General features: G+C 53.0%; 4 protein-coding genes, 1 long non-coding RNA gene and 1 pseudogene across 8 annotated transcripts; 2 read left to right on the forward strand and 4 right to left on the reverse strand.

Moving 5' to 3' along the window:
• Positions 1-7,725: 7,725 nt before the first annotated feature.
• SEMA7A (semaphorin 7A (John Milton Hagen blood group)) lies at positions 7,726-32,633 on the forward strand. Of its 2 annotated transcripts, none has more exons than XM_032174915.2 (14): positions 7,726-7,939; positions 23,020-23,171; positions 23,662-23,703; positions 23,994-24,086; positions 24,288-24,372; positions 24,515-24,625; positions 25,246-25,385; positions 25,972-26,156; positions 27,009-27,117; positions 27,210-27,408; positions 29,910-30,037; positions 30,212-30,366; positions 30,566-30,627; positions 30,937-32,633. In XM_032174915.2, the coding sequence occupies exons 1-14, from the start codon at positions 7,768-7,770 to the stop codon at positions 31,296-31,298; spliced, it is 1,995 nt and encodes a 664-aa protein (XP_032030806.1). In that variant the 5' UTR covers positions 7,726-7,767; the 3' UTR covers positions 31,299-32,633. The 2 variants fall into 2 exon arrangements, with proteins under 2 accessions (XP_032030806.1, XP_032030807.1); XM_032174916.2 differs by lacking the exon at positions 7,726-7,939 and adding an exon at positions 7,976-8,090.
• Positions 32,634-47,168: 14,535 nt separating this feature from the next.
• On the reverse strand, positions 47,169-63,043 carry LOC116481929 (uncharacterized). The gene is made up of 4 exons (XR_004251664.1): positions 62,944-63,043; positions 60,621-60,703; positions 50,862-51,422; positions 47,169-48,618 (listed from the first exon to the last, which is right to left on the reverse strand). It is a non-coding gene; the product is annotated as an uncharacterized LOC116481929 (long non-coding RNA).
• Positions 63,044-85,815: 22,772 nt separating this feature from the next.
• Positions 85,816-116,251, forward strand: LOC116481899 (cholesterol side-chain cleavage enzyme, mitochondrial). Its single transcript, XM_032174925.2, has 9 exons — positions 85,816-86,143; positions 105,679-105,834; positions 108,468-108,667; positions 109,718-109,921; positions 110,572-110,732; positions 114,260-114,426; positions 114,698-114,776; positions 115,245-115,442; positions 115,909-116,251. The coding sequence occupies exons 1-9, from the start codon at positions 85,875-85,877 to the stop codon at positions 116,038-116,040; spliced, it is 1,566 nt and encodes a 521-aa protein (XP_032030816.1). The 5' UTR covers positions 85,816-85,874; the 3' UTR covers positions 116,041-116,251.
• LOC116481924 (peptidyl-prolyl cis-trans isomerase A-like) lies at positions 91,421-97,038 on the reverse strand (annotated as a pseudogene).
• Positions 116,252-118,418: 2,167 nt separating the features above from the next.
• Positions 118,419-218,760, reverse strand: CCDC33 (coiled-coil domain containing 33). 3 transcript variants are annotated; one of them, XM_058427755.1, is made up of 18 exons: positions 218,335-218,760; positions 192,870-193,003; positions 188,676-188,785; positions 187,007-187,123; positions 182,370-182,461; positions 181,273-181,393; positions 174,174-174,303; positions 172,421-172,491; positions 158,133-158,243; positions 123,697-123,862; positions 123,300-123,388; positions 122,940-123,071; positions 122,756-122,849; positions 121,209-121,375; positions 120,732-120,833; positions 120,089-120,175; positions 118,944-119,057; positions 118,419-118,531 (listed from the first exon to the last, which is right to left on the reverse strand). In XM_058427755.1, the coding sequence occupies exons 2-18, from the start codon at positions 192,910-192,912 to the stop codon at positions 118,517-118,519; spliced, it is 1,761 nt and encodes a 586-aa protein (XP_058283738.1). In that variant the 5' UTR covers positions 192,913-193,003; positions 218,335-218,760; the 3' UTR covers positions 118,419-118,516. The 3 variants fall into 3 exon arrangements, with proteins under 3 accessions (XP_058283738.1, XP_058283737.1, XP_058283739.1); XM_058427754.1 differs by lacking the exon at positions 118,419-118,531 and having other exon boundaries at positions 118,860-119,057; XM_058427756.1 differs by lacking the exons at positions 118,419-118,531; positions 118,944-119,057; positions 120,089-120,175 and adding an exon at positions 120,462-120,577.
• Positions 218,761-219,645: 885 nt separating this feature from the next.
• On the reverse strand, positions 219,646-220,137 carry LOC116481921 (ribosomal protein eL42-like). Its single transcript, XM_032174985.1, has one exon. The coding sequence runs from the start codon at positions 220,059-220,061 to the stop codon at positions 219,741-219,743; it is 321 nt and encodes a 106-aa protein (XP_032030876.1). The 5' UTR covers positions 220,062-220,137; the 3' UTR covers positions 219,646-219,740.
• Between the last annotated feature and the right edge of the window lie 25,593 nt (positions 220,138-245,730).

The raw sequence follows: 245,730 nt of genomic DNA on the forward strand, positions 1-245,730 counted from the left end.
GCAGGTGAGGTCCCCTCTGGCCCTGGGCTGGGCTCAGGTCAGTTCAGCTGTGCCCCTAGTTCCCCTGGGCCTGGGCCTGTCTCACTCTCGTAGGCTCTGAGATCACTGGGAATAGAATTCAACTTCTATGCTAGAAATGCTTTCGTGGCAACACAGGCACTGGCCTACTCTATCTTGGCAAAACTAGCTAATATTAATAGCGCACTACACAGCACAGTAGTGCTTATTTATCAAGCATCCTCTCTGTGCCAGGCATTGAGCTAGGCACTCACATGTGCCATCTTAGTTAATCCTCATAGCGACTCTGAAAAGTAGATATTATTAGCCCCATGTACAGAGGAGTGCTTCCTATATGCTGGGGAAGTGGCCTTTCTAGGGCTTGGGTGGGATTGTGTCAGCATGATTCCATCAGTGCACCCACCTGGGGCCTTGTGCCTGGCTGGCTGAAGGGTCTCCTAACCACTTATCTTGGGAGTGGCACCTCAGGTCTTGGAGGGGACTTAGACTTCTAAGACTGAGGTTTAGATTGCTTTTCCACATATGACCTAACTTCTTGGAGCGTCAGTTGTGCCTTGTTTGACATTTTCCCTCAATTTCTATAAGTGGATATTGAGTATGTGTATCAGAGATACCAGGCACTCAGAGCTGGGCCAGTGAATGTTCTAGATGGCATCAGGGCCCAGACAATGAAGTAACCCTAACAAGGACAGAAGCAAAGAAAGTCTAAGGTCCTGCAGTGGGGACCAGAAATTTTTTTTTTTTTTGAGACGGAGTCTCGCTCTGTTGCCCAGGCTGGAGTGCAATGGCGCAATCTCGGCTCACTGCAAGCTCTGCTTCCTGGGTTCACGCCATTCTCCTGCCTCAGCCTCCTGAGTGGCTGGGACTACAGGTGCCCGCCACCACGTGCAGCTAATTTTTTGTATTTTTAGTAGAGATGGGGTTTCACCGTGTTAGCCAGGATGGTCTCAATCTCTTGACCTCGTGATCCGCCCACCTCGGCCTCCCAAAGTGCTGGGATTACAGGCGTGAGCCACCGCACCCGGCCAAGGGGGACCAGAAAATTAATTGCTCTTATGCAGAATCAAGTCTCATTTCTTCTCCTGGGCCCAGATTGAATAATCTTTCTCAAATGAGCATCCCAGAGAGCCACTACTGATGGCTGAGAATTGGCCCAGGGATAACCCTGGGCTAAGATCAAGAGGATTTAACAACGTGGCGTCTCAACCCATTAAGAGTGCCTTTAGAGGTGCTAGAATAAGGAGGAAGGAAGCCAGTCTTTCAGCCCTTTACTGCTCAGCCTCCACACCAGGTGTTGTGTTCTGATCTGAGGCCTGATCTTTGAAAGAGAGAGACACAATCTGGACTGTTTAGCACCTAGGAGGGGTCGGTAAAAGTTTGTTAAATGCCTGACTGATTGTGTCTTAGAAATCAACCAAGATTAGAGAGCCTCTCAAGGAAAGCCCCATGAGGGATCTATTTGAAACTGGAGTTATTTACCCTGAATAAAGATCCAATTTAGAAGGATGTGACCTCTGTGAAATCACTGAAGGGCTGTATTCCAGGAAAAGAGATTAGACATGTCCTTGTTGCCTCAGAGGGCAGATTTAGGACCACTGTTTGGGAGTCTTCCACCGGGGAAGAAAGCTCTGTGTCAGAGCTAAACAAGATGGGCAAGGCTGGCTTGTGAGGGAGCTCATCATCACTGGAGATATGTAAGCAGAACCTGCACGGCCGCCATAAGGAGTCTTGTGAGTGGCTCTCAGGTAGGACTGAATCCCCTTTGAGAGCTACTCCTAATTCCAGGAATTGAGATTCTTGGATCATTATATTCATGAAAGAAAGTGAACTGTTTGTGGGTAACCACACTTCTGCATGTGTATCTCCTCACTGAAGTGGCCTCAGCAGGCCCAAGGATCACATCAGAGCTGGGGGGTCCCGGGACATCTTCTCTCCTATAGACATCACTTTATTTTTATTTCATTTTATTTCAGTTTAGTTTAGTTTAGAGATGGAGTTTTGCTCTTGTTGCCCAGGCTGGAGTACAATGGCGTGCTCTCGGCTCACTGTAACCTCCACCTCCTGGATTCAGGTGATTCTCCTGCCTCAGCCTCCTGGGTAACTGGGATTACAGGCACGCACCACCATCCTCAGCTAATTTTTATATTTTTAGTAGGGATGGGGTTTCACCATCTTGGCCAGGCTGGTCTTGAATTTCTGACCTCAGGTGATCCACCCACCTCAGCCTCCCAAAGTGCTGGGATTATAGGCGTGAGCCACCACACCTGGTCGACATCATTTAAAAGCATATTTAATTCATCCTACAGAAGGAAATGCAGAAGATGGAATGAGAAAGCTTTGTCTCTCTCTGATATAGAGAGAAGATAGACCAGGAGAAGAGATGGAGTTTTAGCTCCTCTTTCTCATTTTGTACACAAAGAAACAGAGGCCTGGACTGGGTTAGGGCCTTGCTTGAGTCAGTATCCAGGCTGAGACTTCTTCATCTTTGGCCTCCCAGCTATGTCTAGTCAGGAGATTTTGTTAGTCTAGATGGATTCTATGTGACATCCATGAGATTCTGCCCTGCGTCAGGCCTTGGACAGTGAGAATAGAGGCTCAGAGATGGATTAGGGGCATAGGAATGGGAGGGAGAAGTTTGTCTCCAGAAAGTCTGGGGAGTGTCTATCACATAAAAGTGCACGTAGAATGTATGACTAGGACAGAGAGCAGAGATGCACTTGGTCTTTGCTAAGACTCGGCTCTGTTCCAGAGTGGCCACCAGGTGGCACTCCCACCACAAGCCCAGTGCCAACGTTGGCCAAGTTTGGGGCTTGGGGCTTAGGATGTTGCTGATTTGTCTGTGGAAGGCACAGGACCTGTAGTGTTTTCAGGTGAGCTGAGTGCCCTGCTAGAAGGAAAAAAAATCTGTCTCTTCTCTGCTGACTGAATATTCCTCTTTGGATTTTTCCTTTTTTTGTCTTACTTAACTTGGCTGGCCCTACTTAGATCTTAGCAATTTAGGTAGGGTTGATCAGATAAAATTGCACGTAGAATGATTAGGACAGAAAGCAGAGATGTAGGCATGGGATGCTGCTGGCAGCGCGACCCTCAGGGCTAAGAAGGTGATGGCAGTTCTGAGAAGTTCTCCATTCACAGTGGGCTGAACAGATGTGTGTAAGGTGGTGATCTCTGAACTGGTCTAGGAGGAAGAGGCAGGCACTTGAAGGGAATGTCCTGGCTGAGGTTTGGAGGCAGGCAGAGCACTGAGGAGAGGGTGAGGCATGGCCTGGGCAGCCTGAGAAGTGTCTTCTCAGCACTCCTTGCCTGACATGGTCTGCCAAGAGTTGGGCCAGGTACAGTGACTGTTGTGCCTGTGCCTGTGAGATAGTCACAGTGGGCACATGGTATGTTGGGGGTCCCAGATATGGGCCCCAGACCGTTTTTATTTGCCCGTATCCATCCTCCTTAACTTTTGAATTATTTGCCGATATTTTAAAAGAGAGTTTCAACAAAGAATTTCAATTTTTTTTTCTTTTCTTGTTTTGGATGGAGTCTCGCCCTGTCACCCAGGCTGGAGTGCAATGGCACCTTTCAGCTCACTGCAACCTCCACCTCCCAGGTTCAAGCGATTCTCCTGCCTCAGCCTCCCAAGTAGCTGGGATTACAGGTGCGTGCCACCAGGCCCGGCTAATTTTTTTATTTTTAGTAGAGATGGGGTTTCACCATCTTGGCCAGGCTGGTCTCGAACTCCTGACCTTGTCAGATAAAAATGCACGTAGAATGATTAGGACAGAAATCATTGACCTTGTGATCCACCCACCTCGTTCTCCCAAAGTTCTGGGATTATAGGTGTGAGCCACCACGCCTGGCCTCTTTTTTCTTTCTTTTCCTTTTTTTTTTTTTTTGAGACAAGAGTTTCGCTCTTGTGGCCCATGCTGGAGTGCAGTGGTCCCATCTTGGCTCACTGCAACCTCCGCCTCCTGGATTCAAGTGATTTTCCTGCCTTAGCCTCCCAAGTAGCTGGAATTACAGGCGCTCGCTACCATGCCCAGCTAATTTTTGTATTTTTTAGTAGAGACAGGGTTTCACCATATTGTGCAGGCTGGTCTTGAACTCCTGACCTCAGGTGATCCACCTGCCTTGGCCTCCCAAAGTGCTGGGATTACAGGCATGAGCCACCGCGCCCAGCCCTCAATTTTCAGCTTCTCTTGAAAATCATACTACCTTTCACTACAGGGTTTGCTTCTTCATGGTTCCATGGGCTGGAGCTGAGTTGAAATTGCCTTATAGACAGGACAGGGTTCTGCAGACCCCAGCCCACCCACTCCCCTCGTTCTCATCAGTGCCTAGTCTCTGCCCCCTGCAATAGGTAGTAATGGTGGTAGGCAGTAGGAATTGTTGCTGCTGTTAGTAACCAGAAGGTCTGAGCGGCCACCAAGCTCTGAGGCCTCAAAGCAGGGGTGGGATCTAGCATGGAGAGGGCTGTTGGGGATTGAATGCCCTCTGAGAGCTACTTCTAATCCTAAGAATTGGGAAGTGAACTGTGTGTGGGTGACCTCACGTCTGCATATGTTATCTCCTCACGGAATCCTTTTACCTCCCACAGGCCTCTTGTCTGGAGTGGGTCACTCCTGTGAAGGCCATGTGTAGCCATGGAATCAGGGCTGAGGAGGAGGTCAGATAACCCTGGAGAATGGAAGGATGAGTTAAGTTGGACTCTGAAAGGTGAGAGGCTTTAGTTGGAATGTTGGGGGGATTGCCTGGGGCTTCTGCTACTGCTTCAGGACCATGAATCTCAGGTCTGTGTGTATCCATTTCTTTCATTCCAAAAGGAGCATTCTTGGATTGGGCTGTGCCTCAGCTGTCCATGAGGCTCAGGAAGTGGTCTTCTCAAGGTATTTTTCTTATAGATAGAAGCCCTGCATCATTTCTTCCTCCCTCCCCTGAATGTGGAATCATGGAGAAGGGAGGGACAAGAATGTGCCTCCCCATCAGACATGTCAGCATCCACATGTGTTGCTTCCTCTGCTGGTCCACTTCCCATCACTGGCTGTGAGTGGGAATTGTGCCCCTGTTCTTGGTCCAGGCTCAAGAGCCAGCCTTGGCCTCCAATGAGGCAGGCAGGCCCCTGACACCACCTATACCATTCTGACTTGATTTTCCTATGCTACCTGAGGCAGGAAAGTCCATGCCTAAACTCTGGTCATAGTGCCTGCCCCACAGTCTAGCTGCCTTTCCCTTTATAAAGTTATTGCCTCAAGTCATGGGCTTAGTTCTCTCCTCCCCTGGCTGCCTGCAGCCAACCGAGAGAGTGGGCTGCCATCTCGCCTGGCCCTTTGTCCCCAGGTTGGCTGGCTTGTGGGGAGGATGGTCTTAAGTACTACTTCCTTCCCCCCTACACCCCAGTCTGGAAAAAAAATTATCTGGCATCTACCCCAGTTTCCATCTGCTGCTCTGTTGATTGGGAGATTGAGCCCATTCCCTAGTCTGCCCTCCTGGTCTGCCCTCCTGCCCAGCACCTGGTGACCTGGGCCCTGTCTAGGTCCTTCTGGGGATGGTTTGGACCCAGACATCAGCCACAGACAGGAGGCAGCAGTGCCAGGGTACATCACACAGAGAGAAGTCAAGGGTGTGGGTCCTTGAGAAACCACTTGAGTTTTAATCCGTCCTGCCTCTAGTTGTGCGATCCTGGCGCTTCACATCCCTTGTCTGTGCCTTGATTTCTTCATTTGTAAAGGGAGGTGACTAATAGCTCCTATCTCATAGGAGTGTGAAGATTGAATGAGTTCAGATGAGGCTATGAGATGGCACAGCACATAGGAACCACAGTGTTAGCAATTGTTATTGCAGTCAGAAAACCCATCTTCGTTCTACCATTTACCGGTTGACCTTGGGCAGGTCCGTCCTTGTCCCTCCCTGTACCTCAGTTTTCTTCTCTGCAGTGGAGTTATGCTCCCTCCCTTAGTGAGAGGAAGAGAGTGGAGGACTGGCAGAGATGATGTAGGTGAATGTGGGTTATGTGTTTTGAGTTGCCATGCACATGGGCAATGTTATCATTGATTTTGAATCCATTTGAATTCTTAGTTCCAAAAGGCAGAGACAGGTGATTTCTTAGTTTGCCCTAGCTTTGCATAGAGAGGACAGACACTGAGGGCAAAACCTGTCTAGCAGATGAAACCGAATGTCCATCTTAGAGGCTGGCCTGGGCCAGGCTCCACTGCTGGCTTCAGGGCCACAGGCTTAGGTGCCGGCCTGGGGAGGAGCTCTTAGACTGTCCACAGCCTCCCTCTCTGGGGCAGTGTGCCCCTGGGTATCATGAGGCTGTTGGCTCCACCCAGTGGGCCAGGAACCTCACTCTGCACTGTCTCTGGAGGTACCTTGAGTTTACCTTCCTGGCCTGCTGGGGTGCCTCAGGACTCTCAGGGAAGAAGGAGGGGACAACTGGAAGCAAAATGTAGAATGGTAAAGCCAAACTTCTTGGTAGCAAAACTTTCCTGGTTCCAGGAGGTAAAAACAATAACCAAAATGGTCCTGGCCCCATGGAGCAGGGCAGAGGGCAGAGGGCAGCCAGCCCACCGCCTTTGTTGGTGTCTGCAGTGCATGAATCATATCTAGATCTGTGAGTTCTGAAGGTTGGATATTCACCTCTACTCCTTCCTCAGCCTGTCTCCTCTCAGTGCAGCCCTCCTTGGGCTAGACATCCAGTAAACACTAGATAAGTACTTACGGAGCTGGGTGGATTTTCCATTCATGGTTCCCTGGGGCACAAGTGGAGGTGGTAGGTCTGGGCCCTGTCTGGTCTAGAGAGAGGAGACCCTTTTACAAAGGGCAGGCACATAGTTCTGAGAGTAGGAGCTGATGGCAGAGCTGGCTGGGCTGCTCAGGTAACTGCAGAGGGTCTGGGCCTGGACCCCCCAAGGGAGTCCCCACTGAATGGTCAGGTTGCCTGAGATAGCTGAACCCTAGGCACTTTGTGGGCAGAGATCCCCTTAAGCTGCTCCGATCCTCCCTCCCCCACAGTGAGTCTTGGGCATGGGGGATGCTCCCCTCTCTACTTGGGGAAGGGGCCTTCCTAATTATATCCCCCTCCACTCACATGGAAATGAGTTTGGATTTTCTGAGCGTACACCAGCTGGCTTGGGGGGAGGCAGCCCAGAAGGCTGCTGGCTGGGGAAGGGAGGAAAAAGGAGAGGGAGGGGAAGGAGCCAGGCCAAGATGAAAAATTTCCAGTGTTCTCCCAGGCAGAGCAACAGCGGGTCCCTGAGTGCTCCCCACATATCATCGTTGTGCCTGCTGATAGGCTCAACAGGGAGCCGTGTCCACTTAGGCGAACCCATCCTCCGAGGACCATAGTCCTCAGGGTGCGAACCACTTAGCTGGCCATAGCAAGGTTGTTGGGTGTTGGACTCCTCTGCGCCCTTGGAGAGAAGTCCTCCACGACTTCTACGCCAATCTTTTTACGGGGTGCGGGGAGTGGAACTGAGGCCCAGAGAGGGGATAGGGCCTGCCGCTCCTGGCAGAAGACCACAAGTCTGGCTTGTCCGCAGCTAGGCTTTCCCCCTAGAGTTGCCCAGGAGAGGGTGGCGAAGGTTCCCCCAGCAGTTCCGCTCTCGCTCAGGAAAGCCAGTGAGGCGAGAAAAGGCTGCGAGGGGCGGGGGGAGGGGCGGGGTGGGGTCAGCGCTGGCTCCGCCTCCTGGCGCTTGGGTCTGCCTGCGGCCGGGCGCTGGCTCAGTCTCGGCTGATTGCCGCTGTCGCTCCCGGGGCCACGGGATGACGCCTCCTCCGTCCGGACGTGCCGCCCCCAGCGCACCGCGCGCCCGCGTCCCTGGCCCGCCGGCTCGGTCGGGGCTCCCGCTGCGGCTGCTACTGCTGCTCTGGGCGGCCGCCGCCTCCGCCCAAGGCCACCTAAGGAGCGGACCCCGCATCTTCGCCGTCTGGAAAGGTAGGCGGCGCCGCGCGGCCGGTCGGGCGCGGGATCAGACGCTGCGCGGGGCGGGTGCGGAGTGTGCTGCACCCGGAGGGAGTGCGTGCGCGCGGCTCTGCGGGTCCCGGGCTGTCCCCGCGCTGTCCCCGCGTGGAGCGTGTGGGTTTGGGTGAGTGTGTGTGAGTGTGCGCGCTGGCACACCAGAGCCGGCTGTAACGCTGCGGCGAGCGAGCGGCGGGGGCTGGAGCCCCGGCTAAGTCGCACCAAGTCGCTGGCAGCCGGGAGCCGCAACGCCCGGGCGCCAGGGGAGGGGGCGGGCCCCTCTCTCGGCCCCGAGCCACTCTGGGTCCTCTGGCTCGGGGGCTTCAGCGCAGGACCCTTTCCCCGCCAGGGACCCCAACCCGGGTCCCCTCCTCTTGAGCTGCGGGTTCTGCTGGCGCGCGGGGCGCAGGCTGGGCCGGCGAGGGGGGCGCGGACCCCTTGCCGCCGCCGCCGCCGCGCTTCGGCAGCGGGAACAAAGACCCCGCCGCCTGCCCCCGCCCCCGCCCCGGCCCGGAGCTCGGGCCAGGCAGGGGGGTGGGCACCCTGCGGCGAGGCGGCGGGACATGGTGCGGTGCGGGGGCTTGGGGTACCAGGGCACTGCCTCCGCAATGCCGGGACCGGCCGCTCCCCCCTTGCCCGCACGTGGCAGTTGTCACCAGAAATCGGCTCCAGCGTTGGGGGGCAGTGCCCGTTGGGTGGGGCACGGCCGTTGGGACCCCCAGGCGGTGTATCTAGGGCGGGGGTGCAGCCTTTAGGCCAGGGTAGATATAAGAACCTGGGGGACTGGAGCCTCCCCCAGGGCACCTCAGTTTAGACCCTGTACTATGGGACAGAAAGCCGGCTAGGCGGGGGGTTGAGGCTTTCTGCCGCGAGGAACTGATCTCCCCTCCCCTGCATTGCACACAAATGCCTCCCCGCCCCCAGGCCGACTCGGCTCTGTCCCCAAATTTGGCGTGTCTGCGGCCCCCCTGTCGTGATGGTGGGGGACTCGCAGTGGGGGCTGGGGGAACTGGTCGGGTCTGGCCCCACCGGGAGGCTTTTGATGCCTTTGGCAGTTTGCAGGGATTGCGGGAGTCTGAGCATTATCTGGGGCAGGTATTATTAGCAGAGGGGAAAAAAACCCATACGCAAAACGAGTGGCCCGAACTGCCGCAGTAGCTGAGGGAATGTGACTTGCCCAAGGTCACTGAGCAGTGTGGGAGCTCAGGTGCAGGCAGGGGCACTGATCTGGCACAGGACCAGTCCAGGTTCTGGGTTAGGGAGAGGAGAAGGATTTAGGTGGTTCAGGGACCATGAATGAGGTGCTCTGGGGACCAGCTCGGCTGCCCAGCCTGAGGTGCTCCTGGAGGAAGCCAAGCAGTGCTGCTAGAGCTCTGGCCGCCTGTGCATGGAGGAGGCCTGCACACCCCTCTGCCATCCCAGCTCCAGCCCAAGCTTCCTTTGCCCTCCCAGCAGCTTTGCCTTCCCTCAGTCCCCTTGACTGTCTTGGACATCATAGCGTGTGGGCACTCTGGAGGGGACAAATGGCCATGTCTGAGTGTTCCGGAATCTTTCCCTCCATCAAACCCCTTGCATTTTGGCTCTGTTTGCCTGTTCCACGGTCTTCCCATGGCCTCCCACCCCACCCCACTTAATGCACACCCACTTCTTAGCACTTAATGCATACATCCCAACCTGGGCACTTAGTTCCCACCCTGAGGCTATTTAAAGCTGCTTTCAGTCCTCTTACCCACTTTTCGAAGCTCCCAGCCCAGTTCCATGGCCTACCCCCCCTGCCCGCAGTTCACTGCTGTAGCCACACTAGCTGTGCCCTCTGCTTAGTAATGCACTGTTGAGCCCCGCTGGCTGGGGTCTGCCAACCGTTCACCAGTCTTGTCCAACGACAGTCTGTGGTCTCCTTCACCAGTGCCAGGTGCCCCACTGGCCAGACAGGCCCTGCCATTCACCTGCCCCCCACCCCCAGGGCCACCAGCTGGTGATGGTGTGCCCGGTTGACAGCTGCCTCCTGTCTCCTGTGGGGTGACACATGGCAATCGGACAGGAATGGGCTTGGGTAGGACAAACCCAGGAATAGGGTAAGAGGGGGTCTTGCTGGAAGCCTAGAGCTCTGTCTACCAGTGGTCGGTGGGAGTATGGTGGTATCCAGGAATGACAAAATCAGGGATGGTGGTGGTTCTGGAGCCATTTCTCTATGAGGCATAGATGGGGATTTTAGTTTTGAGTCAGGACAGCTGTGGGGACTGGAATAGGTATGGAAAGTTCTTTATTTTCTGCTGGTTGGATCCCCAAGTTCTAGAGAAAGATTAAAGCAGGGAACTCTGAGAGGGGCCCAGCCTGCACTGATCAGGGAGGTTGCTGCCTCTGCAGCCTGATGAAAGTCTGGCACAGTGTAGCTCAGGCCAGGGAGAGAGATGGGCCATCATGTACCTGCTGGGTGTCCTTGAGCTCCACACTTGTCTTTGACCCTTAGAGCTTGCCAGAGCAAGAAAGGCTCTAGGGGTTGTCCCCCAAGGGCTGTCACTGACACATGAGCCAGTCAAGGATGTGCATGTGTGGTCCTGATCTTCCTGCAAGCAGGGACTGGAAGGGAGTAGATTGCAGGTGAGGGCTGGGGCTTAGCAGGAGGTTGGCATGCCTGTGTAAGCTGCGTACCCCTCTTCCATTTGATTGGTGGTTGGAGGAGCTAAAGAAGGCTTGGAAGGTCTTGAACCCCAAGGTCAGAGGTGAACCAGCCTGTCCATGGGGAAACAGAGCCCACATCCCCAGTCTCAACCTGCCCAGCTGGTTCTGCCCTCCCCCGCTTTTGTCCAATGAAACAACGGGATGTTATTGTTGACTTGGTGGCTGCTGGGGAGCCATTCTGGGGCTGCTGCCCAGGGCAGGAGGTTGTTGTTACCTCCTCCAGGGGATGAGCTGGGGCTCCCCAAGCATCAGCATTTCCAGTGGAAATCCTTGCCCCCTTGGGGACTTAGATGTGTTCATACCTTCAAGGTGAACTCCCTCTGCAGAGTCTCATGGTGGGGGGGGGGGCAATTCCCCGGAGGAGAGGGGGAGTTTCCTAAGCCGAGAGAGATGCTTGGTGAGGTCACCAGGAGCTTCCTACTAAGCTCTGTGACCCCTCTGTCCTGGACAGTGAAGATTCTGAGAGCAGGTCTGGTGGAATGGACGCTGGCACAGGTCCAAGGATGACCATGGCATAGGAGAGAGAGTTGGGAGGTCGGGAGCCTGGTTCAGGCTGTGACCTTATTTGCTCTGTGACTCTGGGCAAGTCTTTGCCTTTTACTGAACCCCAGTTTCCCCAAATTCCCAAAGAGGGTAGGGGAATCTCTTTTCTGAGATTTAATGTCTTAGGATTTCTGTCTCTCTGGGATGGGAGGGGCTGGGCAGAGTCTGTGGTGGCTTGTTTAAATCTTAGATTTCGAAAATCTGAAGGAGAAATTGAAACCTGGGAAGTCAGGGGAAACCCTTAAGTTTCGCGTTCTTTCTTATCTTTTTCTCTCGTGGGCCAAAGGCTGAGGATCATTTGGAGAAAATGGATCATTAGCTTGTGCCCTCAAGGGTGGACATATTCATTCAGCAAACATTTGCCGGGGCCAATCTTGTGCTGGTCTTGGGGCTGAGCTTGGGGATCTCGTGATGAGGAACAAGATGATTCTGTGCCCTTGTAGACTTCTCAGTTTAGATGGAGATGGGCAGATAAACCTGCAGGTACAACAGAATGTGTAACAGAGAGCAGCTATGGGCACTGAGGAGATGCCTAACCCAATTTTCCCAATCAGGGAGGGCTTCCTGGAAGAGGTAGCAAGCTGAAATGGGAGGAGGAGGAGCCAGCTGGGGGAGGGAAGGAACAGGAGGAAGCACCCCACTTAGTAGGATTTTAAACCCAAGAACTTACAGCTAGGACGACAGAAAGGAGATAAGCCATGTGAGGCGCCCCCATGTGAGGAGGCGTTGAGTAAGCCTGGGCCTGGGGGGTCCCGAAAAGTTTGAAACTTGTCCAGCTGGGCATAGGTGAGGGGATACCTGTCATCCTATGGCTGGTGCAGCAGTGGGGAGGAAGGCCGCACCCACCGGAGAAGGGCCATGGCAGGCAGGGAAGGCCTGTCGAGTGCTGGCAAGGCCACAGCCCCGTCACAGCTCCCTGGTGGGAGGCTGGGGCTGGGTCCGGGGAGACCACGACTTTCCCCATTGACTCCTGACTGCAGGACAGTCTCCAGGTGAGAAGGTCTGTCCCTCAGCTCTGTCTTCTCCTGCTCTTCCTCTGCAGAGATGGAAGGAGCATGGAGATGGCGGGGTGGGGGTGGCATGGATAGATTACTATCTGATCTGAGGGTGGCACCCTGGGGGAAGCAGGGAAAGCTGGGCTCTGTTTTTTTTTTGGAGATGGAGTCTCACTCTGTCACCTGGGCTGGAATGCAGTGGCTCGTTCTCGGCTCACTGCAACCTCTGCCTCCCAGGTTCAAGTGATTCTCCTGCCTCAGCCTCCTGAGTAGCTGGGATTACAGGCACCTGCCACTACGCCCAGCTAATTTTTTGTATTTTTAGTAGAGACGGGGGTTTCACCATATTGGCTAGGCTGGTCTTGAACTCCTGACCTCGTGATTCGCCTGCCTCGACCTCCCAAAGTGCTGGGATTACAGGCTTGAGCCACTATGCCCGGCCGGGCTCTGTTATTTGAGGAGGGCCAAGCAAGGTGGGATGTGAAGCTCATCCCAGGGGGCAGGTCTGGCAGCCCTCAGGGGGCAGTAGCTGGAGTAGATGGGCCACTAGCTGACAGCCTGTCCACCCCCAGCTTCACACGGCTCTGTCACAAGAGACTGACTGCACTTCCCCTGCTTTGGTCGGCAGCTCTCGACTGAAAAGTTTCCATCTCTTGATTTCCTTTTTTGGCCCAGCATGGCTGCCCCAGGAGCCTTCTTTCGTCCATGGTTGGGGGAGGAAGGGGCCCTTAACCTGTCCTGCCTTCAGAAGAGCCAGGGTTCCGTACCCTTGCAGGGAGGGCCAGCTACCAGGTGTATGGCCAGCTGTCCTGTCCTCAGGGAGCCAGGCAGTCCAGAAAGAAAGCAGGGGGATGGAGGGCCACGGCGCCTTGTTGGGCCCTGCCTCCTCAGAGGACAGAGTTCCCCCTTCCCTAGCCAGCCAGGCCTTGAGGGACTGTCCCCTCTCTGCCCCGAATGGTATGGGGTGGCTCTCCAAGCCCTTTACTCTCCCTGGCCCTGGCCTTGCCATCTCTCCAGAACTGTGCCCAGCCTCCTGGAGGACCTCCGTCCCTATGCTGCACCCCATCCGGAACACATGGCACACAGCTGCCGCCTTCCCCAGGCCCTGCGTGGTGGCCTGGCCCCACGGCCTCCTAGACTCCCACGGTTCTTCCCTCACCGCTCTCTGGCTCCCCCTCTCCTCTCTGTACCCCACTCACCCTCCTCCTCCTTTCTGTCCAGAAAGGAGGCTGCTGGTTCTTTCTCAGTTCCCCTGAGGAACCTTCTTGGATGACCCCAACCCACACAGCCGGACAGCGCGAGCTTAGGACGTCAGAAAAGAAACGTCAGAGATTAGCTGGGCCAGCCAAACATTCCACAGATGGGGAAACTGAGGCTCAGAGATGACAGGGACTGGCCTGAGGTCACCCAACGAGACAGGCAGAGCTGGGACCAGGGCTGAGTCTTCTGAGCCTGCATCTGCCCCAGCTCTCGGCCTGTTTCCAGCTTTCTGTCTGCCATCATACTCTGTCCCAGGCTGGGGGCCCCTTGAGTGCCTTTCCTCCTCTGCTAGCTCAGCTGGGCCCAGACTCTTCCTGCCCCAGTGCTGTCTGTTCCCAGAAGCCGCACCAGCCATGGAGTGTCCTCTCTTCAGGACCTTGGATTCGTACCAGCTCCATATACCTCTTCTGGTCTTTCCTCAGGTGGGCTGGGCCTCGGGTCCCAAGGACAGGTTGATCTGTGTCCCAGCTCGGGCTAATCAGGTTTTAACTGTCATGACAGCCTGGGATTAGGCTGATCCTGCCATGCCTTCTGCACCCCATGCTTCCAGCCAGAGGCTTGGGCTCTGTGCCAGCACCCCCGGGTGACCCCTCATCATGGAGGGCAGCCAGCCTAGGTCTGTGTCCAGCTCCTCTGGGGGAGAGGCAGGAAGAGAAGCCCTGGGTTTGCCCTTGGGGAGCCCCTGCATTCCTGGAGAGGTGGGTCTTCTGCCTGTGAAGTAGGGCAGACCCCTGGGGAGGTCAGGAATGACCTGCAGATGTAGCCTAGGACTGTGACAGGAGGTGAGAGCAGGAAAGGTCAGTGTGGGATGGTGCAATCAAGGAAGGCTTCCTGGGGGAGGAGGAGGAGCCAGGCTAGAGCTAGGGGCGGGGGCATAGGGTAGGGGCAGAGTGCAGCATAGACAGCTACTGATATTGTTGTTTGTACAGAGTCTCACGCCTGTGATCCCAGCACTTTGGGAGGCCAAGGCAGGTGGATCATTTGAGTTCAGGAGTTCAAGACCAGCCTGGCCAACATGGTGAAACCCTGTCTCTACTAAAAATACAAAAAAATTAGCTGGATGTGGTGGCACATGCCTGTAATCCCAGCTGCTTGGGAGGCTGAGGCAGGAGCTCTGGCCCAGCCTGTCGAGGAAGGAAGGTCACTGTGATGACTTCTGCACCCCATTGGTGGCCCAGGAATCTGTTCTATAATACCTGTCCCTCTGGCATGGGAGTTTGGCCTGCCCCAGTCTTGCTTCTCTCCACTGTCTGAGCTGCTCCCTGGCATTGGAAGACATGGAGCAAGAGGAAGCCTGGTCCTCACCTTCAGGGCCCCATAGGCCAGATGAAATCCCATCAGACAGCGTGATCTGAGCAAAGATGGTGGTGCCAGATGGTTTGTGGTACAAGGTCGAAGGTACCGGCAGTGAGGGCTGGAGCAGTCTGGAATACTTCCTGGATCCAAGGGATTTAGCTAGATTTTCAAGGACAAGATCCATGTGCACAGAGAAAAGGAGAAAGGTCAATCCAGGGAAGGGAGAACAGGAGCAAAGTGCAGAGATGGGAATGAGCCGTGGCAGAGCTGTGCAGAGATGAGGTGGGCCTTGACTGCCCTGCCCTGAGGTTTTGGGCCCTGCTTGAATGGGCAGTTAGGAGCCATGGTGGATCCTTGAGCTGAGGAGTGGAGGTGAGTGTTTTCGCCAGGGCTGGCTGAGTGGGGACCTGGCTGGTGAGCACACTCTGCCCTTCACTGTGGTCAGCTTCAGAGAATGCAGTACTTTTTTTTTTAGAGACAGGATCTCACTGTCTCCCAGGCTGGAGTACAGTGGTGCAATCATAGCTCTCTGCAGCCTCGAACTCCTGGACACACGTGATCCTTCTGCCTTGGCCTCCCGAAGTGCTGGGATAACAGGCATGAGCCATGGCACCCGGCCCCACAGAGTACTTTATGTTCTGAGCAGAGATCTTGGGAGACTTGTCTTCCTAATCAGTCACTCAGGATGAGGGCCCCACGCTGCACCACGAGAAGATTCCTGCCCCACTGTTGTAACTTAGGATCTTTAAGATGGAGAGCACCCCTTCCATGATTAAGAGAGAGACAGGTGGAAATAAAGATTTTGTTACTAACAGGTCTTGAGGGATACCTGGCATACCTGAAGCCACACACAGGTGGAGGTCAGGGAGCACATGCAGGGTGGGGGGATCCATGGGCCAGCATCTTTATGGGGTCTGAGGTGTTATTCAAACAAGTTTTCCACAGGGAGTTTGTTTTGTTGTTGTTGTTGTTTTGAGATGGAGTCTCGCTGTGTCACCCAGGCTGGAGTGCAGTGGCACGATCTCAGCTCACTACAACCTCTGCCTCCTGGGCTCAAGTGATTCTCCTGCCTCAGCCTCCCAAGTAGCTGGGACTACAGGCGCACACCACCACGTCTGGCTAATTTTTTTGTATTTTTGGTAGAGACGGGGTTTCACCATGTTGGCCAGGCTGGTCTCGAACTCCTGACCTCAAATGATCTGCCCGCCTCAGCCTCCCGAAGCGCCGGGATTACAGGCGTGACCCACCGTGCCTGGCCTCCACAGGGAGTTTTAATTGGTAGGTTTACAGCAAGCAGTCATGAGTTCCAGGAGGTCATGTTGTGACTGAGACAAGGTCACTGGCCTATCTGCACAGTCCGTGCAGGCTGTGGGACAAGGCCAGTGGGACCAGTCAAGTGGGCTGTATGTAGCTGTCCCACAGGGAAGCAGTCAGCAGGAGATGACTGTCTAAGGTAGATATCTGGATTGAGCACACGGAGGAACTGGGAGGAGGTGGGGAGCTGGAAACCGTGTCAAGGTTGACTGAGCCCTGCTTCTAGTGTGAGAAAACCCAGCTTATATTCAAAACGGATGCCAGGGCAACATCAAAGCATAGGAATTCACTACATTCACCTGGGCCTGCACACCTGTGCTCACTTGCACACACTGTCTTCAGGGTGTTAAGGCAGAGGGCAGGCCTTCATTGGCCAAGTAGCCTCTAATTGGGCCTCACCCTTTGTGGGCTTTGGTCTCCTCATCTGTCTGGGAAGGGCTGGCCTTGGAAGCCTCCAAGGGCCCATCTCTGGAATACAGTGTTAGAAGCACAGATTCTGGAGTCAGCTGGCCTGAGTGTGAACCTCTGCTCCACCCCTTACTAGCTGTGTAATGCTGGGTAAGTTACTCAGCTTCTCTGTGTCTCATGGTCCTCATCTGCAAAATGGGGATAATAAAAGAACCTACTTCATGAGAGTTCAGTGATTATGAAATGAGTTAATATAATCTAAAAATCATTTGGAATAGTGCTTGTCACATAGTAAATGTGATGGAAAGGTTGGGTGGTAGGGGCATCATCATCGTCGTCATCATCTTCCTCCTCCTCTGGCATCTGGTTTCTGATGGAATGCAGCCCTGGCAGCCCAGCCCCTGCCAGTTCTCCCTAATGGGCTTTGCTGGCTGGCTGCCCTTGCTCAGTCTCCCCTGCTGGTTCAGGCTAAGGCTAAGACTGGGGAACCTTCTGTTTCTCAACAGTCTTCCACCTGCCTCCCTCCCTCCACTTGGGGTGGTGTAGCCATCCTCCGCCCTCTCCCCGACCCCTGCCCTGGCTCTGGGCCCAAGGGCAGGCCCTGCACCGCTACCCATTGTCTGCTTTGAAGGAGCCACCAGCTGACTTCGGCCCCACTCTGGGGCTTTTGGAACCTGCTGGGCTGGAGAACAGCCGGAAGGTAGACAGGACATGATGTTTGTCCTGGGCTTCTGGCCTTCCCTGGGCGTGGGCTCAGGGCCTCTTACCCACTCCAGCTGGGCCTCAGTGCCAGCCTTCCTTCCCTGAGTCCCTGAATCTTGCTCAGCACAGCCCCTCACCAAGGGGCTTGCTTTCCACACTGTCCCTTCTCCCCAGGACTTTGCCCCAGACAGTCTCCCCAATAGCCAGACCTTCTTCTGGTCCTTTGAGCACAGTGGTGCCGTGGGGAGAGCATCCAGACCTTGGTGGCTTGGAAGGGCATTAGTTTTCCTGTTTGTAAAACGGCAATACAGGTTGTCCTGCCTTCTTTGCAGGGTGGCTGGAGGTTTTGTGGGCTGGTCAGTGGAAGCAGATGAGAATGTCAGTTTCTTCTGCTGCCTCCACTTCCAGAAAACTGTCTGACTTCTCTGGCACTCAGAGAGTCACACTTTCCCAAAAAGACCCATGGACTTAACCCTGATTGTTTTGTGATTTGTTTCAAAAATCCTGGTGGGTCATAAAACCCAGGCCCAAGCAAGTACCAGCACCCACCCCGACTCGCACCCAGCTAATCCACAGGGAGGCAAATGAACCCAGGAAGGCCCAGCCAGCTGTCCAGCCACCAAAGAGATAATGAGGCTTCTTGGAGCCAGAGCTGAGCCACACGAGATATACTCCCCTCCCACCCACAGCTGACCTTGGTGGATAGGAGGATACTCCCCTTTGGCCCAGCACACAGCTCGCTCTTCCCATAGCTCATAAAGAAGTTAGACTTCTCACTCCTCCATGAGCTGAGTGCTGTCTCGAGGCCCCACCACCTGCCCCAGCACACACCACCTGCCCCAGCTCACAGGCTCTGCCCCTGCCAGGCAGCTAGCTAATCTAGAACCTAACCCTGCCTGAGTGTTGTCAGGACCCACCTGCAGCCATGACCTATCCTTAGCACGAAGCCGGTGCCACCCTGGAAACCAGGCTTCTCACACCCCCTTCCTGGCCATATCAGGAGAGACAGAAACATTTGTTTCTGTACTCCCACCCCTAGTGGAAGGGTTTCCTCTACCACTCTGACATGCACGGCACCTGCACTTCCACCATTAGTCACTCCTTTGGATTTAAGGCTTTGATCACTAAAGGCCCCTGGGAGATCAGGGCCTCACCTGGAAGGTGGGTGGGCGGGTGATTCCCTTTAGTTATCAGGTTAGTGACTCGGCACCTAGTGAGCAAGAGAGGGAAGGGTAGAGTAGGGATGATTCAGGGAAGTAGGGAGAGCCTGAATATACAGCTTTTTGCAAATCAGAGGCTCTCCAGGAAGCCCAGGATGTGATCCTGGAGAGAAGCAGCTGGGTAATGGCTACTGGAAACTTGGAGCTTCCCTCGCTCTGTGTCCTTGGGCCAGTGGTATAGCCTCTCTGGCCTCTGTGTCCTTCAGTTCAATGACTGTTTAGATCCTCTCCCTTCCACCTTAACATGTGGATGTGGGATTCCAAATGTTGGAGAGGCTGCAGGCTAATTCCTGGGCATCACGTGGGCCTTCCCTCTACTCTCTTTGCTAGGCACGTAGTTGGGCAAGGGTGTGAGGTAGGCCTGGCAGTGCAGGGGTGGGGGCACAACTGTGGGAGGAGGCTCCTGCCAGATGTGCTGGCTCTCCAACCTGAGGTCGGCCTGCTTTCTGGTCTTTGGCCCAGGGCCTCTCTGACTGCCTGACTTAGGCATTCTCTGTGGGGGTGCCCACATTCCTGCCATTTTCAGAGCCTGACTCTCTGCCCACTTTCAAAAGGCTCCTTGGGGTTACATTCAAGGCCCACTGGGTCAGTGGGTCAGGTTGCAAGGCTGGCTTTGCCAGGCCAGAGCATGGGACCCAGCCCCTTCATGGACAACAACACCTCCCACTCTGCCCTACCCTGGAGCTGCACTCCTCTTTCATAAACAAGAGTATGGGGACAGCAGGCCAGACGGTGACAGCAGCAGAGTGAATGAGAAGAGGAAGCGTGCTCCATCAGGCAGGCCTGAGTTAGGAAATGCACGCCAGAGGCCCAGACTTACCACAGTTGGTCAGCTGCTGGGGTGGTGTTCGAGGGTAGGGTCCCCAAGGAGTCAGGCCCCATTCTTTCCAATGGGATCAGAGCCCTGTGAGCACCCGGCCCTGGGGCTATGTCTGGTGGAGGTTATCTCCTACAACCCAGCCATCCTTGCAGCCCTCCTATCTGGCTGGAGCTGGGCCTTGCTGGCCCTGCCACCATGAGAAATGGGACTCAGTGGAACTATGGAGTCCGGCTGGGTACGGGGCAGCCTGAATGTGCTTTCTTGGTCCAGCACGAGTGAGGATTGGCTCAGAATCACATGGGGCGGGAGGTGGGTTGTCTTGTTCCTGGCCTGCCTCTGGGCTATGCTCTCCCCATGTGTCCCTAGCCCCCTCCCCTACCTGAACCCCTGGTTATTCTGGGAGCTTTTAGCTACCACTTAGCCACTAATGCGTCAGGCTGGGGAGTGAGGGGGGAGACACGGTGCCAGACGGTGCTCCTTTTAGACAAGCAGGATGGGAAGCAGGGGGAGCCAGGAGGTGGGGGACGCCAGAGGATGGGGAGGCATTTTCCACTCCTGGCCCTGCTCGTAGAGTTCAGGCAGCAGGGGAGAGTGGTGGGCAGTGGGTCAGTGTGTCCTTGGACAGGATGCATCTTCCCTCCCCCATCACACATGGGCCTCAGCTCACCTTCCCGATTCTTCTCTCATTAGGACTCTGCCAGGCTGCAACGCACGGCCTCTGTCCTCCATACAGCCACCTTCCCCACCTTTGCTCAGGTTGTGCCCTCTTCCTGGCATTCCCTCCCTGCCTGTTCTGTGCCCATCCAGCTTTTATCTACCTCACCTCTCCCTTTGGGTTCATAAAGCATCACAAAGAAAATGTTCAGGGACGTGACACATACTCCCTTGGCCTGGCCTTTTTAGGGGCAGCCCCTGGCCTCGCTCAGCCCCTGCCTGGGCAGAGACTCGAGGCCTGGCCCTGATGGCTTGGTGCTGCCTTCACTTCCAGGCAGCCCTCCTGCCCCTGAGCCCCCAGCCCCCGCTCCTGCCAACCTTAACAAAGCTTCCTTTCATGTATTCATCGAGCTGCTGCTGCTCGACACTTCCCGGGCACAATCAGGCCTTTTGAGGGCCTCGGGCGGTGCGGGAGCCCAGGCTGGGGCTGGGGTGGAGAATGGGCCAAGGCCTTGTCCTGGGGCTGAGCTGGTGTCATTCCCTCTAGCCTATACGCATCACCAAGAACAGAGCTGGGAGGGGCAGGAACCTGGGGGTCATGGGAGGCCGTGCTCCTGGGCTCCTGTTCGTTTCCCTGCAAAATGGGACGAACAGTCCCTGCTTCCTCCACCCTAGCCGTTGTGGCTAGGGTTTGAAGGGAACTGGGCTCAGGCCTGCAGATCCGCATGGGATTGTCCAGGCCCTAGTGCTGCAGCTCCTACCCAGGGGCCAGCAGCCCTCTCCCTCCCTTCATGTCTTCAGCAGATACTTTGTGGGCAGCCCTGGGGTCCATGCTAAGACAGTTTTGCCGGACAGCTGTGGAAGCTTTCTGTGGTGTGGCTGTCTGACCCCTCAGATGTATCCCCATCAGACCTTGCTCTCCAGGACCCAGTCATGCCTCTGCCATCAGGCTCAACTCCCCAGGGCAGGACTGCTTTCCTCTTCTCTTCAACAGCCCTGCAATTCCTAGACCAGGGCGCCCCGCCCAGAGTCCTGTCTGGTGCCTCTTTTCCCTTGAGTAGTTGTACATTGGCCTTGCTGGCCCCCTCGGAGACCTGGGCCTGTGGGCTTGGTGCAGGAGTGGGGCTAAGGTGACTGACGGAGGTGGCTAGCACGGTCTGACGGCTGGAACTTTTCTGCTTTGACTCCCAGGGGCTATGGATCTCAGGTCCTAGCCCAGCATCTCTAGATGCAGACACGCACCTTTTCCTGGCTGCCACGCTGGCTATCGGTGGATGGGAGGGGAGCAGGAGGAGAGTTGAGGCTGCAGACTGTCTGGATCCCAGGCTGGGCCGTGGGGGATGGTGGCTGCGGCTTGGGCTGCGGGGTAGAAGGGGAGTTATGGGAGCTGAGTCAGGAAGACCGTGTCTGTGACCCCAGCACTCTAATTCTATCCCAGGAAGGGAGAGGGAGCAGGGCAGCACCCAAGACCTGCCAGCTCTCCCTCCCTCCCTCCCACCGAAGTGCCAGTACCTCTCAGCCCTTGCTCTGCACATCTGGGGCCTACAGGGAGGGAGGCTTGGGGGCCAGGGAGGGCGATATCCCCGGAGCTGTTCAGTTGGGCTGTTTGTGATGTGCACCAGGAGAGCCACGCCACCCAAGGGCAGTGAGCTCAGCACTTCTCTCTGTAGCCTGCCATGCTCCTGAGAACTGATACTCCAGCCTGGGACAAGCTAATCTGTCCTGCCTGCTGGTGTGACCTTGGAATGTCTCCCAGGGTACCTCAGCATTCTCCTCTGCACAGTGTGCCAGGGCACAAAAGAGGTGAAGAATGCTCACTTCCGGGGGTGACCTGGCCATGAAGGGATGTTTCTTAAAGAATGAAGGTGTGGTGGCACAGTGTGTGGTCCAGCTGCTCCTTGCCCCTGTTAAATGCAGAATCAATAGGGATGGCTCCAATGGGAATAAGAGGGATCGGGGGCAGAGTTGAGGAAATGGTAGTTCTTTTTGGTCAGAGCTGGAGCTTGGGTGTCACTGCCAAGCTGGCTGCCCCAGAGTTTCCTGCAGCTGAAAAAACAGTGGTCAGACCCAGTTCCTGGGTGAGGCCCCAGGCTGGTCAGAGGTGGGAAGATGCTGGGTGTGGCTGATTGCTGGGGGCATAGCCACAGGCCATCCCATCCCTATAATTTACTCCTGCAACCAGGACAACCTCAGCAGTGTCACTGGAGATGAGACATCTCCCCAGAGGCAGTGGCTGCAGTCAGTTTCTTTTTTGGGGAAAATTTTCCCAGTCAGCCCTTCTGCTGAAAGGCCCAGGCTGTGCTCTCTGAAGGTCCCCCTGTTCCAGAGTTGCTGGGGAGGAAGAGCTGATCTTCACCCCCAGGAGAGCTAGCATCCTCATGGGTGAAACCAGGCCAGAGTGGGCCATGGAGCAGAGTCCAGCTTGGTAGGCAGGAGTGTAGGCTCTGGTTCAAGATCTGCTGCTGACCTGCTTCTGTGTGCCCTTGGGCTGCCCCTCCCTTGGCCTCTGTTTTCCCATCTGTGAAATGGGAGGGAGTAGATGTTGAGATTCCTTTGCTACTCTAGTCTAGTGCTCACTAAGGGGCTGGGGATGGGCCAGGAGGGGTTGGAGAGGGATTCCTGGAGGAGAAGGAGTTCTGAGCATTGTGATTCCTGGGAACGTGGACTCCAAGGGGGGTGCTTGGAGGCCCTGCTGCCTGCTGAAAGGCCCGGGGTTGGGGGGGCGCCACTTGCTTTGGCTTAGGGCAGCAGAGAGCCTCCCAGAGCATGGCCAAGGAGCCCTGGTCCTCCTGCCGGAGCCCAGCCCTCAAGAGTGTGTGCCAGAGGAGGGGGTCTGTTCCCCCAAGAGGTCCCTAAATCCTTCCCCACTCTGAGGTCACACATACTGTGAAAGAAGGAGAGGCTGCCCACACTAGGGGAGGGGCCGTGCTGTGGGTGAGGACAGCTGGTTGCTGGAGCCCACCGAAGGATCTCTTACTTCTCCTGTCCTTGACTCTTTGAGTCTGGGTGCCACCCTAGCCCAGAGCTTGTCTGAGGCCCTGCCAGGACCCTGAGCACCAAGCACTGGTTGTCAAGCAGGTTCCGGTGTGCCACGTGGAGGGGACCCAGAGTCTTCTCTCTCTGGACCTGGCTTCAATGTTCCTACTAATTTCTCCTCCTCAGGCCATGTAGGGCAGGACCGGGTGGACTTTGGCCAGACTGAGCCGCACACGGTGCTTTTCCACGAGCCAGGCAGCTCCTCCTTGTGGGTGGGAGGACGCGGCAAGGTCTACCTCTTTGACTTCCCCGAGGGCAAGAACGCATCTGTGCGCACGGTGAGCCTCTCTCTTCCCCCAACACCCCCCTACCCTCTTATCTCCCCTCTGGCCCTGCCGAGGGGCCTCAGGGAATCCGAGGGAGCTGGCATCTCTTCCTAAACTGCCCCCACCTCCGTATCCTATAAATGGCTCCTGGGGGAGGCTCCCTAAAGGTAGTCCAGATTGGAGTGGGGAGCTGGGGCGGTGTGGAGAAAAACAGGAGCTAATGGGCCCGGCCAGCTGGGCAGCGCTGCTGCGGAAAGCCCAGGCTGGAAGCTGGGCCCCAGAGCCCATGGCTGGTCTTCTGAACCCTCTGGGCCTCAGCTCTGGATATGAGACCCTGTTTGACCTCAGGTAGATCACTTACCCTCTCAGAGCCCCAGTTGCTCATCTGTCAGATGAGAATAATGGTTGCTTCCTTTGGGACTTATCCTGAGGCTGTGTGGAAAGCATTTCGGGGATATCTCACCCCTGGCAGAGTGAACTAATGCTTCTCCCCTTCCCCCAGGTGAACATCGGCTCCACAAAGGGGTCCTGTCTGGATAAGCGGGTGAGTGGGGCAGGGAGTATGGAGGGGTCTGAGCCACTTGGTAAACAGAGAGGAGACCCTGAGGGTCTAAGGAAGGAAGCATGGCCCTGCCCCGCGAGTACCAGACTGATTGGGAGATGTGGTCCTCTGTGCTTAGGGGATGGCGTCAGCTGCACCCTCTCTGGGCTGTCCTGGAAGGCTGTCACCTATGCTCAGCCCTTCTGACACCTTCTTCCCTGATGCTGGGGGTCCTAGTGCTAGGCCTGCCAGGGCCTTCCAGCAACCAATTTCTCTCCTCCCTTCCCGGGCAGGACTGCGAGAACTACATCACTCTCCTGGAGAGGCGGAGTGAGGGGCTGCTGGCCTGTGGCACCAACGCCCGGCACCCCAGCTGCTGGAACCTGGTGAGAAGGCTGCTCCCCATGTGCCTGATCAACTCGCCTTCTACTGGGTGGGCTTCTGCCCTTCATGGTGGGAAGGAGATGGCGAGACTCCAATGCTGGCCTTGCCCTGGGAGGATGGGGCCCCTGGCCGAGAAACTGGCCGTCATGGGAGGCAGTGGCTGTGGGATTATATGGCCGTCCGACCCTCTGGATCTCCCACAGGTGAATGGCACTGTGGTGCCACTTGGCGAGATGAGAGGCTATGCCCCCTTCAGCCCGGATGAGAACTCCCTGGTTCTGTTTGAAGGTAGGGCAGTGCTGGAGCAGGTGCCCCAGGGGGATGCTTCTGAACTGGGCTGGCCCAGTGGTCAGCTCTTTGTCCAGTGTCCGGAGGAGGGACTTCCAGGAGCTGCCTGCCCTTACTCATTCCTCCCTCCCACCGTCCCCAGGGGACGAGGTGTATTCTACCATCCGGAAGCAGGAATACAATGGGAAGATCCCTCGGTTCCGCCGCATCCGGGGCGAGAGTGAGCTGTACACCAGTGATACTGTCATGCAGAGTGAGTCAGGCTCTGGCTGGGCTGAGGGTGGACGAGGGGGTGTGAGCACCTAAGGTGGCAGATGGGATCCTGATGTTTCTGGGAGGGCTCCCTGAGGGCCGCTGGGGCCATGCAGGAAAGCAGGACCTTGGTATAGGCCTGAGGAGTTAGGGTTGGCTGGGAGCAGAGGAACAGACAAGGTGTAGCAGTGGGATGGGCCCAGCCCTCTTCGGGAACACAAACAGAAGGAGCCCCAGACCCAGCGCAGGGTCCCCAGGAGCCAAAGTTTATCCTCTGCTGAGTTCATGTGGAGGCAGCCCCCAACTCCCTGCTCATTAGGGCTCTGCCAGTTGGGCAGAAGTGACATAGGGGCCCCCAGGGACCTTCCCCCAGTCCCCAGGCATGAAGTCATTGCTCCTGGGCCGATGACATCTTTGTAGGAAGAGGGCAAAACAGGTGTGGGGTGGAGGTGGGGAGTCTAGGGCCCCTTGGGGTGTTGGACCTGATGTTCTGAGTCCTATTCCAGATCTGATTTGCTATGATTTGTGCAGACCCGAAGGAGGGAGGAGAGTGTGCAGGGTTGTTATGGTCTCCCGGGCAAGCTTCCCAGCCTTAGGCCCACTCGCCTCTGTCCCTGGCAGACCCACAGTTCATCAAAGCCACCATCGTGCACCAAGACCAGGCTTACGATGACAAGATCTACTACTTCTTCCGAGAGGACAATCCTGACAAGAATCCCGAGGCTCCTCTCAATGTGTCCCGAGTGGCCCAGCTGTGCAGGGTGAGCAGGGGCGTGAGGGCTGCTGGCTGCATGTCTGTGCATGAATAGGCCTGAGTGAGGGTGAGTTCTGTGTATCCGTGTGCATGTAGAAGTTGTGTGGATGTATGAGTGGGTCTGTGTCTGGGACTGTGGGAGCAGCTGTGTGTGCATGGAGCGTCACGTGTCTGTGGGTAAAGGTGGCTGAGCTGTGCACGTATGATGGCGTGTGAGCGTGTGTGAGTATGATGGTGTGTGTGTGTGTGTGTGTGTGTGTTTTGCCTGTGTGAATGTGCTGTGCCACGTGTGTGGGTGTGTGAGTCAGTAAATGTGTGTCTGAGTCCGTCTGCTCTGTGGGGACCTGGCACTCTCACCTGCCCTGACCCTGGGCACCGTTGGCCCTGGGCTCTGGATCAGCCAGGCCTGCTGGCTGGAGTCTCATCTGGAGACCTGCCCTGAGTCCTGGGGCACCCCCGGCAGGTCCTGGCCCCTCACAGCCTGCCTTCCTCCTCTGGGCCCAGGTGCTGATATTGCTGGCAGTGGTTTCCTGGGGTGTGTGGGGAAGCCTGGGCAGGTGCTGAGGGGCCTCTTCTCCCCTCTACCCTTCCAGGGGGACCAGGGTGGGGAAAGTTCACTGTCAGTCTCCAAGTGGAACACTTTTCTGAAAGCCATGCTGGTATGCAGTGACGCTGCCACCAACAAGAACTTCAACAGGCTGCAAGACGTCTTCCTGCTCCCTGACCCCAGCGGCCAGTGGAGGGACACCAGGGTCTATGGTGTTTTCTCCAACCCCTGGTGAGTGGCCCTTGTCCTGGGGTCGGGGCTGGCATTGGTTCAGTGTCCAGTAGGGACAGGAGGCCTTGGGCCCTGCTGAGGGCCTGCCTGGTGTGGCGCGAGCAGGGGCTGCAGGCTCAAGAGGCGGGGCTGTTGCTGGGTCCGGGGGATGGGGGGACAGCCAGTGCGATATGTGTACTATTGTGTGAGTGAGTCTGCACTCATGGGTGTGTGTGCATGCCCTATATGCACACTCATGACTGCACTTGTGCCTGTGTGTGCCTGTGTGTCCCAGAGTGGACACTGGGCCCAGGAGGAAGCTGCTGAAGCATCTCTCGGGGAACTGAGTGCTATTACACCTGCTCAGGCACTGCCTGAGCCTGATAATTCACACTTCTTAATCACTCTCATTGATTGAAAATATGGCAGGCAAAAGTGTTGGGTGTGTGTGGGGAGAGCTAGGGATAGAGTGGAGAAAGCCAAGACCCTGCTCTGTGGCTCCTGGGTGGGTGGGGCCCACCAGGCTGGGAAGGGGTTGGGAGCCTGGCCTCCTGGGGCATCAGCATCCCACAGCCTGTGCTCAGGGAGGGCTAGAGAACTGCTCAGCCTATGTTGGGGTTCCTCCTGCCTTGGGGTTGGGTAGAGCAGATGGCCTCTAGACTCAGTGATTCTGTAACAGGACACAAGGTTGTGGTTTTAGATTGCAGCACAAAGAAATTAGGCTGAACTCCTTCTCTCCTTCCTGCTCTCCATCCCTCCCCATTTTCAGTGGTGTTTGGCAACTCAGTGCCAGGCACAGGGCTGGCCTGGGTGAGTGGAGGTGGATGGGTGGGTTCTGGGCCCCCCATTGAGCTGGTCTTCATGTCACTGCAGGAACTACTCAGCTGTCTGCGTGTATTCCCTCGGTGACATTGACAAGGTCTTCCGCACCTCCTCACTCAAGGGCTACCACTCAAGCCTTCCCAACCCGCGGCCTGGCAAGGTGAGTGTGACACCAGCCGTGGCCCAGGCCCAGCCCTCCTTCTGCCTCACCTCCCACCACCCCACTGACCTGGGCCTGCTCTCCTTGCCCAGTGCCTCCCAGACCAGCAGCCGATACCCACAGAGACCTTCCAGGTGGCTGACCGTCACCCAGAGGTGGCGCAGAGGGTGGAGCCCATGGGGCCTCTGAAGACGCCATTGTTCCACTCTAAATACCACTACCAGAAAGTGGTCGTCCACCGCATGCAAGCCAGCCACGGGGAGACCTTTCATGTGCTTTACCTAACTACAGGTGAGAGGCTACTCCGGGACCCTCAGTTTGCTTTGTAAAAATGGGCGTGAAAGGTGTAAGGGATAATGTAGTTAACATCTGGTTGGATCTTTACACGTGGAAGGAATAATTGAGTGACTAGGGTTGTCAGGGATTAATGTGTGTGGGTGTGGAGAGTCAGGCAGGGAGAGCTTCCTGGAGGAGCAAGAGGGAAAGGGGGATGGGAGAAAAGCAAGCATTGGGATTTGGAGGCGGAAATCTGGAAAGTCTGAGCAAAGCCAGGTGCACCTTTGGTCCAGATGTCTGACTCAGGGAAGAAGATGGTAGGAAGAGACGTGGCAAATGAGGAGGAGGGGCCTGAACCACAGGGATCCTGGCCTCTGCCAGGCAGAATGAGGGAGTCAGGCCCTGCACCTGTCTTTGGGATTGTGCAGGTGAGAGGAAACATTTGAGAAGTTGGTGGGACACAAATTAGGCATGAGGAAGGAGATCCAGGGGGCAGAGGCTTTGCCATCTCACAGAGGACAGGGGCAGCTTCTCCTCTTCCCTGGAGTAGGCCCTGCCAGGGGAAGCTGGGTGGAATGCCCTGGGGAGATGCTCCTGCATTCTGGAAAGCCACAGGACACGGAGGAGCCAGTCCTGAGTTGGGTTTGTGGCAGCTTCCCATGCCAGCTGCCTTCCTTGAGACTGGAAAGGGCCTCTAGCACCCCTGGGGCCATTCAGTTCAGGCCCAGGCGCCCACCCTCGGTTGTTCACATTCCCCATGTGATCTCCTGTTGCTGCTTTACCTTGGAACTATCTCGGCTTTGGTGACCTTGTAGGAAACTGGAACCCCAGCACCATTGTTTGGCTCCTGGAAGCCTTGGGGAGAGGAATTTCCCCCTGCCTCTTTACCCCCCATTCATCCCAGCTACACCCTTGGGCCCCTGTCTTTGCTTGGCTCCAGTAGTGGCTGGCACAGCTGTTGTGGTCAGCCAGGGATGGCAGGGCACTGGGGAGCAGGAGAGGAGAGGTCACACAGTGCAGAACTGGGAGCAGGAGCTAGGACAAGGAAGGCTGGACTTGGGCCATGGATTCCCTTCCTGCAGACTTGAGAGGTGAGCACACTTGAGTGATTAGAGAAGGTGTCTTGGTTCTCTCCAAGGGCCATGCAGGAGGCACCATTTTGGAGCCTGCATCATTCATATTGAGGCTAGATTGAAAAATAGTTTTCTGAGTCCTCTGCAGAGAATGGGAGGCTCTCACAGCTGGGAGAAGTCTTGGCTCTTTTCCTGAGAATTTTGCCAAGGGGATGCTGTTACTGGGGCTGGTTTGGAAGGAGGTATAGGGCAGTATGTCCGTGAAGGCAGTGGCTGGGGTGGGGGCTTATCAGGCCCAAGGAGCATCTGGCCACATCTCAGAGTCCACAGATGAGGATCACGGATGTGTCGAGGAAACATCCTAGGCAGGCGATCATCTGACTGCTTTTTTGGGGCAGGTGATGCCCTGGGAAATTGGGAGGGAGGGAGAGAGGGAGGTAGGCTATTCTAGAAACTGGGACAGCAGGTGAGGTAGGATTGGGAGGACCAGGGGTCAGGGTGCCCATTGGTCCCTAATTGTGAACGGAGAGAGCATTGGTCTAGGAGGGAGGCAGCTCGGTTATAAGACCTTGGGAACTCTTGATTTAGAATCCAAGATCCTTTTTAGATCTAAGATTTTATAAAATTAAGATATCCCCTAAGATCAAATGCAATGTGGAGTCCTGAATTGGATCCTAGAACAGAAGAAGGACATTTGTGGAAAAACTAGTGAAATCCAAATAAAGTCTGTAGTTTTGTTAATAGTAATGCACCAATGTCAGTTGCCTAGTTGTGACAAATATACCGTGGTTATGTAAGATGGTAACATTAGGGGGAACTGGAGAAGGGTAGATTGGAGCTCTCTGTACTATCTTTGCAACTTTTCTGGGCATCTAAAATTACTCCAAAATAAAAAAATGTATTTAAAATAAATATATTCCCTAAGAGTCCAGGAGGCAGGGGAGTTGTAGAAGCAGCTGAATGGTTGGGCTCTGACAGATTTGGGTTCCAACTTGGTCTCTGCTGCTCGCCAGCTGTGTGACCTTGAGCAAGTGGCTTAGCCGTTCTGAGCCTGATTTCCTTATCTGTGGAGTGAGGAAGATGACAGCCACCTCGCAGGGCTGTTGGAAGGTTAAACGAGGTGATGCATGGACAGCAGCTGCGCTGTCCTTGCTGGTGTGGGGCTCCTGCTTCTGTTCTTCCCGTGCAGCCCTGGGAATGTTGGAGGCGGTATCCAGGGACCCCTGGACCTCCCGGGATGGCCTCTCTGGACCAGCCTTGGAAGGTTCCAGGCTGCCCCTAGGCTCCCACATTCCTCCCCAGTCACGCTCTTCTCTCCCTGCCCACACCAGTCCTGTGACCCTCGCCTGAGCTGTGACTTCCCACCCCTCCCCGGCCTAGAGGGAGGCTGCCTGGCCCCACAGTGGGACTCCCGCCCACTGACCCTCTGCCCACCACACACAGACAGGGGCACTATTCACAAGGTGGTGGAGCCGGGGGAGCAGGAGCACAGCTTCGTCTTCAACATCATGGAGATCCAGCCCTTCCGCCGCGCGGCTGCCATCCAAACCATGTCGCTGGATGCTGAGCGGGTGAGCCTTCCCCCACTGCGTCCCATGGGCTATGCAGTGACCACAGCTGAGGACAGGGCTCCTTTGCACATGAATTGTTGGTTCTTTTAAGAGCTTCTAGGCCTTAGGGCCTGGACGTTTAGGACTGAGCGTGGGGTGGGGCCCAGGCCTGACCCAGTCCTGCTGTCCTTCCAGAGGAAGCTGTATGTGAGCTCCCAGTGGGAGGTGAGCCAGGTGCCCCTGGACCTGTGTGAGGTCTATGGCGGGGGCTGCCACGGTTGCCTCATGTCCCGAGACCCCTACTGCGGCTGGGACCAGGGCCGCTGCGTCTCCATCTACAGCTCCGAACGGTACGTTGGCCGGGATCCCTCGTCCCTGCGAGAAGGTGGGCGTGGGAGAGGGGGAGGTGTTGTCGGGCTGGAGGAGGTGGCAGTACTGGGCCTTTCTGGTGGGACCCTCCTCTCTGCTGGAACTGCATTGGGGTGAGGACAGGAGGGCCGGGTCTGCAGCCTTGTATCTGCTGATCCTCTTTTGTCCTTCCCACTCCAGGTCAGTGCTGCAATCCATTAATCCAGCCGAGCCACACAAGGAGTGTCCCAACCCCAAACCAGGTACCTGATCTGGCCCTGCTGGCGGCTGTGGCCCAATGAGTGGGGTACTGCCCTGCCCTGATTGTCCTGGTCTGAGGGAGACATGGCCTTGTCCTGTGGGCCCCAGGCACATGGGGCAGGATACAGTCCTGCTGAGGGAGCCCTCTTGGTGGGATAAGTGAGATGGGAGAACAAAGGAGGAAGCTGAGGGCTGGGTTCCCCACGCTCATTCAGAAGCCTTGTCCTGGGATCCCAGTCTGTGGGGAGGACACATCCTCCCCTGGGAGCTCTCGGTCCCTCCTCACGGCTGCCTCCCCCCTGCCTCCCCAGACAAGGCCCCACTGCAGAAGGTTTCCCTGGCCCCGAACTCTCGATACTACCTGAGCTGCCCTATGGAATCCCGCCACGCCACCTACTCATGGCGCCACAAGGAGAACGTGGAGCAGAGCTGCGAACCTGGTCACCAGAGCCCCAACTGCATCCTGTTCATTGAGAACCTCACGGCGCAGCAGTACGGCCACTACTTCTGCGAGGCCCAGGAGGGCTCCTACTTCCGCGAGGCTCAGCACTGGCAGCTGCTGCCCGAGGACGGCATCATGGCTGAGCACCTGCTGGGCCATGCCTGTGTCCTGGCCGCCTCCCTCTGGCTGGGGGTCCTGCCCACACTCACTCTTGGCTTGCTGGTCCACTAGGGTCTCCCGAGGCTGGGTATGCCTCAGGCTTCTGCAGCCCAGGGCACTAGAACGTCTCACACTCAGAGCCGGCTGGCCCGGGAGCTCCTTGCCTGCTGCTTCTTCCAGGGGACAGACTAACCCAGTGGAGGATGCCAGGCCTGGAGACATCCAGCCGCAGGCGGCTGCTGGGCCCCAGGTGGCGCACGGACGGTGAGGGGCTGAGAATGAGGGCACCGACTGTGAAGCTGGGGCATCGATGACCCAAGACATTATCTTCTGGAAAATATTTTTCAGACTCCTCAAACTTGACTAAATGCAGCGATGCTCCCGCTCCAAGAGCCCATGGGTCGGGGAGTGGGTGTGGATAGGAGAGCTGGGACCCCATCTCTGGACCCTGGGGCTGAGGCCTGAGTCCTTCTGGACTCTTGGTACCCACATTGCCTCCTTCCCCTCCCTCTCTCATGGCTGGATGGCTGGTGTTCCTGAAGACCCAGGGCTACCCTCTGTCCAGCCCTGTCCTCTGCAGCTCCCTCTCTGGTCCTGGGTCCCACAGGACAGCCGCCTTGCATGTTTATTGAAGGATGTTTGCTTTCCGGACGGAAGGACGGAAAAAGCTCTATTTTTATGTTAGGCTTATTTCATGTATAGCTACTTCCGACTGCATCTGTATGAAAATACCAAAACTACTTGCTGGGGGGGTGGGAAAGGGAGGGGCTGGGAAGGGATGGGTTGGGGAGGGGGGTGATCCCAGTCTGAGGCTCCCGGGGATGAGATAAGAGTCTGGAGACGGGCATGGGTTCTTGGAGAGTGGCATGAGCTGGCTCTGCCCTGGGAGCCCGGTCTGAGGGGGACGTTGTTGGAGCCCCCAGTGTTGGGGGTGGTTATGGGAGGGGGTGGGGTGAGGGAAATAAGGGAGAATGAAGGAGAAAACTGAGCCCTAGTTTCACCGTGTTCATTTAGAAGGACGAGCCGGGTCCTCAGGGGGAGGTTCCAGGACTCTGCCCTTGGCGTTGAGGGTTGGGGGGCAGGGGGCCTCCTCCCTTCCTCTCAGCCCCCTTCCCCAGGGGCTGTGCTTCCATGCTCCTAGCCTCCCACCTTCGCTCAGGACATGTTATAACTTAGGCTAAACTGTGAAAATTCCGATGGGGATGGCCTGGGCCGAGCTCTCCAGGCAGGCGGCCCTGCCCCCAGCCCTGTCCATCCATTTCAGGGGGCAGCTGGGCCCTTCTCCGGCTGTGTCTGGCCACCCAGGGCAGGGGCTGGGGCCAGCGGCCTTCCAGCTTTGGCCCCTGCACCTCTTCTCAATGCACTTTAATAATGTAACATATTACTAATAAACGAGCTATTTATTTACCTGCGCCTGTTCCTTGCCTGCAAAGCTGTCCTGGTCGGGGTGTTGGTGGGGGCTCCTGTTTATTACTCGCCACCCCCTGGCTACGTGAGCATCACATGCATTCTTTCATGTCCTGGTTAGGGCCCAGAAGCTGGCTCAGCAGGTCTGTAGCTAGTGAGAGGCAGGAATGGGGACCTGAACCCATGACTCCTCAGCAGCGTGCTGCTTGCCCGAGCCTTGACCCCAGAGCCCCAATAGCACATGCACCCCTTTTCCCCATTCCCAGCCTCCACCTCCCACCACTACCCCTGGAAGGCCTGGCTGGGCCATGCTAGAAACAGCCTCGGGATTCCGTGCCTTCAAGGGGCAGTTCTGGAGGGCAAGCTGATCAAATGCGGCCCTGTGGGATGCTGTGGCCTTGAGTGTGTGTGCAGGAGGCTGGTGCTGCCTGAAGAGATGAGGGAATGGGATTTGCTCCAGGCAGGGTAGGGGTCTGGGTAAGGGTTGGAGAGTAGGGAGGGACCTGTGGGGAGGATTTATGAGTGATGAGGTGGGATTTGAGTTGTAGAAACTCAGGACTCCCTCCAAGATCAAGTAAATAGATTTTAGAACACATAAGTTTGTGCAGGAAGGAGCCTCTGAGGCTGGGGTGGAAGGATGCAGGGGAGTTAGGAGGCTGTCCAGTGGCGGGTGGAGGTCAGGATGAGGGCAGTGGCCCTGGGATGAAGGGCAGGGACAGTAGGGGGCACTGCAGATAGAAGTCCAGATGTCCCCCAGAGGCCTCCCCTCCCCCTTTTTCCCCTCTCTCTGTCCCCTGTCCCTGGAGGCAAGGACCTAGGCCTTTGGGGTCTGCTAGGCATTTTTCCTGATCAGTGACAGCTGGAGGGGTCCATGGCAGACTTGGGGCAGTTCACTTCTCCGTCTGAGCCCAGCTTCTGGTTGGCTCTGGCAGACCCCACAGGACTGGAATCGCCCCCACCCACAGTGCCCCCTCCCACTTCAGTTTGGTCTGCACTCTCATAGCCAGCCCATTCCTGAGGATTCTCCCCATCCTTTTCTCCCCCAACACTCAGCGTGTCCTGGGGGACCAAGGTCTCAGCAGGTACACGGGACCAGGGGGTCTTTGGGAGTTTGGGGGACCCAGAAGAGCCCTGGGTGGCTGGGGCAGAGACCTGGGGCTGCTGCCACCGTTTGTGGTCCTGGGCAGACCCTCGCCTTTCCCGAGCCTCATTTCTCTCCTGTGTAAAAGGCAGGGCTGGACCTGGGCTTCTGTGGACTCTCGTGCACATCTTGTCTGTTGCAGTCTGTCCGTATTCCAGTGCACAGCCAAGCATCGGCAGCAGGACGGGGGCTTCACAGGCTCCTGCTCAGCAAGCTGGAGGCTGGTGGCAAAGCAAAGGATGGGAGTGAATTCCAGCCCCAAATGGTCTGAGCGGCGAGTGGAGAAAGTGTGGGCTTAAGCCTTGGTCCCTCCTGGAGTGCTGGTGGTCTCCACTGAGTTCCCTGTCCCCTCTGGGCCTCAGCAGTCTCCCTCTTTCCAGAGATGCTCTTGGTGCTCTGATGGGTCCATGGCAGGGGATTTGAGTGATGGAACCCACTCCTTTGTCTCTGTGGAGGCACCAGGAGAGGCTGGGCTGGAGGGAAGCCGTGTGCATTAAGGCATGAAATGAGCCCGTGTAAATCCCATGTAAATGAGCCGGCAGGGAGGAGGCCAGCCAGGCACAAGCCTCCTGCCCTGTTTTCCCCAATGGACAAGCAGCACAGCAGGCCTCTGGCTGGCGGTGTGTGGGCAGGACGATTAGGCTGGGCCCGCGTGGTGGGAGGATCTGCTCTAGCCATAACCACACGATATCCACAGCGCCAGCACTGGCTTCTTGAGGGCCAGGCCAGGGACAGGAGCCAGGCCAGGGGCAGGAGCCAGGCCCATCCTTCTCCCCTCTCTTGTGCATTCTCGTTGGGGAGGAGGAAGAGGGACAAGACTGAAAGCTCAGCTCGCCTGGGGAAGGCAGCAGGGAACCGGAGATTTTGTTCTGCCTCCCTCCCACTTTAGGAATGTAAAGAGTCACTACGGTTTATCCCCCATCCACATGTCCTGTCATCCTCTCTCCCTGAGGGAAGGCTGCTGTCCTCTTGTCTCTCTGCTACATTAAATCATTTAACAGCTCCCTGCACCTGCAGACCGATCAGTCTGGATCCAGCATTCATGGCCCTGCTATCCCTTCCCATCTCTCCTCAGACTTCTACCTTCCTTTGCTGGAAGCTTTCTATGCATTTGCTCCTGTGATTCCCTCCCCTGGAATGCCAGGAGGAGGATGCTCCCAGGCAAAGATTTCAGAGTGACCTGGAATTCTCCAGAGGAATCCTGGATCCCCCCTACACTAATGCCTCAGCCTGTTCACTCCTGATCTTTGGGAGGGTGCACCTGGAAGCAAGCTCTGGGGTCCCTGGGGGAGAAGGCACAGCCCCTGCCCTGGAGACACTTAAAGCCTGGTAGGGAAGGGCGGTGGGCTGGACAGTGACCATACGTGTGACAGTCCTAGGTGGGAAGTGGGAGCTCGAGGGGGCACCTAACCCACTGAGCGGAGTGCTCAGGGAAGGCTTTGAGTAGGGCCTTAGAGGACGTGTAGAAGTTCCCCAGGAGGAGAGTGACTGAATGGAGAGGGAACAGCATTTACAAAGGCCTGGGAGTGTGAGAGGGCCTGGGGTGTTACCGGCTGGCTGGAGTAAAGTGAGCTCCGTGAAGCCAGAAATCCTTGTCGGTTTTGTTCACAGGTGTATCTCTAGTACCTAGAACAGTGCCTGGCACATAGTAGGTGCTCAAGACATTCTTACTGAATGAATGCATAAGATGAGAGAAGGGAGAGTATCTAGAGGTGAGACTGGATGACTCCATCAGTTCCCCATCCTGGGAACTAAAGCAAGATCTTTATCCTGCAGACACTAGGGAGCCATTGAAGGATTTTGAGCAGGGGTGGGGTAGATGATAATGATAATAATGGTGAGGATAATGGGATCCTGAGATCCATGTTTTCTTACACCCCATTTCTTACACCAAAGACCCACTCCTCACCATTTCCAGGTGTTTCTAGCTCCTTATATGGTCCAATTTTAGCCTTTTGCTTACTGGAAAAGAAAGTGCAGCCATCCTGGCTACAGTGCCAGACAGGAGGTCTGTAGGCGTGGGCCAGTGGAATGGGGCTGAAATGGCTAAATCTGGCTCAGGAAACACTTTTATGTCAGTATTGGTTAACTCTGGGAGGAAGAGACCTTGGGAGAAAAACAAAAACAAAATCCACATTCTCAGGGTCACCAATGGCCATGAGTCAGCCGCCACCAAGGGAAGGAGCACAGAACCACATTTGGGAGGCGCTGGCCCTGTTAGTATGCTGGGGCCTTTCTGTAGGGTGGTGTTCACACCAGAACCACTGCACTCAAACCAAGTCAAGGTCTCAGAACTCTGGCAGTTCTTTCAAGTTGGGCAAAATAAATGAGCTCAGAAGGGCTTAGGTAGAGGTGAACACGTCCTTGGGGCTGAGCCTATATCATGGTGGGCAAACACATGGCTTGCAGCTTGATTCATGTAGCCTATGCCTGGAGCAGGCATTGCTGATCAATTGTGGCATTCCTTTCCTGAGCTCAGACGAGTGATTTTCTTCAGAACTTGCATTCTCTGGGGGCTACTGGGCACTTGAAATAGGGCTCATCTGAATTGAGATGTGCTGTAAGTATAAAAGACACACTGGATTTTGAAAACATAATATGAAAAAAATTACCTCAAGTTTTTACATCGATTACACTTTGAAATGATAATATTAGAGGTTGGGCGTGGTGGCTCACACCTGTAATCCCAGCACTTTGGGAGGCTGAGGCGAGTAGATCACCTGAGGTCAGGAGTTTGAGACCAGCCTGGCTAACATGGTGAAACCCTGTCTCTACTAAAAATACAAAAATTAAGTGGGCATGGTGGCGTGTACCTGTAATCCCAGTTATTCAGGAGGCTGAGGCAGGAGAATCGCTTGAACCCAGGAGGCAGAGGTTGCAGTGAGCTGAGATTGCTCCATTGTACTCCAGCCTGGGCAACAAGAATGAAACTGTCTCAAAAAAAAAAAAAAAGGAAATGATAATATTTCAGATATAAGATATATTTGGCTAGATAACATATAAAAGTTAATTCCACCTATTTCTTTAACCTTTTTTTTTTTTTTTTAGATGGAGTCTTACTCTGTAGTACAGAATGAAGTGCAGTGGCAGGACGTTGGATCACCACAACCTTCGCCTCCCAGGTTAAGCGATTCTCCTGCCTCAGCCTCCCGAGTAGCTGAGATTACAGGCACCCGCCACCGTGCCCGGCTAATGTTTGTATTTCCAGTAGAGACGGGGTTTCACCACGTTGGCCAGGCTGGTCTCGAACTCCTGACCTCAAATGATCTGCCCACCTCGGCCTCCCAAAGTGCTGTGATTACAGGCGTAAGCCACTGCTCCTGGCCTTCTTTAACTTTTATCTAGTGTGGCTACTGGAACATTTTAAATTATGTGTGTGGCTCATATTGTATTTCTGTTGGACAACACTGTTATGGAATATCCGCTTTGCGGGGGCAGGGAGTTTTGCCTTTTTTTGTTCACAGCTAAATTTCATAGCACCTAAAGTAGCATCTAGCACACAGTAGGTGGTCAGTAAATTATTTGTGGAATGAATGAATGGATCCTCAGCAGCATTTCTCCTTAGGAGTCACCAGCAATTGATCAGATGGAACATATTTGCTACCCCGAGCCTAGTGGATGCTACACCACAGTGCTAACAACCCCCGTTTGTGCTTTCTGACTTTAGAGCTTGTGTCGCTCTCCTGGGACTGTCATGATACCCAGTGGGGCAGGTGAAAGTGGACTCTGGTGAATGCACTGCTCCGCTGAGGGTCTTCTGAAAGGGAACGTTTCCGTTCTTTCTGATCAGGAAGCAGGGCAGTGTGCAAATGGTATGGAAATCACTTGTGGGTGTTTGCCTATCTAGGGTGCTGGGGATACTTCCAGTCCACTTCCTCACCCCAGCCCTTGGTCCCTAGAGACAAAAGAGGAAGCTCTGGAGACTTTGTGCTCTGGGGGCAGATCGGGGGAACTGGGACCCCCTTAGTCTTTCCCCAGCGAATAAGGGCTTGTAGCCCAGAGCATCCTCATCTCTCAATTCAGCAGGAGCCTAAAAATAGTCTGCAGTTTCAGCCTCCCCCACAGCCGCCCGCGCCAAGTGGGGCCCTGCGCCCAGCAGCTCCTCCACAATCCAGACTGTCTGCACAATCTGCCCCAGCCACCGACCCCCATCTCCTCGGCCTCTCTCCCATCCTGGCCCCTGAGAACCCTGAGCTCAGCACTCCCTGCTGTCAGGCCTGCTGAGGGTCTGCCTCACACTCTGCCTTTCCTAACAGCCTGGGCCCTGACCCCTGGATTTCCAGACCCCATGTTTTGTCCACTCTCCATTCTGGAGGGGACGCTAGCCAGACACAAGTGGGGTGAAGGTGTTCCAGGTAACGGAACCAGCACATGCAAAGCATGGGGTGCGAGAGAGCACAGCATGCCACGGAAAGGGTGAGCCGGAAGGGCTGGGTGCACAGGACGGAGTGGGGGGGCCAGTCCCAAGCTGGAAGGCAGCACTGCAGGTCTGTTGGCTCCCACCCCACGCGTGGATGCCCTGGAGTAGATGATGTCTTCGTCCAGCCCACAGTGGAGCAGGACTGCCCCTCGGATCTGGCAGCCTGCAGTAGCTCTGGTGCCACCCACACCTTGTGTAGAGCCCAGAAGGAACGCTTAGGTGCCAGGGCCTGTCTCCCTGTTTTGGGTCTTCCACATCTTTCATTTGTGGGAAGCCCTGGTGCCTTCTGGCTTTGAGCTTCTGGGGTTCCTGCCTGCTCAGCAACACAGGAAGTCTCCTCAATGAGGTCCAACAAGGGGAAGTCCTCGAGGCAACCAGTACCTCGGTGGCAGAGCTGGAACGAAACCTTCCATATCCTGATGCCCAGCTGGGACCCGTCCCTCCCCTCAGTGTCGGGCGACCACTACTGAGGACACATCCTGGTCAGAGCCTGAGATATGGGGCTTGGGGACCTGCCCTGCGGAAGGGTTTCCTGGTGGCAGGAGTGAGTGTGCAGGTGACACTGCTGGCCCATGACGGTTCCACACTCTGAGTGAGCAAGGTCCCCGCTGCAGGAAGTGGTGGCAGCGGAAGTCACAGTCACCTTCCTCTCCTGGGGGCCAGCTCTCGGGGAAGCCAGGGGAAATGCTGAGCTCATGGGCTGTTCTTCCCACAGCTGGTTCCCAAGGCCTCTTCTTGTCCCTGACATCTCTCCACGGCCTCACCACAGCCCTCAGAGGCGGAGTGCCAGGGTGGGCATTACTGTCCCATTAGGCAGAGCAGGTGCAAGGCCAGTCTCTTGCTCTGAGCTACCTGCCCCTTCAGATCCTGGCCTAGAACCTGGACTCCTGCCTCTTCCCACCTCCACACAACACCCTCCCCCAAGGAAACAGGGGTGGGTGGAATCTAGAAGCTTCTCAGGCGAGGCGAAGGTGTTGGGAAGGCATTAGAACTTGAGGTTTTCTCACCTCCACCAGCCCCTCATTTCCCAGCAGTTGTGAGATCTCCATGGTGTGTATGTCAGCCCGTGACAGGTCAGTCTCAGGATGTTTCCCCCAGCATGGGGCCTGTCAGAGGTGCTCCCCTTCCCCAGCCACTTCAAGAGCCCAGAGTCACTGAGAGCGCTCCTGCACCCTGGAAGGCATCCGAGGGATCCAAGCCCATTTCTCAGCTTGAGGAAACGGCAGCCCCTGCAGAGGGCCCTGACTGGCCCTGTAAGTGTGGAGGTGGGGGCGTCCTAGCCCCGATACATCCTTTCCTGAACTCCACCCCAATGATGGGTATAAACCCAGGCAGAACATCAATGAAGTGAGACGAGAGTTGTCTGCCTTGGCAGCCAGCACCAGGGAAGATGGAATTGTGGTTTGTCTACCTGTCTGGCCTTCTGTTGTTCTCTGTCTCAGTCTCATTCTGTTTCCCTGTTGGTCTCTGTTTCTATTCTCTCTCTCTCTGTCTCTCCTTGTTCCTCCTGTTTCTCTCTCTGGCTTGACCTCTTATACTCACTTACACAAAACAAGTATGCATATATACAAGATGCGGGCACATGGGACCACACGTATGACCTGCTCACCCGTACACGCGTACAAACATGCACATCTGTGCACACATGCATCCACACAGAATCCTCCCTCCTCAGATCCTGTATGTGTATTCAGAGAAGGGGGCGGTGGCGAAGCTCTCTTTCCATGTGTCCACAGGCTCAGGGAGAACCCACAGCTAATTTCCAGGCTATTCCTGCCTCCCTGTCACTGGCAACTGGGAGCTTGGAGGAATAGGCTGGGATCCCCACTGATATCTGGGACTCTGGTGGAGATCTCTGGGCCATCATAACCTGCCAGTGAAGAGCATGAGAGGGGAAGGGGAGTCTCTGGAGGTGAGCAGAGGGGATGAGACAGGAAGATGAGACGTGGAGTTAGCAGTGTGCTGGCCTGGAGGGCTCTCTGGCTCCTTCCCCTCCTGATGCTCTTCCTGGGGTCCTGCTGACATGCCCTATGACCCACCTGAGAGCTGGGGACCAGGGACGACTGGACCACAGGAGGCCCCAGAGGGAGGTGCCTGCAGGGAGGGAAGCCTGGTCAATCATTTGCCCCACCCACAGAAAGCTGGAGGCTGGACGTCCCTAGGGTGGGTGGCCATGATGAGAGAGCCTTTGTTCCTGTCCTTTCAGGACAATGGGCCGGATGAGGCCCCACCAGGTACTTGCGTTTCCTGGGTGGGTCGGGGCTTTCCTGGAATGCTCAACCTTCCTGGTGTCCCAGGGTTGAGGCAATTGCGTGGGAAGAGGGCAGGCAGGAAGCCCTTACGGTCAGTAAGGACCTGTCCTGCCCTGGAGTCTGGGTTCGGGTGGTCTTCAGAGCCTGCACCCCTCCACCACTCTCAGCATGTGGGCCTGCTCCCTGTTCAGAGCAACCCCCTTACTGAGCACCTGTGTGCTGTAGGCTGTGCTGGGAGGAGGCTTGTGAAGAGCAGGTGAGCTAGGGCTGGGCACCAGAGAAGGAGGCGCCCCTTTCGCTGCTGGGGCAGGAGCTAGAGCCCCCACGGGCATGTTTTGGTGTTGGGACAGACTCAACAGGAGCCTAGGGATCTTTCTGAAATGTGACACTTGCCTCCACCCTCCTTGCCAGAAAGGGACATTGCTCAGCTACCTGGCTCGGCTTCAATAAGTAAGTAGTAATAGTGGTGAACAAAAGCTAAATGCGTAAGTCACGCACCTGCCCGGGACTGTTCTGAAACTTTATACGAATTATCTTGGTTAGTTTTCTCACCAGCCCTTTGAGGTTGATACTATTATTATTGTCTCCATTTCATAGTTCAAAGAACTGAGGCTGAGAAAGGGTAAGTAGTTTACCAAAATTTCACAACAAAAAGATGCATCTAATCTTTGTCCTCAAGAAACAGGGGTTCTACTTTTACTTTTTTTTTGAGACAGGATCTTGTTCTGTTGCCCAGGCTGGAGTGCGGTGGCATGATCTTGGCTCACTGCAACCTCTGCCTCCTGAGTTCGAGTGATTCTCTTGCCTCAGCCTCTTGAGTAGCTGGGATTACACCACGCCTGGTTAATTTTTTTTTTTTTTTTTAATTTTTAGTAGATACAGGGTTTCACCATGTTGACCAGGCTTGTCTCAAACTCCTAACCTCAAGTCATCCACCTGCTTCAGCTTCCCAGAATGCTGGGATTACAGATGTGAGCCACTGTGCCCGTCCCAAGCTCCTGCTCTCTTTGCTGGGTTCGCGGTTAATACAAGTGATACACACAGCAGAGGGAAGAAGTCAGGTGGGTCACTCTGGCAAAATGGCAAAGATCAGGTCTGGGACAGAGTCTGCCCCAGTGACTGGGGTTCCCTACACAGAGTCCATTAGCAACCGAGGCTTGGACCTCAGAGGAAGATGATGGGATCACCTGTTCCAAGACACCCTGAGGCTCTGAGACGGGGAGGTCACCTGTCAATCTGTCCTACTTGGGACCGAGGTGGGCTGAGAGGCCCTCTGCTTGGGCTGCAGGGCCCCTGCAGGGGTTAGGGCTCAGCCTTCTCCTCTCATTGGTTCCTTCGAGAATCATCTTAGGGAGCAGCTGCTGTGGGGGCTGCTCTCCCACAGCAGGGAACCCACATCCTGCCCCATTACAGCAAAGTGAGCATCCGGTGGGGGAAGGACCCCCACGGGGGCCTGAAGCTGATGAAAGTTGAGTCAGGGTGACTCAGTGGAAGGCCTCTGCCCACTGCTGTCTCCAAGTGGAATACTGTGGTCAGACCAAAGGAAGAACTTCCCAACCTCTGGTCCCACATCTGGAATGCATGCCAAAAGGGGGTCTCTGAGAGGGCACGGCAGTTCAGCAGTTCTCAGGCTCTGTCATGCTACATCCTGACCTCAGAAAGACCCCGGGAGGCAGACTGCAGATGGGGAAACTGAGGAAAGGGACAGGACCTGTACCAGAGCTGGGACTGTAGCTGGACCTTGAGTCTGCTCATCATGGGGCACCTGCCCAAGGAGAGGGCAGCACCCCACTGCAATGCGCCCTAGGTTTCCCCAGAGCCCCTCTCCTCCCACCTGCCCCTCAGAGGCCTTGTCTCGAGATAGGAGTGGAGTGAGGGGGTGGGAGTTTCCCTGAGCAAAGAATAGCTCTCCTGTAGGATGCTGTTTTAAGAAACACAAAAATAGACAAGCCACCCAGCCAATCAGACAAGTTTGGCCTTCCAAACCTGTCCCTGGGGTGGCTGTTGTTGCCTTTTTATTTATTTATTTATTGAGAAAAGGTTCATATAACACAAATTTTGCCATTTTAAAATGCACAATGCAGTGGTTTTGAATATATTCATAATGCTGTATGACACCTACCTCTAGCTAACTCCGGAACATTCCATCACCACCAAGAAACCTCGTGCCTGTTAGCAGTCACTTCCCCTTTCCTTGTCCCCCAACTAATGTACTTTCTGTCTCTATGCACTTGTCTATTCTGGACATTTAAAAAAAATTAAATTAAATAATTTATTCAGAGATGAGGTCACGCTATCTTTTCTAGGCTGGATTCAAACTCCTGGGCTCAAGTAATCCTCCTGCCTGGGCCTCCCAAATAGTTGGGACTATAGGCGTGAGCCACTGCATCCAGCTTCTAGGCATTTCATATAAGTGGAATTGTACATGTCACCTTTTGTGTCTGACTTCTTTCACTCAGCATACTGTTTTCAGGGGTTATCATGTGGTAGCCTGAACCGGGATGCCCCATCTTCTCACTGCTGAATGAGAGCTCATTGTGTGGCAAGGCCATGTTGCTTATCTGTGCCTCAGTTGATGGACTTGGACATTGTTCCCACTTTTCGGCTGTTATAATAATATCCAGAATAACACCGGATGAATATTTGTGTACAAGTTTTTGTGTGATCAGATGTTTTCAACTCTTTGGAACATCTATTTACCTGGGAGTGGGACTGCAGAATCCCACGGTAACTCTGTGTTTAACGTTTTGGGCAACTGCCAAACAGCTTTCCACAGAGGTGATACCATTTTACATCCCCACCATCAGAGTGTGAGGGCTCTAATCTTGCCACAGTCTCACCAACACTTGTTATTCTCTCTGCCTTTATTCTTTCAACACACACACACACACACACACACACACACACACACACACACACAGAGAGAGAGAGAGAGAGAGACATTGAGACAAGGTCTTGCTCTGTCACCCAGGCTGGAATACAGTGGTGCAATTTTGGCTCACTGCAATCTCCGTCTCCTGGTCTCAAGCAATCCTCCCACATCAGCCTCCCGAGTAGCTGGGACCACAGGTGCATGCCACCACACCCAGATAATTTTGTGTATCTTTTGTAGAGATGGGGTTTCACCACATTACTCAGGCTGGTCTCAAACTCCTGAACTCAAGAGATCTGTCAGCCTTGGCCTCCCAAAGTGCTGAGATTTCAGACATGAGCCACTGTGCCTGGTCTTCAACACATATTTTGTTGAGCCCCTGCTTGGTGTCAGGCCTGTGCTGGGGTAGGGGATGCAGGGATCCAGGCTGCTCTTGCAGAGCCAAAGGGACACAGATGTGACCCAGTGGTGGCTGGTGCTGAGTGGAGGGAAGGAGGAGGTGAAGTGATGGGAGTGACCTGCATGGACAGGCAGGGCAGGCTTCAGGGAGGCAGCGTTTGTGCCCTGGGAAGGTCTTGGCTGTTACTGTCCAATCCCAGCCTCTGCGCCTTCTCAAGTCCCCGGGATGAGTGGTGGTCAAGGTGCCGGGTGCCTCAGTGTTGATGTGAAAAGTCTCAGCCTGGCCTGAAACTCACCCATTAGAGCCCTCACCTGCAGATTCTATGCCCACAGCCCAAGCCAGATGAGGAAACTGTGGCTCAGAGAAGGGAATGACTTCCCAAAGGTCATCCCAAAAGGTAGTGGCAGAGGGAGACCAGATCCCTGATCTCCAGGTGCCCAGCCTGGGGTCCTTTTAGCTCTGATGGGATGAGGCCTGGGGCAGCATGAGGCTGGGAGCAGGGAAGGTGGGGGAGGGCAGGAGGCTGAGAGAGCCCAGGTGAGAATGGGCCAAGCTTGAAAGGTTTTCCCAGGCCGGGGGAGAGGCCCTGGTCAGGATGTGTATGGGTAAGGGGTGAGACACAGAGGTCCCTGGGGGCGGGCCCAGACCTGTTTCTCCTCTGCCCAGTTTCAGTTCTGTTTTGCTTGTCCCCTGAGACCCCAGCGTTCAGAGTGGGTTGGGGTGGTGGGGTGACTCTTAGCCCCCATCTTGATCCCCGTGGTGGGGGATGAGGAGATGGGCTTAACTCCAGACACCACTTTCAGTCCCCCTTCCTGCCCCCACCCAGCGTCCCCCAGTCTAAGGGCGGAGGCGGGAGGCCTGGCTGGGTCCATCCTCACAAGGAGGGGCGAGCTGGGCAGAGCCTGGCTGGCCTGCCCTGCTGCCATACCTTGGAGCCCACAGCCTCCAGTGGGTAGTGACTAGCCCCATATCTAGGCATAGGTAATGTTTGCTTAGTGAGCTCATGTGCTGTGGGACTAAGTCGAAATGCTCTGCCCCTCACTCATACACCCTTATTGACTCACAGGGCCCCAGGGTGAGTCACGCCCACATCAGGTATTGTGGGTGTAGGAGACAAGATGGGATGCAGTTTCCAGTCCCCCTGCCAGCATGCTTAGGGCACCAGGAAGGGCAGTGGGTGCTGATGGGCCCCAGATTTACCAAAGATGGCTCCAGTTGGAGGCCTTGAACCACCGTGGGCTTGTCAAGGGCCTTTGTGGCCCTAGGAGGAGGTGTCTGGGGCTGCTCCAATGTCTTTGGGGCCTCTCAGATTGGGGTGGATCCTTTGGGAGTGCTGGGCCCTGGCAGAGACTCAGGCCGCAGGGAGGGGACTCGCTTTCCCTCTGGCTCCCTCTGGAGGCCTCGGCCGTAGTGCTGGGTGCTGGCTGTCCTCAAACCCGTGTCCTCCAGCCCCCGACGTCTTCTCATTTCCTCATCTCAGGTTTCAGCCCACTCAGGCTGACGTTGCCTTCTGATCTCGTTTCTCAGCAGCTCCCAGGCCTGTCTCCGTGGCTGCTGTGCAGAAACGCGAGTGGTTGGGGGAAGTCCACATGATGCTGGCCTTGAAGAGCCTCCTACCAGCCAGGCCTCAGGAGGGCTCACTTCCCCATTGCGGAGCTCCTGCGGGGACCCAGGGGCAATTTCTGGGTCTTTAGCACAGGGCCTCTGAGGGGCTGGCTTTTCCTAGGGGCTGCCCTGGTGCTGTGGCACCGTGGGGTGGGGGATTTTGGCAACGCCAGGGGCTCGACGTGGCTGAAACTTCCCTGGACAGCTCAGCTACCCCAGGTAGAAGCCTCTATCCCTCCTCAAGCCAGGCCTGTTCCAGCTTCGAAGACAGACGTTGGGATGTGCTGCATGCCTTTGGGACGAGTAGCCCAGTGGGCTTAGAGCTATGACAGTGAACCCAGATGGGAGTGCTGTGAGGGACTGGTTGGGTCTAAAACCAACAAGGTGCTGTGTGAGTGCATAGGTGCAAACAGGCTGCTCCAAGGAACTCTTGAATTGTCTTTGCGGAAAAGTGGGAGTTAGCTGGAAAAGAAGGAGCTGCGTGGTCAGAGGCGTGAAGGCAGGCAGTGGAATAACCCATGTGGAGAACTGCAAGCATTTCCACATGACTGACTGGAGTGTGAGGGGGTGTAGGAGACCGGAGGGCAGGCGGTGGGCAAGGGGCTGAAGAAGGACCCTGAGGGCTCAGCCAAGGAGCAGGACTTTTCCTGAAGCAGCAGAGAGGCAGAGAGCCAGGCCCCTCCTGAGCCCTCTCACTTCTGTGCAGGGACGCCTCCCAGTGAATTAGGCCTGGGCCTCAGAGGCACCCCGACCCTGGCTGCTGACTCAGCTCTGCCTCTGTGTGGGCCAGCGGGAGGCTGCCCACATGAGCCACGGAGCCATGGCACGGCCTGGGGCTGGCTCTCCTGGGCTTCCCTCCACCCAAGGTCTTGAGGTTCTGCCATTCCCTCTTCAAGGGGTCTGACCATCCAGCCCTAGCTGGGGACGGGCCCTGTAGCCTGCTCACTGGTGCCTGGGGTGCCACTGCCAGTCCCGCTCTGGCGCTGATGGGGAGGCAGAGGCAACCGCCAGAGAGAAGAGCCCAGGTGGGGAGAATGTGGACAAGAGGCCATGCTCCCTCCTGCAGCCTTCATGAAGGCTCAAAGTGTTTTGGAAGTGTCTGGGGGCTGGCCTTGCCTCCTCGGCTAACTCCAACGCCTCCCAGCTCGGCCCCCACATATCACGCTCAAGTGGACCGATCCTGACTGAGGCAGAAAGTAGAGCTGGCCCCTCGCCATGGGCTCCGGCTCTACTGCTGAAGGAGGCAGGATGGCACAGAGGTGAGGGCGTGAATTCTGTGTCACTCAGCCTTGGGGCTAGATCCTGGGTCTGGTGGGGAGCACACTGGGCTGGCAAGGCAGTGGGAAGCAGCACGTCGTGCCTTACTAGCTACCTTTGACCCAGTAATCCCACTTCTGGGAGTCTGTCTTACAGAGACAGCCGCACGAATATGACAGATGCACACACACTAAGCTGCATACTTGTGATGGCAGAAGATCAAAAACATTCTTAATAGCCATCAACTTGGGACTGATATATCCCAATGGTATGTCCCCATGATGGAATTCAAGACCGCTCTAAAAAGAATGTGAGACTGGGTGCGGTGGCTCATGCCTGTAATCCCAGCGCTTTGGGAGGCCGAGGTGGGCAGATTACTTGAGGTCAGGAGTTGAAGACCAGCCTGGCCAACATGGCGAAACCCTGTCTCTACTAAAAATACAAAAATTACCCAGGTGTGGTGGTGTGCACCAGGTACTCGGGAGGTTGATGCACAAGAATTGCTTGAACCTGGGAGGCAGAGGTTGCAGTGAGCTGAGATCACACCACTGCACTCCAGCCTGGGCAACAAAGTGAGACCCTGTCTCAAAAAAAGCATCTGAAAGTTTTCTGTGTATGAAAGTGCAAAAAGGCTCTGGGATTTCTGTTAAGTAAGAAAGCAAGTATAAGTCAGTGAAGAGTAGAGAAAACGCCCAATGCCCAGGCTGGGGCAGGAGGCAGCATGACAGGCTCGGGAGGCCCTGGGGAGTTTGGTGGGACTGGGAGCAAGAAGGGACAGACCAGGCAAGTGAGAAGGAGACCAGCTTGGGAGGGCCCCTGGGTGCAGAGAAGAAACTGAAAACTACCAGGAGCCAAGGGACGGTTTTCAGCAGATTCGGATCTCCTTTGTCTGGTAACAAGATCTGGCAATTGTAAAGCAATAATCCACATTGATAATGTGCTTTGCATGCACCATCTCATTTAAACCTGTCAGCACTCCAACCCCTATGAGAGAAGTGCTATTATCACAACATGTGGAACTGGAGCACAGGAAGGTTAAGGAACCAGTCCAAAGTCACACCGCTGGTAAACAGCAGAGCCAGAGAAAGGACCCTGAGCCCACGCCAGAATCACCTTGTTATCCTGCCTTTCACAGTGGTATTGGACTGGAAGGGGATTGCTGGAGGCCAGGGACAGTCAGGGGCTGTTATGAGATGGGAACCCAGACGAGAAACAGTGAGGGCCTGGGGAAGGCAGCGAGTTTGCGATGGGGACTCAAGTGTAGATTGAAAAGCTCTGAAGGATGTGGGAACAAGACCTGATGGTGAGTGGGGCCCCAAATCCATTCATTCATTCATGCAGCAAAAGTATAGAGTGCCTACTGGGTGCCAGGTACTGTCCTGGGAGCTGGGCTTACATCAGTCACCAAAACCAACAAATGCCCCTGCCCTCAAGGGGCTTTCCTTGCAGCTGATGGAAACAGACAATAGTAATAGACATAAGAAATATACAATTAGGTAATCTGTTAGAACCGTGGAAAGCTAAAGTAAAGGTAAGGGGGATTGGCAGCCCATGTCCAGGAGACATCTGAAGTTTTAAGTGAGGTGGTCAGGGGAAGCGTCATCAAGAAGGTGACATTTGAACAAAGACCGAAAGAAGGTGAGGGGTGAGCTGTGCAGGTGTTTGGGGAAGGGCACTCCAGGCAGAGGGAACAGCCAGGGCAAAGGCCCGGGGCGGGGGCATGTCTGGCGTGTTCGAGGAACAGCAGCGGGGAGGCTGTCACCCCTGTCCATCAGTGCCTGTCTCTTCTTCTGGGCACAGGGAAGGGCTACACTTCTTCCACTTGGGGTTAGGCCCAGCTGTGTAATCTGCTCTGGCTAGTGAGATATGAGTGGAAGAGACGCCTGCCACTTCTGAGCTGAAGCATGCAGGAGTCAGAGAGTGATTCCATGTTCCCTTCAACCTGCCTGGAAGCAGATGATGCTCCAGATGTCCCTGACATGGTCATGAGAGAGGACGATGCAGCGTAGCCCTCCCTGCCGACCCTCATGACATGAAGCTGGAATGAGAAATGCCCCTCTCTGTTTTAAGGCCCGGTGACTAGGGATGGTCACCACGGCACACCCCAGCCTGCCTCAACTGATACCCCAGGGGAGGCCTCTGCAGTGCAGCCAGAGAGAGGGGGGTGCAGGGAGGAGAGCAGGGGATGTGGGCAAGGAGGCCAGGGCACGCAACCATTCCCCGGCTTTTCCTGACAGCGACAGAGGAGCCACTGGGAAGCGTCAACTGGAGAGGTGCGATCCAGTGACATATCTGAACAGGACGGCTCTGGCCACTGTGCTGGGAACACCTGGGGGCAGGAGTGAAAAGGTGGGAGCAGGGAGACCAATTAGGAAGCTCCTGCAATGATCCAGATGAGAAATGATGGGGGCGTGGCCCAGGGTGGGGGCGGCAGTCAGACTCTGGGTCTCCTTTGAGATTAGAGCAGCAGGGTTTGCCAGTGGACGGGAGAGGGAGAGCGGTCTGGGATGCCTCGAAGGCTTTTGGTCTGAGCATCAGGAAGGAGAAAGCTGCCAGCGGGGGGTGGGGAGAGTGCGGTGGTGGGGGAAGTGGGTTGGGGTGCTGTGGGGAGCGGGAGCTGGAACAGCTGAGATGCTTGTTAGACATCCAAGTGGAGTGTCGTGTGGGCGGCTGAGGAGCGGCCTGGACGGGGGAGGGAGGACAGCCGGGCTCTGTTTGGGTGTGGACAGTATAGACAGCATCTAACGCCTTGAGACTGGATGAAATCAGGAGGGGTGAAAGCCGGTGCCCCTTTCAGCATCTGGGCTGAGGACAAAGGAGAGAGAAGGGAGGGCATCTCGAGGGACATTCTGGAGGTGGTCTGGACCTCAAGAGCCAGAGGGTGGGGGGCTTGAGGATGCAGGAGGAGGGGCAGGCTAGGGGTGGGCGGAGGGGCAGGCTAGGGGTGGGCAGGCTAGGGGTGGGCGGAGGCAAGGGAGGGGAGAAAGGCTAAGGACAGACCCCTGGTGGGGCTTCTTTGAGGGTGGCCCCAGGAGGAGGAAGTGGAACCTTGAAGGGGACAGTGATGAAGTGGGCAGGGAGGTGAGAGGAAATCTGGGTGGGCGTTTCAGGAGCCAGGAGCGTGGGCACATGTTTTAAGAAGAGAAAGAAAGAAGGGTCTGTGCTTTGGAATGGTGTTGAGGAGTGGAGGCAGGGGTGGCAGTGAAGTGCCCCCAGACATAATAGCAGAGAGGTGATCAGTGGCCTCGGTGGGGTGTTGGGGCAGGGGTTAGATCCCAGGAATTAAGGGGATGGGGAGGAGGGGGTTAATGGAGGCAGTGGGTGTAGGCCGTGCTTTCCAGAGCCGAGGGCAGAGGCTGGAGGTGTGGGGTGCGGGGCTGTTGAGAGAGGGGTCCTGTGGGATGGGAAAGACTCAAGCAGCTGGTTTGATGCCCAGAGGCAGCAGTAGGCAGTGGGGGGAGGCTGAGAAGCCAGGGAGACCAGGCAGAATGTCGGCAGGTGCCCCACAGCCTCGCTGGCTCCCGAGTCCTGAGTAAGGAGGGGAGACAGGCTAAGGTGGTGATGGGAGGGGGAACACAGGCAGAGGCAAGGAGGGGCAGAGGCAGGAGTGGAGGGAGCGTCAGCCGCTTTGATAGATAACTGATGTGACCATGTGGTGAGAAACCCATAGAACACAGGGGAACACCTCCAGGTAGGGCAGGCCTGCAGGCACAGAGGTGGAAGCAGGAGTGTACGGGGGCAGGTGGGTGGCCTTGGCAAAGCCATGGAGGCAGGGAAGCCTGTGGGACTTGGGGGAGCAGGATGAGAGGGGCCCAGGGGAGAGAGGCTGGGGCCTGACCATGGAGACCAGCCTGCCAGGCATCGGCATCTGCAAGTTGCTCAGCAGCCCCTGGGTGCTGCTGGAATCTTGGCCAAGCTCCACCTGATGGAAGATGCCCACTGTCCCTGCGTCTACCTCCTGCTCGGGCTTGGGAGGGCCTCCAGGCGTTCACATCCTCTCCAGGCCTGGCCTCAAGGTCCCAAGAGGGGACAGGTGTCCAGAGGCAGGGTTGGGCTGGATGAAAATTCAGGTGAGAGGACCTGACTTTGGTAGCTTGCGCCTCCTGGGCACACCTGGAAGTCACCTACTGAATCATCAGAGCCACTTGCCTGGGGGTGGAACTAAGGTTTCCTAAGAATCCACCCACTTCCTCTTTTCTAAAAGTCCCTTTCATCACTTCAGGGAAAAGGAATTCATCTTTGTTGATATCCCTGAACACACAAGAGCAGGTCATGATTTACTTGGCGTGGTGCTCATGATGGCTTCATGGGGAGGGCACTGTTGTTCTCCCCATCTGACAGGTGGGGAAGCTGAGGCCGTGCAGGTACTGTGACCTACCCAAAGTCACATTGTGGAGTGAGTCTGTGGAGGTCACAGACACGGTATGGACATGGGGGGCCTGGCCATGGTGTTATCCGTCTCCTGCATGTGGCTGCCAAGAAGCCTCTGTGGCCTGGTGAATTCCTGATCTCCTCATCTATCTTGGGTGCCAGTTTGGTTTCTTGAATGCTTGAGGTTCCTGTCACTCTCACGGACATATGACAGAGTTCTTCCCTCTCGCGTCATAGGCACTTCATGCAGGGCCCCACGCTACCACCGTGGGCTTCCTCATTCTTGCTTCGAAGGTCATGACCTCCTGGAGGCCCAGGAAAGGACATGAACCCTAATCCCCCTGGCTGGACCATTGGCTCCCTGAAGGCAGGAACCAAGTCCCAGAGCTTCATTCCCCATTTCCTTTCAGAGCCGACTCAGTCCTGGTGCCTAGGGGTGGATGGTGGGGGTCATCCCAGGAGGCACGGGTCCTGTAAGAAAGGAAGTAGCACCTACTGAGCTTTTGTTTGTTTGTTTGTTTTTGTTTTTGTTTTTGAGGTGGAGTCTCACTCTGTCGCCCAGACTGGAGTGCAGCGGAGTGATCTCGGCTCACTGCAAACTCCACCTCCCGGGTTCAAGCAGTTCTCCTGCCTCAGCCTCCTGAGTAGCTGGGATTACAGGCGCACGTGACCACATCCAGCTAATTTTTTGTGTTTTTAGTAGAGGCGGGGGTTTCACCATGTTGGCCAGGCTGGTCTCGAACTCCTGACCTCAAGCAATCTGCCCGCCTTGGCCTCCTAAAGTGCTGGGATTACAGGCGTGAGCCACCTTGCCCGGCCTTTGGATGAGCCAGGCTCTAGCGCCATCTCCCCTACTCCTTTACAGGAACCCTCTGAGGACGATGCTACTGTCAGCACCCCCATTTTACAGGTGAGGGAATGAAGGTGACATAGCTGGCTTCCAGCCCTCATCTCCGAGCCCAGAGCCCGTACGCTGTGCACTCAAGCAGGCAGAGAGACGTGTGGGGCATTCTTGGCTGGGCATTTGTAGGGGGCTGGGACAAGCAGAGAGCAGGCCTCTGTGGGTCACGACAGGGGAGCCAGGTCAGCCCTGTCACGCGTGGGCCCCAGCATTGGCAAGCAGCCCCCCTCAGGGGCCAATCCCGAGTCCCCACTGGGACGCCCAGCAGCGAGTGCTCTATGGTGCCCTGCTGACGGCGGGGGGTCCTGTGAGGCAGGCCGTGAGCCAAGTGTCCCCACACAGCCTATCTCAGGCCACTCACAGAAAAGGAAAGAAAATATCTTGAAATCTTTTCTGGCCTTATCAGCCCCACACAGAGGCCCCACTGTGGTGTGGTAACAGGGTCAGCGAGTGTGTGCTCAGATAAGCGCCAGGCGTTTCTGAGAACCTGCAAGGCACAGTCCTGGGTTCCCCCTCTCTAGAACATTCTTCTTCCAAATGCTGCACAACTGGTTCCCTTAGGTCCTCAGGGCATATTCTCAGAGAGGCCCTCCTTGACCAGCCTTCTCGACCCCTCGCCCTCCCCTCCTGCCTCCAGCTTTGTCTCCCTCCTGGACACTCCCCTTCTCTGGGAGCCTCCTGCGGGTTCCCAGCTGGTGTCTGTTTTCCCAGCATGAGGGAAGCTCCTGGAGGGCAAGAGGCACATCTGTCTGGGCCTCCGGTTCCTGGTGCTGCTCAGTAATGTCCACTGCCAGAGTGAGGCAGGGAGGGAGGTCTCAGCCTCTGCGTGTATTTTATCTAATCCCTCTAAGGACTTTACAAGGCAAGATTTATTATCTTCATTTCATAAATGAAGGAGCTCAGAATATAAAGCAGCTTGTGGGAGATGACAGAGAGTGAGTGTTAGTGGGGATTTGAACCAGGGGGGTCTGTGAGGATCTAAAGAGACGGGCGATGCCCCCTGAGCTGAAGGGGTGGGGCAGGAGACCCGTCTTAGCCTGGGCTCAGCTGCAGCCTCACTCTGGGACTGTGGGCCTCAGGCTTCTCTTTGTATACTGGGTCTGGGGTCGCTCCCTGAGCTAAGATCCTGGCTCCAACGGAAGAAAGGTGATTTGCAGTGAGTGGGGCATGGGGTTTTGGAGCCTTGGAGGAAGGGGCTGAAGCTGGGTAGGGAACGAGGGGCAGGATCCTCCTGAGGTGCCAGCATGGGAAACCGTGGGAGAAGGGCTTGGCCACAGGAACGAACTCAAAAAAGGGATTGAAGCACCCTGAGCTGGATGCACAGGTAGGTGAGCCTTGGAGGCAGGAGGGACCTCCAGGGGAGGGCAGAGCAGCCCCTTCCAGGCTGTGTGTCTCTGGGCCACACGCTTAGCCTCTCTGTGGCTTTCCCAGCTTCCAGCAGAAGCCCAACCCTGGGAGAAGCTGCTCTCTGGGGATCCCCTGCTCCTAGCCCCAAGGACCCAGCCTGCTGGGTCCCACCAGCCCTGGAGCTAGGTCTACAGGTGCATCTGGCCTCCCTCAGCTGCTGGCGTCCTGCCCAGCCCTGCTTTGGCAGCGCTCACTGGCTGGAGAGCAGGGGTCTCCTGGGGGTGGGGCAGGGGCCAGGGCTTGCCCTCTGATCCCACCCCTAACATTGCCTGGGCCCAGGGCAGGAGTAAAAATGGAGGCCCACATACTATATGTCTGGATATTTCTTTTTTTTCTTTTTTCTTTTTTTTTTTTTTGAGACAGAGTCTCATTCTGTCACCCAGACTGGAGTGCAGTGGCACAATCTCGGCTCACTGCAACCTCTGCCCCCTGGGTTCACGCAATTCTTCTGCCTCAGCCTCCCGAGTAGCTGGGATTACAGGCACACATCACCATGCCCAGCTAATTTTTTTTTGTATTTTTAGTAGAGATGGGGTTTCACTATGTTGTCCAGACTAGCCTTGAACTCCTGACCTCCTGATCCGCCCGCCTCGGCCTCCCAAAGTGCTGGGATTACAGGCGTGAGCCACCGCACCCGGCCATGTCTGGATATTTCAAAGTTATAAATGAAGCCAACAACCTCTAAATAGGTATGCTCTATCCTCCTACATTAACAAATACACCTTCATAACACCCTGAGGACCAGGTTTGCACTTAGAATTTTTGGGCTCCTGGAATGCAGGACTGGATTGTGGCAGGCAGAGGCTGAGCCAACCCCAGCTCCCATCCCGGGCTCCCCCTTGGGCAGTGTATGACCTTCCCAGGCCCATCTACATACATAGCAGTGGCTGCCCCTTGGCCACTCCCGAGGCCTTGGGGTGTGCACACCCGCTGCAGATCGGTTCTCAGGAAGGCAGGCCCAGCGGAAAGGCCCATGCGGGCTATGGAGTTAGATTTGGGGCCCTGTGGGCAGGGAATTCTGGGGTTCTGCATTTGGAGGGGGGATGTGGGGCTTGGGTGGACACATTTCCTTGGCTCATGGACTTCTTTTCCCTGTTGGAGGGGCAGGGCCAGTGGAAGGCTGGAGTGGAATCCTCTAGAATGCAGGTGCCAGGGCAGGGCTCCTTCTTGCTTGCATCTAAGGGTAATGCTGTCCCCGGGCACTCCCAGAACCTGGCTATGGAGCAAATGTCCCTACCCTGCTTACATCTTAGCATCCGAGGTACCCTGGAGCCGCACTGGACTTGCCTACCTTGCCCCACTCACAGTCTATGGTGCTGGTCTTCCCTCGCCCCGGACACTGGCACTCCTCTCTGGCACCAGCCCCTCCCTTCCTGCCCAGCATGCCCACCTTCCTCATGTGGCCGGGGAGGGGCGCCTCCTGTTCCCCACCTCTCTGGGACCTTGGTCTCCACCGGTCCATGTGCTGGCCCTGCCTGGAATGGCTTGGTGGACCTCTCGGTGCCGAGCCCTCCCGCCCTGACTGGGGGCCGTGCAGGCAGTGGACAGCCCTCCCTCGCTTGTGTCTGGAAAGTGGGGCACCAACTCCACTTTAGCCAATGTTTCTCGCTCACTCAGCTGAAAAGCCGCTGCTTCCCCGAGGCTCCCAGCCCTCACCCCACCGGTACTAGCAGCTCCTTCCCTGATGCTGTGTGACAGGCCCAACGTCAGGGCTCCCACACCTGGCCAGCCGCCCTGCTACTGGGTGCCTCCCCCATAACACCTGCCACAAGGCAATCAGGGCACTGCAGCCCCTGCTGTATGGGTGCTGTCTGCCTTTGGGCCCAGCATGGGTCCTTCTGGGCTCCCCTGTTCCTGTCCAGTCTCCGCTCCCACTCTGAGGGGGATCGTGGCAAAAAAAGTGGGGGCGGCGAGCGGACCCTGCTGTCAGGGTTGAGAGGTGATTCAGAGGCCTTTTCTGTCACGAGAGAAGGGGGTTGGGCCCTGGGGAGAGGTGATGGGGATTTTTGGACTGAGCTGTGCCCCGAGGGCCTTGATCAGCTTTGCCCCCCGAGTATCTGATCAGGAACATGCTGGCTGGAACACCCAGGGAGAGGCCGTCCTGTGCCTCCTCAGCCTACAGTCCATGGTGCTGGCTGCCACCTCAGGAACGACTCCTGCAGATGCGGCCCCTTCCCATGTTTCTTTGTTCACGGCTGGCCTGATTGTTGCTGTGTCAGCATCGGCACCGTCCCCTGCCAGGCATGGCCGCAGTCCCACGACCAGCATGGCTCCCTAGGGAGGACAATGCCGGGTGGGAGGCTCCCGGCTGTGGGGACCAGGTCTGGGCCTGGGCAAGGAGAGGGCCCATCTCATCCTGCCAGATAATGGATAGAGGGAGAGGCACCCACTGCCCCCTATGCAGCTGTGGGTTTCCTTGGACAGGCTTGTGCCTGCCACCCTGAGGAGGCCCCTCCTTCTCTCTCCTCATCGGGATGGCCTGGCCTGTCTCCCTCCTGCTACGACGCCCCTCCCTGCTGGCCCACCAGGGTCCAGGAGCCTGAGCTATTGGGACATACCCAGCTTACAATGGACAATGAGCCCAGATCTTCCTCTGCAAGCCAGCTGGCGCTGGGAGGGGAGACAGGCCAGGGCGGTCACCTGAGGGGGATCCCTGAGCGCCTCCTCTGCTCTGCCCTTTGCACCTGCTGAGCCCATCTCAATGCCTTCCTCCCTCCTTGTTGCCCTTGAGCCCCCCATAGCACCCCTCTCTGAGAAGCCTTCCTGACTGCAGAATTCCCCAGCGTGAGTCTGAGTGAAGGACCCATCACTACAGGTCCCTGTCCTGGGAGCCAAGGCTCCTGGGAGCCGGCCCAGATATCCTTTTAGCCTTAGCCCAACCCCCTCCTTGGCTCATGCTAGGCACTTGGGCTCAGTAGAGACTTTCACAAGAGGTGGGGGCTCGTGGTGGCCACAGCGTGCTGGCCTATGGCTTGTGGCTCAGTTGCCCATCTGAGAAATAGGGGCGCTGTCACTTCCTCTGCCAGCAATGGCCTCCATCCCTCCCCGCCTCTCTGGTTTCCTTTATGGAGCAGCTCAGCTGCTTCCCAGTTGGGAAGCACCCTGCTCCTCTGGGAGGGGCTCAGGAAGCAACTGAGGATCTGACCTCATGTTTGCGTCCGTCCAGCCCTGTCTGGTGCTGCCAGATGTCTGAGGAGCTTCTGTGGGGGAGGGGGAAGGGGTAGGAGATGGGGCTGCAGGACTAGAGGCTGGATCTAACCCCAGCCCCTCTTGGGATGAGGCTGTTGTCCCTTTTGATGGGGAACTGCGGTCCCAAGTTGAGGGGAGCTCAGGCTGCAAAGCTGGCCGCCCGTGCCTTCCTGCTCAGAGCTACCCCTGGCATATGCTAAGGAATTTGCAGGGGAAAAAATACAACTGGATGTCAGGCCTTGAGGCCACCTGAGGCCCACAGGCTGTGAGAATGCAGGTTTGGGCTGGAGCTAGCACAGAAGCAAGTCCGCCAGGGGCTAGGAAAGGCAGGAGGCTGACCTCAGCTTGGGGGATGGGGTGGGAGGGCCAAGAGGACAACAGGCGAGGGAGGCAGCAGTTGGTCTCAGTGCCCTGAGGAGCCTGCCCAGGTGGGAGGCTGCCAGCCAGGCCCTGGGAAGGGGACCTCTGGGGTACTGCACCCTCTCTGGGAGTACCACTGAGCAGGGCGGGCAGGAAGGCTGGGCTTATTGCGTTTCAGGACCAGTCACTTCCTCTCTCTGGACCACACCTTTCAGATGAGCTCACCACCTACTTCAGTGCCCAGCCCACCCTGATGTTGCAGGAGCAAATAAGGTGATGAAGACTCGGAAAAGCAGAAATGTGGTATTATTAGCAGAAGTCATATTTGACTTGCTAATTCACTTCCTAAAAATAGCTCCATTTATTATGGCATGGGGAGAACCCCACGCTAGAGTTGGCGCCCTGGATTCTTGGTGTGGCTCTGTGACAGCTGTGCTGTGTGACCTTGGGCTGGGTCCTAACCATCTCTGGGCATCTGATTTCTAGGTGGAGGCTGGATAGTCCCTGAGGGCCATAGGCCCTGAGATTGGAACAGCAGCTGGATGCAAAATCATCGAGGAGGATGTGGACTGGATGTGGGCTCTGGAGGACTGGCTTCCTCTGAGTCATGGGTCAAAGCAATTGGTGTCACTGAGGCTACCCCTGTAACCTGTTGGAGGGGTATTGAGTCTTGTGTCTTGCCTTGATCTTGAGGCCCCAGGGGCAGGTTGCCTGGTCCCCACCACAGAGCCCAACCATTAGGAGGCTCCAAGGACTGCAGATGAAAAGGGTCACAGAGAGGAGCTAGAGCCAGATGGGGTGGTGGGGGGGGGGAACCAGCTGGCTGGGGAACCCACTCATTCACAGCACGTTTAATGAGGGCCTACTATGTGCCTAGCACGGACTCTGCCACATGCTGCAGAGACAATGGAGGGTGAACTAGACCAGGCCCCGGTCCCTGCCCTCCTGGAGCTTCAGCTCTAGTACAGGAGGCAGGCACTCATCACTAGCCACACAACTAAACTCTACAAAGGGCTCAGAGACGGGTGCATGGTGCCAGGAGCACATGTAATGGGGGATTTGACTTAGCTGAGAGGTCAGAGAAAGCTCACTGGAGGAGGTGACATGGGTTGAAACCTGAAGGATGAGTAGGTACCTGCTAGGCAAAGCAGAGGTGGTAGGGGAATGCTAGGCAGAAGGAAGAGCAGAAGCACTGGCCAGGTGGTGAGCAGGGGGTGCAGAGGGGCTAAGGGGAAGCCAGAGTGGCTGCAGCAGACACCGGGACCCAGGAGTCCTGCCTTTACCATCAGCTTGGTGAAAAGCCCCTGAAGAGGAGATTTTTGATCTGAAGCAGCTGCTATGTGGGCCTGATGGTGGTTGAACCAGAGTGCGGGGGTTTAGATGGCCATGGGCCAGACTCAGACGTCAGCATGAGGCAGCGGAAGGGATCAAGGTGGTTGTGTCTAGAGACGCTGATTCATAGAAACTCTGGCCTGGAAGTGCACATGTCTGAGGACACAGGTTACCTGGTGGGTGTTCCTTCCTCCTTCCTGCACTCTCCTGTCTGGTTTCAGCTCTTCTCTCAGCCCCGTGAGTCACCGGCTCCTCTAGGTGGTGCAGGCCTGGGACCTGCCAGGATGCTACCCCCACCCCCTGAATGTGCCCCCATCCCCTGAATGTGCCCCCATCTCCATTTTCCTTGCCCCTCTGTCCCTGGGTGCCTGCTGTGACTCCCCAAACCCCTGCCCACCCTGTCTGCTCTCTGTGTGGTGGAACCATCAGCTTGGGAGAACTGAAGAGTTAATTGTAGAACAACTGGCCCTGACAGGGGCTTTCCAGTAGACAGTGCATGAACTTTGGTGCATGGTGGCATTGATGGGAAACCAAGGGGAGTGGTGCTGAAAGGGACCCCTTGGAGACCATCTGTCCATGCTGCACAGGGCACAGTGGGCTTGGGGTTGAGGACCACCACGAAGTCTAGTAGCACGGGATGGGAACCCCTAGTCCCCTGGCATTTTAAATCTTGGGAGAGGCAGGTGTGTGGGGCCTTTCTGACCTGGGGCCTCAAGATCCCCTGCCTCTTAGATCTTGTATTGCCAGCTACTATGGGACTTTTGCCCCGAGAAGCTGAACTCCTGGGATTTTGAAGGGAGGCCTTGGGGGCACTCATTATAGCAGGGGTTCCTGCTGGGACCACATCCCGAAGTTTGGTTAGGAATACAAGCCCTCACCATTGGGAAGGGTCCCAGGGCTGATGGGGGTGACACGGAGCCCCCTGCACCCTGGCCATCTCTCCTGGGGGACAGAGTGGCTCATCTTCTTGACCCCTGTGGCCCTGCTCACTCCCCCATGCCCCTGCTCTTCTTTAGCCGTCCTGGGGAAAATTCTCTCTTGTCCCACCTAAGAGGGGCCTGAAACAGCAATAAGGACATCTAGCCCCTGTCTCCACACAGCACTGCAGTTGGCCACTCTTTCCCCACTTTCTCCTAGAGCATTATTTTGGGAAAGGGACACTCCCGGAATTGAGGGTGGATACTCAGTGTAGAGGCCTTTAGAAGTTGCTCCTTAGGTCTAGCCTCCTTTGCAGGACAACTTTCTGTGGAAGCCTGTGGCCTGGGAGACAGTCTCTTCTCCAGCCCCTTCCCTTCTCGAGAGAGCAGACTTTGGATGGAGCTGGGTGCATTTCTAGAATGTTCTCTCAACTGGTGGAGGTGCAAGGAGAAAGGAAGGGCTTATTTCCTCCCTCGCTCAGGTTAGAAGGACCTGAGCATCAGAATGGGCCCGGGAGTCCCATGCTCAGTTCTGTGTGCTGCTCTTCCCACCCCAGAAACCGGGCCTCCCACCTATGCCTTCTGTGTCCCCAGCCCTGATTCTGCCCTGGGACCTTGGGATGGGCCTGAGGGCGGTGGCTGGGAGCCTGGGAGCCGTCACTCCTGGGGCAGTACTGCCCCCTGCTGGCCACCCAGAGAGGCCCGGAGGCTAGAAGTTTCATTCAGTGCCTGCTGGTCAGCCCAGTGCCAGCTGATTGGCCCCGTGGGGCTGGTTCCTGGGTTCTCCAGGAACAGCCTGGGTGTGCTCTGGCACAGATTCTGGCTTGGTCTCTGGCAGGCTGAGTGGCTTTAGACGAATTTCTCTTCCTGACTAGGTGGGCCTCAATTTCCTGATCTGTACAAAGAGTAGGGTGACTCAAGGAGGTTCCTCCCAGGTCGCAGATTCGGAGCCTGCTCCTAGCCTGCCTCTTCATTCCCGTTCCTGCTCTCCCTGCCCTCAAGGCCTCCCAGCCCCTCCTGGCCTCTCTCTGTACTTGGCAGGTCCCAGTGCCGGCAGCCCCCACCTGCCCTCCACTTCCCTGGGCCCCCCTCCTGCCGCCACAGGCCGCCTCCCCTCCTACTTGGCTCCTCACTCAGTGCTGGGCCTGGCTGGCTGAGGTGGGCGGAGGAGCACCCCCAATCCTCCTCCCACTCTCCTGGCGACTGGTAAGAGATCATACATTATCCAGTTTGCCAACTGTAAAATGGGATAATAACACCCAACTCCCAGAGTTGTTATGAGGATTAAACAAAATAATGACACTTTTGCGAAAGAGCTTTGTAGGTAGGTGGAGAGTCTGTGTCAGACGAGGGGCCAAGAGTAACTTGGGCAGGCTGCCTGGATGGTCCCTGAGGCCAACAGCGGAAGGCTGGACGACTTAGACAAGCCCTGGCTAGACACCACCCACCCTCCTGGGGTTGGAAGTCAGGTCAGACTCCTGGGAGTCCAGTCCTGATCTCCTGTGGTGAGAGAGGCCTGGAGTCTGGCAAGAGAACTCTGCCGGGCATAGCTCCATGACTTACCAGTCCCAACAGAGACATGAGGGCGGCTGGGGAGACAGAGACAGACCTCTCAGCACCCCTGGGACAGGAGGGGCTCTCATTCTCTGCAGAAAAGAAAGCAAGACATTCCACAGGCACCATAGGCACCAAGACATTCCAAAGGCACAACATTGATCAGAGACTTAAGACTATCCTGAAGGCTCTCCACTCATCTCAGGAGAAAGTTCCCAGGCCTTAGCTGAGCATTGAAGGTCTTAAGGACTTAAGGACCTGGCTCCTGTGTGCCCTTTTCTGCTCTGTTTTATCCCCTCCCTTCTGTCCCCTATCGGCCACTCTGAATTCCTTGTCAACCAAACTATTCACAGGCAACTCTAGGACAGAGGTACTATTAAGACAACGATGCACAGAGAGGTTGAGCAGCTTGCTTAAGGCCACACAGTGAGTGAGTGGAGGAGCAGGGGATGGAATGCACTGGAGCCCTGCCCCTAACCTCCATGCTATGCTGCTCTCAGGACACATGGGAGGGGGCAGGTTTAGGTGGGGAGAGCAGGGAGGGGCCTTTTCAGAATTTAGGGGACAGAGGATGGTGGCCTGATGGGGAGGGCTCGGGGTCTGGGAAGAGAGGGGTGGGGTTTGGAGACCCTTGGAAGAAGGAGCAGGGGGAGCAGCAGTTTGACGCTTTGAAGACTGGATGAAAGGGGCCTGGGGTGAGGGGCAGGGGCAGAGGAAGCTGGTGGGGTTGGGTTTGGGTGTGGCACAGGTGTGGGCCTGGGGGTCACCCAGATGGCCGAGTTGTGGGAGATGGGATGCTGGGGCTCAGGAGTGGAGCCACTTGGGATTGCCAGCTCTGTGCCTAGGACTGAGTGTGGGCACCTGGCAGGGGGTGGTATGTACAGTGAGAAGTCCCATGGAGCCCCCACATCAGGGCTGTCTCAGAAACTGGTGGGGCTAAGGAACCAGGCGAGGTTTAGGGGAGCCAGACACCTGCCTAGCAGAGGACCAGTAGCGGGGGCAGGATCCATTGTTACACCCAGGGCAGAGGGAGCAGTAGCCCCAGAGACTTGAGATGGGACCTGTGGGTAGAAAAAAAAGAGGAGGCGGGGCGTGATGACTTATGCCTGTAATCTCAGCACTTTGGGAGGCCGAGGTGGGTGGATCATGAGGTCAGGAGTACAAGACCAGCCTGGCCAACATGGTGAAACCCCGTCTCTACTAAAAATATAGGCTGGGTGCGGTGGCTCGCACCTGTAATCCCAGCACTTTGGGAGGCCGAGGTGGGTGGATCACTTGAAGTCAGGAGTTTGACACCAGCCTGGGCAATAGGGTGAAACCCCATCTCTACTAAAAAATACAAAAATTAGTTGGTCGTGGTGGTGGGCACCTGTAATCCCAACTACTGGGGAGGTGAGGCAGAGGTTGCAGTGAGCCAAGATTGTGCCATTGCACTCCAACCTGGGCAAAGAAGTGAGACTCCGTCTCAAAAAAAAAAAAAAAAATTAGCCGGGTGTGGTGGCGGGCACCTGTAATCCCAGCTACTTGGCAGGCTGAGGCAGAGAATTGCTTGAACCTGGGAGGCGGAGGTTACAGTGAGCTGAGATCGCACCACTGCACTCCAGCCTGGGCGACAGAGCAAGACTCCATCTCAAAAAAAAAAGAAAAGGAAAAAGAAAACGGAAAAGAAATTGCACAGAGGAGGCTGGATGTGGTAGCTCATACCTGTAATCCCAGCACTTTGGGAAGCTGAGGCGGGTGGATCAGCTGAGGTCAGGAGTTTGAGACCAGCCTGGCCAACATGGCGAAACCCTGTCTCTACTACTAAAAACACAAAAATTAGCCAGGTGTGGTAGTGCGCGCCTGTAGTCCCAGCTACTCAGGAGGCTGAGGTAGGAGAATCTCTTGAACCCGGGAGCTAGAGGCTGCAGTGAGCCAAGATCATGCCACTGCACTCCAGCCTGGGCAACAGAGTAAGACTCCATTTCAAAAAAACAAAACAAAACAACAACAACAACAAAATCCCCAAACAACAACAAAAAAGAAATTACACAGAGGGAAGCTTATCTTGATGGAAGAAGAGCTTTCTCATTAATGGAGTACCCAGAGGTCACAGAGGCTTGGGGTACTAACTCCCAGTCACAGGAGGCGTCAGAGGCAGGGCTGGATGGCTGCTCTGCAGGGTGGGGGCTGTTGCTAAGGGATCTTCAGTGGTGGTGATGGACATGAGGCCAGGGAACCTGTATCTAGTGGAAGGACCATTGCTTTCTAAACTTAAACAGCCCCTTTCCTGGGGAACAAGCTCTAACTCGTGCTGTGAAACCACGATCCGCCCCGGCATTCTAAGACTCACCTGCTGTGTAGATGGAGGCCTTCTGCATGACCAGAAGGAGTCCCTCTCCCCCTCCCCATGTCTCAAGCTCATCATCTTGAGGGGCTTTCCCCACCTCTCTTCATCCCACACCCACCCCAGGGCAGGCCTTTGAACCAAGGTTTCTCCTTCCTGGTCTGGCATGAAAGGAAGCCAGGAGGGAGACGTCAGCAGCGGCCACGGGTACTCCCACTCCATTCTGGCTGGCCTGGGGGCTGCAGTTGACAGGCTGGCCCCAGGGAGGGGTTCCTGAGATGTTTCCTTAGACGCATAGCTGGAATTGCACAGCTTGGTAATTAGGAGAGGCAGCAAAGTGTTCTATAAATGACTGTAATTAAGGCCAACATGGTGAAACCCATCTCTACTAAAAAATACAAAAAAATTAGCCAGGCATGGCAGCAGGTCCCCCTGTAATCCCAGCTACTCAAGAGGCTGAGGCAGGAGAATTGCTTGAACCCAGGAGGTGGAGGTTACAGTGAGCCGAGATCAAGTCACTGCACTCCAGCCTGGGCGATAAGAGCGAAACTCTGTCTCAAAAAAAAAAAAAAAAAAAAAAAAAAGCCTGTAATTATAGTTAATTTCTGCAGCCAAACCAGGAATTTCCAGGATCGCCTGGGGGAACCAGGTGAAGGGGAGAGGAGGAGGGAGGGGAAGATCTGGTTATGAAGTGTCAGTTGTGGGCCAGACCTCCTCCATGAGCTATATACATGTTCACAAGGCCCCTCTGCAGACTTCTTGGGGGTCTAGACCACCAGCGGGCCTGGAACCCATCTGGTTCAGGACCCTAATTTGACAGAGGTGAGAAGCCTAGAGAATGGAGTGGACTTGGTCCAAGTGACAGAGGCATCAACAGCAGAACCTGGGCTGGAACCCAGCCATCCTATCAGCCAGACTGAGACACACATTTTTAGTTTTTGGACCATGCCAAACACTTTGTTTTCTCCTGGTCTTTCCCCAGTGTCCTCTCTAGCCTGGCACTCTCCCCTTACCCCTTTCTGGGATACATTTACCCTCCCCTCTGTTCTCTATAATGCTGCCTCCTCCAGGAAGCCTTCCTTGAACCCCTGCACAGAATGTCTCCTCTGGTTCTCCATGGCCCCCATGCATCCCTCTGTCCCCCAACAGACCGCCCCACCCTGGGTAGACCTGTCTCCTTCAGAGAGCAGGGACCACACTCAATTCCCAGTGATGGGCTGCAGCCAGCTGGTACCGGCTCATAGGTGCTGGTGGCCACATTTTCAGAATTTTGTGAACGAGTTGTTAAGCACAGTCGTTAGTACTTAAATTATATAACCTTACAATTAAATGCATTTTGTTAAAAAAGGAAATACCCACTAGAAACTCATCATTTCCTAATTATTTTACTATATGTTACCATTATTCATGCTCGTAAGGTAATTCGTGTCTATTGCACCTGGTGGTGCACACACTTTGTGATGGTGTGAACCAGCTCCACGCTCAGTGACAAAATACTGGTGGCTTTATATCTGCCAGGGTAGGAATATTTGCACCACAGAAATGGGCAAAGACTACAAATCAGGGCCCCTCAGCCCAGTCCAGAGAGCTGGTTGTTAAACACTGTTCAGCTCACCCCTGAATTTGCCTCTGACTTTCTGGCCCTGACAGCAGGCTTGGCACCTGGCAGATCTGGCAGGTGCTCAGTGAGGGAAGGGCCACCGCGTAGGAGGAGAGAGGATGCAGCCTTAGCCATGGGAGGAGGGACTGCCTGCTTCTGCCCCCAGTGCTGGCTCTGACCCCCACCCAGGGCTCTCACAGGGGTGTAGGTAAGCCCTGTGGCAGGGGCCTGCATCTGGGATTTGGGTGAAGCCACTTTCCCAGGCCAGGGCTGAGGGGCCCCAGAGAGTCAGGCAGGTGTAGGTGGCCTTGGCAGGGCTCACAGAGAGCTGGGCCTGGAGGGGTTCCTGGCTCTTCCTCTTCCAAATTGTACATGGCAGTGTGCCACCTTCCTGCACCCCTCCCAGCCTGGCCACAGCAGGTGGAGTGGGTGGAAAGGCTGTGGGGCTGGGAGGCTTCAGAGAGGCATTTAGTAGGTTTCGGCATTCTGCAATGCACAGGTCAGGTTTTGGGCTAAGGATGTTTGCAGAGATGTGTTGGGGTTAAAGGTCACACCATACCTATAAAAACTGGAAATGGTCAATTATTGTCAGTGTCAAGAAGAAAAATTGCCCCTTTGTTGCTCTTTCACTATAGCAGAGTGCTATTTCAAACAAACCAATACGCAAATGCCAGCCCACAGGTGTGTTCTGGGAGGGATCTATCTAAGAATGATCTGGCCCTAAGTATCAATAGTGCTGAGGCTGAGAAATCCTGCCCTGGAAAGATGTTCTCACACACACCCAATTTCAGGGGACCCTTCAGTCCCGAGTAAAGAACCCCTGATCTCTGCAACCTTAGTTTACAGAAGAGAAACTAACCAAGAGCTGAGGTGGGGGTAGTAAAGAGCGTGCTCAAGATCACCCAGTAAGTCCCCCTTGTGCACTCAGCCCTACTGTGGGTAGGCCACAGTAGCGGCTCAGTAAATGTTAAATTGGGAAGAAAATCAGGAAGGGATTAGGCTCTGGCCTGAAGCTCTTCTCAAGGTTGGCCTGGAAAGGATCCCACCAGCATCCCTTTGATCCTTGTTGGACTCCAGCTTCTTGGCAGCAGTTGCTGCTGCTGATTGGCATCTTCTTGACTGACATGAGGAGGCCCGATCCTGGCTGATGGTGGAGGCAGGCAAGGCTGCCTATAAGACAAGGAAGGGAGTGGGTCAAGGTCAATTTCACACATCTATGCCAGAGAGGACACAGTGGTTACAAGGGTAACCACCATGGTGGCAGGCACCCAGGGTATTGGAGAGCTGGGCCAAACATGGTGATGGGTGGGCTAGGACAGGTTCCTGCTAGGTGTGTGGGGTGTGTGTGCAGGTTGAGCTCAGATTTTCTGACCCTACCTGCCTGATGACCCAAGGTCTTTAATTAGCTAGATGCTCCTGTCTGGTGCTTGCTTCTGGAACTGGCCTTAAAGAGTCCACAAGGGTAGTATCTGTGGAGGCCTCAGCTGCCACCTCTGCTCTCCATCCTTCCCTCCCTCTTCAATGGAAGCAAAATTGCATAGGTTTATGAATGTCAGATTTATAGCTCTACTTCAGGGTTCATATCCCAGATTTGCTTCTTACTGGCTGTGTGACCTTAGGCAAGTTATTCAACCTGTTTTTGTTCTCAGCTGTAGAATGGGGTTAACACAATTATATCCACCTTGGTAGGGTTAATGGGAGGATCAAGTTAATTTTTTCTTTTTGAGACCGAGTTTCGCTCTTGTTGCCCAAGCTGGAGTGTAGTGGTGCGATCTCGGCTCACTGCCACCTCCACCTCCTGGGTTCAAGCGATTCTCCTGCCTCAGCCTCCCAAGTAGCTGGGGTTACAGGCATGCACCACTATGGCCGGCTAATTTTGTATTTTTAATAGAGTCAGGGTTTCACCATGTTGGCCAGGCTAGTCTCGAAAACTGCTGACCTCAGGTGATCCACCCACCTCGGCCTCCCAAAGTGTTGGGATTACAGGCATAGGCATGAGCCACCACGTCCGGCCCAAATTACTTAATTTTTTAAACAGATCAGTCAGAGGGATGGCTGGCCTAGAGTAACCAGTCAACAAATATGAACTAATACCAGTACGGTTTTTACTGGGTTCCTCACACCCTCCACGGATGGTGAGAACTAACTTAAGGCTCCTTTTCTCTCGAGCATCTCCATCTTTCTGCTGCCCTCTAGTGGAGCCTGGCTATATGTCCTGAGAGGACACGAGATGAACTTGGTTGTGTCTGGAGAGGTAATTTCTTGCTTCAGATTTCAAAGAAAGTGTGCCATTTAAGGAAACCTGGTGATTGGCTCTTGTACAGAGTCAAACAACTAGTTTCTCCCCCATCCTCCCAAGCGGAATGCACCTGTGGTTGGCATTTGTGTACTGGTTTGTTTGAAGCAGCACTCTACTATAGTGAAAGGGCAACAAGGGCAATTTTTCTTCTTGACATTGATGATAATTAGCCATTTTCACTTTTTACAGGTGCAGTAACCCCAACATATTTCTGTAAACTTCCTTACCTGAGCTTTTATAGCAACCAGGTGGGGCCACATGTTGTCCCAGCCTGGTCCCCTGCTCCCATGGACCCAGCGAGAGGCAAAAGGACAACCACAGAGGGTGGGGGCTCTGTGCTGGGCACTGGGTGTGCAAAGCTGTATGTTGTAGGGAAAAGAAAGAGAGATCAGACTGTTACTGTGTCTATGTAGAAAGGGAAGACATAAGAGACTCCATTTTGAAAAAGACCTGTACCTTAAACAATTGCTTTGCTGAGATGTTGTTAATTTGTAGCTTTGCCCCAGCCACTTTGACCCAACCTGGAGCTCACAAAAACATGTGTTGTATGAAATCAAGGTTTAAGGGATCTAGGGCTGTGCAGGATGTGCCTTGTTAACAAAATGTTTACAAGCAGTATGCTTGGTAAAAGTCACCGCCATTCTCTAGTCTCAATAAACCAGGTGCACAATGCACTGTGGAAAGCCGCAGGGACCTCCGCCCTTGAAAGCGGGGTATTGTCCAAGGTTTCTCCCCATGTGATAGTCTGAAATATGGCCTCGTGGGATGAGAAAGACCTGACTGTCCCCCAGCCCGACACCCGTAAAGGGTCTGTGCTGAGGTAGGTTAGTAAAAGAGGAAAGCCTCTTGCAGTTGAGATAGAGGAAGGCCACTGTCTCCTGCCTGTCCCTGGGAACTGAATGTCTCGGTATAAAACCTGATTGTACATTTGTTCAATTCTGAGATAGGAGAAAAACCGCCCTATGGCGGGAGGCGAGACATGTTTGCAGTAATGCTGCTTTGTTATTCTTTACTCTACTGAGATATTTGGGTGGAGAGAAACATAAATCTGGCTTATGTGCACGTCCAGTCATAGTACCTTCCCTTGAACTTAATTATGACATAGATTCTTTTGCTCACATGTTTTTTGCTGACTTTCTCCTTATTATCACCCTGCTCTCCTACTACATTCCCTTTTGCTGAAATAATGAAAATAATAATCAATAAAAACTGAGGGAACTCAGAGGCCGGTGCTGGTCCTTGGTGTGCTGAGTGCCGGTCCCCTGGGCCCACTGTTGTTTCTCTATACTTTGTCTCTGTGTCTTATTTCTTTTCTCAGTCTCTCATCCCCCCCGACTAGAAATACCCACAGGTGTGGAGGGGCAGGCCACCCCTTCAGTATGTGATGTAACCGTGGACCCTGGAGAGAGGTTTCTTTAAGGGAAAGATGAGGATGGAGCGGGGCAGGGGGCAGGATAGGAAGGGGTCTGGATACCTACCTGGTTTGACTGCTGGGAGGTCAGTGAGAGCGAGGGGCAGGGCAGGCCAGAGTACTGGATTGGGATAGACCCCGGGCCCCCGGCTGGGGAAACTGAGTTCCGGGAGGGACAAAGCTGTGCCGCACACCTGGCTACCTGAGGGACCCTGGAGCTTGGTCTCTCGCAGCACGCCTGTGTCTGCGGGCAACACGGCTGATGGCCACTCCAGATGCTCGATCAATTCTGCAGCTCAGGCCCCGTCTCAGAAGGCTCCGCAACACCTGCGCCAGGTCTCTGCGCCTTCCCCACGTGTTCACGCTCCAGGTCCTCACGCCTCTCAGCCCTGGCCTTGGTCCCGCCCCCTCATGGCCAGCCAATCCGAGAACCCCAGCAACCCCCTCGTCCAATGCGGCGCCTCCCGGTCCGCGCCCGCCCCGCCCCCTCCACCGCAGCCTCTGAGGGTGGACGCTTTCCGCTGCTGGGGTCGCCGGCGTTTGTTCCCCGAAGCCAGCATCCCAGCTGCGGCCCGCCCCAGGAGGTGCTGGAGGGGACTGCGGCCCGGGCCCAGAGCCAGTCGTAGGCTCCGGAGCCAAGCGTGTCCCCGGGCCTCGCTCCCAGGATCTCCCTTCTGAAAGCCGCACCTTCCTCTCGTGCGCCCTCCCCACGGACAGGGGATACATCCCGGAAGCGGTGCAGGGGAAGGATCTGTGGACAGGGGCGCGGACTCTGGCTTCAACCCTGTTCTGGCTCTCCTGGATCCTCCCCTCAGGCTCTCAGCCTCCTCATCTGACAAGCGGGGATTTGCGGCTGCCGGGGTTGGCTCTGGGACCATCTAGCATTTAGTGCGAGTTCGGACGGAAGGGACCATGTAAACCAAATAAGTCCACTGTGGGCTGTGGCTGGCTCTCCCACTCCTTTCCTGGCCCACCGGTAGGGCCCAGACTTAGCCCGGGGCCCCCAGTCCCCTGCCTTGCGAGCCCCCCTCCCTCCCGCACGCGGGCGGCTGGGTGTCCGAGCCCGGCGCTGTTGCTGTGGGCTGTGGCTCCACCTAGTGGCACGAGGTTTGATCTGAGAGGCGCCGGCTAAGCCTCTGGAGTGAAGGAAGCGGTATCTGAATGCCTCAGAGAGAGACTGGAGCAAGGACAAAGTGGCATTTCTCTGCCTCAGCTTCTGCCGCAGACCTGGCTGAGGGTGGCCTCAGTCCACTCCGCCCTCTGGTTCCGAGGGGAGGCTGGGGTACTGTGCACTTGCCTGTGCCACTGTGTTAGCTTTTTCATGTTTTCCTTGTGGGGTGCTGTCCTTGTGCCACGTGGAAGCCTCTCATAGCCCTCTGGCCCCATGCCCACCTGCCTGGAACACCGAGGCTATAGTCCTGGAATAAGTGTGGGCCACTGCTCTGTGGCCGACTATGTAAACCAGGCAGGTGGCCCTTCCCCTCCTGCCCCCACTACCTACTGTCCCCAGGAGGGAAGAGGTGCCCATGCCAACCTCCGTGGCTCACTGGTCTTGAATCTTAGTGCCCTTAGCAGCCCCAGCCACTGGTTGCAGTACGAAGCTTCTTGCTTACATGGCATGACATGGCATGGGTTCTGTGCCCTGGTCTGACTGGCCGCATCCTCTTCCTCCTCTGGAACTGGATTCTGTCTCCATGGTCCAGCCACGATGGGTGTTTTTCCTTATGTGCCTGTGTAAAGGGGTGCGAGGTGTGTCGGGGGAGGACAGGGAAGAGCTGTTGGCCTGGTTACTTATGTACTGTCAGCTAGAGAAGCCCGCAGTGGGGGCCTCCCAAGGGCCCATGTGAATATTTGACAGCTGAAGAAAAAATGATTGGCTCTGAAATAAGAACACTGCAAAATTGAAATCAATAAATTCTTAATCAAGTGTCCAACTGTAACATTATATCAACCTCATTAATTGTTAAATTTAGTATTCATAAAAATTTCATTACATCTGAAAGAATGTGTGGGCTAGGTTTTTCTCATTTCGCAAAAATTCCCAATTGTAATTTAAATCAGTTACTCCTAGCCAAATGTTTTCAAGAGCAAAATTATAAATATCCTTCCAAAAACTTTACAGCAAATTTTTAATATTTTAACGTGTTTTCACTGAGGAAGTGAAGTGAAGCTGTAAAAATAAAAATGAAGCTGAACGCAGTGGCATGCGCCTGTATTCCCAGCTACTCAGGAGGCTGAGCCAGGAGAATTGCTTGAGCCCAGGAGTTCAAAGCCAGCCTGGGCAATGTATAGAGGGGGACAGGGAGCCACAGTGTGCACCCAGGCAGGGAGTGCTCTGAGGGTACTCATTCACCCTTCAAGTTGGGGTGTGGGGGCTCCTCTGGACTTACAGGAGTGATGAGGACTTAGTGGAGCAGGGAGAGGCTGCCCTGGGTAGCTAAGATGAGGGCTCAGGTTCCAGTTCACCATGTGGAGTAAGTTCTCACAGGAGGGCTGCAATGGGTGGGCCCCTAGGACCAGCCTTCAGAGATGCGCCTTTGCAGGGGCCCCCAACCTCGCAACGCTCCTCTGCTGGGGGCTCTGGGCCTTTGACTTCTGGGTCCAGTCTTCTCCCCTCCTTCGCCCTGTAGGGTCCAGCCCCACAGGGTTGGTGGGTCTCTCCCCATGTGCGGAGATGAGAGAGTGTAGAAATAAAGACACAAGACAAAGAGATAAAAGTAAAGGCAGCTGGGTCTGGGGAACCACTACCACCAAGTCACGGAGACCGGTAGTGGCCCTGAATGCCAGGCTGCACTGATATTTATAGGATAGAAGACAAAGGGGCAGGGTAAGGAGAGTGAGCCATCTCCAATGATAGGTAAGGCCACGTGGGTCACATGTCCACTGGACAGGGGGCCCTTCCCTGCCTGGCAGCCAAGGCAGAGAGAGAGATGAGACACAGAGAGAGACAGCTTATGCCATTATTTCTGCTTATTAGAGGCTTTTAATACTTTCACTAATTTGCTACTGCTATCTAAAAGGCAGAGCCAGGTGTACAGGATGGAACATGAAGGTGGACTAGGAGCATGACCACTGAAGCACAGCATCACAGGGAGACGGTTAGGCCTCCGGATAACTGTGGGCAGGCCTGACTGATGTCAGACCCTCCACAAGAGGTGGAGGAGTAGAGTCTTCTCTAAACTCCCCTGGGGAAAGGGAGACTCCCTTTCCCCGTCTGCTAAGTAGCGGGTGTTTTTCCTTGACACTTAACGCTACCGCTAGACCATGGTCCGCTTGGCAACGGGCGTATTCCCAGACGCTGATGTTACCACTAGACCAAGGAGCCCTCTGGTGGCCCTGTCGGGGCATAACAGAAGGCTCGCACTCTTGTCTTCTGGTCACTACTCACTATGTCCCCTCAGCTCCTAACTCTGTATGGTCTGGTTTTTCCTAGGTTATGATTATAGAGCGAGGATTATTATAATATTGGAATAAAGAGTAATTGCTACAAACTAATGGTTAATGATATTCATATATAATCATGTCTATGATCTCTTAGATCTAGTATAACTCTTGTTGTTTTATATATTTTATTATACTGGAACAGCTCGTGCCCTCGGTCTCTTGCCTCGGCACCTGGATGGCTTGCCACCCACGTCACCCCAATTACTCCTGCCGCCAAAGCTATGTCAACTCTGTCCTGTATTTCCTTTCATTTCACTCTTGTTGGACAGAAGGAATAGCCCAGGATCCATAAAAAGAAACAGTCCCCAAAGCAGGGTCCCCTTTGCTCCAGGACACAGAACATTCAGTCTTCATAATCCTTGACTACATAAGCCCTGGCCTGGGCAGGAACAATGTGTTTCATTCCTTCCTCGGGAATGTCTCTTTAGCATATGGCCACATGACCCCTCCCAAGGCCAAACAAACAAACAAACAAACAGGGAAAAGCCCCAAACAGCAAAAGGAATCTATTTAATAATAAAATAGTTTTAACAGCCACATCTGATACTTAAGATGAGAAATGCCATAACCTTGAGTCCCATCTCTAGGTCTGGTTTCTCTCCAAACATCTTAGGTCCTTGCCTCTCCCTCCTCCCTTTAAACTGTTAGAGTGGGGTGGCACCAAAACAGATGAAACACTCTCTGAGGAAGAAATAGGGTAGAGTCGGGGGGAGCAATCTGACTTAGTGAAATACCCTGAGCTGTGCATGTGAAAACAAACAGGGAAAGAATCACCTAATTTTCATGCATGGTGTCCATACCCTAAGCTGAGCGAGAGGGCGGTGTTTAAGGCAATGATATTAGGTGGGCTACTTTGAGAACCTGTGACTCTTTTAAGTGCTTTTTTATCTTGCAACAGCTCCGAGAGGCAGGTCTGATTATCTCCATTTTAAATATGAAAAAACTAAGTCTCAAGTAGCTCAAGTGTCTTGCGCTATGCCACGCAACCACTCAGTGGTTGAACTAGGATTTGAACCCGAGTCCATCTGGCTCCAAAACCGTTGCTTGTTTCATGATACAAAACTGTATTATTATGTCTATGGTCTGGCCAGCACCTCTGCTAGTGGATGTATTGCCATCCAGAGCAAAACAACATTGCCCAGCCTCCCTATACCCAGGTACAGTCATGTGGTTACTGAATGGAAGGTCTTGACTGAGTTGTCCAGGTTCTTGGTGTGTTAAAGAATTGAACAAAACACACAAACAAAGCAACAAAAGACAAAGCAACGAAAGAATGGAGTAATGAAGGCACAGATTTATTGAAGATGTGCAAGTACAATTCACAGAGCAAGAGTGGGCTCAAGCAAGTGGCTCAGGAGCCCTTTCAATTAGAGATTTTATTAAGCTAAAGAACATGAAAACCCCCTCCAGAGGCCCCCAATCAGTTACATCCTATGAAGGATTGACCCGTGACCAATTAGAGGCTGAAGTGGAGACTTGGCCTGTGGTTATCACAGAAGTGAAGGTGTGGCCTGTGTGTTGCCTAATCCTGCCTAGAATTGGCTGTACCTGCTGTTCCTTTTGCTTATGTGAACTGGCTGCACCTGCTCTTCTTTTGTTCATGCCTTAATCCTTGGTTGCTCTAATTCCCTATTCTCCTGCCTCAATGTGGTTAAGTTCCTGCCAATGAGATGTGGTTGGACTCGTGTGGGACTTTGAGGAAGGGGCTTAAATGAAGCTGGCTCTGCAGGGAGGGCCCCTTTTGGTCTTCTTGAGTTCCTCCGCTTTCTGGCCAGCAACACGGTTAACACTCCAGCAGCAGCTTGGACCATCAGGTGGCCTTAGAAATGCCAACGAAATGTCTTCGTGGTGAAGCAGGAAGATGGAAGCCTGGCATTTTGCTGGGACTGACACATTCGCCCTGGACTGCCCAGCCTTGGACATCCTTTATGGGAGAGAGGATACATTTCTATCTTCTTTAAGTCTGTGATTTGGATTTTCTGTTTATCCACCCAAGCTGCCTGCAATGAACAAAATCACGTTCCCAGTCCTAGGCAACGTTTAGATGGATCTAAATGTGTACACCCTCTACTCTGAGAATGATAGGATAGTTACAGAACATGGGAGGCAGGAGTGGGAGGAGAAAGCACTATAAGTATGGGCCTGTCTTGAGAGAGCCAAGAAGGACTTAAGCATAGTCGAGCACTAGGCTAACCTCACCTAGCAGAGGATGCACTTGCCCATCGTAAGGGGCTTGGTGAGGGTTGGACCCTAACTTCCCATCACTTTCGAGAGGGTGAAAATTTCAGTTTGGGCACTGGCAAGAACAGAGAGAGGGAGGGAAAAATTATGTAATATACACATGTATATGTGTAATATATATATTTTGAAATACATATATCATTCATTAATCTTCCCAATAGTCCTGAAACAGCCACTGAAAAGTTTTGAAGCAGGGCCAGTTTAATCCACTGAGCTTGGAAGCTGATCCTACACCCAGGTCAAGCTTCAGGGATGGCAGCCGCTTGTGAGAAACCTGAGCTTGAGCCACTCAGCTAGCTAGCCACCCAGTCACCCAGTCACCCAGTCACCCAGCCACCCAGTCACCCAGCCACCCAGTCACCCAGCCACCCAGCCACCCAGAGCCACCCAGCCACCCAGTCACCCAGCCACCCAGCAAAGCTGCTCCTGAGTGCTGCACCCTCAGAAGCTGTGAGATAATAAACATTTATTGTTTTAAGCCACTAAGTTTTGGGATAATTTGTTAAGCAGCAGTAAACAGCTAATACATTCAGCCTTGTCTGGGGTGAGTGGTGTGTTTCTGGAAGCTCTTTCAGAGAAGTGAGGGAGCTTTTCTCCCAGAAGCCGCAGCAAACCTTTCCTTGTGTTTCATTGGCCCAAACTGAATCACTGGCCTATGCTGTGATGTGACGGTGGCCATTGGAGAGGATGAGGCAATAACCCCCAGCCTGGGCCACTTCTAGGGAGGCGGTCAGTGCCCCACAACACTGGGGGAGGTGCGGAGGCCTGAACGGAAGTTGGGGTGGCTGCCAAGAGGACCACAAGTTCTTCCATGCCACATCGATTAGGGCTCCTTCTGAGGGAGGAACGTGGGGCTGCGTAGAACAATGGGATTGACTTTAAGTCAGAAATTTGTAAATGTCACCTCAGTGCTGAGGCCCTTGGAGGAAAAACCAGTCCTTGGAGGACCGCTTTTCTCTGTGGAAGCTCATCACCCTGCCGCTGCTCGTGAGACACTGCCTTCCTCGGCTGATGTCATTCCAGGCTCAAGGTCATCAGTGAGGCAAAACAGGCTTTCTCCAAACTCTCTTTATCAGAAAGTTCGTGACTGATGAGGTAGTGGTCACTCCAGCAGGGAGAGCAACAACCACTCCTGATAAGTACTTTTTTTTTTTCCTGCTAAAAACTGTTGCTCTAAATTTGTTGAAAGTGGTTCAACAGTATTGGAGTCTGGGGTCAAGTGGCTGTGTAAGGACAACTTTCGCTGCTGTGGGTGATCTATGGGCTGACACATACAACAGAAGAGGCCAGGAGGATGTCACTCGTGTGTGTGTGTGTGTGTGTGTGTGTGTGTGTGTTTGGTAACAGCTCTGTTGGGATATAATTCACACACCATACAATTCACCCATTTAAAGTATGCAATTCAATGGCTTTTAGTGTATTCAGAGAGTTGTTCAATAATTACCACAATATACTTTAGAATATTTTCATTTTCATCATCCTAAGAATCCCTACACCCTTTATGTCCCATCCTCTAATCCCTCTATCCCCCTAGCTCTAAGCAACCACCAGTCTATTTTCTGTCTCTTAGATGTGTGTTTTAAATGCCTTATTTGCCAGAAAATAAGATTTTGGGGAAAAAAAGCGAGAAGTTGTACCCTCCAATGATAAGTATAAGGTATAGTGTAGATTGCTGTCATGAAATGCTCTACATGGCACATGTGTGTTTTCTGACCTACACATTTTTACCAAGTGGGCTGTAATTTTGTTGAAATGACTCGAAAACTCTGCAGGTGACTGACCCTTGTTGTTTGGGAAAATGGTAGGTGCAGGGTCATGGGGGGTGGGTGTGGGGGCTGACCTGGGCTGGGAGGATGGATCTGGGGATATGATATGATGGGAGGGGATATGGAAGCAGCTCTGAGGGGAAAGCAGCACAGATCAAGTGTGTGGACAGGGAAGAGTTGACATCCTGAGCTCCATGGCAACCAGATTTGCCAAGGTCTTACAGTGTGTCCAGAGTGGAGCCTGACCACAGACCTCAGCTCAAGGGAACCAGAGCCGCTCTGAGTCAGCTGTACTGAATTACAGCCCCAGATCTGGGTCAACTGGGGAGAGATGACGAGGATTAGGGTTCCAAGGTGAAATTCCTTTGTTTCTTCATGTTTCTCCAAGGCCTGGGGAAGAGCCACTCTTGACTCGGGTCCTTGGGGCTGCCTCTGAGGCCTGCCTCTGCTCTCGCCTCACTCTAGTAACTAGAGTGGCCCTTCCCCACAGCCTGCCTTGTGTGAGGCCAACCCCAAAATCACTGCAGACTTCCACAGAGGAAGTTCCTGGCTGATGGTGGAGGGCAAGGCCAGAGGAGAAAGAGGAGGTGATGAGATCTTTATCCTTCAGGGTGTTGGGTCACATTGCTCACTGCTCTGTACCTGTATCCAGGTCTGCTTCTCAGCAGCATGGCCAGGGCCTGAGAGCCCAGGCTTGGGTGAGGTACAACTCAGGTTTGAATTCCAGCCACAGTAAGGCAAGTGAAGATCTAGAAGATTCTTCCATAGAGGAAATGATCAGCCTAACTGATAAGTTGTATAGGCACTGAGATTGGTGTGTGAGTCCTCCCTATCACCCTGCCCTGAAGCCACAGCTAGGTGAGCCCTGCCCACCTGTTCCAAACTCCAGCCAGTCACTTGGGTCCTGACTCTTAAATTTGGAATCCAGGTAGGACTTCGAGTGGACTGCCAAAAATCATCAGACAATGAAGGAATCTTTTTTTTTTTTTTTTTTTTTTTTTTTTTGAGACAGAGTTTCGCTCTTGTTGCCCAGGCTGGAGTGCAATGGTGCGATCTCAGCTCACCGCAACCTCCGCCTCCTGGGTTCAAGTGATTCTTCTGCCTCAGCCTCCCAAGTAGCTGGGGTCACTGATATGCACCATCACGCCCTGCTAATTTTGTATTTTTAGTGGAGACGGGGTTTCTCCATGTTGGTCAGGTTGGTCTTGAATTCCTGCCCTCAGGTGATCTGCCTGCCTTGGCCTCCCAAAGTGCTGGGATTACAGGTGTGAGCCACCAAGCCTGGCCTAGGAATCTTCTAACACGAAAGGCAGGGATCAAAACAAACAGAAAAAGGAATTCAGAGGAAACAGACTCTGCAGAATGTGAAAGAAAACTAAACGAACAAACCAAAAACGATGTTTAATATCTTCAGAGAGTTAAGAGAAGCTGTTACATCCATATTGTGTCCACATCCAGACATAAGAAAGGGCTGCAGGAAATTAAAGAACAGATTTTGGAAATAAAAATTGCAGTGGAAAGGCTGGAAGCAGCCGGGCGCGGTGGCTCATGCCTATAATCACAGCACTTTGGGAGGCCGAGGCAGGCAGACCACCTGAGGGCAGGAGTTTGAGACCAGCCTGACCAACATAGAGAAACCCCGTCTCTACTAAAAATACAAAAACTAGCCAGGCGTGGTGAAGCGTGCCTGTAATCCCAGCTACTCAGGAGGTTGAGACAGGAGAACTACTTGAACCCAGGAGGCGGAGATTGCAGTGAGCTGAGATTGTGCACTCCAGCCTGGGCAACAGAGTGAGACTCCATCTAAAAAAAAAGTTGGAAGCTGAAGTTGAGAATTCTTTGGTGGGACAAAGAAATGGAACATGGGAGAGAAAATAAAACAATAAAGATAAAATCAAGAGGTTCATATATGAACCATAGGAATTCCAGAAGTAGGTAAGAGAGAAAGTAGAGGGAAGAAATTATGAAATAAATTATACAAGAACATTTATAGGGATTTGAGAACTTGCATTTCCAGACTGAAAGGACTCACGAAGTCTCTTGCCCAAGGACTGATGTGGCAAGGTGCATTGTGAGATTTCAGGACAGTCAGAAGGTCCTGGGAGCTACCAGATGGGAATAAAAAGGATAAATGCAAGGATACAGGGATCAGAATAGCCTTGGACTTCCCAATGGCAATTCTGGAAAGTGGAAGACAATGGAGCTACGCTTTCAAAAATTACTTTAAAAGATTGAAAATTATTTCCAACTTAGAATTTTATATCCAGCTAAACTTTTGATCAAGTGTGAGGGCAGAATAAATATATTGTCAGATAAGCAAAGGCCTCAAAACTAAGCCTTTCATGCACTCTTTCTAAGCAAGTACTGAGAGGTACATTCAAGCAAAACAGAAGAGACATGGGGTAGGAAGAGAGGCAAGAAAAAGGAAATTTCCAAGATGACGGTGAAGGGAGGATAAAAACTGTGCCCAGGCTTAGAGATAAGCAGCATAAATCAGGGAAAGCAATGGCTGGGAGATGCTTCTAAGAAAAAACAAATGGATGGGAACCTGATTGGTTGATTGTGGAGAAGAGATTTCCATTCCCCTCTGGGAACTGGCATCAGGAGTAGGGAGGGCTGGGGTTGGAGCAGGGGGTTGCCCTCTTTCCTTACAAGTTTAGTAATCCTGTTGATAGTCAGTTTTATGTACAGTTTTATGTATAGATAGTTTTATGTGCCAACTAGACTATGGCCCCCAGTTATTCAATCAAACACCAATCTAGGTGTTGCTGTGAAGGTATTTTATAGATGTAATTAAAATCCAAAATCAGATAACTTTAAGTAACGGAGATTATCCTAAATGATCTGGGTGGGCCTGGTTCAATCAGTTGAAAGCCCTTCAGAGCAGGGCTGCAGCTTCCCTGAAGGAGAAGAAATTCTGCCTGAGCAAAGTGGCTTCAGCCCATCCCTGAGAGTCCCAGCCTGCCCTTCCTGATGGGCTGCCCTACAGATTTTGGACTTGCCTAGCCAGTCTCATGATTTTATAAACCAATTAATGTCTTGATATATATCTTCTACCGGTCTGCTTTTCTGGTTGAGTCCAGACTGATACAAGAACTACTTGAATTTTTCAACCACCTATATGGATTATTTTGACAAAACTATACGATGAAGTAAAAATGAGTAAATATTTTATTTATTTATTTTTTGAGACGGAGTTTCACTTTTGTTGCCCAGGCTGGAGTGCAATGGCATGATCTTGGCTCACTGCAACCTCCGCCTCCTGGGTTCAGCCAAACCTCCTGCTGCAGCCGCCTGAGTAGCTGGGATTACAGGGGCCTGCCACCACACCTGGCTAATTTTTTGGCATTTTTAGTAGAGATGGGGTTTTACCATGTTGGCCAGCTGTTCTCAAAGTCCTGACCTTAGGTGATCCACCCACCTGGGCCTTCCAAAGTGCTGGGATTACAGGCGTGAGCCACCGTGTCCAGCCAGAGTAAATAAAATTTTAATCTCTCAGAAAACAAAGCAAAAAAATTAATAAGAATCAATTAGAAACGGGATTAGAAGTGGTGGTGGGCACCTGTAGTCCCAGCTACTCAGAGAGGCTGAGGCAGGAGAATGGCGTGACCCCGGGAGGCAGAGCTTGCAGTGAGCCGAGGTCGCGCCACTGCACTCCAGCTTGGGTGCCTGGGTGACAGAGCGAGACTCCGTCTCAAAAAAAAAAAAAAAAAAAAAAAAAAAAAAGAAAGAAAAGAAAAGAAAAAGGACTAGAAGGAACCACACCAAAATGTTTTTAACACTTACCTAAGGGTGGTAAAACTACAAGGAATAGGGTAGCAGTCGCTTTCACCCGCATCTCGTGTGTCTGTGTGGAGACCACCAAACAGGCTTTGTGTGAGCAATAAAGCTTTTGAATCACCTGGGTGCAGGCGGGCTGAGTCCGAAAAGAGAGTAAGTGAAGGGAGATAGGGGTGGGGCCATTTTATAAGATTTCAGTAGGTAGTGGAAAATTACAGTCAAAGGGGGTTGTTCTCTGGCTGGCAGGGGTGGGGGTCACAAGGTGCTCAGTGGGGGAACTTTTGAGTCAGGATGAGCCAGGAGAAGGAATTTCACAAGGTAATGTCATCAGTTAAGGCAGGGACTGGCCATTTTCACTTCTTTTGTGATTCTTCACTTGCTTCAGGCCATCTGGATGTGTACCTGCAGGTCACTGGGATACGGTGGCTTAGCTTGGGCTCAGAGACCTGACATTCCTGTCTTCTTACATTAATAAGAAAAATAAAATAAAATAGTGTTGAAGAGTTGGGGCAGCAAAATGTTTTTGGGAGTGGTATGAAGAGATAATGGGCGATGATTCTCAGGGCTGCTTTGAGGGGGATTAGGGGCAGCGTGGGAACCTAGAGTGGGAGAGATTAGGTTGAAGGAAGATTTTGTGGTAAGGGGTGATATTGTGGGGTTGTTAGAAGAAACACTTGTGGTATAGAATGATTGGTGATGGCCTGGATGCAGTTTTGTATGAATTGAAAAACTAAATGGAAGACACAAGGTCTGAATAAAAAAAGGAGAAAAACAGGTATTAAATGACTAAGAATTGGGAGGACCCAGGACATCCAATTAGAGAGTGCCGAAGGAGGTTCAGCATAGACCTGCCAGCAAAGATTATTTATTTACTTTAAGAGGGAGGTAAGAGTGGCAGTTTGGGGATAGCACCAGGAGATATCAGCTGTGATGGCTTGGAGAAACAGTGTAAACCGGCAGTGTAAACAAGAGCAGGGCATTTATGAGTAGTTAAGAATGGTGAATAGGAGTATGACTAGACAGAAGATAGTAGGGATGACAAGATTTTGGGGCACAGTCCAAGTCGGGCTGGTGTCTGGAATGAGACTGGGGCCTAATAAAAGGAGCGTCCATACAGGAGCTCAGATGGGCTGCACTCTGTAGCATTCTGAGGACAGGCCCAAATTCTGAGAAGGGCAAGTGGTAAAAGTATTGTCCAGTCCTTTTTAAGTTGGTGGCTGAACTTGGTGAGGTGTGTTTTTTAAAAGACCATTAGTCTGTTCTACCTTTCCTGAAGATTGAGGACGGTAAGGGGTATGAAGGTTTCACTGAATACCAAGAGCCTGAGAAACCACTTGGGTGATTTGACTAGTAAAGGCTGGTCTGTTATCGGACTGTATAGAGGTGGGAAGGCCAAACTGAGGAATTGTGTCTGACAGAAGGGAAGAAATGACTGCGGTGGCCTTCTCAGACCCTGTGGGAAAGGCCTCTACCCATCCAGTGAAAGTCTCTACCTAGACCAAGAGGTATTTTAGTTTCCTGACTGGGGGCATGTGAGTAAAGTCAATTTGCCAGTTCTGGGCAGGGGCAAATCCCCGAGCTTGATGTGTAGGGAAGGGAGGTGGCCTGAACAATCCCTGAGGGGTAGTAGAATAGCACATGGAACACTGAGAAGTGATTTCCTTGAGGATAGACTTCCACGATGGAAAGCAAATGAGAGGCTCTAAGAGATGGGCTAGCGGCTTGTAACTTACATGGAAGAAGTTATGAAATGACGACAGAATAGAATGGGCCTGTGAGGCTGGAAGGAGAGATTTTCCTTGGTCTAAGAACCATTTGCCTTTTGCCTTGTGTGGGAAGAGATTGATAGGTGGAAGTTTCAGTGGGGGAGTAGGTGGGAGTGACCTATGAGAAGGAGAAAACCTGGTTGTGAGGGACAGAAGTTGGAACCAAGATTGAAAGGAGAAAGAGGTTGAGGGATAGTGAGGGAGGTTGAGGGATAGTGAGGGAGGTTGGAGAAGAGAGTAAAAAGAGGCCACTTACCAGATTTAAAATTGGTGAGATGTTCCTTGGCCTGATTGGTCCGACGACTCGAGGTTTTAGGTGGATCTTTCTCACGGAACAAAGAGCAGAAGGACAGGGGATTGATCTCCCAAAGGAGGTCCCCCGATTCCAGTCATGGCACCAAATTTCACGTGTGTCCTTGTGAAGAGACCACCAGACAGGCTTTGTGTGAGCAATAAAGCTTTTTAATCACCTGAGTGCAGGTAAGCTGAGTCCGAAAAGAGTCAGAGAAGGGAGATAGGAGTGGGGCCATTTTATAGGATTTGGGTAGGTAGTGGAAAATTACAGTCAAAGGGGGTTGTTCTCTGGCGGGCAGGGGTGGGGGTCACAAGGTGCTCAGTGGGGGGAGCTTTTGAGCCAGGATGAGCCAGGAGAAGGAATTTCACAAGGTAATGTCATCAGTTAAGGCGGGGACTGGCCATTTTCACTTCTTTTATGGTGGAATATCATCAGTTAAGGCAGGAACTGGCTATTTTCACTTCTTTTGTGATTCTTCACTTGCTTTGGGCCATCTGGACGTATACATGCAGGTCACAGGGGATACGATGGCTTAGCTTGGGCTCAGAGGCCTGACAGTCACCTTAACAAACTTTTTGCCCTCCTTTCCATCAAGTGACAGTTTGCCATGAGACTTTCTCACTTTGGTTCCCAGACTGTCCCCTTAAGGAGTTAAAGCCTGTAAATAAATTAAAAGTAGGATTATCTGAGCTGGAACAAAATGTTTGGAGTAAGTTTGGAATATAAGAGTTTGGATAAGTTTGGAATATAAGAGTACGACAGGCCAGGTGCGGTGGCTCATGCCTGTAATCCCAGAACTTTGGGAGGCTGAGGTTGGCAGATCACCTGAGGTCTGGAGTTTGAGACCAGCCTGACCAACATGGAGAAACCTTGTCTCTACTAAAAATACAACAAATTAGCCGGGCATGGTGGCACACGCCTGTGATCCCAGCTGTAGGGACCAGCCCTGCAGGGTCGGTGGGTCTCTCCCCGTGTGCGGAGATGAGAGAGTGTAGAAATAAAGACACAAGACAAAGAGATAAAAGAAAAGGCAGCTGGGCCCGGGGGACCACTACCACCAAGTCGCGGAGAACTGGTAGTGGCCCCGATTGCCAGGCTGCACTGATATTTATTGGATACAAGACAAAGGGGCAGGATAAGGAGAGTGAGCCATCTCCAATGATAGGTAAGGCCATGTGGGTCACGTGTCCACTGGACGGGGGCCCTTTCTTGCCTGGCAGCCGAGGCAGAGAGAGAGAGGAGAGACAGCTTACGCCATTATTTCTGCTTATTAGAGGCTTTTAATACTTTCACTAATTTGCTACTGCTATCTAAAAGGCAGAGCCAGGTGTACAGGATGGAACATGAAGGTGGACTAGGAGTGTGACCACTGAAGCACAGCATCACAGGGAGATGGTTAGGCCTCCGGATAACTGCGGGTGGGCCTGACTGATGCCAGACCCTCCACAAGCGGTGGAGGAGTAGAGTCTTCTCTAAAAAAGTAATTGTTACAAACTAATGATTAATGATATTCATATATAATCATATCTAAGATCTATATCTAGTGTAACTATTCTTATTTTATATTTTATTATACTGGAACAGCTCGTGTCCTCGGTCTCTTGCCTCGGCACCTGGGTGGCTTGCTGCCCACAACCAGCTACTCAGGAGGCTGAGGCAGGAGAATCACTTGAACCCGGGAGGCAAAGGTTGTGGTGAGCCGAGATCGCACCATTGCACTCCAGCCTAGGCAACAAGAGCGAAACTCGATCTCAAAAAACAAAAACAAAAAAAAAAAACAAAAAAAAAAAAAAAAAAAGGAAAGAAAAAAAAGAGTATGACGAACTCTTAGCAATATAGTTAGTTGTTTACTAGGATATCACTCACAGTTCTTAGTTGTTAACAGCAGATGTAGTAGCTAACATGTAGTAGGAAAAAAATGTATCAAGAGGACTATGTCGCTCACCAGATCTCTACGAGGGTCAATAATCAGGCTTGGATGCCAAGGTTTCAGGAACATCACTCAACTCACATCTCAGAGCTGCCCTGGTGCCCACCCACTGAGCCCCACAGGGCTCAGGCGCTGCAGCTGTCCCAGGGTGGAGGTCTCTGCCACCCCATACGTCAGACCGGGTTTCACATGGTGCCTGCTTCATCATGTTGCTACCTTCTCAACCAAGATTTCATGAGGGTGCATCTGATTGGTAGAGCCCAAGTCATCTGCCTGCATCCCAGTTGCAAGGGATGCTGGGAAAGAGAGTTTCTGGCTTTTTGCCTTGAGTTGAGGCATAGAGTCATCAGCCAGAGAATTTCCAAAAATGCTTTGGGAATTTGTGCCTGGACAACCCAGCCCCGGATGCCCAGCTGTTTTGATAAAAGCTGGGACCATATTCATTGGCCTCATAAACAGAGACAGTCCAATGGCCATCACCTGGGTTACCAGGACAACTGTTAGGTGTGGTGATGCTGCTACCTTGCTGGGACCCACTGAATGAACTGCTGCCCCTTCCTTGCCAGATGGCAGTAAGTGCAGAGCTTCTCAGGGCCACTGGCTTCTAGTACCTGTCTCCTTGTTCTCTTCACTGTGTCAGGGTGGCCCATGCTCTGCCTGCAGTGACAATTTGATCTCTCGGGAATCAGGGACCTCCTTCTCCTTCCCACAGAATGTGAGGAGGAGGAAACCTGCACCAAAGCTTATTTGGGGCTTTTTCCTACTCAGTGAGTCTGTGTCCTCTCTCTAAAGGTCGTTGTTTTTAATACATGAGAAAGGATTACCTAGGCAAAGATGCAGATTTTTTTGTTTACATTTTTATTGAGGTAACTTATATTTAATAAAATGAAACAAATCACAAATGTACAGTTCAGTGAATTTTTACATATGTAAACTCAGCTTAAGAAAGAACATTTCCAGCACTCCAGAAAGTTCTGTTGTACCCCCTTCCAGTCATTACCCCACAAGAGAAACACTTCTAACACCATAAATTAATTTTGCCAATTCTTGAACTTCATCAAAATAGAATCCAACAGTGTGTACTCTTTAGTGTCTGGTTTCTTTCATTCTAACATTAATGACTCACAGGATTTTAATTTTCTTATTTGTCCTTTTCCTCAGCGTACTACAATGAACAAATACAACTGTAATTTAAAAAATAATAACAGCAACACTTGCCATTTACACAATATTTTCAGAAAATATATGGTATTTTAAAATCAGGGAAGTATATTTGTTTATAATCACATATATATACAATCACGTGCTGCATAATGACATTTTGGTCAACGATGGAACACATATAAACTGTGGTCCCATAAGATTATAATACTTTATTTTTACTGTACCATGTCTGTGTTTAGCTATGTTTAAACAAATACTTGTGTTTGTGTTACAGTTGCCCACAGTATTCAGTACAGTACATGCCGTACAGGTTTGTACTATCCCATGTAGCTTAGGTGTGTAGTAAGCTATGCCATCCAGGTTTGTGTCAGTGAACTCTGGGTTGTTCACGCCTCAGTGAAATAGCCTAAGGAGGCCGGGCGTGGTGGCTCACACCTGTAATCCCAGAACTTTGGGAGGCCGAGGTGGGTGGATCACCTGAGGTCTGGAGTTTCAAGACCGGCCTGACCAATATGATGAAACCCTGTCTCTACTAAAAATACAAAAATTAGCTGGACATGGTGGCATGTGCCTGTAATCCCAGCTACTCGGGAGGCTGAGACTGGAGAATCACTTGAACCCAGGAGGCAGAGGTTGCAGTGAGCCGATATCACGCCACTGCACTCCAGCCTGGGCAACAAGAGAGAAACTCTCTCAAAATAAAATAAAATAAAATAGCCTAAGGATGCATTTCTCAGAACATATCCCTGTTGTTCAATGATGTGTGTCTATACAGTGCGGCCATAACTAACACGTATGTTGCCCCAAGCTGGCAAGATGGCTCTGACCTTCTCTTGGGCCCCTCATTTCCCCCAAACACAGGTTGTCTGCAATCTTAACCAATGGCTGCCAGGGCATGGACTCCGCTGCAGGTGCCAGCGGGAGGCCCCAGCTCAGGCAAAGGCACAGGCAGATATTTCAGGAGTCTGCTAGGGGTGGCACTGAGGGCAGAGACAGAGGGGTCTCCCTGTCCTTTGGAGAACCCCACGCTGCAGAAATTCCAGACTGAACCTTCATACCGAGTAGGGGAGGAGCTGTCTGTGGGTTGGAGCCTGCAGGAGGAGGAAGGACGTGAACGTTTTATCAGCTTCTGGCATGGCCTTGAGATGGTAGTTATAATCTTGGCCCTGGTGGCCCAGGGCTACAGTCATCCAGGCAGTCCCCGCTGAAGTGAAGCAGGTAGTCACAGCTGTGGGGACAGCATGCTGGCCAAGGGTCTTCCCCCACGCTCAGTCCTGGTCAAAGGCTGCCAGACCTTTCTGAGTGCCCCCAGGGAGGGGCTGGGGCGTCTCAGGGTGCCCACTGGCGAGGGGGCTGGCATCTCCACGCGCAGTCCTCGCCCCTTCAATGAGATCCCCTCTCCTGGTGACAATGGCTGGCTAAACCTGTACCATTTCTGGAGGGAGACAGGCACACACAAAGTCCACCTTCACCATGTCCAGAATTTCCAGAAGTATGGCCCGATTTACAGGTAAGCCTGGCAGAGGATGGGAGCCGAAGGGACAGGGAGGAGGAGGGGCCCGGGTAGCCCTGCTGTTTTCCCCACTCCCCCAACAGGCTGTTCTCCGGTTCCAAACTCCTGCGTAACTTCTTCTTCTTTTTTTTTTTTTTGATAATACAATACAGAAATATATCAGGGATATTTCAAAATTCAACGTTTCAATCTGTGAATGTCTTAAGTACTCTAAACCAGACATCTACTTTTGAAACAATTGGTGGCAAGACCACCAGCCATCTGTAAGGAAGCTCTTTAATGGGTCCAAACCCCAGGTCTGGCCGGGCATGGTGGCTCACCCATAATCCCAGCACTTTGGGAGGCCGAGGTGGGCGGATCACTTGAGATTAAGAGTTCGAGACCATCCTGGCCAACATGGTGAAACTCCGTCTCTACCAAAAATACAAAAGTTAGCTGGGTGTGGTGGCAGGTGCCTGTAATCCCAGCTACTCAGGAGGCTGAAGCAGGAGAATGGCTTGAACCGGGGTGGCAGAGGTTGCAGTGAGCCGAGATCGCGCCATTGCAATCCAGCCTGGGCGACAGAGTGAGGTTCTGTCTCAAACAAAACAAAACAACCTCCTCGGTCTGAGGAGGGGCGACTGGTGAGGCTAAGTTTTGAATTCCTGGCCCTGTAGCTGTCAGCCCAGGCAGCGAGTTTTAAAAATTGGGGGAGGGCCGGGTGTGGTGGCTTACGCTTGTAATCCCAGCACTTTGGGAGGCTGAGGCAGGCGGATCACTTGAGGACAGGAGTTCGAGATCAACCTGGCCAACATGGTGAAACCCTGTCTCTACTACAAAAATAAATAAATAAATAAATAAATAAATAAATAAATACAAACAAACAAACAATAAAAATAAAAAAAAATTAGCCGGGCATGGTGGCGGAGGTCTGTAATCCCAGCTACTCGGGAGGCTGAGGCAGGACAATCGCTCGAACCCAGGAGGTGGAGGTTGCAGTGAGCCGAGATCATGTCACTGCACTCCAGCCCTGGGCAACAAAAGGGAAACTCCGTCTCAAAATAAAAATAAAAATAAAAACAAAAAAAATTGGGGAGGGCGATTTGAAGTTCAGAGCACAGAGTGAAAAGGTCGCAGCGTGGTCGTTTGGCGCCAGCGACAGCCCCAGCATTCCTCCCAGCGCACGCCGCCGCCCGGGCCGCGCTATTCCGAAATTGGGTCCGCCCTCCCGTCGCCCCCGGCCTGCTCCTACGCTCTTCGCTGGTCGCTCACCTCCACCTCCCCCCGACGCAGCCCCCCGGGTCGACCCGCGTTTACCTCAGGGCGAGGTCTAGGCGCTCGGCCCCGCGGCGGCGGCGGCGACCCCACCGCAGGTTCTTAGGTCCCCGTCACTCCGCCGCCAAGTTCCCCAACACGGACTCCATGCGCTTTGAGGTGTTACGAGGGCGCTGGAGCACTGGCTCCGCTGGCCCTGCCAGGAGGCGGCGGCGAAACAGGGAGCGACCCGGAATGCGTTTCTCTGCCCAGCCTGCGCCCCTGCAGCATCCACTCCTCGCCTCTGCTGGCCTCGGCCCTCGCTCGCTGCGTTCACCCGAGCCCACCCGAGCCGACAGTGGCGCGCTAAGGTGACGTCCGCGCGGCCAGACCTCTCCTGTCCAACTTCTGATCTTACTTCTTCCAGGCCTGGGATGGTGGTGGGTGAAAGGGAAAGTATTCCTAGTTCCCAGGCCTGAGGCATCAAACTTCCCCAGATCCCACTCCCTTTGAAACTCTTGGAGAGAGGTGGTTAGAGAACAAGCCCTACTAAATGCCTCCCTACATCCGTTACCCTCCGCACACCTTGCAAGCGAAGTTTGTTGTCCCCATGGTCAGAGGAGGAGACTGAGGTTCAGAGAGGTCACCCAGCTAGATTCCTGTCCTGCTGGGGTGCTGATCTCACCCTTGGCCCTGAGGCTCTGATTCTGTCCCTTCCCTTTCCCAAGAATCGGGTTCGCTTCCTGCTAGGAGGAAAGGCCTTTTTTTTGTCTTTGGGCCTCTGAGCCCCCAGGGCTTGTGGCGTTTTCCTGGGAAAACTGCTAAAGCTGTTTCCACGGTGGGCAGCCTTTCAGCCACACCTGGGTTCTTTGCTAAGAGTCCAGTTGAGAGGGAAGGGAGGTGGCGTAGGGGTGGTTGGGGGCTGGGAGGGGAGACCAGGAGGGACAGTACGTTTTTCTTTAAGTGAAAGGTCTTCACAACTCAGAGCATTCCAATGGGTCAGTCACGAAGAGGGAAGGGTATGATGTGTTGGCCGACTTGATGATTGGGCTGGGGGTGGGTGGGAGGGCAGGCTAGTTTGTGTTGGGGCTTCAGCTGCTCCCTCCCTCTCTCACAACTCCTTTAAAGTCCAAACTGCCCCTTTTGATAGCTGGTTGGCGGCAGGGAGCTCTCCCTACCCTGCACCCCACCCTATTCAAGGTTGAGTGCTGGGCTTGGGAGGTTGCTCCCCGCTGGGTCTCTCCTTCCTCCCCCTCTCTCCTAGGCCTATTGGTGCCTCTGTTCTGTGCTCACTTCACATAGATCTCTAGTTATCCTTGCTTCCTCCTCTCTTCCCTTTTCACCACTTCCTAGACCCTCAGTAGCAGCTCCTTATTTTATTACCCCCCTTTGTTACCGGTGGAGGGTGTCCAGGTTCTTGGCATCTTGAACAAAGAGTTGGACAAAATGTACAGACAAAGTAAGGAATGGATTTATTGAAAATGAATGTACACACCACAGTGTGGGAGCAGGTGGAGCGCAGGGGCTCAAAGGCCCCGTTACAGAATTGTGGGGCGTTTACCCCCTAGAGGATTCCACGGGTTACTTCAGATACACCTTATGTAAATGGAGAGGATGAAGTATTCAAGTTACATAGTCATACACCCTATGGAGAGGATATTTCCTGTTATAGCTGAAGTGTGAATCGATCTTAGTTCCCTGCCTCCAGACCTTATTTTCCTGCCTCATCTGCCCCTTCAAGAGATATGATCCCTGTAAATCTTTATGCGAGGCAGAGGGACCGATGGTCTTTTTTCTGTAACTGCTTCATGCTGGCTTGGGGCATAGTCCCTACCTATTGGGGATCACGGAACTCTCACTCTGCTCTATCTAGTGGAGGAAGGGTAGCTTCTTGATGTCCAGGGGTGGTGTCTTCACTTGGAACTGGCTGGAACATTTGTTACATGATCATCTGAAGCTTGATGGTCTCTAGGTGAGAGGAAATGAATTTGGTTAAAAGATTTAATGGAAACTTTAGGGGGTGGATACCTATACTCTCAGAAATGTTTGTTATAGAGATTTGCAGAAGAAAAAACAAAACCTAGTCTTTTCTAGGATCTATGTGTTTCCTTAAAGTCTTGGCATGAGTGGCCCCATTTTGGTTTTGTTTGGTTTGTTGGGGCCTAGTGCATGAGCTCAGTCCAAAACAACGGCCTCCCAGAATTTTGTTGAAAAACATTCCCTTTTTGATCAGGTTTTCACTTAGATGAGAGTGTGACCAAAACCTAGGGCCTCAGTGCCACTCTCAGTTACCACCATTTTGGGTTTCTGGTCTCAGCATGTCATTTAGAGGTTATGGTGTCCTCATGATTGCATATTTCTTTGAGCTCCTGTTATTCCAGTTGAAGAGAGACCATATGACATTCTAGAGATGGCTCATGCAAGCATTTAAAACCTTTGAGAGCATACAGCGCATCAGGGAGACCATTATTATGGCTATTGGGAGGATAATACCAAGAATTTGGGAGTATACTCCTTACCCAAGGTCCCCATAAACCAAACCTTCTAAAATCAAATGGATCAAAGAATGAGCTAGACACAGAGTTTACTCACGGCCGGGTGAGGTGGCTCACTTGAGGTCAGGAGTTTAAGACGAGCCTGGCCAACATGGTGAAACCCCGTCTCTACTAAAATACAAAAATTGGCTGGGTGTGGTCATGTGCACCTGTAATCCCAGCTACTTGAGAGGCCGAGGCAGGAGAATTGCTTGAACCTGGCAGTCGGAGGTTGCAGTGAGCCGAGATCACGCCACTGCACTTCAGCCTGGGTGACAGAGCGAGACTTGACTAATCAATTTGTTCATCAATCTACTACCACTGAATTTCTATAATCTTCATTTGATGTATTTCTGTATAGGCCACAAGTGCCAGCAGCTGCACAGATACTTCTCTGTTTAGCCAATTCTATTATAACTTTCACAAGAGAATTTAGAGTCTGTAGCCTTTAGAGTAGAATTTACTATAGAACCTATCATGAGGGATACATTTCTAATCATTGCTTCTTTTACTTTAAACCATGGAAAAAGGACCTAACAAATGATGCCCTTTTAGAAGAGTGAAGGACTTCTGGCAATGTTCTCTTTAACCCACGATGTGGGTTATGTGGAGTGAATCAATTTTTTGGTTTTGACTGATTATGAGCTAACGCCTCTACCATTAAAGTTTCTTACATACATTGGGCCTTTATCCATGTATGAGGCTGGCTGCAAACTCCTTCACAAATAAAAATGTTCCCCATAAGTGCACATAACAGACCCTTTTCCACTTCTATTGTTCATAGAAGGCATAAGCAAGAAAAAATATTCAAAGATAAGAGTTTCATGATAGTAGAAGTCTTCATCTGTGAACTTGGGAAAAGCTGTTCACATCAATGATGCCATCTTCTTCTGGGGAGAAATTTCCATGGTTAGTTTTACCTTAAGCGTTCCAGTGGGTGCACAGCTCCAAGAGCATGGAGGGACCCTTCTCAGTTGTGAGATTATAAACCCAAAGTTCAAGGTCCTGAAGTTTGGTTATAGTGTAGATGGCAAGGACAGTCTTTCTCTGATGTTTCCAGCAGATTCAAACCATAAAAAGCTTTTTTTTTTTTTTTTAATCTGGTGAAAATACACTGTAGCATAATAATCTACTGTTATAACATCAGCCCTCTTGCATGGGAAAGCTTTTCTACAACCAGAAAACATGCATGGAAAATAACAATGGAATGAAATCCCTTTATAAAATGTTTAAATGGCTGACCAGATGACCAAATGTACCTGAAGCTTTGTTTTCCCAGGAATATGGGATCAAGCATTGGTTATAAATAACTTTTTGTTGTTGTTATTTAGTTTTTATTTCATAATCATAAACTTTAACTCAACTTTGCAGTCCAGCTAGGCATGGAAGGGAACTGCAGCGAGAGCACAAAGATTCTAGGATACTGCAAGCAAATGGGGTGGAGGGTGCTGTCCTGAGCTACAGAAGGAGTGGTCTGGCGGTTAAGATAAAACACAAGTCAAACTTATTAGAGTTGTCCATAGTCAGCAATGGTGATCTTCTTCCTGGTCTTGCCATTCCTGGACCCAAAGCGATCCATGGCCTCCACAATATTCATGCCTTCTTTCACCTTGCCAAAGACCACATGCTTGCCATCCAACCACTCAGTCTTGGCAGTGCACATAAAAAACTGGGAACCATTTGTATTGGATCCAGCATTTGCCATGGACAAGATGCCAGGACCTGTATGCTTTAGGATGAAGTTCTCATCATCAAATTTCTCCCTGTAGATGGACTTGCCACCAGTGCCATTATGGCATATGAAGTCACCACCCTGACACGTAAACCCTGGAATAATTCTGTGAGAGCAGGAACCCTTATAACCAAATCCTTTCTCTCCAGTGCTCAGAGCATGAAAGTTTTCTGCTGTTTTTGGAATCTTGTCTGCAAGCAGCTCGAAGGAGACGTGGCCCAAGGGCTTGCTGTGACAGCGATGTCAAAGAACACGGTGGGGTTGACCATGGCTGATAGTACAGGGCTCCTGGTGGCAGTGACGGCATCTGCAAAGCGACAGGTTATAAACTATTTTAAACAATTTCAGTATCAGCTGGTTTAACACAAAAGTCTTTTCTTGATATGTAATTAATTTTTTTGTTGTTGTTTTACGTGGGTTAGTAGCTTTATACAAGAAAATTTGGTCATTTTGTGGTTTACAATAACTTAACATGATTATAATTGTGATTGGTAACATATACTTAGACATTAGAATTTTAGAAATCCCATATAATTTTGGAATATATTATTCACAAAAATATAACCTAAAGAGGATTGAACATCATTTTGGCAATCCCATGTACCTAAACATGTCAAATAATCCTGTTTACCTCTTTTCTGGATGTTTTCAGGGGCCCTCTGATTCATCTAGAAAGCCAGGCATTAGGAAAGACAATTTGAAACTGAAGTTTGATTTTGGAATTCCAGATTGCCATAAACCATTTATTTTGCCAAAATGATGACTCAGAAAGTTTAAAGAAGCAAAAACCTTTTATAACCTTCCACACACACAAAAAAACCCAACACTTTCTACTGTTCTTATACACCTTGCATGTAAAACTGTTTCTAGTAGTCTTAATTGCATGTTATAATGGTGAATTTGTTTTTTTTGAGACAAAGTTTCACTCTTGTTGCCCAGGCTGGAGTGCAATGGCATGATCTCAGCTCACTGCAACCTCTGCCTCCTGAGTTCAAATGATTCTCCTGCCTCAGCCTCCCCAGCAGCTGGGATTACAGGCATGCGCCACCATGCCCAGCTAATTTTGTATTTTTACTAGAGATGGGGTTTCACCATGTTGGTCAGGCTGGTCTTGAACTCCTGACCTTAGGTGATCCACCACCTCCGCCTCCCAAAATGCTAGGATTACAGGTGCGAGCCACTGTGACTGGCCTATAATGGTGAATTTTAACATAAAACCTGGTAAGTTAGGCTGGGTGCAGTGGCTCACGCCTGTAATCCCAGCACTTTGGGAGGCCGAGGCAGGTGGATCATGAGGTCAGGAGTTCAAGACCAGCCTGGCCAAGATGGCGAAATCCCGTCTCTACTAAAAATAAAAATAAAATTAGCCAGTTGTGGTGGCGGGCATCTGTAATTCCAGCTACTCAGGAGGCTGGGGCAGAGAATTGCTTGAATCTGGGAGATGGAGATTGTGGGTGAGCCAAGATTGTGCCACTGCACTCCAGCCTGGGGGACAGAGTGAGACTCTGTCAAAAAAAACCCAAAAAACTAGTAAGTTCTGATAAAGTTTCTGATAAGGTTTGAGTACTTCCAGCACAGCTAGAGGCATGGCCAACTCCACCTACCTAGCTGGAAAGCAGGCAAGTTAAACAATTTTCAAAAGCCAAAGAAGAAGCTTATGATTGTTAAAGGATTTAGCAAACTTAGTATTTGAACATAATGTACACCACATGTTTACATTTTGAAGACAACCGTATTTTTCCAATACTCTTGAAAACTGTCTTTATTTCCCAAATATTGTTAAAGTCATGTGAACTAAAAGGCATTACACTTTCTACTTTTCTGACAAAATATTTGACTTAAGCTCTTATTATTATTAAACCAATTAATTTAAAATTTTACAGAGGCGATATACAGTGACTTCTACTTTATATTTAACCAGTTTGCACAGAGGGAAAGAGCCCAGAGACTGACTCAAAGAAATTCTTATACTTTTGCCGGCATGCCAGATTTCTGGGTTCTCTCTTTCACATGCATCCCTGTGAAGAGACCACCAAACAGGCTTTGTGTGAGCAATAAAGCTTTTTAATCACCTGGGTGCAGGTGGGCTGAGTCCATAAAGAGAGTCAGCGAAGGGAGATAGGGTTGGGGCTGTTTTATAGGATTTGGGTAGGTCGTGGAAAATTACAGTCAAAGGGGTTGTTCTTTGGCGGGCAGGGGCGGGGGACACAAGGTGCTCAGTGGGGGAGCTTTTGAGCCAGGATGAGCCAGAAGGAATTTCACAAGGTAATGTCATCAGTTAAGGCAGGAACAGGCCATTTTCACTTCTTTTGTGATTCTTCAGTTACTTCAGGCTATCTGGATGTATACCTGCAGGTCACAGGGGATATGATGGCTTAGCTTGGGCTCAGAGGCCTGACATTCCTGTCTTCTTATATTAGTAAGAAAAATAACATAAAATAGTGTTGAAGTGTTGGGGCAGCAAAAATTTTGGGGGTGGTATGGAGAGATAACGGGCAATGTTTCTCAGGGCTGCTTCAAGCAGGATTAGGGGCAGTGTGGGAACCTGGAGTGGGAGAGATTAAGCTGAAGGAAGATTTTGTGGTAAGGGGTGATATTGTGGGGTTGTTAAAAGGAGCATTTGTCATATAGAATGATTGGTGATGGCCTGGATGCAGTTTTGTATGAATTGAAAAACTAAACGGAAGACACAAGGTCCGAATAAGAGAAGGAGAAAAACAGGTATTAGAGGACTAAGAATTGGGAGGACCCAGGACATCCAATTAGAGAGTGCCGAAGGGGATTCAGTGTAATTACTTGTTTGGTTGGTGAGTTTTTGGGCTCTATTCTTGACAGAGTCCTTTTTTTAAGTTGGAGGCTAAGTTTGGTGAGGTGTGTTTTTAAAAGACCATTAGTCTGTTTTACCTTTCCTGAAGATTGAGGACGGTAAGGGGTATGAAGGTTTCACTGAATACCAAGAGCCTGAGAAACTGCTTGGGTGATTTGACTAGTAAAGGCTGGTCTGTTATCAGACTGTATAGAGGTAAGAAGGCCAAACCGAGGAATTCTGTCTGACAGAAGGGAAGAAATGATTGCGGTGGCCTTTTCAGACCCTATGGGAAAGGTCTCTACCCATCCAGTGAAAGTGTCTACCTAGACCGAGAGGTATTTTAGTTTCCTGACTTGGGGCATGTGAGTAAAGTCAATTTGCCAGTCCTGGGCAGAGGCAAATCCCTGAGCTTGATGTGTAGGGAAGGGAGGGGTCCTGAGGAGTAGTAGAATAGCAGATGGAACCCTGAGAAGTGATTTCCTTGTGGATAGAGTTCCATGATGGAAAGGAAATGAGAGGTTCTAAGAGGCAGGCTAGTGGCTTGTAACCTACATGGAAGAGGTTATGAAATGACGACAGAATAGAATGGGCCTGTGAGGCTGGAAGGAGATATTTTCCTTGGTCTAAGAACCATTTGCCTTGTGTGGGAAGTTTTAGTGGGGGAGTGACGGATGAGAAGGAGAAAAACTGGCTGTGAGGGACAGAAGTTGGAATGCTAGCAGATTTTTAGCTACCTTATCAGCATAAGCATTGCCCAGAGCAATGGGATCTGATGCCTTTTGATGGCCCTTGCAGTGAATGACTCCAGCTTCCTTTGGAAGTAAAGCGGCCTTGAGAAGAGTTTTTATTAAAGAGGCATTAAGATGGAGGACCCTTGTGCAGTGAGGAGACCCCTTTCAGCCCATATAACAGCATGGTGGTGCAGGATATGGAAGGCATATTTAGAGTCAGTATAAATATTGACATGTAATTCATTTGCAAGAGTTAGGGCTCGAGTTAAGGCAGTGAGTTCGGCTTGCTGAGAGGTAGTGGAGGGGGGCAGAATGTATATGCATCAGGTGTGAGGAAGAAAATAGATTTTGGAAGTTATGAGAACTGTAGAGAGTGAGTTGAGCACAGTTTGTGATTTTGAGGGCCTCTAAAAGTATTAAAGCAGCAATAGCTGCCGCACATAGACATGAGGGCTAGGCTAAAACAGTAAGGTCAAGTTGTTTGGACAGAAAGGCTGCCAGGCGCGGTCCCGGCTCTTGTGTAAGAATTCTGACCGCACAGCCCTGCACTTCGGCTGTGTGTAATGAAAAAGGGTTGGATGAGTTAGAGAGAGCTAGTGTGGGAGCAGCTTCTAGGGCTGTTTTTAAGGAACAGAAAGAGGAGTGGCGAAAGAATTTAGGATCTATGGGGTCAGCTAAGTTTGCATTTTTAAGTTTATATAATGGTTTAGTCAGGATGGTAAAACTAGGTATCCAAAGGTGGAGTATTTAACCATGCCTAGGAAGGAAAGGAGTTGTTGCTTTGTAGAAGGGGTTGGGGTTTGTGAGATTAGCTGGACGTGATCAGCAGGGAGAGCGTGTGTGTTTTCATGAAGAATTATGTTGAGATAGGTAATGGATGAGGAAGAAATTTGGGCTTCACTGAAGTAATGGGGCCTGTCTGTGAAGCCTTGCAGTAGTACAGCCCAGGTAATTTGCTGAGCCTGATGGGTGTCAGGGTCAGTCCAAGTGAAAGCGAAGAGAGGCTGGGATGAAGGGTGCAAAGGAATGGTAGAGAAAGCATGTTTGAGATCCAGAACAGAATAATGGGTTGTGGAGGGAGGTATGGAGGATAGGAACATATATGGGTTTGGCACCATGGGGTGGATAGGCAAAACAATTTGGTTGATAAGGCACAGATCCTACACTAACCTGTAAGACCTCTCTGGTTTTTGAACAGGTAAAATGGGGGAATTGTAAGGAGAGATTATAGGCTTTAAAAGGCCATGCTATAACAGACAAGTGATAACAGGCTTTAATCTTTTTAAAGCATGCTGTGGGATGGGATATTGGCATTGAACAGGGTAAGGATGATTAGGTTTTAATGGGATGGTAAGGGATGCATGATCAGTCACCAAGGAGGGAGTAGAGGTGTCCCATACGTGTGGATTAAGGTGGGGAGATACAAGGGGAGGATGTGAAGGAGGCTTTAAACTGGGAAAAAGGGTGGCAGTGAGGTGTGGCTGTAGCCCAGGAATAGTCAGGGAAGCAGATAATTTAGTTAAAATGTCTCGACCTAATAAGGGAACTGGGCAGGTGGGGATAACTAAAAAGGAGTGCATAAAAGAATATTGTCCAAGTTGGCACCAGAGTTGGGAAGTTTTAAGAGGTTTAGAAGCCTGGCTGTCAATACCCACAACAGTTATGGAGGCAAAGGAAACAGGCCCTTGAAAATAAGGTAATGTGGAGTTGGTAGCCTCCATATTGATTAAGAAGGGGATGGACTTACCCTCCACTGTAAGAGTTACCTAAAGCATCTGTGATGATCCAGGAAGCTTCTGAGGTGATTGGGCAGCATCAGTCTTCAGCAGCTAAGCCAAGAAGATCTGGGAAGGAGTCAGTCAGATAGCCTTGGGCCAGAGTTCCAGGGACTCTGGGAGTGGCTGCTGGGTGAGTTGGACAGTCCAATTTCCAGTGGGGTCCTGCACAGATGGGACATGGCTTAGGAGGAATCCCAGGCTGCGGGCAATACTTGGCCCAGTGGCCAGATTTCCAGCACTTGAAGCAAGATCCTGGGGGCAGGCGGTCCTGGAGGAATGCCTGGCTGCTGCATTTCAGGCGTTTTGAAGTTCTTGTATGCTGGAGATGTGGCTGGGTTTTGTCTCACAGCAGAGGCAAGTAATTGTAACTCAGAAATGTGTTGCTGTCTGGCTGCCTCCTCTCTATTATTGTATACCTTGAAGGCAAGGTTGATTAATTCCTGTTGCGAGGTTTGAGGGCCAGATTCTAATTTTTGAAGCTTTTTGCTAATGTCAGAGGCTGACTGGGTGATAAAATGCATATTGAGAATAAGACAGCCTTCTGACCCTTCAGGGTTTAGGGCTGTAAAGCGTCTCAGGGTTGCTGCCAAATGAGTCATGAACTGGGCTGGGTTTTTATGTTTGAGGAAAAACAGCCTAAACACTAACTGATTTGGGAGAGGTTGGATAAAGAAAAAGGAGCATTAACCTTGACTATGCCTTTAGCTCCAGCCACCTTTTTAAGAGGAAATTATTGGGCAGATGGGGGAGGGCTAGCTGCGGAACGAAACTGTAAGCTGGACTGGGTGTGGGGAGAGGAGGTGATAGAAGGATTATAGGGTGGAGGAGCAGAAGCTGAGGAAGAATTGGAGCTTGATTCAGCCTGGCCAGGGAGTGACCTGAGGAGCAGTCTGGGGATAAGGGGAGAGGTCAGATGGGTCGGTAGAAAACGAAGATTGGAAAGACTCAACAACACTTGGGGTTGGGACTGAAGGGACAGGTGGGACGGAAAAGAAGATTTGGGACAAATTGCATTGGGAACAGAGACTAAGGAGGGACCAAAGAATGCCTGGATGTCAGGTACCTCAGACCATTTGCCCATTTTATGACAAGAATTATCTAGATCTTGTAGGATGTAGAAATCCAAAGTGCTGTTTTCTGGCTATTTGGAACCATTGTCAAGTTTGTATTGGGGTTAAGTGGCATTGCAGAAGAAAATAAGGTGTTTAGGTTTTAGGTCAGGTGTGAGTTGAAGAGGTTTTAAGTTCTTGAGAACACAGGCTAAGGGAGAAGAGAGAGGAATGGAGGGTGGAAGGTTGCCCATAGTGAAGGAGGCAAGCCAGAGAAAAGAGAGGGTAGAGACATGGAGAGGTGTGGGGGGTGCCTGCCCCCCAGGAAAGTGGAGAGAAAAGGGAGGGTACAGACACAGAGAGAAGGGGGGTGCTTGCCCCCAAAAATAATAGTGCCTGCCACTAAGGGTGAAGGATCAAGGCAGGTGTCCCCGTGGTGATCAAACACCTCTGAAATGTGGGTGAATAATCAAGCAGGCATCCCCGCAGTGATTAAACACCAAGGGAAGACTGTCTTCCTGAGTCTGTGACTGGCGCCAGAGTTTTGGGTTCACGGATAAAATGCGTCTCCTCTGTCTCTGCCAGAAAAGGAAAGGAACTGAAATTAAGAGAAGGGAGAGATTGAAAGATGGTGCCAAGATTGAAAGGAGAAAGAGGTTGAGAGATAGTGAGAGAGGTTGGAGAAGAGAGTAAAAAGAGGCCACTTACTGGATTTAAAATTGGTGAGATGTTCCTTGGGCTGGTTGTTCTGAGGACCCGAGGTCATAGGTGGATCTTTCTCACGGAGCAAAGAGCAGGAGGACAGGGGATTGATCTCCCAAGGGAGGTCCCCCAATCCGAGTCACGGCACCAAATTTCACACGCGTCTGTGTGAAGAGACCACCAAACAGGCTTTGTGTGAGCAATAAAGCTTTTTAATCACCTGGGTGCAGGCAGGCTGAATCCGAAGAGTCAGCAAAGGGAGATAGGGGTGGGGCTGTTTTATAGGAGTTGGGTATGTAATGGAAAATTACAGTCAAAGGGGGTTGTTTTTTGGCTGGCAGGTGTGGGGGTCACAAGGTGCTCGGTGGGGGAGCTTTTGAGCCAGGATGAGCCAGGAGAAGGAATTTCACAAGGCAATGTTATCAGTTAAGGCAGGAACAGGCCATTTTCACTTCTTTTGTGATTCTTCAGTTATTTCAGGCCATCTGGATGTATATGTGCAGGTCACAGGGGATATGATGGCTTAGCTTGGGCTCAGAGGCCTGACATTCACTCCCTGAGTGGCCCCAGGGACCCTGCTTGACTGTATGCAAACAAACACATTGCAATGAATTAAGAATATTCATAAATAGTTTACAAATTTTGGAGAAACTAGGCAGAGAGAGAAAAATATGACTAAAATTCTATTTGTGAGAGTATACTCCACACACTTAAAGTATCAGGAAGCCTAAAATACAAAAAGTTAGTTTAAGGATAAAAAAGTTAGTATGCTCCATTAATTCCTGCAGGCCTAACAAAGGTAGCTTAGGAATTCCAGAAAAATGGAATGAATGATGACTTGCTAGAAATGCATAGGAACACAGAACTAAATGAAAACCTTCCACTAGGAACTAAGAAAAATCATGGTTTTTATATACATGCATACACAAGCAAAGTCAGAGGAGAACAAACAGCAAACAAATGAAAACTAGAAGCAAAAACAAATAAGCAGGAAACCAACCCTAAATTTTCCTATTCAATTTACCCCAGAGGCTACAGTGTTACACAGGGCCCCCAAAAACCCACATAATGAATATTTTATTCCTGATACACAATTCAGTATCCTTAAGTTCACTAATATTATCATACATCCTGTGCAATTAACAAATTCACTTTAGGCATATGACCAATAAGTACTCCAGCACTATCCACGCAAAACAGTAAACACAGTATGAAGCAACACAAGCATGTATGTGGAATTTGGCTCCACACTGAATCCAGCTCCATGTTTAACTATATTAAAAAAAGAGTTGCCAAACTGCCGATGCATTTTTACAATACTTCTTGCTTTAATCAAGACTAAGAGCTTTAACTATAAAAATGTTAATTAGCCAAATATTTCCAATTCTTTATCAGATTTTATTTTTTTATTTTTTATTTTTATTTTTTATTGTTTTTTAAGACGGAGTCTCGCTCTGTCACCCAGGCTGGAGTGCAGTGGCGTGATCTCGGCTCACTGCAAGCTCCACCTCCTGGGTTCATGCCATTCTCCTGCCTCAGCCTCTCCGAGTAGCTGGGACTACAGGCGCCTGCCACCACGCCCGGCTAATTTTTTTTTGTATTTTTAGTAGAGACGGGGTTTCACCGTGGTCTCGATCTTGTGACCTCGTGATCCGCCCGCCTCAGCCTCCCAAAGTGCTGGGATTACAAGCGTGAGCCACCGCGCCTGGCCTCTTTATCAGGTTTTAAAGAATATTTTATTATTTAAACTTTTCCTCATCTTTCTCCCCTACTTAATGGTTCCTTACTACATTGTTTCATAAATAACCTTTTCAAAACTGTAATTTGAACTAACTTTTAGATAACTGCTGAATCAGACAAAATTATTCTTTTCTTTTTTTACTAATAACTCTTTCAGGCACATTTTGTATACAGAATTACGTGTTAACTAGAAACCTTATCCTTAGTAATGTAAAATTTTAGTGAAACCCTAAAAAGCAAGAAATCCTGAAATATCAGATATAGGCATTTATAGATAAGAACAATTCCACAATTTTAGAAACATATGTCCCCATATCACAACACTTTCTTACTTGGAAATGACGCAGATATTAAATGAGTGCCAAAAATAACTTTAAGATTTTAATTTACACAAAAAGTTTACCTAAAGCATTTGTCCCATTCGCTGTACTCAATTTTTACTTTTAACAAGTTAAAATTACTTTTAACTAATTAACATATGTAAAATGAACATTGGTTTGGTCCTGAAAGGTGGGACAACTCAAGGCAAGGAGTGGGCTTGGAGGCTTTCAGATCACAGGTGGGAGACACATGTTTGCATTCTTTTGAGTTTCTGATTAGCCTTTCCAAAGGAACCAATCAGATATGCATTTATCTCTGTGAGACTTTGAATAGAAGGGGAGGCAGGCTTGCCCCAGGCAGCTCCCAGGTTGAATTCACTGACATTTAAAAGTATCTAGTGGTGGCTCACGCCTGTAATCCCAGCACTTTGGGAGTCTGAGGCAGGCAGATCATGAGGTCAAGGGTTCGAGACCAGCCTGGCCAATATGGTGAACCCTCATCTCTATTAAAAAATTTAAAAATTAGCTGGGCGTGGTGGCGCGTGCCTGTGGTCGCAGCTACTCAGGAGGCTGAGGCAGGAGAATTGCTTGAACCCAGGAGGCAGAGGTTGCAGTGAGCTGAGATCGCACCACTGCACTCCAGCCTGGGTGACAGAGTGAGACTTCATCTCAAAAACAAACAAACAAACAAACAAAAAATAGCAAAGACAAACATAAAATTCAGACAAAATGTATACTGCTAATACTGAAGGCATTTCTATTTTTATTCCACTAATAATTTTAAAGCTAGCTTGTTTAGTAAAGTTATACTTTAAGTCACGTGAACTTGAAAATTGCTTAGACTTATTTACTTAATTTATGAGTGCTGTTTTACTTATAAGGCAATTTGGTAGACACAACATATAACAGTAAGTGTACATACAAATAAACACATCTAGACATGTATACACACACATAAACAAAGATTCAATAGCTTGGAACCTTAGCCATGAGATAGCAATACAAGCTTGCCAGTTTTTGCCCCAATAGATAATCCAATGAAGGCTGTGAACCAAAATTTTGGCTAAAGCAGTCTCCATGACGGTTTGATTTTTAAAGGCCAAACCTCCCAAGACTTCAAAGAAGGGTGTCACATGTTAACCAGGCCCCCTGCTTAGAGCTGCAGCACAAAAGCCTGGATACATGCAACTCTATTCCACTTTCCAATTCAGCAGTCAACTTCAGATTCCAAACAATGCTGGGGCCAAACAACATTGCAACTGCGGAGAGAAAATTCTAAGGAGGGCTAGACCTCAGAACCTCTGCCAAGAGCATCCTCTTTGGAGTGGCTGGGGTCCGCAGGACCCACAGAGCATCCTCCTGTGGGGTCCAGTCTTAGGGTCCCATCCGTCTCTGGCTTTAGGTGGGCATCGCATGCAGGTTTTCCCCTCCGGAGCATACTATGAGCTTTATAAGAGTAGCAATGAACTGTAATGTGAACTGGATGCCGTGCGGGCTTTTTTGTCCTTAGCTAGTTGAGTACTATAAGGGAAGAATTTAGCATAAGAAAAGAAGGTTTAAGCCCCCAGAAACACGTACGAGTTTGCTCTGAGCAGCACCGCATGTAGGGATCAGGAACCACAGGCAAAAAAGATTTTTTTAAAAAGTCCTTCCCGCTTTGGGGCAGGGCAATTATTCCCTTTCATTCCTAGACCTTCAGGCAGTACTGGGGAGTGACCCCAGCCTCAAGGAGCTACTAGGAAACAGCCGCTGAAAGACTGAAATAGAAAAAGACGAAAAAAAGAAGAAAAACATAAAAAGATCCAGGTTCCTTAAGCGAACCGGGCGGTGGCAGTCAGGCTGCTTCTCCACATGGAAACCGCTTAGTTTCACTGGCCACTGCCAGAAACCTGCAGTTGTCTCCGTGTTTAGGTGGGGACCAGCAAGGGTCCCAAGTTGGAACAGAAAAGAGAAAGGGAGAGCCCCTGTATGGAGCAGAAAGGAAAGGGAGAAAAACGAATCCCAAACTTTGTGCTCACCTATTCCTCCTGGCTGGCTGGCCAAAATATATGTTACCGGTGGAGGGTGTCCAGGTTCTTGGCGTCTTGAACAAAGAATTCGACAAAACACACAAACAAAGCAAGGAAGGGATGAAGGGATTTATTGAACATGGAAATGCACACCACGGTGTGGGAGGGGCCTGAGTGTAGGAGCTCAAGGGCCCCATTAACAGAATTTTTGGGAGTTTAAATACCCCTTAGAGCATTCCATTGGTTAATTCAATATGCCTTATGTAAATGAAGAGGATGAAGTAAAGTTACAAAGTCATTTACAGCATACGCCCTATGGAGAGGATATTTCCTGTCACAGCTCAAGTGTGAATTGGCCTTATGTTCCCTGCCTCCAGACCCTAATTACCTTTCTGTTTTCTGAGTCACTTCCATCTGAATCTTGCAACATATCCCTGTAGTTGGTGTTATTATCTCACCACTTTACAGATGGGGAAACTGAGGCCCAATGAGAAGAAGGGTCTTGTCAATGTCATACAACTCATGAGAGCAAAGCTAGGGCGGTAACTGGAATTGTCTGACTTCCAGCTCTGTCATTATACTTGAACTTATAGCTAATAAACAGTAAACTTGTGAATAAATGTGAGGAATTTAAAATACAACTTTTGTGGGTTTTTTTTCCTAACACAAAGGCTGTTCTTGTTTTATATAGAGCAATTTAGAAAATACAGAGAAACACAAATGAAAAATTGAAGTCAGATACAATCAATTCCAATTGATTTAACATTTAAGTACCATGAAGTAGGTGAATATACTATATATGCTGCTTATGTTGTCTCACAACAATATATCAAGGACTTCTTTCCTTTTTTCTCTCTCTAATGTAAAATTATTTTATATTTTAAGAGAAAGTGCTGTTCAGTGGTCCTCAGACTTCTGGGGAAAAATCCCATTTCGTTTATTATATATATCTTCTTCCTTTTTCTTGATCTATCTTATTAATATATTTTTTTTTGAAACAGGGTCTTGCTGTGTCTCCCAGGGTGGAGTGCAGTGGTGCCGTCATAGCTCACTGTAGCCTTGAATGTCTGGGCTCAAGTGATCCTCCCTCTCCCTCCTCAGCCTCCCAAAGTACTGGGATTACAGGTGTGAGCCACTGTGCTCTGCCTCTAATATAATTTTAAAAGGCAGCATAGTAGTCCACAGTATGGATTTTTTTTTTCGCCGGTTCTTTAAAGTGAACATACAACCTACTCTTGACTTTTTTGCTGTTAGACATGAGGCTGCAATGGACATCCTCATCCATCAAGCATCATTGCTGATGTCAGATCATTGCCTTGGTCTAGATTCCCAGAAGTGGAATTGATCATGATAATAGCAGTTCAAGGGCTTGGCCGAACTGGGTTAGGGGTATGGAGCTAGTTAGTGCAAAGACACGTGGTAGCTGGAAAAACACTGAGGGGATTTTCTGGGCGGCCACAGAACAGGTGAAGGCCTGAAACTCGTCAAGGTAGGCCCAGGCTTTCTGGCTTAGTGGTTAAAGCAGCACTATGAGAGGAGAGAGAGAGAGAACGCGCACACATGTGAGCGCACTTGGCTTGTATCTCTATGTTTTTATGATATTTTGCCTACAAGTATATCTTAAATTAATTTTCTTAGACAAAAGGCAGAGGCAAGCAAGAAGCGGAATTTTCTGTTGTTTTTTAGTAGTTGTATTTTTATTTCTTATTTTTTGCTTAAACAACAGAATTAATTTTCTGGCAGTTCTGGAAACTAGAAGTCAGAGATCAAGGTTTTGGCTGAGTTGCTTGCTTTCTTCTGAGGCCTCTCTTCTTGGAGTTAGAGGCTATCTTCTCCCCGTGTGTTGACATGGTCTTGCCTCTGTGTGTATCTGTGTCCTCATCTCTTCATGTAAGAACACCAGTCATATATAACAGTAGTATTTGGCTAGGCACAGTGACTCACACCTGCCATCCCAGCATTTTGGGAGGCTGAGGTGGGAGGATCTCTTGAGCCCAGGAGTTTGAGACCAGCCTGGGCAACATGGCAAAACCTCATCTCTACAAAAAACACAAAAATTAGCAAGGCATGGTGGTGCCTGTAGTCCCAGGTACTTGGACGGGCTGAGGTGAGAGGATCGCTTGAGCCTGGGAGGTCAGGGCTGCAGTGAGCTGTGATCACACCACTGCACTCCAGCCTGGGTAACAGAGACCCTGTCTCAAAACAACAATAACAACAAAAACCCAGTTGTATTTAATAGAGACTGTCTGCAAAGTGATTTGCAAGCCCATCTCCCCTGCCTGTATACTGGGGCTTGATGTTTTACTGAAGTTTTATTTTAATAGAGACAAAGTGTGTTGTTGGGTGGCCTCTGACTCTTAGGGGCAGGGTAGCCACTCCCAGAATTTCAGTTGTAGAGTCTGATGGGGATTTGGCCTGGAATATGGCCTACCCTGCAAGCTATGAGTCACTCTAGCAGTGACATGAAAGTGTGCCATAGTTCTGAGCTCTGTGGACGGGTGAGAAGCTGGGGCTGCTTTGGTTGTGGACACAGGAAGAATGTGCGAGAAGCGGAGGACTTGCTGGTCCATGGAAGGCGCTGGGGTGGCTTTGGGCTGGCCCTGGAGATGTGCTGTGGGACAGCAGCAACAGTGATCATAAAGCTGTCACTTGTAGAATGTTTAACAAAAGTCACATCCATATACTTCCTGTCATCTTGTCCTTCAGCAATGCTGTGAGACGGGTACTGTATTTGTCTCCATTTTACAGAAGAGGAAACTGAGACTCAGAGGGGTTAAGGGCCTTGACTCAGGTCCCACAGTCAGCAAGTTGTGGAACTGTGAGGCAGCTGTGCTGAGCCTGTATCCGTAGCTCTCCTCGGATCCTTCCATCAGCCCCTTTCCCCCACCCCCCCAGGGAGAAGCTCGGCAACGTGGAGTCGGTTTATGTCATCGACCCTGAAGATGTGGCTCTTCTCTTTAAGTCCGAGGGCCCCAACCCAGAACGGTTCCTCATCCCGCCCTGGGTCGCCTATCACCAGTATTACCAGAGACCCGTAGGAGTCCTGTTGAAGTGAGTCTTGGGCCATCTCCCAGGGACTGGAGGGAGGTGGTGGCGAGCTGTGGAGAGGGCAGAGGCTGGGGGTGAGGGGCTGAGGCCAGGTTTGCCCTGTGCCTCCTAGCAGGGCCTCTAGGTGAATCCCCATCATTTTCCTGCCTCTCTAAAACAAATGATGGTGATGATGATGATGATGGTGATGACGAATTGCTCTGCCAGCCTTCAGGGAAATGGTCATGCTGAAGATCCTAATGAATAATTAAAGATCTGGCAAGGTTCTCACTGATTGGTTTGCTCACTGAGTCCCACCTTACTGAATATCCTCGATGAATCAGGACTTGTGCCAGGAACTGGAGATACAGTGACAAATAGAGCAGGGAACTGCCACCGTGAGTCCCATACAGGCTAAAGGGGCAGTGAGACATTTGTCCTACATGGGGACAGATCAGTGTATTTAAGTGTAGTGGATACCATTTTCTACCAAATTGTTCATAAATTTTTTTTTAGTTTGAGATGGGGTCTCATTGTGTCACCCAGGCTGGAGTGCAGTGGTTTGATCATGGCTCACAGCAGCCTCTGCCTCCCAGGCACAGGTGATCCTCCCACCTCAGCCTCCCAAGTAGCTGGGATTACAGGTGCGTGTCACCACACCCAGCCAATTTTTACATTTTTAGTATAGATGAGATTTTGCCATGTTGCCCAGGCTGGTCTCAAACTCCTGGGCTCAAGCAATCTTCCTGCTTCAGCCTCTCAAAGTGCTAGGATTATAGGCATGATCCTAGCACACCCACCCCATCAAAAATGTAAAATGCGGGGCAGGGTGCAGTGGTTCATGCCTGTAATCCCAGCACTTTGGGAGGCCAAGGCGGACAGATTGCTTGAGCTCAGGAGCTCAAGACCACCCTGGGCAACACAGTGAGACTCCATCTCTACAAAAAATAAAAAATAAAAAATTAGCCGATGTGGTGGCACATACCTGTGTTCCCAGCTACTTGGGAGGCTGAGGCCAGAGAACTACTTGAGCCCAGGAAGCAGAGGTTGCTGTGAGGAGAGATCACACCACTGCACTCCAGGCTGGGTGACAGAGCCGGATCCTGTCTCAAACAAAAAAAAAAAAAAGGAAAGGTAAAATGTAACCATATCAAGTGTGGGTGAGGCTACAGAGCAATGGGGCTCTCATCTATTGCTGGTGGGAGTGTAAACTGGAGCCACTATTTTGGAAAATGGTTGGACATTTTCTCCTGAAATGGAATATTTGCATACCTGTGACATAGCAGTTTGATTTCAGAGATATACTCCAAAAAGTACCCCTGTTTTGGGGGATGTGTAGTAGAATGTTTGCAGTGGTACCATTCATGATATTAAAAACCAGAAAGCTACTGAAATGCCCAATAGGATTATAAGTGAGTGAATTGTGGTACACACCAGTCAAAATGAAGGGTCTCAGTCTCCCACAGCAATACAGATGATACTTAGAACGGTACAACTAAGTGAAAAAAGCAAATCTGACAAAGCATGACAGCTTTTCTTTTTTTTTTTTTTTGAGGTGGAGTCTTGCTCTGTCAACCAGCCTGGAGTGCAATGGTGCAATCTTGGCTCACTCCAACCTCTGCCTCCCTGGTTCAAGTGATTCTCTTGCCTCAGGCTCCCAAGTAGCTGGAATTATAGATGCTCGCCACCATGCCCAGCTAATTTTTGTATTTTCAGTAGAGATGGGGTTTCACCATGTTGGCCAGGCTGGTCTTGAACTCCTGACCTCAGGTGATCCACCTGCCTCGGCCTCCCAAAGCGCTGGGATTACAGGCTTGAGCCACCGTGCCCGACCGACAGCTTTTTAAAAGAAGTTAAACACGAGCATATATTTTGTAATAGTACCTTTTGGGAATAAATGGAGATTAGATAAAATTAGACACAAATGAGAGCAAGGGATTCTGGTGGGTGGTCTCCTTAGAAGGGAACAAAGGATGTGGAAGGACCAGGAGGGCAAGTGTAAGTTACTGTCAAGTTCCTAGTTTCTATGGTGGGTGGTAAGTTTATGATAACATTCTTATCAACAAAAACACCCCCAAGTCACGAAGAGGACTTTGTATGGATTGATGAATTTCAAGGGTGTGCATGAATTAAGGTTTATTATGACCAACCCAGTTCTGGGCACCTGAGGTCCCCCGACAGAAGTGAGTAATGGGAGGGTTGGGGGTGCAGAGGAGGAGAGGCTGGTCAATTTTGTTTGTGCAAGAGTCAGAAAATGTTATATAGAGGGGCCCTGGAGTGTCAAAGGTGAGCATCAGCCAAGAGGAAGTGGGGGTGGCATGGAAGGCATGCCTGCAGCTGAGGCAAAGACTGGAGAGACTGAAAGTTACGCAAAGGATTCTAAGAATATCAGTTCCTGGTCCTCGGCAGTGGGAGTGGAGGGGAGTTGGAGTTTTGTTCCCCTTCACTCTTTTTCCTTTCTCTTCTCCCAGCCAGGCAGAGCAGGGAGGAGGTGAGAGGCAGAGGGTGCTGGGAGAGGTGAGGGCAGGGGCCCTGGTGGGAGTGCTGGATGCTGTGAGCTGTGACTCAGCTTCCTGGGAAAACTGAGTCAGCTCCCTCTGTGTTCACCAGGCCTGGGGTCTGTGACCATGAGGGCTTGTGGGCCCATGTTTTCTCAGGAAGTCGGCAGCCTGGAAGAAAGACCGGGTGGCCCTGAACCAGGAGGTGATGGCTCCAGAGACCACCAAGAACTTTTTGCCCTTGTTGGATGCAGTGTCTCGGGACTTCGTCAGTGTCCTGCACAGGCGCATCAAGAAGGCGGGCTCTGGAAATTATTCAGGGGACATCAGTGATGACCTGTTTCGCTTTGCCTTTGAGTGTAAGGGGCTTGCACCTGGCTGGCAGTGGGCATGGGGGTGGGAGGACTCAGTGTTCACTCTCTTACCTTGAGATTCAGTACAGACCCTGCAGAGGCATTGAGACTGGCTTCTGGGATGAGCTGCTGATCATATCCTCCACTGCCTGCTACTCAGAGGCAATGTAAGACCACCCTGGGCAACAGAGTGAGACCCCTTGCTCTGGGGTTCTCTCATCTGGCATTCTCTCTCATCTGGCATTTGTGCTGTAGGAGCAAGGGTCCCCAAAGTACAGGTCCCTATTGCAACCATCCTTCAAAGCCAGAGCTTGGCTTGGACCTTCATTCTGCAAGTCTCCACCTCCTGGGCCATAGACCTTTGGAGTCTGGTAGGGTAGAGGAGAGTTCAACGGTTAATCTGAGGTAGGCATTGAAGAATCTGTAGGAGTTATCTAGATGGGGTAAGGAAGTCAGGCAGTATAGGTAGAGGGAACCGCACATACAAAGGCCCTGTGGCTTGATGAAGATTGTGTGGTCGGAGCAAGAGATTTGGGGTGCCCAGAGCTTTGTATGAAATCAGTATTCAAATTACTCACCCGGTAGGTGGGGAAAACTTGAGGCTGTTGTAACTTCTTAGGTCCAGCAAGACTAGGTCCTGGATGGTTAATTATCCAGGGATTTATGACCTTCAGTCTCCTTTCTGACCTGTTTCAGGAAGTATTTAGCCAGTTCAGCCAATTACAGATGAGGACTCTCTCTTGGTGGAAGCGTGGGCAGAGCAGTTGCATCCTGGGCTAGGCCCTCTCTCAGCTCTGCTGGAGACCCTGCTTCCCACCTTTCAGGTCCTCCACATGCCCCTCTGCAGGACGTGTGTGATTGCCAGAGGTCAGCTTTCTCAGCCTTGCATCTTAGCCCTTTGGGACTCAGGCCTCAATTTATTTACTGAAGGAGGCTGAGGGTATGGGCAAGAGATCCTTTGTGCTGAGGGAGGTGAGGGTGGAGGTATCCCTGGGAGTTGTGGCTCTCAGATGGCCCCGTCAGAAATGGCTTCTCAGCCTCTGCCTCTCCCTGCAGCCATCACTAACGTCATTTTTGGGGAGCGCCAGGGGATGCTGGAGGAAGTAGTGAACCCCGAGGCCCAGCGATTCATTGATGCCATCTACCAGATGTTTCACACCAGCGTCCCCATGCTCAACCTTCCCCCAGACCTGTTCCGTCTGTTCAGGACCAAGACCTGGAAGGACCATGTGGCTGCATGGGACGTGATTTTCAGTAAAGGTGAGGGCTTCTCTGGCTGTGCTCTCCTCCTCGGAGCCCCAGGCCTCAGCCAGCTCCTTTGTCCCACGCTATGTCAATGGGCACTGACTTGACCTGTAGGAAACCCACACTGTGGTGGGCAGGCATGGGTGTCAGGAAGGCCCTGGAACCCCTGGAAATGGAGGATGGAAGGCTGGCTGTTGGGGATTATTAGATTTTTCTGGAAAAAGAGGAACAAAGACATCTGTGATCTTCTTCAAAGGAGCTCATGTTCCCCAGAGGGCAAAGGGCCAGTGTCTGAGCCACGGCTGTGCTGGATGACAGGGACTTGGGTGGGAGAGATGGGGAAGGTTGGGTGGAGAAGGCTGGTCAGGGTATGGCAGAGTCAACTTCCACCTCTGCCCTTTACACCCACGTGACCTTGGGCAAGTGACTATCTCTCTGCACCTCTGTTATCTGTAAAATGGGGATGATGTCACATACCCCAAGAATTCGACGAAAAAAAGATATGAAGGGCTTAGTACAGAGTAAGTGCTCAGTAAAACGGCAGCCTAAGAAGCACAGGGCTCCAGAATCCCCAGGCCCTTGGTGCCACCTTTCACCACAGACTACCCTCCTTCCCGCCCACCTGCAGGGAACCTCACTCTTTTTTCTTTCCTCCTTCCCCACAGCTGACATATACACCCAGAACTTCTACTGGGAATTGAGACAGAAAGGAAGTGTTCACCACGATTACCGTGGCATCCTCTACAGACTCCTGGGAGACAGCAAGATGTCCTTCGAGGACATCAAGGCCAACGTCACGGAGATGCTGGCAGGAGGGGTGGACACGGTGAGGTGGCTGTAGGGGCGGCACCTTGTTCCCCACTGTGCCCATGTGCCCCTTCCCCACCAGGCGCCTCGTTGTCTGAAACCCTGTTGTTCAAGGCATTCCTGCTCATGTAGGATATGTCTTCCTCCTTGCCTCATTTCCAAAGCACTAATCTCCTAGGATGGTGAGGTCAAAGTCAAGTCACCCTGGGCATGATTTGAGGCTGATCAGCCATTTTTCTTTGCCTGTGAGAGAGGAGTGGCTGGGCATGGTGGTGAGGTCCAGGTTCCACGTGAAGTCTCCGCAGGAGGAGGTCCCCTCTGGAGGCTTGCTCTGTCACAGCCCTGCTGATGGAGGACAATGCCCCCAGCTCCTGGTGGAGAACACACTCACTCAAATCCAGGGAAGCAGGCAGGAGCCCGGAAACATTGGGAGGCCGAGGCATTTGCTGTGGGCTCTGCCGTCCAGGGTCTTTTTGTTGTCCTTCCTCCTCCCCTTTCCAGCCCTCAGTACCCTACAGTGCCCCCAACGCCTAGAGGCATCCCCTGTGCTCTTTCCATAGCAGCATGGCACCCTAGAAACTTCTTTCTTTGGATATTAAGAATGATCAGTCCTGGCTGGGCACAGTGGCTCACGCCTGTAATCCCAGCACTTTGGGAAGTGAAGGTGGGCAGATCATGAGGTCAGAAGTTCGAGACCAGCCTGTCCAACATAGTGAAACCCCATCTCTACTAAAAATACAAAAAACTAGCTGGGCCTGGTGGTGGGCACCTGCAATCCCAGCTATTCAGGAGGCTGAGGCAGGAGAATCGCTTGAGCCCGTGAGGCAGAGATTGTGGTGAGCCGAGATCGAATCACTGCACTCCAGCCCAGGCGATAGTGCGAGACTCCATCTCAAAACGAATACAGTAGACCTCAAATGTCCTCACATGGCTCAGAGGGGAGGGGTGTGGTTTGCTAGGGCTGCCGTAACAAAATCCAATTGACTGGGCGATTTATTTATTTATTTATTTATTTTTTTGAGACGGCGTCTCGCTCTGTTGCCCAGGCTGGAGTGCAGTGGTGCAATCTCGGCTCACTGCAAGCTCCGCCTCCCGGGTTCACGCCATTCTCCTGCCTCAGCCTCTCCGAGTAGCTGGGACTACAGGCGCCCACCACCACGCCTGGCTAATTTTTTGTATTCTTTAGTAGAGATGGGGTTTCACCATGGTCTCGATCTCCTGACCTCGTGATCCGCCCGCTTTGGCCTCCCAAAGTGCTGGGATTACAAGCGTGAGCCACCGCGCCCGGCCGACGACTGGGCGATTTAAACAACAGACATTTATTTTCTCACAGTTCCGGAGGCTGGAAGTTCAAGGTCAAGGTGTTGGCAGGGTTGGTGCATTCTAAGGCCTCTTTCCTTGGCTTGTAGATGGCCGTCTTCTCCCTCTGTCTCACGTGGGCTTCCCTCTGTGTCTGTGTCAGAATTGTCTCTCCTCATGAGGACACTAATCAGAACTGGATTAGCATCCTCCTCAAGGACTTCATTTTACTTTAAAATCTTTAAAGGTTCTGTCTCCAAATATAGTCACATTCTGAGGTTCTGAGGGTTAGGACTTCAGCAGATGAATTTTGGGAGGGGGTTTACAGCTCAGCCTGTAACAGGGAGGCAGCAATGTGAACGGAGGAATAGCACACTGCAGTGACAGAGGCAAGCACCCTCCACTGACAAAGCTGAGAGGCGGGGAGTGGCTAATGTGGCCGTGAAGGACACGGAGAAGGCTCCACAGAGGAGCTAAAATTCAACGTGCGTGTCTTGCAGGCTGTTGCCAGGAGGAGAGAGAAGGAATAGCATTTCAGGACTAGGGAGAAGCACATGTCAAGCCCCCTGGGTGAATCACTTTCGTTCCCAGGTATTATATCTGTGTTACACTCTGATGAAGGAGTTTCCATCCCTGAGACAGGCTGCAGATGGAGCCTTTGAGCATACCTTAAACATAGTTCATTGTCTATTACGTAGAAGAGATCTTCAAAAATCACTCACCAGCACCAAAGAAACAATACCGTGAGGTAACATTTATTAAGCACATACTATATGGCAGGCAGGGTCCTAAGCTGTTTACGTATGTTACCTCATTTAATACTCACAAACAACACTCTAAGGTATGTTACCATCATCCCCCTTTTTCAGATGAGGAAACTAGAGCACAGAGAGGTTAAATAACTTGGTCAAGGTCACACAGCTAGTAACACAGTTAACCACCTTATTAAATCCCAAGTACATCTCTATGGCAGGCCTTGGCAGTACTGAGATGAATACACATATTTGATTAGAGTCTTGCAGAGGGAGCACATCCTTGCTTCTTAGGTGGGGAAGGGAATTCCATGAAGAGGACCTAGCATGGGGAAGACTTCTGGGCTTCAGGGGCTGTGTGCCATGCCATGTAGCTGGAGCATTAGGTGTGTGTTGGAGAGAGGTGGGGAGTGGGGGATTGGGGAGCAGCAGGCAGGTGTTGAGGGGCCCTGTGGCTCAGGCCTGAGCCTCTGTACTTCATCTGGAGGCTCTGGGGAGCCAGGCAAGGATTTTAAGCTGAGAAGGAGCTGTGTGTTGTTTCAGTTTCCTCATCTGAAAAAGGGGGATGATGGTAACATACCTTAGAGGGTTGTTTGTGAGTATTAAATGAGGTAACATATGTAAACAGCTTAGGACACTGCCTGCCATATAATATGTGCTTAATAAATGTTACCTCACAGCTTGTCGTTGCTGCCCCTGCCAGGAGGAGGGAGGAGGGTGTCTAAGTCTGTTGGACAAAAATATGATCCTTGGTAAGATAATGTGTCAACAACCCATGTCCTAGTCCCCAGGAGGGAGGGCTGCTCCAGGCTGGAGTCCCAAACTGGCCTGGTTTGCCATCGTTGAGGAATCTGGGACTGTGGGGTTTGATGAGGGTCACTCAGATCTCTGGCGAAGGGCTAGTGGTCACAGCCTCTGGCTTATGTTGAGATTAGCGGATTAATTTCAACACACACCACACACTAATTGCAACACTAATAGGAAACATCTGGCTGGTCTGGTTTCAGCCTCTTTGAGCCTTACTTGAAGCCATGCTGCTATAGGTGAAGGCTAAGGTTTTAGGAAGTTCTACTGGAAAGAGGGGTGGTTGTTTAACAAGGCATTTCAAAAGGAATGGCAGTCATTCTGGAGTGCAATCATTATAGAAGGATTTGGCCTCTAAGAGCCTCTGGAATTATTTGGAAGAAGGAATTGGCTGTGTAGCTGACACTCTACTCGCTGGGGACATGGGTGGGTTTTTGGTGACATGAGGGATGAGGGCAGGGACGAGCTGCCTTGAATGTTTCTGCCTGGCCGGCAAGAAAGGCTTCTTGGACATTTGCCTTTTAGACAATGGAATGTGTTTTGCTTTAGCAGAGGATGGTCTTGGAGACTCGGATGGGGGTGGGGGAGAAAGAGGTTCTTGGAAATGAAAATTTAGCATGGGGTCAAGGACCTCAAGGGGCCCTGGAGTGACAGGCCCTCCTGGTCTTCTGTATACCCTACTCCCCACCAGACGTCCATGACCCTGCAGTGGCACTTGTACGAGATGGCACGCAACCTGAAGGTGCAGGATATGCTGCGGGCAGAGGTCTTGGCTGCGCGGCGCCAGGCCCAGGGAGACATGGCCACGATGCTGCAGCTGGTCCCCCTCCTCAAAGCCAGCATCAAGGAGACACTAAGGCAAGCCCACATCCACCCATGCCGCTCCCAACTCCAATCCCTGGGCAGGGCCAGGGAAGTGCCCGGGGAAAGGGTTATGAGGATGGGCTGGTGGAGGAGGTTGGAAGCAGGAAGTGAAAAGTCTGGAGGAGAAAGAAATAGAGCCAGGGCCCTACCCCCCGGTCCCCCCAGGCTGCTGCAGCTGGGGATGAGATGCCACACAGGGTGTGGGGCTCCGGGGGCTGTGTCCAGCCTTTGGGGCCATCAGCTTCTGAGTGCCCTCCTCCTGCAGACTTCACCCCATCTCCGTGACCCTGCAGAGATATCTTGTAAATGACTTGGTTCTTCGAGATTACATGATTCCTGCCAAGGTAGGTGCAGCCAGCAGGCTGTAGGCTCCGCCAGTCAGAGAGGGCTGGGGCAGGCTGGAATTGCAGACAGAGGGTGGCGCTGGGGCCCTGGTGGGGCCCTTGATGGCAGCAGTCCAAGTCTGAGTGAAGGGCAGAGGTGGTGGGCATGGTGGGCGGTGACCTCTAGGATGTTATTGGAACCCAGGGTTAGGAGGGAGACTTCATGATTTGCCTGGGTCTGAGGAAAGGGTGGGACAATCTTCCTGGCCTTGGGTCTTCAGCCATCCCCATTTGGTGGGTAAGGATCACGGAGGGGCAGGGCCTTGTTCAAGGCTGCACAGTGGGCAGAATGTCCTGCCCTGGAGAGCCGGGCAGCCATGCTGGGGAGTGGGAGTGGTGGTGAGAGGGCAGGGGACTGGGGAAGGGGGTTTTGTGCTCAGGGCTGTGGGGAAGTGGGGCTTACTCAGGCCTCTGATCACCTTGCCTCAGACACTGGTGCAGGTGGCCATCTATGCTCTGGGCCGAGAGCCCACCTTCTTCTTCGACCCGGAAAATTTTGACCCAACCCGATGGCTGAGCAAAGACAAGAATGTCACCTACTTCCGGAACTTGGGCTTTGGCTGGGGTGTGCGGCAGTGTCTGGGACGGCGGATCGCTGAGCTAGAGATGACCATCTTCCTCATCAATGTGAGTCAAGCTGGGGACATCTAGGCACCCTGGGCTGGCCCTGGCCCTAATGAAGGCACCAACCTTCCTCCTCCTATCTCTGTCCAGAGCCCAAGGATGTCAGTGCTGGGGCACATCTACCTCTAGTTACTTGCTCTCGCTCTCTCCCACAATTCCCTGCTGCCCCCTCTTTCAGGCTCAACCACTCATCACCCACTGATGCCCCTGGCCATCCATTCCCATGGTGGTGATGGGATGGGATAGGACTGAGGTTTGTAGATAAGTTAAGGTCTAGGCCTAAATCAAGGGAATGCAGCACTAAGGGTGCATTATCAGGCACTGTGCAGGGTTACACCAGGAGCTGGTGGTGAACTCCTTGGAACTCCTCAAATCACACTCCACAGGCACTGCCTATGGGTGAATGGGCCTGGCTAGGGAGACAGATCCTCCCCTGCCCTCCCCTAAACCTACCATCTGCCTTTCTCAGATGCTGGAGAACTTCAGAGTTGAAATCCAACACCTCAGCGATGTGGGCACCACATTCAACCTCATCCTGATGCCTGAAAAGCCCATCTCCTTCACCTTCTGGCCCTTTAACCAGGAAGCAACCCAGGAGTGATCAGAGAGGATGGCCTGCAGCCACATGGGAGGAAGGCCCAGGGGGTGGGGCCCATGGGGTCTCTGCATCTTCAGTCGTCTGTCCCCAGCCCTGCTCCTTTCTGCCCAGCCTGCTGAGCAGGTAGAATGGGTTCTCAGTGGTCACCTTCCTCAGCTCAGCTGGGCCACTTCTCTTCACCCACCCCATGGAGACAATAAACAGCTGAACCATGTGGTGTCTTAACGTTCCATCAGACTCATTAGGTGTTCATCACTCCTGTGGAGATGCTTCCTCGGTTAAAGCAGGATCTGGGCATGCTCAGGAGACCCCAGGCAGCCACGCTTGAAGCCACCTCTGCTGGGACCCCCTCACCCATGGCAGCTCAGGAGCCAGCAGAATCAATTCCAGGCTCCCTGGGGCAAGGGGTGAGGCAGAGTGGGGCAGAGGAGGGGAGGCAACTGCCACTGTGCCAGGAGCTACAGAAGCATCAGGCAGAAGGGCAAAGGAGAACTGGGGAGTTCTGTGGGTGGCCCCAACAGGTGTGGGCCAGTCCTGCCTTTCTGAGTGGACCTGCCCCACAGGGGTAAGGCTCGCACAGGGCTCTGCTTGGGTGAACTCTGGGTGGGAGTTCCCTGTGGGGCATGAGGACTTCCTGCCAAGGCCCAGCCAGAGTCCTGGGCATGGCAAAGGCTGAGAACTGTGGGTGAGAACCCCTGCTACTGAAGGGCTGGTGTGAGGTGGTTGACTGGGGATGAGAGGCCAGCCTGCTTCCTTTACCCTTCCCAGGCCTCCCCTGGCCTTGCTCCAGGCCTCATGTTCTTGCTCTGGGGGCTTGTGCCCCCTTGTCCAAGGGCGGGAGGTGGGGAGACTATTTTGCAGCAGAGCTGCTGGTTTGTTATTTGGACTGAACGACACTGGTCTCGACTTCCGCCCCCTAATCCCTTGGGGTCTCACAACTCCTGACCTGATTCCTCTTGGCCCTCGGCTATCCAAGTCTAAGTCCTGCAGGCAGGTGGGGGAAGCTAGTCCAGCTGAGGCCAGTGGTCCAGCTGGCCTGGCTTCTCCTGCCCAAAGCTGTGAGATCTGGATCCACTCTTGGAGGCTTTCTGCTTTCCCCACCACACAATCCTCTTCCCTGTTGTCTTTGTCTCTCCTTCCTGTGTCCTTTTTCTTCTCTGGTCCTTTTTCTGACTTAGGAGTCAGCTTTGACTCAGAAATGTTATAGCTGGAAAGAGTCTTACAGCCAAAGAGGTCAAGCTCTGCATGGAATAGATGGGGAAACCGAAGCCCAGAGAGGTTGCTTGGGTCCCTTGAGGTCACACAGCATGCTTGCCCCCAGAACCCGGGCCTCCTGACTCCCCGTAGGTGCCTCCTTCCCCTGGCCCAATCTGCTCTCCTGCCCCTGGCTACATTTGGACACATCATTGCCAGCTCAGCCTAGTGGCTTAATGGAGTATTTCACAATGATACGTGACTGCCACAGGAAGGCTTCAAGTCTCCCAGTCTTTCCCTTTCCATGAGACAGACAAACCAAACTTGAAAGAAGGAACGTCAGACACGATAGATGTTTTGGGGCAGATGAAAAGGACAAGCCTCCCTCATATCTCCCAACGGAGCTGGTCTCTGGTGGCCTTGCTTCTTCTCCGGGTCTGGAAGGGGCCCGTCTCCCTGGCCCCTGCTTTGGAAGCCCTCTTCTCTCCACGCTGCTGGGTCCACTGTGGCCCTTGGCTTTCCAAAGATGCTGGCTCCTGGGGCAGGCAGGAGGCTGTAAGGCTGCAGCAGAAGGCCCAGGCCCAGACCCAGAGTGAGGTCTAGGAGGAGGAAGCAGGGCCCCCAGGCTGCCCTGCTCCAGGAAAGAGGCAAATGCTCACAGAGCTACAACATTTAATAAAGTCATTTTTAGGGGGCGGGGATGAGACTCCCCAGCACACAGGGAAGGAGGCCTGCTCCGGGGCTCAGGTCTGCTGAGAGTTAGCAGTCTCCTTCTCGGGGTTCGAGGGCTTGTTGAGCTTAGTGTCTGAGCTGGCAGCAGGGGCTCCAGCTTTGAGGGCTGCTTGAGGTCCGTGGAGTGGGTGAGGGCACTCTGTGGTGTGCAAGGCGGGGCGCATGAGTACCCCCCATTCCCAGGGAGCGACCTGCTCAAGGGCATATTGCCTGACTAAACCAGGCCTCAGAGTGTCCAGAACCCAGTGGGCCATGACCTCTCAAAGATTTCTAAACCCATTTTGCCACAGCAGGTGACACCTAATTTCTCCACGAGTCCCCAGGGCTCAGGTGAGTGTGCAAAGGTTGCCTTTGTTCCTTGCCTGTTGCCTCATCCTTTCCAGGCCTTTCCCAGGAGCTGCTGCTGAGCCTGTGGCCATGGGCAAAGCACAGCTGGCTCAAGAGCAGGAGAAGTCAGGGTCTTTGCTTTGCGGGGCTGGGCGGTCCCGGGGTTGAACTTGAGCGGCAGTTGTGAGCAGGCCTGTTTGTTCTCGGGAAGTTGGCAAAGTGGAGCCTACATCGTGGCCATCTAGGAAGGGTGTGCTGATTTGAGAATCTTAGGCTCCATGGAGTCAGGGTGGTGGGGCCACAAGCTACTCTGCCCATGAGCGCAGCCAGTCCTAAAGCACACTCAGTGTCAGGGCATCCCGGAGATGCCTGCATGGCCCCCTCATCCACAGCGATCTCCTTGAGTTTCACAGCACCCCGTGGGGGAAAGGGTAGTCTTGGCAGGGGTTTTCTGTTCCCCTCAGACAGGTGGGGGAATTAAGACCGAGCCTTCTGTTGGTAATGGAGCAGGAATGGGAGCCTAGGACTCCTGACCCCCAGCCCCGGAGTTGGCCCCACAATGGCTTTTCTCAGGGCCCAGTGACTTTGGGGGTGGGATGGCTTCCTGCTCCACCACCTGAGCCCCTGGGAGCTACTCCAGGGGAGTCACTCACGGGCTGTTCTATGATGATGGAGGTCAAGGGGTGCCTGAAACCTTTTTCTTGCTCCTGCAGCCGTGTGGCCAGATCCTGCTTCTCTCGTCCCCAGCGTCGAGCTGCGTCCTCTAACTGCAGACACAGAGAGGGACAATTGGAGGACCATGGGCAGCAGGGCTAATCCCTGATGGCCAGGACAACCAGGGCCTGAGCCTGCTGTCCAGGCAGAAAGCAAAGCTCTGAGCCATGTGGGCTTGACACCTTCCCGAGACCTCAGGGGTGGCGGGGTAAAGGTGAGGGGGCCAAACAGTCAGGCAGCCTGACCAAGACACAGATGGACATTTCAACAACATACTGAGCTCTGCTCCTGAGTCCACACTGATCCCTGATTCTGGTCATAGACAGAGCCTGACCCTGGTCACACACTGAACCCTGACCCTGATTGTACACTGAACCCTGACCCTGGTCATACACTGAACCCTGATCCTGGTCATACACTGAACCCTAACCCTGGTCACACACTGAACCCTAACCTGGTTGTACACTGAACCCTGACCCTGGTTGCACACTGAACCCTGACTTTGGTCACACACTGAACCCTAACCCTGGTCACACACTGAACCCTGACCCTGGTAACACACTGAACCCTAACCTGGTTGTACACTGAACCCTGACCCTGGTTGCACATTGAACCTTGACTCTGGTCATAGACAGAGCCAGACCCTGGTCACACACTGAACCCTGACCCTGGTTGTACACTGAACCCTGACCCTGGTCATACACTGAACCCTAACCCTGGTCACACACTGAACCCTAATCTGGTTGTACACTGAACCCTGACCCTGGTTGCACGCTGAACCCTGACTCTGGTCACACAATGAATCCTAACCCTGGACGCACACTGAACCCTGACCCTGGTCATACACTGAACCCTAACCCTGGTCACACACTGAACCCTAACAACCCTGGTCGCACACTGAACCCTGACCCTGGTTGTACACTGAGTCCTGACCCTGGTTGCACACTGAACCCTGACCCTGGCCACACACTAAGCCCTGATCCTGGTCATAGATTGAGCCTAGACCCTGCTCACACACTGAGCCCTGGTTATAGGCTGTGTGGTGAGCCTGGTCCAGCCTCATCAACTCCTGCATCTCACCCACCTGGCTTTCCAGGGACATGATCCGGCTCTGAGCGTGTTCCAGCTTGGCCAGGAGGTTGAACTTGTCTGAAGTACCAGAGAGGAGATCCTGTAGGCAAAGCACAAACTCACATTTGGCCCCAGCTGGGGGCTGTGGCAGTGTGAGCTTGGGAAACCGTAAGGTATTGAGGAAGAAACCAGTCAGGCCTGAGTTCAGACTGAGCTCCTGAGGCAGAGCTTCAGACCTGGGCCGAACTCTCTTCTGGAAGTTCAGAACAGGATCTGGCATGTGCCTTTTTCACAGCTGTTTCCCACACAGATTTTGAGAATATGAAGTTTTGACACAACTTTTTTTTAATGTAAAATATATCAGGGAGCCCCCTATAATTAATGCACTGGGAGTCTTTCAGTGAAGTGAAGAACCTGTGAGGTGGTTGACCTCATCCCTCACACTTTACCTGGATGTCCACGAGTCAGGTGTGCTTTCAGCAGAACTCACCTCGGGCGAGTCCTGGGATGGAGAGAAAACTCTCCTGTGCCCCCGCCCTGCCCAATCTTCTGTGATTCCAAATGTTCTGCTTGGGGGTTTATGTAAAGCAAGGGGCCCCGAAGCAGCTTCAGAGGTGGAGCAGGGCCTGGGCATTTCTAGGCCCTGGGCCACCCACCTGTGCAGGCAGGGTCCCTGTGCACTCTGAGTGGCCTGGGCCATGCGTCTCTCGCAGCCTCTCTGTCAAGTCTCCTCCTGCTCCCAACTCCCTGGGGTCCACCTGGGATGGAAAAGGGCTCTCTAAGGCTGCACCAAGACCAGGGAATGCTCCAGAAGGGTGTTTTGAGAGGCCTGTGTAGGGTCCAGATGGAGGCCAGCCAGGTGAAAAAGGGGTCAGGGTTCAGGGGCCAAGGGTCAACAAGGGGCTTGCTTTCTCCTGGGATGCTAGATGAGGTTAAAGGTGAAGTGTTCGGGGACACACATTCCACAGGAGAAAAAGACCAAGGCCTGAGAACTGATTCCAGGAGCCTCCAGGCAGACTGGAGACCCTGGGAAGCCTAGCTCTTGGTCTTGATCTTCAACTTGGGTTGTACCATGGGTGATTTCTGGGCACCCAGTGACCGGCACAGGCAGGCCCAGGTCAAGGGCCTCTTACCGGCAGGGCCCGTTGCTGCAGAATGATGGGGGCCGGCTGGTGGCGGTTCTTATCTAGCTCCATCCGCAGCTTCGCGTTTTCTGCCAGCAGCACCGAGTAAATTTCAACCGGCAGGTTCTCTCCCATAGAACCCAAGGGAAGGCCAGAGGCTGAGAGCACAGGGAAGCCTAGAGACACGGCCACAGATGTTGGTGAGATGGGCTCTCCTGCTTCCCATGTCCCTGTCCTGATCTGCTCCAGCATTTTGCTTCAATCTGCCACCCCTCCCCTCTACTCCCAAGCCTTCAATGGCTCCCTACTGCCAGTGGGATCAGGTGCACACAGGCTGTCCTTCTAGGCTCTTTAGAACCTGACCCCAACGTTCTCTCTAAATCCTCATTTGTCTTCAGTGTATTTCAGCTCCTCACCTCTCTCTTCCTCCCTTCTCTGATCCTGGAATTCTTCTCACTCCCTGGGCCTTTGATCTGGCTGTTTCCCCTCCCTAGGTTGCCTTCTAAGTCTCATCCAGATTCCTGGATGACCTCAGGCTTCCTGAAAGGCCAGCCCAGCTTTCATTGCTTTCTAAAGTCCCCTAGAAACACCCTCCTGTCCCTGAGACCCTCAGCGGTGAAGGCTAAGCACAGAGCTGGGCACACAGGGGTCCTGGGTGAGGTTGCACAGGCAGGCTCAGGGAAATCCCTTGCTTTGGGCTGGCCTGATATGGTATTACCTGGTCCTTTCTGCTTATCAGAGGCTGACTGGCAGTTTTAGGTGGCTTTTGGTTAATATCAATGGGGAAGAAAACCTCCAAATCATTTATTTATTTATTTATTTTGAGACGGAGTCTCCCTCTGCCACCCAGGCCAGAGTACAGTGGCACAATCTTGGCTCACTGCAACCTCTGCCTCCTGGGCTCAAGTGATTCTCCTGCCTCAGCCTCCCAAGTAGCTGGGATTATAGCTGCCCGCCACCATGCCCAGCTAATTTTTGCATTTTTAGTAGAGATGGGGTTTCACCATGTTGGCCAGGCTGGTCTTGAACTCCTGACCTCAAGTGATCTGCCCTCCTCGGCCTCCCAAAGTGCTGGGATTATAGGCATGAACCATTGCACCTGGCCCCAAATCATTGATTTAATCAAAGTATTTTTGTTTGTTTGCTTTGCAGAGGCAGAATCTTTGGCGGTATGGGGAAATAATTCGACGGATCCTGGGGTTAGGAGCTGGGAAGTGTTGCCCCAGGTGGCCCTTCTTTTGGGGAAGGCCGTCTCTGCTGTGCTAGTCTGCAAGGCCCTTCTCTGGAGGTCCAGCCTCTTTCTAGCCTGGCTCACACTGCATCCCGATTGTGTTCTGAGGGGCTTCCAGGGAAGGAGGGAGCTCAGGGGATCTCTGGATGAGGGGCCTGAATGAGGAGGGGAGCAGGGCAATCCTGGGTCTCCCTGGCCCACAGACATAACTGAATGCAGGGGACCTCTTCGCAGGTTCTCCTGAAGCTGAGAGGCTCCAGGAAGGCAGGGCCTCCAGGGGAGGGGCAGAAGCTGGGGAGCTGATCACATCAGAGTGTCGACCCACCCATGCAGGGCTTTCCCTGCTGCCTGTTCGGAGGAGGGGGCTTGCTCCTGTCCTGCAGCCTGTCTTCCAGCACCCGCTCCATCTTCTCGATCACCTGGAGAGCAGAGCAGAGGCTGGGCTGGCCCAGGGGCTCCCTACTGTGCCATCATCAGTGGGCCTCAGGGGCAGCCCGTCTGCCACTTGCCTTCTCCTGGTGCCGCACGGTCTCCTCCAGCGCCTTCATCTTCTGCAGCTTGCCCTGGTACTGCTTCAGCAGAGCAGCCTGTGGCTGCTGGGCCTGATATAGAAGGAGCAGCTCCTTCTCTCGATCATTCTTCTGTGAGATGGGGGAGGAGGGAAGGGGAGAGAATGGGTGCCTGGGAGTCCACCTTGGCCCTGAGGGTCTGCCTCGGCCCCTCTGCTGAGTCCTCCACTGGGCTGGTCCCCCTTTCTTCCATGCTTCCATTCCCTCTGTGCCTGTTCTCCCTTCTCCTCCCAGACTCTTCTCGCCCTGATGCTCCCCACCATAGTTCCCTCCCCTCTGCCCCCACCAGCCCCAGCTCACTCGAATCAGCTCATTCTGCAAATGTTGCACCCTGTCCCTCAGTTTCTTCATATCCAGCTCACTCAGTAGCAGTTTCTGCTTCATGGACACTGTTAGGTGGGTTGGGGAGCCGGCTCAGGGAGGAAGCCTCTCCCAGCTCAAATCAGCATGGTCAGTAGCAGGAAGGCACATATCCCTTGGCCCCAGGGCTTGGGACGGGACTGGATTCTCTGTTTCCCATCCTTGAGAGGACCCAGCTGGGCAGGGACTGTGTGAGTGTCTGTGGGCGAGGGGCTCCTATTTGCCAGAGTCCAGCAGCATGCACATCTGGGAGAAGCTCCCAGCCACCCTGTTGCACAACCTGGAGCCTGGGCCCAGGCAGAAGCCCAGGTGCCCTTGGTGGCCTGCACATCCTCACCCCTGTTCTGGGCCTCACTGGCTTTGCCCTGCCCCTCTTCCTCCTCCTGCTGGGCCAGGCAGCTCCTCAGTATGAGGTTCTCTCCTTCCAGGATGCTGGCCTGTCTCCGCAGAGAGAGGATGTCCTCTGCCATCTTCTGCATGGCCCGCCGGTAGTTGTTCATCTCCTGTGGATCCCAGAGCCCAGAGCTGAGCCCACTGCCCCATAGCAACCCTGGTCCCACATCCACATCTACACTTGAAAGTCAGTGGGTCCCCCACAAGGCCAGTGAGCACCAGGAGCCCCAAGCCATGGCCCTAAGTCTTAGCAACTCCCTGGAGGGGTGGTTATGACTTGATCCTCACCTATCCTGGCCATGTGAGGGCAGCCACACTGCCCTCTCTCCCCGGGGCCACATCACGTCCTGTGATACCAACTCAGGGAGAAACCCCAAGTGTGGACACAGGGGAGGAGGTCTATGGGCAATGGAGACTTGAGAAGATCCAGGGCCAGGTTTGTAGGGTCTGGCTCAATCATAGCTATTTCTTCACCTTTTCTCTCCTCCTTCCCCCTCTTCTAATTCCTCTCATTCCTCTCGTCACTGAGAACCCAGGGAAGAACCTCTCAGAAATCCCACTGGATGCCACTTGGAGGCGACTGGGCATCAGCCCTCCAAACAGCTCAGTAGTCAGACGACCCAAGGTCACCCTGGGAGACCCAGGTTAGAACTTGGTGGAGGCTGGGATCTAGCTACAGGATGTGGGGTATGAGGTGGGGGCTGGGGGGCTGGAGTCAGCCATGAGGTCAGGAACAACAGCAATTCCTAATGTCTGATGCTCATTGAGCATTCACTGTGTTCCAGGCCTTCTTCTAAGCTTTTTATGTGCCCTCCCTCAGTCCTCTCATCAGACCTGCGTGGATAGGTACTATTATCCCCGTTCTACCAATGCGGAAACCAAGGCCCAGAAAGGTGAGTAACTTGCTCAGTTACAAGACTGATGAGTGATAGAGCCAGGGTCTGAAATCCAGGCCTGCAGGGACTTGAGCCTGTGTTCTGAAAAGCTGTGCAATTCTGCCATGAGGCCTCCATACATGGACACTTCACAATATGCTGAGAAGTGATAAAAGCAGGCTGCAAAAAGGAATGATCAGTGCAATCCCCAATTGAGAGAAAAATTCATGCCTGTATATATATATATTTAGGAAAATTAATAGGCTATATTTATATGCATTTGTTTTATAAGCAGAAATTCTCTATTGTTATTTATAAAGTTTCATAAAGGGAGTTTCTTAAATCTGAACAGCACAAAATAGAAAAGGATCGTGCAGTGGCATCATCATATCTCACTGCAACCTCGATGTGAAGCCAGAGAGGTCTGGATGGAGGAACAGCAGGTGGGAGCTGGGATGGGGGAGGAAATCGGCATGGGGAAGTGAGTTTGCTCCTGAATTTGCTAAGCCCTGGTGGCTGTGGGCTTCCTGAAGCTGTGGGAGGCTGTGTACATATGGGTGGGGACTCACACCTGCAGGAAGCAGAGAGAGCTCGGCCCCCAGCTCCCACCTGGGCCTCATGCTGACTGCGGATATGACCTGCCTTCTCAGCCACTGCCTCCCACCTGCTGCATGGCAGGCCATGGCTTCAAGAGCAGGGGTCTCCTGGCAGCAGGGGCCCACCAGACACCACTTGTCACCTGCCACTGTCTAGCCTTCTGGCTGGGCTCCCTTTAATTGCACCAGTGCCAGGTCCATCTCCCCAGCACTTGCCCCTGTTGAGTTCCAGGTCTTGGCTCCTCCAGATCTGCCCATCTGGTGTCCTCGGACAGCATTGTTAATGGAGAGACTCTGTCTAGAGACCACACACACACAGGGCTTTGCAGTCAGGCCCAGATCAGCAGGCCAGCTTGGCCACTCACATGCAGTGTGAGTTTAGCCAGGCCCCTTCACCTTTCTGAGCCTCAGAGTCCTCACACAGAGATGGCTGGTGTTGCTGTGAGGCTCAGAGTTGATGCGTGAAGCACCTACCCAGGCAGGTATAATTTGGAGGTCGCTGCTCTCCTCCACACCCATTTCTATTCTAATCACTGCTTTAATCAACAGGTCAGACCCCTTCCTCTTCCTCCTTGCTGCCCCCAGAGCTCCCAGGTCCCTCTTTTGCTGTGCTCTAAATCTTCAATTTATGGCAGCCCGTTACTGATGGGGGACTGACCAAAGGAAGCACATGATATTTTGGCAAAGGAAATTTGGCCCCTTCTTTCTTTGCCCAGCCTGGTTCAAGCTCTTAGCATGTCTGCCCTGGACAATTACAGCCGCATCCAAATGGGTTTTCTTGGCTTCCAGGGAAACATGCACACACACATCCAGGAAAATGCGTGCAGGGATGCTCACTGCAGCACAGCTTGTGGTCTTATATGAGGGCATGCTCAGTCTCTGGACCACAGGCTGTGGTCACAATGGATGACCTAGATTTTATTATACAGACACACAGAGATGGCCACGCTCTATTGTGAAAGGAAAGTGCATGTGGCGAATTAATACGATCCTGTCCATAACTGGGTTGTGTGCATGCTCATGGAGTGAGTCCTGGGGGAAGGGGCTGCCAGCTCCTCAGCCCACACCATAGGTCTGATCACCCCCTCTTCTCATTCAGAGAGTCATCTTTTCTAAGACCCTCCTATTCTCCAACTCAGCTGTTTTGAGGCATGAGCAGAGCTCTGTTAGTTTTATTTTTGTTTTGTGACGGAGTCTCACTCCATCACCCAGGCTGGAGTGCAGTGGCACAATCTTGGCTCACTGTAACCTCCGCCTCCCAGGTTCAAGCCATTCTCTGGCCTCAGCCTCCAAAATAGCTGGGACTACAGGCGTGCATCACCACACCCAGCTAATTTTTGTCTTTTTAGTAGAGATGGGGTTTCACCATGTTGGCCAGGCTAGTCTCAAACTCCTGACCTCAGGTAATCTGCCTGCCTCAGCCTCCCAAAGTGCTGGGATTACAGGCATGAGCCACCGCACCTTGCCCAGAGCTCTGTTATTAACACCCTGCTTTGACAGACAAAGAAAGCTGGGGCCCAGAGCGAAGAAGGAGATGGAGGGAGAGCATGGCTTCTGGTGAGGCTGCATCCCTGTCTCAGTCAGACAGTCCCTGATGGACTCCACGCCTCGGAGACTAGTCCTGTAGGCCTCCACAGGTGCCTATCCCCTTCCCTCATTGAGCCTGGCTGCTCTCTGAGAGAGAGGGACTCCCCCAGGGCATGGAGAGGGATCTCCACCCTGGCTTACCCCTCAGTCTGTATGCTCTCTTCCCTCTACATCTGTGGGAACCTGAAGGACCTGCTTTCCCTCCTCGGCTTCCCCCACCTGCACAGCAGGGACCTTGAGCAGCACAGCTGGTCTGGGAGGACACTGCCTGCAGATGAGCGGCCCTGACTGCTCCCCACAGCCTGGAGCTGGGCCTCCCCAGCCCCCAGGGCCATGCTCTGCGTCACAGCCCAGCCTTGAGAACAGGAAGGACACCATGGCCCAGATTCCTGTTGTGGTCCTGCTGCCTCCCCTGCTCCAATCCCTCCCCTCCAGCCCCCTCCCCACTGGGGGAGGGTCAGGCACCAGCCACTTCCTTGTCTTGTCTCTAGGCTGAGCCTCCTCTAGAAGGACCGACTCCAAAGCCATTGTGCCTAACCCTAGTGCCCACTGCATTCTCCTCGCCCACTGACACTGCGCTTTCCCCAACCAAGACCCAGCTCTCGGATCCTGCCCAGGTGAGAAATGTCAGGTGTCCCTGGGTTTGAATTGCCCCACTGCCACTGAGCGCTGGTGGCCTTTGCTGCACTGACACCTTCGCTTTGGCTCTGGAAGGGCAGCTGTTCTCTGAGCCTCAGTGTCCTCATCCGTGGAATGGGAAAATCACCCCACCTCAAGGGAGGTTGCTGTGGAGAGAGAGGGGGAATGAACAGTGCCAGCCCAGGCTCTGGCACCCAGGGTGCCTGGCAACAGCATCTCCCTTTCCTCTACCACCTTCTGAGTGCTTTCTTGTTTTCCAAGATGGAGTCTCACTCTGTCACCCAGGCTAGAGTGCAGTGGCATGATCATAGCTCACTGCAACCTTGAACTTCTGGGCTCGAGTGGTCCTCCTGACTCAGCCTCCCAAGTAGCTGGGACTACAGGTGTGTGCCACCATGCCTGGCTAATTTTTAAATTTTTTGTAAAGATGGGGCCTTGCTATGTTGCCCAGGCTGATCTTGAACTCCTGGCCTCAAGTGATCCTCCTACCTTGGCCTCCCAAAGTGCTGGGATTATAGGCATGAGCCACTCCGCCTGCCCCTGCACTATTAATAGTTCTTATTATAACCCTGGGCAGTGGGCACAGAAGATATAACGATGTGACTACTTCCATTTTATAGAAACTGAGGACCAGTTTCCACGAAGGAGGAGGAGTGGTGATTCTGTTTGTTTTTATGCCGGGAGTGGGGAGAAGGAGGAGCTGGATTAGGGAAGGTGTGTTGGGGGTAAGGTACCTGCAGGGCCTTGGGTGCAGGAGGCCTAAAGAGGGTAATGCTTAACGCTTACCCACCCCCACCCCCAAAACAAGAAGTGCTTCTGGCAGAATCTGAGGCACTGCATCCAATGACACCTGTGGCTACTTAGGGTCCTTACAAACTCATTGTAAAATGGGGAAGCTAAGATTGGAAGTAGTGTTCCCAAGGTCACAGATACTCAGTGTAAAGGCTACACTGGAAGCAGCACAGTCACCAGCAGTTGCTGAAGGCCATGTCCACACTGGGGCCATGGAGCCCAGACCAGCCCAGACCTGCCCAGACCATCCCTGCTTGCAATGGTCTCCCATCTACACCAAGGACATGGCAGTGACATCTGTGACAGAGGGGAGCTTACAGGAGGATCTTTTTCTAGCCCCAGGTCTAGGAAGCCTTCCTGGAGGTGGTGATAACCAAGCCGGCTCTAGGAGAGTGAGCAGGTGTTACCTGGGGTAGGGGAGAGGGCTCTCGGGCAGAGGAGACACTGTGGCAAAGGCAGGGAGGAGAGAGAGTGTACGATCAGGAACAAAGCCCGGTGACTTCCTGGAGGGCAGAGGGCGGGTTGGGGAGTGAGTAGGGGTGTGGCTAATCTCAGGAGCTTGGATTCCATCCTGCAGGCCACTGAAGGGCCTAAGCTGGAGGGGGGTTGTGGCAAGACCCCTCAGGCCACTCAAGTTGGACAGAGAAATGAATGGAGGCCCAGAGCAGGGAGCCAGGGACCCTTGCTGGGTGGAGGCAGACCAAGGAGGACTCAGCATGACAGAGTGAAGTGAACAACGAAGAGGAGGGTTGGGGATGGCGGGACGGGGGGTTGGGGGGGTGCTAGGGTCTTTGGGTGGAGGAGGTGCATGCCTGCAGTGTGGAGGAGGAGGAGGAGGTGGGGGAGGAGGGGGAGGAGTGGGAGGAGTCTGGGGCCTTTTGGTAGAGGTGCATACCTGGAGTGGGAAGGAGGAAGGGGGAGAAGGAGGAGGTGGGGGACGAGGAGAGGAGGAGCTGGGGTCTTTGGGTGGAGGAGGTGCAGGTCTGGAGTGGGAAGGAGGGGGAGCTGGGTTGGGGGAGGAGCATGTTAGGGGTGAGGTACCTGCCGGGCCTCAGGTGCAGGAGGCCAGCAGTGGCTGATGGTGATCAAGCCTGGAGTGAATCCTGGTGAGAGACAGGTGGCAGGACAGCCCTGCTTCCATTGGAGCCTTGGGAAGGGAGCAGATTTTCAGCATCTAGGAAGCGTGGAGTGAGGAGGGGGTTCAAAGACAAGGGGTGGTAGGAGAGGAGCTCTCAGGACTAGGGCAATTGCCAGAGAGGTAGAAGGAAAAGCGGCGAGAGCAGGCTGGCAAGAGGGCTTCAAAAGGAGGGTGACCACCTTCTGATTGAGTCTTGCGGCTTGGATGATGATGAACCCGCCGCTACAGATGGTCTGAATGGGACACAAAGCAAAACTCACCTTCATAAAAACATTAAAGAACTGACGGGCAAGTGAGGAATTAGGGGGGAGAGATAGGGGCAGGTGGAGATCCATACAGCGGGATACTTCAGAGCAATGAGAAGAAACCATGATGTGGGTGAACCTCACATACATCAAGGTGAGCAAAAGAGCCCTGTGCAAAGAAATGTGTACGTCATGGTGCCCTCTCCATGAAGGTAAAAATAGAAAAATTAGGCCAGAGTGATTCGAGAGGCATGCTCAGGTGGCGACAGTATAAAGAAGCAAAGCAGGTCAGGCACAGTGGCTCACACTTTTTTTTTTTTTTTTTCTTGAGATGGAGTCTCTCTCTATTGCCCAGGCTGGAGTGCAGTGGTGTGATCTTGGCTCACTGTAACCGCCTCCTGGGTTCAGGCAATTCTCCTGCCTCAGCCTCCTGAGTAGCTGGGATTACAGGCGCCTGCCACTACCCTGGGCTAATTTTTTTTGTATTTTTAGTAGAGATGGGGTTTGACCATGTTGGTCAGGCTAGTCTCGAACTCCTGACCTCATGATCTGCCCACCTCGTCCTCCCAAAGTACTGGGATTACAGGCATGAACCACTGGGCAGCTTAACCCTTTAATCCCAGCACTTTGGGAGGCTGAGGCGGGCAGGTCACTTGAGGTCAGAAGTTTGAGACCAGCCTGACTAACATGGTGAAACCCCGTTTCTACACAAAAACCCAAAAATTAGCCGGGCGTGGTGGCGGGTGCCTATAATCCCAGCTACTTGGCAGGCCGAGGCCTGAGAATCACTTGAACCCGGGAGGCGGAGGTTGTAGTGAGCCGAGATTATGCCACTGCACTCCAGCCTGGGCGATAGAGCAAGACTGTGTCCCAAAAATAAAAAATAAATAATAAATAAAAAAAAAAGAAGCAAAGCAAGGACAGAAAGCTGGCAGAGTGAGTGTGATTACATCCAGGAGAGGAGGGGTGTGCCTGGGAGGGGCATGAGGGGTGTGAGGATGCTGGTGATGTTGTTTCCTGACCTGGGTGGTGGTTTCATGGACATTTGCTATATAATAATTTATAATAATTATGTTCTATATGTTCAATGCAATTTTTCTTAAATTGTGAAATGGGTTACATTGCACAATTTAAAAGAGTTTTGGAAAAAGGAGAGAAGGCTCAACAGTTTCCAGATCTGCAGAGGGAGCCTCTTGGTGTGGCCTGGAGGAGGTGACCTTGGCCAGTGCTCTGAATGCTGGGTGCTGTGGGTAAGGTCTGAGGGGACAGTGAGGTTGAGAAGGGTCAAAGGTAGCTAGGAACACAGGGTCAAGGAGAGGCATAGCGGTGGAGAGAGAGGATTTCCTGGAGAATTAGAAGGTAAGAGGGAGGGATGCATAGGGGAGGTATGGGCTGGAGCAGGGGCAGGAGTGGGGAGGGGCTTCACTCTCCCAGAGAAGGAGGCCTGAGACAGGTTGCTGGGTCTGAGGCAGTGTGGCCGGCAGTCTGGCTAGTGTTGAAGTGGGTGCAGAAGGTGGGTTTGCTGGACCAGGCACACACACTCTCCTTTGTCCCCTTCCCTGGGCAGCCACCCAATCTTAGGGTTCCCCGGACCCCCAGGATCCATAGCTGGCAGGCCCAGGCCGTTTGTATGCGGTTTGCCTTTGCAGCCGGCAGAGGGCAGCCGCCTCCCACAGACACCCAGCTTCAGCCTGTGGTGGGATGAGGCCAACCTGAGTGGCCCGCAGCTCCTATTGGGGGGAAGGTGTGTGTGGGGCTGTCTCTCTCCCCAGTTCCAGAAGCACATGTCCTTCCTCCAGGCAGTCCAGCCAGCCTTCCAAGACCTCTAGCCCTGGAACCCCCATCTCAGAAGTTCTGATATTGGGACCAGAGAGGTGCAGAGATTTGCCTGAAGTCACTCAGTGAATCTTGAACCTGGGGCCTCTATCCTGGGTTAGTTCCAGGGAAGATGTTGGGGCTGAGTGGTGAGGACAGGGGCTTGGGATGAGACCCATCTTGCAGTAACCCCAATTCTTCCCTGCTAGCTGCTAATTTCTTGCTGCCCTGAGACTGTGAGGAAGCCCAAACTAAGGATATAGGAGAGAGTGAGGCCCACCCAGCCCTGGCTGCTCCCGCCCCTGCTCGTAGGTCGTCCCAGCTGAGGACTCAGACCTGCTGTGCTGTGGCCGAGTTCCTGACCCACAAAGCTATGAGATGTGATAATAAAAGAAAAAAATATCGTTTTAAATGATAACATTTTGGGGTAGTTTGTTATTGCAGTAGGTAACTGGAACATCCTCTCTGGCCTCCGGACCCCTCCAATGGCTCCCACTGGCCCTCATGGTAAATTTCCAACTTTGAATATCCACCTCTCCCAGCACAGCTAGACCCCCTTTCAGAATTTAGCCCTGGCCACTCCACCCATGGGCCCAGCCTTCTGGGCCCCTATCTTCAAAGCCTTCCCTACCTCTGCCCAGAAGTCATTTCTCGCCCACACCAGCCTGGCACTCCTCATCTGCCAAAGGCCACCCACATGCTCCCCCTTCAGCTCCTGAGGCCTCCCTGCCTCCCTGACTTACTCGGGTAAATCCTTTGACCCAGACCCTGCTCCTGCCAGATTTGCCAAACAGAACTCCTGTAGGTGTCCTTTGAATGTCAGAGAGCCTTCTCTTGGCTAATCTAAATTTCCCAATACTTTTAAAGGGAATTAACCATATTTCTTGGCCCCATGCAGTGGTGGTTCACGCCTGTAATCCCAGCACTTTGGGAGCCGAGGGGGGCGGATCACTCAAGGTCAGGAGTTCGAGACCAGCCTGGCCAACATAGTGAAACCCCCCTCTCTACTAAAAATACAAAAAGTACGCTGGGCACAGTGCTGTAATCTCAGCACTTTGGGAGGCCAAGGGAGGCAGATCACCTGAGGTCAGGAGTTTGAGACCAGCCTGGCCAACATGGTGAAACCCCATCTCTACTAAAAATACAAAAATTAGCCAGGCATGGTGGGTGCCTGTAATCCCAGTTACTTGGGAGGATGAGGTGGGAGAACTGCTTGAACTGGGGGGTGGGCGGGGGTGGGGCAGAGGTTGCAGTGAGCCGAGATCGTGCCACTGAACTCCAGCCTGGGCAGCAGAGCAAGACTCCATTTCAAAAATAAATAAATAAATAAAATAAGATAAAGTAAAATAAAGTGAATTAACCACATTTCTTTAAAATATAATGGAAAATTCAGCTTGCAAATTGATGCTGGCCTCCTCCAGTTCCAGAGACCAAGGAGCAAAAGCCCAGTTCTGAGGGGCCGTCTCAAGGACAAGTCGGGGAGGATGGAGGTTGTGCCTGAAAATTTGCTGAAAGGGACTAGTGTTTTCCCAGGGATCGGGGCTCACCATGGCTAAGAAGTCCCTTTACTCCCAGAAACACACGGGCCAATGCCACTGGGACCCTGGCCTCTCAGTTTTTTGCCACTGCCCACCGAGCCAAGCTCCCTTCCCACCCACTGAAGGACAATAGAACCCACTGGCCACGAGAACAAGCTTCTTTCCCTCCATTCACTTTGGAACCTCATCACCACCAGAGGGCAGGCGAGGGAGGACTGAGAGCCTCATTGGCTGGGCCGGATATCGAAGCGGCAAGGCCATAGCCCAGTGGGAGAAGCTGCGCTCCTGAGACACAGAGGGCAGGGTTAGGGAGGTGAGGGCAGGGTTAGGGAGGTGAGGGCAGGGTTAGGGAGGTGAGGGCAGGGTGGTCTGTGCGATGGGGGCATTGCCCTGGGGGTGGGAGCCTGGAGGAGGCAATGGCACTGGTGGGTCCCCTTCTCCACCTGTCACCACCCCAGGGTGGCCCCAGCTTCCCAAGCCCCATTCTGGGCTCTGTTTGGCATATATCTCCCTTTCACCTGCTCCCCAGCAGGGCTTGGCAGCTGCTGTTTATACCCCTAAGCTCAGCTCTGTTTGGGATGGGGAGAGCCCTACACTCAGAGAGTTCCCAGTGGGAGGGAGGCCTTGTGTGGGACATGGCTCACACCCTAGGAGTGCAAGTCAAGGCCAGGGGTGGGGTTGAGGAGAGGATCCTGCAGGGGAGGGGTGGAGCTGGGCCTTTGAGGCGCAGGTGAGATTTGACTGGATTGGGTGGGACTTGAGAGGTGGGGACACTGAGGGAGGGTGTGGAGGCCCATGTGGGCTGGGCTTCTTGGAGGCAGCAAAGTACACAGGTCTGTCTGGCTAGAGAGCTGGAGCAGGCCCACCTGTTTGCACTAGCCAGGCCCGGAAGCTCTGCTTCTGAACAGAGCGCAGTGGGGAGTCACAGGAGTTTCTAGAACCAGGGCCCTGCTCACTCCAGGTCTCTGCTCCTGGTTCCCCTCGAGTGTCATCTGGGCCTCCCAACCACCACAAATCTGTGCAAATTGCTGTTTAAAACAGACTCCCTGCTCCACAGAAGCTGCCCTCCCAGGGAGGGGAGGCAGTTGCTTCTTTGTTCAGCCCAAGGTTATGGCAAAGAAACAAAAGGAGTGAATTTTCCCTTTCTTCTGTTCTTTCTTTCCCTTCCTGTTGCAGCAGAGATAGTGCCTAGAAAGCTTTTGTGCTTGGCTTGGTGAAGCTTGGAAGGGTGGCAGGGCCTTGGCCGGCAGCTGACCTCAGTCCCTGTCTAATTGGCCCCTGCAGGAGCCAGGTGCTAATTGGGCCTGGCCGGGACAATGGAGACCGGCTGGGCTGGAGTGGGGGCGGGGCTTCCTGGAAGATGCTGGCTTCCCATTCCTACTTCCCCTCCTAGGCTTTTCTGAACCCTGCCCGACCCTCAAGGCTCCATTCTGGGCCCTCCTCCTCCAGGAAGACCCCCGGGCTATCCCAGAACAGGCCATCAGTCACTACTCCTTGGGTACTGGGCCAGAGTCTAGCCTCTGCTTACAGCAGATTGGGGCCAGCCCTTGCTCTCAGCCCAGGGAAGTACAGGGCTGGGCATTCAGCAGGTGGTGAGGGGCACACCCCAGTCCTGGTCTCACAGGCCCTGTTCACTCTTCCACAAAGAACCCTTCCCAACTGGTCACCTCCTGCCAGAATCCTCCCCGGTTAGAGCTTTGCTGCCTCAGGAATGCCCCACAGGGGAGGGGGTGGGGGAAGAGCCCTGGCTGGAACCCAGAACCTTGGGTTCTGATCCAGCCTCTGCCCACAGCTGTTGAACGACCTGAAGCGAGGCCCTTGCCCACTCAGTGCCTGCTCATCTGCACCCTGTGGGGAATGATCCTTGTTGGGGTTGTCCTCTGGGATTCTTGCCAAAGGGGAAGAAGAAATACTTCGGCAACTGGGGCCCAAACCAGAAAGGTTAGCACTTACTGGGGCAGCCCCAGCCCCCGGTCTCAGCTGCTGCTTCCACTGGATGCCCCGTCTGCCACACCCACTCCTCCTCACAGCTCGGCACCACACATGCACTACCAGCAAGCCCTCCCAGGCTAGCCCAGGCTCAGCCACTTTCTAGGATCCGAGGCTGGACCTCCAAGACACAAGAGGTAGGGCCCAGACTAGCAGGAGGCAATGGTCACTTTAAGGGATTTTCCCAGAAGCCTTTCTGTCCTCCCTTTCTGGGTTACTGTGTGGGCTCAGGTGGCCTAGGCTGGAGCTGGGGGCCCTGCAAAAGATTCCTGTGACCACGGGCATCTAAGGGCCAAAGCCCTAGTCCTCTCCACCCTGCCTCCCACTTAAGAGGCTCTGGGAACACCTCTACTGGTTGCTGGGCAACACACCCCAACACACCTGCTGCTAGGCGAGCCAACCCATCCTCCCAGAACCAGTGGGTGAGGGGGCGACTTACAGAGTGGCTGTCAACGAGGCCTGGAGCAGCCTTGGGGGCTGGAGGGGATGGGGGCCCTGGCTCCCCCATCTTTACTGCTAGCAGTCCTGTTCCCCAGGATGGGTCCCCAGGGACTGTTGCTACAACAAGTGCCTGCCTAGTGACCAAGCCCAGCCCTGAGCTGGAAGCAGGCAGGCCCATGGGGCCATTTCCCCTTTGTTCCAGGGTGGGGGGTGTCTGGGTGGGGTGGCTGAAATCATGCAAGGTTCACTCCTTGGCCATAGAATTGTACGGAGACAGCAGGGCCAGGGAGGGCTGTGGGGCCCTTCAGGGCTCCGGCCTTCTGACTCCCCTGGCCCAGGCTCAGAATCCCTCCTCCCTCACCTGCCCTTGGCTACACCTTGGTTCCTGCCTCCCCCTCAACTCCCTCCTCTCTTCTCCACTTTCTCTGCCTCCTGGTTACCCCCATACCCTGTCTCCCCTTTCTCTCCCACTGAGCCTCACCCTCTGTCCCTGAGTCTCCTCCTCCCCCTCCGCCTTAGTCTGTCTGCTCCCCGATTCCCCCTTGTCCCCTCAGGAGTCCTCCCCATCCCGCAGCAGCACAAGCTGGGCTCACTCCCCTCCCTGCAGCTGCAGTGTGGCTTCGGGCCCCATGCCTGGCCCCTGGGGACTTCCCCTGTCTGCTTTCCTGATGCTCTGGACAAATTCCTTTCTCTTTAGTTCAGCGGAGACATGGGTGGATGTTTTTGAAAGAAACTCACTGCGAAGCAAAGAAAAAACAAACCCAAACAAGCCAGCCCGCCACCTAGAAACGGCCCTGGTCACGAAGGCAGAACGTCTGATATAACTGGCTTCAGCCTGGGTTGCGGAGACCCGCTCCTGGGGCATGGAGGGGCCTGCCTGCCTTCCCCAGCTGAACTGGGTTCAGCCTGTCTGTCCCAGACAAGCTTGGTCCCAAAGCCTTTCATGATAGGGCCCTCCACCTGGACCTAGCAAGATGCTGACCAGCACTGGGACTTCATAAATATTTGTTTACTTGTTTAATGAATGAATGGATGACTGACAGTGTTCTTTGGGGCCTCAATGGTGGCACAATAATAATCCCTGACTGGACAAGCCAAGACAGTCACCTCTACCTGTTTCAAAATCTCCACCCCTGCTGCTGGGTGCCCAGCTCAGCACTCTGCACAGGGTTGGGGGGCCTCTGGCCTCTGTCGGTGTTGTGGGGGGGCCCTTCCTCTTCTCATTTGCAGGCCTCATGTTTCACTGACTCTTTTTCTTTTTTTCTTTTTTTTTTTTTTTGAGATAGAGTCTCGCTCTGTCTCTGAGTACTGTGGCCCGATCTGGGCTCACTGCAAGCTCTGCCTCCCAGGTTCACACCATTCTCCTGCCTCAGCCTCCCGAGTAGCTGGGACTACAGGCGCCCGCCACCTGGCCTGGCTAATTTTTTGTATTTTTTTAGTAGAGACAGGGTTTCACCATGTTAGCCAGGATGCTCTTGATCTCCTGACCTCGTGATCCACCTGCCTCAGCCTCCCAAAATGCTGGGATTACAGGTGTGAGCCACCGCACCTGGCCCACTCCACTTTTTCTTAATGGGGACACTTCCTCTGAACAATAGGGACAAGCAGGGGAGTGGCACAAGACAATCCCCATACTCCTATTAGTTCTTATTTGAGTGGGACTGGTGAAGTGGAAAGACAGTGGGCTCTGTTAATAAGCAGCTGTGTGACTTTGGACAGGTCACTTAACCTCTCTGAGCCTGTTTTCTCCTCTGTAAAATGGAGTGCATCACTGTGCCCATCTCATAACGCTGTTGGGGATTAAATGAGGCTGTGAGTGTACAGCTCCGAGCTGCGTCTGGCGTATAAGAGTGGCTCCAGAAATATTACTCCCTCCTCTGTGAGACTCTCATGAGGGGCTCTGGAGGGTCTAGCACCCCTCCAGGAAAATGAAAGAGAGGCCCGTGGTGGAGTCGGCCATCCTCCCTGGATGGCACCAGTCACCGGCTGGCACTGAGATGTGGGCCTTAGATCTTCCTGCTCCTGCCCCTCAGCCTCCCCACCAGGGAAATGGGTGTGTGCCCCCTGCTATCCCCAAGATCCTGGGGCAAGAAGCCTCCCAGACCAGGCTTCACCACCCCTCCCTGCAAGGGGCCCTGTACTCCCCGCCTGCTGTGCGCCAATCGATTGAGTCTGCTCCCATCCTCAGGCGTGCCATGAATTTTTCATCAAAAGCCTGTAGACTTTGGGAAACGCACAATTAGAAGCCCCATCAATAATGCACTACGCAGAGGCATGCACTGAGCTCAGCCGGGCCCCAGACATGGCAGTCTTCCAGCCCTGCTCTGGCGGGAGGCTGGAGGGGCGCCTGAGCGGACCCTCAGGGACCCACCACTGGACATAGAACAAGTGTGGGCTGCTGAGAGGGAGAGAAGCCGCACCCTTGAGGGACTTGAGCCTGGCCCTTGAAGCCAGGGAGGCCCCAGGGGCTCCCGCCTGGTCTCAGGCATTTCATTTATAAAACGGGTGCTAAAGAGCCCCCACCCCCTGCCCCTTGCCCACCCCTTATCACTGGGTGAGACACACAAGACAATTACTATGTGAAGACTAGGGCAGGGCTCTTTGTGGAGCTAAGGGATGTCCTCCTTCAGGGGGTCCCAGGAAACAGGGCAGGTGCCTGGCTGGGGTGGGGAGGGAGAGGAGCGCAGTACAGAGATGCCTGGTGGCATTGGGGCTTTATTCACACTTCCTTCCCCCAGCTTGGCGGTCAAGGTTCCTGTGGTCCTGCTCCTGTCCCCCTCCCCCTCCACACTTAATGTTGCAGCTCCCCTTGGACCAGCCACTCCCGCACCAGCCACTTCCTGCGGCCTCAGAAGCTCTGGGGGAACAAACAGGTTCAGTGCATCCGGCCTCTGTGCCTTTGCTCACGCAGTTCCCCCACCTACAGGACGGAGTCACCTTCCCCCATCTCTGCAGATCCATTCTGCACAGCCCACCTCCTAACAAAAGGCTTTCCTACTCTTCTTGGCTTCCTTTCTGAATTTCTAGAGCCTGCACCAGGCAGGTAACAAGAGCTCACCACAGGCTGGGCACTGTTCTAACTACCTTAAATAGATCGGCCTAACTTCACCACCAGTCACCTGATGAAGTAGCCTTCTCCATGTCCATTCCACAGAGGAGGAGAGTGAGGCATGAGGAGGCTAGGGAAGTTGTTGGAGTGGGTGAGCTGGTTCCAGAGTCTTCACCACCACCCTGGACCCTGGGGCTGGCTCTCCTGTCCTCAACTGGCCTTGGCTTTGGAGTCCGCAAGGGCAAGGCTCATGCTTCATCACTCACCAGGGCTGGGATCTCCCTATTGCAGGGCCAGAGGCTCAGCTGAACTCAGGGTGGGGCATGCAGGATGTTGATAGCCATGCTTGGCTGCTGGCAGGAGAGGCCTCCCCGCAACTGGAGTTTGAAGCTGGCCTAGCCAGAAGGTCCAGATGCCTCCCTGGTCCCCTGCAACGGCCTCCACTGAGCCCACATCCCCTCTCCCGGAGTCGCACGGCTGCTCTGCTCCCCCTACCCCTGCTGGCTCCAGGTCTGGCTCATATATTCTGAGGCTGTCATGAATGCCCTCACTGCCCACAATAAAACCACTGCATCAGACACACGGGGGTGGGGGATGGGAGGCTCCCGGGGCTGAGGTGGTTTTTGCTGTTGCTTTTGGCAGGCTGTCAGACTTCTCTGGGCCCTGCCTGGCTGTGGGCCTCTGCTGCAGCCTAGGAGGGGGCTCGTTGGCACCTGGGGTTCTGTGCCCCTGCACATGGGCCGTGTGAGAGCAGAGATGCCAGCTCCCGGAGGCGGGACATGTGCTGAGGGAACACAGCCCTCCATTTCCATTTCTAAAACTCTCTCCTGGCAGGAATGCTGCTGGGCCTGAAATACACATGGAACTGTACCCCTTCCTAACCCCCAAATCCCCACCCTAGGTGCTCCACCACAGCTTGGAGCTGTCTGCAGGAAAGGGCTCGTCATGAGGCCAGTGATGTTCACAGAGGGGCCCTGGGATGGGTCCAGACTAGGGGGCTGGCAGAGGGTGGGTGGGCAGGGAGCTTGGTTAAAGCCCCCTGCTCTGTGGCCCCACCCCCGAAGTGTGTGTTTGCATTTTGCCCTAACTGAATCCACCGTCTTCCTTGAGGTTGCCATGACCCTATAAGTGGGCAGCCAGGGTGGCAAGAGGGTGTCTCCTTCCATCCCTAGGCAAGGGGTGAGCACTGCCTTTCCCCCACCCAGGCCAAGGACTGAGGTCCTCCCAGTTCAGGACACACTCTTTGGCAAGCCCACTTGGCCAGGCCCTGTGGTGGGCACTGGAGACACAGATGTGGCCAAGGCTTGGGGTTTCTGTCCCCAAGCAGCTTGTATTCTAGTCGATGTGACAGCAGGCAGTGTGGCATAATAAATCAGTATGGCAAATGCAGTAGCGGCGGAGCCCCTCAGCCAGCCCCCTCCTCACCTGGGGTGCAGGCAAGGGTGTATTGGAGGGCATGTCAGAGCGGGAGATGGGTTTTGAAGGATGAGTAGGAGTTTGTAAGGTGATACAGGCATAAGGAGGGGACACAGTCCTAGCACAGGGAACAGCAGGAGCACAGGCGTGGAGGTGAGCAGCAGCCTGGCACACTGCGGGAGTGCAGACAGGACACGTGGTGAGAAGGGGCTGGTAGGAGATGAGACTGGAGCGGCTGCAGGGTTCAGTCATGGGACCTTGGATGCCAGTCTAAGGCCCAGCTGTCAAGCCTGTTATAGGCAGGCAAAGTGGACTGGGCTGGGCCTAGATGCTGGCACTAAGCATGCTTGTGAATTCCCAAAGACCCTCCCAGAATAAGGTCTGGTTGCATTCTAAACAAATCCAATGTGCTATGCAGGACCCAGAGCCCAGACAGGGTAAGAAGTTGCCTAGCACTTCTGTGGCAGGGCCAGCTCAGCATTCATAGCCCTCCGGGGTTAGAAATCTGTGCTGGGCAAATCACCTGAGGTCAGGAGTTCGAGACCATCCTGGCCAATATGGCAAAATCCCGTCTCTACTAAAAACATAAAAATTAGCTGGGCATAGTGGCGGGCACCTGTAATCCCAGATATTTGGGAGGCTGAGGCAGGAGAATCGCTTGAACCCGGGGAGGTGGAGATTGCAGTGAGCTGAGATTGCACCACTGTACTCCAGCCTGGATGGCAGAGCGAGACTCCGTCTCAAAAAAAAAAAAAAAAAAAAAAAGAAAAGAAAGAAATCTTTGCTGGGGTTGGAAGGGACTGAGGCCTTCTGGAAGACAGAATGACCCAGAGAAGAGTAGGCTGGGATGTTGGCTGCCCAAAACCTCGGGTTGGAGAGAGAGCCAAGGGAAAGCATCCTTGAGGTGTTGCCTTTTCTCAGTTATCTGGGGGGGCCACCTGCCCTGGCATCCTGGAGCCACCAGGCCGTGACCCACCCCACTCTAGGAGCTGTCCAAGCCTTGGCCCCTGTGCCACCCTTAACCAATGCTGCTCAAGGGAAACAGAGACTTCCAAGTGGCTTCTCAGCCCCTTCCCACCCCTGTGACTCAAAGATGTCACTGTTCTCATAACAAGAACCTGCCAAAGCTCAGGCTATGGGAGTCAGAGCAGGGACCAGAAACAACGCCCTGCCTCCCAGCACCCAGAGGTAGCCAGCCTTCCAGGGCATGGTTTGGTTTGGGGTCTGGGGGCTTCCTCTGGAGGGCTGAGGCCCTGCCTGGTGGGGTCAGACTCAGAGGGGTTTGCTAGGGTCCAGGCCAAGCTTGGCTCAGCAGAGAGAGAGGCTGTGGGTGTTGAGGGGGAGATGAAGGAAGATGAAGACTTGGCCTTGCCTTCAGAGGTCCTAGACTGAGGGGGGAGACAGTGTCCCACCCTGAGGAGCCCAGTCTAAGAGGGGAGATGTGAGCCTGCCCAGGAAGTCTCTATATGTATGAGGAGGGTTGCACTGTCACATCTGAGCAGGAGGCAGGACGCATACACTCCTGATAAGGACACATGAAAAGAACAGATGGCGCCAACAAGTGCAAATTAATTGAGCGAAGCCTGTGTACATAGGCGCTGTGAACAGGCAGGCTGATGGCTCAGGAGGGGTGGTGCGGAGGCAGGGCAGGGAGCAGGGAGAAGCTGTAACGAGCACTTATCGATGTCTCGCTGGATCTGCAGCCGGTAGCACAATTATTGACAAAGCCTGTCTATAAATCTCCCAGCCATGTCTTCAGAAACCTTAATTACGGGCCCTCATTACCCTTCATACCTCTAGGCACGGGGGACCCTTCTGGGCTGGGGCGGCTGCTGACACTGCAGCTGGCCTGCCATGGACAGGCTAAACCCCCTCAAGGAGATGTGCCTAGCGGGGTGTCCAAGGGACGCAATTCAGGACCACGTGGCTCCGAGGAGCTAGCAGAGGCTCAGCCTCTAGGCAAGGGCAAGGGGCTGAAAGGGACTTTGGAACCAAGGGGAACATAAACTGCGTTGACATTCTAGTTTTGCCAGTCATTCTGGGCTCTGATGAGCACCTTCCCTCTCTAAGCCTCAGTTTCCTCATCTGTACAACGAGGAGAGGGCTGTGGTGAAGATTACGTGAGCAAGGTCTGTCTGGTGTTGAGCACAGTGCCTGGCATGTGCTGTGTGAGTAACATCTGTCCCTTTCATCTCTTCTCGGTCACTGTCTGAAGCTACCAAGAAAGAAAAGCGACCCCTGGTGGCCGGGAGCTGGCGGCCACAGCTGGACCCTGGTGTCATTCACAACATCATAACAGGCCACTCTCTGACCACTCTGTAACGTGTGTGAACACAGATAAAACATAGTCATTGTCCAAACCACAAAAATGACCAAACTCCCTTTCCTGGCTAATATGAGTGACTGCTGCTTCTTTATTAGTGACCATCATTCCTGCCTTCTAGATGAGAACTCCTATCACACCGACTCTTAGACTGCGGATTCTAAGCCAGACTTCTGATATCATCTAACCCAGAGCAAAGCCTATTTCTTCAAACCCTTCCCCAAATCCCCTAACAGCAGCCTGAATCTGTGAAGTCCTTTCCAACACACTCTTTCCGGGATGCCCCACAACTCCCATGGTTGCATCCCCCTTACTACAACGAGTCAAGAAACCCACAATAGCTCCAACTTTGTTAAACTGCCTGTGTGTTCCTGGTCATCTTCAGCTGGAGGGGTTGAGATCCTATTAGAGCCTCGTCTCTTTAGATGACTGTGCTCTCCAGGCCTGAATCCTAGGCTCTCATTTTCACATTCTTCCCTCTCATTTTTGCGAAGCGTGTGCCCACTCTGTCCCATTTGTTGTCCTCACCCAGGCCAGGAGAGAATACACTTGGGTAGGGGGTGTGGAGGGGAGAGATACTGGGGGCACCTGCCACATCTCTGCCTGGGGGAAGGAGCCCTGTCTGGACATTTGGGGCTCTTCAGGGATTCAAGGAGGCCTAGACCATCCTGAGCCTTGGGAGGGACCGTGGGTAGGGGAAGGGACTAGGGTGATGGGAGCTCAGTGTCACAGGGGAGCAGAAGGTAGGGTGAGACCACTCGTCCTGCCTCCAGGCCTGTGCTACAAGCCCCGTGCGCCCTGTCCAGGCAGATCACAGTCCTGCCTCCAGCCCAGGCCACAAGCCTCCTCCCCAGCCCTGTGCTGCGGAAAACCACCTCACTGCTGCCAGGCTCCAGGCCACCCCAGAGCTTCACAAAGTGCTTCAGCCATCAAAACCCCAGTAATCCCTGTGTTCAGCTTTGCCTCTTGAGGCTTGAGCCTCAAGGCAGTTGGTCCTTTCAGAGCCCCCACCTCCCCGACTTGTCACCCAGCCTCTTTCCTCTCACGCCTCACTCTCCCCAACCCTGAGAGTCCCCAGTGGGAACCTTCTCTACAGCCTGCTCAGCCTTGCCCACTGCCCAGGTAATGGAAATCCAGGGCTCAGACCTCACAGATGCAGGTGGCAATGAAGGGAGGGGGCTTCCTGGGGGCAGCACTCCTGCTGCCTGTAGGTACCCTCCCCGATGGCTCTCTCAGGATGCCCCCCCGACCACCTCAGGCCCCTCAGAGTCAGTCTCAAAATTCAAATTCTTTTTTTTTTTTTTTTTGAGATGGAGTCTTCTCTGTCACCCAGGCTAGAGTGCAGTGGCCTGATCTTGGCTCACTGCAACCTCTGTCTCCTGGGTTCAAGCTATTTTCCTGCTTCAGCCTCTCAAGTAGCTGGGACTACAGGCATGCACCACCACGCTCAACTGATTTTTGTATTTTTAGTAGAGACGGGGTTTCACCATGTAGGTCAGGATGGTCTCAATCTCTTGACCTTGTGATCTGCCCACCTCGGCCTTCCAAAGTGCTGGGATTACAGGCATGAGCCACTGTGCCCGGCCTCAGAATTCAAATTCTGACTAGCCAGACCTTCTGCACCAAGCACATCTCCAGTCCTGCCTCCTAAACATCTTCCCAGAGTTGTTTTTGTTTTTATTTTGTTTGAGTCAGGTTCTCACTCTGTCATCCAGGCTGGAGTGCAGTGGTGGGAACATGGCTCACTGCAGCCTCAACCTCTTAGGCTTAAGCAATTTTCCCACCTCAGTCTCCCAAGTAGCTAGGATTACAGGCACGTGTCACCATGCTTGGTTAATTTTTTAAAAATTTTTGTGGAGATGGTGTCTCGCTATGTTACCTAGGCTGGTCTCAAGCTCCTGGTCTCAAGTGATCTGCCTGCCTCACCCTCCCAAAGTGCTGGGATTACAGGTGTGAACCACTGTGCCAGCTTCCCTCAGAGTTTTTAAGTTCCCTTCATACTTAAAGTCCAGGCTGTTCTGTTGAGATGGCTGGTGGAGGACTTGGGGGGTCTGGAATGGGTGGGGCACAGATCTATTTGTAGTGGATAAATAGATTCCCTGAGGGAATGGCCAATAGTGGTGTAAGATGTGGGTCTTGGAGGGACCGGGAGAGATGGAATCTTGTTCCCAGACCCTCTGCACTCTCCTACACTGTCTTCTTCACTCCCCACTGTGGAAAAAAAGGTGCCAGAAGCTCTTCATGGCTCACAGAGCCACTCCAGGCACTGTGAGGTTTTCACAGCCAGCCTGGGGGTAAGGGCTAGCACTGTCCCCCTTTCCCAGCTAAAGAGACTGAGGTTCCTATAGGTGCTGGCCGGGAGCTGAGTAGGAGGCAAACACCTCTGTGATCCAGACCACCCCTGGGCCACCAAGCTGCTCAGGAAGGGGCATTCTATGCATTCAGTGGGCACACACTTACTGAGCACCCACTGCACGCCAGGCACCTGGGGTGGAGGTGGGGTAGGGGTACAAGGTGGAGTGAGCCGGGAGCACAGGCCTGGAGCTGGGAGGAGGCACCACTGCCACTGAGCATGGGTAGAATATTTTGGGTTCAGGTAAAGGCTTGAGGCAGGGGCTTCAGAAGCCCCAGCGCCCATCAGGCTGAGGGGCTCCTGCTGCAGGCGAGGGAACTGTGCACGGGTTCAGGGCAGGGGGTAGCATGTCTAGATTTGGGCTTGGGACAGGTCACCTGGTGGCTGTGTCCTAGGAGGAGGGAGGCTGAGGTGGGCAGGAGGGCCCCATCTGGATGGTCAGCTCCCAGATCCTGAGCCAGCTCTCTGAGTGAGCCCACTGGCCCTCCACAGGAGCCCCCCACCCACATACAGGAGAAGGCAGGAGGGTGGGGTCTTCATCTTGGCCTCCACAGGACCCTCCCTACCAGCTTGGCAGCTCCCTACTGAATGGCTCCCTACCCAGCCTGAGGAGGAAGAGTGAGATGCCTCCAGTCCCAAACTAGTCCTCTGAGAGGGTCCAGCTGTCATTGCCCTTCTTGGCCCTTCCAAATCCCTGAGCCCTTCCGCAGCCCAACCCCAGGGTCCACCCTGTGAAGGTAGATTTGCATATCTGAGAGTGAAAAAAATTCTGCTGCAGAGGCTCAGCGCCACCAGAGATGCTGAGCCCCCTTTTGTCTGTTTGAGTAAGAGCTGGCTAAAGGCTGAAGGATAATTAGTCCCCCGTGGGCAACGCTGTCCCCCCTCCTTGAAGATTTAAAGGCGCAGCCCACATGCTCAAGCCACTCGGGTCTCAGCCCCTTCCCCCACAGGCCCTCCCCGCCCCCTCGACTCCGCTCTAAGGAGGGGACGGCAGCTCTGGGAGGGGACGGCAGCTCTGGCAGGAGCCGATGAATGAGCATTTTATCTGATTAAACTGGGAGTGAACTGGCTGGTCTCTATTATCTGCGGACTTGATTGGATATTTAGCACCAAATGTGCGTGTGTGTGTGTGTGTATGTGTGTGTGTGTCTGCACACATGGACTGGGCTTTTCTAGTCCGTGTGTCAGGAGGAAATTGGATTGTACTGAAAAACATTTAATCTGAACTCAGGAGTGCACCCTGATAGAATCACCAATCGAGTGGTGAAGGTTGGGGGAGGGACAGTTCTGCCTTTAGCCCTGGACAAGAGGGGCTCCAGCTCTGGGCCCCGTGGGTTGAAAGGTCCTGCTTTGGCCCTCTTCGGGGTACAACCCTTCCCATGGGGTGAGGAGTTGGTGGTCCCAAGGGGGACGTGCCCACCCGGAGCCTGTGCCCGCTTTAGACCTCACCCTGGGTAACTGGGATCCTAGCACTCCCCTGCTTCCAGGGCCTGTCCTCCTGAAGGTGGCAGTATACCCTTATGCACTCAAAAGAGCCCGCAAAGTCTCATAGGTGTGGGACTGAAATTGAGCTGTGTGAGAAGAAAAGGGGGCGGATGGGGTTGAGGGGTGGGGACCTGGGAGTGGCTCTCCCCACGCTGCCAGGGGCCAGTGTGGAAGCTGAGAATTCTTTGAGGTTGTTCATAAAGTATATTTATCGAGGTAGAGGAATGGAACATATTTAGGAGTTTGCTAGCTTCTGCTTGATTTATATTTTGATTACCTGGGGTTTGGACATATGGTATGTAGGCCTTGCTTGTACTCTCAAATGTTCCAGGTGGGCCTCGGTGGGGGGGCCTGCAGCCACAGAGCTTGTCTTGGTGTTTACTAGGAAACTGAGGCAGCTCTTCCTCCCGGATAGGCTGGGAAGATGGTGAGTCAAGCTCACCAGGCTCCTGACTTCCGAGTCACCAGGCTCCGCCAAGGCTCAGGCGCTGGGCTGGAGACCCCCGACATGTGTTGGACCAAGACTCCCCCTCGGTCTTGTCTGGTGGCCCTGGGAGGGTTATTGTGCTATCAGCAGGTTCCTCTCCTATAAAGTGGGGATGATAATTGTATGTTCCTTTTCAGGCTGGAGGGAGGATTACATGAGATTATGACCAAAGTTCTGGGTGCAGAGTAAGAGCTCAGTGAATCTTGATGGGAACACTTAGTGTTATTAAAATGAGTGCTAAGGTTGGGCTGGTGCTTGCAGAGTGCAGAAGGGACCAGCCCCATTTCCCAGGTTAGCAACTCTTTCTCCCAGTCGCTCCTGGTTCTATAGTCCACCTCACCCTCACCAATCGATGATTCAAGCCCTCAGCAATTTATGGCCTCATCATCTTGGCTTTAGTTACCGAGAGCGCTCCACTCCTGCCTCGCCCACCCAGCATTTAATTAAGGATGGACAGCAAGACCCGGCAGCACCGGCCATCTCACTAAGGAGCAGCGCCAGGAGGCTGTCCTGCCTCTGCCTGCCTTGTTTGCTGGGCTGAAAGAGGAAATTGTCAAGACCAGGCTCCTCACTCCACAGGAGGGGAGACGGAGGCCCAGGAGGGGAGGGGTCAGTCAGGCTGACTCCTCAAGTAAGAACTGACTCCATGTCTCCTGATGCTCCTCCTGCCCAACACTCTCTCTGCAGTAAATTTTCTCTCTCTCTGGGTGGCCTCTGCCCGGAGTGACCCCGTTCTCATCTCCTCTGAGCCTGATCTTCTGAGTACTTAGGGCAGGCCCTGATTTGACCAGTCTGCTACTCCACCCATCCCATCCGTTCTTTCCTCCACACCGCTAAGACTTTCTCATCCCTCACTGGAGGGAGGCATTCACTCCATTAATACAGACAGAGAAACTGAGGTCCAGATAGGGAAGGGACTAGCCCTGGGGCCCCACAGTGCCTTTTGGTGAGACCCCCAAGGCCAGGCCTGAAGAGACAGGCACACACACGCTAACTAGTAATTCCCACTCAACAGATCAACAGATTCCTCTTGCAGGAATGAGAGGAACTTCATTTCCCTTCCACCAACAAACCAAAGATCTGTTATGGTTTCATGCTAACTGCCACTGATGCTTGGTTGGCTTTTCTCTCTTGCTTATCACAGTGACATCTGCAGACTACCCCGGCATTCTGTAGAAAGTGTGCGCTGCCTGGGGTGGGAGTGGATGGGGGTTAGGATTAGGTAGACCCCCTCTGTGCTCCCACAATCCCCTGAGGACCCTGAGCCCCAGTCCTGACCACATCTTCCTCCAGCCATTCTTGATGTGTCTCCCTGCTGAATTGGGACTTCTTGAAGACAGGGACCCTTGTACGGAATTATCTTTATGTGACTGTCACGTATCTTGGAGGTGAACTTCTGGAGAGGGAGTCAGAGGGAGAGGCCTGGGTGAGTTGTGCTGCCTCCCATCATCCCCCTCAGTCTCAAGGGATCCCACGAACACAGTGACTATTAATAAGCCTCCTGCAAAATGCCAAAGTGGACGGCCCTTGACAGTTTCCAATGCATTGCCATCCACTCTCCTGTTAGTCCCCTGAAAAGCCTCAAGAGGCGGGGAGAGTATTTCCTCTATTTAACAATGAAGAGACAAGATCAGAGAGGTCGAGTGATTTTTTTCAAGGCCACACAGCTCTTGGGTGGTGGAAATGGGACTCATACCTACTGGGGCTTGCACAAATGAGTAGAGGAATCTGTGGGGCGAGATAACCAGACTTGGCACAGAGTAGATGCTCAAAACCCCAGTCGAACAAATGAATGAATGCATGAATGAGTGAGTAGGTGCATGTGCCAGAATACAAAGTCAACAGGGAAGGGAGAGACAGCTGGGGGTCTGAGGAGGTTGAGGGCACCAGACACTTTTGCTCCCTGTGCTCATGTGGCCCCTTCTTGGCTCCAGCAGCACCGCTTATCCTTGGGGTTTGAGTACTTCCCCCTTAGCCCCTGGGTGATGCTCCTTTTCATGCTGTCTCACTTCCCTTGGCCTTTGCAGACTTCTCCCCAGTTAGGCTGTGGGGCTTTCTCTATGGAAGCCTCCCTTCTCCAGACCCACCCCTAATGTCTGTAGTGCCCAGTACAAGAACAGAAATGGAGGCTTCCAGCAAGTGCCCTCTGCAAACAGCCATCGCTTCTTGGGCCTCAGGGTGCACCCCTGCAAAAGTATTCAACCCTTAGAAGTATAGATTTAAGCTTGCATAGTCCTCAGAAGCAGGTTCAGGCCAGGCGTGGTGGCTCACGCCTGCAATCCCAGCACTTTGGGAGGGCGAGGCGGGTGGATCACTTGAGGTCAGGAGTTTGAGACCAGCCTCGCCAACATGGTGAAACTTTGTCTCTACTAAAAACACAAAAGTTAGCCGGGCATGGTGGCGGGTGTCTGTAATCCCAGCTACTTGGGAGGCTGAAACAGAAGAATCACTTGAACCTGGGAGGTGGAGGTTGCAGTGAGTTGAGATCACACCATTGCACTACTCCTGCCTGGGTGACAGAGCAAGACTCTGTCTTTAAAAAAAAAAAAGGAAGAAGAAGAAGCAGAAGCAGGTGTTCAGGCCCATTTGGGGGTCTTGGGTACCGACGGAGTGTTCTAGAAGTGTGGAACTTGGGATCTGGGGCACATTTACCTGGCCAGGTGGGGAGGGACAAGGCTGGAGGCGAGTGTGAGTGGGCCCTCTAAATCAGCTTAGGTACCTGGCCAAGTTGGTCAGGAAGACAGGCCCACCTGAGTGGCCCATAGCTTTGCCTGGCAGAGCAGCACCAGGCTCCCCACCAGCTCCAGGGCCGGGGGCTGGGGATGGGAGGCGAGGTGCCCACACACATGAGCAGGGCGTGTGGAGTGGGGGAGGGGACTGGCCTGCAGGGGGCCTTGCTCAGCCGCTTGCACACACCAAGAGACAATAAATCGACAAACACTTAATCTCTCTGCAAATTGAAACGGAGCCGTAAATATCTGCTGCATCCCAGCAGCTGAGTTATGAGTCTCATTTATTAATCTCTTTAGTCTCAGGTGATGGATGGAGGAGGAGAATGGCCCGCTGAGACTTGGAGGGATGGGGGAAGGAGGGAGGAGAAGTGGGTCAGGGGTCTGGGAACAGCCCTGCCGGAGAGAGGGTCAGAGGGAGAGGCTTGGGGGATTTTTGCTTCCTTTTTATTCTCAGCCTTGATTGCAGGGCCCCATGAACACAGTGACTATTAAGTCTCCTGCAAAGTGGACAGCCCTTTACAGTTTCCAACACACTGCCCCTCATTCTCTTGTTAATCCTCCCCATAGTCTCAAGAGGTGGACAGGATGACGGTATTCCCTTCACTTAACAATGAGGAGACAGGATCAGAGAGGTAGAGTGATTTATCCAAGGTCACACAGCTCCTGAGTGGTGGAGATGGAACACAAACCTGCAAGAGCTACGCAGATGAGAGGAGGGGTCTGCAGAGGGAGGAAACAGACACATATGGGATGTGATCCTTATTTCTTCCTTTCTACCCTTCTCCTCTCCCTCCCTCCCTTCCTTGCTAAAATGCTTGGTAAGCACTGTGTGTGACTGTGTTTAGGAACTGGAGAGAAAAAGGTCAGAGTTGGGGGAGGGACAGGAAGGGGAGAAGAGCTGGTGAGTGTTCTCAGCCATGGTTCAGCTCTGTTGCCCTGTCTTAAGTATTTATTTGTAGGACCCCCTCCAGCCCCTGTCAGAATGCGGTGCTCCCAGCTCAGGGCCTGCAGGAGTGCAGGGGAGGAGCTGAGGAGGGCTGCGGCCCTGAGAAGCCTTCCTGCCTGTGGGGAGCTGGGCCTGGGCAGGAGCTCGTGAGTGTGTGCTGCACAGAACAGGGCTGCTTGGAGAGGTGACTGGGAGAGAGGACAAACCCAGCAAATGGGGCAGTCACACTGGGCAGCAGAGTCAGGGGCTACGAAGACTGAGGGGGGGGGTGCAGCAGCAGGAAGGCTGGGGTGGCCAGTGTTTTGAGAACGTGTCTTGTGGCTGGTGTGGGATGGCCTGAAGGGGACACTGAGTCAAGGGTGTCTGTTTGGAGGCCGTTGGGTGGGCCCTGGTTGGCTCTGCTCTCTTTGTCTCTGTGTCACTCCCTGTTTCTCTTGTAGTTCCTCAGCCTCTCTTGGTTCCAAAGGATCTGGGGCCTGGGTCCTCTTATACTCCCAGGCCCTGGGCGACCCTGCTCCCAGGCTGGGCTTGGTGCCTGAACTAGTGGCCCTGGGGGGCCTGCTTATTCCTGCTCCTGGGGGCCAATCCCAGGCTCCCAGGGCTTTGCAATGTCACCACCCTAGGCTGATGTTCCTGCTGCTTGTTGCCACCAACGTGGGCAGTGTGCAGGGGTGCTCCAAGTCCCTTCCCTGGTGACTGCTGCTGGCAGCCTCAAAAGACTCCTGCTCAGAGTTCATCACCTGCCACCAGGTGGTGCTGAGGAGTGGAGGCCGGGTCTGACTGCTGTCGGCCTCACCAGGCTGCAGACCCCATCTTGGGTGTGGGTCTGGGGGCAGGACCAAGGCTCCAGCCACGATGCAGGAGCCTTAGGGCACTCAGGAACATCTGCTCCAACCTCCTGTGCTGTCAGAGGCAGGAACTGGGGCCCAGAGAGGGGAAGGAAGTTCAAGGTCACTTGTAGGGGCAGTGGGAGCACTATGAGTGCAGGGACAGCATGGAGCTGGGCCAGACTGGGCAGGAGGAGTGTGCCCTGTGGATGAGGAAGGCTGACAGGGTAGAGAGTGTGGAAACCACCGGTGGGGCAGACCTGGGGCAGGGGAGGTTTCTGTGCCATGTAGGGTGGCCCGCATCCAGGTTTGCCTAGGACTGTCTTGGTTTAAGCACTGAATACCTCATAGTCTGGAAACCCCTCAGTCCTGGACAGGCAGGGATGGGTGGTCACCGCAGGGCCATGCCAACCGGAAAGAAAGGACCAGGCTCAGGGTGTCTCTGCTACATGGCCAGCCGCCCTTTCTGGGGGGCCTCACCTCTCCCATCTGGTCCTGAGGGGCAGGTAGGGTAGGGTAAGCAGCATGCTGAGATGGAGAAACCAAGGCACATGGTCACCCAGCGTCCCCAGAGCACCTCTCCGCCTGCCTGCGAGGAAAGGGGTCCCTGTGCTGGGAGGCTTGCCTTTCTGAGGACGGAGCCCACCTCTGGCACACTGGGACTTGGGAGAAGCCACAGCTTCCCTGGTCCTCCTTCCTCTCTGCACTCATGACCTGGGGCTGTCTCCACTGAAGTCAACCTACACCTCCAGAGCAGGGTAAGTGGAGTGGGGACAGCTGGGGAAGGGAATTTAGAGAAACTGAGGGATTAAGGCTGAATCATTCTAGGGTCCAGCAGACTCAAAAAAGGAAGAGAAACAAAAGCGGTATGCTCAGAGGGGGCGGGGATGTGGAGGAGACAGGTGGAGGGAGGGGGAAAGGCTTTCAAAGACAGAATGAAAGAAATGAGTTATTCCAGTGTGAGGAGGTTGGAAAAACTCCACTGAATCTTTTAACAACCCTTGTCAATTATTCATCTCCTGGTATGAGGGCCCTCTGGTCTGCCACAAATCTCCTCTGAGCAAGGCAGAAGGAGAGAGAGAAACAGGAGGCAGAGAGAGAGAGAGAAGGAGAGACAGGTGGAGAGAGAGAGGGGGGAGGGAGAAAAAGAGAGAGAGAGAGAGAGAGCAAGAACAGGAGAGACAGGGAGAGACAGGAAGAGGAGGGAAGCAACCCTGTGCTTGAATTTCTGTGCTGGAAACAACACTGAATACACACTTCTTGCATAGTAAATGAGCACATCTGCCTTTCTTTATCCAAAGCATAGCCTGCCTCTTCCAGGAAGACTTCCTTGCCTGCCTCTCCCCCTATCCACCACCTCCCCAACTCTCTCTCATTCACTGAGGGCTCACTAGGTGCGTCCAGGAGTGCTGGGTAAGTGTGGCAGTTAAAAAGCTACATTGTCCCAACCATGCCCTTCCTTTGCCTGTTCATCCCCCACCAAATATTTACTGTGTGCGTACTCTGTGCCACTAATCGTCTCCCTGGGTATGGCTTGCTCCTGTCCACTGGGGAATTCTCAGAGCTGAGGTCCTTGGCCTCTTTGTCCCCATGTCCCTGCCCCAGCTGGACACAGGGCTGGGCACATGGCAGGGTGGAGAGTTCTGGTTTTCTGACAGGCTGGAGGAATGGGGAGTCCAGGCACACACTAGGTATTTCAGAAGCCCTTTGTGGTGGAAGTCGGTCCATCCAGAGGTGGCATGGAGCCCCCTCGCCTTACCTGCTCCCCTGCTGGCATCGGGAGACATGGCCTGGCTCCATGTGAGGTGGGCTCAGGGTGCCCACAGTAGAGGGCAGATGCTCGCAGGTTGTTGACTATTTGGAGAGTTGCCATGTTCAGGATGAACCTTAACACCTCACTCTTCATACTCACTTAAAGGCTTACCTCTTCCCAATGGCTTCCTGAGCTGCTCAGAAGGGAGACAAGGCTTCCTCTACCTCTGCCTGAGGCCCTACACTCGACCCAAGACCATACCCATGGGACCTTGACCTTGGTGGGCCCACCCAGGACCAGAGTTTTGCACCATGTTGACCAAATGGAACTTGAAAGGCCTGCATCAAAACTAAGTGTTCCAAGGTGAGAAGAAATGGTTGGGTTGCAGCTTGGGAATGAGGTAGATCAAGGGCACATCCAGGGGCAGGGAGTCGCAGTGGGCTTAGTGAGCCATGGGGATGGGACGGGCAGGGCTAGGGGCAGCAGGCAGCATCGCACAGAGAGGCATAGACCTCCTCTTCTCCACTCTCATCTATTCCCAAGGTGCTTTTCTCTCCAGAAAATGTTCAATTTCCTATTAAGCTGAAGCAGGATCTGAAGGGAATCAGAGATAAAATTGTTTTTCGGGCTCTGGGGAATGCATGATGAGACTGGATATAGACAAACACACTCCGGAAATCAGAGGAGGCCAAGAGGCTCAGCCGGAGACAACAGCCCAGCATGAGGGAGGCAGTTCTTCATTTGACTACAACACAACCACTGCCATGTCACTGGCACCTGCTGCTCCAGCCCTGGGACCTGCTGACGGCCACCGCTCCCTGGCTGCATGTCCAGGAGCCACACACACTGTGACTGTGCCATTGCTACTCAGTTGTGTCCCAGTGCTACTACTCTATACGTCTGCCCATGTCTTCCACACTGTGCTCCGTACTCATTCCTATGATTGCGCCCTCCTGCAGTGCAGGGCTGTGTGACATGATTCTACGGCTTGGGTCTATTGTTATGCAACAACACTCCACTGCTCCACGGCCATGTTCGATTGCTTGTCACTGTGCCTCACGGTCGCTTGAGTTCATCCACTGCTATGTAATTTTGTTTGGTTGCTATGGAACAGTGACCCATTGCTACACAGCTAGGCTACCTGTGCTTGTCATGGAGCCGTACACTGTTGCTACCCACCCACGTTCTATTGCCTGTAACTGGGATCTACCGGCCACCTGAACATGTGTGTCTGGGTCCTGCCATGATCCTTCTGGGCCCTGGCCAGTGGGTAGGAGCTGGGGCTGGGGGCTGGGTCTCTAGGCCCCAACTAGGGCAAAGTGTCAGAGGTAGAAATAGCCAGCCTGGTAAATCTGAGGAGAGTGAGAGAGTGCGAGCGAGAAGGCGAGTGAGAGAGGCAGTGAGAGAGAGAAATGATGAGTTGGGGGACTGAACCAGGGGTGAGAGGATAAACAAAGACGTAGCCAAGAGTCAGGAATAAGGAGGGACGGGGTGCCTGGAACAGAGTGGGATGGATAAGGGAGAGGGGCATACCCACTGCCCTGGATACTCTGTGAGTCTCTGGGGAACCCGATGGTGCCAGGTCGACTGAGCATGCAGGCCTCTGTAGCGTCCAGTATTTCCTTGGCTGGATGAAAGGCGGCATGAGATTGCCATGTCAGGAAGCCTTGGGCAGGCCCATTCCTGCCCATCCCTGGGCCACCTCATTGCCACCCTTTGTAAAACGAGAAGATCAGTCTAGATACTTTCTAAGGTTCTTTCTAATTCTCTTGCTGTCTAGCCAGGGGTTCTATTCCATTGCCCAACAAGCATTCACCAACATCTGTCTTGGACCAGGCCTGCGCAGGGCTCGGGAGCCCAGAGGTGAGTAAGTCAGTGTGTTCTTTAGTTCGAGGGCTGGATGGTGGTGGCTGAGTGGCCCTAACCCGATAGCAAACCAGGGCTAGCAGCCAGTCCTTAAGGCCTCACCAGGTGTCCAGCAAGAGGGAGGGTAGAGGGACCAGGAACACTCTCTCTGGGTGAATGAGCCACTGATGGGAGTGCTGGGGGTGATGCCCAGGGTGGGCTTGCTTGAGTGAGTTCTCCGTCAAGACCCAGCTCACAACACCTCTGCAGTCTGTGGGTATGGGGTATCACTCAGAGCCTCCCAGAATCCCAGCCTAGCATGCTCAAGAAGCCTAGTTGCTTCTTTCCCCACACCTCTGTCGCTCACAATGGTTACCGTTGCTCAAAAACACCTCCTTCTGGCTGGGCATGGTGGCTCACGTCTGTAATCTCAGCACTTTGGGAGGCTGAGGCAGGTGGATCACCTGAGGCTGGGAGTTCGAGACCAGCCTGACCAACATGGAGAAGCCCCGTCTCTACTGAAAATACAGGGCGGGTGTCGTGGCTCACGCCTGTAATCCCAGCACTTTGGGAGGCCAAGGGGGGCAGATCACAAGGTGAAGAGATAGAGACCATCCTGGCCAACATGGTGAAACCCTGTCTCTACTAAAAATACAAAAATTAGCCGGGCATGGTGGCGCCCGCCTGTAATCCCAGCTACTCAAGAGGCTGAGGAAGAAGAATCGCTTGAACCCGGGAGGCGGAGTTTGCAATGAGCTGAGATTGTACCACTGCACTCCAGCCTGGTGACAGAGTGAGACTCAGTCTCAAAAAAACAAACAAACAAACAAACCAGAAAACACTTCCTCCTAATGGCTAACCTTGACTTCTCAAGCTGCAGTCTGGTCCCATCTCTTTTGGTTTAATTCTTAAGAGAAAATCAAGACTGGCCCGCTACCCATGTTATTCTAATATTCTTTCAGATGTTGAAAACATTGTTTATATTGCCCACCTCTCAGATTCATTCTATATTTAAAGGCCATTTCTTCCTCCACTCTATTTTCTCCTCTCTGCTCCTCCTCCACCATCATCATCACCATCATCACCATCATCATCACCAGCATCATCATCATCATCAAGTTTTGTAAGTACAGTGCAGACTCCAACCCAACCCACCCCAGCAATTTGTGTCTCACTTCCCACAAACAAACCCATGGTATTAAGACATCTGTATCTGGTTTCTCTCAAATAATCCAGACTCTCAGACCTAATGACCTCAGTTCAGACTTTGGATGCTTTACCTAGCAGACTCCAAATGAAGGACTCCCTGCCATGCCCAGTACTAGGATCGGGGCTGGGTATTTCCCCCTCCTTGGTTGTGCTATGTCAGTGCCCAAGTGGCTGATGTGAGTGGCTTGTCCAGCCAGGAGGTGCTTGAGGTTCCTGCTCCCAGAGGTTGTGTGAGTCAGGGGCTGAGGTCTGCATCCTTGGGGGAAGGTGGAGGCTTAGCTTGGGGAGGGCAGAGGGTTGGCTGGTTGCCACCCCCGGGCAGCTGAGCAGGAGAGGTTGCTCTGAGCCCTCCACAGGGCTGAGACCAGAGAGGGATGCCTTCTTTCTCCTCCCTTCCCGTGTGCCTTTCCCTGTGACAGCACCTTCCCTTTTCTTTCTTTCCTGGCCTGTTTTTTCTTTTATTTTGTTTTTCTCTTGAGACAGGGTCTTGCTCTGTCACCCAAGCTGGAGTACAGTGGCACGGTCATAGCTCATTGCAACCTTGACCTCCCAGGCTCAAGTGATCCTCCTGCCTCAGGTTCCTGAGTAGCTGAGACTACAGACATCACCAACATGTCCAGCTAATTTTTTGAATTTTTTGTGGAGACAGTATTTCACTATGTTACCAGGGCTGGTCTCAAACTTCTGGGCTCAAGCGATCCTCCCACCTCGGCCTGCCCAAGTGGTGACATTACAGATGCAGGCCATGCACCTGGCCTCTCTTTCCTTTACTACCTCTGCTTAGAGGCACAAGAAGGGGGAACCACGTGGCCAGGATGTGGAAAGGGCAGGAGCAAGTGGTTTATTCATGCTGCCCCAAATCTCCAAAGACAGGGTTTCTTTATTTTCAGTGCAGTTTATGGCTGAGCTGGATGTTGATCCCAAGGGCTGTTTCCCCAAGGGCCAGAGGTGACAGGAGGAAATGGTAAAGATGGCCCATGAGTGCTGTGGTGCCTGAGCAGGACAGCCCTGTTCCAGGAGGGGCAGGGGTGCTCAAGTGGAAGAACCCTGGGCATGCCCAGCAGAGAGCCAGCCTTCCTATTTGTCCAATGGGACATGTTCCAGAAAGGTGCAGAAGTGCCAGGGGAAGATGAGGAGGCTGTTGGTGGAGGAGGTCAGGTCCTGGGAGGAGGATGGCTTGAACTTCCCTATGGACTGGTGGCCTTGTCTGGGGCCTTTTCTCAAGATCTTCCAGAGCAGCTTTCCCCATGGGACCCACTGTGGAAGAAGGGAGGAAGCCACCCAATAATTCAGCCATGGTTACTGGGTGGCACCTCCCTGGACTGTCTCTTTGGTAGCCCATTCTTTAGCTCTCTGCATCAAGGGCTGAAACCCAGCACTGACTCCTCAGCAAATTAGGATGTCACTTTGGCCACCTCCACCAGCCCTTCCTGAGCATCTGCTCAACCGGCAACAGGAAGACACAGCAGCTCCCATGATCAAGGACACAGACTCGTCACCAAAATTGGTGTCTTCTTTTATTATTATTATTATTTTTTGAGATGGAGTTTTGCTCTTGTTGCCCAGGCTGGAGTGCAATGGCGCAATCTTGGCTCACTGCAACCTCCACCTCCTGGGTTCAAGTGATTCTCCTGCCTCAGCCTCCTGAGTAGCTGGAATTACAGCCATGCATCACCACACCCGGCTAATTTTGTATTTTTTTAGTAGAGACGAGGTTTCTCCATGTTGGTCAGGCTGGTCTCAAACTCCCGACCTCAGGTGATCCGCCCGCCTTGGCTTCCCAAAGAGCTGAGATTAAAGGCGTGAGCCACTGTGCCCAGCCGGTGTCCTCTTTTTTTGAGCCCCAGTTTCTCCTGTTACAAGCTAAAACGAATCTCTTAAAGGTGCTTCCCACTACCCAGTGGCCACGCACCTCAGGAAGTTCTGAGCTGATGTCTACACACGTAAATGGAACCCTGGCTTACAAGTATTGCATGGGTTTGTTTTGAAAGAAATTACACGGGAGTTCCACTCAAAAGGTGAAGAGACCCTGCAAATGAAGAAGCCACAGCGCCCAGCAGTTTGACTTTGGGGTAACTCACATGCAGAGTGTGCCTAAGGGGAGGGAGGTCTACTGGCCACCTGAGGCATGAACCAGTCCTGCAGATGGCAGTCAAGTCCCCTTCCCATGGCCTCATCACTGCCCCAGCCCTTCCCACCTGGGGAGAGACATTCACTGTGTCACGGGACATCTCAGGCACCAGAGGTTCCTCCTCTGCTTCCCGTGGAGTGGACATGCTCAAGTCCATTGTGGAGCTCACTGTGGCCTTGGACCAGGACTCTTGGATGGTTCCCAGCTTCTCATCTAGAATCTTGGGGTCCAAGGTAGGAAGAGCCTTGCTGTTGTTTGGTGTCAACGAGTTTTCTGGTCTCTGAGAAGAGAAGGTGCAGAGAAACTTCAGGACAGGCCCCTTCTCTGTGCCCATCTACCATAAGCACACCTTCTACACCCCAAGCCTCTCCTCCTCATGGCTCAGGAGGCCCTGCATGGCTGGCCCGTGCACACCTCCTACCATCTGCCCCTTGCTCACTGGGCCCCAAATACATGGCCCTTGCTGTTCCTCCAAGCCAAGCTCGCTCCTGCCTCAGGGCCTTGGCATTTGCTGTTCTCTTCCTGGAGGTCCTCAGGGATCCTTACGCGGCTGTCTCCTTCTTATCATTCAAGTCTCAGCCCAGATGTGATCTGCTCAGAGGGTCCCTACCCTTTGAGATAGAGGCCCACTCTATCTAAAGTAATCCCACTTCCAATATACTCTCTATTCATTTATCCCATTTTACTGGGTTCATAGCACTTACTCTACCAGAAAATTTAAAAATGCATTTACTTCTTAACTGTACCTTCCTTCTGCAAATGCCCATGCTAGGATGTGAGTCCCATGTCAGCAAGGAACCTTGTCTATCCCTAGTGTCTGGCTCATTGTAGGCACTCAATACATTTTTGGTGGAAGAATAAATGAATTATGCCATCTCTGACACCCACACTTGGTGCAGTAACAACAGCTTCTAAAATCCTACACTCTTTTGACACCCTTTGCTATGTAGACCTATTTTCCACTTCATCTCCTCTATCATCCTTCAAACTTACCACCCATTAAGCAGAGAGTCTCTCCTCTCTGTATATTCTGATGACCCTTTGTCTCCCTCCATGTTCTTTTCCTGTTCTCCTCCTTCTCCCTTGGCAGGGTTATCACTCTCATGTGTCTAAAGTCTGATGCCACTCAAATACCAGCACCCCCACCGCCCAAGGACGCCTTGATGTCTCAGCTTACACTGACTTGTAGGTTTTCTGGGTTCTTCTGGTCTAGCAGTTGGCTGTCTGTGCTTTCACGTTGCTCTCTAATTCCAGACTTGCCTGCTATTTTTGTTTTTCTTTTTTTTTTTTTTTTTTTTGAGACAGAGTCTCGCTGTCTCGCCCGGGCTGGAGTGCCATGATATCGGTTCACTGCAACCTCCACCTCCCGGGTTCAAGTAATTCTCCTGCCTTAGCCTCCTGAGTAGCTGGGACTACAGGCATCTGCCACCACAGCTGGCTAATTTTTTGTATTTTTAGTAGAGATGGGGTTTCACCATATTGGCCAGGCTGGTCTCGAACTCCTGACCTTGTGATCCCCCCGCCTCGGCCTCCTATAGTGCTGGGATTACAGGCATGAGCCACTGTGCCTGGCTGCTATTTTTGTTTTTTTTTAATAAAATTTTAAGTTCCTTCGGCTTAGGGACATGTCTGTGCTCCCTTCGGGGAAGGGTTACTTTAAAGCCCTGTTGGAAATTCATGGTTATCTCTAAAACATACTCATTGTTCAAAGAATCATGCAGTCCTAGGGTTTTCAGGGACCTCAAAAGTGAGCCAGTTCCACTCTGCACCAGCTGTTGGAATCCTCTCTTGGCTGCATAGCAGACAAATTATTCCACTGTCTGGAGTCTTGTGCTAGAAATAAATAGAGCAATGGGCACGCTGCCAACCAGTACAGATGCGCTCTGAGTTAGAGGTGCCCAGGTGTTTGACCCTGAACAACCAGAGAGGGAATGAGTGCAGGTGGGCCTCTTTTTAAGTGGTTCTTCTATAGGAAAGTCCATGCATACTAATTCAATGAATTGAGACAAGGACCCTTCACTTTACCACTGAAATTCTTTAAGTAATTATTCCTTTATGCCCCTTTCAAATAAAATTTGCTGTGCAGAAATTCATTAATGCGAAGACGTTTCTGGCCGTGTCTATAGAGTAAGGGACAGTCACATAAGTACACAGAGGCATTTGGCTAAGTCTGGGCTCTATATCCCCCAACTCCCCATCAAATGGGTGCAAAATAGACAATGCCAAAGAGAAGGCAGCTATAACAAGACTCTTGGAATGGGAAGAGTGGGACACTGGGGGACCCCGAGACTGACTTTGGCAGGCCACCTACTGCACTTCATGACCAAGACTCCTGGGCCTGTTTTGTCTGTGGGCATGAGGCTTGGCTCTCTCTCCCACCTGGTCCTCTCAGTAGCTATGGCTCACAGATGGCAGGCTTCACTTGGAGGCTCCCCACTAACATGAAGACACCCAGGGTAGCATCTGAGTCAGATGGTTTAGTGTTTTCTGGCCATGTGTTTTAGACAGGAAAAAGTACCACATCTGTCTCCTTCTCAGAACAGCTGAACACTAGATTGACTGCAGAGGAAGAGCTACAAAATGCATATTGGATGGATGGATGAATGGGTGGGTGGATGAATGGATGGATGAATGCAGGAGAGAATGAAGGAAAGCATAAATACAGGGCAAAGACCACCTTCCCATAGACCAGGTGGCCCCTGGGGCTGCGGAGAGATGCTGATTCAGGCCCTATAATGACATTTCTGCTCATTTCCAGGCAGAAAGCCAATCTCCATGCCCTGGATTTCATAGACTACCATCTAATCCAGTTAGGAGAGGAAGTAGAAGTAATGAAATCAAGGGAGAGGTCTCCAGAGGTGCCCCCATCAGTACTGAAAGCAGGGACAATTGCAAGGGAGTTCCCTCCCCCACAGCCTGTCTCCCTGACATCCACTCAGTGTGGCCCCAGCACCAGATGGGTCAATGCAATAACCCAGAGCTGACATTTACTGAGCCCCTGGTCAGAGCTGGGCACTCACCAGGTACTTTTATGTGGATTCTGAAATTTACCATGTATAATCCATTTAATTTCATCATAAAGTTAAAATAAAGGTGAGAACAACCCCTTAGTCCAGACCAGTGCCTTTACCCCATCAATCTCTTATGGGGTGAGGTGGGGGTGGGCTCTGGGAAGGAGGGCAGGCAAGGCAGAGTACCTATGGACTTTAGTGTATCCTGCCCATCCCTGCTCCAGCCGCCCTTCCTGTAGTGCCTGCCAGGCTCAGTGATTCTGTCCTGTTCTACCCTGGGGCTGGCACTGGCTAGGATCTGCTCCCATGGCTGCTCCATGCCTGTACCTCCCCACCCTGCAGGTCTCTGCCCACCTTCCCATTCCCCTGTCCCATTCAACTTTGCCAGGATCCATCCTCGGCTGGGATTTGGAGGCAAGGTGGAGAGGTAACTTTTATAGTGAAATCTTTAGACCTCCAAACAGCACAGATCCTGCAGGGCACATCAGAGGGAATTGCTTTTGTCATGTGAGGTGAGGGGCACCAAGAGACCCATCATGTCCAAATTCTCCCTAATAGTTCTCCTTCTTTAGGGTCAGCATTGCCTCTCCAGACTCCACAGCTTCAATCAGCTCACATTTGGGGAAGGAAATTATGTCCTCACCCCCTTGCTTCTCAAGGAAGGGAGCTTGTCTGAGACCATAGAGAGGGCCAGGCTGCTTGAGACCATAGAAAGAGCCAACCCATAGGAGATGGTGAATCAGGGTGGAGGATGGGAAGAGCCTTGGAAACTAACTCCTCCCAAGACTAACTCCTCCTAATCAAGCCCAGCCTTGCCTCGCTCTCCTTTCCTCCAGGTAAGGTGGGGGCTGCTGGCCTACCCCACAAGCCTACTTATTTGCTTCTGTATTTGACAAGCCTTGCCCTGCCTGCCGGGGCAGCTTGGGGCTGACAAGTGGCCCCTTTCCCTGTGGCTTCGTGGCTGCAGCACATCCTGGTTCATTAAGACTATAATTGGAGATTGACTTTGAAAGCTCAAAGAGATGCATGGCCACGCACTAGCTCAGACCCAGCACTCAGCTCACTGCTCCCTGTGTTGTTGCAGCTGCCCACACCACACGTGAGTGCCATGGTTGGGGAGAAAACACCCCTTCCTCACTCCTCCTGGCACTCACTGTTGCTAGCAGAGTTGGGTCTGTTGAGACAGACCAGGCCAATGGCATCACAGGCTTGAGGCTTCTTAGGTCACCTGTCTCCCTCCTCCCCACAACATCCTCTGCCTTCCTCCTACCCATTCCATCCCCTAGATCCCCAATCATGCAAAATGCAACAGTTCCAGCCTGCCCTGCAATTACAGACTAGCCAGGCTGCAGCTGCTGTCCTTGGTGCTGAAAGTGCCCGCCTTCCGGCCTGCCTGCCTCTCGCCCCGCCCTGAGCCTTCTTGCTGGAGCGCACATGCTCTTAATTCAATTAGCTGGCCCTGAACCCTCCCCAGGGGGCCTGAAGCGGAAACTGACAAATTCTGTTTAACAAAGACATTTGTCCCTCGCCCCGCCGGCTTTGGGCTCTGCCCGCCTGTATCCCGCTCATTAGGTATCTAACAAAGTGAGTCCCAAGAAATCTGCTTCCAATCGCTAGTAATTCAGGAGGCCTGATGCAATTTTCTCCCTGATAAGGGTGTCTCGCCCACTGGCAAGCGCCGTAATGAGCCCTGTGCAGCAGCTCCCCGATCAGTCACTGCTTTGTCATTTCCTGTGGCTGCAGTTGTAGGTTCTTATCTCTTCAGCTGTAGGCGAAGCTCAGACAACAGGCCCCTCCAAGAGGGCTTGCTGCCTCCCCTGCATATAGCGAGCCTCATTTATGGCATCCTGCGTGCTCTTGCAGCTGCAGTGGGATTTGAAGCTCCGAGTCCGTCTCCCAGCCAAGAAGGGCCCCAGTGTTAATCCTTGGTGGGGCCATGATTCATTTGCCAGAAAGTGGTGTTAGAGGGTTAATCCCAAAGCAAGTTGTGAGGCCAGAGGAGGGGAGCCACTGACAAGAATTTTTTAAAATTCTGTTGGGGATTTTAGTATGAAAGTCCTGCCTGTGGCTCAGTGGTTTGACTGTGGGCTCACTCTTGTTACCCTGAAACCTGGCTTTCTGAATTTAATTTTTTCCCTTGGGTTTCCCCTATTCTCATGCAGAGAGGCCTTTCCAACACAGATGAGATCACATCCTACTGCTGCTCCAAGACTTTTCTTAGTTTCCTACCACTTTATGATAAAGCCCTCACCCTGCACCCTAGCACCCAGGTCCTCTACAATCTAGACTTCATCTAGCTTTCTAGTCTCATTGCCCATTACAGTTCTCATATGTCATGTGCTCCAGACACTGTCATACCTACATGCCTTTGCACATGGGGGTCCCTTTGCCTGCAGCACCCTTGCTTTGCCAATTTCCAACCCACTATTTGGAACAGAGCTCAAACCATGACTTTCTGTGATGCTTCCCCTGACCTCTGCATACTCAATGCACCAATCTCAACCAGGACCCTTAGTAAGATGGGTGGTAGTGATCTGTTGGGGTGCTTTACTGCTTGGCACAGGTTAGAAATCTAATAAATGGCTTTGGGAGGCCAAGGCAGGTGGATCATGAGTTTGAGACCAGCCTGGCCAACATGGTGAAACCCCATCTCTACTTAAAATACAAAAATTAGCTGGGCGTGGTGGCGGGCACCTGTAAATCTCAGCTACTGGGGAGACTAAGGCAGGAGAATCGTTTGAACCCAGGAGGCAGAGGTTGAAGTGAGCCAAGATCATGCTATTGTGCTCCAGCGTGGGCAACAGGTCAGGACTCCATCTCAAAAAAAAAAAAAGAAAAGAAAAGAAAAAAAAGAAAAAGAAACCTAATAAATGGTTAATGAATGAATGACTTTGGCTGGGCCAGAGATACATCTTGGCTGAAGGGACTGAAGGGAGGCCTATGCTAAGGTGGTTGGTTTTTGAGAAGGGGGGAGTCCCAAGACCAACTCCCATTTTCTGAGTTTTGTCTAGAAGCTTCTGCCATGTCTCTCTCTATTCCTTCCCTCCCCCTTCTTCAATCTACCAATTATGCACTGGGCTCACAGGGAGAGCAGAGCAAGGGAAGGGAGTGTCCAATGTCCAGTTTCCTCAGTCATCTCTGCGTTCTGACTTAATACACTCCATCTGCAGCTGGGAGCTGTAGGCTCACATTCTCAAGGCAACACTGGGTTCTGTGGTTGGTGAGGCATTTAAAAAAATAAACTGAGACAGGCTCTCACTCTGTTGACCAGGCTGGGGTGTAGTGGCACCATCTCAGCTCACTGCAGCCTCAACCTCCCAGGTTCAAGCAATACTCCTGCCTCAGCGCCCCCAAGTAGCTAGGACTACAGGTGCACAACACCGTGCCTGGCTAATTTTTGCATTTTTAGTAGAGATGGGGTTTTGCCATGTTGCCCGGGTTGGTCTCAAACTCCTGAGCTCAAGTGATCTGCCCACATTGGCCTCCCAAAGTGTTGGGATTATGGGCATGAGCCACTATACCCAGCCTGGTGAGGCATTTGAGATGAGCTAAAGCAGGTCTTCTGAATGACTAGCAATTGGAAGCAGTATGCCTCTCTGTCCAGCCCTTCCCACTCTGGCTTGGGAGCTCCTAGGCTCCACAGCCCCCAACTCAGGGCAGGGTACATTGAGGACTTCAGCAAGTCTGGCTTCTGGAGAGATGGCTGTCTGTCTCTCCCCCCATTTCTTTATTCTCGGGAAATTGCAGCGAGACCAAATGTGGTGCTAGCGATGTTTATCTTCAGCACTTGACAAGGCCTCCTAATGTCCTTATGGATGTGAAGCTGGTGGAGCAGCTGTCATGAGGGGCAGGCACAGAGTGATGGGTTCGCAGGGCTCCACCAACTCCCCTCCCCCAGGAGCCCTGTCCTCATCCCTGATGAGTTCAGCATGTTTGTCAGAAACCTGGGTGAAAGACACTAAGAGATCCCTTTACTGAGCATCTGCAGGACACTGTGCTAGGCACCTGCACATGCTTCCTCATTCAATCTTCACTATGTTCCTGGCTGGTAGGGATTACAATCCCCTTTTATGGATGAGAATAGTGAAACTCAGGATGGCTAAGATCAAATGGAAGATCCAGATTCAAGCCCAGGTCTACAGGCTTACAAGGTGGACATTGCAGCACTTAAAGTGTCTTGGCCACCTCCACAGATGACCTGGAGCTTGGGGTTGGCGGTACAGATGGGACTGTGAGTATGTTGCATGATAAAATCAGGGTCCAGAATGATCTCAAGCTTAGAAGATGGACTGAGATGAAAAAGGTGAAATACCACAGGGGAGAGAAACCCTGTGTAAGTTCAATATAGAACAGCAGGGAGGCAAGATGCAGACATGCTGCCTACTGATGTGCCAGAGTCAGACTCTGGCTCTAAACAGACCCTCACTGCTTTGGTAAATACTCAAATAGAACCAAAGCTAGGCTTCAGCTGCACCAAAGGGGAGAATGTATTCAGAGAGAGGGAGTGATGTTCCTACTTTACCTCTAATGCTGATTGGGCCCCACAGTTTTGGGGGATACTTTAACAGGAATGTTGTCAAGAGGAGACAACCAGCAGGATGAGAATCAGAAACCAAGTGCTACAAGGAGGAAGAGGAAAGAGAGTGGGTTCAGGCTGGAGATGCCATAAATAGTTTGCAAATGTCAGTAGGGCTGACATGGTTATAGGCCCTGACTTCTCTGGAGCTGGCCTCTGGGAGGAAAAGGCAGGGCCAGGGGGAGGAAATTGAAGAGAGACAGAAGGAAGTTTAGAAGGGAGCTAGTAGAGGATGGAGAGGGCATCTGGGTGGTAATGAGTTCTCTGTCATGGGAAGTGACCAAGTAGAGTCTGTCAAACTGTGTGTGTGTGTTCTGGAGGGACCGTTCAGCTCCTTCTTTCTGAAGTGGGCAGCATGGGAGTTGCATGATCACCAAGGGAGGCCAATATTGTCCCCAAGGCAGGGAACACTACAGGGGGATTCAGGCATTGTGGAAAGCAGGTAGGAGCCTCCGTCATGGCAGCGCAGGAGGAGAGGTGGATGGCCAGCCCTGCTCCCACACTGACAGTCCGTGACCTGGGGGCCAGGTTGGCCTTGTGAAAGCACAGACTCTCATGTCTCTCCCACCCCATCCTAAGCTTCCTTTGATGTGTTTGTTTGTTTTCTGTTTTTTGAGACAGTCTTGCTCTGTCGCCCAGGCTGGAGTGCAGTGGCGTGATCTCGGCTCACTGCAACCTCTGCCTCCCAGTAGCTGGGATTACAGGCTACTGCCACCAAGCCCGGTTAATTTTTGTATTTTTAGTAAAGATGGGGTTTCTCCATGTTGGCCAGGCTGGTCTCAAACTCCAGACCTCAGGTGATCCGCCCACCTTGGCCTCCCAAAGTGCTGGGATTACAGGCGTAGACATTTTAATCTCTCCAGAGCCACCGTGCCCAGCTCTAAGTTTCCTTTGGATGGGATGGGAAGAGCTCTACACTGGACCTAGAACCTCAGCAGGTGAGGGAAAGGGCACCTGTGGGCAAGGGGTGGATCTGTCTCCTCTGCCTCCTGCCAAATGACCTGAGGCAGTGAGAGGACAGGAGGACAGAGGCTTTGGGTGTGGGAGGGAGGGCAGTGAGGGATGGTGTGAGATGGTGGCAGGGAAAGGGTCTCTCTCTCTGGATCCATCCTTATGGTAGTGTTTTCAGAGATGGAGTCTTGGGGGTGGGAACAGAACCTTTAGAGGGCAGAACCAGCGGAGGAGATTGCTGTGCTGCCCCGGCACTGGCCCATTCAGGCCGCTGTGCTTGGGGAAGAAATGGAGGGAGGTTTGTGTTGCGGTTTCTCTAAGGACCAGCCCAGAGTGTCAGGTGTGGCTTACAAAAAATCTATAAAAATTCTTCAAAAGCCAGCATGATGCTGCCTGTCCCCTGCCCTCTCCTGTATATTTGCTAAGTGGCCACTTGTCCTCACTCTGGGCTGGTCTCCAGAGAGATCTTTGTAACTAGTCTGAAAAGAAGCCACCAGAGTAGCATCAAAGACTTGCCCCACTCCCTCCCTGTGAGGGGAAGAGGGAGGCGGAAAGTCAGATGGGACCATGGCAGCTGCCCCTCCCCTCAGTCGTGGCAGCAGGTGCCACCGCCACCTCTCCTCAAATGCACCCTCTCTATACTTCCAGGAAGCCAGGGGGTTTCAAGTCATTCCAGCATCTCTGGGGGCTGTGGGCTGAGGAGGGTGTGGCCACCCATCTGAGAGGCCCTACTTCTGCCTGGTGCCCCATCTGGGCAAGGCGATGGATCCCAAATCTTAAACCCAAGAGGAGAAATGTTGCTATATACCCAGATGATGGTATGAACTTGTCCCACCTCATGGGGAGGTGCATTTCCAAGCAGAGAGGCAGGAACCGATGCAGTGAGCACCTACTGTGTGCATGCCAGGCTCCAATCCACAAGGTCAGCCCAGAAAACCTGGGCAGTGTGGGCCTCACTTCAAAGAGGCTGGCTGCAAGCTGGAGGGCACCCAGGATGCTGTGGGATCTCGAAACCAGTTCATTAAGAGAACCAAGCTGCTTTGCCTGGGGAAGTGTAGACTCCCCAGGGACCACATCACACTCTTCAAAGAGAAGAGGCCGAGATCAGATGGGGAATGGAGGAGACCAAAGGTTTATGTGTGTGTGTATGTGGAGTAGCCATAGGCTCATGGAGCTTTTTTTGTTTTGTTTTGTTTTTGAGACAGAGTCTTGCTCTGCTGTCCAGGCTGGAGTGCAGTGGCACGATCTTGGCTCACTGCAACCTCGACCTCCCAGGTTCAAGTTATTCTCCTGCCTCAGCCTCCCAAGTAGCTGGGATTGCAGGTGCCCACCACCACACCCAACTAATTTTTGTATTTTTAGTAGAGACAGGGTTTCACCATGTTGGCCAGGCTGGTCTTGAATTCCTGACCTCGTGATCCGCCTGCCTCGGCCTCCTAAAGTGTTGGGATTATGGGCGTGAGCCACTGCACCCAGCCAAACTCATGGATTTTTAGAGCCTAATGGACCTCAAAGGCCAGTCCCCACTGAATGTGCAATAAAGGGAAGTTTTCTGTGTATGTGTTTTTGTATATGAGTGTACATGTTTTTCTAGTTTTTGTGTGATCTGTGTGTGTTCATATACGTACTCACCTACACACACAAACCATCTTAAAGCGGATCACTTTAAGCAGCAAATGACTAGAGAAGTCCCACCAGAAGGTAAAAAATGAACCCATCACCAACCAACCACCTTCAAGTGCAATATTCCAAGCCAGAGACCACCACCTCTTGCCATTTACTGAGACTGCAGGCTCTGCTATCTAGTCTGCCCTCAAAAGTGTTGGTTGACTATGTGATCTATGTAGGAGGCTTGCTGGGGTTGCCCTGCAGCCTCAGGGGCAAAGCCAGGAGCTTGGGGCAAAGGGAGGGCCCCAGGAGGCAGGTTGAGCTCAATGTGGGGTGGCCATTTCTATCACTCAGCCATGGGAAGGCCTGTTTCTGGAGGTAGTGAGCTCTCTGTCAAGGCAGAGCAGGAGGAGAGACTGGGATGACCACGTGCTCCCAGGGAGATTGCTGTCCAGGGTGGACTGTTGAGAGAGACCACTGCTGTCTCTGCCTATTTGCGAATTTCACCATGCTGGTTCTGAGAGCTCTGAGAATGGGTGATGTGGAAGTGGTGGGTGCGGGGAAGCTGTGTTCGCCAAAATGTCCAATTATCCAGGACAGCTTGTGCCCGAAACTCCTGGACGTGGAGGCTCATGGGAAAGAGCCTATGTCCTCAGGCTGGGGCTAGGCCCAAATAGGGCACGCACATTCATTTCTCCTGAAGCACTTCCGCTCTGTGACAGCATTGACCATGTCTGACCACATGCAAAGAGCTGCCCCTAGGATAGAGTTGTTGACCATGTGAACGAGGGGCCTGAGAGGCCCACTATCACAAGCCTCGGCAGCTGGAGTGTCCACAGGACTCTAAGACCTCCAGGTGTCAGGTGGTGGCTTCTGGACCCATTGTGCAACATTTGATTTAAAGGGTAGAAGAGTTGATGGCCCCAGCCCTGCTGCTGCCTTCCCAAAGTCTAGGATGCAGAGATGAATACCAGGTACCTTCCATGATGAAGTCGCAGGCAACACCTTAGGCGCGACAATAAGGGGGCAGGAACCTGATGTCTTTGTTATAGCAGCTTAGCTCATAACTGTACTCAGCTACCACGCAGAGTCCAAATAGCCCCTTCAAGGACTCCGTATCATGTCACCTTGTTTGAGTTTCCTCAGACCCCTTACCATTAGCTGATATGAATTATTTGTTTATTGTCAGTTCCATACTCCCTGCTAAGAATGCAAGCTTTACAAAGACAGGGCCTGACTGGTTTTTTTTTCTTCTTCTTCGATGTAATATTCCTAAAATCCAGAACAGCAATTGCTCATAGTGGGTGTTTCATAAATGTTTGCAGTTGCATAGAGAACAATGATGGTATTGCAGTGAAGGTGGTGATGAGGGATGGAGAAGGGGATGGGCCCCTTTAGTCTTAGCTGCAACGCCATCTGACCTGTTCATGAATTCTCAACACTTTCCTGCCATCCCTTAGGGAGAAGGATGCCAAAAGGGCTCAGACACTAGAGAGCCATGTCCAAGCCCAATGAAGGTATGAGCTCAAAGCAGAATGAGGTCCGTGGCTGCCAACCCCTCCTTCTCCCATTTCAATCCACAATGGCAGCCAAAATTCCACTTCTTGCCTTGCATACTACCTGACATGCAGTGATTCCTCATCAAATATACATGGAATAAAAGAATAAATGAATGGGTGCTATGGCTGCAAGGACTTCATGGTGAATTTAACCACATTAGCACTTTATACTTAGGCTCCTAAATTGGTCTTCACGATTCTAGAATCAAAGGGAGTCAGTTATTGGCCAATTCTGATAGTTTACCAAGAAATAGTTCCACTACAAAGAGATTTAGCTTCTGTGTGTGCCACTGCAGGTGTGAAAACATCTGTGTGTCAGTTTGCATATATGTGAGAGAGTGTACATATGCATTAAGAGTGTGTGTCCTTCGGGCTGGCCGTGGTGGCTCACGCTTGTAATCCCAGCACTCTGGGAGGCCGAGGCAGGCGGATCACGAGGTCAGGAGATTGAGACCACGGTGAAACCCTGTCTCTACTAAAAAATACAAAAAAATTAGCCAGGCGTGGTGGCGCGTGCCTGTAGTCCCAGCTACTCGGAGAGGCTGAGGCAGGAGAATGGCGTGAACCCGGGAGGCGGAGCTTGCAGTGAGCTGAGATTGCGCCACTGCACTCCAGCCTGGGGCAACAGAGCAAGACTCCGTCTCAAAAAAAAAAAAAAAAAGAGTGTGCGTCCTTCTTGCCAAGGTATGTGCGCACACATCTGTGTGTCTGTGACTTTGTGTAGATATTCACACATGATTAATGAGAGCGTATATGTAGAGTGTGTGTGTGTGTGTGTGTGTGTGTGTGTGTGTGTGTGTGTGTGTGAATTCTTGGCAGCAGAATCTGAATTTCTGCTAGTACTATTTTCTTGGTACACACCCAATCCCGATCCCCTTTCTTTTCCTTTCTTCTCAGAAATCCATTACTAAAAGGTTTTTTACCCGCCTCCAGGGGGAGGGGGTTGGGGGAAGGAGACGCTAAAATCACAAGGCCCAGATCAAAACACTCAGCAGCTAAATGAATTCGGCAGCATTTTCCCGCATGACTTGGAGGGATAATTTAGTGAGGCCGCCAGCTGGAAGGAAAGGGATTAATTCTGCACTTAGCACAGCTCCAGTGAATAATTCATTACTGGAGACCTTTGTGCCCAGCCCCTGGGCAATGAGGAAACTGTTCTGCCCACCTGCCTGTTGCCTGCCTGGGCCCACTAGTCAGTCCCCTGACCAGGGGCTCCTGATGCTCCTTTTAGTCCCAGGATACACATGCCCAGTGGAAGGGGCAGGAGGCAGAGGGAAGTGGGGAGGGGCTGGCAGTGGCCAGTGGCCACAGGCAGACTCTATATCTTGGGAAGAGGCCCTGGAGGGTTGGGCTCCAAACTGGGAAATTTGTGACCTTTTTCTCCAAGATTCTGGTGCCTCTTTCTTGGGGTTTGTTGCTTCTACCCTTGAGAGGGCAATCCTGAACACCTATAGCAGGAAGTGCTAATGGGGTCTCAGGCCCTCTCCAGAGGCCTTGTAAAGGCACTTTCAGGCTGGTACCAGCCCAGATATACTCCTCATGCCCCATACCATAGGATTCCCTGTGTTCTTCATGAGTGAGGTCACAGAGCCAAGTGCTACCCCAGAGCTGGTGGATATTTTTCCTGCATGGGAAGAAGGCAGGAGTGGGCCGGCACGGACATTAGTCCCTGCAAACACTTTCTGGGTTCATGGTCCTAAACTACCCACATCCCAGCACCATTGAGAGGAAAGGGGGAAAGTCCAGCCGGTGCCTGGCATGTGCACTGCAGCCAAATGAGCAGGGTGTAAACTAGGCTGAGACCGGGTGTAGCTAGCTAGAGGGATCGAGGCTCATCCAGCAGGCAGGGCTCAGTCCTGGGTGTCTTCACATTTGGACCAACCCAGCTGTGGTAGACAGAATTCCAAAAACAGGCCTCCAAGATTTTACACCCTCATTCTTGGAACCCGTGAATATGATGACTGATCACTCCTGGGATTATGTTTGTTATATGGCACCGCTGACTTTAAGATAGGAAGATGATTAGAGTGGCCTAAACTTATCACACCAGCCCCTCTAAAATCCCTCTAAAAGCACCTCTAAAAGTTTTCTGTGGCTGCTGACAGAAGAGGAAGTCAGAGTTTTGAGGTGTGACGGGGACTGGACATGCCTGCTGGCTTAAGATGAATGGGGCCATTGTGAGGGGGCCTGTGGGCATCCTTCATGAGCTGAGAGCCGCCCCGGCTGACAGGCTGCAAGGAGACCAGGATGTGAGTCTGGCACTGCAAGGAACTGGATTGTGGCAGCTACCTGAATGAATTTGGAAGCAGATTCTTCCCCAGAACCCCCAGAAAGGAATGCGACCCTGCCAACATCTTGATTCCAGCCACCCTGTGTCCTGGGACCTACCTATAGAAGTGTCAGCTAATAAATGGGCATTGTTTTAAGCTGCTAAGTTGGTTATAAAGCAATAGAAAGCTGATATCCTAGCTCACCCTTGCAGAAACTTGATCCCAGTGAGCCAGACTTGGCTTGGGCTTGGTCAGAGGCTGACTCCCAGGTCTGGGTGGCCCACTGCTCACAACTCTCCTCTTCCTAATCCCAGCTCTCTCTATGTTTTTCTGGAGTCTCAAATCACCCTTAGACGTTTCCATCCAAAGTAGTAGTCCCATCCTCCCGGAAGTCCCTGAACAAAGCCAGCAATTGTGAAGGAAGTTGGATCTCACTGACATGTGCCTGCTGGCCCTGACCCTCCCCTGGCCCACAGCCTTACCTCAGAGGAAAGCAGCTGGAAGGAGTGATCCACTGTGGGGGCCTCACCTTGATAGTTTTCAGGCTGGTGTCCTGGGGAGGAAAAGGGAGCACTCAGACCACGCTGGCCAGGGCAGCTTCCGCCTCTGCCCCACCTACTGTTCCGGATTTCTCTGGAAGGTGTCACCTGGGGACTGTACCCAGGAGGGTGGGAGGGAGGTGAGAGCTGGCCTCCTGCTTCTGCCTCCGCAAACTGCCTCCACACCACCCCTTCTAAACCCCTCTAGAGACCTGTCTGTCACTACCAGGCTCATCTGACAGAGAGATTCTCATTCTTTGAGGTCTATTATGTCAGGATGGCCAGAAGTATTTTAGGAGAAATGGTGGCATAGGAATAGAGAATGATGGTAACGATATTCATTCTTGTTGAGAACTTATTCTAAGTGCTTTCCATGGGTTTTCTCATGAAATCTCACAGCAACCCTATGAAAAAAGTGCTATTGCCATGTACCCATTTTATAGGCAAGGAAACTGAGGCATTGACACTTTCAGTAGTTTTCCCATGGTCATGTTAGCTGGTATGTGGTGGAACCAGAATGTGGACCCAGACAGTCTGGCTCTAGAGCCTGAGCTCTGAACTCTCTTGTTATACACAGAGATTGTGTACTTGGCATGCTGCTCCTGTGTTACAGACGAGGACTCTCGTGGTTCAGTAATGTGCCTGAATTTCCACAGTGAGGATTTGAACTGTGGTTGAAATCAGGGTCTGGCTGGCTGAAAGCCTGAGCTCTTGCACTGTCTCACAGGGTCACCCTGTACTTGTCTCCCAAGTTGCTCAGGGGCAATTTCTCTGGCTTGGTTCGTCATAGTCCCAGAGGCAAGACTGGCTTCTGGGGTTCCAGGGAGCTCCTCACTCCTAGACTGGGTGGCTTCCCTGGTGGGTGCCTTGACAGAAGCTTCTGGAGAAGCCAAATTCTCCTATGGAGGCGTGGTAAGGTGGGACAGGGTGAGGCAGGGTGGGGCCAGGTGGGCATGCCAGGGGCCCAGTTCAGGGCAGGGGGCTCACCATGATGGGGAGCCGCTCCACGTGAAGCCCATCCAAGCCTTTCCCTGTCAGCATCTTCCGGTACAAACGGCTCTTTAGCGGCAACACAGAGACGCCCAGGGGCTGGTCGAGGGTCCACGGCTGGCAGCCTTTCACTGTGGGGGAGGGATCAACTGGGGCTCCTGCCACAGCCCCCACCTTGGCCCCATCCTTTAATACTTGGCATCTAGTCCTCCTGTCTCCCGCCACCTGCTTTCCTGCCTCCCGGCCTTTCCCTGTACATACATTCTCTTCTCATCTTCAGGGCTTTGTGAACTCCAAAGCCAACTCTAAACGTACTCCGTGTGTCTGGGAATTTATATACATCAGCCTCATCTCTGCCCTTTGGGGGCTTCAATCCCACAGTGCAGAAGACTGTGGATCAGCTGGTCTCTGAAGCCCATCTCCCTCACCCCTCTCTGTGAGTTCCGAGGGCTCCAGCCCTCCCCCATCACTGATGGGTGCAATAAAACAAAGCTTGAGGCTAAGACCTAGTATGGGACAGGCCCACGTGTCCTGGCCTGTGGACAAGGAATGCAGCCAATCCCCCCACTCTGTACTAGGAAGCTGCCTGGGCACCTGGGAACCATCCATCCCTGTGGGAGGCAGAAGTGGGATGGTCTGAACACCCTTTCATAATACAAATCTCCTGAGGCATGGCCGCCCTGGCGAGGCACCAGGGGTCACCTACTTGAAGTTGAGGAGTAGTACTCCAGCACCAGGGCTGTGTCTTCTGAGAAGTTGGTAGCTCCATCTTGGCCTTGGAAGAGGAAGGACTGATTCCATAGGGGCTGCTCCGGGGGTCCCCCAGGCTTGGACAGCTGGAGGGAGCGGGTAGGAGCAGATGGTGGTGGCCACAGCTTCTCCCAAATCAAGGCATACTCAGATATTTGGTTGTGTGTATCTATATTTGTCACAAATGCTTCTCCCAATTATAAAAGCAAGCTGGCTGGGCGTGGTGGCTCACACCTGTAATCCCAGCACTTTGGGAGGCCAAGGCAAGTGGATCACTTGAGATCAGGAGTTCAAGACCAGCCTGGCCAACATGGCAAAACCCCGTCTCTACTAAAAATACAAAAATTAGCTAGGCGTGGTGGGGGACTCCTGTAATCCCAGCTACCCGGGAGGCTGAGGCAGGAGAACTGCTTGAACCCGGGGGGGCAGAGGTTGGAGTGAGCTGAGATCGCGCCACTGTACTCCAGCCTGGGTGACAGAGTGAAACTCTGTCTCTAAATAAATAAATAAGTGCAACACACACGTAATAAATACATTTAGGAAAATGCAGAAAAAAAGGAAGAAGAAAAACACCTCTTGTGTTCCTACGATAAACACAACAATTCATAAAACTGTGCTTCTTCCTAGTTTTTTTCTATGTATATTTTGTGTATAATCACCATTCTAGCATCCTGCCTTTTTCATTTGCCAGTAAAACCTAAGCGTATCCAAAGTCACAGAAAACTCGTTACCCATGACTTGAGTGACTTCAGGATATTCTGTCATGTCCAAGTGCCCTGATTTCTTCCTTCCCATTTTTCCCTATAATCACACTGCATTGAATGTTCTCTGCTACATATCTTCGTGTCGCAAGTTACCTCCTTAGTACAACTACCTAAAATGGAATTGCTGGGTTATAGGACATGTGTATTTTAGGACACCTCATTCATTATTGGTAAACTGTTTTCCTAAAGTGTTGCACCCGTGTTCACACCCATGGCTGGTGGTGTCACAGATGCCAAGTTAGACATGACCTCTGTCTGTGTCACCAGCCCCTCTCTTTCCCACAGTTTCCCCAGCCCCTTGCAGAGGCCAAGACATCTCTGCAGACTACAGAGCCTCCGTGTGCCCGCAGTGTGCGCCAGTGGGCACTCGGGGGACTTGATGGCACCCTAGGCCAGCAGTTAGGGCACACACATGGGTATGATTTAAACAATGAAACAAGACAGTATTGACTATAGCACTGCCCAATAAGAGAGCTATATGAAATATTCCCATGGGTAGTCAGAAAAGCCTCCTTAAAGGAAGCAGAACCAGAGAAAGGCTCTGAAGGAAGGTCTGGCTGGGTGAAGAGAGGGAAAAAGGTCTTCAAGATGGGAAAACAGCACAAGCAAAAATGTGGAGTGGCACTGAGCACACTCTGTGCAGAGGATGCCTGGAATGAGGAGAGACTCCAGGGGGCAGCCCGGCATCTGCCAAGGCCAGAAGGTGGGAGATGGGAGATGGCCACTGGCCTGTAACTCCCAGCAGGCAGCCCTGCAGGGCCCCAGCACAGGGCGGGGCTGTGGGTTGTTGCCACAGACCCACCAAGTGGCTGCTTTGCCTCTGTTCCTCAGCCAGGTGCTGTCAGCAACAGTAGCAGCAGCTCCCACCTCCTGCTCCCCCGCAGGAATCGGTCATTGCTCGAAAAGGTCAGCACAAATGCACTGCGGCTCCAGGAGTTATTGATGCAGGATCATGAAATATCAGCCTAGGTCCACTCCCCCACAGTGGCAGGGTGCTGATGACAGTCACACTAATGGGCCTGGTTTGTCCAGGCCCAGCCCGAGGCTCAGCTGTGTCCGCCCCTGCCCCTGGGGAGATGGGCTGTAATCACTTCAGGGCTAGGGTGCCCTGGACACCTGAACAGAGACTGCAGTGACGGGAGCATCCCACTTCTTATGGGAGCTTGGCCAACAGGTCCGGTGAGAGAAATTGCTTCTGAGTTCTATGGGGCTTGGGAGTGACCTTTCAAGATTGATCCCCAAACCACGTCCCTCCCAGAGCCACCCCATTCTCCTGGGTGCAGGAAAACTGTCTGCCAGGCATTGGGGCACCTGTGACTCAGTCCCCTGCTGCCCATACCTTGCTGCTACCCTGGAAGAGGGTTATTTAGTAGATGCCAGCTGCCCTTTCTGTGACCTATTCATGTGTCTAAATGGAGCCTATGAAGCCAGAGGTGGTGAGTGGCTGCCTGCCCAATAAGGAACAGCCCTTTCCCTGAGTAGTTTGCCAGGGCAAGTCACCTAGGAAAGATCCCTTCAGACCTAGGATTGGGGAGGGAGGATCAGCCTCTCTTGTGCATGTGCAGGCGGGAGTGGTGGGAACTCAAAGTTAGAAGACCTGCAGTCTGATGCCAGAGCCCTGGTGAGGGTGCTGTGGCTGATGTGTGTGCAGGGTGGGGGCGGGGAGAGGCAGGCATTGCCTGCAGATGCTAATGGGAAGGGCCACAGAGGTAGTGGAATTACGGAATGTCATTAACTCTCAGCTGTGATCTTCAGAAAAGCCATTAACCCCCAGCCATGGAGGCAGACCTGCTTCCCCTGGGGACAGAGCCTTCATTCCATGGCCCCTCCACGCCCGCCGCCTCATTTCCCCTGGGCCCACCCACATCCACCTCTGCCTGCTCTGCCCAGCCATAGTGGCCGCCATCTGGAGGAGTAGCTGCTGGGAGCAGATGCTGGGCTGGGGTCTCTAGGGAGCTAGGATCCCTTGGCTCTGGGCCTGGGTCTTTCTCAACCTTGCCGTGTGGCATTCAAGTCCCTTCTCCTCTTTGGGACCTACTTTTCCCATCATCCCATGGGGATATGCCTCAAATTCCTCACTGCGAAAGCCTGTTGTAAGGTTAAAGGAGACAATGGATGTTTTGCTATTAAGATGAAAGTTCAACTTCACTGAACTCAGCAAGTGTTGACTCTTGTGGGGCTTCTCCATGCCAGATGCCTGCGGGGTGCTGCTAGAGAGCCAGACTCCGCCCCCGACCCTGTAGCCCACCATCATCCAGGAGGATAGGGGACAGACAGACAGACACACACACACACACACACACACAAACATGTAGAGTCCTAAGCAAGCTGTGGTTGTGGGAGCCAGGATGTGCGAAGAGAAAGCCATGACTTCTGACCTCATTCCTCAGGGAGGACCTGAAGGACAAGGGCAGTAGGTAAGGAAGAGGAAGGCCATTCCAGGCTGTGAGTGCAGCAGCGGTGGAGGCTGGAGGTGGGAAGGGGCAGCGTGGGTGTGGAGAACAGCAAGCCGTCCAGTGGGGCTGCAGAATGCCTGTATGAGCTGGAGCCATAAGCTAGGAGGCTGGAGGGCACAGGGCCTGTGGACCTGGCTGAGAGTGGGACTTTGCCTTGTCGCGATAGCAACGGGGGGCCCAGGGGAAGGGCTAGGCAGGGGATGCCCTGGCTGCTTCTCAGAGAATGGATGGCAGGGGCCTGAGGGGAGGCCAGCACTAGGGCAGGGTCTGTGGGGATGGAAGGGGCCCCAGGAGAGCTTGGGGACAGACCAGCTGTGGGGCTGAGAGAGGAGGGGATGGTGGTGGGCACACATGGCTTCCCGGAGCTCCACTCCAGCTCTGTAGGAGACCAGAACAACAAGAGCAGCTTGTTGGGCAATGGGCCCCTTCCAAGATGCTGGGGTAGGAGTGACTTACACGGCCCACCCTATGTTGGTTCCAGTAGGCTGGACCAGGTGAAGTCCGACAGGCCATCTACCTGTTAACTCACCAGTTCAGGCTTTGCCATCATCACCAGGCTCCACTGAAGACCACCTAGCCCACCACCATGCCTCTCCTTGCCTCATCGCCAGCAGATGGCCCTTGGGTTCGGGTGGCTCTGCCTCCATAACCTTCCACATTTATACCGGCAAGGCAGAGCCACACCCCTCCTTAGTGATTGGCTCAGGGAAGTGCATGTAACCCAATCCTGGCCAATCAGACAGGAAGGAGGTCTGCTGAGGGATGGCTGGATAAGGTTGGTTTCCAGTTGCTCTTCAAAATCACCTACAAGAAGAGAGGGTGCGGCTGGGTGCGGTACCTCAGGCCTGTAATTCCAGCACTTTGGGAGGCCAAGGTGGGCGGATCGCCAGAGGTGAGGATTTCAAGATCAGCCTGGTTAACATGGTGAAACCCTATCTCTACTAAATATACAAAATTAGCTGGGCATGGTGGCGCTCGCCTGTAATCCCAGATACTCGGGAGGCTGAGGCAGGAGAATTGCTTGAACCCGGGAAGCAGAAGTTGCAGTGTGAGCCAGGATGGCGCCACTGCACTCCAGCCTGGGAGACAGAGACTTGGTTGCAAAAAAAAAAAAAAGAGAGGCTGCCTCTTACCTGCTGGTCTTTCATTCTATTTGGGTGAAGTGCCCCCATGAGCCGTTAGCCAGCTGAAGATGGTAATTCAGGGTGTTGGAAAGATCCTGAGACCTCGAGGACGCTTCTGAGCCTGAGCATCCACCAATTCTAGCAGCATTCTATGTCGTGAGTTGATATGGTGTGTGACAATAAATATCCTTAGTATTTAAGCCGATCCAAGTTGGGGTTTCTGTTACTTGGAGCCAGATGTGAAAAGGGCAGTGGTGAGGCTGGCCTCAGAGTGGACACTGGCACTAGGGGAGGTACAGCTCTGTTAAGAGTGGAACCCATTTACCTTGGACCCTTTGCAAAGATTATCCTTTGCCTGGACACTTTGCAAAGATTATCCTTTGAGTTCTCCTAACAGATTGGAATCAATGAGTCTGGAGAAAGGAGCAGCTTACCAAAGGTCATGCAGCCAGTAAGTCACAGAGCTGGGGTCAAACCCAGGTCAAACAGTGCTTTTGCACGGTGACAGTTGGTGAGAAATCACAGCCCCCCAAGATGTCAGAGACGGCAGGCCCTAGAAATTACCAAGTCCAATCCCACCCCCTCAACTGTAGAGATGAGGGGACTGACGCTCAAAGGGGACAGGGCAGGGGTCTGTGTGAAGTCTGAGCTCAGGCTGCTGACAGGTGCCCCTCCAGGTAGGGCTCTGCCCGGGCAATCCCCACCCCTCCTTACCACAGCAGCCTGCTCCTGTTCTCTCACTGCTGCACCTGGGCACCTCTGTGCTGGCTGCCAGCAAATTCCCAACCTGGCCCAGCTGCCATGGGGTTGGGTGATGTTCAACAGGTGTCCTGCCATTGCTGGACTGGGTCCCACACATGCAAAAGGCATTGGGAACAAGTCTCTGTAGTGAGTGGCACCTCTCCCATCCAGACTAGTTAGGCAGCAAAGGCAGCCAGAGAAAGCCTGGGGGTGGGAGGGGGCGCACTCATTAAAGCAGGCAGTGCCTCCTGCCCCTTGGGACAGCCTGCTGATTGGTTCTTAATTTTCTGGGCAAATGCAGGGCCATGTGTGAGGTAACTCTGGGGAAATCAGGCAAAGGATTGGTTTGGGTTTGAAGTCTCTGTCCCCAGGGTCCCCCTTTGTCCCACTCCTCCCCACCACCGTCACTCTACCCCATGTCTGAGCCTTCTTCAAATGTCTTTGCCTTTAAATGAAGCCTGGGTTCCAAAGGGGTGTCTTGTTCTATTTTTGCTATGCCAGACATGAGCACTGGTGGGCAGACAATAGGAGGGACCTCCAAAACTTCTTCTGTCCTCCAAGGCCCCTAGGAATGTTGGGACCATCGTGTAGGGCAAGCTGGCAGTGAAGCGCAGATCATGAGAAGAGACCAATCTGGCTATTCCCTTGAACCCAGCCATGGTCTGTGCGTGCAACCGCTCCCAACCTCATACTCAAAACACACGGCCCTCCTGTCTGCCCTGACATGCGTCACAGCCTGCGTGTCTCCACCTCACACTTGTGCTATTGCTGTGCCCAACCTGTACTAACCCCTCCTCTGTTAAAAATTCAAGACTGCCGGCCGAGTGCAGTGGCTCACGCCTGTAATTCCAGCACTTTGGGAGGCCAAGGTGGGCAGGTCATAAGGTCAGGAGTTCAAGACCAGCCTGGCTAACATGGTGAAACTCCATCTCTTCTAAAAATACAAAAATTAGCTGGGCATGGTGGTAGGTGCCAGTAATCCCAGCTACTTGGGAGGCTGAGGCAGGAGAATCGCTTGAACCTGGGAGGCGGAGGTTGCAGTGAGCCAAGATGGTGCCACTGCACTCCAGCCTGGGCAACAAGAGCAAGACTCTGTCTCAAAAAAAAAAAAAAATTCAAACTGCCTTCCCTAATCCAGGCTTTACATCCCTCTCCTCTGATTAAAAAATTTTTTTTGCTGGGCACAGTGACTCATGCCTGTAATCCCAGCCTTTTGGGAGGCCAAAGCGGGTGGATCACCTGAGGTCAGGAGTTCGAGACCAGACTGGCCGACATGGTGAAATCCCATCTCTACTAAAAAGATAAAAATTAGCCAGGCATGGTGGCATGTGCCTATAAGCCCAGCTACTCGAGAGGCTGAGGCAGGAGAATTGCTTGAACCCGGGAGGTAGAGGTTGCAGTGAGCCGAGATTGTGCCACTGCACTCCAGCCTGGGAGACAGGAGCGAAGCTCTGTCACAGAAAAAGTTTTTTTTTTTTACTGGGGTAAAATATACATAACACAACATTCACCATTGTAGCCATTTTTAAGTGTACAGTTCGGTAATGTTAAGTGCATTCATTTGTTCATATTGTTGTGTAACCATCACCACTATCTATTTCCAGGACTTTTCATCACTCGAAACAGAAACTGTACTCATGACCTGTAACTCCCCATTCTTCCCTTTCCCCAGCCCCTGTAGCCATTGATGTGATGGCCCTGACAGGCCCTCCCAGTTTGTTATTAGATTATACATTATCTTGTGTTGATGTTCAACCTTTTCACCCATGTGACTCCCATCTTCACCAGACCAAGAGTTCCTGGAAGGCAGTTTCTCTGCCGCACAAGCGAGCGCAGCACTGGGTATGCCGTGGGATTCAGTCAACTCTTACTCAATAGTCAAGGGAACTGCTGACTGACGCACTGAGTGAACGAACAGTGAATGTGTGGGGGAGTTACAGGAAGCCGGAACCACTGGGGAGGAGACATACCTGAGGGCATCCGTTCTGGCTGACGCGAGGCACGTCAAAGTTCATCACGGACGGGATAGGGAAGGAGAGTGGGGTGATGGGTAGCCCCACGGAGGCCAGGTCCCTGTTGGCCTGGCTGACCCTGGGGAGGCAGGGAGACAGGGTCAGTACTCTGTGCTCTGCACCTGAGCCTGGCAGCCCAGGGCCCCCCGCTTTGACTCTGGGTTGATGCAAGAGAAGGGAGTTGCAGGGACCCCACCGAGTTCGGGCCTGGACCTCATGACAAGTGGGGACCACTGGGCTGGGCGTGCATCAGTCATCTTCCTTCCTCCAACAAGCAAGGGGGCTTCATAAGTCATAAAAACTCAACAGGAGATACAGAGAAGTAGGGGAGTCATCTTGGGCCATCAGGGCCAGTTGGAAGTGACCGAGACAGACCCTGACTCCCAAGAGGCAGTGCTGTAGCAGAGAGCACACGTTCATAGGGGAATTTCCCACTGTGTGGCAAAGTATGAATCTCCTCCTGAGGACTGTGACTCCAACAGACTCAAAAGGAGGTCTAGGGGAGGAGGGGATGAGTTGTGGCTGGGGCCAGGGAGATCTCCAGGATGAGGAGGGAGGAGACTCTGCCCAGCAGAGCTGAAGGCTGTGAAGTTCCAAGATGGCCTTTGGGGCCAACCACTGGCTGGAGCCTATGGCCCTGAGCTAGAGTGGGAGGGGGAGTGGGAAGGTGGTGGGTGTGAGGCAGGGAGGCAGGATGGAGGGGCTGAGGTGTCCTGAGCAGGGAATGAGGTCCCCTCTTGTTTTCCTCCCCACACTCTCTAGCTGTTAGGCCTGGTATCAGCACTCATCCCCACCACCTGCCCTCCAGCCTGCTTTCAGGAGAGGACTGAGCTGCCCCTTTCCAGGGCCCTGGGCTCTCCCTGGGGAAAGAAAGGCATGGTCTGCTGCAGGAAGCTTACTGGGACCTCAGACCCAGTGGAGAGGCTTGAAGGGCCTTAGGGGAAGAGGGGTTGCTGGAGGTCCTGGAATCAGCCCATGGCAGCAATGACAGCCTTACCCTCTCCTCTGCTCTCTGCTCTGCCCTCCTCACCCAGGTCCACCTGGGCCCCACTCACTTAAATTCCTTGTAGTTGGGAACCACCCAGGCAATCACCACTATGGGGTTGGGGTTGTTGGCCAGGGGCTTGTTGACTCCCCGGAGAAAGATCTGGAGAGGAGAGGAGAGGAGGCAGGTGAACACCATGGGACCTTCCAGAGACAGCCAGCCAGACTGCCTACCCTCTTTTTCTCCATCCGTGAGCTCATGGCTGCCTCCACACTTGACACCTGCTCCTCTCTGTTCCCTGCTTTACTCGGTTCTTGCTTTGCACCAGGCTGCCCTCCCTCAGGAAGCCTTCTCAGCCTAGCTGAGGCAACTGCTCCCGCTTTCTGTCCTGGGATTTACCAATGGATCTCTTACACTAGTTTCTTTGGGGAGAAAGGGTGCGATGAGAGTTGGGGCCTGGGAAGGGAGGTTGTGTTCTAACCTTGGCCTCTCCACTGGCTCCTGGGGAGGGGTAGGGCTAGGGGTAGGACTAGGTGTTCCAGCTCCTTGGTTTCTGTCAGTCAAATGAGGTTTCTCCCAGGGCTGTGAGGGGTCTCTGATTAGATCGTTTGTGAGAGAGCACTTTATAAACTGAAGACAGGAAGCCCAGGTCTGGTTTCTCCGACCATGCTGAACTTCCTGAGATCAACGGCCACAGCCAGGCTCCCCTGGCCTCCCTGGCGCCCATCACCCTGGTGCCTGCTCCACTGCTCACCCTGGTGCCTGGTCTCCTGCCTTGCTGGTTTCCCCAGGAAGTACTGGTTTGGAACAGGATCATAGCATCCGCATCTCTGGGCTCCTCTTTCTTCATCAGATCCCGGTTGTCACTCCCCTGACCGCCCTTGGTTGTTCCCTCCTCAGTCCTCTGTCACCCCCTAAGGCCTTCCCTGCCTCCGAGTCCTGACTGCCCTCTCTTCTCCTCCAGGCTTCTATTAGCACAGCTTTCAGAGAGCAGAGCGGGGTCCCAGCAGAAGGCTACAAAGCAGGAGTGGACAGCGTCACCTTGCTCCAACCCTCACTGATTCCCTGCTCAGCCTGGGCCTGAGGGACACTGGAAGGCAGACAGGGGAGACAGGGAGTCTGTCCCCATGCGCCTCTGCTGCCAGCCTAAGAGGCCCTGATCTCCCGGACCCTGACCCTCACCCTGTATCCACCAGTGCCTCCCACTCTCCCTCAGCCCTCACCCACCTCCTACTCGGCTCTCATTCCTCTTGCTCCTTCGATTCCTCTGCCTCCTCACTAGCCTCTCCACTTCTGTTCCTTTCCCTAATCCACCCTCTTTCCCAGGCAATTTGACACATGATGGCAAAAGTGCTCTTGTTAAAAATGTACTGGGTCACGTTACTTCCCTGCCCGATACCCCTCATGCCCCTTTGCCGCGTCTCCCGACAGGCCCCCAGTCCCTGTCTTCTTGCTCCAGACTCTTTTACTCCTGCCACACACCCATCTTATTTCTGCCACATGCTGATCCCTCTACCCGGACTCCCCGAAGCTCCCACCAACCCATCGTGGCTGGCTCCTTCTCATCCTGTAGCTTAAACATCACCACCTCTGAGAAACCTCCCATGACCATTCTTAATAAAGTAGCCCACCCTGTCCTCCCGATCTCAGTTGCTGGATTCCCTTTGCCATAGCACTCATCATAGCTTATGTTTATTCTAATTTATTTCTTGTTTATTTTCTGTCTATTTGGCTAGATCCCAAGCTCCACATGAGCAGGGACCATGTCTGTCTCATTGACGGTTGTCATCCTAGATTTTAACAAAAGTGCCTGGCATAGAAAAGAGCTCAATATCTGTTTGTGGATAAATGAGGATCATATGGGCCAGGCGTGATGGCTCACACCTGTAATCCCAGCACTTTGGGAGGCCGAGGCTGGTGGATCACAAGGTCAGGAGTTCGAGACCAGCCTGGCCAATATGGTGAAACCCTGTCTCTACTAAAAATACAAAAAAAATTAGCTGGGTGTGGTGGCACATGCCTGTAATCCCAGCTACTCGGGAGGCTGAGGCAGGAGAATTGCTTGAACCTGGAAGGCAGAGGTTGCAGTGAGCTGAGGTCATGCCACTGCCTTCTAGCCTGGGTGACAGAGCAAGACTCCATCTCAAAAAAAAATGAGGATCATGTGAATGAAGGAGAAAAGAGGGGAACAGTGGAGGAAAAGGTTTACCCTTCTTGTGTTTGTGAGCATGAAAGAAGAAGAGATAGAGAAACAGAAAGACCCAAGAGGAAGAAGGGGAGAAGGCAGGCAGTGGTTTGGGTGAGGGTCTTGGGGGATGTGTGGGATCCTAGTTCCATGGTGCTGATGGGAAGAGAAGCGGGAAAAGGAAGGGGCTGGACACAGCTGACGGACTCTGCCCCAGGTACAGCTTGGGATGGGAAGAAGTCCTCACTGGTCTATTCCAGCTCAGCCATTCACTCCAGCTGGGTCACGTTGGCCAGTTCCTGCTCCACTCTGGGCCTGTTTCCCCACTTGTGCATGGAAGAGTTGAACTATAATCTCCCCTGAGTTTCTAGCTCTGACTTTCTTTTTTTTTTTTTTTTTGAGACGGAGTCTCGCTCTGTCGCCCAGGCTGGAGTGCAGTGGCGCAGTCTCGGCTCACTGCAAGCTCCGCCTCCCGGGTTCACGCCATTCTCCTGCCTCAGCCTCCCGAGTAGCTGGGACTACAGGCGCCCGCCACCACGCCCGGCTAATTTTTTGTATTTTTCACTAGAGACGGGGTTTCACCGTGGTCTCGACCTCCTGACCTCGTGATCCACCCGCCTCAGCCTCCCAAAGTGCTGGGATTACAAGCGTGAGCCACCGCACCCGGCCCTAGCTCTGACTTTCAATGGGAGGAGAGGGCCCAGGAGTGGGGCTTGTTCTGGATCATTCTCCCTTTTCTCCCTCCGCACCCTCCTTTCAGGCTCCTCTTTCAATACCCATCTCAGCTGGTTGTCCCACCTCTAACCCCACACAGGTGTGAGCTGATGGGCATGTACAATAGTCCTTAGGGCCTCGCAGCTCTCACTGAGGGCTCTGGAGACTGAATCCCTTCAGCACATTCAAAGGATTGAATCTCTGATGGTACATTTCACACTTTGGATGGGTCTGGGGTCTGGTGCTGAGGGATTTCACTGGAGGCTGGCAGGCCCTATTACTCACAGGCTCCCCAGCAGGTGTAAGGCTGAAAAGGGGGTGGTGGCAGCTAATTTGTACCTGTTCTGTGTAGACTCTGATCAGGTGTGAATGAGACAGCTGCCCAAGTACACCTGCTCATGACAGCCTGGGAAGTAGCAGAAGTTCCTGCTCCTGCCACGCGCTCACCATCAGGAGCAGGCAGCTGCTCTGTGGACATACCTGTCACACAGACGGAGAGGGCATCTGTGCTGGGGCAGGAGAGTGGGCAGGGTGGTGTGGGACAGAGAAGGCCCCCACTCTACCGCCCTACCAGTCAAGTCAGAGGGCTGGATGGGGTGGGGCAGCTCCACAGCAGCCCTTAAGTTCTGCCTGTGTCTTGGGGATGTGGCCCCCTCCCTGTGGGGTGTGGCCTGGGGACAGCAAGGCCAGGCTGTTGCCCGTCTTCCTTGTTCTGTGTGTGTGTGAATTGCTGGCTGTCCTCAGGAAAGGGCGTGGTAGAAGGTGGTGGGGAGCAGAGGGTGCCTGTAGGTCCGACATGCTGGTATCAGAGGGGTGGCTGTGGGGGAGTAGAAATGTGGGTTAGGAGTTTTGGCTCCCATACCATACTCCCCTTGGGTCTCAGTGTCCCTGGCTGTGAAAGAAGGCAAAAGAATGCTTCCTCCCCTGCCAGGCCCACGGTGCTGGTGGGAAGTAGGGGGGTGGGAAGGATAGGAACAAATCAGCCATGCTTGGGTAGGTGGAAGCTCAGAGCTTGGGTCCTATGGCTCCCACCCTGATCATACTCAGGCCATAGCTGAATTTGAATCTGTCACCCATGGGCAGTTTGAAAGCTGGGGGGAATGGGAGAGGGGCCAGGTCCCTGCATCATGTCTGCTTTGAGCATCAAGAGTTCCTCCCAAAGCTGCTAATTGGCTTGGGGGTGGATGGTGATGGGTCAAGGGGCGGTGGCCAGGCCCAAGGTGGGCCCAGCCCTGTCCTGACTAATGGAAGAGGCTCTGTAAACAGTTGCTGGATGAATAAATGAATGAATAAACTGAATACCTAATCGCCAGACCAGGCAAACCTCTTTAGACATGGTACTGAAGGAAAGCTCAAAGAGGTCCTAAACTTTTGCTTGGGGGCTGAGGCACTATCCCAGGAGGGGAATAATAGAACAGGAAACAGCTGGGCTGTGGGCTAAGGGAGAGCACCCGGCTTCTCCCCTGCCCCTAGCATAAGATTCAGGGAGACAGGCTCTGGGAGGCTTTGGTCCCCACTGCAGCGCAGAGACGGTACACAAGGAGCAGAGGTGTGGCTGAGCCCTTGCCCCCCACCACCAAGGCAGAGAGGGAAGGAGAAGAGGCTTGAGCATCTTCATCCTTGTCATCCCTGCCAAAGGGCTTCCTTTTTGCTATTTTGGAAAGGCCTGGTTGCTTTTTCCATTCTTGACATCTCTGCTCCACACCCTCAGGTCAGCCAGAAGGGGCCAAGGGCAAGGCGTGGGGCCTGCTCAAAGCTTGGCCCTTTCCCACCCCACCCACCACCCCAGAGGGCCCCAGCCCTGGTACCTCCAGAGCCATGTGGTTACAGCCGATGTAGCGGGGGATGAAGCTGCTCTTCCGAACGACTGTTGCGTACAATTGGGTCTTTGCAGTGGCTTCATCGGCTTTCCCAGACTCGGTGGGCTGGAGACAGGGTTGGGGCAGAAGACACAGAGGAAGGAGAGTGTCTAAGGGGCAGATCCTGGCCATAAATCCAGCCCTCTGCAGACAATCACTTGGCATTGCTCCGCTGGGGCTCCGAGCTGATAATTAAAGCTCATGGTCCCTGTGAGCCCTTCCAAGGAGATCAATATAATAAATCTTCCCTTTTCCATTTGAATATTTCATCACCCTCACAAGGACCACTGCCTGTCTGCTTTCCGGTAAAGATGCGATAACAAGGCCGGGGTTGTAAGTGAACAGACAGCCAGGGGGCCTGGGTGATGCCTCCAGAATTACAGCTCAAGTGCTGAGTCTCCCAGGGTAAGTAGCACATCTCTCTTTTACTTCCCTGCATGGCCCATCCTGAAGCCCTGGGATTGGGGTTCCTCATGGGGCCTAAGGGAAGGTAAAGCCCCCTGGTGCCACGATCGAAGGATTGCTTAGAAGAAAGTTCAGTGCTGGCCTGGAGGAGGGATGGGGGAGGGGAACTGACCAAACTGAGCACCTACTGTGTGCCAGGAACCTTGCCTATCATTGCATGGGATCCTCAAAATGACTGTGCCAGCTTTGCCAGTGAGGATGGAGGCCTGGGGGTTAAGTGGCTTCCATGGGTATCCAGCTAGGAGGCAACAAACTTGGGCTAGGACCCCCAACAATCTGGCTTCACATTGTTCTTTACTCTCAACCACTATCAGGGTCTGGAGTACACAGTGGGGAGAGGAATGTGATGCTTCTGCTCATCTCTGGCTCACTACCTGGCACACAGTAGGTGCTTCATAAGTCCTTGAGCAGTGAGAGAGTGAATTCTACCCCTTACCCCTCAGCACTAGGAGGGAGGACAGGCAGGGGTCTGGCCTGGGAGGCCCAACCTTGGAGTGAGGAGCCTCAGGCCTCTCAGTCCATGGCTTGGACCCAGTTGCTCACTCCATGGGTGCATTCCAGGGAATGCTTTATTCTGTGTACCCCCCAACTCTCCTGGGCCTCTGGCCAAGACAGTATGTGGGGGCAGCTCAGAAGGAACTGGCTTGGGAGACAGCATGACCTGGGCTCACCCTCAAATCTGCCGCTCACTTGCTTTGTGACCCAGGAGGAGGAGATTTTTCTCCCCGGGTCCCAGTCCCATGTCTGCAAAATGTAATTTACCTTGAGGATTAGAGAGGGGGTGTGAAATGTCTAGCACAGGGCCTGGAAGCAGCGGGTACTCTGTAAATATTGTGTTTCTTTGATTTTTAGATCTGCTCTTTTAACATTTTTGTAATCAAAATCTATCTTTAATTGGTATATTCATTTAAGGTGGCAATTGTTATATAATAATCAGCTGTTTTACAGAGATGAATTTGAAGAATTCCAAATTCTTGTAGACATCATTCCTGTGTACGTACCAGGAGCTATGTTTCCTGAGCCCCACATGGTCCTAGACTTGTCATGCTGTTGGTGGGTGTGGGATGCTCAGGGCTGCTCTGAGGGAATAGCTAGGGACATTCCAGGTGGTTCCCACCTGCTCTCCCCGCACTTCCCCAGGCCTCTGACTCACCTGCACCAGCTCAAAGTGGTAGGGCTGGAAGACACGCAGGTACTTGATGGGGATTTTGTAGGCCAACAACTCCTGTTTCTTTCTGTTGTCCACCACCTTGAGGATCACATCTGGAAAGAGAAAAAATGAGCACAGGTTCATTTTTAAACAGATCCCTTTCTCTCCCAGTAAGGAGAGACGGTGAGAGGTGACAGACATTGCCGAGAGTAGGGAGCAGGGGCCACACTGAGGAATCAACATGCACACACATGTGTGGATCACGTGCACACAAACCCACAAGCACAGTCTGAGCCCCTGCACAGGGCAAAGCTCCATGCTGGCTGATGTTAGGACCCCAACATGCAATTTTCTTCCGTGGTCTAGAAACTCCCAGGCCAGAGATAGACACACACAGAACTGAGTCCAGTCCCCTGTGGCAACACACACACATGTGCACACACTGAGACACACAGGCAAGCAGGCATAGCACCTCTTTCCAGGAATAAGACTCCTTCCCTTGGTCACAAACACTTGTGCCAGCTCTTGAGGCAGGATGGGGAGAGATTATCTCACACATGTTGCAGGTGGGGAAACTGAATTTCAGTAAGAAAAAGTGATTTGCTCAAGAGATCCTTTAATACAGCTATCAATAAAAGCCTACTACAAGTAAGGGAAAACTAGTCTAAATATTAAGAATAATGCACCACTTAGTAAACACCCTCCAAAGAGACTATATTTTCTCATAAAATGACATGAATATTGGTATAAACTTTTTTTTTTTGAGACAGAGTCTCACTTTGTCACCCAGGCTGGAGTGTGGTGGCATGATCTCAGCTCACTACAACCTCTGCCTTCCAGGTTCAAGTGATTCTCCTGCCTCAGCCTCCCAAGTAGCTGGGATTACAGGGGCCCGCCACCATGCCCAGCCAAGTTTTGTATTTTTAGTAGAGACAAGGTTTTGCCGTGTTGGCCAGGCTGGCCTCAAATTCCTGACTTCAAGTGATCCGCCCACTTCAGTCTCCCAAATTGCTGGGATTGATGGCATGAGCCAGTGCACCCGGCCGGTAAAAACTTTAAGAAGAACACCAATGTCCTATAAATAATCATGACAGTCCTGTTTAGTGAGCAGGACTGTCATGATTATTTAGTGAGTATCTACTATGTGCCAGGCATGGGGATGGGCATGTCTCAGCCATGATTCCAACAAATTCTCACCACAACACCCCAGGTAAGTATCATCATCTCTGTTCTTAAAATATGAACAATGGAGCTCAGAGGGTTATATAACTTGATCAACATAATACATCTAGAAAGTAGATGATAGGAAGGGTTGAATTTGGTGACACTTGAGGCATCTTTCTATTCTGGAAATCTATGATTTGAGGAGGAAGAAGAGATTGGGAGGGAGAAAAGGAGAAGGATAGAGGAGGGATGGAGAAAGAATGAGAGAGGTGGGGTAAGAAAGGATACAAAACAGAGAAGAACAGGAAAGGGAGGATGGGGCAGAGGGGTGTGCCTGAGGGAGACACTTGGAGAGCCCCTTGCCCTCTGCTTCTCTAGAGACAAGGGGTTTCAGCACCGGGGACAGCAGCTGGCCCTTGTGGGCTCAGCAGGTTCAGTGGGCTCAGCGGCTGGGTCATTTGGAACTGGATGGGTCATTTGGATGTGGGGGTGTAGAAGGAAGCTGAGGGCTTTACTAATTATTCTTCTTTCTCTGTCTTCCCCACAGCGACCCTGAACACTTGCCAAGGTATCTCTAGAGCTTGTCACATGGGATCCATGCTCAAAGGAAAGAAGGGGGAGAAGGCACTGAAGGTGTTGAGATTGGCTTGAACAAGGGAGATTGAGGCAAGGGATATGAAGTCAGCAGACCTGGGTTCCAGTACCAGGACACTAACTTGCTCTGTGACTGTTAGCAAGTAATTTAACCTTTCTGAGCTTCATGTTTCTGCTCTTCAAAATGTCAACACTTTAATAAGAAGCCTTGTCTCTCCTCTTGGGTTGTTGTAGGAAGAAGAGTGTGTTTTCAAGCTGTAACATTCTGTGCAAATGCTCCTTGTGGCTGTCACTATTTTCCTTCTCTTTAAGCATCTGCAGCTCTCCATACACAAACCCTGCTGTAGGCAGACCTGAGGAAACTCAGCTGGGAGATTCCAGTGCTCCCAGCCAAAGTACCACCAGGAGCTGTGCAGGCTGAAGCCCCTTATGCCAACTCGCCATGGACCAAGAGTCCCCAGATCCAGTTGGGATTTGCCAGGGTTGAACGAGAGGTGAGTGCCGTGCATTTTCCCCACCCGCTATTCCTGGAGCTCTGTGTGGGCAGCCAGCAGATGAGCTGGAATTGGGGGTAATGGACAGCCATTCCTCCCTGCTCCTGTCTCCATGCTACAAACACGCTTCATCAGCTTCCTCTCTGGGCATTGTGCCCTTCTGGCCTCCCACTGCTCCCTTTGTGTGGCCAACAAGCTATTTCTGCCACCCGCCTGCTTTGGCCCTGACACAGGGTCTGAAACTCCCCTTTGCTTTTCATTAACACATCCTTGAGCTACCTCCCACCCTTCCCCCGCCTCTTGGCCTGGCCCCCATCTCCCCCACCCCCACCGCAGACATCACCACAGCAACCGGTTCCAACAAGCATCCAGCTACTTCAATCTGCAATGAGGTGCCTGCCAATATTCCCTGCCTGCCCATGAGGCTTCCCCACTCTCTTGTCCCTCCTGCAGTTAGTCCTGCCCCTCTCTCTGCTGCACAGATGGGCCCTGGGGTCACTGACCTTATTACATTTTTTCCTCTGTTACCCCAAGTAGAGTCCAAGGCAGGATCCCAGCTCAGGTCCACTCACCACAACCTCTAACTTCCCAGCAGCCACAAAAATACATGCATGCATACATACACAGCCACACACACAAACTATACATACTCATGCAGTGCAAGGCACACACCACCATCCAGATTCATCCAGACACACATACACCACACTGTTGCAGCTAGACACACCCACGCACACACACACATAAGACAGACATGCATGCCTACAAGTACAGACACAGCCCACACCACATTCACACATGCGCATGAACCAGCATGCAGGCATTCACAAAGACATGCACACACAGGCACGCATGTGCCTCTGCATGAAATCCTAGGTCAATTTTTCCTCCTCTTTTGCATCTTCTTAAAGCATCCCAATGGCTCCACCTATCCCTTTACAGGCAGAAAAGAAAAATTATCTGGCTTGACCTAGAACTAGCTCCTTTCCCTTTTACGGAGGCTCCCCTTCTTGTTTCCTTTCTCTTTTCCCATAGTCTTCAGCTGGCTTTCTGCTCTGTGTGAGGAGAACAAGGAGTTCTGTCTAGGTCCTGGCAAGATTTCAAGGGGGAGAGGCAATGCCTGTCCTCTCAGGGAGAGACCACCTGCAAGAAGCAAGTCTGAGGTCCTGACTAGATAAGATCGGAGACATTACCAGGCACCTCCGGTCTGTGCTGACAGTGCCCGATGCAATGCCCCCCTATCCGGCATCAGCCAATCAGCATTCCCTTGTGTCCAGCCTGAGCTCCCCCAGGAGAATGGAAATCCAACAGACCCACAGTGTGAAAGTAAGTACAAGTGTGCACACGCATGTGTGTATGTGGGCACCTGGTGGCTCAGGCTGACACTTGGGGAGGACTAGGCAGGAATAGGGATCCATTCTAGGGACATTTCAAATATTTTTTTAAAAAATCAGATGGAAGCAGCAAGAACCCTGGCGCTGCAGTAAGAACATGCAATGCTGAGTCCTTGGTCCTCGGTCTTGAGCTTAAGCCAGTTAAATTCCCTGAACCTCGATGTTCTCTTAAGCAATGGGAGCAGCATTGCTCTTCCTGGGAGGTGGTGACTCCAATGAGCGATGTGTGGGGACGTGCCAGGAAGCTGTAATGTCCTGTTTCAGTGGGAGACGGCGGTAATAACTGCCATGAAAATAATAACAACAGTCATAAAAAAGATAAGCTTGCATTGTCTGGAAAATTCATTTATGTGGAACAACTCATTTTTCGAGCAGGATGCGGAGATGAGGCGTGACAGTATTATGATTTTTTCTAAGTGCTTTTAACTGAGCCCAAGGAGGTGTTCAGGTGGCTACCAGCTGTGGTAAGAGGGAGCCTGCTTCTGCCCTAAGTCCTTGGCTGTGTTCACACCCTGCCTGCACATGCTGGCCCTGCCCAGCCCCTGCCTTACCTTCTTGCCCTGCATCCTCAGCTTGGATCTCCACGTTCACCATGTCCCCCAAGATAGGGGCTCTGGTGGGCTCTGAGGTCACAGATGTGACTGCCCTGGAGCTCTGGTTGTTCTTTTCCTCAGATGTGCTTTTCCTGGGGAAAGCAGGGGCAGGATGAGTCAGAGGGAGGGGTTCTGTCTGCTGCTTGTCCCCATCCCAGGATCCACTGTCCATAAATCTGAGTGATAGGTAGACAGAACATGGAGAGCTCTGTCCCACGCATAAACACTTGTGTCATCCCAGGCCTCTCCCCGGGCTCCCCTGCCAGCCCGGGTGACCACACTGCCTTGCTGGCCACTACTGAGGCCTTCACTTAGTCACAGGCCTCTCACTTAGAGAGGCTCGGGCAGGGGTGGGGATGGGGGTAGAGGGTAGATGCCTTGCCCACCTGACTTCCTAGCCCTTGCCAGGGAGGGCTCTCCAGCAGGAGCCCGTATGCATGGCCTCTCTCATCTCTAGGTTCTGTTCGGTGGGAGGAAGCCTCTGGGCGGGGTGGCTGTGCGATGCCCTGCCTGGCTGTCTTCTCTTCTTCACCTTATTTCCCTAAACTTCTGGCCCAGATTTCCAGGCTCCGCCCAGCAATCCCAGTTCTAAATGCTTGCAGTGAAGCACACACATGCTGCTGCCCTCTGAGATGCCTGCTGTGTGCAGGGCCTTGGGCTGGGCCCCTGGAGCTGGGTCCAGGCCTGGGGGCAGGGGGCGGTGGAAACAAGCACTCAGATTGTTCAGGACCAGGCTGTCTAAGGTGAGAGGTAAGCTTGGGCCCTCTGCATCCCAGTGCATCCCACAGATATCGGAGATCCAGAGCCGTCAAACGGCTCAGGGAGAGAGTGAATACTTCTTCTGCAGAAGAGGTTACTAGGCCAGGGCCGTCCGCAGCGCTGCTGCGTTAACTGCAGCAGTCATGGGCTGAGGAATCATCCCAGAGATCCTGTAGCAGGGGGAGCCACACCACACACCTTGCGGAGGGAGGCAAGGCGCACAAATGGTACCCCAGGATGGGAACAAAGATGTCATCCCCACCAGTCCTTGTTCCACCCTCAAGGCCCCCAAAGGGAGTGTGGGGCAGGCCAGTTGGCTGAGATCCCACCTGCTCTGTGCATTAGCAATGTCAACATGGTTCTTCCCAGCCCAGCTTGTTCCTCTCCTCCAAGAAGCCCTCTGGAGCCCCCTGGTCCTCACTGCTCCCTCTGCCCTTTAGAATTAAGTGACGCTGTGACCTGGCTCCTTGCCCCCACTCATCACAGCCCTGCTCCTGTGGGTGACCATGCTTGCAGAAGCCCTGCTTCTGTGGGCGATCATGCTTGCAGGAGTTCCAGCTCCAAGTTCCAGGGGTCAACTGAGGACTTCTGCTGTGCTTTGACTGAGGCAGTGTGACACAGTGATTGTAAGAAGGACCCTGCAGCTGGGCATTTTGGGTTCCAAATCCCAGGTCTACCCCCTGCCAGCTGTGTGATGTTAGGCAAGGTACAGAACCTGTGGTGCCTTATTTTCTTCATCTATAAAACAGAGACGGTAACGGTGCCCAGCATGCAGGGCAGTTGTGGGAAGGAAACGAATGAATATGTGTAGTGCCTGGCACATTGCTAAGTACCAAGAAAGTGTTAATAATTCTTAGTACATTAAATTATTAAAATATAAATATAATTCCTGTTATTACCCCATAGCACCAGAGAGCTTAGCCTTATTGACCCTCCTGTGACCAGCCCCTTTGCCCTGGCGTGATTTTTCCCCATCATGCCCCCAATTCTGGATCTACAATTGGGGTTGTCTGGCTGCTCTGGCCAAGGTGTGGAATCCTGGAAAGAGCACAGGCTCGGGAATGATTCAGAGCTGGTTTTGGAGCCCGCGTTTATCCTGGCGGGATCATCTCCCCTCTGCACCTACTAAGTTCCTCCTTTTTCAATAGTACCCCCTCAGAGAGTGTTATAAGGACTGGAAAGAAAGCATGTTCAGTTCCCAGCACCCAGAAAGCCCCAGTTCATGTTATTCCCTCGTTTGTGATACAAAACAGCCTGGGTGTTTTTGCAAGAGGACCTGCCTGAGGGCAGCATGAAGGGGAAGGAGCACTGAGTACAAGTTGGGGTGAGAAGGGGCATCTCGCAGAGAGCCGGAGTCCTTCTCAGATGAGCGTCCATCCAGACACATCACCCCTGCAGGCTCTGCAGAATGGACTCCTCACACCCGCAAAGGGGTGTGTGGGAGGCTGCCAGGCTAGAGACGGAAGGCAGAAGCCTGGCAGGAACGTGGCGCTCAGCTTGCTCCCTCCACCCTCGGGTCCCTTTTTCCCTCCGGCTCTGTGACCATGCTTGACCGAGGGGTGCAATCTAAGTACCTCCCATGACACTCTGTGCCCCGGCTCCCGTTCCTGACAGCTGCCCCAGCAAAGTCAGAGACCTCAGGCTCTCAGCAGCCTCCCTGTGCTACCCAGGGACCCGATCTGCTACTTATGGATGTATAGTTAGTGCACGATAAGGCCTCACAGCCTCCCTCCTCAAGGACCTGCACAGAAACAGCAGAAAGGCAGAAGCGCCGAGGGTGTGTCAGGAAGAAGTCAGTCCTTCTGTACCCAAATGTCAACCCCAGAGCTGGACACAAAACTGCACCTGCACGGACACATTCCTGGGGGATTCCCAAGGATCTTCATGTGGCTCTGTGTGCACAGAGAAGACACAAATAAAGGTGTGAAGTCACAGGCAGCATAGTGACAGGATTCAGGTTGGACCCCATGCCAGCCTGTCTTCTACTGTCCTCGTATCCTCCCAACCCTGCTGGGAGGGTGACAGGAGGAATTCCCAGGTGCAAGGAGGTAGGGAAAAGCAATGGGGCAAGGCAAAGGAGGAGGTGCTGACTTTCTTCCAGCATAGAAAGAGTTAAGCAACTATTTTCCCCACCTCCCTGCCCCATCTAATATGAAGGTCATCAGGGCTAGGTGAGTGCAGATAAAGCAACTGGGTGGGAGGGGGAGGCCCCAGGGGAAGAGGGAGGCTTTTAACAGGTGGAGGGAGGCTGTCAGGGTAATGGCTTTTCCTGGCACAGCTGACTCCTCCGGGCCCTGATGCTATTCTAGAATCTGGAGAGCAAGAAGGGCCTCTGATTCTTCAAAGAATGGGAGCAGGGGACGAGCTCACTCCCTGCTCCCAGCCCCATTCTGCACCCCGCAGATGGGCACGTGGCTGAGTTCCAGGTCCCCAGGCTCCCTCGGGGCTCCCAATGCAGTCTTAGAGCCCAGGGGACCTCGCCAAGACCTGCCTCCCTAGGCCTCTCCACAGGCTGTCTGCAAGGAGAGACCTCCCTCCCTGTCCCCCCAAAGACCTGCCCTGTTGGCTTGGACCCATTGGCTCCAGGTATCCAGGGCCAGGAGGAGCTAGTGGGTTGTGCCTGCTGTCTCGGGGCCAGATTTAATCCAGCCACAGCATGGGCAGCCATGCCAGGATAGGACTGGAGTTGGGTTTAGAATGCAGCAGCCCCAAGACCAAGCTGCAGGAAAATGTAAACCCCCCTCAACCTGGCCTACCCTCCAGGCTGCTGGAAGGGTGTGTGTGTCTTTGACAAACTCCAGTCCCCAGCTAGGCATTCCTGGGGCCCCCACCCCAGCAGGATGTGAGGGGGCCAGGCCCAAGCGCAGCTGTGAGTGGGAGGGAACAAGGACTTTGCTTTCCTTCTGCAAGGTCATGACTAAGGGAAAATGTGTCATCTGGTTCCCGGGGGCTGCAGCTGTGAGTGGAAGAAGTGAGCATCGGAAAAGCATGGGATTTGATGGACAGAAAGCAAGAGTGCTCATGAGCCGCTTTCCCCCTCACTCCAGGAGACACACACACACATCCACACATACATACACACACATGCACACACACGCACACAAATGCGTGCACACACATACATGCACACATGCATGTGCACAAAGGCTGCCCAGAGAGGTGTGAGTACCATACTGTACCCACTCTTGTTACCCAGTCCTCAAGCTGCCTCTGGGGTCTTCTATTCACACCTGAGCCCACCTCCCCCACCTGCCCTTCCTGTCCTCTTGGCCTCTGGCTCCCCTCAAAGCATCAAAGCATGAAAAATAGTCAAGGCCTGGCCTCCTCCTGGGCAGAACTTTAGAAGCCGGGGCACAGGCGGCCTGGTTTGTTTTGAGTGCCAGTCCCAGGACAGCCACCAGGAGAGCAAAGGAAAGGGGAGGGCCCTGACTCAGATCTGCTGTGGCTGCTGGGGTCCTGGCTGGGCAGGCTTATAAATCCTGAAAGACTAGAGGGGTGTTCCCAGAACCCCTGGCACTGAAGAAGTCAGGCAGGCACTGGGAATAATGGATAAACAGCAGAACTTTAAGTGGATGGATGGTGGAATAGGAGGTATTGGGCCCCTTTGACCTGGTCCATCACAACCCATTGCTGGCTCACCTGGGAAACTGAGAGGGAGGTGAGGGAACTGGCAGTCCTGCAGGCCAGCTGTCGAGGTGTCATGGTTGGGTCTCAATCTTTCCTGAGAAGGTAGGGCAATTCCCCTCTACCTGCTTCCTCCATGCCAACTTCTGAGCCAGGGAGGCCTGCCTCCCCCATCCTCCAGAAGTCCAAGAGGCTGCCAGACTCCCAGGCCATAGGCTAGGCCTGCCTCCACCCCGGAAGGCTCTGAAAAACCCAGTGACCTCTTCCCAATCCAGGAGCCCAGTCTTATGCAACAGGAGGTGGGGAGGTGGCTTCTGCAGAGACAGTCATCTGAATGGGGTGGCCAAAGTCTGGGTTCCTGTGTTTCTGACCCTAAACCTGGAGAAGGCAGGGCTCGAACAGATAGAGGATCTTTCCACTTGGAGGAGAGAACGTGAGGCTTGAGAGGGGCTGTCTGGCTGATGCAAGTGCTGGCTTGGGAGCATGGGGTGGGGGAGTCAGGAGACGGAGGCTGTGTTTCTCCCCTGAGTCCCTCTCAAGGCCCCTTTTTGCCGTGGCCACAATCAGTGTCCTCTGAAGCCAGGCAGGCAGGGGGAAGAGCCCCGACCCTCACACCTCTGGCCTTAGCCAAGCTCCCCTGGGATTGCTGGGCAGGGAGTTGTGCCCAGGAACTCCTCAAAGGAGGAGCTGAGATCTGAGGCAGGGAGTCAGTGCTGAAGCTCCCTTCTCTTCTCGGCCCCGCTTCACCAGACAACAGCCTTGACAAGGCCCCCAGTCCGTGCTGCCGCCTCCCCCAGCCCCGTGCTGAAGGCAGGGCAGCTGGTCCTTGTGGGTTTTGAGCCCCAGGAGGCTGCCACTTAAGGCATGAGTGGGGCTGTTATTCTCAGCAACGCGAGGGACTCTCATCCTGGGTTTCATTTATTAATTGGACTCTAATGAAGCATCACTAATTGCTGATGGTGCTACAACACTGCAGGTGGGCCTCAGTTTACAGAATAACTGACTCTGGAGCAAGGAGGGCACCAACTGGAGGCCAGCAGCTCCCAGTCCATGAGGGCCCGGCTCTTCCCCTGCCCTTGCCTGCAGGGCGTGGGGGCTGCTCTGGGAAAAAGAAAGGGCACCTTCCAAGAAACTCTGAGAAGATCTTCTTGTCAAACAAGGATGCTGCTTCTCCACCCCACCACTACTCACACTTCATCCAAAAATGTGGGTACCCCTCCTTTCCACCCATGGAAGACAAGGAGAAAACCACATCACTTTGTGATGGCCCAAAGTCAGACTCAAGTGCCGGTGTTCTGGGCATTGTTGCACCTTCTACCCTCTTCTGGGAAGGGGATCTCCTTGTTTTCCAGAGATACTTTTTTGCTCTTTTTGAGGCTGGAGGCGATGCAGGGCCAGGAAGGGCCGCTGTCTGCATCATCTGTCAGCCTTTGGAGTGTCATGCTGTGTCCTGTCCTGTGGTATAGCTGGTGAGGGGCCCTGGGAGCCACCTTCTTAGGCCGCAATGGGTGGACCTGTCAGTCAACACCACAGTCCTACAGGGAGGCAACGACAGTCCCTTTGGAAGGTGTGGACCTGTATGAGACAACCCAGCAGGACTTGCCAGGATGCGGAATCCTCTCAATGGTTCAGTCACTCTGAACAGCCACTCTTTTGAGTACCCCCTTTCTCACGTATGCAGCCTCAGGGCAGGAGGAACGTGGGCCAGACCTAAAGTCGAACTTCCTGACCTCACAGAAATCACCGGACTCTTCTGATTCCTGTCATTCTGATTCTCATTCCCTGCTTAACTCGTGTGGTGTTCAGTCCACGTTTTGAGGTCCGGGGCTGCTCCCTGGCTCAGACACAGAGCCCAGCCTCCTGAGGGGCTCTGATACCCTAGTGCTGGTGACTGGAACCTGGCTGGCCACCTTCCTGGGAGACTGTGGGCAAAGGATGAGTGAGTGGGGACAGCATTATGATTCCTGCCCCTCCCCAGCCTCACCACCACTACTAGACTGTTCACCCCTCAAGGGCAGGGATGTGTCTTGTCACTGCTGGAGCTCAGTTCCCACTGCCTGGGCAAAGTGGGGCCCAGCAGGTGTTTGCTGAAAGAAGGAAGAAGGGACAGACCACTGGAAAATCATGTGGGACAGTGGCAGCCCCTCCTTTCCAGCTCTGCCGGGCCAACTCACTGGCCCAGGCTGCTGAGCCAGTGGCAGCTTCTCAGGACTGTCCTGGAAATAGCTCTTGGCTGGCAGGAGGGTCCAGATCCCAAGTCCTGTCCCAAGAGCATGTCCCCAAAGTGGGGAAGCAGAGCCCAGCTGTGGAGGGGGAGTGGGGGAACTGGGCTCCCTCCAGGCCTAGGGGGCACTGAGCACCTCGGTCCAGCCTTGCCACTGGTCTCTCTGTCCCATTCCAGGGTGCCGTGGAGGGATCGAGGTCTGGTTTCGCTAGCCACACTGACCATCCTGAGAGTCCCGGCCACAGTCCCCGGCTAGTCCCTAGGCCCCACTCCTCCAACGCCACAGGGCACCGCAGGAGCACACAGCTGGGAAGTCAGATAATGAGTGACAGGAGAGGGAGGGGACCACGCCCACCAGCTCCTCTCCTCACTCAGGGCCAGTCGCTCCTCTGTCCCCACCTTTGTATGGGAACAGGGAAGGGGGAGGCCACAGCCTGCCCTCCCAGGGATAAAACCCCAGGGCCTCCTGAGCATTCCCGGGCCAGGCTTGCTGAAGACCAGAGAGACAGCTTTGTGTTCAGGCTCACTGGTCGTGGGCTTGAGTCCTGGCTCCTGGCTCACCGCTGCTGACTGTGTGGCACATCCCCTAAGCATCTCTGAGCTCAGCTCCTCCTTGATAACAGCGCTCAGTATCTCACAGGTTTCTGAGTGGACGGTGGAGCCACAGAGAAGGAGGGAGGATGAAGAGATCAATGGGGAAGGCAGAATCTGAGTGGAGATGTATATTGGCAGGTGGGTCCATGGAGCTGGAGCTCAGGAGAGAGGCTGGATACAGGGATTCTGGGGCTTTCAGGATGGGGGAAAGGGGGGATGCCTAGGTGAGGGGGGATCTCTTAAAAAGTGTAGAGGCCAGGCGTGGCGGCTCAAACCTGTAATTCCAGCATTTTGGGAGGCCGAGGCAGGTGGATCACTTGCAATCAGGAGTTCGAGACCAGCTTGGCCAACATGGCAAAACCCTGTCTCTACTAAAAATACAAAAAAAATTAGCCGGGCATGTTGGCACATGCCTATAATCCCAGCTACTCAGGAGGCTGAGGCAGGAGAATTGCTTGAACCCCAGAGGTGGAGGTTGCAGTGAGCCGAGATCACATCATTGCATTCCAGCCTGGGTGACAAGAGCGAAACTCCGTCTCAAAAAAAAAAAAAAAAAAGGGGGTAGAGATGCAGAGGAGATGCTAAGGACCGAGCCAGGAGCACTGGCATTCACAGAGTACTGGGACAAAAAGTGTCCCATAGTGGAGTGACCAGAAACAGGGGAGAAAATCAGGAGAGGGGGTTGTCCTGTAGGCGAGGAAAGAGGGGGCTTCAAGAAAGGAGGTTGCCTACTTATACATGTGTGGAGGATGCGCAGCCATCGGGAAGTCTCTCCCCTGGCAGAGGCGAACCAGTCAGCCAAGCTGGAGGCACCGGTGCCGTCTGAGTTGGGTTGAGGGTTCAGGAGAGGAACAATGAGGGGCCCAGAGATCCTCACTGACCAGAGGTGTTTGGCCTGAAAGTAAAACTTGGCTGATGTTATACAAACATTTGGATTTCTGGTTTCTCTTTAAAAATTGAGAGAGGCGTCCGGGCACGGTGGCTCACGCCTGTAGTCCCTGCATTTTGGGAGGCTGAGGCGGGCAGATCACAAGGTCAGGAGTTCAAGACTAGCCTGATAAACATGGTGAAACCCCATCTCTACTAAAAATACAAAAATTAGCTGTGCGTGGTGGCGCGCGCCTGTGATCCCAGCTACTCAGGAGGTTGAGGCAGGAGAGTCTCTTGAACCTGGGAGGCAGAGGTTGCAGTAAGCTGAGATCATACCACTGCACTCCAGCCCAGGCGACAGAGTGAGACTCCATCTCAAAAAATAAAAAAATAAAATAAATAAAATTGAGAGAGGCTGGCCGGGGTGGCTCACACCTGTAATCTCAGCACTTTGTGAGGCCAAGGTGGGAGGATCACTTGAGGCTGGGAGTTTGAACCGGCCTGGGCAACATAGTGAGACCCCATCTCTACACATAAAAAAAAGCCTAATAATTAAACATAAATAAAAATGAGGAGGGTTGACAGCCCATGTCCTCATTCTTCCATGTAGAGATCAGTGGAAGGGACACGGGCTGCTCCTCTGAATAAGCCAGGTGCTCTCTGGTTTGCCACAGTCGCTTCTGCTCTCTATTGCATCACATGCCAGGAACTATAGGATTTGCATAAGTGGCTTGGCCCTGAAGACATTGACTTTGAATTCTGGCTCCCGGCTCCACTGCTGCTGACTGTGTGGCACATCCCTTAAGCATCTCTGAGCTCGGCTCCTCCCTGACAATGGTGTTCAGTATCTCACAGGTTTCTGGATGGATAGGTGGAGCCTCAGAGAAGGACGGGAGAATGAGGAGATCAACGGGATTCCAGGGCAGCTCCTTCTGCTGGAAACTTAAGTTTGTGCATGGAGGGATGACAGAATCAGGAGCACACAGGGGTAGGAGGAGACAAATTGGTGCCCAGAGCCCCAGTCCCTGCTCAATGGCCTCCCTCACTCCACTACAAGCTAGACTCTGTGGCATGTGACCCTGGGACCCAAGGGGGCCAGGCTAGGGCAGAGGGAAGCTGCATAAACCTTGGAGGGATCACCAAGCCTCTTGGCTGCTCCTGATGACCAGGGAGCGGGGAGGAGGCTGTCAGCCGCTCTGCCCAAGCTCAGGAGCAAGCAGAGGAGACAGCCTGTGCAGGACGCAATGAGGACCCCAGGAAGGCCCCCTCTGGCCTGCCTCATGGCCCCAGATCTCCCCCATGAATGCCCTCTGAGACTGTTCTGCAGGATTCCAGAAGAAGCCTGTGGGGGAGAACTCATGCTTCTTGAGTCTGAATGGGGGTTTCAGGCATGAGAACACCTTAGGGGCCCCAGGTGGCAGAGGTGGGAGAACATCTGGAAAGAATCCTTATGGCTTCAGTCTGGCTGGGGGTGGCTCTCAGGCCAACCATCCTTCAACCACTGACACCAGCTGTGTTTATAACCCTGGGACAAAGGGAAGTTCTCACTGAACAGAAATTCCGAGGTTCTGAGCCTCCGGGAACTGATGTCATGGGGGGCAGGTGTGGGTGGAAAATCAAACCATGGTGTGGGGGCCCTGCAGGGAAGATGAAGACCCTGGTTCCCAGGCCTTACCCCGGGCCTGCTCCCCACCCTTGTCTTTCTTCCCATGGGGATCCTGCTGGAAGAGAAGGAGCTTTGGCCTCTGTAGGAGCCAGCGGCCAGATGGGAATAGTCATCTTCATCTGCTCCACTCCCACTGGCCAGCCATGTGACCTCAGACACATCTACATTCTCCCCTGGGCCTTGGCCTCCTCCGCTATCACATGGGAATAATGCAGCCTGCTTCCAGGACTGCACCGTTAGAACCAGAGGGTGGAAATAGCCGAGCTCGCAGTGAGCTTCGAGTGGAACATCATCATCAAGTGGGGGCTGCCTTATTCCTGGGACTATCCCATGATCACCGTCACTGTGTTATTGTTATTTTTGCTGAGCCCAACCCTCTGGCTGCTGAGACAAGCCCATGGGTCACCTGTGAGTCATTCTGAGCCTCCACCCACTCTGCCCAGATCCCTGCCTTCAGGGGTTCTTGACCGAAGGCCCCAGTCAGACAGGGAGGAAGGAGAACTCCAGATCCCAGGATGGGTCTCCACACTAGTCACTGCATCTTCTCTGGAAGTCTGGGTTAGCGTCCTGTCCCAACAGCCCCCCTTCCAAGAGGGGCAACCACTGCATGAAAGATCAAGGCAGAGAATGAGGTGGAGGGAGATTTTAGATTTTGAAATCCTGGATCCTGCATCCTCCCTTGGGTACTAACTAGTTCTGTGACCTTGGGCAAGCAATGGAAATGCTTTGAGCCTCAGGAACCTCATCTATAAAATGAGGTTTAATGATAATATTATACCTCAATTATAGGACTGGGTGGTGATTAAACTGTTTGAAACACACAATACACTCCTAGCTTACTTCTCAAGGGTATGGTGGGTATTTGATAACTGTAACCTTCTTTAACCCCCCTCTTGCCAGTATTTCAAACAATTGTCCTACTTTTAACACCTTCTTCAGTTAGTCGCCAGAGTCAGAGCTCATCCTGTGACCAAGGCCAGCCTCAGTCTGTGACCAGGGTCTGGGCTGGGCTCAGTCTATGATCAAGGTCAAGCTCAGTGTAAGGCCGGGGTCAGGGCTCTCAGGCTTATCTAAGAAAACCAAGGATCCTCTGAGTATGACTCTAGCTGGCCCTGATCTGAGCCTCCCCCCCGTGCCACCTCCCCTGTGCCATCCCAAGCCTGCCCCACATGCACAGAGGAAGCAGCGCCTTCCCCTTTGAGTCCTGGCTCTGTCCCCACTCATTAGCTCTGGGCAGCAGGCAGCCGAAGAAGCAGCTGCCAACGCTGGCAGCCCTGCCATGCAGCCTTTGGCCAAGGGTCAGAACCCCACAGACCATCTCCTGGCTAGCCCCTTTTCCACATCTCATCCTGCCCACTGGGGCACCCCATGCCTGTCAGTGCCACTGCCTTCCTGGTCCCTGTTGTGCTCTGACTGGCAGGTCTCTCTGTGCCAGGCTGGGTGACAGGTGCTGTGTACTGTTCAAGCCCCAGGGCACTGAGCCAGGCCTAGACCAGTCATGGAACACCCTGGGCCTGGGGACTGGCCCGGTAGACCTGGGCATGGAATCTGTCTCGGGTGGCAGAGCTGGGATTCTTGTTGCCTCCAAAGAACAGAGAGCGTTTTCCAGGCCAGAACACAAGCCAGCCAGGCAGGCCTGCAGCAGCATGCAGGCCAAAGCTTACATCCTGGCCATGGGGAGACTGAGGCTCAGAGAAGGCAAGGACGGGCCTGAGCTCACACAGGGAGTCAGGGGCAGTGGGCCAGATGCTAGGTCTTCCTGTACCCAGCCTGGCTTCTTTCCACTGTCCTGTGGCTTTCTTCTGATAGGTCTCAGTGCCTACTGTGAGTCTGTTCAGGACTCCCCCTTCCCCCTGTAGAGCTTTAGACCTGCAGCATCTCACACTGTCTAGCACCATCATCTCTATAGCCCTTTGAGACAGGTTCCCAGGTGAGGTTTTCAGGCATTGAAAGACAAAGTAACTTTCCCACAGTCATACAGCAAGCTAGAAACAGGGCCAGATTCATTCGACGATTATTTAGTGACGGCTTCCTATGTTCCAGATACTGTGTTTCATGATAGGAATATAATGGTGAGCAAAGCAGACCTGGTGGTTGTCCATGGAACTAGTGGGGCACAGTGGAGGCAGGGGGCGGGATGGCAGGCACTGGCAAAGAGTATGTGCATAATCACATAAAGTGCATAAGCACATATCCTGGTACAGAGTCACATGAAAACATGTAATGAGGGAGGATTTGGCCTCATCTGGGAGATCAGTGAGAACAGCTGAGATGGGAAAAGAGGAAGGGAGAATGTTTTTGGGAAGGGAGGGTGGGAGGGAACAGGGTTTGCTCAGAGAACTGAGAGATGTCCAGTGTGGCTGGAGCAAAGAGAGGGAGGTGGAGGTCCTGTTGCTGGGGAGCTGGAGGGGCTGGCAAAGACCCAACCATGCTGGGCCTGGAATCCTCTTTACTTTGGAACAATGGGAAGCCACTGAGTTCCTTCGGTACTATGGCACCACAGTACCAAATGGTAACCTGCCTTTGCAGGGATCTTCAGGGAGCAAGAGCAGAGGAACCAAGAGCAGTTGGAGAAATAGTGCGGTGGCCTAAGTCGGTGGTGGAGCTGGTGGAGAGGAGCAGCTCAATCCGAGAGATGGGGAGACACGGACATGACTTGGTGATGGATTGGATGAGGGAAGAATGTGATTCCTGACACCAGGATGGGGTGGGATCACATGGAGAAAGAGTACAGGCTAGAGAAAGAAGAGCCACATAGGGCGGAAACCTGAGACAGGCTAACATTTAAGGTCAGGTAGAAGAGATCAAGAGATGTGGCCATAGGGGAAGGTGGGAGAATGGGGTAACTTGGAAGGGGAGAAAGGGCTTCAAAGAGACTGAGTGGTCATGAGGGGCTGCTGCCCCTGTGTAAGAAACAAACTCACTCGTCCAAACCCAAAGAATGGACTCAGAGACCCAGGCAACAGCGAAAGTGAGACTTTTAATGCCAGTCTTGCAAGATTGGGTGTCTGATAGGCAGGCACAGCCAGCACAGTTTCAATAAGCAGTTTATCCCCTAGTGCACGGGTCTCTCCCCTAGTTCCTCATAGGCTGAATGCTGCAGGGTCACAGTTTTCCTAGATGTCACCTATTGATTGTTAGCTTTAAGTTTGTTTTTTTGGGGGGATTATCTTACTGCATTTTTTTGCAGCCCACAATGCACTGCAATCCTAGTTAGCTCGGGAGCTATTCAAGTTGTTTTTATTTTTTTATTTTTTTATTTTTTTATTTTTTTTTAGATGAAGTCTTGCTCTGTTGCCCAGGCTGGAGTGCAGTGGCGTGATCTTAGCTCACTGCAAGCTCCGCCTCCTGGGTTCATGCCATTCTCCTGCCTCAGCCTCCCGAGTAGCTGGGACTACAGGCGCCCACCACCATGCCCGGCTAATTTTTTTTGTATTTTTAGTAGAGACGGGGCTTCACTGTGTTAGCCAGGATGATCTCGATCTCCTGACCTCATGATCCGCCTGCCTCGGCCTTCCAAAGTGCTGGGATTACAGGCGTGAGCCACCGCTCCCGGCCTCAAGTATTTGACTTATGACCTAAGTAGCTGGGCAGGCTGAAAAAAACAGACAAAACGAGCTATTTTGCAGACTAATAAACTTTCATTTTAGACTAAACTTCTTGTTCTGGTGAGAGCAACTAAGCGGGGAGGGTGGGGGGCTGCCGACAAGCAGGCGTTGGCTATCCAAGCGGGGGCCTAATATATCCAGTTTCTTCTGTACTTTGCTGATCTGAGCTGATTTAAGGCACTTTGTTTTGGAAATGGACCACTGTATACATTATTTCCTTTACCTGAGAGATCACAAAAGATGAGATGCCCGTTGGATGCAGGGTCAAGGATGCTGGTCACTGGTGACTACAGAGAAACTATATTGGTGGAGAAGTGTGGTCAGATTGGAAGCCAACCAGTGGCTTAGATGAAGACAGGCTGACCCACAAGATGAGCCAAGTGCCTGCTGGTCTGGAATAGTTTTGGCTGGAGGATGTGCCTATTACTAGATGGGCTCAAGCCTGGTGCCTCCTCAAAGGGTGAAGGGGCCATGCCCCAAACAAGAGAAGCACCCTCTTTGGGCCTGAACCCTCTTCAGCTCCCCACTAAGGGGATGAATGAGTGAACAGTTCCGGGGCGCTCTTAGGTCTGTGCTTCACTACTCCCCCTGCCCTGACCCCCTGCAACTGTGGTCCTGCCTGCTGGGAATGCGGCAAACCCAGAGAGAAGGACAGAATCCAGGCTGAGACAGGGATTCCCAGGATCCCCATCCCCAACCTCAGGTGAGAGAAGATGGGATGGCAGAGGGCAGGAAACCAAGCCAGGAGACTAAGTTCAGGGTACCAAAAAACAGGGGCAGCAAAAAGATGAGAAAAAATGCTTGGAAAGAATGTAAAAAAAAAATATATATATATATATATATGCATATTTTCCCAGTTTTATTGAGGTATAATAGACAAATAAAAATAGAATTTATATGTATTTAAAATGTACAAAGTGATGATTTGATACACATATACTTTCTGCGTGATCATCACGATCAAGTTAATTAACACATCTATCACCTCACAGTTACCTTTTGTGTATGTGGTGAAAACACTTAAAATCTACTCTTAGCACATTTCAAATACATAATATAGTATCATTTTTTTTTTCAGACGGAGTCTCACTCTGTCACCCAGGCTGGAGTGCACTGGCACAATCTCAGCTCACCGCAACCTCCGCCTCCCAGGTTCAAGTGATTCTCCTGCCTCACCCTCTGAAATAGCTGGGATTACAGGTGCCCACCACCACACCAAGCTAATTTTTGTATTTTTAGTAGAGATGGAGTTTCACCATGTTGGCCAGGCTGGTATCAAACTCCTGACCTCAGGTGATCCACTTGTCTTGGCCTCCCAAAATGCTGGGATTACAGGTGTGAGCCACTGTGCCCAGCCACAATATAGTATCATTAACTAGAGTCACCTGCTGCATATTAGATCCCCAGAATTACTTATCCCAAAACTGAGAGTTTGTATCCTTTGGCCAACATTTCCTAATTTCCCTCATCCACAGCCCCTGACAGCCACCATTCTACTCTCTGCATCTATGAGTTCATCTTAGATTCCATTAAGTGAGATTATGCAGTATTTGTCTTTCTGTGTCTAGCTTATTTCATCTAGCATAATGTCCTCCAGGCTCATCTGCATTGTCACAAATGGCAGGATGTCCTCCCTTTATGGCTGAATAATATTCCATTGTGTATGTGTTGTCTATATGTGGATATATATGTATACAATATATAATTGTGTGTGTGTATATATGACATAAGTATATATAAATATATGTATATGACATGTGTGTGTGTGTATATATATATATATATATATATATATATGACATTTTCTTTATCCATTCATTCATCAACAAACACTTAGGTTGATTCTGTATCTTGGCTATTGTGAATAATTCTGCAATGAATATAGGGGTACTCTTGACCTCAGATGATCCACCTGCCTCAGCCTTCCAAAGTTCTGGGATTACAGGCATGAGCCACTGCACCAGGCCCAGATATCTTCTCTTTTCTTTTACTTTTTTTTTTTTTTTTTTTGAGATGGAGTCTCGCTCTGTTGCCCAGGCTGGAGTGCAGTGGTGCAATCTCGGCTCACTGCAACCTCCGCCTCCCAGGTTCAAGCAATTCTCCTGCCTCAGCCTCCCTAGCAGCTGCACCACACCTGGCTAGTTTTTGTATTTTTAGTAGAGATGGGGTTTCACCATATTGGCCAGGGTGGTCTTGAACTCCTGACCTTGTGATCCGCCCACCTTGGCCCCCCAAAGTGCTGGGATTACAGGCATGAGCCACCGCGCCTGGCCAGATATCTTTTCAAGATACTGATTTTGTTTCCTTTGGATATATACCCAGTACTGAGATTGCCGGATCGTATGGTAGTTTTATTTTCAATTTTTTGAGGAACCTCCATGCTGTGTTCCATAATGGCTGCACCATTTTACTGCACATTCCCACCAACAGTGTACAAGGGTTCTCTTTTCTCCACACCCCCACCAACACTTATCTCTTGTGTTTTTGAGAACAGCCATCCTAACAGGTGTGAGGTGCTATCTCCTTGTGGCTTTGATTTACATTCCCTGATGATTAGTGATGTGCACCTTTTCATGTGCCTGTTGGCCATTTGTATTTCTTTGTTGGAAAAATTTCTATTTGGGTCTTTTTCTCATTTTTAAAATTGGGTTACTTGTCTTTTTGCTGTTGAGTTGTATGAGTTACTCATATATTTTGGATATTAACTCCTTATCAGATACATGTTTTGCAAATATTTTCTCCCATACCATAGGCTGCCTTTTTGTTTTGTGGATTATTCCCTTTGCTGTGCAGAAGATTTTCAGTTTGATGCAGTCTCACTTATTTTTTATTCTGTTACCTGTACTTCCAGTGTCATATCTGAAGATTAATTGCCAAGACCAGTGTAAAGGAGCCTTTCCCCTGTGTTTTCTTCTAGGGGTGTTACAGTTGCAGGTCTTACATTGAAGTCTTTACAAATAAATACATATTTTTAAAAAAGCATTGAAATATTCATCATGAACAAAATGAAAACTTTCGTGAACTTTCTTATGACTATTGTGTGCTTTGTTACGTGTTTATTTGTAATCAGATGTGCAGGGATATAAAATTTTTTCCAGGTTCTATGGCCTCTGAGGGTCTGGATCCTCCCTCTGGGGTTCCTGCCTGGGGCTGGGGGCGAGGACTGAAAGGCCTCTTCAGGTCCTGACAGCTGGGCCTTCATTCTCAGAAGCCCTTCCTTCTCCCTTCATTTGCATCTCATTAGCACCACCTCGAGCTGGTGGCAGCTCCGCCTGTCTGGAGCCCTGGGACTCAGGCTGCAGCCTGGCCCAGGCGCTGCTCCCAGCTGGAGAGGGGTGCAGCGACGTGCTTTCCCCTCCCCCTTCCTCGCGTTCTCTGTCCCCACCCTCTCTCCCGCCCCACGTGCCGCAGCCACAGGGAGGGCGCAGGAGGACTCGGGGTGTGCTCGGCTCTCCGCACCCCCACCCAGGCTCGTGTCGCCTAGGCTCCTGCCGCGCGTTCCCATGGCAACCGGGTGATGGCGCGGGTCGCGGTGCCTGCCTAGGAGCCACACAGCCACCCAGCTCCCCGCCCCGCCGCCCAGGTCGGATTGGTGACAGTCAGGGCCTCAATCTCCCGAGATGATCGGCGATAATTGGTTTATGGAAATAGCTGAGCGGAAAAGGCGAGCTCCCTGCTAGAAACCAGCCTCCCTGCCAAGCCTGCTCCCACCACCTGTCCTTCCCTCACCACGGAAATGGAGTTGGGGGAGGGAGGGCCGAGGAGCTGGGCTGGCACAAATGGGGCTTTTGAGGCAAGTATTTCACCTGTTGCTCTCGGCACAGCTTCTATCCCCCTTTCACAGTGGGGGAGGCTGGGGGGGCAGGGACTTGTCATAGTAACCAGGTGTTGGCCTCAGTCATGCCTTGGCTCCTAAGTTTGGGCTCAGGCCTATGTTGGGTGCATTGTTGGGAGAAATGGAGGAGGAGATCCGTCTTCAGGGAGCCCCAGAGGACTGCATAAACCATGTTGCTATAAAGTACTTCAGACCAGGGTCACCACTGCTGTGGCACTCCAGAGGAGGGAGAGCTCAACTCTGGTGGCTGCCTGGAGGAGGAGGCTTTAAAGGCGGGATTTCAGCAGGCATTGGTGAGAGGGCTGGGGCAGGCACTCCCCAAAAGGAAATGTGGGCAACAGACTCTTGGCAGGAACTGAATGGTGCCAGCATTGGTGGGGGAGGGGAAGTATAGGGTGGCTTGGTGGGAGGCCACCAAGGCTCCCACCGTCTGTCTATAGAAGGTCTAGGGGTGACATGCTCCTTGGAGGGTACTTTATAATAAAGATTGAGCAAATGTCCAGTGTCCCCAGCGAAGGTTGGCTGGATGGAGATTGTGTTGCCCCTTGGCGCCTTTCTGGAAGAAGCGAGACCCGTGAGGTGGGCATAGACGTGGCGTGGCAGGCCTTGGCACCAGGCTGGGGAAGTGTGTACCCTGACAGCAGCTGGCTGGAGGGGGTGTGTGGGGTGCATTAAAAGCCCAGAACTAGGGGAGTCCTCATAATGGAAGTGACTGGAGATGGAGGGGAGGGGAGGGTGGTTATGAGGACCCTACCCCAGGGCTGGTTATGGTGGGGTGGGGCACCCAGAAGTCAGGAGAGGCAGGCCCCAAATCTTCCCCTTCCCCAATCTGACCATCATGCCCATGAGCCCAGCCCAGGCTTCTGCATACAAGGGCCCTGCCCCACTGAAGCTGAGCTGTGACCAATCCCTGCCCCGCTGGTGTGGGGTGGGGAGGGGTGACTCTCTGGATCCGCTGGCACCCTGCCTTCCTCAGCCTTGGTGAGCAGCTTCCCATGCAGCAGCGGAGATGCCAGGCAGTGCCCACAGCAGCTCTTCCCCTCTGGGTATGACAGTCCCAGTCCTGGGCCTTCGGGTACTCGTATTCCAAATAGCTGTCCCCTGGTTTCTGCTCACAGCCCAACCCATCCCCTGCCCCGACTCTCACGCAGCTACTTCCATCACCACATAGGGCCACGGCTCAGAGCCATCCTTGCAGGCAGGCAGGTTGGTAGCCCCATGGAGGGTGACCACGATGGTCTCCTTGTTAGAGGGAGACAGGTGACCGATCTCAGGTTCTGTGCTCTGGGAGGCGACCAGGGGCTCCCCTGGGTCTTCAGTGTTCTGTGGGGAGAGCCAGGGCTGAGTGGCTTTTTTTTTTTTTTTTGAGACAGAGTCTTGCTCTGTTGCCCAGGCTGGAGTGCAGTGGTGCCATCTTGGCTCACTGCAGCCTCTACCTCCCAGGTTCAAGCAATTCTCCTGCCTCAGCCTCCCCAGTAGCTGGGATTAGAGGCATGTGCCACCACGTCCAGCTAATTTTTGTATTTTTAGTAGAGACGGGGTTTCCTCATGGTCTCGAACTCCTGACCTCAGGTGATCTGCCTGCCTCAGCCTCCCAGAGTGCTGGGATTATAGGCATGAGTTACTGCACCTGGCCCTGAGTGGCCTCCTCTGCTGCGGCACCTCCCTTCACTGCCACCTTCTAGCATCTAGCCCCTCACAGCTTCCATCAAGTGCCTGCCTCCCTCTGTCACCCTTCCGCCCACTCTGCAGGGCAGTCGCCTTGGTCCCATTTTCTCCCTACTTCTGTCCCCATCCCACATCTCTCTCAGTGCCTCTCGGCCTCTCCCCCAGTCCTGGATCCTACCCTTCCTGCAGGATGAGACAGGCCACCTCACCTTTCAAGTCCGGTCCCACTTCTAAGCCTTAGCTTTTGAAGGTGTCCTTGTCTGTAATTCCTAAATCCCAGCTGCTTTTGCAGTCCTAACAATGGGCCACCTTCTTCAGTCTATCTTGTAACCTCATCTCAGCTCACCCATCACCTCAGGTCCCTCCTGTGCACAGCACTTTACAGCTGACAAAGCTTCTCCATGTCCATGGAGGCACTCAGTGCATTACATGGAGGTGAATGTGTGTGTCTGTCCCAGATGCCCCACCTGTCTTCTACCCAGGAACCCTGCGGACTGGGGAGGAAGAGGTGCCCGCCCATGCAGGGGGCTTCCTACGTCAGTTGCCCCAAGCAGGGACTCAGCAGCTTAGTAACTCGTGGATTCACAGCCCAAAGGACCATCGTAATGAGAGTTGCTGAGAGGAGACAAAGCCCTGGCCGGCTGAGGCAGTCAGGGAAGACAGCAGGGAGGAGGAGGCCTTAAAGGGTTGGGAGAAGGTGCAGGAGTGGAGTCAGGGAGGACAGGCCAGGAGCAGAACAATGGAGTGAAGGCAGCAAGCGGGAAGGGGCAGAGCTTTCCAAGGCCCAGAGGTGGCTCAGTTTGGCTGGGGAGGCAGTGGGGACTCAGAGAAGAAGGCAGAGCTGGGCATATAAACGCGGTGGGGTGGGGAGGGGTGTGGCTATGAGGCTGCTGTGGCTCAGGGGTGTCCTTGTCCTCCCTGGCCCTGGTCCTCCACCGGCCAGCTGGCTGACTCTCCACTTCCAGTTAATCTGAACCAGATTAACCCTTGTTAGGCCTCCTGTGGTAGGAGGTCTCGCCTACCCTTTGTCCCTCCAGCTGATATGAGGGGCCATAGAGGGGCACTCCTGGCTCTGGGAGAGGAGCAATGGACCTCCTCAGGGTGGAGGCAGGGCCCTGAGGGGCCACTGGCAGTCTGTTCTTCATCTCTGGAAAGCTCAGCCTGTCAGACCCTGCATTCCAGGGCAGGCCCTGGTTGGGTGGGGTTGAGAACAATGTCCTATTACATAGAGGGGAAATTGAGGCCCAGACAGGAACAAGGACCTGGGCCCTGGATGGGCTCTGGTTTTGGTGGCAGCCTCGGCAGGCGGGGTCCTTGGCTCAGAATGGCCGGCTGCTGAGGAGCCCTGAGTGTCAGGAGAGGTAGGTTTAAACCAGCTCTGCTTCTCACCATGCTGGGCCCCAAAGCCAGCCATGTTCTGAGAGTCAGTTTCCCCAGTGGGGAGATGAGGACTTGGACCGGCCTATCTGGAACCTGCTCTGCTCCTACCTTGAGACTTGGCTCCTGGAAGCCTCAGGCGGAGGGAAAGAGAAGGGCAAAGTGCCTGAGGCTCTGCTCTGCCCTGAGGAGTTTTAGGAACGTTATTTCATCCATTTCTCACAATAGCATGGGGTGCCCACCAATCGGAGCCACACACTCCCTCAGCAGCTCCCCTTGGGGGTCTACTGGCCTCTCAAAGCTAACAAGCTCTGGACTCCTCTTCAAACCCCTCCTCCTGCTATCTGCCTCAACTTGTTAGTGAGTTACTGGCGATGCTGTTGTTCAAGCCCCACATCTTGGAGTCCTTCCTGATTCTTCCCGCTCTCCCTCTACATCCCTTATCCAGTTCCTCAGCAGATCCTGTCAGCTCCACCTTCAAACTATATCTGGACTCTGACCCCTTCTCAGCATCCTCAGGTCAGCACTCAGGTCCCAGACACCTGCATGTCCCGACTCGCCTCTGATGGAGTTCTGTTTCCTCTCCGGCTCTCCCTCCACCCCATCCAGTCGCCAGAGTGAGCCTTTACAGATTGGACCCAGACCCTCTCTCTCCTCTGCTCAGAACCCTGAAGTAGCTTGCTGCTTCTCTCAGAGCCTTGCAATGGCCCGTGGGGCCCTCCAGGAGCTGGCCCAGAAAACTGACCTCATCTTGTCCCACGGGCCCTGTGGGTCACTCCACTCCAGCCACACTGGCCTCTTGGCTGTTTCTCACACCCACCAAGCTCCCTCCTGCCTCCCCACCTCTGCCCTAGCTGTTTTCTCTGCTCCTCCCTGGGTGTCGCTCCAGAACTGTCATCCCTGTGCCTTGCTCCCCCACTTCCCTTGGCTTGCCTGGTGCAGGCTGTGGTTCTTGCCTAGCAAGATGGTTAATTAGGAGGTGAGAATACATGCCCCCCAGATCAGAAGTGCCAGTCCTGCAGAGAGACCCCCCTCTCCTTCCTCTGACTGAGGAGGCCACCCCCACCCTCTTCCAGGACCCAGCAGGGCCTATCACCATCTGCAGAGGTGTTGATGAGGGTTGCCCCTCCTTCTCTCCCCCATGCTCCTGTCAGGGGAGAATGAGGAGAGGGGAAGATGCCCTTGCCTGGAGGTGAGGGAGGAGGAGCAGCCAGAGTGCTGCTCCCTGACCTCCTGGGTAGGCAGCTTCCTCCCATATCCACCCTCATGCAGGCCACCATGACCCCCCACTCCCCAGCAGCCTTGCTTTCCTGGTTTAGTGGCACAGGAGTAAGGCTGGCAGCCTCGGGGCAAAAAGATCTAGGTTTCAACTTGGCTGGACGTGGTGGCTCACCCCTGTAATCCCAGCACTTTAGGAGGCCGAGGCAGGCAAATCACTTGAGGCTGGGAGTTCGAGACCAGCCTTGCCAACATGGTGAAACCCCATCTCTACTAAAAATACAAAAATTAGCTGGGCGTGGTGGCACGAGGCTGTAATCCCAGCTACTCGGGAGGCTGAGGCAGAAAAATTGCTTGAACTTAGGAGGCGGAGGTTGCAGTGAGCCAAGATGGTACTCCAGCCTGGGTGATAGAGTGAGACTCCATTAAAAAAAAAAGAAAGGAAGAAAAAAGAAAAAAAGAAAAAAGACCTAAGTTTCAGCTCAGCTCTGGCCCTGCCTCTCTGTACCTTGATTTTCCCACCTGGCCAATGGGAATGTCTGGAATAGTTTGTGATTCAGCCTTTCCAGTGGTTAGTGTGCCTGAAGTTCCTGCAGTGAGGCTGGGAGGGGTGATTCATGTTCCTAGATGGATTCACCTTGCAGTGAGGGCACAGGGCCTCTCATGGCCTCCCTAGGGCCATGCAAGGGAGGGCCCAGGAGCAAGACCATTGTCCAGGGGCTCTCACTGGCTCCCTGGCAGCCCCAGAGCCCAACTAGGCATCTGCAGACCTGGCCAGGAGTCACACCGGCTCCTCCTCTACCTCCCCTGCGCCTCCCCTCGGGGACAGCCTTCCCTTCTGGGAATAAAGCTTGCAGGAAGTTTGGCGAGAACTGTTGTGCTTCAGTTCTGGGCATGAGGCCAACTGCCAGGCTGGCGCCTCCTGGTGAGGCCTGCAGGCATGTGCCCGCTGGGCAGGCTGGGCCCAGGGCCAGGGAGGCCTGGGGCCAAGGGTGAGGCCAGGAGGGGGATGGTGGGTCAGGGCTGCTAACTTCCCACTATCCCTTTTTTATTCCCACGTCTGGATGGGAATCTGCAGGCTTCCCTCAGAGATGTCCTGCATCAGAACCAACGTCCTCGACCCATCTGTTACCCCTGGCCTGCGCTAGAGGATTGATGAGGGAACAGAAAATGCACATACTGGGTTACATGAGTGGTAGTGAACTGGGGGTGATGGGGCACCCCCCGTAAGTCTCAGGTCTCACAAACCCATCTGTAGGGGTGTGGTGAGCCCTGGGGAGGGAATTCATGCCTCCTCTCGGCTGGGAGCAGAGCTGGATGCTCACCATCAGCTTCTCAGGCTCACTCCCACTTAACCCACCCAACACTGCTAGGGTGCAGAGATCAGCAGGCAGCTTTTCCAGGCAGGGGTTTGGCCAGTTTACCTGCCCAAGGCCACACAGCCAGTGGATGGGAGGCTGGGCTGTGAGCACCAAAGCCTGCCTGATTCCAAAGTTCAGCACTCTCAGCTACTCCACTGGGCCTGGCAAGATTGGAAGCTGCTAACTCCAGTGCCCTTATCCCACCAGACAGGCGGCCTTGCCCTCAATAGGCCAGGATTAGCCAGCAGATGTCGCAGGGGAACTAGGACTGCCCATCACTTAGGGCATTTTTGGATCCATGTGCTGGGGGGAAGGGCTGGGGTGAGAGGAGGAGGTAGGAACAACAGGGAGTTAATGGTCCTTGAATTCAGCTCCCGCGGGTGGGGTGGGGGGTGCTTAACTTGGTTCTGGTGGGGAGAGAGATGGAAGGAGACAAACTCTTCCACCCACTCCTCCCTCTCCAGCAGCCTGGGAGGCCTGAGGAGCTGAGCCCAGTTCTGCCCTCTAGAAGGGCCCTGAGTCTGAAAAGTCACACCAGCTGGAGAGGGGCTGGGCTGGGAGGCAGGGTGCCTGGCTGCCTGGATCTGTCATTTGGGCAAGTTATTTGACGGCAGTGGGGCTATTTCCCAGCAGTTTCACAAGGACTTTCAGTTAAAAATGGTCCCCCATGTTCTTTCTAGTTTCAGCATCTAAACTTGCCTGGGAGTTATGGTGGCCAGCATGAAAGCACACAGCTTAGCTAGTGGGGCCAGGGCTGGAACTGGAAGCAGGGTCTGTCTGACCCCACACTCTTGCTGTCTCTGCTGTGCTCTAACCATGCTTCCTTGGATGTGGATCCCTTCTCTGCTCCACAGTGGATGCCCCCTTGAACTCATAACCTGAGTATCCATTGGTGGCAGCAAGAGGAATTGTGTTCTTTGGAGCAGAGAAGCATTCCAAAAGATGACACAAAAGTCAGACATCATTAAAAAGGGATAGGTTTGATTGCATTTTAAAAATCTATACTAACTTCTATAATGGTCCAAAATGTCCTGCAATACAAAGAAAAGAAAAAAAGGAGAAAATGTTTGCTATATATTTAAAAAAGGATTAATATCCGTAGTATACAAAGAGCACTGAAACCTATAAACATTACCCAATTTAAAAAACATGAACTGGGGATTCACAAAAGAAGAAACACAAATATGTATTATATATACATGATGAGCATCCTTTTTTTTTTTTTTTTTTTTTTTGAGATGGAGTTTCACTCTTTGTTGCCCAGGCTGGAGTGCAGTGGTGCTATCTCGGCTTACTGCAGCATCTGCCTCCCAGGTTCAAGCGATTTTCCTGCCTCAGCCTCCTGAGTAACTGGGATTACAGGTGTGCACCACCACACCCAGCTAATTTTTGTATTTTTAGTAGGGGTTTCACCATGTTGGTCAGGCTGGTCTCAAACTCCTGCCTCGGCCTCGCCAAGTGCTGGGATTACAGGTGTGAGCCACCACCCCCGGCCATGATAAGCATCCTTATAGGCGATTCTACCCAGCTATCAAAAGTGCTTCTCAAAGCTACCAATCAAAGCAAACTTGGCTCCTCCTCAGGACTCCCATGCACACTCCCCGGATCCCTAAATCCAGCTCTGTGGGGCAGGTGGGGACCAGCTGGCAGCTTTGGGTGCCAGGTCAACCTTGGTGCCTGGTCCAGAGTGTGTGGCATTACAGAAAGAGGCTTAATGGGGAGGGTGGAGTCTGTGGGGGGTGGGGGTTAGCTGTGGGCAGAGAACATCAGGAACCAGAGACATCAAAATCAAGATTAATAAAGTGGAAATCACACTAGGGCCTGGGCACCCCCAGCTATTTGGCTTATTCAACCTGAGTGTAACTACAAAGAGGGTATCCCCTATTTGCAAGTACCTGTGTGCCTTTGGTCTCAGCTCCTTCTGCTATCCCTGTGGGTGACACCATCTAGGGCAGGGGCTCAGCCTTGCTAGTGAGAGGAAGGTAAGCGGTCCCTTGCATTGAACTGTTTACATCTCATCGCACTGAGATTCTAGTCCCTTCCTGGCAGAGCTCTGCTGCTGGGCCACAGCTTTTTATTAAGCACCCACTATGTGCCAGGCACTGTTCTGAGTGCTGGGGATACAGCGATCAACAAAACACACAAAAATCCCTTCTCTCCAGAGACCCAAGCATCTGTGTTCCAGGGCAGGGGCCTAGGCCCCAGAAAATCAGGGCCAAGGCTTGGAGAGCATGGGGGCAGTGGGGGCATCAGGGCTGCCAAGGCAGCAGCCTGGGAATCTCCTGGGAGATCTTGGACGGGGGTAATGAACCATCTCAGTGGGCTCTCAGACTGTGTGACCACAGCAACAAGAGGGCAGAAACAACCAGGTAAGGGTGGTCAGCATTGACAACACCTGCAAGTATACTGCATTCCAGTTCCCGTGTGGCCCAAGAGTATAGGGCAGCTAACCTGGGAGAGCCACAGAGACCGCCTCACTCCCCATTTCATAGCTGTGAAAACTGAGACCCAGGGAAGGGAAACTTTCGTCATGATTAAGGAGCAAACAAAACTTTGAAGGAAGGATTTTGAAGGAGGGACAGATTCATGCAGGTGCATGGCCCATGTCCCTGGCCTTACCTTTTTGTTTTTCAGTCCCATCCTCTTGAGGCCAGGAGTGTCTGGCCTTGTTTAACAATCTTGGGGATGAGTACTTGGTATTAGTGGGTGATCAGGCATCAGTCCTGCCCAGACAGCTGGCCTGGGCGTCTTGGAGTCTTTATGGGTAGTAGACAGTATGGAGGTCAATGTGGTCTCAGGGGTGCCACACACCAGCCCTGGGGCCTGGATGTCGGGGGAGGAGGAGGGTGGCCAAGTGGGGGCAGGTCCTGGATCTCTCAGCAGCGAGACGGTCTGTGGGTGGAAGGGCCTTGGGGGTTGAGGGCCATGGCCAGCTGGACAGCGTCAGCAATGAGGCAATTGACTCTTGGCACCCCTAGGATGGTGGAGAGACGGGGCACAGGGGCCCTGCCTCTGCCCAGGCCTGGAAAAGCAGTGAGCTCTTCCACCTAGCTGGGTCACCTGGGCAACATTGTGTGATGTCACAGGGCAGGGCCAAAGTATCACAGGCACCTGTCCAGGTGCAGTGAGCTAGAACGCGAAGCCCTTTTCCCTATCCTGGAGCTGTGTTCCACCTGCCGCCTGGCACTCAGGCCTCACCCTTCTTGCTCTTGGTGCCTCAAGTAGACTCCACCGACACTGTGGTGTGGCCAGCCCCATGATGCTCACGCTGCAGCAAAAGAGGAAGCCAGACACTGCTCTCAAGGGCGTTGCAGCTTGATCGGTAAAACAACTACTTCTATTAAAGAATCTACCAGCCATTGTGCCTCTTTGGGTACCTATAGTCTTCCATTTATTTGATAATAATAAACACAAACTTCAAGAGGATGGTTTCTTCTTGGAGGGTGGGTGGGAAGATCGGGGAGAGAAGAGGGTAAGAGCATACGTTAGATTGGTCAGTTAATGGAAGTTCATTATATTATTGAAAATAAATTATAATTAAACAATTAAAGAAAGCCATGATGGGCCAGTGATGGCACTAGAGTATGAACCAAAGATTATGGTTCAGTTCTGAGCACTGCAGGAAATTATTATAAAGACAAAGTATGTTTTTTGATGGAGCATTTGCTGCACGCCAGGCAGGGTCCTAAGTGCTTTTGGTGAGGTGAGATGGCAGAATGACGAGAGACTAGTCCTTGGCCTGGGGTGGGGGGTTGCTCTATAGAGAGGTGAGATCTGAACTGGGCTTTGAAGGATGATCAGGAATCCTGGGCTAGAAGAGGAGGGATTTGGAGTGTGGGCAGTGTTCAGAAGTGTTTGGGAGGCCCCTGTGGCCTGCCTCATTTCTACCTATTTTGGGCCCCATGTTGGAGATTCTTTTTTTTGTGTGTGTGTGTAAGAATATCACTGTATTTATTTTCCCTCAGGTAATTTTTCTATGGCTTCACCATTTTCTCTTCAAAATTAGAAGAAAAATATCCCAAAGTTTAGAACTGGATCACTTGGCCCTTTCTCTTCTTATCTCCTCCCAGTTCAAAATGCTTGCATCTCTTAATGGCCAGCATTCTCTTGGATCTGCAGTTAGGCTCAACACATTCCAGCCTTAGCACCATCTTCTTTGTGGTCTTAGCCTTCTTCCGGAAAATTGGCTTTGTCTGCCCACCATAGCCACTCTGCTTCCGATCATAGCGCCTCCTTCCCTGGGCATACAAAGAATCCTTGCCCTTCTTATATTGTGTCACTTTGTGAGGCTGATGCTTGCCACACTTCTTACAGAAGGTTCTTCGGGTTTTAGGTACGTTGACCATCTCTGCACAGGGCTGTTTTGTCTATATGATGAAAACGAGAAACGGCGTCCGACACCCTCGCCTTTCGCAGCTCTAGCCTAACCTGGAGATTCTTTTAATCTGGCCGAAGAGCAGGACCAGCCTGGCAGCCAGGAGGCAGGAGATTCCTGCTTTGCAGAGGCCTCCCAGCCTCCCTCTCTACCCCCACTCTAGAGAGAGCAGCCTGTGAGGACAAACTACCCATGCAATGAGACACAGGGGAGTGTGTCTGTCTTCCAGAGACCCCCCCGCCTCCTTACTTGGCCTTTCCTTCCCTCTGAGTCCTGTCCCACCCCCACATTTGGGCAGTTTAGAGACAGAAAAACTGAGGCTTTGCTTTTGATTAGAACTGAAAGGACCAGCCAAGGTCACCCAGACACTGGTGGGGGATGGTAGTCAGGAACCCCACTCCTAATTTTCTCCCCGTCTAGGCCTGCCAAGAGTGGTACTCCTGGGGCTCTGGGGCTGGGGGCCTGACCAGGAATGGCCTGGCTGTGAGCACTGTGCTTTATCTCCCTTGTGGGCCAACATGTCCCAGCACAGTGTGTATGTGTGGAAAGGTCTCAGTGGCTGCTCCCCCAGTCTCCCTAGAGCGTGTCTCCCCCAACCTCTCCAGCCTGCTTAGTCTAGGAGGCTAGGGCAGCAGGTTCAGGGGGTGGGGAGCCATTGCTCCTTCTCTAGCAGCAGGACTGAAGATGCAAGCCAGGTGCTTAGGAAGCAAACTTTAAGGAAGCACTCACTCTCAGGGCTGTGCGAGCGCTCCGCTTCCGACACACAGCCTCACATTTTGCGCCCTGTCCACCTTGCCTGCCTCACTGTGGTCCTTGCCCTGCCCTGCAGCTCTGCCTCAGTTCCCCGGGGCTCTGGGCTCTCGCCCAGGTACCCTCCTTGGCATCTGAGCTTTCTGCCTCTGCAGCCATGCCCCTGCCGTCTTCCTGACTGGGAAGAAGATAATGCGATTGGGCACTGGTTCCAGGCCGTCTGGCTCCAGGGTGCAAGCGGGCCCTGTGCACTCAGCAGCCACCAGGAGGGCCCTTCTACCCCCTGACTTGCGGGTTGTTCACCTCCCCAGACCAAGGACCCCTGAGACACCAGCTCCTGTGCCTGCCCTAACCTCCCCCAAGAGCTGCTTCCTCCGAGCCTGTGAGAAGGCCTTAACGGCAGCATGAGCCCAGCTGCTCTACCTTCTCCTCCCCTTCCTCCAGCAAGGTGAGCTCCACCTCCCCAGCCCAGAGAAGTGGGCTTGCTCCTTAAATGTCCAGGGGCCAGCCCCAAGCTGTGATGATTCAGGGAGATTCCAGGGTGAGGGAGAGCCGGGAATGATTAATCTCACAGCTAATAGATAACTGTGCCCACCCCCTAACCCCAGGAGAGAGCACTTGGAGCTGTATCACTAGGAGGGGCCAGGGGTTAAATGTGGCCACGAGGGAGCCCATAGTTCTGGGAGGGGCAAGCCCCTGAGGCTGGATCTGGGGCTGGCTCTTGGGGAAGGAGGGTTCTTGCTGGCTGGACAGCAAGAAGAATCTGGGTAGACAGATGTGGCTCATAGTCAGCCCTGCTTCCTCATGCCATGCCTGGGGCCCGGAGTCTGAGGAAGCAGCCTGTGAGGACAAACTACCCATGCAATGAGACTCAGGGGAGTGTGTCTGTCTTCCAGAGACCCCCCCCGCCTCCTTACTTGGCCTTTCCTTCCCTCTGAGTCCTGTCCCACTCCCACATTTGGGCAGCTGAGTTGGATGAGGTGGGAAATGTAGGCAGTGTGATTTTGTAGCAAATGGCAGCTCAAAGCTGTGTGATCTTGGGCAAAATGTTAACCCTTTCTGAGCTTTGGTTCCCATCCTTATTCAGTGAGGGAATCAGGGCTGCTTTGTGGGCTGAATGAGACTATGCAGGTAAAGCTCTTCACACAGATAGTTATGAGCTCCAGGCATGCTCGCTTTTCCCTGCTAACCAACCTTGGGCTTGGCAAGTTCTCTCTAGTGCAGCTCTGGGTGGCAGTGACTTCAGTTTAAACCCAGCCCAGCACCTTAAGGGGTGGGGTGTGAACTGGCCTCAGGGGGCCCAGTTAGAACCCTCGTGGAAGCACAGGGCAAAGCTAGCCCCCCAGTCTCTCTGCAGAAACTCCTGAGGCTGAGCCTCATAACTTATATGAGGTCAGAGCAGCCCCTGAAGGTCCTGGCCAGCAGCCGGTGGATTCAGAGTGGGGGACCCTCTCAGAGTTTTCCATCCTTCAGCCAACAAGTGAGGACCTGCTGTCTACACCTCTGGGGCTGAGGGTGCGTGGCAGTCGGAGCATAGAGACCCTCTGAAGGAAATGCTTCAGTAGACAACAGTCAAAATAAAAACCAAAGGAGGGGCAGGGACTTGCCTTGGTCCCACGCCCCTGCCTCATGTTGCTTACATACCAGGAGTGAACTTGCAGCTCCAGAAGCAGCATGCACACAGGAGGTGTTGCTGTGGACCAGGAGGACTGCACACATTCAGAGCCAGAGATAAAGGGGTCAAGGAAGGCCTCCGGGATGAAGGGCCTTGAGCAGGACCCTGAGAACACATTGGATTTAGGTAGGAAAGGGGACACTTCTAGTGAAGGGCTACCTGAGAAAGGTGCGGCCATAGGCGTGGGCCTGGAAGCCGGGAACAGAGAGGGGATAGAGAAGAGGGCAAGTGGGCCTGGGATGATATCTGGTCTGGGTGGGTGCAAAGGCTCAAGCACTGGTGGAGACATGCAGACTTCACCCCATGGCCATTTCTCACTTCTCTGGCCCATTCCAGTGGGGGAGAACTCACCAAGCCCAAGGTTGGTTAGCAGGGAAAAAAGCAAGCACGTCTGGGGGACTTCGCTGTCCGTGTGAAGAGCTTTAGCTTCATGGTCTCATTCTGCCCTCAGAGCAGTCCTGATTCTCCCACTGGATAAGGATGGGAACCAAAGCTCAGAGAGGGTTAACATTTTGCCCAAGATCACACAGCTATGAGCTGCCATTTGCTATAAAATCACACTGCCTACATTTCCCACCTCATCCAACTCAGCTGCCCAAAAGCAATGGAGAAAGAGTGATGGGGAGATACGGGGGAAGGGGCAAGAGTCAGGAAAAGAGAAGGCCAAGTGCGGGGGCTCTGGGAGAGAGGCACACTTTCCTGGACTCTGCCTGGCAGCCAACTCTCTCCATACAAGTGCCTTTCTAGGTTATGTATGGTCATTGTTCCCTCTTGTCTCTTCAAACCTAGGAGTCAGGGAAGCCCCCAGGGCGCTGTAGTCTCCCTCTTGTTTTTCCTAAACCCCGCCCTCAGTATTGTAAATAGTCTCTTTATTAAACTCTCCTGAAGCTCCCGAATTTGGATGCCTTCTTTTTCCTAGCAGGACCCTGGCTGATGTACCTGCTGTGTGAGCCCCTCTCCATGGCCCAATCTCTCGCCTGCCTGATGTCCTGTTATCACTGCTGTCATCATCACCACCAGCCCCTTCACACCCCCAACTTTTAGTGAGCACTTACTGTTGCCAGGTCTCATGCCAAGAGTTGACCTGCGCCATCTCATTTCACCCTCACGTTTACGCTCCTGGGAGTTATTGTTGTGAGTCTTTTTTGTTTTTTCTTTTTGAGACAGGGTCTCATTCTGTCTCCCAGGCTGGAGTGCAGTGGCATAATCTCAGCTAACTGCAATCTCCGCCTCCTGGATTCAAGTGATTCTCCTGCCTCAGCCTCCCCAGTAGCTGGGATTACAGGCATGCCACCACGCCTGGCTAATTTTTTGTATTTTTAGTAGAGACAAGGTTTCACATGTTGATCAGGCTGGTCTCGAACTCCTGACCTCGAGTGATCCGCCCACCTCAGCCTCCCAAATTGCTGGGATTACGGGTGTGAACCACCACGCCTGGCCAGAGTCCATTTTTAAGGTGAGGACACAAATGCTCTGAGGCAATGGACTTGCCCAAGGTCACACGGCTTTGAGGCAGCACAGCTGGGATTTGACTCCAGGCCTGTTGGCTCCAAAGTCCGAGATCATAACCATCAAACCATGCTGCCTTTTCCTTTCACTCTGGGAAAGGAGTCGCAGCTCTCCTTTCCTCTCTCCTGAAACTGGGGAAACATGAAAAATTCAAGACCAGAGATGAAAACACCTGGCCTTTTGAATGAAGCCAGACCAATGGCTCTGCTGCAGTGCAGCCTACAGACACTGGTGTCAAAGGAGATTGAGGTGGTGTGTCCCAGAGGCTCAGCTGGGCATGGCTGGCCGGGTCCCCATAAGCAAGGGCAGAGCCAGGGGGCCTGGAGGACATCACTTCTATCCAGCACAGAGGGGCTGCAGGGCTGTTTGATTAAGAGGGCTGGTGGGGTCATAACACCCCAGACTGTGACTCTGTCACTAATGTAGCTCGCTCCCATTTCCAGCTAAGCCTGTTAGATGCAGGCTGCTGTCTTTAGGGTCTGCTTGCTGAGTGGACCCGAGTGGGATCCTGGAGGCTCTGGGGGCCTGCCCTTCTGAACTTCCCCTGGTTCCTTGCTGTGCAGAGGTGACTTCTATCAGCTCAGTAAATGGCTACTGGGCTAAACCCATGTGTATCTGTGTTTTGTCTCAGAGCAGACTTTGTGATAGTCCTGACCCTGTCTTGCTGCACCTAGTTCTTGTGGGCTCTGGGCACGACCAAATAGGCAAAAAGACTTGGCAGCAAACAAAAAAAGCATGATGACTTGGAATCTGTCAGGCCTGGCTCTAACCCTGGTTCTGCCAGGCACCGGAGCAAGGGTTTGGGGAAACCTCCTGATCCCTCGGAGCCTCCCATTCCTTATCTGCAGAGCAGATCTACCAGCAGGCTCTGTGCAGGGCGGTGGCGAGGCTTAGATAAGAGAATGGATGCCTTCACATGGGAGGCAGCCCCACAGCGGGCTTTCTCTCACACTTACACCAGTTTATGCCAAGATGAAGCACCTCTGGCCCAAGCTTTGGCAACAGGAGACTTGGGGGTGATGAGTACAGTGTGATGTTCTCGTTGTTGGACAACGCAGCTTCCATTTGCTTAGCAGGCACGTTTATGGATTGCCATGTTGAAGGATTCCTCTTGGCATTTGGCAACCAAAGCTCTCATTTGGGGCAGCCCAGCTCCCTCCATCATGTCATAAATCACTTTGCTAAAGTCAATAACTCGTTTAACAAGGGACTGAATAAAGGAGTGAGCAATGAAGCTGCCTGCCATTTCCTTTCATCAGGAGGGGCAGAAGCAGTGCCCTGCCAAGGTTGGGTGGGGGGTTCTACTCAGAGGGCAGAGAGGCCTTGGGGTGGGGACAATAGGCTCAACCTGTTTCCAGCAAACCTGTGTCCCCTCACCCCAACTCTTCCAACCTCCAAATCTGACCAAGGCCCTCCTCTGCTTCAAAAAACACCTTAGTAGGACCCCATCACTGCAGGGGACCCCTGCCAGCCTCCTGGTCTGCTCACACCAGGCCCTGCACCCAATCCCAGCCTCACACCCACACTCCAACCTCATGACATGCCTGTGGTACCTGTGAAGGAGCAGTGGTCTCTCCAGCCTTCAGGCCTTCACCTTTACTGTTCCGTGTGCCTGGGCCTCTTCCCCAGCCAGCCTGAATAATTCAAGACACAACTGAATTGTGCACAACCTGCACAAAGATTCGCTGCAACCTCCCCCCACCCCCACCTCAGGGACATCAGATCCATAGCCCATGGGCCTCCCCTGCCCTGGCTTATGATCCACTGTGGGCTTCTCTGGGACAGGATCTATCTTCCCCAAGGGCGGGGACCATGTCCCCAGGGTCCAGCATGTTGCCTGGTGCAGAATTGGCACCAGATGGGTGCTTGATGTATGAGTGAGGGATGACATTTGTGTCAAGTATCTTCCTCCTTCCTGCTACTTCAGCCTGGGACAGTGATGCCTGCTCCCCCAAGCCCTCCCTCTCCACAGTCCAAGCCCCCCGTGCCTTCTCCCCTTGCTAGGGCATGCACAGGTATGTATAGGAACCTCGTAATAATAGCTAACAGTGAGCACCATTCTGTGTGTTTTACATACGCTAACTCAGTCCTCACAATGACATATGAGGTAGGTGCTACTATTGTCCCCATTTTATTTTATTTTTATTTCTATTTTTTGAGATGGTGTCTCAATTGTCACCCAGGCTGGAGTGCAGTGGTGGGATCTTGGCTCACTGCAACCTCCGCTTCCCAAGTTCAAGCGATTCCCCTGCCTCGGCTTCCCAAGTAGCTGGGATTACAGGCGCCTGCCACTACGCCTGGCTAATTTTTGTATTTTTAGTAGAGACCGGGTTTCACCATGTTGGCCAGGCTGGTCTCAAACTCCTGACCTCAAGTGTTCTGCCCGCCTCGGCCTCCCAAAGTGCTGGGATTACAGACGTGAGCCACAGCCCCCGGCTTGTTGTCCCCATTTTAAAGATAAGAAAATGGAGGCAAGCTTTAGACTCAGGCCACCTAGCTGCAGAGACTGTGGCCTTAATCACAGCACTCTCCTAATTGAGGTGTTTGTGGGGAGCCTGGGTGGGGGTGACAGCCCTGGGTACCTTGCCCACTGGACAGGGCCTCAGGGTTGGCTCTGCAGCCGGGATGCACCAGCAAGTCCGAGGGGCTCCAATTACAGGAAACTGCTCACTCAGGTCAAGTCAGCCCGGGCTCCCTCCCTCTCAGATTCCCTGCTCAGCACCCGCCACTCTTCGCTCACACCACCCGCCATGTCTACCAGAGAGCAGAGCCTCTGGCCCTAATCTCATTTGAGGCCATGAAATCGCATTTGCAGCGTATTAATGCAGCGTGGAGCTGGCCCGGCCCCTGCCTGTCTCCTGGAAGAGAGGAGCCTGGAAAGCAATCCCACGGGGAGGCGTCTCCAGGAACACCCGCCGACAAAAAGCAATTATGCTTTAAGAGGAAGATTAAAATAATGTCTACATCCTCCCCGCTCCCATGCTCATCCGTGAGCTCCACTGGCCCAATAGTGACTCAAGACCAGGCTTCCGGGTGGGGTAAGGAGTGGGGGCTCCATGGCCCAGCCCCTCAACTGCCCCCACAATCACTGGCTCCCCAGAGAGCTTCCGAGTTCCCCAAAGAAGCCACACTCTCTCCAGCCCCTGGGTCTTTATTCAAGCTCTTCCATCCAACCCTTGCCTACCTGGCAAGCTGCCATTCACCCGGCGTCACGAGAATGGCCAGCGTTTTGTGAGCACTGGCTATAGTCTTTAAATTTACTACACATTGAGTTCAACAGTCCTGCTGGCGAGTGTTGTTATCATCCTCATTTTACAGATGAGGAAAGGAGGTGCAGGGAGGTGAAGTCCCACAGCTGGAGGGGGCAGAGCAGGATTGAAACCAGAGCCCATCACTACTCTCCTCGCTGCCTTTCTGCCCTGATCAAATACTTTCCACCCCTCCACTGCGCCTTCAGCCTCCACAAGGTGGGTCCAGCTGCTTCCCCTTCTATACCCAGGGACTGCAGTGGTCTCCCCGTGGTGCTCCTATCTTTCTAAGAGCTTTGAGAGGCCGGGCCTGGCATAGAATCAGGGTTCAACAAATGCTTCCTGCATGGAGGAATCAGTAACACCTCTCTGCAGAGGTAATGGGGTGGAGATGGGTGGCCCACTCCCCGCCACCACCTCCAAGGCTGTGAATCAGGGTGGCTTCCAGGCTGCCTGTGTTCTGGAAGTCTTTGGAACCCCCTTTCCTCCGAGACCTCTTGGACTGCAGTGAGGCTAGAATGTTATTTAATTGTCACAACCACATTGCCAAGTAGGCATCATTATCCCCCTTTTACAGATGAGAAAACAGTCAGAGAAGTAAAATGACTTGCTCAGGAACACCTACTGCAAGGCAGACCAGGAACCTGAACTCAAGCCTGAGTCCAAAGTTTGTCTACTGAACCTTCTTGACTGTAACTCACTGTCACTTCTCAGACAGGGTGGAAAGGGCTTAATTATGGGCCAGGGCTACTTATGCAACACGTTTTTCTAAGTATCATTAGCCAACAGCAGTGGTTCAGGGAGTTTGCTCTGGGACTCTGAGCCATTGACAGCCCCAACTCCATCCCCAGCCTTGCTCCCAAACCATTCAGTGCAATAAATGAGCACTCATTGTTGGGGCCAGCGTAATACCAAGTAACCTGTCTTGGCAAGACTTGGTGTGATTTGGGGCCACCAGGAAGAAATCTCCTCCCTCAAACTGCTTCCCCGTGATCCTGTCACGTGCCCAGAAAGCCTAGCATTAGTGCTGCATGGGCTGAGGAACAGCTTGCAAATGGGCTAAGGAACAGCTTGCAAAGTGTGAGTCTCCCTGGGAAAGGATGCTGTTAGTCATTCCCACCTGTGTGCTGACTACTGGCTCAGAAAGACCAAAATATATGGTGGAGATCTGGATTCCAGCTTGACCTTGCCACTGACTGCCTTGGGCAAGCTGTCTGTCTCCTCTAGGGGCTCAGTTTCTTGCTTCAGAAAATGGGCTCTATCAAGGTTACCCTGCTCACCTCCCAAGACCAGTATGATGCTCCAATGGGCTCTGCAGGCTGCCAAGTGTGATATAAGTTCCACCTCTGCCAGCCTGGCCCAGAGCAGCCTCTGGTACAGAGGGGATAGTACAGTGCTCAAAGTACTCAGAGATGGCGCCTCCTGTGCACTCCTTTGGCATCCCCTGCAACTCCCCACCACCCCCATCCTACGAACCGGCTCTCTCCACCTCCTGTTTTCCCCCTCCTTGCTTGTCGCTCGAATACCTCCATGCCTTTGCTCACACTGTCCTCCACGTTTTGTTTTTGTTTTTGTTTTTGTTTTTTTGAGATGGAGTCTTGCTCTATTGCCCAGGCTAGAGTGCAGTGGTGTGACCTTGGCTCACCGCAACCTCTGCTTCCCAGGTTCAAGCGATTCTCCTGCCTCAGCCTCCCGAGTAGCTGGGACTACAGGCATATGCCACCACGCCCGGCTAATTTTTGTATTCTTTAGTAGAGACGGGGTTTCACCATGTTGGTCAGGCTGGTCTGGAACTCTTGACTTTGTGATCTGCCTGCCTCAGCCTCCCAAAGTGCTGGGACTACAGGCGAGAGCCACCGTGTCTGGCTCACCCTTGAAAACCACTCTCCCCACTCTCTGCTGGAATCCCACCCCACCATAGAGGCAGGGTGCAACTGTCTCCCTGACATTTGTGGGATGGGTCGTTAGCACCACGCAATTTCCCAACCTCTTCTTCACTTGAGCCTCATAACTTCTTTGTTAGTAGGTAGGACTCTGTCCAACGTACAGATGAGGAATTTGAGGCCCAGGGAGGTAAGGGACCTGCTCCAAGTCATAACTGCTTATATGCAACTGGGAAATGAGGTTCTAAACAAAGTCTTCTGACTGCCAGCAGAACTGTCTTCCTCCAACAGACTGAGTCCTTGACGACCACCCAGCTCATGCCCACCACTTCCTCCACAATCGGCTTGGCAAGTGATTGTTCCTCAACTCCTCCTATTTCCTCTCTCTGCCCAGCCTGGCAGCTCCCTGAAGGCTGGACATACAGCAACCCAGTTTACTGCTTGGGAAAGTGAATGAATGAATGAATGAATGATCGCCACCTCAGGCTGAGGGAGGTTGGACCTCTGGAGCCCAGGGCAGGCTGTCAGGTCCAGATGGAGGAAGGACATCCCACACGCATTCTCCATCTTCCCTGGGAAGGGGGCTGGTACCTGCTGGCCTCAGCTGCTCCTCACCCCAGGACTCTGCAGAACCAGCCCAGGACCCAGGCTGGGTGTGGCTGGGCTGGTCCGACAGCCCCACCCCTCACCAGGGCCAGGGTGGGCTCACTGGGTGCTGTCAGCCTTCCTGCCCTGCTACTCCCCACCCTAATCCGCTGTCAGAGGTATATTAAAGATGGGTTTCATGCAGGGTTTTAATTTCACCTCATATATCACATATGCCATGTCCCCAAGCCCCTTTCTCACCTGGTGCTGCACTTGGGGTTGTTGTACAGAGATGGAACCAGGGAGACCCAGGAGATCCCGGGAGGTGCGAGTCTGTGTGTGGGAGGATGTGCGCTTCTCAGGCATGCCCATTGGTGTCTTGGTGTGAATCTATCATTGGGATGGAGGCGGGGGGTGGGGGGTCTCTGCATGTTGAGGATGCTGGAGGTCTGTGTATACTCACGTATGTGTGCATATGCATATGTGTCCTTGTGTGTCTCAGCATCCATGAGAGTGGATGGAGTTGTGGGTGGGTGGAGGGCGTTCAGGAGTTAGGGGCACATCCACTTTCCATGGGTGTAAGGTTAAGAAAAGGCCATCGTCACCGGGCCTTCCTGCATCTTATCCCCGCTTCCTTCACTGTGAAGATAATTTCTGGAGATGAGAAGGCCACCACATTTCCCTTCCCTGGAGCCCATCAGCTGCTCACTGGGGCTGGGGCTGGTCTGGCTGGGAAGACATCAGAGGCAGGCACCCCCTTCCTCTCCATCTCCCCCCACATCACTCTCTCTCTCTCTTTCACACACACACACACATACATACACATACACACACACACACACACGCCTCCAGGAGGTGTGAGTCAGCGTCAGCCCCTGGCTGGGGTGAGGAAAGGCAGAGATGAAGGAGGACAGCAGGGCCATCTGGTGTGTTCGGTTACAACAATCTGCTAATGGAGGCTCTTCCCAGACTAGCACCCAGGCTAGGCTGGCCTTCTCCACCCTGTAGCCCGGAATCTGGGTCCAGACACAAGCTCCTAACACCCCTCCCTTGGGATACTGGCTGGGCAAGAAGGAGCAATCCTATTTTCTAGGTGCAGAAACCGAGGCCCAGACACATCCTCTTTGCCCAATACAGACATCCCAAGTCATTACTAGAACAGCAGGAATGTATTAACCACTTACTGCAGGGCAAGGCTAACTGTACACTAGCTCATTTCATCTTGCCAGCAATAAAGGACACAGGAATTGTTCTCTCCCATTTTACAGACGTGGAAGTGGAGGCTGAGGGAAGTTATATAACCTGCACCAGGTCAAACACTACTAAATCAATGCCAGAGCCCAGTCAGTATCCAGGTCCTCCTGACTTCCATGCACCTGCCTCTCACCCTAAGCTGGTTGAATCCCAAATCTCTCCCATCCCCTACTCTGCTGAGTTCCAGGCACAGACCCTGTTAGGACCCCAAAAGCATATATAGATGACATGGAAATCTGGAAGCACAGGGGTGGAAGGACAGGCTTGGGCAAGGACACAAATATGGGACTCCCCCAAACTGTGCAATTTTGAGTCTCATCCATGCTGCCCAGGACCTCTGGGCTCTCCTTCAGGGACCCCATGAATGGAGAGTGTTTCAGTGCACCCAGAGGAGGAAGGGGAGCCAGCAGGTTGCCTGCAGGGTGATCACGACGTATTTAGCCCCTGGCCTCTCTCCCTGACAGGGTGGGAGGTGCCAGGGGTGAAGTGGGGGCTGGAAGTCCCCCCCACCCCAGCCTCCCCAGGGCCAGCACCTGCCTGCCCCACCTCTCTCTCCGCCATGGTGCCGGTCTGCACCCCTCCCTGCGTGGGTGACAGCATTCTCTGAGAACGCCGTGACAGTGCCTTTGTTCCCCTGAAATAAAAGAAAATCGAGCTACAAAGGGAAACCTCAGGTAGCTTTTAACGGGGCTCAGCTGCCTGGGGCAGAGTGTGTTTAAGCTGGAGGCAGTTGTCAAAGGAGGAGAAGAGGGAGCTGCCTGCAGTCCCCCTCCCACCCCCTACTCAAGGGGGAGCCCCCATGATCATGTTTACTCAAGGAAAAGGCTCTTCCAAATAGTGGCAGGGGAGAAAATCAATGTAAATTGATGGAGAAATGTAAAGCAGCTGTCTGCTGTCTGCTGTGTGTGTGTGTGTGTGTGTGTGTGTGCGCGCGCGCGCGCGTGCATGCTTGCGTGTGTGTGTGTGTGTGTGTGTGTGTGTGTGTGTGTGTGCGTATGTATGCTGGCGGTGGGCACAGCCTCAGCAGAAACGTGCTGCCTGGACGGGGCTGACCTGCTCGGGTCTGAGGCCCAGAGGGTGGGGGCTGGGAGTCAATCTCTGGCACGTGCCTGCAGAGGGGCGCTGGTGGCTGGGGGAGGGGCGGCAGCAGAGTCTCTAACTCGAGTTAAGAGAGAGATTAATATATTCAATCCGCTCCAGGGTAATTGAGGGAACAATTGGAGTGTTTTTCTAAAGCCCATAAAACTGCCTCATTTGCAAGGAGGAGCTGACTGGCCTCCAGTCCTCTATGTTTGGTGAAGCGCAGGAAAGGAGGACGAGGGGGAACCCCAGTGCCCAAGGGCTGGGACATCAGCCTGGGAGGGGCTGGCAGTCCTGATCTAACCTGTTCTCACCTTCCCCACCTCCCACCACTTTGTTGGTAGCAGCCCAAGCATTGCATTCTAGAGCCTCTCTTTCCCCACCTGTGAAATGGGCCAGTGACAATTCCCCTCACCAGGAGAGCAGAGGGAGTGGCAGAAGGGGAGGCTTCAGAAGATGAGGTAAACCAGCTAACCCAAGGGTCCAGCGCTGAGGGGACGGGGCATGAACGAAGAGGTGCCCAGTTCTCCAGCCACGCCAGCCTCTACTCAGGCCCCCGCGCCGCACCCCTGAGATTAAACGGGCAGTAAAGAGTAAAGTTAATGAAATCCACATCGTGTGCTCTCCCCGCTTGAACCATTCCAGTCTCCAGGGCAATAGAAATAGTGTACGCAATCGCGAGCAATAAAAGGTATAATGAATTTAAAAGCAGGCCACGGGGGCGGGGGGAGTGAGGACGGAGTGCTTGGGCCTTAGAGGCAAGAGGATGCCTGGGGCTGGGAAAGCGCCGGCCTGGAGCTCCAACTAGAACTGGGACCAGAGACACGCAGGCGGCGGGGGTGGGGGGAGTGGGGTGGGATGGGGGTAGGGGTGGCCGAGGGGACGCTAGGCAAGCCGTTCACAGCAGCTCTGTGGCTGCTCTCCTTTCCCCTCCACTTCTCCTTAATGAAAGCCCCCTAGCCAGTGGGTGCCAAATTCACAATCAGAATCCACAGGCTTAGAGCCAGGTGCTCGGCATTTGGTGATTGCTTTATTAGCTTTTCTTCTCCTTTTTTCCCCTCGGGGGAAAAAAAGGTGTTTTAAACGGAAGGAATTAAAAAAGAAAAAGAAAAAAAAAACAACCTTGAAAGCGTCATTTAAAAGGCTCCTGGGAAACGAAATCGTTTCTATGAAACAAAACTGCGATTGTTGGGAAGAGGTAAACGCTGGGGGAGGGAGCCCACCGCACCCCTCCTTCTCCTTCCAGAGCTCAGAGCTGTGTGGGAGGGAGTTCCCGGCCTTCTAGCGAGGGAGCCCCCAGGATGGCTCCTGGAGCTACAAACAAGGAACCTTAAAATTTGCGTTTCCAGAAATTTCATCCCCGGGAATTTCCAAAGTTTCCCTCTTGAACAGCTCTGCCAGTGGGGGATTGTCAGTAGACTTTCAGGGATCTCTTGGAGAGGGCAGTGAGGTACCCCTGAGAGCCCAGCTCCAGGCCCACAGCTGTTGTGGTCTCCCCGCCCTTCCCAGCCCTCCAAGAGGCATCATTTTCCCCTAAAAGTGTCCAGCTGAGTGACGTCTGATGGCCTTTTTGCCGGCTTTGGGCTGCACCTTCCTGCTTTCCTCACCCCAGGGTGCTCTGCCTAGCACCCAACAGACCACCCTCATTCTAGTCTGATGAACTCCCCCTTACCCCGGGGAAGGAGAGGCTCTGGGAGCTGGAGTGGCATAGCTCTACGGTCTCAAACCTGCCAAGAGGCGACAGGAGGCAGCGCTGAGGCGGTGGGACGAGTCTAGAGTCTAGCAGAGCTCTACCCAGAAAGGAAGCACCCTGCACCTCTGGGAAGGGCTGCTCCTCTGGCTGGCAGGAGCCTGGAAATAGTTAGCCCTCCAGGTGGGTAAATTCCCTCTGCAGCCCCTGCCTGCATGCTCCCAGCATCCCCATCCTTGGGTCAAGGGCTCAGGGAGTGACCTCTATCTTGGAGCCTGTGACTGTGCATGCTGGAAATATTCATGGAGGACAGTCCCTCCCACCATCACCTCCCCACCCACACAGAGGAAGCTTGGGGACTGGAGAAGGGAAGGTGTTCACTGTCCATAATTTTATTGCTCAGGGGAATTGATTGTTTTAGTTCCCGAGTCTCCAGGACTAGGGAATGCTGTGACCAGCATTGGCAGGGCCATTTAAGGCTGTGTAACCCATGGGCCGTGGCTGAGAAGCAAAATGATTCTGATTCAAAGCCAGTCATGGAAGTTTGTTGAGCCTTGACCCTGGTCTCACACTGAGCCTTGTCTTCTGCTTCCTTCTCATTCTGGATCATCTTGATCATTGCATTCCTGCTCACCCTGCTCTCCAGCCCCTGCTCCACTGCCCCCCGTGACCATCATCAGTTCTGGTGGAAAAAAAAAAAAAACCAGTGCCACACGCTACACAAACTGGAGAACAACTTGTGAGCCTACAACCAGGTTCTGAATGGAATAGATTCAATTGTTGAAATGCCTGATCATAGTCAGGACTGAGGATAACTTGGGAGGGATAAAATCAATGCTGGGAAGGATTCCTGGAAGAAGTGACATTGAGCCTAGACATTTGCATCTGGAGCCAGAAATCCATCCGTAGCTTTGATCTGAATATTGCTCGCTGACAGCCCGCTCTTGCTGGTGTCCTTCCAGCTGTGCCTTTGAGCCTCCGAGTAGCAGCACCAGAAAGGTGCCTGCCTTCCTTAGCCTGAACTGCTAGAGCGAGTTATCTGGAGCTGAAATAGCCCCTGTATCCTCTGAAGGACCCGTCTTCATTGTCTGCTCCCTTGTACTTCCTGGCCCTGTCGTCAGGGTTATGATTGCTGACTCTCCCCCCCACTCTCCCCGAGGGAAGCGATTTTCCTCTCCCTTGAAAGCCATTTTCTTGTCTTGGCAGAAGCAGACATCTGACACTTTAAGAGGGAGCATGGCGGGGAGATGATGGCTTTAAATAACAGAAATTAGAGCTGCTGAGTTCGACTCAGCCATCTCGCCAGTCCCCTTTCCCCTCCCTCGCACACATTCAGAACTGCGGCCTGAAGAGCATCATCCACGTGGCCTGTGGCTCAGGTGGCCAGGGTATTCTGGGACCTGGAGAGCAGGGGACAGCTTCTCCCGAGTTCAAAGCTTTTGTGTGCCTAGTCCTGTGACAAACTGCAGGACACCAGGCCCTGAAGTCAGGGAGCTTGCAGTCTAAGGGAACAGAATGTTACCTAGGAATGCAGGTGACATGCATTTCATTTTACAAGCTCAGCACCCAGCACAGAGTTGGGTGTGCAGGAAGAGGTCAAAAGTATGTGTTGATTGACTGATGAATGAATTAATGGACAGAGGCCACAGTGGGCCTTGTCAACAGGCTGAGTGACTGGGCAAGAGAAGCTGGTCCCTGAGTCCCTGGGTCCTTGGTCATCCTTGTAGTTATCCTGGTACATGCTGTCCTATCGCTTGGCCTAAACCACAGCTCAGATCTGGTCTTTCTCCCGCACAAACCCTGCACAAACCCCTCTGGTGTTCCCCACTGCCTCTTGAAATGAACATCCACCTCTGCTCTTCCTGGTGCCCTCGACTTCCTCCACTTTCTCCTATCCCCAGGCCCTCTCCTAGCCTGACAGTCCACCACCTGGGCTCTACTTCAGCACCAGACCAATGCACTGCAGGGAGAGAGGCACCGAAGACGGGCCAAGGCATCTTTGGTTGTCAGCTTCTGGCTCCAACCTCAGCTCATCCTCTACTGCCAGCCAAACCTCTCCCTTCTCCTTAGCCAGTGTATTGTGGACCCTCCTCCTGGAATACCCTCCCCAAAGCCCAGGATTGCTATCCCTAAGTCTTACCCACCTAGCATGCAGTTGGCAGAGTTGGCATTTAACAAATGTTTGATGGATGAATGAATGGATAAAAGGGTAAATGAAGGAATGAATGGGAAGATTCACCTCAAATGACCCCTCTTCCAAGAAGCCATTCCTAGGCACCAAAATCTGATATGCACACTCCCTCACCAGAACACTCCTGCCAGCCATGCCCTACAGGATGATACCCTCACTATACCCAACTGTCTTCAAGCCAGGCTACACCCTGAGCTCAGGTGCTGATCACTTTTGGATTCTGTGCACTATTATACACTAAGGTTTCCGGAAATGTTGTTGACATTAAATGGAGTCAAGCATACCTTGGGCCTGTTTCTTCACCTGTCAAATGGGCTACTACTTGCTCTACCAGCTTCTATCTGTGCTAGCGTGAGGCCTACTAGACATGCTGTCTGGTCACAGAACATGGCCATAGGGGAGAAGCCTCCTATATTTCGGATAAGGGCTAGACTCTCTCACCTGGGTCCTGGGTTGGGGTTGAGCCCCTCCTGGTGAGGGTGGATGCTGGATGGGCTTGAGGGTGGGCACACAGAGGAGGCTTCTGTCCCCTGGTCACTTAGGGCCTGCTACAAAAGCTGGTGAGAACGAGGTTGGGAACCGAAGGGTCTCAGGGGACACTAACCCACAGGGCAAAAGAAACCCCACTCAGTTGGCTCCCTGCTCTGTGTGGCCTTTGCCCCATTTTCTGTCTGCCCCTTCAAACTGGGACTGCCATGTCCATTCTCAGACTGCACGTTCCTCAGACTGAACATGGCAGTGTTGGGAGCTCTGCTGCTCCGCTCAGCTCAGGACAGGGGGTAGCCTGGCTTATCAGGGAGGCCGGGTCTTGTGCCCAGTGAGCCCAGAACCTGAACTGGGACCTGGGAAGCACCTGCCTGCAGCCTGGGGAGCTGGGGCTCTGGGCATGGTGACATCAGTTCTGGCTGGCCAGCCCCGGGAGGGCTGTCTGAGATTGGAGGCTGAGGGTCCCGGTGGATGTGGAAGGCCACACTGTAGGCCAGGCTTCCACAGTGTCGGGCTGTGGGGTCAGCGCTAGCCTGGAGCAGAGCCAGGTTGCCACAGTAGCGGTACAGGTGCTGGTGATCCTGAGGCTTTGGGTTCATGCGAGGTTGGTCTGGCCTCGGGTAGATGGGGAAGATGGCCTCACCTACCTGCTGGGCTGCCCGTCCCGAGGGTTCACCCAGCCTCAGTGCCTCCACGCGCAGCTGAGCATCGTGCTGCCCGTCATTCTTGCAGAAACCTGGATAAGGGAACACCGGGCTCAGAGATGGTCTCAGGTTTCTCTGCATCTGCCAGGGGACTAGGACAGGCGAGGCCCTGGGGAAACCTGGGCTGCCCAGACTTTGAGTCAAAGCCAAGCAGTCTTGGCTAAGATTTCCCTGGTAGGCGACTCCCTCCTAGGCCCCACCCATGGCTCCCTCCCTTTGCTGATGCCCAATCCAAGCCCACCAGGCAGGGGCGAGGAAGGGAGGGCTTAGCCTGTAGGATATCCTAGGTCCTGCCACCACCCTAGACTCCTAGACTGGGGAAGAGTTCAGCCTGCCCCTGATTTATGGCCATTTAAAGTCTGGGACTTGGTTTCCCCATTCCCTCATATCCCTCCTCCTCCAGGCAGCCTGCCAGGGTGGCCTCAGTCTAGGCATGGATTTCCTTCTCATTCCAGCTCACTTTACTTTTCTCTGCTTGGAGTTCCTTCCTTTCCACCTGCTCTGGAAGTTCCAGAAGGCAGGGCCCAGGTCCCCTCATTTCTGTCCACCCCGACATACTCACAATCAAGTGGGGCTCAGGGCCAGGCACACAGGGCTGAGTATAATATTACTCGGTGTAATGTCCACTGCTCAGGACTGGTCCCCAAACCCGCTGTGTGCTCAGCACTTTTACATTTACAAAGCCATCTCTCATCTGCCCTTCTATTTCCTTCTCACCTGACCTTGCGTGACAGGCACCAGTGTCCCCATGCCACACTGAAGGAGGTGCGGGTCACAGAGGCCCAGAATTTGCCCAAGGTCACACTGACAGAGCTTTGGAATGCAGTCTGGAGCTCTGATCCCACCCCTCCCAGTTCTCCTGAGGCTCTCTGGGGTCCCAGAGAGGGGCTCAGGCAGGAGTTACAGAGTCTTTCTCTCCCCCAAACCCCACCCCTACTTCATACCTTTGGGCAAAGTAAAGATAAACTTGCTCCTGGTGAAGGTGAGGCTCTGGCCAGGCTCCTGCTGCTCAATGACATCAGTGACAGCAGAGCAGGCAGGGAAGGGGTCCCCATCATTCACTTGCAACTGCACCCCAGCCCCAGAGCCCACCTGCAGGGGGTTCTCTGCTGACAGTCTCAGGGCATATCTACCCGCCTCATTAAACCCCACGCTCAAACTTCGAACTCCAGATCCAGGGTCTTCTCCTCGGCCTTCAGCCTCTGGCTCAGCAGGGATGCAGAGACCCAGGGTTCAGGCCCCCTGAATGCCATGGCCACTGAGAGACCAACTGCCAGGCTGAGCACTGCACCCTCTCACCCACAGCCCAGCCTGGACCCAGTCTGAAAGCCTGCAGGCTGGGCGCTCAGGGCCACTCGCCACGCACCTCTGTTTGTTTGAGGAGAAACCAGGTAACAAGGCAGGAAGCTGGGCCTGACCCAGGGAAGTTTTGTTCCATCGATCCCTTCCTTTTAGCATTTGTTCCTTCAACAAGTATTTCTTGAATACCTACTGTGTGCCAGACACTATTTTAGGCACTTGGAATCCAGCAGTGAACCAAACAATAACTCCAGCCCTCTGAAGCTTATCTTCTAGTTGGGGAGGTGGGTAGAGACAGACAAAAATAAACACTAAATATGGAAAATAAGTAAATTATAATGTATGCTAGAAGATGTTAAGTTCTATGGAAAAAATTAGAGCAGGGTCAAGGATGAAGATTCTGGTGTGGGGAGCTCATGGGTATGTGGTATCCAGAACTTCCCATTCTGGGAGAACCTGTTCATATGCCTATTCTTTCTCAAGAGTTCTTGACTTGGGGTGTGGGGGAGTCTCAAGGGAAGGGAGACAGTGTCTATTCTCAGGGAGCAAGCCCTTAGCTTACCTTCTTTTTTTTTTTTGAGATGGAGTCTTACTTTGTCACCCAGGCTGGAGTGCAGTGGCAGGATCTTGGCTCACTGCAACCTCTGCCTCCCGGGTTCAAGCCATTCTCCTGCATCAGCCTCCCAAGTAGCTGGGACTACAGGCATGCGCCACCATGCCCAGCTAATTTTTGTATGTTTAGTGGAGGCAGGGGTTCACCATGTTGGGCAGGCTGGTCTCGAACTCCTGACCTCAAGTGATCCACCTGCCTTGGCCTCCCAAAGCATTAGGATTACAGGCGTGAGCCACCGCACCCGGCCTAGTTTACCTTCTTAATCAAGACTCACAATGTGAGGCACAGCTTCACTTTGCAGATAGCCCAGAGCCTCTTACACCAAAGAGTTATCAAGCTGGAATCCATTCTCCCTGACTCTGGGTCTTGGTGTTACCCAATGGGAGATGGGAGATTCAGGACTCTCCTCAGTAAGAACTATCTCTACCATCACCACTACCACCATCACCATCATCACTACTGTCACCACTACCACCATCATCACCACCACCACATTCACCATCATCACCACCACCTCCACCACCACCATCACCACAGCCACCACCACCATCACCATCACCACCACCACCTTCACTGTCATCACAATTATCACCACCACCACCATCACCACCACCACCATCACCATCACCACCACCACTGTCACCACCACCACCAGCACAGTCATCACCACCATCACCACCATCACCATCACCACCACTGCTACTGTCACCACTACCATCACTATAACCACCATCATCACAGTCACCACCACCACCGCCAGCAGCAGCAGCATCACCACCATCACCATCATTACCTCCATCGCCATGATCATTACCCAATATCATCATCATCAGCCTCAATTCTTTGTTGAGCAGCCACTGGATACCAGGCACTCTACATGGCCCTGTGAGTAGATATAATTATTCCCCCTTTTACAAATGAAGAATCCAAGGCTGAGAGAATGTCAGGAAATTCATCCAAGATCACATGGCTAGTGAGTAAGTGTTGAGATCTGAACCTCAGAATTCTATCTACACTTACCCCTACTAAACATGTCCTGGGACTGGCTCAAAGATTTAAATGTATTATATTAGGGAACTAGGGAATTCTGTACCCTAAAACTGTAGTACAGTTCTGAGTCTAAAGAGAACATTTATAAACAGCATAGATTTCATTCAAAAAAAAAAGCTCACTTGAAGTTACATTGACTGAAATGCATCACTTTCATAAAGTAAAAGATACCAAGTCTACAAGTGGCATTGGCCAGGCGTGGTGGCTCACATCTGTAATCCCAGCACTTTGGGAGGCCGAGGCGGATGGATCACCTGAGGTCAGGAGTTCGAGACCAGCCTGACCAACATGGTGAAACCCCATCTCTACTAAATACAAAAAGTTAGCTGGGCGTGGTGGTGCATGCCTGTAATCCCAGCTACTTGGGAGGCTGAGGCAGGAGAATCACTTGAACCCGGGAGGCAGAGGTTTCAGTGAGCCAAGATTGCGCCATTGCACTCCAGCCTGGGCAACGAGCGAAACTCCATCTCAAAAAAAAAAAAAAAAAAAAAAGTGGTATTGGCCAGCCCAGCTACGGGTCCCAATGTATATAGCAGGCTTCCTCTGCAATGATTAAAATTCAGTTTCTTCAGATCCCCCAGGGAGAACCTGAGGCAAAGAGTTCTAGTCGCCTGACTTGTAAGTGAAATTCAGGAGATCCCTTCTGTTTGGGTGTCAGTGTGTCCATCTGTATGATTGGGGTAGTGGGGCAGATAAGTCATCTCTCAGGTCTGACAGTCTGAAATTCTGTAATTCATGTCGGGAAAGACCACAATATGGCCATTTTGGGGAGAGGGTAGGTGGCATCGACTACCTGGAAACCTTTGCCTCAGCGGCTGGGCATGGCCACCCAGTGTGGGTCTCGAGGCGGTGGTGTGCCTCTGCCAGGTCTGAGGTCTTGGAACTTAGTGACTCAGTAATAGCAGCTCTCTTCCCTTGCATATTTGAAGTGACCCACAGAAATGTTACAAGATAGGAGTCCAGTTGCTTCTGCCCTAGGGCCAACCTTTGTGCACGTAACCCAGCCCCATCCCCTGCAAGCAGGGCCCACGCTCAGGATCACGCTGGTTTATCCCGAGTCCCTTCAATACTTCCCTCATACCCCTTGTTCTCCCTTCTTTCCCTCCCTCCAGCTTTTTTTCTTGTTTTGTTGAGACCGAGTTTTGCTCTTGTTGCCCAGGCTGGAGTGCAACGGCGCGATCTCGGCTCACTGCAACCTCCGCCTCCCGGGTTCAAGTGATTCTCGTGCCTCAGCCTTCTTGAGTAGCTGGGATCACAGGCATGCACCACCACACCCGGCTAACCTCTCTCCAACTTTCTACAAAGAATCCGAGGTGGCACTTTGGCCTTAGCAAGGTTTTAGGATCCTCCACCCCCCAATGTCCACACCCACTCCTATTTCTTGCCTCCCCTCCCCCATTATCTCTGGGGAAGGCTTACTTTTTTTTGGTGTGTGTGTACGGTTACTTTTTTAAAAACAATTGTAGTCAAATACACATAACATAAAATTTACCATCCTAACCACTTTGAAACGTGCAGCTCAGTGGTGTTAAATAAATTTACATTGCTGTGCAACCAATCTCCAGAACTCTTTTCATCTTGCAAAACTGAAACTCTACACCCATTAAACAACAACTTCCTCTTCCACCTCCCCCCAGCTCCTGGCAACCACCATTCTACTTTCTGTCTTTGTGAATTTGAATACTCAGTGCTTCACAGACTTGGAATCTTATAGTATTTGTCTTTTCACAAGTGGCTTATTTCACTTAACATAATGTCCTGGGGAAGGTTCCCTTTTGCTCCAGGCCAGGTCTGCCCTTTCTCACCTCCCTACCCTTGCTGGTGTGATTTCCACTACCCAAACTGCCAGCTTCACCCCACAGCAGCCCTACTCATCCTGTAGACTGGCTAAAAGCCTCCTCCCCTGTGACCCGCGTTAGTGACTCCCTCCTCCATCCCATTTTGCATTTTCCTCTCCTGTCTCAAATGATGACTTGCCCACACAAGTCATCATTCATTGCCCTGAATGTTGTTTCAGGAATCATGTTTGTATGCCCAGGCTGGGTGAGGGATAGGTGCCTGGGAAATGGTTAAAGCATTATGGATGAATAAATGAATGAATGCATGAATGAATGAAGTGATGAAGAAATCCAACCCAGCTTCTACTTATGCAGAAAGGAATAAGAGTTCTTTTGGCTATTTCATTTGGATTCCATCTGTGACAAGCAAAGACCATTTGGGCTTTTGAGTCAAACTTGGACTCAGAGATGCAACCTGGTGCCTCAGTGGGCAAGCAGGTGGTGAGGAGGGAGGGTAGCAGTGTTAGAGGGTAGGAAGCAGGACAGGAGACGGAAACCCTGATGCTCAGGCATCTCTGGGTCTGGCCTCAGTTCTATGTAGAAATCTGGAAATGTCAACGAATTTCAGCAAGTCAGGGCTGGATGGCACACCCATTTTACAGAGGAAGAAACTGAGCCCAGGGCCGCAGGGCAGCACCAGATCCCTCCTCCCTTCCCAGGGTTCTCTCTACTCCTGGCTGCCTCCCTGATTCAGCCTCCCACGGTTTTCAAAAAGTTTAAACTCCAGGTGAGACTGTCTCTAGGGGGCAGGGCCTGGTTCCCCAGAGGGGGTCAAGAAGGGGTAGGGGATGTGGGCTTGGGTGAGGGGAGGGAGGCAGGAAGGGAGCAGCCTTGGAAGGCGAACTTCCAAGCCACCTTCCAAAGTCCCAGCGTGAAAGACCTTCATGGGGCCCTCCAGTCTTCTTTCTTCTCCCAAAGAATGGCCACTCAGAGGCCGCTGGCTTTGTTTGGAAGAGCCAGGGCCTGTAATTAGCCCATCTAGAGGGCCCCCTTCCTGCTTCCCACAATGGCTCCTTTCAACCTCCCCCGCTGACACACCCCCATGGCCCCTGAGGGCTCTGAGACCCCTATCTTCAACGATCCACCTCCAACTCCCTCCTCACCCCCACTTTACTTCCTTCCTCTAGGCAGAGCTGAATCCTGGCAAGCAGGGAGCCCGTGAGTTCTCTGGAGCCAAGGACCTGGGGCTGGGACTCATCTCCTTCCACAGGCGCAGAATCCAAGGTGCAGAGAGAGCAGGTGGGTAGTGAAGGGATAGACCTCAGGTCTCCTGACTCTTGGGCCACTGCGATCATGCGATCATCACTGCTCCACCCTGGGCCTTCAGCACCCAGCCCCCTGCAGCAGCCTCCCTTCCCCCACAGGAGAACGTCACCCCAGGCCCACCTCCCACTCCCTTCCCTTCAAGTCCACAGTGCCAGAGGCCCACAGGGTGACAGGATCACAGGCTCAGACCAGCAAAGGGAAGGATGGCAGCCAGTCTCCCTCCATTGCACAAATGGAAAAACTGGAACCCGGAGCACGGAGGGGCCTGCAGGGGCCAGGGGAAAGCTTCCCCACCGCCCCCTGAAGGTTGGCTGGAAATCAACAAGAGGCAGGTGAATAGGAGGAAAGGTGTACACCTTTATTAACATGTACACAGGAGCCTTCAGAACGAGGATCCAGAGATACAGGGAAAATTGTCCATTTTTATACTGAGTTTCAAGGACATATGGACAGCTGTGTAGCGATATGATTGGACAAAAAGGGCAATGATCGAATGTGAATAGACCGAGTGGGGCCACCCAGCCTGTCTGTCTGGATTTCTTCCTGGCCCCTCTGAGAATGCATTTCCTTCTGGGTGTGGGTATGGGGCAGGACTTTCCGGAATGGAGGTCTGACCTACAATCAAACAAGGTAGGCCTGAGAATTTTTTTTTTTTTTTAGAGACAGGGTCTCACTCTCTCGCCCAGACTGGTGTGCAGTGGAGCGTTCGCGGCTCACTGTAACCTCCGCCTTCCAGGTTGAAGGGATTCTCCTGCCTCAGCCTCCTAAGTAGCTGGGATTACAGGTGTGCACCACTACTGCCCGGCTAATTTTTGTAGTTTTAATAGAGACGGGGTTTCATCATGTCGGCCATGCTGGTCTTGAACTCCTGACCTCAAATGATACACCCAACTCGGCCTCCCAAAGTGCTGGGATTATAGGTGTGAGCCACCATGCCCCACCTAGGCCTGAGAATTTCTTTGTGGTCAGTTTTTACACAGAAATTGGGGAAAGTTAGAGTGTGTAGGCTTTATGGCTGGCTTTGGGGAAAAGGGGTTTTGATTTCCATGACCTGCCTTGAGGAGGAGGGATTCTCTTTTCTACATCTGTCCTTGGGGGAGAACGGGCCTGAGACACAGGAGGGCAGGAGAAGGCTAGAAGGTCACTTTTGCTTCTGAGGCTTTCATTTCGGGGTGTTATTTTCTGAGTTCCACCAGGCTGCATTTGTGGCCACTCAGCTAGTAAGTAGTAAAGACAAAATTAGAAGCCTCATCTCTTCCTTCCACCGAGGGGCCTGGCTACTTTGAAGCTTTCTGCCATGAGTAGTAACTGTGATCCTGTCTGCCACGCCAGTGCCATTGGATGGCACACCTTTAGTCTCTTGGCCTCCTGCTCCAGGCTCCAGCACCAAGCACTGTCAGGAAAGTCTTGGGCCATCCCTCAAGTCCTTTTGCTCTGACCTCCAGCTGAGCAGGAGCTGGAGGAGGGGAGCTAGGGCAGCATCAGTGATCCCTGGGCTTGCCCTGACAGCCCCCCTCTGCCAGCCTTGCCTTGGAGGGGCTAAAGTTCCTGGTCTGGCGGGAGGGAGAGGGTAGCCTTACTGCTCAGCAGCACTGACCTTTGCCTTCATGTGCCCAGTTGCTTGGCTGCTCCACCAGGCTCTGAAGGCACAAACCCCTGAGACGGTGTCCAAGCCCAGGGCCCTGTAGACTCTGTGGATCCTGAGACCAGCACCACTCATCCTGCAGCACTGGGGACAGACAGAGCAGGTAAGGCGGGAAAGAGAGCAGGTAAGGCGGGAAAGAGGGCAGGAGACGGCAGGGGCAGCACTGAGTCAGCACAAGACAAGGCCCAAGATCAGCGATTTAGGCATGGCCTGGGCTAGCTTAGAAAAGGTGCGGCCTGAAACCTTCAGGAGGAGAGACGCGAACTTCACAGCCAGACTGGGGAGTGGGGAGCAAAACAAAAAGCACAAGAGAGAAACAAAAAGGAAACAACAGAGAGAGTGATAGAGAGAAACACAGAGTTAGACAGAGAAAGAAGGAGGAGGAGAGACAGAAGGAAAGTAGAGAGAGACAGAAGGAAAGTAGAGAGAGACAGAAGGAAAGGAGGGAGACTGAGTCAGACACAGAGAAGGTGAAACAGAGAGTGGCATACCAGGGACAGGCAGAGAGACTGATGGACAGGGGCAGAAAGGCAGACAGGAGGACAAACAGATAGAAAAAGAGAAAGGGGCCGAGCACTGTGTCTCACGCCTGTAATCCCAGCACTTTGGGAGGCTGAGGTGGGCAGATCACCTGAGGTTAGGAGTTTGAGACCAGCCTGACCAACATGGAGAAACCTCATCTCTACTAAAAATACAAAAAAATTCAGCCGGGCGTGGTGGTGCACGCCTGTAATCCGAGCTACTCAGGAGGCTGAAGCAGGAGAATCGCTTGAACCGAGGAGGTGGAGGTTGCAGTGGGCCAAGATAGCGCCATTGCACTCCAGCCTGGGCAACAAGAGCCAAACTCCGTCTCAAAACAACAACAACAAAAAAA

Source organism: Hylobates moloch, unplaced genomic scaffold (assembly GCF_009828535.3).
Source record: "Hylobates moloch isolate HMO894 unplaced genomic scaffold, HMol_V3 SCAFFOLD_14, whole genome shotgun sequence".
NCBI classification, from domain to species: Eukaryota; Metazoa; Chordata; class Mammalia; order Primates; family Hylobatidae; genus Hylobates; species Hylobates moloch.

Bases quoted from the DNA above. Each gene is read 5' to 3' on its own strand.
- LOC116481921 (XM_032174985.1), bottom strand. From the start codon at position 220,061: ATGGTCAACGTACCTAAAACCCGAAGAACCTTCTGTAAGAAGTGTGGC.
- CCDC33 (XM_058427754.1), bottom strand. From the start codon at position 192,912: ATGGTGAACGTGGAGATCCAAGCTGAGGATGCAGGGCAAGAAG. The intron at 174,304-181,272 runs GTATGTCTCCTC...CGCTCCCTCCAG, and splicing joins GCCAGAACGGATGCCCTCAG to CTGTCCAAGCCTGGGGGACC. The intron at 121,376-122,755 runs GTGGGTCGACAC...CCGTGTCTCTAG, and splicing joins GCAGGGAAAGCCCTGCATGG to GCTTCCCTGTGCTCTCAGCC.
- SEMA7A (XM_032174915.2), top strand. From the start codon at position 7,768: ATGACGCCTCCTCCGTCCGGACGTGCCGCCCCCAGCGCACCGCGCGCC. The intron at 23,704-23,993 runs GTGAGTGGGGCA...CTTCCCGGGCAG, and splicing joins GGTCCTGTCTGGATAAGCGG to GACTGCGAGAACTACATCAC. The intron at 24,087-24,287 runs GTGAGAAGGCTG...GATCTCCCACAG, and splicing joins ACCCCAGCTGCTGGAACCTG to GTGAATGGCACTGTGGTGCC.
- LOC116481899 (XM_032174925.2), top strand. From the start codon at position 85,875: ATGCTGGCCAAGGGTCTTCCCCCACGCTCAGTCCTGGTCAAAGGCTGC. The intron at 108,668-109,717 runs GTAAGGGGCTTG...CTCTCCCTGCAG, and splicing joins GTTTCGCTTTGCCTTTGAGT to CCATCACTAACGTCATTTTT. The intron at 110,733-114,259 runs GTGAGGTGGCTG...ACTCCCCACCAG, and splicing joins TGGCAGGAGGGGTGGACACG to ACGTCCATGACCCTGCAGTG.